Below are 287,590 nucleotides of genomic sequence, written 5' to 3'. Positions count from 1 at the left end.
GGAACAGCTCTGGCTGGTAGGACATCTCCCATCAGTGGTGTGCAGTAACCTCTAGAGAGGGGAGTGGGAGATGGGAATGTCCCACCTTTGGTGAACATAGAAGGAAGCTGCTCACAGGGGAAAGGATTGGTGGTTTCTCTGTGAGGTGAGTGCACCTTGCATTTGCACTGTCGGCAGTGGGGAATAGGGGAGAAGGAGGAAGGTCGAGAAGGTTTGGCGGGACTTCTGCCTGATTCTGGGGGTGAGGAGGTATTTTCTTGTCTCAGTGGATACTAGGAACTCCCTAACTCTCAGTCGCAGACACCTCCCTCAGTGGAAGAAGTTTTAGTTCCAGTGGGAGCTGTCCTGGTTAAGAACCCCTCCCCGGGAGAGCAGAACCAGGTGTCAGAGTTGTTTCATGGGCTCCATGATCACCCACATCTCATCTATTCCCAGCTGCCTCTCCCCTCAATCTCTCCCGCATCTTATGAAGAGAAACTTTACTCGGGAAATCTACATTATACCTGACTCAGTCTTTGCCTATTGGTCAAGGCTTGGCTGGGGGCTGCCCATGTTCAGGGCATGAGTCACTCAATTCATTAGTCAACCCAGGTGATGCTGCCTATTGGTCAAGGCTTGGCTGGGGCTGTCCATTGGCTGAGGCATGTGTCATTCTGATCATTAGTCAACCTGGGTGCTGCTCCCTATTGGTCAACATTTGGGTGGTGATGTTCATTAGTTGAAGCTGGACATCACATTGGTCGAGGCTCAGGGGATGCTGACGATTCAAGATAGTCAGTTCCAGTACACAGGTGTAAAAGAATGAAATAATTTGTTACTCTGGATCTGATGCAGAACAATAAAGAGCACAACAATAATAAAAAAAAACACCAAACTATAAACACATAGATTGATTGTTTGTCCATAAAGTGACACTGGGTACAAGAGTGCCCGTACGTAAGGAGACTGACGAGATGATACAGTAGTGGTGGTTGGGGGTGTGGAGGGGTGGGTTAGTGGGTGGAGTGGTTGATCAGTCTTACTGCTTGAGGAAAGTAACTTTTGGGTCTGGTGGTCCTGACGTAGCCTCCTTCCTGATGGGAGTGGGATAAACAGTCCATGAGCAGGGAGGGTTGTATCCGTCATGTTACTGGCCCTCTTTGTGTATATATAGGTCGATACACAGATACTAAGGTGCTCAGCCTTCGAATGAGACACTGAGCGAGAGTAGAATACAAGTTATTCCGTCTCCAGGAAACCAAAGGAGAAGAAGAGGAATTCAACATGAAGCTGCCACAGGCTCATGGCCTTTCATAGAGCCCGCAATTTTCTTCTCAGCTTTTTGTTTCCTTGGCAAGATCATAATTCGTCTCATCTCTGCCACCTGTCAACATCCAAGCAGGAAGTAAAAAAACTTCTTATTCCTCGGGCACAGATGCATTGGAGCTGGATGTTGTCAGGTGGAAAGTCTTCCCGATTCAGTTTCCAGAGCCTGAACGTCACAAGAAAGGCCGGCATTTATTGTTCATCTCCAGCAGATGGCTAGACCCTCAATAACCAGGAAGTACGGAGGAGCAGAGGAACTTTGGTAGACATATGTAAGGATCCCTGAAGGTAGAAACACAGACACAGAACATATCTTGGAAACTATATGGGATATTTTTCTTCATTAACAGGACAAAGAACATCTGACTCTTGAATATCAGAATTCCAGCTCCCTCCTTACCCCTACTCTTCTCCTCACATTCTGGTGCCCCTCCTCATTTCCTGTCTCCCATGGTCCACCCTCCTCTCCTATCAGATTCCTTCCTCTTCAGCCCTTTCCCTCTGTTACCTATCACCTCCCAGCATCATACTTCATTCCCCTCTCCCCCATTCACCCACCTAACAGCTGTCAGCTTGTACTCCTTCCCACTCCCTCCACCTTATTCCAGCTTCTGCCCCCGTTTTTCCCAGTCCTGATGTCCTTGTTATTCTCCCCCGTAGATGCTGCCTGTCCTGCTGAGTTCCTCCAGCATTTTGTGTGTGTTATCATCTACTCCCTTGTGATTAATTTTCTTGCGTTTACAGGAAAATAAAGAAATGCAAAAGACTCCACAAAAAACCATATAATTACAAACAAAAACAGTCAAACAATCAATGTGCAAAAGAAGACAAACTGCAAACAAAAAAATAATACTACTGAGAACATGAAATGTCCTTGAAAGTGAGTCTGTACATCCGTTCAGAGTAGGGGTGAGTGAAGTTATCCACGCCGGTACAGGAGCCTGGTGGTTGAAGAGTAATAACTGTTCGGAACCTAAGGTTTCTTCCTGATGGTAGTAGTAAGAAGGGAGCATGGCCTGGGTGGTGGGGGTCCTTGATGATGATGCTGCTTTCCTGCGACAGTACTTTGTGTAAATGTGTTCAATGGTGGGGAGGGCTTTACTTGTGATGGACTTTCGGCAGAATTCTTCTATTCCTGGGCATTGGTGTTTCCATACCAATTATTATGACACAATTATAGGAGACATGGTAGTGGCTCCATATGTCATTACTACAGGGCGGCTCCTGCAGCCAAGCTGATGCCAAATGTACTGCTTCGCATTCCTTTGAACCACATCCGTGAGGCCGAGAGGGGGATCTCCATATTCATCGCCCAGGTCTGCGCCCCCGGAACCGGGTGCATCCATTCTCTACTTGACAGACGGAGCCATTATTATTATTATTATTTATTGTACAAGACATTAATTCAGCCACAACTGGTTTCTTCTGGCCACCGTGTGGTAGGCAGGATGTGATTGCACAATGTGGAAACTCACAAGGCTATCGCCTGGGATGGAGGGTTTCAATTCAGGGAAATGACTGGATTGACTGAGTTTCCTTTGTGGCCATGCTATGTCGACACTTGCGGGCTGCCCCAACACATCCTCTGACTGTATTGGTCATTAACATAAACGGCACATTTCACTCAATGTTTCGATGTACATACGACAAATAAAGCTAATTTTTATCTTTATCTTTCGAGAAGGCTGAGGAGCAACAAAACTGAAATGTACAAAAAGATGTCTGTGTCTTTCTTCCTTCTACCAGAGTGCATGACCACACACCTCCCTGCCCTGTATTTCATCTACCACTTCCTTTCCCAGTCACCTAATCTGGCCTAATTCTGCTCCTATGTCTCATGGTCTTATCAGAAATGTCTCTCATCAGTGGGCACACTTTTAACGTTGGAGACACATTTCACACACATTTTTTTGATGGTGGAGGTAATAGAAATCTGGAGCAGACTTTCTGAGCTGGTGGGACTGGCTAGTGCTCAAGAAATATTCAGACAAGACACCTGGCAGAGATGTGCTGGAAAAAAAAGGGGTAAGTAAAATTTACCGAATGGCCAGCATAGACATTTTGAGCTGAATGGCCTGTTTCCCACCTGATCGTTCCCTGTAATGAACAAGGTGATGGAGGAACTTGGTGGGTAGGAAGGGTCTGTGGAGGGAAAGGGACAGTCGACATTTCAACTTGAGCCCCTTCATCCAGAACAATGACAGTCTATTCTATCCCCATATAGCTGTGATTACAACTACCTGCATTTGATCATTTTATTATCCTCTATAAGGTCACCAACTCAGCCTCCTTGTGGCAGTGAGAATAAAGCTAGTTCGTCCAATCTCTCCTTTTAACTACTGCCTCACCATTCCCGGAAACAGCCTGGTAAATCTCCTCTGCATTCTCTCAACTGCGACCGCACCCTTCCTGTCGCGCCGACCAATACTGTTACTCAGTGTGGCTTGACCAAATGACATCCCAGTTCATCGACCTATGAAGAGAAGTGTAGTAAATGCCTTCATCACTAGCCTATTCCCGTTTTGATTTGACAAATTTATTTTACATGTACATTGAAACATACAGTGAAATGCGTCGTTTGTGGTATCAACCTCAGGCTGTGCTGGGGGCAGCCTGAAAATGTCGCCACACATTCTGGCAACAAAATTGCATGCCCACAATGTGTTTTCTATGTCACATGAACTTGAATCCTAAGCAATGAAGAGCAATTAACTTGAATTTTCAGGTCCCTCTGTGAGTTCCCTGCCATTTACTGTGTAAGTCCTGTTAGTATTTGACACCTTGATATACATTACCTTGCACCTAAGAAGACATCCTGGTCATCCACAGCGCCTGGTCCCATCTCCAGTCGTCTCGACTCTGTCTTGCCACTGGATCCAGATGGGAATTGGGAAGAGAGAGCGAGGCTGACACTGCGCAACGCTCCCTCACTTAAATCCAAACCACGCACTAATCTCAACACCATAATAATGGTGTCGAGGTCCTCATCGACATCGACGATGGACGAACACACACACCTTGCACCTGTATGGATTAAATTCCATGATCTACCACCCTTTGTGTTGTCTACTACTCCACCAGTTTTTGTGACATCTGTAGACCCAGTAATCAGAAACCCAACATTCTCATCCATTGAAATATAAATGACTAACACCGGTGGTGCCAGCAGGACACAACTGGTGACAAACCCCTCCCCTCTGCCTCCTATAACCCATCTGATTTCGGATCCAGTTTGCCAGCATGCCTTAGATGGCTGGTGCTCCAACTTTCTAGGCTGCATTACCAAGAAGGACGATGTCCAGACTTACTGGGGTCCATGTAAGCCACATCTCCCATGTGTATTGCAACAACTTATCATGAGGAGGGTAGAACTAACCTGTCTCATGATAGCCTAAACCCAGCTCACTTTCCCTATTAGCGGGTGAACAGTCCAGCGCTTGGTGAATTCTGCCTCACAATGATAGGAAGAGCCAACATCAAAGCAACATTTTTATGAATGATTGGCTGCTAGAAGCCAGTTATCCTTTATCAGTTTTCATAGTTTCCTCTGCAAAAACCTCAGAATCAGAATGAAAGTTCAAAGTAAATTTATTATTAAAGTACACGTATGTCACCATATACTACCCTGGGATTCATTTTCTTGCCGGCATTCACAGTAAAACCAAGAGTTATTGAAAGACCATACCCAATGGGATGGGCAAACTACCAATGTACAAAGACAACAAAAGAAAAGTAAAAATAAACACCAAGTCCAACACCAAGTCAGGACATATTTGTCGGACAGGGAGTTCAACAAAGATCCATGTGTCTGATCTCTGGGATAAGGGGATGGAGCAGCAGGTGTCTGATCTGTGGGGAAAAGGAGATGGAGCAGCAGATTTCTGATGTCTGGGACAATGCGACGGACCAACAGGTATCTGATCTCTGAGATAAGAAGATGGACTGGATTGTTTCTCATCTACGGGAAAAGGAGATGGAGCAACAGGTGTCTGAGCTCTGAGCAAGGGGATGGAGCAATATGTCTCTGATCTCTGAGACGGCGATGGAACAGCAGGTGTCTGATCTCTGAGACAAGTAGATGGAGTAGCAGGGGTCTGATCTCTGGGACAAGAGGATGGATCAGCGTGTCTCTGATCTCTGGGACAAAGGGATGGAGCTGCCAGTGTCTGATCTCCGGGACAAGGTGATGGAGCAGCAGGTGTCTGATCTCTGGGATAAGGGGATGTAGGCGCAGGTGTCTCATCTCTGGGACAAGACGATGGAGCAGCTGGTGTCTGATCTCTGGGACAAGGGGATGGAGCAGCAGGTGTCTGATCTCTGAAACAAGGTGATGGAGCAGCAGGACTGTGATCTCTGGGACAAGGGGATGGAGTGCCAGGTGTGTGATCTTTGGGACAATGAGACGGTGCACCAGATGTCTGATCTCTGGGAGAAGGGGATGGAACCGCCAGTGTCCGATCTCTGGGACAAGGGGATGAAGCAGCAGGTGTCTGATCTCTGGGATAAGGAGAGGGAGCAGCAGGTGTCTTACCTCTGGGAAAAGGAGAGGGAGCAGCACATGTCTGAACTCTGGGACAAGGGGATGGAGCAGCAGGTGTCTTATCTCTGGGATAAAGGTGACTGAGCAGCAGGTGTCTGATCTATGGGAAGACGATGGAGCAGCAGGTGTCTGCTCTCTGGGTCATGGAGACGGAGCAGCAGGTGTCTCATCTCTGGGAGAAGGTGATGGAGCAGCAGGTGTCTGATCTCTGGGACAAGGGGAACGTGCAGCAGGTGTCTGATCTCTGGGACAAGAGGATGGTGCACAATGTGTATGATCTCTGGGTCAAAGAGGGAGCAGCATGTGTCTGAACTCTAGGTCAAGGAGATGGAGCAGCAGTTATCTGATGTCTGGGAGAAGGAGATGGAGCAACAGGTGTCTGATCTCTGGGACAAGGGGATGGAGCAGCAGGTATCTGATCTCTGGGACGATGATGGAGCTCAGGTGTCTGATCTCTGGGACAAGGGGATGGAGCAGCAGGTGTCTTATCTCCGGGACAGGGTGATGGAGCAGCAGGTGTCTGATCTTTGGGACAAGGGGATGGAGTGCCAGGTGTGTGATCTTTGGGACAATGAGACGGTGCACCAGATGTCTGATCTCTGGGAGAAGGGGATGGAACCGCCAGTGTCCGATCTCTTGGACAAGGGGATGAAGCAGCAGGTGTCTGATCTCTGGGACAAGAGGGTGGAGCACAAGGTGTACGATCTCTGGGTCAAAGGGATGGAGCAGGAGTTGTCTGATGTCTGGGAGGAGGGGATGGAGCATCAGGTGTCTGATCTCTCGGACAAGGGGATGGAGGAGCAGCTGTCTGATCTCTGGGACGACGATGGAGCAGCAGGTGTCTGGTCTCTGGGTCAAGGGGATGGAGCAGCAGGTGTCTGATCTCTGGGAAAAGGAGAGGGAGCAGCATGTGTCTGAACTCTGGGTCAAGGAGATGGAGCAGCAGTTGTCTGATGTCTGGGAAAAGGGGATGGAGTGTCATGTGTCTGATCTCTGGGACAAGGGGATGGAGCAGAAGGTGTCTGATCTCGGGACAAAGGGTTGGAGTGCCAGGTGTCTGATCTCTGGGAAAAAGTGATGTAGCAGCAGGTTTCTGATCTCTGGGATAAGGGGATGCAGGTGCAGGTGTCTCATCTCTGGGACAAGACGATGGAGCAGCAGGTGTCTGATCCCTGGGAAAAGGAGATGGAACAGCAGGTGTCTGATCTCTGGGACAAGGGGATGGAGCAGCAGGTGTCTGATCTCTGGGACAAGGGGATGGAGCAACAGGTGTCTGACCTCTGGGAAGATGATGGAGCAGCAGGTGTCTGATCTCTGGGACAAGGTGAAGGTGCAGAAGGTGTCCGATCTCTGGGAAAAGGAGAGGGAGCAGCATGTGTCTGAACTCTAGGTCTAGGAGATGGAGCAGCAGGTGTCTGATCTCTGGGACAAGGGGAAGGTGCAGCAGGTGTCTGATCTCTGGGACAAGAGGATGGTGCACAATGTGTATGATCTCTGGGTCAAAGAGGGAGCAGCATGTGTCTGAACTCTAGGTCAAGGAGATGGAGCAGCAGGTGTCTGATCTCTGGGACAAGGGGATGAAGCAGCGGGTGTCTGATCTCTGGGATAAGGAGAGGGAGCAGCAGATGTCTTATCTCTGGGATAAGGAGAGGGAGCAGCACGTGTCTGAACTCTGGGTCAAGGAGATGGAGCAGCAGGTGTCCGATCTCTGGGACAAGGGGATGGAGCAGCAGGTGTCTGATCTCTGGGAGAAGGTGATGGAGCAGCAGGTGTCTGATGTCTGGGACAAGGGGATGGAGTGCCAGGTGTGTGATCTTTGGGACAATGAGACGGTGCACCAGATGTCTGATCTCTGGGAGAAGGGGATGGAGCAGCAGGTGTCTGCTCTCTGGGTCACGGAGATGGAGCAGCAGGTGTCTGATCTCTGGGACAAGGGGATGGAGCAGCAGGTGTCTTATCTCCGGGACAGGGTGATGGAGCAGCAGGTGTCTGATCTCTGGGTCACGGAGATGGAGCAGCAGGTGTCTGCTCTCTGGGACGATGATGGAGCTCAGGTGTCCGATCTCTGAGACAAGGGGATGGAGCAGCAGGTATCTAATCTCTGGGACAAGGGGATGGTGTAGCAGGTGTCCGATCTCTGGGTCAAGGGGATGGAGCAGCAGTTGTCTGATGTCTGGGAGAAGGGGATGGAGCAGCAGGTGTCTTATCTCCGGGACAGGGTGATGGAGCAGCAGGTGTCTGATCTTTGGGACAAGGGGATGGAGTGCCAGGTGTGTGATCTTTGGGACAATGAGACGGTGCACCAGATGTCTGATCTCTGGGAGAAGGGGATGGAACCGCCAGTGTCCGATCTCTGGGACATGGAGATGGAGCAGCAGGTGTCTGATCTCTGGGACAAGGGGATGGAGCAGCAGGTGTCTTATCTCCGGGACAGGGTGATGGAGCAGCAGGTGTCTGATCTCTGGGTCACGGAGATGGAGCAGCAGGTGTCTCTGCTCTCTGGGTCACGGAGATGGAGCAGCAGGTGTCTGATCTCTGGGACGATGATGGAGCTCAGGTGTCCGATCTCTGAGACAAGTGGATGGAGAAGCAGGGATCTGATCTCTGGGACAAGGGGATGGTGTAGCAGGTGTCCGATCTCTGGGTCAAGGGGATGGAGCAGCAGTTGTCTGATGTCTGGGAGAAGGTGCTGGAGCTGCAGGACTCTGGTCTCTGTGAGATGGGGATGGAGCATCTGGTGTCTAATCTCTGGGACAAGGGGATGGAGCAGCAGGTGTCTGACCTCTGGGAAGATGATGGAGCAGCAGGTGTCTGAACTCTGGGACAAGGAGATGGAGCAGCAGGTGTCTGATCTCTGGGACGATGATGGAGCTCAGGTTTCTGATCTCTGGGATAAGGGGATGGAGCAGCAGGTGTCTTATCTCCGGGACAGGGTGATGGAGCAGCAGGTGTCTGATCTTTGGGACAAGGGGATGGAGTGCCAGGTGTGTGATCTTTGGGACAATGAGACGGTGCACCAGATGTCTGATCTCTGGGAGAAGGGGATGGAACCGCCAGTGTCCGATCTCTTGGACAAGGGGATGAAGCAGCAGGTGTCTGATCTCTGGGACAAGAGGGTGGAGCACAAGGTGTACGATCTCTGGGTCAAAGGGATGGAGCAGCAGTTGTCTGATGTCTGGGAGAAGGAGATGGAGCAGCAGGTGTCTGATCTCTCGGACAAGGGAATGGTGCAGCAGATTTCTGATCTCTGGGACGATGATGGAGCAGCAGGTGTCTGGTCTCTGGGTCAAGGGGATGGAGCAGCAGGTGTCTGGTCTCTGGGACAAGAGGATGGAGCACAAGGTGTATGCACACGAAGCTGGGTGGCAGTGTTAGCAGTGAGGAGGATGCTGAGAGGATGCAGGGTGACTTGGATAGGTTGGGTGAGTGGGCAAATTCATGGCAGATGCAATTTAATGTGGATAAATGTGAAGTTATCCACTTTGGTGGCAAAAATAGGAAAACAGATTATTATATGAATGGTGGCCGATTAGGAAAACGGGAGGTGCAACGAGACCTGGGTGTCATTATACACCAGTCATTGAAAATGGGCATGCAGGTACAGCAGGCGGTGAAAAAGGCGAATGGTATGCTGGCATTTATAGCGGGAGGATTCGAGTACAGGAGCAGGGACGTACTACTGCAGTTGTACAAGGCCTTGGTGAGACCACACCTGGAGTATTGTGTGCAGTTTTGGTCCCCTAATCTGAGGAAAGACATCTTTGCCATAGAGGGAGTACAAAGAAGGTTCACCAGATTGATTCCTGGGATGGCGGGACTTTCATGAAGAAAGACTGGATGAATTGGGCTTGTACTCGTTGGAATTTAGAAGATTGAGGGGGGATCTGATTGAAACGTATAAGATCCTAAAGGGATTGGACAGGCTAGATGCAGGAAGATTGTTCCCGATGTTGGGCAAGTCCAGAACGAGGGGTCACAGTTTGAGGATAGAGGGGAAGCCTTTTAGGACCAAGATTAGGAAAAACTTCTTCACACAGAGAGTGGTGAATCTGTGGAATTCTCTGCCACAGGAAACTGTTGAGGCCAGTTCATTGGCTATATTTTAGAGGGAGTTAGATATGGCCCTTGTGGCTACAGGGGTCAGTGGGTATGGAGGGAAGGCTGGTGCAGGGTTCTGAGTTGGATGATCAGCCATGATCATAATAAATGGTGGTGCAGGCTCGAAGGGCCGAATGGCCTACTCCTGCACCTATTTTCTATGTTTCTATGTTTCTATGATCTCTGGGTCAAAGGGATGGAGCAGCAGGTGTCTGATGTCTGGGACAATGAGATGGAGCAGCAGCTGTCAGATCTCGGGTACAAGGGGATGGAGCAGCAGCCATCTGACTTCTAGGAGGACGATGGATCAACAGGTGTCTCATCTCTGGGACAAGGGAATGGAGCAGCAGGTGTCTGATCACTGGGACAACAATGGAGCAGGAGGTGTCTGATCTCTGGGACAAGGGGATGGAGCAATAGGTCTCTGATCACTGTGATGACGATGGAGCAGCAGGTGTCTGATATCTGCAATGGTGATGGAGCTACCGGTGTCTGACCTCTGGGACAAGGCAATTGACCGGTAGGTGTCTGATCATGGGACGAGGAGATGGAGCAGCAGGTGTCTGATCTCTTGGGCAAGGGGATGGTGTAGCAGGTGTCTGTTCTCCGGGACAATGGGATGGAGCACAAGGTGTCTGATCGCTGAGTCAAAGGGATGGAGCAGCAGTTGTCTGATGACTGGGACAAGGGGATGTAGCAGCAGGTGTCTGATCTCTGGGACAAGGGGATGGAGCGCAAGGTGTCCGATCTCTTGGTCAAGGAGATGGAGCAGCAGGTGTCTGATCTCTAGGACAAGAAAGTGGAGCAGCAGGTGTCTGATCTTCGGGACAAGGGTTTGGACCAGCAGGCGTCGCCTCTCTGAGAGAAGGCGATGGAGCAGCAGGTGTCTGATCTCGGGACAAGGGGATGGAGCAGTAGGTGTCTGATCTCGGGACAAAGGGATGGAGTGCCAGGTGTGTGATCTTTGGGACAATGAGACTGCGCACCAGGTGTCTGATCTCTGGGAGAAGGGGATGGAGCCTCCAGTGTCCCATCTCTGGGACAAGGGGATGGAGCAGCAGGTATCTGATCTCTGGGACAAGGGGATGATGTAGCAGGTGTCCGATCTCTGGGTCAAGGGGATGGAGCTGCAGATGTCTGATCTCTGGGAAAAAGTGATGTAGCAGCAGGTGTCTGATCTCTGGGACAAGGGGATGGAGTGCCAGGTGTGTGATCTTTGGGACAAAGACGGTGCACCAGATGTCTGATCTCTGGGTGAAGAGGATGGAACCGCCAGTGTCCGATCTCTGGGACAAGGGGATGGAGCAGCAGGTATCTGATCTCTGGGACAAGGGGATGATGTAGCAGGTGTCCGATCTCTGGGTCAAGGGGATGGAGCTGCAGATGTCTGATCTCTGGGAAAAAGTGATGTAGCAGCAGGTGTCTGATCTCTGGGACAAGGGGATGGAGTGCCAGGTGTGTGATCTTTGGGACAAAGACGGTGCACCAGATGTCTGATCTCTGGGTGAAGAGGATGGAACCGCCAGTGTCCGATCTCTGGGACAAGGGGATGAAGCAGCAGGTGTCTGCTCTCTGGGATAAGGGGATGGAGGCGCAGGTGTTTCATCTCTGGGACAAGGGGAAGGTGCAGAAGGTGTCTGATCTCTGGGACAAGGGGATGGAGCGCAAGATGTCCGATCTCTTGGTCAAGGGGATTGAGCTGCAGGTGTCTGATCTTCGGGACAAGGGGTTGGACCAGCAGGCGTCGCCTCTCCAAGAGAAGGCAATGGAGCAGCAGGTGTCTGATCTCGGGACAAGGGGATGGAGTGCCAGGTGTGTGATCTTTGGGACAATGAGACTGCGCACCAGGTGTCTGATCTCTGGGAGAAGAGGATGGAGCCTCCAGTGTCCCACCTCTGGGACAAGGGGATGGCGCAGCAGGTGTCTGATGTCTGGGAGAAGTTGATGGAGCAGCAGGTATCTGATCTCTGGGACAAGGGGATGGAGTGCCAGGTGTGTGATCTTTGGGACAAAGACGGTGCACCAGATGTCTGATCTCTGGGTGAAGAGGATGGAACCGTCAGTGTCCGATCTCTGGGACAAGGGGATGGAGCAACAGGTGTCTGATCTCTGGGACAAGACGATGGAGCAGCAGGTGTCTGACCTCGGGACAAGGGGATGGAGTGCCAGGTGTATGATCTTTGGGACAATGAGACTGCGCACCAGGTGTCTGATCTCTGGGAGAAGGGGATGCAGCCTCCAGTGTCCCATCTCTGGGACAAGGGGATGGCGCGGCAGGTGTCTGATCTCTCGGACAACGGAATGGAGCAGCAGGTGTCTGATCTCTGGGACAAGGGGATGCAGCAGCAGGTGTCTGATCTATGGGAATACGATGGAGCAGCAGGTGTCTGATCCGTGGGACGATGATGGAGCTCAGGTGTCTGATCTCTAGGTCAAGGGGATGGAGCTGCAGGACTCTGGTCTCTGTGAGATGGGGATGGAGCATCTGGTGTCTGATCTCTGGGACAAGGGGATGGAGCAGAAGGTGTCTGATCTCGGGACAAGGGGTTGGAGTGCCAGGTGTCTGATCTCTGGGACAACGGGTTGGAGCAGCAGGTGTCTGATCTCTGGGACAAGGGGATGGAGGAGCAGGTGTCTGATCTCTGGGACAAGGGGATGGAGTGCCAGGTGTGTGATCTTTGGGACAATGAGACGGTGCACCAGATGTCTGATCTTTGGGAGAAGGGGATGGAACCGACAGTGTCCGATCTCTTGGGCAAGGGGATGGTGTAGCAGGTGTCTGTTCTCCGGGACACGGGGATGGAACACAAGGTGTCCGATCTCTGAGTCAAAGGGATGGAGCAGCAGTTGACTGATGTCTGACCCAAGGGGATGGAGCAGAAGGTGTCTGATCTCTGGGACAAGGAGATGTAGCAGCAGGTGTCTGATCTCTGGGACAACGGGTTGGAGCAGCGGGTGTATCCTCTCTGGGACAAGGGGATGGAGCAGCAGGTATCTGATCTCTAGGACAATGAGATGGAGCAGAATGTGTCTGATCTCTGGGACAAGACGATGGAGCAGCAGGTGACTCATCTCTGAGGGAAAGGAATGCAGCAACAGGTGTCTGATCTCTGGGACAAGGAGATGGAGCAGCAGGTGTCTGATCTCTGGGACGATGATTGAGCTCATGTGTCTGATCTCTGGGACAAGGGGATGGTGTAGCAGGTGCCTGATCTCCGGGACAAGGGGATGGAGAACAAGGTGTCCGATCTCTGAGTCAAAGGAATGGAGCAGCAGTTGTCTGATGTCTGGGAAAAGGGGATGGAGTGTCATGTGTCTGATCTCTGGGACAAGGGGATGGAGCAGAAGGTGTCTGATCTCGGGACAAGGGGTTGGAGTGCCAGGTGTGTGATCTTTGGGACAATGAGACGGCGCACCAGGTGTCTGATCTCTGGGAGAAGGGGATGGAGCAGCAGGTGTCTGATCTTTCGGACAAGGGGATGGAGGAGCAGGTGTCTGATCTTTGGGACAATGAGACGGCGCACCAGGTGTCTGATCTCTGGGAGAAGGGGATGGAGCAGCAGGTGTCTGATCTTTCGGACAAGGGGATGGAGGAGCAGGTGTCTGATCTTTGGGACAAAGACGGTGCACCAGATGTCTGATCTCTGGGTGAAGAGGATGGAACCGCCAGTGTCCGATCTCTGGGACAAGGGGATGAAGCAGCAGGTGTCTGCTCTCTGGGATAAGGGGATGGAGGCGCAGGTGTCTCATCTCTGGGACAAGACGATGGAGCAGCAGGTGTTTCATCTCTGGGACAAGGGGATGGAGCAGCAGGTGTCTGATCTCTGGGACAAGGGGATGGAGGAGCAGGTGTCTGATCTCTGGGACAAGGGGATGGAGTGCCAGGTGTGTGATCTTTGGGACAATGAGACGGTGCACCAGATGTCTGATCTTTGGGAAAAGGGGATGGAACCGACAGTGTCCGATCTCTTGGGCAAGGGGATGGTGTAGCAGGTGTCTGTTCTCCGGGACACGGGGATGGAACACAAGGTGTCCGATCTCTGAGTCAAAGGGATGGAGCAGCAGTTGACTGATATCTGGGAGAAGGGGATGGAGGCGCAGGTGTTTCATCTCTGGGACAAGGGGAAGGTGCAGAAGGTGTCTGATCTCTGGGACAAGGGGATGGAGCGCAAGATGTCCGATCTCTTGGTCAAGGGGATTGAGCTGCAGGTGTCTGATCTTCGGGACAAGGGGTTGGACCAGCAGGCGTCGCCTCTCCAAGAGAAGGCAATGGAGCAGCAGGAGTCTGATCTCGGGACAAGGGGATGGAGTGCCAGGTGTGTGATCTTTGGGACAATGAGACTGCGCACCAGGTGTCTGATCTCTGGGAGAAGAGGATGGAGCCTCCAGTGTCCCACCTCTGGGACAAGGGGATGGCGCAGCAGGTGTCTGATGTCTGGGAGAAGTTGATGGAGCAGCAGGTATCTGATCTCTGGGACAAGGGGATGGAGTGCCAGGTGTGTGATCTTTGGGACAAAGACGGTGCACCAGATGTCTGATCTCTGGGTGAAGAGGATGGAACCGTCAGTGTCCGATCTCTGGGACAAGGGGATGGAGCAACAGGTGTCTGATCTCTGGGACAAGACGATGGAGCAGCAGGTGTCTGACCTCGGGACAAGGGGATGGAGTGCCAGGTGTGTGATCTTTGGGACAATGAGACTGCGCACCAGGTGTCTGATCTCTGGGAGAAGGGGATGCAGCCTCCAGTGTCCCATCTCTGGGACAAGGGGATGGCGCGGCAGGTGTCTGATCTCTCGGACAACGGAATGGAGCAGCAGGTGTCTGATCTCTGGGACAAGGGGATGCAGCAGCAGGTGTCTGATCTATGGGAATACGATGGAGCAGCAGGTGTCTGATCCGTGGGACGATGATGGAGCTCAGGTGTCTGATCTCTAGGTCAAGGGGATGGAGCTGCAGGACTCTGGTCTCTGTGAGATGGGGATGGATCATCTGGTGTCTGATCTCTGGGACAAGGGGATGGAGCAGAAGGTGTCTGATCTCGGGACAAGGGGTTGGAGTGCCAGGTGTCTGATCTCTGGGACAACGGGTTGGAGCAGCAGGTGTCTGATCTCTGGGACAAGGGGATGGAGGAGCAGGTGTCTGATCTCTGGGACAAGGGGATGGAGTGCCAGGTGTGTGATCTTTGGGACAATGAGACGGTGCACCAGATGTCTGATCTTTGGGAGAAGGGGATGGAACCGACAGTGTCCGATCTCTTGGGCAAGGGGATGGTGTAGCAGGTGTCTGTTCTCCGGGACACGGGGATGGAACACAAGGTGTCCGATCTCTGAGTCAAAGGGATGGAGCAGCAGTTGACTGATGTCTGACCCAAGGGGATGGAGCAGAAGGTGTCTGATCTCTGGGACAAGGAGATGTAGCAGCAGGTGTCTGATCTCTGGGACAATGGGTTGGAGCAGCAGGTGTATCCTCTCTGGGACAAGGGGATGGAGCAGCAGGTATCTGATCTCTAGGACAATGAGATGGAGCAGAATGTGTCTGATCTCTGGGACAAGACGATGGAGCAGCAGGTGACTCATCTCTGAGGGAAAGGAATGCAGCAACAGGTGTCTGATCTCTGGGACAAGGAGATGGAGCAGCAGGTGTCTGATCTCTGGGACGATGATTGAGCTCATGTGTCTGATCTCTGGGACAAGGGGATGGTGTAGCAGGTGCCTGATCTCCGGGACAAGGGAATGGAGAACAAGGTGTCCGATCTCTGAGTCAAAGGAATGGAGCAGCAGTTGTCTGATGTCTGGGAAAAGGGGATGGAGTGTCATGTGTCTGATCTCTGGGACAAGGGGATGGAGCAGAAGGTGTCTGATCTCGGGACAAGGGGTTGGAGTGCCAGGTGTGTGATCTTTGGGACAATGAGATGGCGCACCAGGTGTCTGATCTCTGGGAGAAGAGGATGGAGCAGCAGGTGTCTGATCTTTCGGACAAGGGGATGGAGGAGCAGGTGTCTGATCTTTGGGACAATGAGACGGCGCACCAGGTGTCTGATCTCTGGGAGAAGGGGATGGAGCAGCAGGTGTCTGATCTTTCGGACAAGGGGATGGAGGAGCAGGTGTCTGATCTTTGGGACAAAGACGGTGCACCAGATGTCTGATCTCTGGGTGAAGAGGATGGAACCGCCAGTGTCCGATCTCTGGGACAAGGGGATGAAGCAGCAGGTGTCTGCTCTCTGGGATAAGGGGATGGAGGCGCAGGTGTCTCATCTCTGGGACAAGACGATGGAGCAGCAGGTGTTTCATCTCTGGGACAAGGGGATGGAGCAGCAGGTGTCTGATCTCTGGGACAAGGGGATGGAGGAGCAGGTGTCTGATCTCTGGGACAAGGGGATGGAGTGCCAGGTGTGTGATCTTTGGGACAATGAGACGGTGCACCAGATGTCTGATCTTTGGGAAAAGGGGATGGAACCGACAGTGTCCGATCTCTTGGGCAAGGGGATGGTGTAGCAGGTGTCTGTTCTCCGGGACACGGGGATGGAACACAAGGTGTCCGATCTCTGAGTCAAAGGGATGGAGCAGCAGTTGACTGATATCTGGGAGAAGGGGATGGAGGCGCAGGTGTTTCATCTCTGGGACAAGGGGAAGGTGCAGAAGGTGTCTGATCTCTGGGACAAGGGGATGGAGCGCAAGATGTCCGATCTCTTGGTCAAGGGGATTGAGCTGCAGGTGTCTGATCTTCGGGACAAGGGGTTGGACCAGCAGGCGTCGCCTCTCCAGGAGAAGGCAATGGAGCAGCAGGTGTCTGATCTCGGGACAAGGGGATGGAGTGCCAGGTGTGTGATCTTTGGGACAATGAGACTGCGCACCAGGTGTCTGATCTCTGGGAGAAGAGGATGGAGCCTCCAGTGTCCCACCTCTGGGACAAGGGGATGGCGCAGCAGGTGTCTGATGTCTGGGAGAAGTTGATGGAGCAGCAGGTATCTGATCTCTGGGACAAGGGGATGGAGTGCCAGGTGTGTGATCTTTGGGACAAAGACGGTGCACCAGATGTCTGATCTCTGGGTGAAGAGGATGGAACCGTCAGTGTCCGATCTCTGGGACAAGGGGATGGAGCAACAGGTGTCTGATCTCTGGGACAAGACGATGGAGCAGCAGGTGTCTGACCTCGGGACAAGGGGATGGAGTGCCAGGTGGGTGATCTTTGGGACAATGAGACTGCGCACCAGGTGTCTGATCTCTGGGAGAAGGGGATGCAGCCTCCAGTGTCCCATCTCTGGGACAAGGGGATGGCGCGGCAGGTGTCTGATCTCTCGGACAACGGAATGGAGCAGCAGGTGTCTGATCTCTGGGACAAGGGGATGCAGCAGCAGGTGTCTGATCTATGGGAATACGATGGAGCAGCAGGTGTCTGATCCGTGGGACGATGATGGAGCTCAGGTGTCTGATCTCTGGGTCAAGGGGATGGAGCTGCAGGACTCTGGTCTCTGTGAGATGGGGATGGAGCATCTGGTGTCTGATCTCTGGGACAAGGGGATGGAGCAGAAGGTGTCTGATCTCGGGACAAGGGGTTGGAGTGCCAGGTGTCTGATCTCTGGGACAACGGGTTGGAGCAGCAGGTGTCTGATCTCTGGGACAAGGGGATGGAGGAGCAGGTGTCTGATCTCTGGGACAAGGGGATGGAGTGCCAGGTGTGTGATCTTTGGGACAATGAGACGGTGCACCAGATGTCTGATCTTTGGGAGAAGGGGATGGAACCGACAGTGTCCGATCTCTTGGGCAAGGGGATGGTGTAGCAGGTGTCTGTTCTCCGGGACACGGGGATGGAACACAAGGTGTCCGATCTCTGAGTCAAAGGGATGGAGCAGCAGTTGACTGATGTCTGACCCAAGGGGATGGAGCAGAAGGTGTCTGATCTCTGGGACAAGGAGATGTAGCAGCAGGTGTCTGATCTCTGGGACAACGGGTTGGAGCAGCAGGTGTATCCTCTCTGGGACAAGGGGATGGAGCAGCAGGTATCTGATCTCTAGGACAATGAGATGGAGCAGAATGTGTCTGATCTCTGGGACAAGACGATGGAGCAGCAGGTGACTCATCTCTGAGGGAAAGGAATGCAGCAACAGGTGTCTGATCTCTGGGACAAGGAGATGGAGCAGCAGGTGTCTGATCTCTGGGACGATGATTGAGCTCATGTGTCTGATCTCTGGGACAAGGGGATGGTGTAGCAGGTGCCTGATCTCCGGGACAAGGGGATGGAGAACAAGGTGTCCGATCTCTGAGTCAAAGGAATGGAGCAGCAGTTGTCTGATGTCTGGGAAAAGGGGATGGAGTGTCATGTGTCTGATCTCTGGGACAAGGGGATGGAGCAGAAGGTGTCTGATCTCGGGACAAGGGGTTGGAGTGCCAGGTGTGTGATCTTTGGGACAATGAGACGGCGCACCAGGTGTCTGATCTCTGGGAGAAGGGGATGGAGCAGCAGGTGTCTGATCTTTCGGACAAGGGGATGGAGGAGCAGGTGTCTGATCTTTGGGACAATGAGACGGCGCACCAGGTGTCTGATCTCTGGGAGAAGGGGATGGAGCAGCAGGTGTCTGATCTTTCGGACAAGGGGATGGAGGAGCAGGTGTCTGATCTTTGGGACAAAGACGGTGCACCAGATGTCTGATCTCTGGGTGAAGAGGATGGAACCGCCAGTGTCCGATCTCTGGGACAAGGGGATGAAGCAGCAGGTGTTTGCTCTCTGGGATAAGGGGATGGAGGCGCAGGTGTCTCATCTCTGGGACAAGACGATGGAGCAGCAGGTGTTTCATCTCTGGGACAAGGGGATGGAGCAGCAGGTGTCTGATCTCTGGGACAAGGGGATGGAGGAGCAGGTGTCTGATCTCTGGGACAAGGGGATGGAGTGCCAGGTGTGTGATCTTTGGGACAATGAGACGGTGCACCAGATGTCTGATCTTTGGGAAAAGGGGATGGAACCGACAGTGTCCGATCTCTTGGGCAAGGGGTTGGTGTAGCAGGTGTCTGTTCTCCGGGACACGGGGATGGAACACAAGGTGTCCGATCTCTGAGTCAAAGGGATGGAGCAGCAGTTGACTGATATCTGGGAGAAGGGGATGGAGGCGCAGGTGTTTCATCTCTGGGACAAGGGGAAGGTGCAGAAGGTGTCTGATCTCTGGGACAAGGGGATGGAGCGCAAGATGTCCGATCTCTTGGTCAAGGGGATTGAGCTGCAGGTGTCTGATCTTCGGGACAAGGGGTTGGACCAGCAGGCGTCGCCTCTCCAAGAGAAGGCAATGGAGCAGCAGGAGTCTGATCTCGGGACAAGGGGATGGAGTGCCAGGTGTGTGATCTTTGGGACAATGAGACTGCGCACCAGGTGTCTGATCTCTGGGAGAAGAGGATGGAGCCTCCAGTGTCCCACCTCTGGGACAAGGGGATGGCGCAGCAGGTGTCTGATGTCTGGGAGAAGTTGATGGAGCAGCAGGTATCTGATCTCTGGGACAAGGGGATGGAGTGCCAGGTGTGTGATCTTTGGGACAAAGACGGTGCACCAGATGTCTGATCTCTGGGTGAAGAGGATGGAACAGTCTGTGTCCGATCTCTGGGACAAGGGGATGGAGCAACAGGTGTCTGATCTCTGGGACAAGACGATGGAGCAGCAGGTGTCTGACCTCGGGACAAGGGGATGGAGTGCCAGGTGTGTGATCTTTGGGACAATGAGACTGCGCACCAGGTGTCTGATCTCTGGGAGAAGGGGATGCAGCCTCCAGTGTCCCATCTCTGGGATAAGGGGATGGCGCGGCAGGTGTCTGATCTCTCGGACAACGGAATGGAGCAGCAGGTGTCTGATCTCTGGGACAAGGGGATGCAGCAGCAGGTGTCTGATCTATGGGAATACGATGGAGCAGCAGGTGTCTGATCCGTGGGACGATGATGGAGCTCAGGTGTCTGATCTCTAGGTCAAGGGGATGGAGCTGCAGGACTCTGGTCTCTGTGAGATGGGGATGGAGCATCTGGTGTCTGATCTCTGGGACAAGGGGATGGAGCAGAAGGTGTCTGATCTCGGGACAAGGGGTTGGAGTGCCAGGTGTCTGATCTCTGGGACAACGGGTTGGAGCAGCAGGTGTCTGATCTCTGGGACAAGGGGATGGAGGAGCAGGTGTCTGATCTCTGGGACAAGGGGATGGAGTGCCAGGTGTGTGATCTTTGGGACAATGAGACGGTGCACCAGATGTCTGATCTTTGGGAGAAGGGGATGGAACCGACAGTGTCCGATCTCTTGGGCAAGGGGATGGTGTAGCAGGTGTCTGTTCTCCGGGACACGGGGATGGAACACAAGCTGTCCGATCTCTGAGTCAAAGGGATGGAGCAGCAGTTGACTGATGTCTGACCCAAGGGGATGGAGCAGAAGGTGTCTGATCTCTGGGACAAGGAGATGTAGCAGCAGGTGTCTGATCTCTGGGACAACGGGTTGGAGCAGCAGGTGTATCCTCTCTGGGACAAGGGGATGGAGCAGCAGGTATCTGATCTCTAGGACAATGAGATGGAGCAGAATGTGTCTGATCTCTGGGACAAGACGATGGAGCAGCAGGTGACTCATCTCTGAGGGAAAGGAATGCAGCAACAGGTGTCTGATCTCTGGGACAAGGAGATGGAGCAGCAGGTGTCTGATCTCTGGGACGATGATTGAGCTCATGTGTCTGATCTCTGGGACAAGGGGATGGTGTAGCAGGTGCCTGATCTCCGGGACAAGGGGATGGAGAACAAGGTGTCCGATCTCTGAGTCAAAGGAATGGAGCAGCAGTTGTCTGATGTCTGGGAAAAGGGGATGGAGTGTCATGTGTCTGATCTCTGGGACAAGGGGATGGAGCAGAAGGTGTCTGATCTCGGGACAAGGGGTTGGAGTGCCAGGTGTGTGATCTTTGGGACAATGAGACGGCGCACCAGGTGTCTGATCTCTGGGAGAAGGGGATGGAGCAGCAGGTGTCTGATCTTTCGGACAAGGGGATGGAGGAGCAGGTGTCTGATCTTTGGGACAATGAGACGGCGCACCAGGTGTCTGATCTCTGGGAGAAGGGGATGGAGCAGCAGGTGTCTGATCTTTCGGACAAGGGGATGGAGGAGCAGGTGTCTGATCTTTGGGACAAAGACGGTGCACCAGATGTCTGATCTCTGGGTGAAGAGGATGGAACCGCCAGTGTCCGATCTCTGGGACAAGGGGATGAAGCAGCAGGTGTCTGCTCTCTGGGATAAGGGGATGGAGGCGCAGGTGTCTCATCTCTGGGACAAGACGATGGAGCAGCAGGTGTTTCATCTCTGGGACAAGGGGATGGAGCAGCAGGTGTCTGATCTCTGGGACAAGGGGATGGAGGAGCAGGTGTCTGATCTCTGGGACAAGGGGATGGAGTGCCAGGTGTGTGATCTTTGGGACAATGAGACGGTGCACCAGATGTCTGATCTTTGGGAAAAGGGGATGGAACCGACAGTGTCCGATCTCTTGGGCAAGGGGATGGTGTAGCAGGTGTCTGTTCTCCGGGACACGGGGATGGAACACAAGGTGTCCGATCTCTGAGTCAAAGGGATGGAGCAGCAGTTGACTGATATCTGGGAGAAGGGGATGGAGGCGCAGGTGTTTCATCTCTGGGACAAGGGGAAGGTGCAGAAGGTGTCTGATCTCTGGGACAAGGGGATGGAGCGCAAGATGTCCGATCTCTTGGTCAAGGGGATTGAGCTGCAGGTGTCTGATCTTCGGGACAAGGGGTTGGACCAGCAGGCGTCGCCTCTCCAAGAGAAGGCAATGGAGCAGCAGGTGTCTGATCTCGGGACAAGGGGATGGAGTGCCAGGTGTGTGATCTTTGGGACAATGAGACTGCGCACCAGGTGTCTGATCTCTGGGAGAAGAGGATGGAGCCTCCAGTGTCCCACCTCTGGGACAAGGGGATGGCGCAGCAGGTGTCTGATGTCTGGGAGAAGTTGATGGAGCAGCAGGTATCTGATCTCTGGGACAAGGGGATGGAGTGCCAGGTGTGTGATCTTTGGGACAAAGACGGTGCACCAGATGTCTGATCTCTGGGTGAAGAGGATGGAACCGTCAGTGTCCGATCTCTGGGACAAGGGGATGGAGCAACAGGTGTCTGATCTCTGGGACAAGACGATGGAGCAGCAGGTGTCTGACCTCGGGACAAGGGGATGGAGTGCCAGGTGTGTGATCTTTGGGACAATGAGACTGCGCACCAGGTGTCTGATCTCTGGGAGAAGGGGATGCAGCCTCCAGTGTCCCATCTCTGGGACAAGGGGATGGCGCGGCAGGTGTCTGATCTCTCGGACAACGGAATGGAGCAGCAGGTGTCTGATCTCTGGGACAAGGGGATGCAGCAGCAGGTGTCTGATCTATGGGAATACGATGGAGCAGCAGGTGTCTGATCCGTGGGACGATGATGGAGCTCAGGTGTCTGATCTCTGGGTCAAGGGGATGGAGCTGCAGGACTCTGGTCTCTGTGAGATGGGGATGGAGCATCTGGTGTCTGACCTCTGGGACAAGGGGATGGAGCAGAAGGTGTCTGATCTCGGGACAAGGGGTTGGAGTGCCAGGTGTCTGATCTCTGGGACAACGGGTTGGAGCAGCAGGTGTCTGATCTCTGGGACAAGGGGATGGAGGAGCAGGTGTCTGATCTCTGGGACAAGGGGATGGAGTGCCAGGTGTGTGATCTTTGGGACAATGAGACGGTGCACCAGATGTCTGATCTTTGGGAGAAGGGGATGGAACCGACAGTGTCCGATCTCTTGGGCAAGGGGATGGTGTAGCAGGTGTCTGTTCTCCGGGACACGGGGATGGAACACAAGGTGTCCGATCTCTGAGTCAAAGGGATGGAGCAGCAGTTGACTGATGTCTGACCCAAGGGGATGGAGCAGAAGGTGTCTGATCTCTGGGACAAGGAGATGTAGCAGCAGGTGTCTGATCTCTGGGACAACGGGTTGGAGCAGCAGGTGTATCCTCTCTGGGACAAGGGGATGGAGCAGCAGGTATCTGATCTCTAGGACAATGAGATGGAGCAGAATGTGTCTGATCTCTGGGACAAGACGATGGAGCAGCAGGTGACTCATCTCTGAGGGAAAGGAATGCAGCAACAGGTGTCTGATCTCTGGGACAAGGAGATGGAGCAGCAGGTGTCTGATCTCTGGGACGATGATTGAGCTCATGTGTCTGATCTCTGGGACAAGGGGATGGTGTAGCAGGTGCCTGATCTCCGGGACAAGGGGATGGAGAACAAGGTGTCCGATCTCTGAGTCAAAGGAATGGAGCAGCAGTTGTCTGATGTCTGGGAAAAGGGGATGGAGTGTCATGTGTCTGATCTCTGGGACAAGGGGATGGAGCAGAAGGTGTCTGATCTCGGGACAAGGGGTTGGAGTGCCAGGTGTGTGATCTTTGGGACAATGAGACGGCGCACCAGGTGTCTGATCTCTGGGAGAAGGGGATGGAGCAGTAGGTGTCTGATCTTTCGGACAAGGGGATGGAGGAGCAGGTGTCTGATCTTTGGGACAAAGACGGTGCACCAGATGTCTGATCTCTGGGTGAAGAGGATGGAACCGCCAGTGTCCGATCTCTGGGACAAGGGGATGAAGCAGCAGGTGTCTGCTCTCTGGGATAAGGGGATGGAGGCGCAGGTGTCTCATCTCTGGGACAAGACGATGGAGCAGCAGGTGTTTCATCTCTGGGACAAGGGGATGGAGCAGCAGGTGTCTGATCTCTGGGACAAGGGGATGGAGGAGCAGGTGTCTGATCTCTGGGACAAGGGGATGGAGTGCCAGGTGTGTGATCTTTGGGACAATGAGACGGTGCACCAGATGTCTGATCTTTGGGAAAAGGGGATGGAACCGACAGTGTCCGATCTCTTGGGCAAGGGGATGGTGTAGCAGGTGTCTGTTCTCCGGGACACGGGGATGGAACACAAGGTGTCCGATCTCTGAGTCAAAGGGATGGAGCAGCAGTTGACTGATATCTGGGAGAAGGGGATGGAGGCGCAGGTGTTTCATCTCTGGGACAAGGGGAAGGTGCAGAAGGTGTCTGATCTCTGGGACAAGGGGATGGAGCGCAAGATGTCCGATCTCTTGGTCAAGGGGATTGAGCTGCAGGTGTCTGATCTTCGGGACAAGGGGTTGGACCAGCAGGCGTCGCCTCTCCAAGAGAAGGCAATGGAGCAGCAGGTGTCTGATCTCGGGACAAGGGGATGGAGTGCCAGGTGTGTGATCTTTGGGACAATGAGACTGCGCACCAGGTGTCTGATCTCTGGGAGAAGAGGATGGAGCCTCCAGTGTCCCACCTCTGGGACAAGGGGATGGCGCAGCAGGTGTCTGATGTCTGGGAGAAGTTGATGGAGCAGCAGGTATCTGATCTCTGGGACAAGGGGATGGAGTGCCAGGTGTGTGATCTTTGGGACAAAGACGGTGCACCAGATGTCTGATCTCTGGGTGAAGAGGATGGAACCGTCAGTGTCCGATCTCTGGGACAAGGGGATGGAGCAACAGGTGTCTGATCTCTGGGACAAGACGATGGAGCAGCAGGTGTCTGACCTCGGGACAAGGGGATGGAGTGCCAGGTGTGTGATCTTTGGGACAATGAGACTGCGCACCAGGTGTCTGATCTCTGGGAGAAGGGGATGCAGCCTCCAGTGTCCCATCTCTGGGACAACGGGTTGGAGCAGCAGGTGTCTGATCTCTGGGACAAGGGGATGGAGGAGCAGGTGTCTGATCTCTGGGACAAGGGGATGGAGTGCCAGGTGTGTGATCTTTGGGACAATGAGACGGTGCACCAGATGTCTGATCTTTGGGAGAAGGGGATGGAACCGACAGTGTCCGATCTCTTGGGCAAGGGGATGGTGTAGCAGGTGTCTGTTCTCCGGGACACGGGGATGGAACACAAGGTGTCCGATCTCTGAGTCAAAGGGATGGAGCAGCAGTTGACTGATGTCTGACCCAAGGGGATGGAGCAGAAGGTGTCTGATCTCTGGGACAAGGAGATGTAGCAGCAGGTGTCTGATCTCTGGGACAACGGGTTGGAGCAGCAGGTGTATCCTCTCTGGGACAAGGGGATGGAGCAGCAGGTATCTGATCTCTAGGACAATGAGATGGAGCAGAATGTGTCTGATCTCTGGGACAAGACGATGGAGCAGCAGGTGACTCATCTCTGAGGGAAAGGAATGCAGCAACAGGTGTCTGATCTCTGGGACAAGGAGATGGAGCAGCAGGTGTCTGATCTCTGGGACGATGATTGAGCTCATGTGTCTGATCTCTGGGACAAGGGGATGGTGTAGCAGGTGCCTGATCTCCGGGACAAGGGGATGGAGAACAAGGTGTCCGATCTCTGAGTCAAAGGAATGGAGCAGCAGTTGTCTGATGTCTGGGAAAAGGGGATGGAGTGTCATGTGTCTGATCTCTGGGACAAGGGGATGGAGCAGAAGGTGTCTGATCTCGGGACAAGGGGTTGGAGTGCCAGGTGTGTGATCTTTGGGACAATGAGACGGCGCACCAGGTGTCTGATCTCTGGGAGAAGGGGATGGAGCAGCAGGTGTCTGATCTTTCGGACAAGGGGATGGAGGAGCAGGTGTCTGATCTTTGGGACAATGAGACGGCGCACCAGGTGTCTGATCTCTGGGAGAAGGGGATGGAGCAGCAGGTGTCTGATCTTTCGGACAAGGGGATGGAGGAGCAGGTGTCTGATCTTTGGGACAAAGACGGTGCACCAGATGTCTGATCTCTGGGTGAAGAGGATGGAACCGCCAGTGTCCGATCTCTGGGACAAGGGGATGAAGCAGCAGGTGTCTGCTCTCTGGGATAAGGGGATGGAGGCGCAGGTGTCTCATCTCTGGGACAAGACGATGGAGCAGCAGGTGTTTCATCTCTGGGACAAGGGGATGGAGCAGCAGGTGTCTGATCTCTGGGACAAGGGGATGGAGGAGCAGGTGTCTGATCTCTGGGACAAGGGGATGGAGTGCCAGGTGTGTGATCTTTGGGACAATGAGACGGTGCACCAGATGTCTGATCTTTGGGAAAAGGGGATGGAACCGACAGTGTCCGATCTCTTGGGCAAGGGGATGGTGTAGCAGGTGTCTGTTCTCCGGGACACGGGGATGGAACACAAGGTGTCCGATCTCTGAGTCAAAGGGATGGAGCAGCAGTTGACTGATATCTGGGAGAAGGGGATGGAGGCGCAGGTGTTTCATCTCTGGGACAAGGGGAAGGTGCAGAAGGTGTCTGATCTCTGGGACAAGGGGATGGAGCGCAAGATGTCCGATCTCTTGGTCAAGGGGATTGAGCTGCAGGTGTCTGATCTTCGGGACAAGGGGTTGGACCAGCAGGCGTCGCCTCTCCAAGAGAAGGCAATGGAGCAGCAGGTGTCTGATCTCGGGACAAGGGGATGGAGTGCCAGGTGTGTGATCTTTGGGACAATGAGACTGCGCACCAGGTGTCTGATCTCTGGGAGAAGAGGATGGAGCCTCCAGTGTCCCACCTCTGGGACAAGGGGATGGCGCAGCAGGTGTCTGATGTCTGGGAGAAGTTGATGGAGCAGCAGGTATCTGATCTCTGGGACAAGGGGATGGAGTGCCAGGTGTGTGATCTTTGGGACAAAGACGGTGCACCAGATGTCTGATCTCTGGGTGAAGAGGATGGAACCGTCAGTGTCCGATCTCTGGGACAAGGGGATGGAGCAACAGGTGTCTGATCTCTGGGACAAGACGATGGAGCAGCAGGTGTCTGACCTCGGGACAAGGGGATGGAGTGCCAGGTGTGTGATCTTTGGGACAATGAGACTGCGCACCAGGTGTCTGATCTCTGGGAGAAGGGGATGCAGCCTCCAGTGTCCCATCTCTGGGACAAGGGGATGGCGCGGCAGGTGTCTGATCTCTCGGACAACGGAATGGAGCAGCAGGTGTCTGATCTCTGGGACAAGGGGATGCAGCAGCAGGTGTCTGATCTATGGGAATACGATGGAGCAGCAGGTGTCTGATCCGTGGGACGATGATGGAGCTCAGGTGTCTGCTCTCTGGGTCAAGGGGATGGAGCTGCAGGACTCTGGTCTCTGTGAGATGGGGATGGAGCATCTGGTGTCTGATCTCTGGGACAAGGGGATGGAGCAGAAGGTGTCTGATCTCGGGACAAGGGGTTGGAGTGCCAGGTGTCTGATCTCTGGGACAACGGGTTGGAGCAGCAGGTGTCTGATCTCTGGGACAAGGGGATGGAGGAGCAGGTGTCTGATCTCTGGGACAAGGGGATGGAGTGCCAGGTGTGTGATCTTTGGGACAATGAGACGGTGCACCAGATGTCTGATCTTTGGGAGAAGGGGATGGAACCGACAGTGTCCGATCTCTTGGGCAAGGGGATGGTGTAGCAGGTGTCTGTTCTCCGGGACACGGGGATGGAACACAAGGTGTCCGATCTCTGAGTCAAAGGGATGGAGCAGCAGTTGACTGATGTCTGACCCAAGGGGATGGAGCAGAAGGTGTCTGATCTCTGGGACAAGGAGATGTAGCAGCAGGTGTCTGATCTCTGGGACAACGGGTTGGAGCAGCAGGTGTATCCTCTCTGGGACAAGGGGATGGAGCAGCAGGTATCTGATCTCTAGGACAATGAGATGGAGCAGAATGTGTCTGATCTCTGGGACAAGACGATGGAGCAGCAGGTGACTCATCTCTGAGGGAAAGGAATGCAGCAACAGGTGTCTGATCTCTGGGACAAGGAGATGGAGCAGCAGGTGTCTGATCTCTGGGACGATGATTGAGCTCATGTGTCTGATCTCTGGGACAAGGGGATGGTGTAGCAGGTGCCTGATCTCCGGGACAAGGGGATGGAGAACAAGGTGTCCGATCTCTGAGTCAAAGGAATGGAGCAGCAGTTGTCTGATGTCTGGGAAAAGGGGATGGAGTGTCATGTGTCTGATCTCTGGGACAAGGGGATGGAGCAGAAGGTGTCTGATCTCGGGACAAGGGGTTGGAGTGCCAGGTGTGTGATCTTTGGGACAATGAGACGGCGCACCAGGTGTCTGATCTCTGGGAGAAGGGGATGGAGCAGTAGGTGTCTGATCTTTCGGACAAGGGGATGGAGGAGCAGGTGTCTGATCTTTGGGACAAAGACGGTGCACCAGATGTCTGATCTCTGGGTGAAGAGGATGGAACCGCCAGTGTCCGATCTCTGGGACAAGGGGATGAAGCAGCAGGTGTCTGCTCTCTGGGATAAGGGGATGGAGGCGCAGGTGTCTCATCTCTGGGACAAGACGATGGAGCAGCAGGTGTTTCATCTCTGGGACAAGGGGATGGAGCAGCAGGTGTCTGATCTCTGGGACAAGGGGATGGAGGAGCAGGTGTCTGATCTCTGGGACAAGGGGATGGAGTGCCAGGTGTGTGATCTTTGGGACAATGAGACGGTGCACCAGATGTCTGATCTTTGGGAAAAGGGGATGGAACCGACAGTGTCCGATCTCTTGGGCAAGGGGATGGTGTAGCAGGTGTCTGTTCTCCGGGACACGGGGATGGAACACAAGGTGTCCGATCTCTGAGTCAAAGGGATGGAGCAGCAGTTGACTGATATCTGGGAGAAGGGGATGGAGGCGCAGGTGTTTCATCTCTGGGACAAGGGGAAGGTGCAGAAGGTGTCTGATCTCTGGGACAAGGGGATGGAGCGCAAGATGTCCGATCTCTTGGTCAAGGGGATTGAGCTGCAGGTGTCTGATCTTCGGGACAAGGGGTTGGACCAGCAGGCGTCGCCTCTCCAAGAGAAGGCAATGGAGCAGCAGGTGTCTGATCTCGGGACAAGGGGATGGAGTGCCAGGTGTGTGATCTTTGGGACAATGAGACTGCGCACCAGGTGTCTGATCTCTGGGAGAAGAGGATGGAGCCTCCAGTGTCCCACCTCTGGGACAAGGGGATGGCGCAGCAGGTGTCTGATGTCTGGGAGAAGTTGATGGAGCAGCAGGTATCTGATCTCTGGGACAAGGGGATGGAGTGCCAGGTGTGTGATCTTTGGGACAAAGACGGTGCACCAGATGTCTGATCTCTGGGTGAAGAGGATGGAACCGTCAGTGTCCGATCTCTGGGACAAGGGGATGGAGCAACAGGTGTCTGATCTCTGGGACAAGACGATGGAGCAGCAGGTGTCTGACCTCGGGACAAGGGGATGGAGTGCCAGGTGTGTGATCTTTGGGACAATGAGACTGCGCACCAGGTGTCTGATCTCTGGGAGAAGGGGATGCAGCCTCCAGTGTCCCATCTCTGGGACAACGGGTTGGAGCAGCAGGTGTCTGATCTCTGGGACAAGGGGATGGAGGAGCAGGTGTCTGATCTCTGGGACAAGGGGATGGAGTGCCAGGTGTGTGATCTTTGGGACAATGAGACGGTGCACCAGATGTCTGATCTTTGGGAGAAGGGGATGGAACCGACAGTGTCCGATCTCTTGGGCAAGGGGATGGTGTAGCAGGTGTCTGTTCTCCGGGACACGGGGATGGAACACAAGGTGTCCGATCTCTGAGTCAAAGGGATGGAGCAGCAGTTGACTGATGTCTGACCCAAGGGGATGGAGCAGAAGGTGTCTGATCTCTGGGACAAGGAGATGTAGCAGCAGGTGTCTGATCTCTGGGACAACGGGTTGGAGCAGCAGGTGTATCCTCTCTGGGACAAGGGGATGGAGCAGCAGGTATCTGATCTCTAGGACAATGAGATGGAGCAGAATGTGTCTGATCTCTGGGACAAGACGATGGAGCAGCAGGTGACTCATCTCTGAGGGAAAGGAATGCAGCAACAGGTGTCTGATCTCTGGGACAAGGAGATGGAGCAGCAGGTGTCTGATCTCTGGGACGATGATTGAGCTCATGTGTCTGATCTCTGGGACAAGGGGATGGTGTAGCAGGTGCCTGATCTCCGGGACAAGGGGATGGAGAACAAGGTGTCCGATCTCTGAGTCAAAGGAATGGAGCAGCAGTTGTCTGATGTCTGGGAAAAGGGGATGGAGTGTCATGTGTCTGATCTCTGGGACAAGGGGATGGAGCAGAAGGTGTCTGATCTCGGGACAAGGGGTTGGAGTGCCAGGTGTGTGATCTTTGGGACAATGAGACGGCGCACCAGGTGTCTGATCTCTGGGAGAAGGGGATGGAGCAGCAGGTGTCTGATCTTTCGGACAAGGGGATGGAGGAGCAGGTGTCTGATCTTTGGGACAATGAGACGGCGCACCAGGTGTCTGATCTCTGGGAGAAGGGGATGGAGCAGCAGGTGTCTGATCTTTCGGACAAGGGGATGGAGGAGCAGGTGTCTGATCTTTGGGACAAAGACGGTGCACCAGATGTCTGATCTCTGGGTGAAGAGGATGGAACCGCCAGTGTCCGATCTCTGGGACAAGGGGATGAAGCAGCAGGTGTCTGCTCTCTGGGATAAGGGGATGGAGGCGCAGGTGTCTCATCTCTGGGACAAGACGATGGAGCAGCAGGTGTTTCATCTCTGGGACAAGGGGATGGAGCAGCAGGTGTCTGATCTCTGGGACAAGGGGATGGAGGAGCAGGTGTCTGATCTCTGGGACAAGGGGATGGAGTGCCAGGTGTGTGATCTTTGGGACAATGAGACGGTGCACCAGATGTCTGATCTTTGGGAAAAGGGGATGGAACCGACAGTGTCCGATCTCTTGGGCAAGGGGATGGTGTAGCAGGTGTCTGTTCTCCGGGACACGGGGATGGAACACAAGGTGTCCGATCTCTGAGTCAAAGGGATGGAGCAGCAGTTGACTGATATCTGGGAGAAGGGGATGGAGGCGCAGGTGTTTCATCTCTGGGACAAGGGGAAGGTGCAGAAGGTGTCTGATCTCTGGGACAAGGGGATGGAGCGCAAGATGTCCGATCTCTTGGTCAAGGGGATTGAGCTGCAGGTGTCTGATCTTCGGGACAAGGGGTTGGACCAGCAGGCGTCGCCTCTCCAAGAGAAGGCAATGGAGCAGCAGGTGTCTGATCTCGGGACAAGGGGATGGAGTGCCAGGTGTGTGATCTTTGGGACAATGAGACTGCGCACCAGGTGTCTGATCTCTGGGAGAAGAGGATGGAGCCTCCAGTGTCCCACCTCTGGGACAAGGGGATGGCGCAGCAGGTGTCTGATGTCTGGGAGAAGTTGATGGAGCAGCAGGTATCTGATCTCTGGGACAAGGGGATGGAGTGCCAGGTGTGTGATCTTTGGGACAAAGACGGTGCACCAGATGTCTGATCTCTGGGTGAAGAGGATGGAACCGTCAGTGTCCGATCTCTGGGACAAGGGGATGGAGCAACAGGTGTCTGATCTCTGGGACAAGACGATGGAGCAGCAGGTGTCTGACCTCGGGACAAGGGGATGGAGTGCCAGGTGTGTGATCTTTGGGACAATGAGACTGCGCACCAGGTGTCTGATCTCTGGGAGAAGGGGATGCAGCCTCCAGTGTCCCATCTCTGGGACAAGGGGATGGCGCGGCAGGTGTCTGATCTCTCGGACAACGGAATGGAGCAGCAGGTGTCTGATCTCTGGGACAAGGGGATGCAGCAGCAGGTGTCTGATCTATGGGAATACGATGGAGCAGCAGGTGTCTGATCCGTGGGACGATGATGGAGCTCAGGTGTCTGATCTCTGGGTCAAGGGGATGGAGCTGCAGGACTCTGGTCTCTGTGAGATGGGGATGGAGCATCTGGTGTCTGATCTCTGGGACAAGGGGATGGAGCAGAAGGTGTCTGATCTCGGGACAAGGGGTTGGAGTGCCAGGTGTCTGATCTCTGGGACAACGGGTTGGAGCAGCAGGTGTCTGATCTCTGGGACAAGGGGATGGAGGAGCAGGTGTCTGATCTCTGGGACAAGGGGATGGAGTGCCAGGTGTGTGATCTTTGGGACAATGAGACGGTGCACCAGATGTCTGATCTTTGGGAGAAGGGGATGGAACCGACAGTGTCCGATCTCTTGGGCAAGGGGATGGTGTAGCAGGTGTCTGTTCTCCGGGACACGGGGATGGAACACAAGGTGTCCGATCTCTGAGTCAAAGGGATGGAGCAGCAGTTGACTGATGTCTGACCCAAGGGGATGGAGCAGAAGGTGTCTGATCTCTGGGACAAGGAGATGTAGCAGCAGGTGTCTGATCTCTGGGACAACGGGTTGGAGCAGCAGGTGTATCCTCTCTGGGACAAGGGGATGGAGCAGCAGGTATCTGATCTCTAGGACAATGAGATGGAGCAGAATGTGTCTGATCTCTGGGACAAGACGATGGAGCAGCAGGTGACTCATCTCTGAGGGAAAGGAATGCAGCAACAGGTGTCTGATCTCTGGGACAAGGAGATGGAGCAGCAGGTGTCTGATCTCTGGGACGATGATTGAGCTCATGTGTCTGATCTCTGGGACAAGGGGATGGTGTAGCAGGTGCCTGATCTCCGGGACAAGGGGATGGAGAACAAGGTGTCCGATCTCTGAGTCAAAGGAATGGAGCAGCAGTTGTCTGATGTCTGGGAAAAGGGGATGGAGTGTCATGTGTCTGATCTCTGGGACAAGGGGATGGAGCAGAAGGTGTCTGATCTCGGGACAAGGGGTTGGAGTGCCAGGTGTGTGATCTTTGGGACAATGAGACGGCGCACCAGGTGTCTGATCTCTGGGAGAAGGGGATGGAGCAGCAGGTGTCTGATCTTTCGGACAAGGGGATGGAGGAGCAGGTGTCTGATCTTTGGGACAATGAGACGGCGCACCAGGTGTCTGATCTCTGGGAGAAGGGGATGGAGCAGCAGGTGTCTGATCTTTCGGACAAGGGGATGGAGGAGCAGGTGTCTGATCTTTGGGACAAAGACGGTGCACCAGATGTCTGATCTCTGGGTGAAGAGGATGGAACCGCCAGTGTCCGATCTCTGGGACAAGGGGATGAAGCAGCAGGTGTCTGCTCTCTGGGATAAGGGGATGGAGGCGCAGGTGTCTCATCTCTGGGACAAGACGATGGAGCAGCAGGTGTTTCATCTCTGGGACAAGGGGATGGAGCAGCAGGTGTCTGATCTCTGGGACAAGGGGATGGAGGAGCAGGTGTCTGATCTCTGGGACAAGGGGATGGAGTGCCAGGTGTGTGATCTTTGGGACAATGAGACGGTGCACCAGATGTCTGATCTTTGGGAAAAGGGGATGGAACCGACAGTGTCCGATCTCTTGGGCAAGGGGATGGTGTAGCAGGTGTCTGTTCTCCGGGACACGGGGATGGAACACAAGGTGTCCGATCTCTGAGTCAAAGGGATGGAGCAGCAGTTGACTGATATCTGGGAGAAGGGGATGGAGGCGCAGGTGTTTCATCTCTGGGACATGGGGAAGGTGCAGAAGGTGTCTGATCTCTGGGACAAGGGGATGGAGCGCAAGATGTCCGATCTCTTGGTCAAGGGGATTGAGCTGCAGGTGTCTGATCTTCGGGACAAGGGGTTGGACCAGCAGGCGTCGCCTCTCCAAGAGAAGGCAATGGAGCAGCAGGAGTCTGATCTCGGGACAAGGGGATGGAGTGCCAGGTGTGTGATCTTTGGGACAATGAGACTGCGCACCAGGTGTCTGATCTCTGGGAGAAGAGGATGGAGCCTCCAGTGTCCCACCTCTGGGACAAGGGGATGGCGCAGCAGGTGTCTGATGTCTGGGAGAAGTTGATGGAGCAGCAGGTATCTGATCTCTGGGACAAGGGGATGGAGTGCCAGGTGTGTGATCTTTGGGACAAAGACGGTGCACCAGATGTCTGATCTCTGGGTGAAGAGGATGGAACCGTCAGTGTCCGATCTCTGGGACAAGGGGATGGAGCAACAGGTGTCTGATCTCTGGGACAAGACGATGGAGCAGCAGGTGTCTGACCTCGGGACAAGGGGATGGAGTGCCAGGTGTGTGATCTTTGGGACAATGAGACTGCGCACCAGGTGTCTGATCTCTGGGAGAAGGGGATGCAGCCTCCAGTGTCCCATCTCTGGGATAAGGGGATGGCGCGGCAGGTGTCTGATCTCTCGGACAACGGAATGGAGCAGCAGGTGTCTGATCTCTGGGACAAGGGGATGCAGCAGCAGGTGTCTGATCTATGGGAATACGATGGAGCAGCAGGTGTCTGATCCGTGGGACGATGATGGAGCTCAGGTGTCTGATCTCTAGGTCAAGGGGATGGAGCTGCAGGACTCTGGTCTCTGTGAGATGGGGATGGAGCATCTGGTGTCTGATCTCTGGGACAAGGGGATGGAGCAGAAGGTGTCTGATCTCGGGACAAGGGGTTGGAGTGCCAGGTGTCTGATCTCTGGGACAACGGGTTGGAGCAGCAGGTGTCTGATCTCTGGGACAAGGGGATGGAGGAGCAGGTGTCTGATCTCTGGGACAAGGGGATGGAGTGCCAGGTGTGTGATCTTTGGGACAATGAGACGGTGCACCAGATGTCTGATCTTTGGGAGAAGGGGATGGAACCGACAGTGTCCGATCTCTTGGGCAAGGGGATGGTGTAGCAGGTGTCTGTTCTCCGGGACACGGGGATGGAACACAAGGTGTCCGATCTCTGAGTCAAAGGGATGGAGCAGCAGTTGACTGATGTCTGACCCAAGGGGATGGAGCAGAAGGTGTCTGATCTCTGGGACAAGGAGATGTAGCAGCTGGTGTCTGATCTCTGGGACAACGGGTTGGAGCAGCAGGTGTATCCTCTCTGGGACAAGGGGATGGAGCAGCAGGTATCTGATCTCTAGGACAATGAGATGGAGCAGAATGTGTCTGATCTCTGGGACAAGACGATGGAGCAGCAGGTGACTCATCTCTGAGGGAAAGGAATGCAGCAACAGGTGTCTGATCTCTGGGACAAGGAGATGGAGCAGCAGGTGTCTGATCTCTGGGACGATGATTGAGCTCATGTGTCTGATCTCTGGGACAAGGGGATGGTGTAGCAGGTGCCTGATCTCCGGGACAAGGGGATGGAGAACAAGGTGTCCGATCTCTGAGTCAAAGGAATGGAGCAGCAGTTGTCTGATGTCTGGGAAAAGGGGATGGAGTGTCATGTGTCTGATCTCTGGGAGAAGGGGATGGAGCAGAAGGTGTCTGATCTCGGGACAAGGGGTTGGAGTGCCAGGTGTGTGATCTTTGGGACAATGAGACGGCGCACCAGGTGTCTGATCTCTGGGAGAAGGGGATGGAGCAGCAGGTGTCTGATCTTTCGGACAAGGGGATGGAGGAGCAGGTGTCTGATCTTTGGGACAAAGACGGTGCACCAGATGTCTGATCTCTGGGTGAAGAGGATGGAACCGCCAGTGTCCGATCTCTGGGACAAGGGGATGAAGCAGCAGGTGTCTGCTCTCTGGGATAAGGGGATGGAGGCGCAGGTGTCTCATCTCTGGGACAAGACGATGGAGCAGCAGGTGTTTCATCTCTGGGACAAGGGGATGGAGCAGCAGGTGTCTGATCTCTGGGACAAGGGGATGGAGGAGCAGGTGTCTGATCTCTGGGACAAGGGGTTGGAGTGCCAGGTGTGTGATCTTTGGGACAATGAGACGGTGCACCAGATGTCTGATCTTTGGGAAAAGGGGATGGAACCGACAGTGTCCGATCTCTTGGGCAAGGGGATGGTGTAGCAGGTGTCTGTTCTCCGGGACACGGGGATGGAACACAAGGTGTCCGATCTCTGAGTCAAAGGGATGGAGCAGCAGTTGACTGATATCTGGGAGAAGGGGATGGAGGCGCAGGTGTTTCATCTCTGGGACAAGGGGAAGGTGCAGAAGGTGTCTGATCTCTGGGACAAGGGGATGGAGCGCAAGATGTCCGATCTCTTGGTCAAGGGGATTGAGCTGCAGGTGTCTGATCTTCGGGACAAGGGGTTGGACCAGCAGGCGTCGCCTCTCCAAGAGAAGGCAATGGAGCAGCAGGTGTCTGATCTCGGGACAAGGGGATGGAGTGCCAGGTGTGTGATCTTTGGGACAATGAGACTGCGCACCAGGTGTCTGATCTCTGGGAGAAGAGGATGGAGCCCCCAGTGTCCCACCTCTGGGACAAGGGGATGGCGCAGCAGGTGTCTGATGTCTGGGAGAAGTTGATGGAGCAGCAGGTATCTGATCTCTGGGACAAGGGGATGGAGTGCCAGGTGTGTGATCTTTGGGACAAAGACGGTGCACCAGATGTCTGATCTCTGGGTGAAGAGGATGGAACCGTCAGTGTCCGATCTCTGGGACAAGGGGATGGAGCAACAGGTGTCTGATCTCTGGGACAAGACGATGGAGCAGCAGGTGTCTGACCTCGGGACAAGGGGATGGAGTGCCAGGTGTGTGATCTTTGGGACAATGAGACTGCGCACCAGGTGTCTGATCTCTGGGAGAAGGGGATGCAGCCTCCAGTGTCCCATCTCTGGGACAACGGGTTGGAGCAGCAGGTGTCTGATCTCTGGGACAAGGGGATGGAGGAGCAGGTGTCTGATCTCTGGGACAAGGGGATGGAGTGCCAGGTGTGTGATCTTTGGGACAATGAGACGGTGCACCAGATGTCTGATCTTTGGGAGAAGGGGATGGAACCGACAGTGTCCGATCTCTTGGGCAAGGGGATGGTGTAGCAGGTGTCTGTTCTCCGGGACACGGGGATGGAACACAAGGTGTCCGATCTCTGAGTCAAAGGGATGGAGCAGCAGTTGACTGATGTCTGACCCAAGGGGATGGAGCAGAAGGTGTCTGATCTCTGGGACAAGGAGATGTAGCAGCAGGTGTCTGATCTCTGGGACAACGGGTTGGAGCAGCAGGTGTATCCTCTCTGGGACAAGGGGATGGAGCAGCAGGTATCGGATCTCTAGGACAATGAGATGGAGCAGAATGTGTCTGATCTCTGGGACAAGACGATGGAGCAGCAGGTGACTCATCTCTGAGGGAAAGGAATGCAGCAACAGGTGTCTGATCTCTGGGACAAGGAGATGGAGCAGCAGGTGTCTGATCTCTGGGACGATGATTGAGCTCATGTGTCTGATCTCTGGGACAAGGGGATGGTGTAGCAGGTGCCTGATCTCCGGGACAAGGGGATGGAGAACAAGGTGTCCGATCTCTGAGTCAAAGGAATGGAGCAGCAGTTGTCTGATGTCTGGGAAAAGGGGATGGAGTGTCATGTGTCTGATCTCTGGGACAAGGGGATGGAGCAGAAGGTGTCTGATCTCGGGACAAGGGGTTGGAGTGCCAGGTGTGTGATCTTTGGGACAATGAGACGGCGCACCAGGTGTCTGATCTCTGGGAGAAGGGGATGGAGCAGCAGGTGTCTGATCTTTCGGACAAGGGGATGGAGGAGCAGGTGTCTGATCTTTGGGACAATGAGACGGCGCACCAGGTGTCTGATCTCTGGGAGAAGGGGATGGAGCAGCAGGTGTCTGATCTTTCGGACAAGGGGATGGAGGAGCAGGTGTCTGATCTTTGGGACAAAGACGGTGCACCAGATGTCTGATCTCTGGGTGAAGAGGATGGAACCGCCAGTGTCCGATCTCTGGGACAAGGGGATGAAGCAGCAGGTGTCTGCTCTCTGGGATAAGGGGATGGAGGCGCAGGTGTCTCATCTCTGGGACAAGACGATGGAGCAGCAGGTGTTTCATCTCTGGGACAAGGGGATGGAGCAGCAGGTGTCTGATCTCTGGGACAAGGGGATGGAGGAGCAGGTGTCTGATCTCTGGGACAAGGGGATGGAGTGCCAGGTGTGTGATCTTTGGGACAATGAGACGGTGCACCAGATGTCTGATCTTTGGGAAAAGGGGATGGAACCGACAGTGTCCGATCTCTTGGGCAAGGGGATGGTGTAGCAGGTGTCTGTTCTCCGGGACACGGGGATGGAACACAAGGTGTCCGATCTCTGAGTCAAAGGGATGGAGCAGCAGTTGACTGATATCTGGGAGAAGGGGATGGAGGCGCAGGTGTTTCATCTCTGGGACAAGGGGAAGGTGCAGAAGGTGTCTGATCTCTGGGACAAGGGGATGGAGCGCAAGATGTCCGATCTCTTGGTCAAGGGGATTGAGCTGCAGGTGTCTGATCTTCGGGACAAGGGGTTGGACCAGCAGGCGTCGCCTCTCCAAGAGAAGGCAATGGAGCAGCAGGTGTCTGATCTCGGGACAAGGGGATGGAGTGCCAGGTGTGTGATCTTTGGGACAATGAGACTGCGCACCAGGTGTCTGATCTCTGGGAGAAGAGGATGGAGCCTCCAGTGTCCCACCTCTGGGACAAGGGGATGGCGCAGCAGGTGTCTGATGTCTGGGAGAAGTTGATGGAGCAGCAGGTATCTGATCTCTGGGACAAGGGGATGGAGTGCCAGGTGTGTGATCTTTGGGACAAAGACGGTGCACCAGATGTCTGATCTCTGGGTGAAGAGGATGGAACTGTCAGTGTCCGATCTCTGGGACAAGGGGATGGAGCAACAGGTGTCTGATCTCTGGGACAAGACGATGGAGCAGCAGGTGTCTGACCTCGGGACAAGGGGATGGAGTGCCAGGTGTGTGATCTTTGGGACAATGAGACTGCGCACCAGGTGTCTGATCTCTGGGAGAAGGGGATGCAGCCTCCAGTGTCCCATCTCTGGGACAAGGGGATGGCGCGGCAGGTGTCTGATCTCTCGGACAACGGAATGGAGCAGCAGGTGTCTGATCTCTGGGACAAGGGGATGCAGCAGCAGGTGTCTGATCTATGGGAATACGATGGAGCAGCAGGTGTCTGATCCGTGGGACGATGATGGAGCTCAGGTGTCTGATCTCTGGGTCAAGGGGATGGAGCTGCAGGACTCTGGTCTCTGTGAGATGGGGATGGAGCATCTGGTGTCTGATCTCTGGGACAAGGGGATGGAGCAGAAGGTGTCTGATCTCGGGACAAGGGGTTGGAGTGCCAGGTGTCTGATCTCTGGGACAACGGGTTGGAGCAGCAGGTGTCTGATCTCTGGGACAAGGGGATGGAGGAGCAGGTGTCTGATCTCTGGGACAAGGGGATGGAGTGCCAGGTGTGTGATCTTTGGGACAATGAGACGGTGCACCAGATGTCTGATCTTTGGGAGAAGGGGATGGAACCGACAGTGTCCGATCTCTTGGGCAAGGGGATGGTGTAGCAGGTGTCTGTTCTCCGGGACACGGGGATGGAACACAAGGTGTCCGATCTGTGAGTCAAAGGGATGGAGCAGCAGTTGACTGATGTCTGACCCAAGGGGATGGAGCAGAAGGTGTCTGATCTCTGGGACAAGGAGATGTAGCAGCAGGTGTCTGATCTCTGGGACAACGGGTTGGAGCAGCAGGTGTATCCTCTCTGGGACAAGGGGATGGAGCAGCAGGTATCTGATCTCTAGGACAATGAGATGGAGCAGAATGTGTCTGATCTCTGGGACAAGACGATGGAGCAGCAGGTGACTCATCTCTGAGGGAAAGGAATGCAGCAACAGGTGTCTGATCTCTGGGACAAGGAGATGGAGCAGCAGGTGTCTGATCTCTGGGACGATGATTGAGCTCATGTGTCTGATCTCTGGGACAAGGGGATGGTGTAGCAGGTGCCTGATCTCCGGGACAAGGGGATGGAGAACAAGGTGTCCGATCTCTGAGTCAAAGGAATGGAGCAGCAGTTGTCTGATGTCTGGGAAAAGGGGATGGAGTGTCATGTGTCTGATCTCTGGGACAAGGGGATGGAGCAGAAGGTGTCTGATCTCGGGACAAGGGGTTGGAGTGCCAGGTGTGTGATCTTTGGGACAATGAGACGGCGCACCAGGTGTCTGATCTCTGGGAGAAGGGGATGGAGCAGCAGGTGTCTGATCTTTCGGACAAGGGGATGGAGGAGCAGGTGTCTGATCTTTGGGACAATGAGACGGCGCACCAGGTGTCTGATCTCTGGGAGAAGGGGATGGAGCAGCAGGTGTCTGATCTTTCGGACAAGGGGATGGAGGAGCAGGTGTCTGATCTTTGGGACAAAGACGGTGCACCAGATGTCTGATCTCTGGGTGAAGAGGATGGAACCGCCAGTGTCCGATCTCTGGGACAAGGGGATGAAGCAGCAGGTGTCTGCTCTCTGGGATAAGGGGATGGAGGCGCAGGTGTCTCATCTCTGGGACAAGACGATGGAGCAGCAGGTGTTTCATCTCTGGGACAAGGGGATGGAGCAGCAGGTGTCTGATCTCTGGGACAAGGGGATGGAGGAGCAGGTGTCTGATCTCTGGGACAAGGGGATGGAGTGCCAGGTGTGTGATCTTTGGGACAATGAGACGGTGCACCAGATGTCTGATCTTTGGGAAAAGGGGATGGAACCGACAGTGTCCGATCTCTTGGGCAAGGGGATGGTGTAGCAGGTGTCTGTTCTCCGGGACACGGGGATGGAACACAAGGTGTCCGATCTCTGAGTCAAAGGGATGGAGCAGCAGTTGACTGATATCTGGGAGAAGGGGATGGAGGCGCAGGTGTTTCATCTCTGGGACAAGGGGAAGGTGCAGAAGGTGTCTGATCTCTGGGACAAGGGGATGGAGCGCAAGATGTCCGATCTCTTGGTCAAGGGGATTGAGCTGCAGGTGTCTGATCTTCGGGACAAGGGGTTGGACCAGCAGGCGTCGCCTCTCCAAGAGAAGGCAATGGAGCAGCAGGTGTCTGATCTCGGGACAAGGGGATGGAGTGCCAGGTGTGTGATCTTTGGGACAATGAGACTGCGCACCAGGTGTCTGATCTCTGGGAGAAGAGGATGGAGCCTCCAGTGTCCCACCTCTGGGACAAGGGGATGGCGCAGCAGGTGTCTGATGTCTGGGAGAAGTTGATGGAGCAGCAGGTATCTGATCTCTGGGACAAGGGGATGGAGTGCCAGGTGTGTGATCTTTGGGACAAAGACGGTGCACCAGATGTCTGATCTCTGGGTGAAGAGGATGGAACTGTCAGTGTCCGATCTCTGGGACAAGGGGATGGAGCAACAGGTGTCTGATCTCTGGGACAAGACGATGGAGCAGCAGGTGTCTGACCTCGGGACAAGGGGATGGAGTGCCAGGTGTGTGATCTTTGGGACAATGAGACTGCGCACCAGGTGTCTGATCTCTGGGAGAAGGGGATGCAGCCTCCAGTGTCCCATCTCTGGGACAAGGGGATGGCGCGGCAGGTGTCTGATCTCTCGGACAACGGAATGGAGCAGCAGGTGTCTGATCTCTGGGACAAGGGGATGCAGCAGCAGGTGTCTGATCTATGGGAATACGATGGAGCAGCAGGTGTCTGATCCGTGGGACGATGATGGAGCTCAGGTGTCTGATCTCTGGGTCAAGGGGATGGAGCTGCAGGACTCTGGTCTCTGTGAGATGGGGATGGAGCATCTGGTGTCTGATCTCTGGGACAAGGGGATGGAGCAGAAGGTGTCTGATCTCGGGACAAGGGGTTGGAGTGCCAGGTGTCTGATCTCTGGGACAACGGGTTGGAGCAGCAGGTGTCTGATCTCTGGGACAAGGGGATGGAGGAGCAGGTGTCTGATCTCTGGGACAAGGGGATGGAGTGCCAGGTGTGTGATCTTTGGGACAATGAGACGGTGCACCAGATGTCTGATCTTTGGGAGAAGGGGATGGAACCGACAGTGTCCGATCTCTTGGGCAAGGGGATGGTGTAGCAGGTGTCTGTTCTCCGGGACACGGGGATGGAACACAAGGTGTCCGATCTCTGAGTCAAAGGGATGGAGCAGCAGTTGACTGATGTCTGACCCAAGGGGATGGAGCAGAAGGTGTCTGATCTCTGGGACAAGGAGATGTAGCAGCAGGTGTCTGATCTCTGGGACAACGGGTTGGAGCAGCAGGTGTATCCTCTCTGGGACAAGGGGATGGAGCAGCAGGTATCTGATCTCTAGGACAATGAGATGGAGCAGAATGTGTCTGATCTCTGGGACAAGACGATGGAGCAGCAGGTGACTCATCTCTGAGGGAAAGGAATGCAGCAACAGGTGTCTGATCTCTGGGACAAGGAGATGGAGCAGCAGGTGTCTGATCTCTGGGACGATGATTGAGCTCATGTGTCTGATCTCTGGGACAAGGGGATGGTGTAGCAGGTGCCTGATCTCCGGGACAAGGGGATGGAGAACAAGGTGTCCGATCTCTGAGTCAAAGGAATGGAGCAGCAGTTGTCTGATGTCTGGGAAAAGGGGATGGAGTGTCATGTGTCTGATCTCTGGGACAAGGGGATGGAGCAGAAGGTGTCTGATCTCGGGACAAGGGGTTGGAGTGCCAGGTGTGTGATCTTTGGGACAATGAGACGGCGCACCAGGTGTCTGATCTCTGGGAGAAGGGGATGGAGCAGCAGGTGTCTGATCTTTCGGACAAGGGGATGGAGGAGCAGGTGTCTGATCTTTGGGACAATGAGACGGCGCACCAGGTGTCTGATCTCTGGGAGAAGGGGATGGAGCAGCAGGTGTCTGATCTTTCGGACAAGGGGATGGAGGAGCAGGTGTCTGATCTTTGGGACAAAGACGGTGCACCAGATGTCTGATCTCTGGGTGAAGAGGATGGAACCGCCAGTGTCCGATCTCTGGGACAAGGGGATGAAGCAGCAGGTGTCTGCTCTCTGGGATAAGGGGATGGAGGCGCAGGTGTCTCATCTCTGGGACAAGACGATGGAGCAGCAGGTGTTTCATCTCTGGGACAAGGGGATGGAGCAGCAGGTGTCTGATCTCTGGGACAAGGGGATGGAGGAGCAGGTGTCTGATCTCTGGGACAAGGGGATGGAGTGCCAGGTGTGTGATCTTTGGGACAATGAGACGGTGCACCAGATGTCTGATCTTTGGGAAAAGGGGATGGAACCGACAGTGTCCGATCTCTTGGGCAAGGGGATGGTGTAGCAGGTGTCTGTTCTCCGGGACACGGGGATGGAACACAAGGTGTCCGATCTCTGAGTCAAAGGGATGGAGCAGCAGTTGACTGATATCTGGGAGAAGGGGATGGAGGCGCAGGTGTTTCATCTCTGGGACAAGGGGAAGGTGCAGAAGGTGTCTGATCTCTGGGACAAGGGGATGGAGCGCAAGATGTCCGATCTCTTGGTCAAGGGGATTGAGCTGCAGGTGTCTGATCTTCGGGACAAGGGGTTGGACCAGCAGGCGTCGCCTCTCCAAGAGAAGGCAATGGAGCAGCAGGAGTCTGATCTCGGGACAAGGGGATGGAGTGCCAGGTGTGTGATCTTTGGGACAATGAGACTGCGCACCAGGTGTCTGATCTCTGGGAGAAGAGGATGGAGCCTCCAGTGTCCCACCTCTGGGACAAGGGGATGGCGCAGCAGGTGTCTGATGTCTGGGAGAAGTTGATGGAGCAGCAGGTATCTGATCTCTGGGACAAGGGGATGGAGTGCCAGGTGTGTGATCTTTGGGACAAAGACGGTGCACCAGATGTCTGATCTCTGGGTGAAGAGGATGGAACCGTCAGTGTCCGATCTCTGGGACAAGGGGATGGAGCAACAGGTGTCTGATCTCTGGGACAAGACGATGGAGCAGCAGGTGTCTGACCTCGGGACAAGGGGATGGAGTGCCAGGTGTGTGATCTTTGGGACAATGAGACTGCGCACCAGGTGTCTGATCTCTGGGAGAAGGGGATGCAGCCTCCAGTGTCCCATCTCTGGGATAAGGGGATGGCGCGGCAGGTGTCTGATCTCTCGGATAACGGAATGGAGCAGCAGGTGTCTGATCTCTGGGACAAGGGGATGCAGCAGCAGGTGTCTGATCTATGGGAATACGATGGAGCAGCAGGTGTCTGATCCGTGGGACGATGATGGAGCTCAGGTGTCTGATCTCTAGGTCAAGGGGATGGAGCTGCAGGACTCTGGTCTCTGTGAGATGGGGATGGAGCATCTGGTGTCTGATCTCTGGGACAAGGGGATGGAGCAGAAGGTGTCTGATCTCGGGACAAGGGGTTGGAGTGCCAGGTGTCTGATCTCTGGGACAACGGGTTGGAGCAGCAGGTGTCTGATCTCTGGGACAAGGGGATGGAGGAGCAGGTGTCTGATCTCTGGGACAAGGGGATGGAGTGCCAGGTGTGTGATCTTTGGGACAATGAGACGGTGCACCAGATGTCTGATCTTTGGGAAAAGGGGATGGAACCGACAGTGTCCGATCTCTTGGGCAAGGGGATGGTGTAGCAGGTGTCTGTTCTCCGGGACACGGGGATGGAACACAAGGTGTCCGATCTCTGAGTCAAAGGGATGGAGCAGCAGTTGACTGATATCTGGGAGAAGGGGATGGAGGCGCAGGTGTTTCATCTCTGGGACAAGGGGAAGGTGCAGAAGGTGTCTGATCTCTGGGACAAGGGGATGGAGCGCAAGATGTCCGATCTCTTGGTCAAGGGGATTGAGCTGCAGGTGTCTGATCTTCGGGACAAGGGGTTGGACCAGCAGGCGTCGCCTCTCCAAGAGAAGGCAATGGAGCAGCAGGTGTCTGATCTCGGGACAAGGGGATGGAGTGCCAGGTGTGTGATCTTTGGGACAATGAGACTGCGCACCAGGTGTCTGATCTCTGGGAGAAGAGGATGGAGCCCCCAGTGTCCCACCTCTGGGACAAGGGGATGGCGCAGCAGGTGTCTGATGTCTGGGAGAAGTTGATGGAGCAGCAGGTATCTGATCTCTGGGACAAGGGGATGGAGTGCCAGGTGTGTGATCTTTGGGACAAAGACGGTGCACCAGATGTCTGATCTCTGGGTGAAGAGGATGGAACCGTCAGTGTCCGATCTCTGGGACAAGGGGATGGAGCAACAGGTGTCTGATCTCTGGGACAAGACGATGGAGCAGCAGGTGTCTGACCTCGGGACAAGGGGATGGAGTGCCAGGTGTGTGATCTTTGGGACAATGAGACTGCGCACCAGGTGTCTGATCTCTGGGAGAAGGGGATGCAGCCTCCAGTGTCCCATCTCTGGGACAACGGGTTGGAGCAGCAGGTGTCTGATCTCTGGGACAAGGGGATGGAGGAGCAGGTGTCTGATCTCTGGGACAAGGGGATGGAGTGCCAGGTGTGTGATCTTTGGGACAATGAGACGGTGCACCAGATGTCTGATCTTTGGGAGAAGGGGATGGAACCGACAGTGTCCGATCTCTTGGGCAAGGGGATGGTGTAGCAGGTGTCTGTTCTCCGGGACACGGGGATGGAACACAAGGTGTCCGATCTCTGAGTCAAAGGGATGGAGCAGCAGTTGACTGATGTCTGACCCAAGGGGATGGAGCAGAAGGTGTCTGATCTCTGGGACAAGGAGATGTAGCAGCAGGTGTCTGATCTCTGGGACAACGGGTTGGAGCAGCAGGTGTATCCTCTCTGGGACAAGGGGATGGAGCAGCAGGTATCTGATCTCTAGGACAATGAGATGGAGCAGAATGTGTCTGATCTCTGGGACAAGACGATGGAGCAGCAGGTGACTCATCTCTGAGGGAAAGGAATGCAGCAACAGGTGTCTGATCTCTGGGACAAGGAGATGTAGCAGCAGGTGTCTGATCTCTGGGACAACGGGTTGGAGCAGCAGGTGTATCCTCTCTGGGACAAGGGGAAGGTGCAGAAGGTGTCTGATCTCTGCGACAAGGGGAAGGTGCAGAAGGTGTCTGATCTCTGGGACAAGGGGATGGAGCGCAAGATGTCCGATCTCTTGGTCAAGGGGATTGAGCTGCAGGTGTCTGATCTTCGGGACAAGGGGTTGGACCAGCAGGCGTCGCCTCTCCAAGAGAAGGCAATGGAGCAGCAGGAGTCTGATCTCGGGACAAGGGGATGGAGTGCCAGGTGTGTGATCTTTGGGACAATGAGACTGCGCACCAGGTGTCTGATCTCTGGGAGAAGAGGATGGAGCCTCCAGTGTCCCACCTCTGGGACAAGGGGATGGCGCAGCAGGTGTCTGATGTCTGGGAGAAGTTGATGGAGCAGCAGGTATCTGATCTCTGGGACAAGGGGATGGAGTGCCAGGTGTGTGATCTTTGGGACAAAGACGGTGCACCAGATGTCTGATCTCTGGGTGAAGAGGATGGAACCGTCAGTGTCCGATCTCTGGGACAAGGGGATGGAGCAACAGGTGTCTGATCTCTGGGACAAGACGATGGAGCAGCAGGTGTCTGACCTCGGGACAAGGGGATGGAGTGCCAGGTGTGTGATCTTTGGGACAATGAGACTGCGCACCAGGTGTCTGATCTCTGGGAGAAGGGGATGCAGCCTCCAGTGTCCCATCTCTGGGATAAGGGGATGGCGCGGCAGGTGTCTGATCTCTCGGACAACGGAATGGAGCAGCAGGTGTCTGATCTCTGGGACAAGGGGATGCAGCAGCAGGTGTCTGATCTATGGGAATACGATGGAGCAGCAGGTGTCTGATCCGTGGGACGATGATGGAGCTCAGGTGTCTGATCTCTAGGTCAAGGGGATGGAGCTGCAGGACTCTGGTCTCTGTGAGATGGGGATGGAGCATCTGGTGTCTGATCTCTGGGACAAGGGGATGGAGCAGAAGGTGTCTGATCTCGGGACAAGGGGTTGGAGTGCCAGGTGTCTGATCTCTGGGACAACGGGTTGGAGCAGCAGGTGTCTGATCTCTGGGACAAGGGGATGGAGGAGCAGGTGTCTGATCTCTGGGACAAGGGGATGGAGTGCCAGGTGTGTGATCTTTGGGACAATGAGACGGTGCACCAGATGTCTGATCTTTGGGAAAAGGGGATGGAACCGACAGTGTCCGATCTCTTGGGCAAGGGGATGGTGTAGCAGGTGTCTGTTCTCCGGGACACGGGGATGGAACACAAGGTGTCCGATCTCTGAGTCAAAGGGATGGAGCAGCAGTTGACTGATATCTGGGAGAAGGGGATGGAGGCGCAGGTGTTTCATCTCTGGGACAAGGGGAAGGTGCAGAAGGTGTCTGATCTCTGGGACAAGGGGATGGAGCGCAAGATGTCCGATCTCTTGGTCAAGGGGATTGAGCTGCAGGTGTCTGATCTTCGGGACAAGGGGTTGGACCAGCAGGCGTCGCCTCTCCAAGAGAAGGCAATGGAGCAGCAGGTGTCTGATCTCGGGACAAGGGGATGGAGTGCCAGGTGTGTGATCTTTGGGACAATGAGACTGCGCACCAGGTGTCTGATCTCTGGGAGAAGAGGATGGAGCCCCCAGTGTCCCACCTCTGGGACAAGGGGATGGCGCAGCAGGTGTCTGATGTCTGGGAGAAGTTGATGGAGCAGCAGGTATCTGATCTCTGGGACAAGGGGATGGAGTGCCAGGTGTGTGATCTTTGGGACAAAGACGGTGCACCAGATGTCTGATCTCTGGGTGAAGAGGATGGAACCGTCAGTGTCCGATCTCTGGGACAAGGGGATGGAGCAACAGGTGTCTGATCTCTGGGACAAGACGATGGAGCAGCAGGTGTCTGACCTCGGGACAAGGGGATGGAGTGCCAGGTGTGTGATCTTTGGGACAATGAGACTGCGCACCAGGTGTCTGATCTCTGGGAGAAGGGGATGCAGCCTCCAGTGTCCCATCTCTGGGACAACGGGTTGGAGCAGCAGGTGTCTGATCTCTGGGACAAGGGGATGGAGGAGCAGGTGTCTGATCTCTGGGACAAGGGGATGGAGTGCCAGGTGTGTGATCTTTGGGACAATGAGACGGTGCACCAGATGTCTGATCTTTGGGAGAAGGGGATGGAACCGACAGTGTCCGATCTCTTGGGCAAGGGGATGGTGTAGCAGGTGTCTGTTCTCCGGGACACGGGGATGGAACACAAGGTGTCCGATCTCTGAGTCAAAGGGATGGAGCAGCAGTTGACTGATGTCTGACCCAAGGGGATGGAGCAGAAGGTGTCTGATCTCTGGGACAAGGAGATGTAGCAGCAGGTGTCTGATCTCTGGGACAACGGGTTGGAGCAGCAGGTGTATCCTCTCTGGGACAAGGGGATGGAGCAGCAGGTATCTGATCTCTAGGACAATGAGATGGAGCAGAATGTGTCTGATCTCTGGGACAAGACGATGGAGCAGCAGGTGACTCATCTCTGAGGGAAAGGAATGCAGCAACAGGTGTCTGATCTCTGGGACAAGGAGATGTAGCAGCAGGTGTCTGATCTCTGGGACAACGGGTTGGAGCAGCAGGTGTATCCTCTCTGGGACAAGGGGAAGGTGCAGAAGGTGTCTGATCTCTGCGACAAGGGGAAGGTGCAGAAGGTGTCTGATCTCTGGGACAAGGGGATGGAGCGCAAGATGTCCGATCTCTTGGTCAAGGGGATTGAGCTGCAGGTGTCTGATCTTCGGGACAAGGGGTTGGACCAGCAGGCGTCGCCTCTCCAAGAGAAGGCAATGGAGCAGCAGGAGTCTGATCTCGGGACAAGGGGATGGAGTGCCAGGTGTGTGATCTTTGGGACAATGAGACTGCGCACCAGGTGTCTGATCTCTGGGAGAAGAGGATGGAGCCTCCAGTGTCCCACCTCTGGGACAAGGGGATGGCGCAGCAGGTGTCTGATGTCTGGGAGAAGTTGATGGAGCAGCAGGTATCTGATCTCTGGGACAAGGGGATGGAGTGCCAGGTGTGTGATCTTTGGGACAAAGACGGTGCACCAGATGTCTGATCTCTGGGTGAAGAGGATGGAACCGTCAGTGTCCGATCTCTGGGACAAGGGGATGGAGCAACAGGTGTCTGATCTCTGGGACAAGACGATGGAGCAGCAGGTGTCTGACCTCGGGACAAGGGGATGGAGTGCCAGGTGTGTGATCTTTGGGACAATGAGACTGCGCACCAGGTGTCTGATCTCTGGGAGAAGGGGATGCAGCCTCCAGTGTCCCATCTCTGGGATAAGGGGATGGCGCGGCAGGTGTCTGATCTCTCGGACAACGGAATGGAGCAGCAGGTGTCTGATCTCTGGGACAAGGGGATGCAGCAGCAGGTGTCTGATCTATGGGAATACGATGGAGCAGCAGGTGTCTGATCCGTGGGACGATGATGGAGCTCAGGTGTCTGATCTCTAGGTCAAGGGGATGGAGCTGCAGGACTCTGGTCTCTGTGAGATGGGGATGGAGCATCTGGTGTCTGATCTCTGGGACAAGGGGATGGAGCAGAAGGTGTCTGATCTCGGGACAAGGGGTTGGAGTGCCAGGTGTCTGATCTCTGGGACAACGGGTTGGAGCAGCAGGTGTCTGATCTCTGGGACAAGGGGATGGAGGAGCAGGTGTCTGATCTCTGGGACAAGGGGATGGAGTGCCAGGTGTGTGATCTTTGGGACAATGAGACGGTGCACCAGATGTCTGATCTTTGGGAAAAGGGGATGGAACCGACAGTGTCCGATCTCTTGGGCAAGGGGATGGTGTAGCAGGTGTCTGTTCTCCGGGACACGGGGATGGAACACAAGGTGTCCGATCTCTGAGTCAAAGGGATGGAGCAGCAGTTGACTGATATCTGGGAGAAGGGGATGGAGGCGCAGGTGTTTCATCTCTGGGACAAGGGGAAGGTGCAGAAGGTGTCTGATCTCTGGGACAAGGGGATGGAGCGCAAGATGTCCGATCTCTTGGTCAAGGGGATTGAGCTGCAGGTGTCTGATCTTCGGGACAAGGGGTTGGACCAGCAGGCGTCGCCTCTCCAAGAGAAGGCAATGGAGCAGCAGGTGTCTGATCTCGGGACAAGGGGATGGAGTGCCAGGTGTGTGATCTTTGGGACAATGAGACTGCGCACCAGGTGTCTGATCTCTGGGAGAAGAGGATGGAGCCCCCAGTGTCCCACCTCTGGGACAAGGGGATGGCGCAGCAGGTGTCTGATGTCTGGGAGAAGTTGATGGAGCAGCAGGTATCTGATCTCTGGGACAAGGGGATGGAGTGCCAGGTGTGTGATCTTTGGGACAAAGACGGTGCACCAGATGTCTGATCTCTGGGTGAAGAGGATGGAACCGTCAGTGTCCGATCTCTGGGACAAGGGGATGGAGCAACAGGTGTCTGATCTCTGGGACAAGACGATGGAGCAGCAGGTGTCTGATCTCTGGGACAAGGGGATGGAGTGCCAGGTGTGTGATCTTTGGGACAATGAGACTGCGCACCAGGTGTCTGATCTCTGGGAGAAGGGGATGCAGCCTCCAGTGTCCCATCTCTGGGACAACGGGTTGGAGCAGCAGGTGTCTGATCTCTGGGACAAGGGGATGGAGGAGCAGGTGTCTGATCTCTGGGACAAGGGGATGGAGTGCCAGGTGTGTGATCTTTGGGACAATGAGACGGTGCACCAGATGTCTGATCTTTGGGAGAAGGGGATGGAACCGACAGTGTCCGATCTCTTGGGCAAGGGGATGGTGTAGCAGGTGTCTGTTCTCCGGGACACGGGGATGGAACACAAGGTGTCCGATCTCTGAGTCAAAGGGATGGAGCAGCAGTTGACTGATGTCTGACCCAAGGGGATGGAGCAGAAGGTGTCTGATCTCTGGGACAAGGAGATGTAGCAGCAGGTGTCTGATCTCTGGGACAACGGGTTGGAGCAGCAGGTGTATCCTCTCTGGGACAAGGGGATGGAGCAGCAGGTATCTGATCTCTAGGACAATGAGATGGAGCAGAATGTGTCTGATCTCTGGGACAAGACGATGGAGCAGCAGGTGACTCATCTCTGAGGGAAAGGAATGCAGCAACAGGTGTCTGATCTCTGGGACAAGGAGATGGAGCAGCAGGTGTCTGATCTCTGGGACGATGATTGAGCTCATGTGTCTGATCTCTGGGACAAGGGGATGGTGTAGCAGGTGCCTGATCTCCGGGACAAGGGGATGGAGAACAAGGTGTCCGATCTCTGAGTCAAAGGAATGGAGCAGCAGTTGTCTGATGTCTGGGAAAAGGGGATGGAGTGTCATGTGTCTGATCTCTGGGACAAGGGGATGGAGCAGAAGGTGTCTGATCTCGGGACAAGGGGTTGGAGTGCCAGGTGTGTGATCTTTGGGACAATGAGACGGCGCACCAGGTGTCTGATCTCTGGGAGAAGGGGATGGAGCAGCAGGTGTCTGATCTTTCGGACAAGGGGATGGAGGAGCAGGTGTCTGATCTTTGGGACAATGAGACGGCGCACCAGGTGTCTGATCTCTGGGAGAAGGGGATGGAACCGCCAGTGTCCGATCTCTGGGACAAGGGGATGAAGCAGCAGGTGTCTGCTCTCTGGGATAAGGGGATGGAGGCGCAGGTGTCTCATCTCTGGGACAAGACGATGGAGCAGCAGGTGTTTCATCTCTGGGACAAGGGGATGGAGCAGCAGGTGTCTGATCTCTGGGACAAGGGGATGGAGGAGCAGGTGTCTGATCTCTGGGACAAGGGGATGGAGTGCCAGGTGTGTGATCTTTGGGACAATGAGACGGTGCACCAGATGTCTGATCTTTGGGAAAAGGGGATGGAACCGACAGTGTCCGATCTCTTGGGCAAGGGGATGGTGTAGCAGGTGTCTGTTCTCCGGGACACGGGGATGGAACACAAGGTGTCCGATCTCTGAGTCAAAGGGATGGAGCAGCAGTTGACTGATATCTGGGAGAAGGGGATGGAGGCGCAGGTGTTTCATCTCTGGGACAAGGGGAAGGTGCAGAAGGTGTCTGATCTCTGGGACAAGGGGATGGAGCGCAAGATGTCCGATCTCTTGGTCAAGGGGATTGAGCTGCAGGTGTCTGATCTTCGGGACAAGGGGTTGGACCAGCAGGCGTCGCCTCTCCAAGAGAAGGCAATGGAGCAGCAGGTATCTGATCTCTGGGACAAGGGGATGGAGTGCCAGGTGTGTGATCTTTGGGACAATGAGACTGCGCACCAGGTGTCTGATCTCTGGGAGAAGAGGATGGAGCCTCCAGTGTCCCACCTCTGGGACAAGGGGATGGCGCAGCAGGTGTCTGATGTCTGGGAGAAGTTGATGGAGCAGCAGGTATCTGATCTCTGGGACAAGGGGATGGAGTGCCAGGTGTGTGATCTTTGGGACAAAGACGGTGCACCAGATGTCTGATCTCTGGGTGAAGAGGATGGAACTGTCAGTGTCCGATCTCTGGGACAAGGGGATGGAGCAACAGGTGTCTGATCTCTGGGACAAGACGATGGAGCAGCAGGTGTCTGACCTCGGGACAAGGGGATGGAGTGCCAGGTGTGTGATCTTTGGGACAATGAGACTGCGCACCAGGTGTCTGATCTCTGGGAGAAGGGGATGCAGCCTCCAGTGTCCCATCTCTGGGACAAGGGGATGGCGCGGCAGGTGTCTGATCTCTCGGACAACGGAATGGAGCAGCAGGTGTCTGATCTCTGGGACAAGGGGATGCAGCAGCAGGTGTCTGATCTATGGGAATACGATGGAGCAGCAGGTGTCTGATCCGTGGGACGATGATGGAGCTCAGGTGTCTGATCTCTGGGTCAAGGGGATGGAGCTGCAGGACTCTGGTCTCTGTGAGATGGGGATGGAGCATCTGGTGTCTGATCTCTGGGACAAGGGGATGGAGCAGAAGGTGTCTGATCTCGGGACAAGGGGTTGGAGTGCCAGGTGTCTGATCTCTGGGACAACGGGTTGGAGCAGCAGGTGTCTGATCTCTGGGACAAGGGGATGGAGGAGCAGGTGTCTGATCTCTGGGACAAGGGGATGGAGTGCCAGGTGTGTGATCTTTGGGACAATGAGACGGTGCACCAGATGTCTGATCTTTGGGAGAAGGGGATGGAACCGACAGTGTCCGATCTCTTGGGCAAGGGGATGGTGTAGCAGGTGTCTGTTCTCCGGGACACGGGGATGGAACACAAGGTGTCCGATCTCTGAGTCAAAGGGATGGAGCAGCAGTTGACTGATGTCTGACCCAAGGGGATGGAGCAGAAGGTGTCTGATCTCTGGGACAAGGAGATGTAGCAGCAGGTGTCTGATCTCTGGGACAACGGGTTGGAGCAGCAGGTGTATCCTCTCTGGGACAAGGGGATGGAGCAGCAGGTATCTGATCTCTAGGACAATGAGATGGAGCAGAATGTGTCTGATCTCTGGGACAAGACGATGGAGCAGCAGGTGACTCATCTCTGAGGGAAAGGAATGCAGCAACAGGTGTCTGATCTCTGGGACAAGGAGATGGAGCAGCAGGTGTCTGATCTCTGGGACGATGATTGAGCTCATGTGTCTGATCTCTGGGACAAGGGGATGGTGTAGCAGGTGCCTGATCTCCGGGACAAGGGGATGGAGAACAAGGTGTCCGATCTCTGAGTCAAAGGAATGGAGCAGCAGTTGTCTGATGTCTGGGAAAAGGGGATGGAGTGTCATGTGTCTGATCTCTGGGACAAGGGGATGGAGCAGAAGGTGTCTGATCTCGGGACAAGGGGTTGGAGTGCCAGGTGTGTGATCTTTGGGACAATGAGACGGCGCACCAGGTGTCTGATCTCTGGGAGAAGGGGATGGAGCAGCAGGTGTCTGATCTTTCGGACAAGGGGATGGAGGAGCAGGTGTCTGATCTTTGGGACAATGAGACGGCGCACCAGGTGTCTGATCTCTGGGAGAAGGGGATGGAGCAGCAGGTGTCTGATCTTTCGGACAAGGGGATGGAGGAGCAGGTGTCTGATCTTTGGGACAAAGACGGTGCACCAGATGTCTGATCTCTGGGTGAAGAGGATGGAACCGCCAGTGTCCGATCTCTGGGACAAGGGGATGAAGCAGCAGGTGTCTGCTCTCTGGGATAAGGGGATGGAGGCACAGGTGTCTCATCTCTGGGACAAGACGATGGAGCAGCAGGTGTTTCATCTCTGGGACAAGGGGATGGAGCAGCAGGTGTCTGATCTCTGGGACAAGGGGATGGAGGAGCAGGTGTCTGATCTCTGGGACAAGGGGATGGAGTGCCAGGTGTGTGATCTTTGGGACAATGAGACGGTGCACCAGATGTCTGATCTTTGGGAAAAGGGGATGGAACCGACAGTGTCCGATCTCTTGGGCAAGGGGATGGTGTAGCAGGTGTCTGTTCTCCGGGACACGGGGATGGAACACAAGGTGTCCGATCTCTGAGTCAAAGGGATGGAGCAGCAGTTGACTGATATCTGGGAGAAGGGGATGGAGGCGCAGGTGTTTCATCTCTGGGACAAGGGGAAGGTGCAGAAGGTGTCTGATCTCTGGGACAAGGGGATGGAGCGCAAGATGTCCGATCTCTTGGTCAAGGGGATTGAGCTGCAGGTGTCTGATCTTCGGGACAAGGGGTTGGACCAGCAGGCGTCGCCTCTCCAAGAGAAGGCAATGGAGCAGCAGGAGTCTGATCTCGGGACAAGGGGATGGAGTGCCAGGTGTGTGATCTTTGGGACAATGAGACTGCGCACCAGGTGTCTGATCTCTGGGAGAAGAGGATGGAGCCTCCAGTGTCCCACCTCTGGGACAAGGGGATGGCGCAGCAGGTGTCTGATGTCTGGGAGAAGTTGATGGAGCAGCAGGTATCTGATCTCTGGGACAAGGGGATGGAGTGCCAGGTGTGTGATCTTTGGGACAAAGACGGTGCACCAGATGTCTGATCTCTGGGTGAAGAGGATGGAACCGTCAGTGTCCGATCTCTGGGACAAGGGGATGGAGCAACAGGTGTCTGATCTCTGGGACAAGACGATGGAGCAGCAGGTGTCTGACCTCGGGACAAGGGGATGGAGTGCCAGGTGTGTGATCTTTGGGACAATGAGACTGCGCACCAGGTGTCTGATCTCTGGGAGAAGGGGATGCAGCCTCCAGTGTCCCATCTCTGGGATAAGGGGATGGCGCGGCAGGTGTCTGATCTCTCGGACAACGGAATGGAGCAGCAGGTGTCTGATCTCTGGGACAAGGGGATGCAGCAGCAGGTGTCTGATCTATGGGAATACGATGGAGCAGCAGGTGTCTGATCCGTGGGACGATGATGGAGCTCAGGTGTCTGATCTCTAGGTCAAGGGGATGGAGCTGCAGGACTCTGGTCTCTGTGAGATGGGGATGGAGCATCTGGTGTCTGATCTCTGGGACAAGGGGATGGAGCAGAAGGTGTCTGATCTCGGGACAAGGGGTTGGAGTGCCAGGTGTCTGATCTCTGGGACAACGGGTTGGAGCAGCAGGTGTCTGATCTCTGGGACAAGGGGATGGAGGAGCAGGTGTCTGATCTCTGGGACAAGGGGATGGAGTGCCAGGTGTGTGATCTTTGGGACAATGAGACGGTGCACCAGATGTCTGATCTTTGGGAGAAGGGGATGGAACCGACAGTGTCCGATCTCTTGGGCAAGGGGATGGTGTAGCAGGTGTCTGTTCTCCGGGACACGGGGATGGAACACAAGGTGTCCGATCTCTGAGTCAAAGGGATGGAGCAGCAGTTGACTGATGTCTGACCCAAGGGGATGGAGCAGAAGGTGTCTGATCTCTGGGACAAGGAGATGTAGCAGCAGGTGTCTGATCTCTGGGACAACGGGTTGGAGCAGCAGGTGTATCCTCTCTGGGACAAGGGGATGGAGCAGCAGGTATCTGATCTCTAGGACAATGAGATGGAGCAGAATGTGTCTGATCTCTGGGACAAGACGATGGAGCAGCAGGTGACTCATCTCTGAGGGAAAGGAATGCAGCAACAGGTGTCTGATCTCTGGGACAAGGAGATGGAGCAGCAGGTGTCTGATCTCTGGGACGATGATTGAGCTCATGTGTCTGATCTCTGGGACAAGGGGATGGTGTAGCAGGTGCCTGATCTCCGGGACAAGGGGATGGAGAACAAGGTGTCCGATCTCTGAGTCAAAGGAATGGAGCAGCAGTTGTCTGATGTCTGGGAAAAGGGGATGGAGTGTCATGTGTCTGATCTCTGGGACAAGGGGATGGAGCAGAAGGTGTCTGATCTCGGGACAAGGGGTTGGAGTGCCAGGTGTGTGATCTTTGGGACAATGAGACGGCGCACCAGGTGTCTGATCTCTGGGAGAAGGGGATGGAGCAGCAGGTGTCTGATCTTTCGGACAAGGGGATGGAGGAGCAGGTGTCTGATCTTTGGGACAAAGACGGTGCACCAGATGTCTGATCTCTGGGTGAAGAGGATGGAACCGCCAGTGTCCGATCTCTGGGACAAGGGGATGAAGCAGCAGGTGTCTGCTCTCTGGGATAAGGGGATGGAGGCTCAGGTGTCTCATCTCTGGGACAAGACGATGGAGCAGCAGGTGTTTCATCTCTGGGACAAGGGGATGGAGCAGCAGGTGTCTGATCTCTGGGACAAGGGGATGGAGGAGCAGGTGTCTGATCTCTGGGACAAGGGGATGGAGTGCCAGGTGTGTGATCTTTGGGACAATGAGACGGTGCACCAGATGTCTGATCTTTGGGAAAAGGGGATGGAACCGACAGTGTCCGATCTCTTGGGCAAGGGGATGGTGTAGCAGGTGTCTGTTCTCCCGGACACGGGGATGGAACACAAGGTGTCCGATCTCTGAGTCAAAGGGATGGAGCAGCAGTTGACTGATATCTGGGAGAAGGGGATGGAGGCGCAGGTGTTTCATCTCTGGGACAAGGGGAAGGTGCAGAAGGTGTCTGATCTCTGGGACAAGGGGATGGAGCGCAAGATGTCCGATCTCTTGGTCAAGGGGATTGAGCTGCAGGTGTCTGATCTTCGGGACAAGGGGTTGGACCAGCAGGCGTCGCCTCTCCAAGAGAAGGCAATGGAGCAGCAGGTGTCTGATCTCGGGACAAGGGGATGGAGTGCCAGGTGTGTGATCTTTGGGACAATGAGACTGCGCACCAGGTGTCTGATCTCTGGGAGAAGAGGATGGAGCCTCCAGTGTCCCACCTCTGGGACAAGGGGATGGCGCAGCAGGTGTCTGATGTCTGGGAGAAGTTGATGGAGCAGCAGGTGTCTGATCTCTGGGACAAGGGGATGGAGTGCCAGGTGTGTGATCTTTGGGACAAAGACGGTGCACCAGATGTCTGATCTCTGGGTGAAGAGGATGGAACCGTCAGTGTCCGATCTCTGGGACAAGGGGATGGAGCAACAGGTGTCTGATCTCTGGGACAAGACGATGGAGCAGCAGGTGTCTGACCACGGGACAAGGGGATGGAGTGCCAGGTGTGTGATCTTTGGGACAATGAGACTGCGCACCAGGTGTCTGATCTCTGGGAGAAGGGGATGCAGCCTCCAGTGTCCCATCTCTGGGACAAGGGGATGGCGCAGCAGGTGTCTGATCTCTCGGACAACGGAATGGAGCAGCAGGTGTCTGATCTCTGGGACAAGGGGATGCAGCAGCAGGTGTCTGATCTATGGGAATACGATGGAGCAGCAGGTGTCTGATCCGTGGGACGATGATGGAGCTCAGGTGTCTGATCTCTGGGTCAAGGGGATGGAGCTGCAGGACTCTGGTCTCTGTGAGATGGGGATGGAGCATCTGGTGTCTGATCTCTGGGACAAGGGGATGGAGCAGAAGGTGTCTGATCTCGGGACAAGGGGTTGGAGTGCCAGGTGTCTGATCTCTGGGACAACGGGTTGGAGCAGCAGGTGTCTGATCTCTGGGACAATGGGATGGATGAGCAGGTGTCTGATCTCTGGGACAAGGGGATGGAGTGCCAGGTGTGTGATCTTTGGGACAATGAGACGGTGCACCAGATGTCTGATCTTTGGGAGAAGGAGATGGAACCGACAGTGTCCGATCTCTTGGGCAAGGGGATGGTGTAGCAGGTGTCTGTTCTCCGGGACACGGGGATGGAACACAAGGTGTCCGATCTCTGAGTCAATGGGATGGAGCAGCAGTAGACTGATGTCTGACCCAAGGGGATGGAGCAGAAGGTGTCTGATCTCTGGGACAAGGAGATGTAGCAGCAGGTGTCTGATCTCTGGGACAACGGGTTGGAGCAGCAGGTGTATCCTCTCTGGGACAAGGGGATGGAGCAGCAGGTATCTGATCTCTAGGACAATGAGATGGAGCAGAATGTGTCTGATCTCTGGGACAAGACGATGGAGCAGCAGGTGACTCATCTCTGAGGGAAAGGAATGCAGCAACAGGTGTCTGATCTCTGGGACAAGGAGATGGAGCAGCAGGTGTCTGATCTCTGGGACGATGATTGAGCTCAGGTGTCTGATCTCTGGGACAAGGGGATGGTGTAGCAGGTGCCTGATCTCCGGGACAAGGGGATGGAGAACAAGGTGTCCGATCTCTGAGTCAAAGGAATGGAGCAGCAGTTGTCTGATGTCTGGGAAAAGGGGATGGAGTGTCAGGTGTCTGATCTCTGGGACAAGGGGATGGAGCAGAAGGTGTCTGATCTCGGGACAAGGGGTTGGAGTGCCAGGTGTGTGATCTTTGGGACAATGAGACGGTGCACCAGGTGTCTGATCTCTGGGAGAAGGGGATGGAGCCGCCAGTGTCAGATCTCTGGGACAAGGGGATGGAGGAGCAGGTGTCTGATCTCTGGGACAAGGAGATGGAGCAGCAGGTGTCTGATCTCTGGGAGAAGGGGATGGAGCAGCAGGTGTCTGATCTTTCGGACAAGGGGATGGAGGAGCAGGTGTCTGATCTTTGGGACAAAGACGGTGCACCAGATGTCTGATCTCTGGGTGAAGAGGATGGAACCGCCAGTGTCCGATCTCTGGGACAAGGGGATGAAGCAGCAGGTGTCTGCTCTCTGGGATAAGGGGATGGAGGCGCAGGTGTCTCATCTCTGGGACAAGACGATGGAGCAGCAGGTGTTTCATCTCTGGGACAAGGGGATGGAGCAGCAGGTGTCTGATCTCTGGGACAAGGGGATGGAGGAGCAGGTGTCTGATCTCTGGGACAAGGGGATGGAGTGCCAGGTGTGTGATCTTTGGGACAATGAGACGGTGCACCAGATGTCTGATCTTTGGGAAAAGGGGATGGAACCGACAGTGTCCGATCTCTTGGGCAAGGGGATGGTGTAGCAGGTGTCTGTTCTCCGGGACACGGGGATGGAACACAAGGTGTCCGATCTCTGTGTCAAAGGGACGGAGCAGCAGGTGTCTGATCTCTGGGACAAGGGGAAGGTGCAGAAGGTGTCTGATCTCTGGGACAAGGGGAAGGTGCAGAAGGTGTCTGATCTCTGGGACAAGGGGATGGAGCGCAAGATGTCCGATCTCTTGGGCAAGGGGATGGTGTAGCCGGTGTCTGTTCTCCGGGACACGGGGATGGAACACAAGGTGTCCGATCTCTGAGTCAAAGGGATGGAGCAGCAGTTGACTGATGTCTGACCCAAGGGGATGGAGCAGAAGGTGTCTGATCTCTGGGACAAGGAGATGTAGCAGCAGGTGTCTGATCTCTGGGACAACGGGTTGGAGCAGCAGGTGTCTCATCTCTGGGACCAGGTCATGGAGAAGCAGGTGTCTGATCTCAGGGACAAGCGGATGGAGCAGACTGTGTCTGATCTCTGGGAGGACGATGGACCAGCAGGTGTCTCATCTCTGGGGGAAGGGAATGCAGCAACAGGTGTCTCATCTCTGGGGGAAGGAGAGGGAGCAGCAGGTGTCTGATCTCTGGGACGATGATTGAGCTCATGTGTCTGATCTCTGGGACAAGGGGATGGTGTAGCAGGTGCCTGATCTCCGGGACAAGGGGATGGAGAACAAGGTGTCCGATCTCTGAGTCAAAGGAATGGAGCAGCAGTTGTCTGATGTCTGGGACAAGGGGATGGAGTGTCAGGTGTCTGATCTCTGGGACAAGGGGATGGAGCAGAAGGTGTCTGATCTCGGGACAAGGGGTTGGAGTGCCAGGTGTGTGATCTTTGGGACAATGAGACGGTGCACCAGGTGTCTGATCTCTGGGAGAAGGGGATGGAGCCGCCAGTGTCAGATCTCTGGGACAAGGGGATGGTGCAGCAGGTGTCTGATCTCTGGGACAAGGGGAAGGTGCAGAAGGTGTCTGATCTCTGGGACAAGGGGAAGGTGCAGAAGGTGTCTGATCTCTGGGACAAGGGGATGGAGCGCAAGGTGTCCGATCTCTTGGTCAAGGGGATGGTGTAGCAGTTGTCTGATCTCTAGGACAAGAAAGTGGAGCAGCAGGTGTCTGATCTTCGGGACAAGGGTTTGGACCAGCAGGCGTCGCCTCTCTGAGAGAAGGCGATGGAGCAGCAGGTGTTTGATCTCGGGACAAGGGGATGGAGTGCCAGGTGTGTGATCTTTGGGACAATGAGACTGCGCACCAGGTGTCTGATCTCTGGGAGAAGGGGATGGAGCCTCCAGTGTCCCATCTCTGGGACAAGGGGATGGAGCAGCAGGTGTCTGATCTCTCGGACAACGGAATGGAGCAGCAGGTGTCTGATCTCTGGGACGACGATGGAGCAGCAGGTCTCTGATCTCTGGGACAAGAGGATGGAGCACAAGGTGTACGATCTCTGCGTGAAAGGGATGGAGCAGCAGTTGTCTGATGTCTGGGAGAAGGAGATGGAGCAGCAGGTGTCTGATCTCTGGGACAAGGGGATGGAGCAGCAGGTGTCTGATCTATGGGAAGATGATGGAGCAGCAGGTGTCTGATCTCTGGGACAATGGGAAGGTGCAGCAGGTGTCTGATCTCTGGGACAAGAGGATGGAGCACAATGTGTATGATCTCTGGGTCAAAGGGATGGAGCAGCAGTTGTCTGATGTCTGGGAGAAGGAGATATAGCAACAGGTGTCTGATCTCTGGGACAAGGGGAAAGAGGAGCAGGTGTTGATCTCTGGGATAAAGGCGATTGAGCAGCAGGTCTCTGACCTCTGGGACGATGATGGAGCTCAGGTGTCTGATCTCTGGGACAAGGGGATGGAATAGACTGTGTCTGATCTCAGGGACAAGATGATGGACTTAATGGTGTCTGATATATGGGTCAAGGAGATCGAAGAGCAGGTGGCTGATCTCTAGGACAAGGGGACAGAGCAACAGATGTCCGATCTCTGGGATGGCGAATAATCTATCGGTGTCTGATCTCTGGGACAAGACGATGGAGCAGCAGGTGTCTGATCTCTGGACAAGGAGATCGAAGCGCAGGTGTCTGATCTCTGAGAGGACGATGGACAAGCAGGTGTCTGATTTCTGGGACAAGGGGACTGAGCAGCAGGTCTCTGATCTCTGGGACGACGATGGAGCAACAGGTGTCTGATCTCTGGGACAAGGCGATGGAGCAGCAGCTGTCATATCTCTGGTACAAAGGGATGGAACAGCAGGCATCTGATCTCTGGGATGATGATGGATTAGCAGCTGTCTGATCTCTGAGTCAAGGGGATGGAGCAGCAGTTGTCTGATGTCTGGGAGAAGGGGATGGAGCGGCAGGTGTCTGATCTCTGGGACGCGACTATCGAGCAGCGGTTGTCTGATATCTGTGACGATGGAGCGGCAGGTGTCTCATCTCTGGGGGAAGGGGATGTAGCAACAGGTGTCTGATCTCTGGGACAAGGAGATGGTGTAGCAGGTGCCTGATCTCCGGGACAAGGGGATGGAGCCCAAGGTGTCCGATCTCCGGGTCAAAGGGATGGAGCAGCAGTTGTCTGATCTCTAGGACAAGGAAGTGGAGCAGCAGGTGTCTGATCTCTGGGACAACGGGTTGGAGCAGCAGGTGTCTCCTCTCTGGGAGAAGGCGATGGAGCAGCAGGTCTCTGATAGGTGGGACAAGGAGATGGACCAACAGATGTCTGATCTCTGGGACAAGGAGAAGGAGTAGCAGGTGAATCATCTCTGGGACAAGTGGGTGGAGCAGCAGGTGTCTGATCTCTGGGATAAGTGGTTGGAGGAGCAGGTGTCTGATCTCTGGGACGATGATGGAGCAGCAGGAGTCTGATCTCTGGGACAAGGGGATGGTGTAGCAGGTGCCTGATCTCTGGGACAAGGAAATGGAGCAGCAGGTGTCTGATCTCAAGGTCAAGTGGTGGAGCATCAGGTGTCTTATCTCTGGGACAACGGGTTGGAGCAGCAGGAGTCTGATCTCTGGGACAAGGACATGGAGCAGCAGGTGTCTGATCTCTGGGACAGGGGGATGGAGCAGACTCTGTCTGATCTCTGGGACAAGGGGATGGACTTAATGGTGTCTGATCTCTGGGACAAGGAGAAGGAGCAGCATGTGCCTGATCTCTGGGTCAAGGAGATGGAGCATCAGGTGTCTGATCTCTGGGACGATGATGGAGCTCAGGTGTCTGATCTCTGGGACAAGTGGATAGAGCAGCAGGTGTCTGATCTCGGGACAAGGGGATGGCGCAGCAGGTGTCTGATCTCTGGGACAGGGGATGGAGCACAAGGTGTCCGATCTCTTGGTCAAGGGGATGGAGCAGCAGGTGTCTGATCTCTGGGACAAGGTGATGGAGCAGCAGGTGTCTGGTCTTTGGGACAAGTGGAAGGTGCAGCAGGTCTCTGATCACTGGGACAGAGGATGGAGCACAAGGTGTACGATCTCTGCGTGAAAGGGATGGAGCAGCAGTTGTCTGATGTCTGGGAGAAGGAGATATAGCGGTAGGTGTCTGATCTCTGGGACAAGGGGATGGAGCAGCAGGTGTCTGATCTCTGGGAAAAGGAGAGGGAGCAGCATGTGTCTGAACTCTGGGTCAAGGAGATGGAGCAGCAGATGTATCCTATCTGGGACAAGGTGATGGAGCAGCAGGTGTCTGATCTCTGGGACAAGGGGATGGAGCAGCAGGTGTGGGATCTCTGGGACAAGGTGATGGAGCAGCAGGTGTCTGATCTCTGGGAGAAGGTGATGGAGCAGCAGGTGTCTGATCTCTGGGACAAGGGGATGGAGTGCCAGGTGTGTGATCTTTGGGACAAAGACGGTGCACCAGATGTCTGATCTCTGGGTGAAGAGGATCGAACTGCCAGTGTCCAATCTCTGGGACAAGGGGATGAAGCAGCAGGTGTCTGCTCTCTGGGATAAGGGGATGGAGGTGCAGGTGTCTCATCTCTGGGACAAGACGATGGAGCAGCAGGTGTTTCATCTCTGGGACAAGGGGATGGAGCAGCAGGTGTCTGATCTCTGGGACAAGGGGATGGAGCAGCAGGTGTCTGATCTCTGGGAGAAGGTGATGGAGCAGCAGGTGTCTGATCTCTGGGACAAGGGGATGGAGGAGCAGGTGTCTGATCTCTGGGACAAGGGGATGGAGTGCCAGGTGTGTGATCTTTGGGACAATGAGACGGTGCACCAGATGTCTGATCTTTGGGAGAAGGGGATGGAACCGCCAGTGTCCGATCTCTTGGACAAGGGGATGAAGCAGCAGGTGTCTGATCTCTGGGACGACGATGAAGCAGCAGGTGTCTGGTCTCTGGGCCAAGGGGATGAAGCAGCAGGTGTCTGATCTCTGGGACAAGGGGAAGGTGCAGCAGGTGTCTGATCTCTGGGACAAGAGGATGGAGCACAAGGTGTATAATCTCTGGGTCAAAGGGATGGAGCAGCAGTTGTCTGATGTCTGGGAGAAGGAGATATAGCAACAGGTGTCCGATCTCTGGGTCAAGGGGATGGAGCAGCAGTTGTCTGAAGTCTGGGAGAAGGGGACGGAGTGGCAGGAGTCTGGTCTCTGTGAGATGGGGATGGAGCAGCTGGTGTCTGATCTCTGGGACAAGGCAATGGAGCAGCAGCTGTCAGATCTCGGGTACAAGGAAATGGAGCAGCAGGTGTCTGATCACTGGGACAAGGGGATGGAGCAGCAGGTGTCTGATCTCTGGGACAAGGTGATGGAGCAATAGGTCTCTGATCTCTGGGTCAAGACGATGGAGCAGCAGGTGTCTGATATCTGCGATGGTCATGGAGCTACTGGTGTCTGACCTCTGGGACAAGGCGATTGACCGGCAGGTGTCTGATCTCCGGGATGAGGAGATGGAGCAGCAGGTGTCTGATCTCTTGGGCAAGGGGATGGTGTAGCAGGTGTCTGTTCTCCGGGACACGGGGATGGAACACAAGGTGTCCGATCTCTGAGTCAAAGGGATGGAGCAGCAGTTGACTGATGTCTGACCCAAGGGGATGGAGCAGAAGGTGTCTGATCTCTGGGACAAGGAGATGGAGCAGCAGGTGTCTGATCTCTGGGACAACGGGTTGGAGCAGCAGGTGTCTCCTCTCTGGGACAAGGGGATGGAGCAGCAGGTATCTGATCTCTAGGACAATGAGATGGAGCAGAATGTGTCTGATCTCTGGGACAAGACAATGGAGCAGCAGGTGACTCATCTCTGAGGGAAAGGAATGCAGCAACAGGTGTCTGATCTCTGGGTCAAGGAGATGGAGCAGCAAGTGTCTAATCTCTGGGATGATAATGGGGCAGCAGGTGTCTGATCTCTGGGACAAGGGGATGGAGCAGCAGGTATCTGATCTCCGGGACAAGGTGATGGAGAACAAGGTGTCCGATCTCTGAGTCAAAGGGATGGAGCAGCAGGTGTCTCATCTCTGGGACAACAGGATGGAGCAGCAGGTGTCTGATCTCTGGGACAAGGGGATGGAGCAGAAGGTGTCTGATCTCGGGACAAGGGGTTGCAGTGCCAGGTGTGTGATCTTTGGGACAATGAGACGGCGCACCAGGTGTCTGATCTCTGGGAGAAGGGGATGGAGGAGCAGGTGTCTGATCTCTGGGACAAGAAGGGGATGGAGTGCCAGGTGTCTGATCTCTGGGACAAGGAGATGGAGCAGCAGGTGTCTGATCTCTGGGACAGGGGGATGGATCAGACTGTGTCTGATCTCTGGGACAAGGGGATGGTGTAGCAGGCTTCTGATCTCCTGGACAAGGGGATGGAGCACAAGGTGTCCGATCTCTGGGTCAAAGGGATGGAGCAGCAGTTGTCTGATGTCTGGGAGAAGGGGATGGAGCAGCAGGTGTCTGATCTCTGGGACAAGGAGATGGAGCAGCAGGTGTCTGATCTCTGGGACAACGAGTTGGAGCAGCAGGTGTCTCCTCTCTGGGACAAGGGGATGGAGCAGCAGGTGTCTGATCTCTGGGACAAGCGGATGGAGCAGACTGTGTCTGATCTCTGGGAGGACGATGGAGCAGCAGGTGTCTCATCTCTGGGGGAAGGGAATGCAGCAACAGGTGTCTCATCTCTGGGGGAAGGAGAGGGTGCAGCAGGTGTCTGATCTCTGGGACGATGATGGAGCTCAGGTGTCTGATCTCTGGGACAAGGGGATGGAGCAGCAGGTGTCTGATCTCTGGGACAAGGGGATGGAGCAGCAGGTGTCTGATCTCTGGGACAAGGGGATGGAGCAGCAGGTGTCTGATCTCTGGGACAAGGGGATGGAGCAGCAGGTGTCTGATCTCTGGGACAAGGGGATGGAGTGCCAGGTGTGTGATCTTTGGGACAATGAGACAGTGCACCAGATGTCTGATCTTTGGGAGAAGGGGATGGAACCGACAGTGTCCGATCTCTGGGACAAGGGGATGGTGTAGCAGGTGTCTGATCTCTGGTACAAGGGGATGGAGCACAAGGTGTCCGATCTCTGTGTCAAAGGGACGGAGCAGCAGGTGTCTGATCTCTGGGACGACGATGGAGCAGCAGGTGTCTGATCTCTGGGACAAGGAAATGGAGCAGCAGGTGTCTGATCTCTGGGACAACGGGTTGGAGCAGCAGGTGTATGATCTCTGGGACAAGGAGATGGAGCAGCAGGTGTCTGATCTCTGGGACAAGGAAATGGAGCAGCAGTTGTCTCATCTATGGGACAACAGGATGGAGCAGCAGGTGTCTGATCTCTGGGACAAGGAGATGGAACAGCAGGTGTCTGATCTCTGGGTCAAGGAGATGGAGCAGCAAGTGTCTGATCTCTGGGACGATAATGGGGCAGCATGTGTCTGATCTCTGGGACAAGGGGATGGTGTAGCAGGTTTCTGATCTCCTGGACAAGCGGATGGAGAACAAGGTGTCCGATCTCTGGGTCAAAGGGATGGAGCAGCAGGTGTCTCATCTCTGGGACAAGGGGATGGAGCAGCAGGTGTCTGATCTCTGGGACAAGGTAATGGAGCAGCAGGTGTCTGATCTCTGGGACAACGGGTTGGAGCAGCAGGTGTCTCCTCTCTGGGACAAGGAGATGGAGCAGCAGGTGATTCTTCTCTGGGGGAAGGAGAGGGAGCAGCAGGTGTCTGATCTCTGGGACAAGGGGATGGAGCAGCAGGTGTCTGATCTCTGGGACAAGGGGATGGAGCAGCAGGTGTCTGATCTCTGGGACAAGGGGATGGAGCAGCAGGTGTCTGATCTCTGGGACAAGGTGATGGAGAACAAGGTGTCCGATCTCTGAGTCAAAGGGATGGAGCAGCAGGTGTCTCATCTCTGGGACAAGGAAATGGAGCAGCAGGTGTCTCATCTCTGGGACAACGGGTTGGAGCAGCAGGTGTCTCCTCTCTGGGAGAAGGCGATGGAGCAGCCGGTGTATGATCTCTAGGTCGAGGGGTGGAGCATCAGGTGTCTGATCTCTGGGACAAGGAGATGGAGCAGCAGGTGTCTGAGCTCTGGGACAAGGGGATGGAGCCTCCAGTGTCTGATCTCTGGGACAAGGGGATGGAGCAGCAGGTGTCTGATCTCTGGGACAAGGGGATGGAGCAGCAGGTGTCTGATCTCTGGGACGACGATGGAGCAGCAGCTGTCTGACCTCTGGGACAAGGGGATGGAGCACAAGGTGTCTGATCTCTGGGTCAAAGGGATGGAGCAGTAGGTGTCTGATCTCTGGGACAAGGAGATGGAGCAGCAGGTGTCTGATCTCTGGGACAAGGTGATGGAGCAGCAGGTGTCTGATCTCTCGGACAAGGGGATGGTGTAGCAGGTGTCTGATCTCTGGGACAAGGGGATGTAGCAGCAGGTGTCTGATCTTTTGGACAAGGCGATGGAGCAGCAGGTGTCTGATCTATGGGAAGATGATGGAGCAGCAGGTGTCTGATCTCTGGGCCAAGGGGATGGAGCAGCAGGTGTCTGATCTCTGGGACAAGGGGAAGGTGCAGCAGGTGTCTGATCTTTGGGACAAGAGGATGGAGCACAATGTGTAGGATCTCTGGGTCAAAGGGATGGAGCAGCAGTTGTCTGATGTCTGGGAGAAGGAGATGGAGCAACAGGTGTCTGATCTCTGGGACAAGGGGATGGAGGAGCAGGTGTCTGATATCTGGGATGGCGATGGAGCAGCAGGTCTCTGATATGTGGGACAAGGAGAAGGAGCAGCATGTGCCTGATTTCTGGGTCAAGGAGATGGAATAGACTGTGTCTGATCTCAGGGACAAGATGATGGACTTAATGGTGTCTGATATATGGGTCAAGGAGATCGAAGAGCAGGTGGCTGATCTCTAGGACAAGGGGACAGAGCAACAGATGTCCGATCTCTGGGATGGCGAATAATCTATCGGTGTCTGATCTCTGGGACAAGGCGATTGACCGGCAGGTGTCTGAGTTCTGGGACAAGGTGATGGAGCAATAGGTCTTTGATCTCTGTGATAACGATTGAGGAGCAGGTTGCTGATCTCTGAGGCAAGGAGTGGGAGCAGCAGGTGTCTGACCTTTGGGACAAGGAGATGGAGCAGCAGTTGTCTGATTTCTGGGACAGGGAAATGGAGCAACAGGTGTCTGACCTTTGGGAAGATGATGGAGCAGCATGTGTCTGATCTCTGGGACAAGACGATGGAGCAGCAGGTGTCTGATCTCTGGACAAGGAGATCGAAGCGCAGGTGTCTGATCTCTGAGAGGATGATGGACAAGCAGGTGTCTGATTTCTGGGACAAGGGGACTGAGCAGCAGGTGTCTGATCTCTGGGACAAGGGGATGGAGCAGCAGGTGTCTGATCTCTGGGACAAGGCGATGGAGCAGCAGCTGTCAAATCTCTGGTACAAAGGGATGGATCAGCAGGCATCTGATCTCTGGGATGACGATGGATCAGCAGCTGTCTGATCTCAGGGTCAAGGGGATGGAGCAGCAGTTGTCTGATGTCTGGGAGAAGGGGATGGAGTGGCAGGTGTCTGATCTCTGGGACAAGGGGATGGAGCAGCAGGTGTCTGATCTCTAGGTCGATGATGGAGCAGCAGGTGTCTCATCTCTGGGGGAAGGGGATGGAGCAGCAGGTGTCTGATCTCTGGGACAAGGAGAGGGAGCAGCAGGTGTCTGATCTCTGGGACAAGGGGATGGAGCACAAGGTGTCCGATCTCTGGGTCAAAGGGATGGAGCAGCAGTTGTCTGATCTCTGGGACAAGGAAATGGAGCAGCAGGTGTCTGATCTCTGGGACAACGGGTTGGAGCAGCAGGTGTCTGATCTCTGGGACAAGGAGATGGAGCAGCAGGTGTCTGATATCTGGGACAAGGAGATGGACCAGCAGATGTCTGATCTCTGGGACAAGGAGAAGGAGTAGCAGGTGAATCATCTCTGGGACAAGGGGATGGAGCAGCAGGTGTCTGATCTCTGGGACGACGATGGAGCAGCAGGTGTCTGATCTCTGGGACGATGATGGAGCTCAGGTGTCTGATCTCTGGGACAAGGGGATGGAGCAGCAGGTGTCTGATCTCTGGGACAAGGGGATGGAGAACAAGGTGTCCGATCTCTGAGTCAAAGGAATGGAGCAGCAGTTGTCTGATGTCTGGGAAAAGGGGATGGAGTGTCATGTGTCTGATCTCTGGGACAAGGGGATGGAGCAGCAGGTGTCTGATCTCTGGGACAAGGGGATGGACTGACAGGTGTCTGATCTCTGGGACAAGGAGATGGAGCAGCAGGTGTCTGATCTCTGGGAGAAGGGGATGGAGCAGCAGGTGTCTGATCTCTGGGACAAGGGGATGGAGCAGCAGGTGTCTGATCTCTGGGACAAGGGGATGGAGCAGCAGGTGTCTGATCTCTGGGACAAGGGGATGGAGCAGCAGGTGTCTGATCTCTGGGACAAGGGGATGGAGCGCAAGGTGTCAGATCTCTTGGTCAAGGGGATGGTGTAGCAGTTGTCTGATCTCTAGGACAAGAAAGTGGAGCAGCAGGTGTCTGATCTTCGGGACAAGGGTTTGGACCAGCAGGCGTCGCCTCTCTGAGAGAAGGCGATGGAGCAGCAGGTGTTTGATCTCGGGACAAGGGGATGGAGTGCCAGGTGTGTGATCTTTGGGACAATGAGACTGCGCACCAGGTGTCTGATCTCTGGGAGAAGGGGATGGAGCCTCCAGTGTCCCATCTCGGGGACAAGGGGATGGAGCAGCAGGTGTCTGATCTCCGGGACAACGATGGAGCAGCAGGTGTCTGATCTCTGGGACGACGATGGAGCAGCAGGTGTCTGATCTCTGGGACAAGAGGATGGAGCACAAGGTGTACGATCTCTGCGTGAAAGGGATGGAGCAGCAGTTGTCTGATGTCTGGGAGAAGGAGATGGAGCAGCAGGTGTCTGATCTCTGGGACAAGGTGATGGAGCAGCAGGTGTCTGATCTCTCGGACAAGGGGATGGTGTAGCAGGTGTCTGATCTCTGGGACAAGGGGATGGAGCAGCAGGTGTCTGATCTCTGGGACAAGGCGATGGAGCAGCAGGTGTCTGATCTCTGGGAAGATGATGGAGCAGCAGGTGTCTGATCTCTGGGACAAGGAGATGGAGCAGCAGGTGTCTGATCTCTGGGACAAGGGGATGGAGCAGCAGGTGTCTGATCTCTGGGAAGATGATGGAGCAGCAGGTGTCTGATCTCTGGGACAAGGGGATGGTGCAGCAGGTGTCTGATCTCTGGGACAAGAGGATGGAGCACAATGTGTATGATCTCTGGGTCAAAGGGATGGAGCAGCAGTTGTCTGATGTCTGGGAGGAGGGGATGGAGCATCAGGTGTCTGATCTCTCGGACAAGGGGATGGAGGAGCAGCTGTCTGATCTCTGGGACAAGGCGATGGAGCAGCAGGTGTCTGATCTCTGGGACGATGATGGAGCAGCAGGTGTCTGATCTCTGGGACAAGGGGATGGAGCAGCAGGTGTCTGATCTCTGGGACAAGGGGATGGACTTAATGGTGTCTGATATCTGGGTCAAGGAGATCGAAGAGCAGGTGGCTGATCTCTAGGACAAGGGGACAGAGCAACAGATGTCCGATCTCTGGGATGGCGAATAATCTATCGGTGTCTGATCTCTGGGACAAGGAGATGGAGCAGCAGGTGTCTGATCTCTGGGACAAGGAGATGGAGCAGCAGGTGTCTGATCTCTGGGACAAGGGGATGGAGCAGCAGGTGTCTGATCTCTGGGACAAGGGGATGGAGCAGCAGGTGTCTGATCTCTGGGACAAGACGATGGAGCAGCAGGTGTCTGATCTCTGGGACAAGGCGATGGAGCAGCAGGTGTCTGATCTCTGGGACAAGGGGATGGAGCAGCAGGTGTCTGATCTCTGGGATGACGATGGATCAGCAGGTGTCTGATCTCTAGGACAAGGGGATGGAGCAGCAGTTGTCTGATGTCTGGGAGAAGGGGATGGAGTGGCAGGTGTCTGATCTCTGGGACACGATGATGGAGCAGCGGTTGTCTGATATCTGTGACGACGATGGAGCAGCAGGTGTCTCATCTCTGGGGGAAGGAGATGCAGCAACAGGTGTCTGACCTCTGTGACAAGGAGATGGAGCAGCAGGTGTCTGATCTCTGGGACAAGGTGATGGAGCAGACTGTGTCTGATCTCTGGGACAAGGGGATGGAGCAGCAGGTGTCTGATCTCTGGGACAAGGAAATGGAGCAGCAGGTGTCTGATCTCTGGGACAAGGGGTTGGAGCAGCAGGTGTCTGATCTCTGGGACAAGGCGATGGAGCAGCAGGTGTCTGATCTCTGGGACAAGGAGATGGAGCAACAGGTGTCTGATCTCTGGGACAAGGAGATGGAGCAGCAGGTGTCTGATCTCTGGGACAAGAGGATGGAGCAGCAGGTGTCTGATCTCTGGGACAAGGGGATGGAGGAGCAGGTGTCTGATCTCTGGGACGACGATGGAGCAGCAGGTGTCTGATCTCTGGGACAAATAGATGGAGCAGCAGGTGTCTGATCTCTGGGACAAGGGGATGGAGCAGCAGGTGTCTGATCTCTGGGACAAGGGGATGGAGCACAAGGTGTCCGATCTCTGGGTCAAAGGGATGGAGCAGTAGGTGTCTGATCTCTGGGACAACGGCTTGGAGCAACAGGTGTCTCCTCTCTGGGAGAAGGCGATGGAGCAGCCGGTGTCTGATCTCTGGGATGGCGATGGAGCAGCAGGTGTCTGATCTCTGGGACAAGGAGATGGAGCAGCAGGTGTCTGATCTCTGGGACAAGGGGATGGAGCAGACTGTGTCTGATCTCTGGGACAAGGGGATGGACTTAATGGTGTCTGATATCTGGGTCAAGGAGATCGAAGAGCAGGTGTCTGATCTCTGGGACAAGGGGACAGAGCAACAGATGTCCGATCTCTGGGATGGCGAATAATCTATCGGTGTCTGATCTCTGGGACAAGGCGATTGACCGGCAGGTGTCTGAGTTCTGGGACAAGGTGATGGAGCAATAGGTCTCTGATCTCTGTGATGATGATTGAGGAGCAGGTTGCTGATCTCTGAGGCAAGGAGATGGAGCAGCTGGTGTCTGATCTCTGGGACAAGGGGATGGAGCAGCAGGTGTCTGATCTCTGGGACAAGGAAATGGAGCAGCAGGTGTCTGAGCTCTGGGGAAGATGATGGAGCAGCATGTGTCTGATCTCTGGGACAAGGGGATGGAGCAGCAGGTGTCTGATCTCTGGGACAAGGAGATCGAAGAGCAGGTGTCTGATCTCTGGGACAAGACGATGGACCAGCAGGTGTCTGATCTCTGGGACAAGGTGATGGAGCAGCAGGTGTCTGATCTCTGGGACGACGATGGAGCAACCGGTGTCTGATCTCTGGGACAAGGCGATTGACCAGCAGGTGTCTGATCTCTGGGACAAGGGGATGGAGCAGCAGGTGTCTGATCTCTGGGATGATGATGGAGCAGCAGGTGTCTGATCTCTGGGTCAAGGGGATGGAGCAGCAGTTGTCTGATGTCTGGGAGAAGGGGATGGAGCAGCAGGTGTCTGATCTCTGGGACGACAATGGAGCAACAGGTGTCTGATCTCTGGGACAAGGAGATGGAGCAGCAGGTGTCTGATCTCTGGGAGAAGGGGATGGAGCAGCAGGTGTCTGATCTCTGGGACAAGGGGATGGAGCAACCGGTGTCTGATCTCTGGGACAAGGGGATGGAGCCCAAGGTGTCCGATCTCCGGGTCAAAGGGATGGAACAGCAGTTGTCTTATCTCTGGGACAAGGTAATGGAGCAGCAGGTGTCTGATCTCTGGGACAACGGGTTGGAGCAGCAGGTGTCTGATCTCTGGGATGATGATGGAGCAGCAGGTGTCTGATATCTGGGACAAGGGGATGGACCAGCAGATGTCTGATCTCTGGGACAAGGAGAAGGAGTAGCAGGTGAATCATCTCTGTGACAAGGGGGTGGAGCAGCAGGTGTCTGATCTCTGGGACAAGGCGATGGAGCAGCAGGTGTCTGAGCTCTGGGACGGCGATGGAGCAGCAGGTGTCTGATCTCTGGGACAAGGCGATGGAGCAGCAGGTGTCTGATCTCTGGGACAAGGGGATGGAGCACAAGGTGTCCGATCTCTGGGTCAAAGGGATGGAGCAGCAGTTGTCTGATGTCTGGGAGAAGGGGATGGAGCAGCAGGTGTCTCATCTCTGGGACAAGGGGATGGAGCAGCAGGTGTCTGATCTCTGGGACAAGGAGTTGGAGCAGCAGGTGTCTGATCTCTGGGACAATGAGATGGAGCAGCAGGTGTCTGATCTCTGGGACAAGGGGATGGAGCAGCAGGTGTCTGATCTCTGGGACAAGGAGATGGAGCAGCAGGTGTCTGATCTCTGGGACAAGGGGATGGAGCAGCAGGTGTCTGATCTCTGGGACAAGGGGATGGAGCAGCAGGTGTCTGATCTCTGGGACAAAGGGATGGAGCAGCAGGTGTCTGATCTCTGGGTCAAGGGGATGGAGTAGCAGTTGTCTGATCTCTAGGACAAGAAAGTGGAGCAGCAGGTGTCTGATCTTCGGGACAAGGGTTTGGACCAGCAGGCGTCGCCTCTCTGAGAGAAGGCGATGGAGCAGCAGGTGTTTGATCTCGGGACAAGGGGATGGAGTGCCAGGTGTGTGATCTTTGGGACAATGAGACTGCGCACCAGGTGTCTGATCTCTGGGAGAAGGGGATGGAGCCTCCAGTGTCCCATCTCTGGGACAAGGGGATGGAGCAGCAGGTGTCTGACCTCTGGGACAAGAAGATGGAGCAGCAGGTGTCTGATCTCTGGGACAAGGAGATGGAGCAGCAGGTGTCTGATCTCTGGGACAAGGGGATGGAGCACAAGGTGTCCGATCTCTGGGTCAAAGGGATGGAGCAGCAGGTGTCTGATCTCTGGGACAAGGAGATGGAGCAGCAGGTGTCTGATCTCTGGGACAAGGGGATGGAGCAGCAGGTGTCTGATCTCTGGGAAGACGATGGAGCAGCAGGTGTCTGATCTCTGGGACAAGGGGATGGAGCAGCAGGTGTCTGATCTCTGGGACAAGGGGATGGAGCACAAGGTGTCCGATCTCTGGTCAAAGGGATGGAGCAGCAGTTGTCTGATCTCTAGGACAAGGAGATGGAGCAGCAGGTGTCTGATCTCTGGGACAAGGTGATGGAGCAGCAGGTGTCTGATCTCTGGGATGGCGATGGAGCAGCAGGTGTCTGATCTCTGGGACAAGGAGATTGACCAGCAGGTGTCTGATCTCTGGGACAAGGGGATGGAGCAGACTGTGTCTGATCTCTGGGACAAGGGGATGGACTTAATGGTGTCTGATATATGGGTCAAGGAGATCGAAGAGCAGGTGGCTGATCTCTAGGACAAGGGGACAGAGCAACAGATGTCCGACCTCTGGGATGGCGAATAATCTATCGGTGTCTGATCTCTGGGACAAGACGATGGAGCAGCAGGTGTCTGATCTCTGGGACAAGGAGATGGAGCAGCAGGTGTCTGATCTCTGGGACAAGGGGATGGAGCAGCAGGTGTCTGATCTCTGGGACAAGGGGATGGAGCAGCAGGTGTCTGATCTCTGGGACAAGACGATGGAGCAGCAGGTGTCTGATCTCTGGGACAAGGCGATGGAGCAACCTGTGTCTGATCTCTGGGACGACGATGGAGCAGCAGGCATCTCATCTCTGGGACGACGATGGATCAGCAGCTGTCTGATCTCTGGGACAAGGAGATGGAGCAGCAGTTGTCTGATGTCTGGGAGAAGGGGATGGAGTGGCAGGTGTCTGATCTCTGGGACACGACTATCGAGCAGCGGTTGTCTGATATCTGTGACGATGGAGCAGCAGGTGTCGCATCTCTGGGGGAAGGGGATGTGGCAACAGGTGTCTGATCTCTGTGACAAGGAGATGGAGCAGCAGGTGTCTGATCTCAGGGACAAGGGGATGGAGCACAAGGTGTCTGATCTCTGGGTCAAAGGGATGGAGCAGCAGTTGTCTGATCTCTGGGAGAAGGGGTTGGAGCAGCAGGTGTCTGATCTCTGGGACAAGGGGTTGGAGCAGCAGGTGTCTGATCTCTGGGATGATGATGGAGCAGCAGGTGTCTGATATCTGGGACAAGGAGATGGACCAGCAGATGTCTGATCTCTGGGACAAGGAGAAGGAGTAGCAGCTGAATCATCTCTGTGACAAGGGGGTGGAGCAGCAGGTGTCTCATCTCTGGGACGACGATGGAGCAGCAGGTGTCTGATCTCTGGGACAAGGGGATGGAGCAGACTGTGTCTGATCTCTGGGACAAGGGGATGGACTTAATGGTGTCTGATCTCTGGCACAAGGAGATCGAAGAGCAGGTGTCTGATCTCTGGGTCAAGACGATGGAGCAGCAGGTGTCTGATCTCTGGGACGATGATGGAGCTCAGGTGTCTGATCTCTGGGACAAGGAGATGTAGCAGATGGTGTCTGATCTCTGGGACAAGGGGATGGAGCAGCAGGTGTCTGATCTCTGGGACAAAGGGATGGAGCAGCAGGTGTCTGATCTCTGGGTCAAGGAGATGGAGCAGCAAGTGTCTAATCTCTGGGATGATAATGGGGCAGCAGGTGTCTGATCACTGGGACAAGGGGAAGGTGTAGCAGGTGCCTGATCTCTGGGACAAGAGGATGGAGCACAAGGTGTCTGATCTCTGGGTCAAAGGGATGGAGCAGCAGTTCTCTGATGTCTGGGAGAAGGGGATGGAATGGCAGGTGTCTGATCTCTGGGACAGGGGGATGGAGCAGTAGGTGTCTGACCTCTGGGACAAGGAGATGGAGCAGCAGGTGTCTGATCTCTGGGACAAGGAGATGGAGCAGCAGGTGTCTGATCTCTGGGACAAGGTGATGGAGCAATAGGTCACTGATCTCTGGGACGGCAATGGAGCAACAGGTGTCTGATCTCTGGGACAAGGCGATTGACCAGCAGGTGTCTGAGCTCTGGGATAAGGTGATGGAGCAGCAGGTGTCTGATCTCTGGGACAAGGGGATGGAGTGCCAGGTGTGTGATCTTTGGGACAAAGACGGTGCACCAGATGTCTGATCTCTGGGTGAAGAGGATCGAACTGCCAGTGTCCAATCTCTGGGACAAGGGGATGGAGCAGCAGGTGTCTGATCTCTGGGACAAGGGGATGGAGCAGCAGGTGTCTGATCTCTGGGACAAGACGATGGAGCAGCAGGTGTCTGATCTCTGGGACAAGGGGATGGAGCAGCAGGTGTCTGATCTCTGGGACAAGGGGATGGAGCAGCAGGTGTCTGATCTCTGGGAGAAGGTGATGGAGCAGCAGGTGTCTGATCTCTGGGACAAGGGGATGGAGCAGCAGGTGTCTGATCTCTGGGACAAGGGGATGGAGCAGCAGGTGTCTGATCTCTGGGACAATGAGACGGTGCACCAGATGTCTGATCTTTGGGAGAAGGGGATGGAACCGCCAGTGTCCGATCTCTTGGACAAGGGGATGAAGCAACAGGTGTCTGATCTCTGGGACGACGATGATTCAGCAGGTGTCTGGTCTCTGGGCCAAGGGGATGGAGCAGCAGGTGTCTGATCTCTGGGACAAGGGGAAGGTGCAGCAGGTGTCTGATCTCTGGGACAAGAGGATGGAGCAGAATGTGTATAATCTCTGGGTCAAAGGGATGGAGCAGCAGTTGTCTGATGTCTGGGAGAAGGAGATATAGCAACAGGTGTCCGATCTCTGGGTCAAGGGGATGGAGCAGCAGTTGTCTGAAGTCTGGGAGAAGGGGACGGAGTGGCAGGAGTCTGGTCTCTGTGAGATGGGGATGGAGCAGCAGGTGACTCATCTCCGGGGGAAGGGAATGCAGCAACATGTGTCTGATCTGTGGGACAAGGAAATGGACCAGCAGGTGTCTGAGCTCTGGGACAAGGTGATGGAGCAATAGGTCTCTGATCTCTGTGATTTCGATGGAGCAGCAGGTGTCTGATCTCTGGGACGGCAATGGAGCAGCAGGTGTCTGATCTCTGGGACAAGGCGATGGAGCAGCAGGTGTCTGATCTCTGGGGGTAGGTGATGGAGCAACAGGTGTCTGATCTCTGGGACAAGGGGATGGAGCAGCAGGTGTCTGATCTCTGGGACAAGGGGATGGAGCACAAGGTGTCTGATCTCTGGGTCAAAGGGATGGAGCAGCAGTTGTCTGATGTCTGACCCAAGGGGATGGAGCAGCAGGTGTCTGATCTCTGGGACAAGGAGATGGAGCAGCAGGTGTCTGATCTCTGGGACAAGGAGATGGAGCAGCAGGTGTCTGATCTCTGGGACAAGGAGGATGGAGCAGCAGGTGTCTGATCTCTGGGACAAGGGATGGGGTAGCAAGTGTCTGATCTCTGGGACAAGACAATGGAGCAGCAGGTGTCTCACCTCTGGGGGAAGGGGATGCAGCAACAGGTGTCTCATCTCTGGGGGAAGGAGAGGGTGCAGCAGGTGTCTGATCTCTGGGACGATGATGGAGCTCAGGTGTCTGATCTCTGGGACAAGGAGATGTAGCAGATGGTGTCTGATCTCAGGGACAAGGAAATGGAGCAGCAGGTGTCTGATCTCTGGGTCTAGGAGATGTAGCCGCAGGTGGCTAATCTCTGGGATGATGATAGAGCTCAGGTGTCTGATCTCTGGTACAAGGGGATGGAGCACAAGGTGTCCGATCTCTGAGTCAAAGGAATGGAGCAGCAGTTGTCTGATGTCTGGGAAAAGGGGATGGAGTGTCATGTGTCTGATCTCTGGGACAAGGGGATGGAGCAGAAGGTGTCTGATCTCGGGACAAGGGGTTGGAGTGCCAGGTGCGTGATCTTTGGGACAATGAGACGGCGCACCAGGTGTCTGATCTCTGGGAGAAGGGGATGGAGCAGCAGGTGTCTGATCTTTCGGACAAGGGGATGGAGGGGCAGGTGTCTGATCTTTGGGACAAAGACGGTGCACCAGATGTCTGATCTCTGGGTGAAGAGGATGGAACCGCCAGTGTCTGATCTCTGGGACAAGGCGATAGACCAGCAGGTGTCTGATCTCTGGGACAAGGGGATGGAGCAGCAGGTGTCTGATCTCTGGGACAAGACGATGGAGCAGCAGGTGTCTGATCTCTGGGACAAGGAGATGGAGCAGCAGGTGTCTGATCTCTGGGACAAGGGGATGGAGGAGCAGGTGTCTGATCTCTGGGACAAGAAGGGGATGGAGTGCCAGGTGTGTGATCTTTGGGACAATGAGACGGTGCACCAGATGTCTGATCTTTGGGAGAAGGGGATGGAACCGACAGTGTCCGATCTCTTGGGCAAGGGGATGGTGTAGCAGGTGTCTGTTCTCTGGGACAAGGGGATGGAGCACAAGGTGTCTGATCTCTGGGTCAAAGGGATGGAGCAGCAGTTCTCTGATGTCTGGGAGAAGGGGATGGAGCAGCAGGTGTCTGATCTCAGGGACAAGGAAATGGAGCAGCAGGTGCCTGATCTCTGGGACAGCGAGTTGGAGCAGCAGGTGTCTCCTCTCTGGGACAAGGGGATGGAGCAGTAGGTGTCTGATCTCTGGGACAAGGAGAGGGAGCAGCAGGTGTCTGATCTCTGGAACAAGACGATGGAGCAGCAGGTGTCTCATCTCTGGGGGAAGGAGATGCAGCAGCAGGTTTCTGATCTCTGAGACAAGGAGATGGAGCAGCAGGTGTCTGATCTCTGGGACAAGGAGATGGAGCAGCAAGTGTCTGATCTCTGGGACAAGGGGATGGAGCAGCAGGTATCTGATCTCCGGGACAAGGTGATGGAGAACAAGGTGTCCGATCTCTGAGTCAAAGGGATGGAGCAGCAGGTGTCTGATGTCTGGGAAAAGGGGATGGAGTGTCATGTGTCTGATCTCTGGGACAAGGGGATGGAGCAGAAGGTGTCTGATCTCGGGACAAGGGGTTGGAGTGCCAGGTGCGTGATCTTTGGGACAATGAGACGGCGCACCAGGTGTCTGATCTCTGGGAGAAGGGGATGGAGCAGCAGGTGTCTGATCTCAGGGACAAGGGGATGGAGCAGCAGGTGTCTGATCTCTGGGACGACGATGGAGCAGCAGGTGTCTGATCTCTGGGGGAAGGCGATGGAGCAACCAGTGTCTGATCTCTGGGACAAGGCGATGGACCAGCAGGTGTCTGATCTCTGGGACAAGGGGATGGAGCAGCAGGTGTCTGATCTCTGGGACAAGGGGATGGAGCAGCAGGTGTCTGATCTCTGGGACAAGGGGATGGAGCAGCAGGTGTCTGATCTCTGGGACAAGGGGATGGAGGAGCAGGTGTCTGATCTCTGGGACAAGAAGGGGATGGAGTGCCAGGTGTGTGATCTTTGGGACAATGAGACGGTGCACCAGATGTCTGATCTTTGGGAGAAGGGGATGGAACCGACAGTGTCTGATCTCTGGGGGAAGGGGATGGATTAGCAGGTGTCTGATCTCTGGGACAAGGGGATGGAGCACAAGGTGTCTGATCTCTGGGTCAAAGGGATGGAGCAGCAGTTGTCTGATCTCTGGGACAAGGGGTTGGAGCAGCAGGTGTCTGATCTCTGGGACAAGGAGATGGAGCAGCAGGTGTCTGATCTCTGGGACAAGGAGTTGGAGCAGCAGGTGTCTGATCTCTGGGACAAGGGGATGGAGCAGCAGGTGTCTGATCTCTGGGACAAGCGGATGGAGCAGCAGGTGTCTGATCTCTGGGAAGACGATGGAGCAGCAGGTGTCTCATCTCTTGGGGAAGGGAATACAGCAACAGGTATCTGATCTCTGGGTCAAGGAGTTGTAGCAGCAAGTGGCTAAACTCTGGGATGATGATGGGGCAGCAGGTGTCTGATCTCTGGGACAAGGGGATGGTGTAGCAGGTATCTGATCTCCGGGACAAGGGGATGGAGAACAAGGTGTCTGATCTCTGGGTCAAAGGTATGGAGCAGCAGTTCTCTGATGTCTGGGAGAAGGGGATGGAGTGGCAGGTGTCTGATCTCTGGGACAGGGGGATGGAGCAGTAGGTGTATGATCTCTGGGTCAAGGGGATGGACTTCCAGGTGTCTGATCTCTGGGACAAGGAGATGGAGCAGCAGGTGTCTGATCTCTGGGGGAAGGGGATGGAGCAGCAGGTGTCTGATCTCTGGGACAAGGGGATGGAGCAGCAGGTGTCTGATCTCTGGGACAAGGGGATGGAGCAGCAGGTGTCTGATCTCTGGGACAAGGGGATGGAGCAGCAGGTGTCTGATCTCTGGGACAAGGGGATGGAGCAGCAGGTGTCTGATCTCTGGGTCAAGGGGATGGAGCAGCAGGTGTCTGATCTCTGGGACAAGAAAGTGGAGCAGCAGGTGTCTGATCTTCGGGACAAGGGTTTGGACCAGCAGGCGTCGCCTCTCTGAGAGAAGGCGATGGAGCAGCAAGTGTTTGATCTCGGGACAAGGGGATGGAGTGCCAGGTGTGTGATCTTTGGGACAATGAGACTGCGCACCAGGTGTCTGATCTCTGGGACAAGGCGATGGAGCAACCAGTGTCTGATCTCTGGGACAAGGCGATGGACCAGCAGGTGTCTGGTCTCTGGGACAAGCGATGGGGCAGCAGGTGTCTGATCTCTGGGACAAGCCGAAGGAGCAGCAGGTGTCTGATCTCTGGGACAAGGGGATGGAGCACAAGGTGTCTGATCTCTGTGTCAAAGGGATGGAGCAGCAGGTGTCTGATCTCTGGGGAAGGAGATGGAGCAGCAGGTGTCTGATCTCTGGGACAAGGTGATGGAGCAGCAGGTGTCTGATCTCTGGGACAAGGGGATGGAGCAGCAGGTGTCTGATCTCTGGGACAAGGGGATGGAGCAGCAGGTGTCTGATCTCTGGGACAAGGCGATGGAGCAGCAGGTGTCTGATCTCTGGGGATGACGGGATGGAGCAGCAGGTGTCTGATCTCTGGGACAAGGGGATGGAGCAGCAGGTGTCTGATCTCTGGGACAAGGGGATGGAGCAGCAGGTGTCTGATCTCCGGGACAAGGGGATGGAGCACAAGGTGTCTGATCTCTGGGTCAAAGGGATGGAGCAGCAGTTGTCTGATGTCTGGGAGAAGGGGATGGAGCAGCAGGTGTCTGATCTCTGGGACAAGGGGATGGAGCAGCAGGTGTCTGATCTCTGGGACAAGGCGATGGAGCAGCAGGTGTCTGATCTCTGGGACAAGGAGATGGAGCAGCAGGTGTCTGATCTCTGGGACAAGGGGATGGAGCAGACTGTGTCTGATCTCTGGGACAAGGGGATGGACTTAATGGTGTCTGATATCTGGGTCAAGGAGATCGAAGAGCAGGTGTCTGATCTCTGGGACAAGGCTACAGAGCAACAGTTGTCCGATCTCTGGGATAGCGAATAATCTATCGGTGTCTGATCTCTGGGACAAGGCGATGGACCAGCAGGTGTCTGAGTTCTGGGACAAGGTGATGGAGCAATAGGTCTCTGATCTCTGTGATGACGATGGAGCAGCAGGTGTCTGATCTCTGGGTCAAGGAGATGGAGCAGCAGGTGTCTGATCTCTGGGACAAGATGATGGAGCAGCAGGTGTCTGATCTCTGGGACAAGGAGATGGAGCAGCAGGTGTCTGACCTCTGGGAAGATGATGGAGCAGCTGGTGTCTGATCTTTGGAACAAGACGATGGAGCAGCACGTGTCTGATATCTGGGACAAGGAGATCGAAGAGCAGGTGTCTGATCTCTGGAACAAGACAATGGTGCAACAGGTGTCTCATCTCTGGGGAAAGGGGATGCAGCAACAGGTTTCTGATCTCTGAGACAAGGAGATGGAGCAACTGGTGTCTGATCTCGGGGACAAGGTGATTGACCAGTAGGTGTCTGATCTCTGGGACAAGGGGATGGAGCAGCAGGTGTCTGATCTCTGGGATGATGATGGATTAGCAGCTGTCTGATCTCTGAGTCAAGGGGATGGAGCAGCAGATGTATCCTATCTGGGACAAGGTGATGGAGCAGCAGGTGTCTGATCTCTGGGACAAGGGGATGGAGCAGCAGGTGTCTGATCTCTGGGACAAGGTGATGGAGCAGCAGGTGTCTGATCTCTGGGACAGGTGATGGAGCAGCAGGTGTCTGATCTCTGGGACAAGGAGAGGGAGCAGCAGGTGTCTGATCTCTGGGACAAGGAGATGGAGCAGCAGGTGTCTGATCTCTGGGACAAGGAGATGGAACAGCAAGTGTCTGATCTCTGGGACAAGGGGATGGAGCAGCAGGTGTCTGATCTCTGGGACAAGGGGATGGAGCAGCAGGTGTCTGATCTCTGGGACAAGACGATGGAGCAGCAGGTGTCTGATCTCTGGGACAAGGAGATGGAGCAGCAGGTGTCTGATCTCTGGGACAAGGGGATGGAGCAGCAGGTGTCTGATCTCTGGGACAAGGTGATGGAGCAGCAGGTGTCTGATCTCTGGGACAAGGGGATGGAGCAGCAGGTGTCTGATCTCTGGGTCAAGGAGATGGAGCAGCAGGTGTCTGAACTCTGGGAAGATGATGGAGCAGCAGGTGTCTCATCTCTGGGGGAATGGGATACAGCAATAGGTGTCTGATCACTGAGACAAGGAGAGGGAGCAGCAGGTATCTGATCTCTGGGACAAGGGGATGGTGTAGCAGGTATCTGATCTCTGGGACAAGAGGATGGAGCAGAATGTGTATAATCTCTGGGTCAAAGGGATGGAGCAGCAGTTGTCTGATGTCTGGGAGAAGGAGATATAGCAACAGGTGTCCGATCTCTGGGTCAAGGGGATGGAGCAGCAGTTGTCTGAAGTCTGGGAGAAGGGGACGGAGTGGCAGGAGTCTGGTCTCTGTGAGATGGGGATGGAGCAGTAGGTGTCTGATCTCTGGGACAAGGCAATGGAGCAGCAGGTGTCTGATCTCTGGGACAAGGAGATGGACCAGCAGGTGTCTGAGCTCTGGGACAAGGTGATGGAACAATAGGTCTCTGATCTCTGTGATGACGATGGAGCAGCAGGTGTCTGATATCTGCGATGGTCATGGAGCTACTGGTGTCTGACCTCTGGGACAAGGCGATTGAGCAGCAGGTGTCTGATCTCTGAGACAAGGAGATGGAGCAGCAGGTGTCTGATCTCTGGGACAAGGGGATGGTGTAGCAGGTTTCTGATCTCCTGGACAAGGGGATGGAGCACAAGGTGTCCGATCTCTGGGTCAAAGGGATGGAGCAGCAGTTGTCTGATGTCTGGGAGAAGGGGATGGAGCAGCAGGTGTCTGATCTCTGGGACAAGGAGATGGAGCAGCAGGTGTCTGATCTCTGGGACAAGGGGATGGAGCAGCAGGTGTCTGATCTCTGGGACAAGGGGATGGAGCAGCAGGTGTCTGATCTCTGGGACAAGGGGATGGAGCAGCAGGTGTCTGATCTCTGGGACGACGATGGAGCAGCAGGTGTCTCATCTCTGGGACAAGTAGATGGAGCTCAGCTGTCTGATCTCTGGGACAAGGAGATGGAGCAGCAGGTGTCTGATCTCTGGGACGATGATGGAGCTCAGGTGTCTGATCTCTGGGACAAGGGGATGGAGCAGCAGGTGTCTCATCTCTGAGGGAAGGAGATGCAGCAGCAGGTGTCTGATCTCTGGGTCTAGGAGATGGAGCAGCAGGTGGCTAATCTCTGGGATGATGATAGAGCTCAGGTGTCTGATCTCTGGTACAAGGGGATGGAGCACAAGGTGTCCGATCTCTGAGTCAAAGGAATGGAGCAGCAGTTGTCTGATGTCTGGGAAAAGGGGATGGAGTGTCATGTGTCTGATCTCTGGGACAAGGGGATGGAGCAGTAGGTGTATGATCTCTGGGACAAGGGGATGGAGTGCCAGGTGTCTGATCTCTGGGACAAGGAGATGGAGCAGCAGGTGTCTGATCTCTGGGACAAGGGGATGGAGCAGCAGGTGTCTGATCTCTGGGACAAGGGGATGGAGCAGCAGGTGTATGATCTCTGGGACAACAATGGAGCAGCAGGTGTCTGATCTCTGGGGACGGCGATGGAGCAACCAGTGTCTGATCTCTGGGACAAGGCGATGGACCAGCAGGTGTCTGATCTCTGGGACAAGGGATGGAGCAGCAGGTGTCTGATCTCTGGGACAAGCCGATGGAGCAGCAGGTGTCTGATCTCTGGGACAAGGAGATGGAGCAGCAGGTGTCTGATCTCTGGGACAAGGGGATGGAGCAGCAGGTGTCTGATCTCTGGGACAACGGGATGGAGCAGCAGGTGTCTGATCTCTGGGACAAGGAGATGGAGCAGCAGGTGTCTGATCTCTGGGACAGGGGGATGGATCAGACTGTGTCTGATCTCTGGGACAAGGGGATGGTGTAGCAGGCTTCTGATCTCCTGGACAAGCGGATGGAGCACAAGGTGTCCGATCTCTGGGTCAAAGGGATGGAGCAGCAGTTGTCTGATCTCTGGGACAACGGGTTGGAGCAGCAGGTGTCTGATCTCTGGGACAAGGAGATGGAGCAGCAGGTGTCTGATCTCTGGGACAAGGAGATGGAGCAGCAGGTGTCTGATCTCTGGGACAAGGGGATGGAGCAGCAGGTGTCTGATCTCTGGGACAAGGGGATGGAGCAGCAGGTGTCTGATCTCTGGGACGACGATGGAGCAGCAGGTGTCTGATCTCTGGGGGAATGGGATGGAGCAACAGGTGTCTGATCTCTGGGTCAAGGAGATGGAGCAGCAAGTGTCTAATCTCTGGGATGATAATGGGGCAGCAGGTGTCTGATCACTGGGACAAGGGGAAGGTGTAGCAGGTGCCTGATCTCCGGGACAAGGTGATGGAGAACAAGGTGTCCGATCTCTGAGTCAAAGGGATGGAGCAGCAGGTGTCTCATCTCTGGGACAAGGGGATGGAGCAGCAGGTGTCTGATCTCTGGGACAAGGGGATGGAGCAGCAGGTGTCTGATCTCTGGGACAAGGGGTTGGAGCAGCAGGTGTCTGATCTCTGGGACAATGAGATGGAGCAGCAGGTGTCTGATCTCTGGGACAAGGGGATGGAGCAGCAGGTGTCTGATCTCTGGGACAAGGGGATGGAGCAGCAGGTGTCTGATCTCTGGGACAAGGGATGGAGCAATAGGTCTGATCTCTGGGAAGGGATGGAAGCGCCGTGTCTGATCTCTGGGACAAGGCGATGACCAGCAGGTGTCTGTCTCTGGGATAAGGGGATGGAGCAGCAGGTGTCTGATCTCTGGGACAAGACGATGGAGCAGCAGGTGTCTGATCTCTGGGACAAGGAGATGGAGCAGCAGGTGTCTGATCTCTGGGACAAGGGGATGGAGGAGCAGGTGTCTGATCTCTGGGACAAGAAGGGGATGGAGTGCCAGGTGTGTGATCTTTGGGACAATGAGACGGTGCACCAGATGTCTGATCTTTGGGAGAAGGGGATGGAACCGACAGTGTCCGATCTCTTGGGCAAGGGGATGGTGTAGCAGGTGTCTGTTCTCCGGGACAGGAGATGGAACAGCAGGTGTCTGATCTCTGGAAAGGGATGGAGCAGGTGTCTGATCTCTGGGACAAGGGGATGGAGCAGCAGGTGTCTGATCTCTGGGACAAGGAGATGGAGCAGCAGGTGTCTGATCTCTGGGACAAGGGTGGAGCAGCAGGTGTCTGATCTCTGGGACAAGGGGATGGAGCAGCAGGTGTCTGATCTCAGGGACAAGGAGATGGAGCAGAATGTGTCTGATCTCTGGGACAAGACGATGGAGCAGCAGGTGACTCATCTCTGAGGGAAAGGAATGCAGCAACAGGTGTCTGATCTCTGGGACAAGGAGATGGAGCAGCAGGTGTCTGATCTCTGGGACGATGATGGAGCTCAGGTGTCTGATCTCTGGGACAAGGGGATGGTGTAGCAGGTATCTGATCTCCGGGACAAGGGGATGGAGCACAAGGTGTCTGATCTCTGGGTCAAAGGGATGGAGCAGCAGTTGTCTGATGTCTGGAAAGGGGATGGAGTGCAGGTGTCTGATCTCTGGGACAAGGGGACGGAGCAGCAGGTGTCTGATCTCTAGGACAAGGGGATGGAGCAGCAGTTGTCTGATCTCTGGGACAAGGGGATGGAGCAACAGGTGTCTGATCTCTGGGACAAGGGGATGGAGCAGCAGGTGTCTGATCTCTGGGACAAGGGGATGGAGCAGAAGGTGTCTGATCTCTGGGACAAGGGGATGGAGCAGCAGGTGTCTGATCTCTGGGACAAGGGGATGGAGCAGCAGGTGTCTGATCTCTGGGACAAGGAGATGGAGCAGCAGGTGTCTGATCTCTGGGACAAGGAGATGGAGCAGCAGGTGTCACATCTCTGGGAGAAGGCGATGGAGCAGCCGGTGTATGATCTCTTGGTCGAGGGGGTGGAGCAGCAGGTGTCTGATCTGTGGGACAAGGAGATGGACCAGCAGGTCTCTGAGCTCTGGGACAAGGGGATGGAGCAGACAGCGTCTGATCTCTGGGACAAAGGGATGGAGCAGTAGGTGTCTGATCTCTGGGACGAGAGATGGAGCAGCAGGTGTCTGACCTCTGGGACAAGGAGATGGTGTAACAGGTATCTGATCTCCGGGACAAGGGGATGGAGCACAAGGTGTCTGATCTCTGGGTCAAAGGGATGGAGCAGCAGTTCTCTGATGTCTGGGAGAAGGGGATGGAATGGCAGGTGTCTGATCTCTGGGACAGGGGGATGGAGCAGTAGGTGTCTGATCTCTGGGACAAGGGGATGGAGCAGCAGGTGTCTGATCTCTGGGTCAAGGTGATGGAGCAGCAGGTGTCTGATCTCTGGGACAAGGGGATGGAGCAGCAGGTGTCTGATCTCTGGGAAGGGGGATGGAGCAGCAGGTGTCTGATCTCTAGGGACAAGGGATGGAGCAGCAGGTGTCTGATCTCTGGGACAAGGGGATGGAGCAGCAGGTGTCTGATCTCTGGGACAAGGGGATGGAGCACAAGGTGTCCGATCTCTGGGTCAAAGGGATGGAGCAGCAGTTCTCTGATGTCTGGGAGAAGGGGATGGAGCGGCAGGTGTCTTATCTCTGGGACAAGGGGAAAGAGGAGCAGGTGTCTGATCTCTGGGATAAAGGTGATTGAGCAGCAGGTCTCTGATCTCTGGGACGATGATGGAGCAGAACGTGTCTGATCTCTGGGTCAAAGGGATGGAGCAGCAGGTGTCTGATCTCTGGGTCAAGGGGATGGAGCTTAATGGTGTCTGATCTCTGGGACAAGGAGATGGAGGAGCAGGTGTCTGATCTGTGGGACGACGATGGAGCAGCAGGTTTCTGATCTCTGGGACAAGGAGATGGAGCAGAAGGTGTCTGTTTTCTGGGACAAGGTGATGGAGCAGCAGGTGTCTGATCTCTGGGATGACGATGGAGCAGCAGGTGCTGATCTCTGGGGCAAGGAGGGGGAGCAGCAGGTGTCTGATCTCTGGGACAAGGAGATGGAGCAGCAGGTGTCTGATCTCTGGGTCAAGGAGATGGAGCAGCAGGTGTCTGATCTCTGGGATGATAATGGAGCAGCAGGTGTCTGATCTCTGGGACAAGGGAATGGAGCAGCAGGTGTCTGATCTCTGGGACAAGGAGATGGAGCAGCAGGTGTCTGATCTCTGGGTCAAAGGGATGGAGCAGCAGGTGTCTGATCTCTGGGACAAGGGGATGGAGCAGCAGGTGTCTGATCTCTGGGACAGGGGAATGGAGCAGTAGGTGTCTGATCTCTGGGACAAGGCGATGGAGCAGCAGGTGTCTGATCTCTGGGACAAGGGGATGGAGCAGCAGGTGTCTGATCTCTGGGATGATGATGGAGCAGCAGGTGTCTGATCTCTGGGTCAAGGGGATGGAGCAGCAGTTGTCTGATCTCTGGGACAAGGGGATGGAGCAGCAGGTGTCTGATCTCTGGGACAAGGGGATGGAGCAGCAGGTGTCTGATCTCTGGGACAAGGGGATGGAGCAGCAGGTGTCTGATCTCTGGGACAAGGGGATGGAGCAGCAGGTGTCTGATCTCTGGGACAAGGGGATGGAGCAACAGTTGTCTGATCTCTGGTACAAAGGGATGGAGCAGCAGGTGTCTGATCTCTGGGTCAAGGGGATGGAACAACAGGTGTCTGATCTCTGGGACAAGGGGATGGAGCAGCAGGTGTCTGATCTCTGGGACAAGGGGATGGAGCAGCAGGTGTCTGATCTCTGGGACGACGATGGAGCAGCAGGTGTCTGATCTCTGGGACAAGGGGATGGAGCAGCAGGTGTCTGATCTCTGGGACAAGGGGATGGAGCAGCAGGTGTCTGATCTCTGGGACAAGGTGATGGAGCAGCAGGTGTCTGATCTCTGGGACAAGGGGATGGAGCAGCAGGTGTCTGATCTCTGGGACAAGGGGATGGAATGCCAGGTGTCTGATCTCTGGGACAAGGGATGGAGCAGCAGGTGTCTGATCTCTGGGACAAGGGGATGGAGCACAGGTGTCCGATCTCTGGGTCAAAGGGATGGAGCAGCAGGTGTCTGATCTCTGGGACAACGGGTTGGAGCAGCAGGTGTCTCCTCTCTGGGAGAAGGCGATGGAGCAGCCGGTGTATGATCTCCAGGTCGAGGGGGTGAAGCAGCAGGTGTCTGAACTCTGGGACAAGGTGATGAAACAATAGGTCTCTGATCTTTGTGATGACGATGGAGCAGCAGCTGCCTGATTTCCGGGACAAGGGGATGGAGCACAAGGTGTCCGATCTCTGGGTCAAAGGGATGGAGCAGCAGGTGTCTGATCTCTGGGAGAAGGGGATGGAGCAGCAGGTGTCTGATCTCTGGGACAATGGGTTGGAGCAGCAGGTGTCTGATCTCTGGGAGAAGGAAATGGAGCAGCAGGTGTCTCATCTCTGGGGGAAGGAGAGGGAGCTCAGGTGTCTGATCTCTGGGAAAAGGGGATGGAGCACAAGGTGTCCGATCTCTGGGTCAAAGGGATGGAGCAGCAGGTGTCTGATGTCTGGGAGAAGGGGATATAGCGGTAGGTGTCTGATCTCTGGGGCAAGGAAATGGAGCAGCAGGTGTCTGATCTCTGGGAAAGGAGATGGACCAGCAGGTGTCTGATCTCTGGGACAAGGAGAAGGAGTAGCAGGTGAATCATCTCTGGGACAAGGGGGTGGAGCAGCAGGTCTCTGATCACTCGGACAAGGGGATAGAGCAGTAAATGTCTGATCTCTGGTACAAGGCCATGTAGCAGCAGGTGTCTGATCTCTGGGACAAGGAGAGGGAGCAGCATGTCTCTGATCTCTGGGTCAAGGAGATGTAGCATCAGGTGTCTGATCCCTGGGATGATGATGGAGCTCAGGTGTCTGATCTCTGGGACAAGTGGATAGAACAGCACGTATCTGATCTCTGGGACAAGGAGATGGAGCAGCAGGTGTCTGATCTCTGGGACAAGGAAATGGAGCAGCAGGTGTCTGATCTCTGGGACAAGGAGATGGAGCAGCAGGTGTCTGATCTCTGGGACAGGGGATGGAGCAGTAGGTGTATGATCTCTAGGTCGAGGGTGGAGCAGCAGGTGTCTGATCTCTGGGACATGGAGATGGAGCAGCAGGTTTCTGATCTCTGGGACAAGGAGATGGAGCAGAAGGTGTCTGTTTTCTGGGACAAGGGGATGGAGCAGCAGGTGTCTGATTTCTGGTGCAATGCGATCGAACAGCAGTTGTCTGATCTCTGGTACAACGAGATGGAGCAGCAGGTGTCTGATCTCTGGGATGACAATGGAGCAACAGGTGTCTGATCTCTGGGATGACAATGGAGCAGCAGGTGTCTGATCTCTGGGATGACAATGGAGCAGCAGGTGTCTGACCCATTTTAGGATCCAGGGGATAGAGCAAGTTTAGAAGCAATGGTGAAACAGATTGGAATTTGTTTGAATGAGAAATTGTTTCTTTGAACCTTACAAGGCTTAAAGTCACGCAGTACGGAACTAGTTCCTTTGGTACAACCACGCTGACCCTTAGTCATCCACTGAAACCATTCCATGGTAATACCCACATTCTAACCAACTCCTCACAGTTTCCACAAGAAATAACTTTTTTTAGTGCCAGTCAACCTGCATTATTGGGATTTTGGAGGAAACCAGAACACCTGGGGGAAAATGTGCAACCTCCTCTCAACGGGGAGTAGGTTCAGAGGTGCGGAGGTACTTGGGAGTGCTTGTGAAGTATTCCCTATAGGTTAACTTGCAAGTTGAGTTGATGGTAAGGAAGGCAAATGCAATGTTAACATTCATCTTGAGAGGACTAGAATGCAATAACAAGGATGTAATGCTGAGCCTTTATAAGGCATTGGTCAGACCACATTTGGAGGATTGTGATCAGTTTTGCAGGAGAGTTGGAACCAAAGTGAAGAGGCAGAGGATGGGGCATTTGGCATACAAGTAGAGGCAGCTTGTAGGGAGTTTGCAAGGATGGAAACACAGATGATAGAGCAACAATGCACTCAGCCATTTGGTTTGAGACATATCTATTTTAATGCAATGAGTATCATCAGCAAGTCAGATGAACTTAGAGCGTGAATCAATACATGGAACTATGATGTTGTGGCTGTTACAGAGACTTGGATGTCTCAGGGGCAGGAATGACTGCTGAGTGGGCCAGGCTTTAGATGTTTCAAAAAGGACAGGGAGGGAGGCAAAAGAGGTGGGGGTGTGGGATAGTGCCAATAACTCTACTGGGTGTCTTTTTATAGATCCCCCCCCAATAGTAACAGGGATATCAAGGTGTAGATAGGGAGGCAGATTCTGAAACGATGGAGTAATAATTGGATGTTGTGATGGGTGATTTTAACTTTCCTAATATTGACTGACATCTCCTTCATGCAAGGGGTTTTGATGGGGTGGAGTTTGTTAGGTATATTCAGGAAGGTTTCCTGACGCAATATGGATATAAGCCAACTAGAGGAGAGGCTGTACTTGATCTGGCATTGGGAAATGAACCTGGACAGGTGTCAGATCTCTCAGTGGGAGAGCATACTGGGGGTAGTGATCTCCTTTACCATGGTGCTGGAGAGGGTTAGGAACAGACAATTTAAGAAAATACTTAATTGGGGTAGGGGGAAATATGATGCTATTAGGCTGAAACTTGGGAGCATGAATTGGGAGCAGATGTTCTCAGGGAAATACACAGCAGAAATGTGGCAACCGCTCAGGGAACCTTTGCATGGTGTTCTACATAGATATTCCATTGAGGCAGGGAAAGGATGGTAGGGCTAAAGAACCATGGTGTACAAAGTATGTAGAAAATCTAGTTAAGAAGAAAAGAAAAGCTTACAAAAGGTTCAAGAAACTAGGTACTGTTAGAGCTCTAGAAAAGTACAAGGGTGGCAGGAAGGTGTTCAAGAATGAAATTAGGAGAGCTAGAAGGGGCCATGAGAAGGCCTTAGCAAGCAGGATTAAGGAAAACCCCAAGGCATTCTACAAGTATATGAAGATCAAGAGGATGAGCCGTGTGAGAATAGGACCAATCAGGAGCGATAGTGGAAACATGTGCATGGAGCTGGAGGAAGTAATGGGGGTACTTAATGAATACTTTGCTTCAGTATTCACCAGGGAAAAGGACCTTGGCATTTGAGAGGATGACTTACAGTGGACTGAAATGCTTGAGTGTATAGATGTAGCCCCCCCGGCCACCCTCAGGGTCGCTCGGCTCGCTGTCGTCTAGGGAAACAGCCTCGGCCCAGCCAAACTGGGTAATCGTTTGTGTGGATGCTGTGTGAGGTACCCCACCCCGCCCAAATAACAGACAATACACCAGATACGATTAAATGATTTACAGTTTATAGATATTACTGGAACTATATAATTAAGAGAGAATAAAATATAAAAGGAAAATAAAAGGTGCCACACTTATCAAAGTTCAATCTCTTCATGCACCAAACCGTTGGAGGTCAAGGACCTTCTTCTTCACCCTGCGACCTCTTGGACCACCTCGACCAGCCGCCTGGGACCACCAACGGTGGTCGATCAGACGCTCCACACGAGTCCATCTCCGTCTCCTCGCCGAACGTCCTCCTCGGGGTCCGACCCCGTTAGCGGACATCACAGCACATCGTCCATCCTCTGTCTCGCTCTCCCGCCTTCTGCCCCAAAACCCAGCGCATACAGTGTCTTCAAATACACCAAAACCATAACAACTATCCCAATTGGTTAATAGCACTCTCTTATCACACTCCGAAGAAAAACAAGCTGCTAGCACAAACTTTCTCAGCTTTTAACACAACAAAGCCGCATTCCTCAGATTAACATAACAAAGACGCCATTTTAATTAGCCTCCGCAGTAATATAAAAGTCGAAACCCCCTTACATAGACATTAAGAAAGAGGATGCACTGGAACTTTTGAAAGGTATTAAGTTAGCTAAGTCGCCAGGACTGGATGAGATATACCCCAGGCTACTGTGGGAAGCGAGGGGGGAGATTGCCGAACCTCTGGTGATGATCTTTGCATCATCAGTAGGGATGGGAGAAGCACCAGAGGGTCAGAAGGTTGCAAACGTTGTTCCCTTGTTCAAGAAAGGGAGTAGAGATGACCCAGGAGATTATAGACTAGTGAGTCTTACTTCAGTGGTGAGCAAGTTGTTGGAGAAGATCCTGAGAGGCAGGATTTATGAACATTTGGAGAGACATAATCTGAATAGGGATAGTCAGCATAGCTTTGTCAAGGGCCGGTCGTGCCTTATGAACCTGATTGAATTCTTTGAGGATGTAACAAAACACATTGATGAAGGTAGAGCAGTGGATGTAGTGTACATGGATTTCAGTAAGGCATTTGATAAGGTATCCCATGCAAGGCTCCTTCAGAAAGTAAGGAGGCATGAGATCCAAGGAGACCTTGCTTTGTGGCTCTAGAATTGGCTTGCTCACAGAAGGTGGTTGTAGATGGTTCGTATTTTGCATGGAGGTTGGCGACCAGTGGTATTCCATAGGGATCTGTTCTGGGACCCCTCCTCTTTGTGATTTTTATAAATGACCTGGATGAAGAAGTAGGAAGGTGGGTTAGTAAATTTGCTGATGACACAAAGGTTGGGGGTGTTGTGGATTATCTGGAGGATTGTCAGAGATTACAGAGCAACATTGATGCAGAACTGGGCTGAGAAGTGGCAAATGGAGTTCAAACCAGATAAGTGTGAAGTGGTTCACTTTGATGGTCAAATTTGAAGACAGAATATAATATAAATGGTAAGACTCTTGGCAGTGTGAAGGATCAGCGAGATCTTGGGGTACATGTCCATGGGACACTCAAAGCTGCTGTGTTGTTAAGAAGGCGTATGGTGTGTTGGCATTCATCAACCGGGGGACTGAGTTCAAGAGCCGTGAGGTAATGTCACAGCTATATAAGACCTTGGTTAGACCCCACTTGGAGTACTGTGTTCAGTTCTGGTCACCTCACTACAGGAAGGATGTGGATACTATAGAAAGAGTGCTGAGGGGATTTACAAGGATGTTGCCTGGATTGGGGAGCCTGCCTTATGAGAATAGGTTGAGTGTACTTGGCCTTTTCTCCTTGGAGCAACAGAGGACGAGAAGTGACCTGATAGAGGTGTATAAGATGATGAGAGGCATTGATCGTATGGATAGCCAGAGGCTTTTTCCCAGGGCTAAAATGGCTGGCACGAGAGGGCATAGTTTTAAAGTGCTTGGAAATAGGTACCAAGGGGATGTCAGGGGTAAGTTTTTTTACCCAGAGAGTGGTGGGAGCGTGGAATGTTCCGCTGGCGACAGTGGTGGGGGCAGATACAATAGGGTCTTTAGAGAGACTCTTAGACAGGTATATGGAGCTTAGAAAAATAGAGGGTATGCGCTAGGGAAATTCTAGGTAGTTTCTACTGTAGGTTACGTGGTCGGCACAACTTTGTGGGCCGAAGGGCCTGAATTGTGCTGTAGATTTCTATGTTCTGTGTTCTAGTTCTGGGCCCTACATCTAAGAAAGGATGGCATTGGGGAGGGTCCAGAAGAGGTTTACAAAAATGATCCCAAGAATGAAGTGGTTAATGTTTGAGCAGCGGTTGATGGCTCTGGGTCTGTACTCACTAGGGTTTAGGAGACTGAGAGGGCTCTCGTTGAAACAGATTAAATGTTGAAAGGCCTAGACAGAATGGACATGGAGAGGATGTTTCCAACAGTGGGAGAATCTAGGACCAGAGGGCGCAGCCTCAGAATAGAAGGACGATCCTTTAGAATAGAGATGAGGAGGAAATTCTTTAGTCAGAGGATGGTGAATCAGGGGAATTCCTTGTCACAGGTGGCTGTGGTGGTCAAAACATTGGGTATATTTAAGGCGGAGGTTAACAGGTTCTTGATTAGAAAGGGTGCCCAAGGTTGCGGAAAGTAGGCAGGAGAAAAGGATTGAGGGGGATTTTCAATCAGCCATGTTGGAGTGGGAAAGCAGACTAAATGGTCTGAATGGTCTAATTCTATCTCACGTGGTCTAATCCCTCCCAGCCGAGGGAATGAAAGGATTCAGTGAGATTGGCAGAGCCGTGTATTGTGACTGAAACTAATTGCTGTATTCCTCTTGGAGCTTGGGTGTGGTGACGATCATGTCCACTTTGCCTCCAGGTGGACAGAATTCAATTCATTATTTGGGGAGTAATTTCTTCAGAAGGAGCAGATGAGAAGAACCCTGGTGATGACTTTCCTTCTGGCAAGCAGCAGGGAGACCTCTCTATGGATTCCTCACCTATTTCCATCTCTGATATTGAAGAAGGTTATAATGACATCGGGCAGATGGGGCTCATCAGCCGTGGTTGGCAGCTCATTGAGAAGGAAAACTCTGATCTCAAACCTCTGCTGCCTTGTGGCTATACCCACTCATGGGGAAGGATTCAGGAGTAATCCCTGAGGGTAAATCCAGAACTGGGAGTTCTATGTTGAGATCAACACTGACTGGCAACTACTGCGATGCTGCTGGTGCCAAACTGTATTGGCCTCTGCAGTTCCTTTGGACTCATCAGCTGCACGTAGAGGGGGAGCTTGCTGCAAGGGCAACAGCTTGTTCTCCGTATCGTATTGCCCTGGCTTACATACTGAACAACAGCTATCACATAGCATCCTTGGATGACCTTGACTAACTAAGGGCCTCAAAATTACAGAATCTTCGATGAGCCATGATTCTTTCTTTTCTTCCCAGATCTGGATGATGTGATTGTGGATTCACTGGTGAAGGTGTTTGCAGCTGACTTGTAGGAGTTTGGTCGGGAAAGCATTAGCTCCTGAGACCTTGTGGCATGAATACTCATCAGTCAGGACCAGCTACAAGGTTGGCTCAAAGCAGCTGCTTTCAGGTGGTGCTCAAAGCAAAGTTCAAAATAAATTTATTATCAAAGTATGTACATCCAGTGCCTATAAAAAGTATTTATAAACCCCCCCCCCCGCTTTCCGCAGGGACCCTTGTCCATTCGTTCCCCCCCCCATCCCTTCCCACCGATCTCCCTCCTGGCACGTATCCTTGTAAACGGAACAAGTGCTACACATGCCCTTACACTTCCTCCCTCACTACCATTCAGGGCCCCAGACAGTCCTTCCAGGTGAGACAACACTTCATCTGTGAGTCGGCTGGGGTGATATACTGCATCCAGTGCTCCCAATGCGGCCTTCTATATATTGGCGAGACCCGACGCAGGCTGGGAGACCGTTTCACTGAACACCTACGCTCTGTCTGCCAGAGAAAGCAGGATCTCCCAGTGGCCACACATTTTAATTCCACGTCCCATTCCCATTCTGATATGTCAATCCACGGCCTCCTCTACTGTCAAGATGAAGCCACACTCAGGTTGGAGGAACAACACCTGATATTCCATCTGGGTAGCCTCCAACCTGATGGCATGAACATTGACTTCTCTAATTTCCGTTAATGCCTCACCTCCCCTTCATATCCCATCCGTTATTAATTTATTTTTTATTATTATTATTTTTTCTCTCTCTCCTTTTTCTCCCTCTGTCCCTCTCACTATACTCCTTGCCATCCTCTGGGTTTCCCCCCCTCCCCCTTTCTTTCTCCCTGGGCCTCCTGTCCCATGATCCTCTCATATCCCTATTGTCTATCAATTTTCTAGCTCTTAGCTCCATCCCTTCTCCCTCCTGTCTTCTCCTATCATTTTGGATCTCCCCCCTCCCTCCCACTTTCAAATCTCTTACTATCTCTTCTTTCAGTTAGTCCTGACGAAGGGTCTCGGCCCAAAACATCAACTGTACCTCTTCCTATAGATGCTGCCTGGCCTGCTGTGTTCACCAGCAATTTTTATGTGTGTTGCTTGAAATTCCAGCATCTCCAGATTTCCTCGTTTTTATCTCCCTTGGAAGTTTTCATGTTTTATTGTTTTACAACATTGATTCATAGTGGATTTAATTTGGCTTTTTTGACACTGATCAACTTTTGTGAAAACAGATTTCTACAAAGTGATCTAAATTAATTACAAATATAAAACACAAAATAATTGATTACACAAATATTCACCTCCTTCCAGTGAGTATCTGTAGATGCACCTTTGGCAGCAATTACAGCTTGAGTCTGTGTGGATAGGTCTCTATCAGCTTTGCACATCTGGACAAAGGCAATTTTTCCCCATTCTTCTTTACAAAACTGCTCAAGCTCTGTCAGATTGCATGGGGGTCATGAGTGAACAGCCCTTTTCAAGTCTAGCTACAAATTCTCAATTGGATTGAAGTCTGGACTCTGACTTGACCACCCCAGGACATTAACTTAGTTGTTTTTAACCCATTCCCGTGTAGCTTTGGCTTTATGCTTGGGATCATTGTCTTGCTGGAAAACAAATCTTCTTCCAAGTCGCAATTCTCTTGCAGATTGCATTAGGTTTTCTCCAAGATTTCCCTGTATTTTGCTGCATTCATTTTACCCCCTACCTTCACAAGCCTTCTAGGGCATGCTGCGTGAAGCATCCCCACAGCATGATGCAGCTACCACTGTGCTTCACGATAGGGGTGGTGTATTTTTGTTGATGTATGGAATTTGGGTTGCGCCAAACATAGCATTTAGTCTAATGGCTAAAAAGCTCAATTTTGGTTTAATCAGACCATAGAACCTTCTTCCAGCTGACTTCAGAGTCTCCTACATGCCTCTGGCAAACTCTAGCTGAGATTTCATTGAGTTTTTTCAACAGTGGCTTTCTCTTTGCCACTTTCCCATAAAGCCGTGACTGGTAAAGCACCCGGGCAATAGCTGCTGTATAGGCAAGACTCTTCCATCTCAGCCACTGAAGCTTGGAACTCCTCTAAAGTTGTCATGTGTCTCTTGGTGGCCTCCCTCACTAGTCCCCTTCTTGCACGGTCTCTCAGTTTTTGAGGACGGCCTGCTCTAGGCAGATTTACGGCTGTGCCACATTCTTTCCATTTCTTAATGATTGATTTAGCTGTACTCCAAGGGATATTCACTGACTTGGAAATTTTCTTGTATCAAACTCCTGACTTGTGCTTTTCAATAATCTTTTCAATGAGTTGCTTAGAGTGTTCTTTGGTCTTCACAGTGTAGTTTTTGCCAGGATACTGACTCACCAGCAGTTGGACCTTCCAGATATGGGTGTATTTTTAACTACAATCAATTGAAACACCTTGACTGGACAGTGATTTCCATTTAACTAATTATGTGTCTTCTGAAACCAACAGTGATGATTTGGTGTGTCATATTAAAGGGAGTGAATACCTATGCAATCAATTATTTTGTGTTTTATATTTGTAAGTAATTTAGATCACTTTGTAGAAATCTGTTTTCTCTTTGACACGAAAGAGTCTTTTTCTATTTCCTTTTTCTGTCAAAAATAGCCAAATTAAATACACTGTGATTCAGTGTTGCAAAACAATAAAACATGAAAACTTCTGGGGGGGGGGGGTGAATATTTTTTATAGGCACTGTATATGTCACCATACACCTACCCTGAGATTCATTGCATTTATTTGTTTATTTTGTGATACTGTGTGAACAGGCCCTTCCAGCCCAATGAACTGTGCTACCCAGCAGCCCACTGACTTAACCCTGGCCTAATCACAGGACAATTTACAATAACTGATTAACCTACTAACTGGTACGTCTTTGGACTGTGGGAGGAAACCCACATGGTCACGGGCAGAAAGTACAAACTCCTTACTGACAGCGCCAGAATTGAACCCTCTACTCTAATGCCCCAAGCCGGTAATAGCGTCGCACTGAAGGGATCTGTTAGTCGGGGTCAACCATGGATATTACGTTCTAGCTGTCTACGTGATCCACAAGCCAGGCAAGGAGAGGAAGCTGTTGCCCGTGCAGCAGGCTCCCCCTCTCCACATGGCGGATGCATCTAAAGGAGTGGTATAGACTGATACTGATACAGATTGGCACCAGTAGCGTTGCAGGAGGTGCCAGTCTGCGTTGAACTCGATGCAAGATCGCTGTCGCGACTCCAGCTCCGGATTTTTTCTCTGTTTACTCCCAAAGCCCTCCCCATGAGTGGCTATAGCTGCAAGGCAGCGGAGGTTGGAGGTCAGTTTTCCGTTTCCAGCGTCGTGGTAAGTGCTATATAACCACACATTACAGCAGTGGTGTGCAGAAGTGCAACTCTGAATGCACAACATGTGGGACCCTGCAGTGGATGGGCTGCATCAGCAAACAACAACACACATCCACTCCGTGATCACTTCATTAGGCACGGGAGGTATCTAGTCAAGTGGTCACTGAGTGTAAATAAATCTTGTTATGATAAGGAAAAGCAATAACAAAATAGTGTTCATGGGTTCATGAGCATTTCAGAAGTCTGATCAGCTGAGTTTCCAAGTCATTCTAACCAAACAGATCTTAACTGTCCTTGAGCCTCTCTGGAGATCAAATTATGGCGACTTCGGGGAAGCCCATAGACTGTGGACAGACTGCTGTTCCTGTAATCTGGAAGTTGACTATTTCTTCTTCTGCCTAAGCCCATCGACAGCAGCTCGCCAGAGTCTGTCCTGGGCCGATAGGAGACTGATCAGCCCTGTGGCTTCCGCTTTCACCATATGACTTCATTCATCTTCAAGGTGAAGCCCCCTCCTCTCCCAGGTATGCACTCTTTGGAGCTTCTGTAGCTCTGGGTTTTTACAGGATGGGTTTGCTAGCCCTTTACCCAACATTCCTCCTTTTGTGGCCGGGCTTAAGACCATCCACAGCGGAGCTGGGTTAACCACTTGCCTGTGAGATATTAACCCCGATTTCAATGGCATGCAGTGTCTTCCTTTGAAGCAATACCTTCATTTTAAAATTCTCACATTAAGAATATCTGCCTTTCCATAACCCTGTGACCTTCTCTCACCTTGCAAAGCTCAGATTTCTGTTCCCGTGATTGTTTTCAAATGTAATTACTCCATCATTGCCAACCATGTCGTCAGCCCCCAAAGCCCTAAGGGGTGGAATCCCCAGCCTCAGTGTCTCCACATCCCTTTCCTGCTTTCAGATACTCTTAAACACCAACTTTTTTGACCAATCTCTTGTTCTTTTGCCCAACTTGCCTGACATCAGCTTGGATCAATTTTGTTTCATGGTGCCCTGGGGTAAACATCTGAATGTGTGATGTAAATGCAGTTGCAATTGTTCGTCAAATAAAGAACTTTTTCCTCATATTGAAGCTTATGATTTCATATGATTTTCCTTGATATAAAGTTTTGAGGTTAGCATATGTTAAATTTGTTGTTTTGTATCATCTGAAGAATGCCCATCTCATTAGAGGAGGGGATAGAGACAGCCCAATGAGTTCAGTCCATCCTTCGTATAATTTGTTCTGTGAGCTGCCCTCTTGTCTCCTCTAGTGGCGAAGTTGAGAAGGAACATTCAATTTACCTCCTCTCATTTTGTTTTTCTTCCCTTTCTCCGTGTGTGTCTGAGTGTTTTGGCGATGCCAGGAGACCCAGGGCTGGTATTTGGAGGATAGAGGACGGCGAGTTTTACCGAGGGAACAGTGCCTCAATAGACAAGGAGCTGACTGTATTGAATGCCACTCACCCAACTGTTGAAGGAGGACAACTATATTTTTTCCAGTGAAGAAGAGGTGCCCTCTGAGCGGCAAGCCCGCTGAATATTGCTGCAGGATGGTTGTGTGTTGCTACTGTGACCGCAGCAGGGCTTCGGGTTGATTTTGGCGATCAGATTTTAGTTTTAGGGAGATTTTGGGGAGTATTTTAGGGGCACCTTTAGATGTCAAGGCTGGCTGTGAACGCAGAGTTGAGTGGTTTTGGCGTCAAGGGGCAAGGTTAGGCAGCATTTGGGGATAAGTTTTTTGTTTTCGCGTATTTTGAAGAGACTTTGGGTATTTTGGGCAGTTATTGGTTATCACGGAGTATTGGGTCAGGTTTTAGTGTTTTATTTGAAGTGGGTGGTATTATTTCAGGAGAAGTTTTGTTGATCAGTGTTATTTAGGGAGGAGATTCACCGCGGACTCACCCTTGCTGCTCCGAAAATGGCGGGGAGTAGCTGCAGTCCCGGGCCCGGCGCCGGAGGCTCGTCGGGCGGCTCGGCGTCGGCCTCCAGTCCCGGGCCCGGGCCTGGCCCTTCCAGTGGCGGCTCGACCGCCTCCAACCCCCGTAAGTTCAGCGAGAAGATCGCGCTGCACAACCAGAAGCAGGCCGAGGAGACGGCTGCCTTTGAGGAGGTGATGAAGGATCTCAGCGTATCGCGGGTAAGTGGCATCAGGAAGCGCAGCCCTGCCGGGCGCCGCAATCACGAGAGCGCCAGGTTTCGCGGCCTGTGCAGTTTAGCAAAACACAGCTAAATTAATCCACCATCGGTAATAAAGGCGAATATAACTCTTCCGTGAATACTTTATAGAATAATTTACGGCAAATGTTGATATCAGTTCTAATCACAAATATTATGGTTTTAAATGTGATAACATTGTCAAAGGTATTAAAGTTAAAACGGCTGAAGTACAACCAAAATTTTCGAAGTGTATTTAACTAAATAGACGTGGAATTTTTTTTATTGGCTGTAACTGAAGAAGTAACAGACTCCTAATGAAATGTTTCATTATGTTCCTGTTGTGTTTGGATTGTCTTCTCTGGTTTTGGTTCTGTCGATTCTCCTGTATTGTCCAGGTTTCCTTTGCAGACCAGTTCCCTGTCTGGCCAGTGGCCGCAGGCTCGCTGACCCTAGGACTCAGCGATGGCCTCGCGTCAGACCTGATCCTTGATTCAGTGATTTGGCCTTCGGGTCCACAAAGATTCACAACCCCTGAGTGAAGAAATTCCTCATCACTGTCCTAAACAGCTACCCCATTATCCCAAGTGTGTTCCTACTCCGAGTCCAACCTGTCTACACTGAGGAATAGCTCCTTTGCCTTTGTCTGGTCAATCCTCAAAAACCATATATCTGCCCATTTGGTTAGTTGATTCTTGTGGAATTTGGACTTAAGTGCAGTGACTTTGGCAAAAGTGTTTGATGATGGCACCAACATTGGCAGTGTGTTTGATGGGGAGGATAAACTTCTCGGTCAGGAAGACATTACGGGCTGGTTGTGTGCAAACACCATTGGCAACGGGAAGACAATCTGGACATTGTCTGGAATGGAGAACTTCAGCTGTGAGGAGAGATCTGATTGGAAGGGTTTATTTTCTGTGGCCCTGCGAAGGCTGAGGAGGTTTCTGTTTGTGGTGTGCAAAATTATAAAGGGCATAGATGGGGTAAAAAAGTGAGAAACTTTTCCCTTAGTAAAATTATCTCTGGCCCTCTGTTGGTCAGGGTCAACCATGGATGTTTCATCCTGGCTGTCGACATGATGCACAAGCCAGGGTAGTATGATACGGTGAGCAAGTTGTTGCCCATACAGCAGGCTCCCATTCTCCACACAGTTGATGAATCAAAAGGAACAGCTGAGACCAATATAGTTTGATACCAGCATCATCGCAGGAGTTGCCAGTCAGGGTTGAACTCAACATCGGACTGCCAGCTCTGGATTTTTCTTTGGAATTTATTCCCAAAGCCTCTCCCGTGAATGGGAATAGCTGCAAGGCAGCAGAGGTTTGCGATCAAGGTTTTCCTTTCCCTAGATGAGCTGCCAGTCACGGCTGATGAGTTCCATCTGCCCGAAGTAACATGTTTTAACGTGCCAGTAACCCAGCTTTGCCCCTTCTGTCAGTAAAAATGGTTCCTCCGGGCTTAGTAGCTAAGTCACATGTGAAGGCCAGGAGCTGGATTTGGTTGTCAAGGCTACTTGAGATGCATGCAATTGGGAGCATTTAATAGGTAGTGTGAGCTTGTCACCACTAACCTCCGCCGCCTCCCCAGCTATCACAGCCTTAATGAACCAAAATTATCTCTAACTGGAAATCAAAGGTTTAAGATTAGGGGTGGGCGATTTACAGAGAACTTGAGGATGAAATTTTTATTGCAGATGGTGGTTGAAATCTGGAAGACATTGCCTGAGAAGGTGAGGAGACAGGTTCTCTCGCAATTTAGTATTTAGATGTGCACTTTAAATGCCAAGTGGACCAAGTGCTGAGAGACTACAGACGTGGGGATCTGGAAGAAAAAAACAACTTGTGGAAGAACTCTGTGGGTCAGGCAGCATCTGCGGAGGGAAATGAACTTTCAGTGTTTCAAGCTGAGAACCTTTATCGAGACAGAAAGAGCAGAGGAGAGAAGTGCAGTATAGAGTCGAGGGCAAGGGTTGGAGCAAGAGCTAGCAGGTGACAGGTGGATCCAGGTGAGTAGGGGTGATGGCAGACTGAAAAAGGAAAAGTGGAGATGGTGAAAGAGGCCGGGAGATGGAGGCAGCAAAGGGCTGCAGGTACTGAAATCTGATGGGCAAGGAAGGTGGAGCGTGGAACAAAGTAGGGGAGGCGGGGTGGTAGATGGCAACAGTGGAGGTGGGATGGTGGTTGGAGGGGACCTGATGGGACGAGTAGGTGGATGATATACAGATGGCATGCGTAGAACAAGGAATGAAACTGGGTGACGGTGTTGGAGAGGAAGGTGCTTTGTGTGTGTGAGAGAGAGAGAAGGAAAAATGAGTGAGAGGAGGAGAAACTGGGTAGATCAGGATGACAGAAAATGGACGGGGGAAGCAGGTGCTCTGAAATTGGTCTATTATGTCTCATGATTTTGTGCCATCTGCAAATATGGACATTTAGGAAAATCTCACTGCTACTCTGTCTCTTGTTATTTAGCCAATTTTCTCTTCATGCTGTGGTAGGTCCTCTTTCCATAAGCTTCAGTCGTGCTTTCGAACTGATATTTTACCACCTTGTACATATGGAAGTCCATATCTACCACATCTACTGCATCTGTTTTGTTTGCTCACCAGGAGAGCTCCAAAATCTTACTTAAATTTACCTTTTACAAATCAGTATTGGCTTTCTAGAAGTAATGTGCCCTTCCCTAATTGGTTATTGGTTCTGTCCTGATTACTATTTCTGAATCTTTATCCACCACTGAGATTAAATAGACTGATCAATCATTACTGGCTTCGAGGGTGTACAAATACTGACTCACTTTCAGGGACTCCATAACTCATGTTTTCAGTTCAGTTAATCCATTCATCTATCCATCTATCTGGTTGTTAATAATTGGTTATTTGATTAATGAACTGATTATCTATTTGCACAGTTTGTCATCTTTTGCACATTGGTTGTTTGTCAATCTTTGTTTTTTCATTGATTCTATTGTATTTCTACTGTGAATGTCTGCAAGAAAATGAATCTCAGGATCGTATATGGTGACATAGTCATATTTTTATACTAAATTTACTTTGAAGTTTGCACGATTATAGCCAGAGACTCTGCATCCTTCAGCAACCTGCAGTGAACCTAATCTACCCCAGGTGATTTATCCACTTTAAGTACAGTGATCTTTTCCTCAACCTCCTCTTTATCAAATTTTTACCTGCCCAGAATTTTCTTTACTATTTTGCTGATGCTTCCTTGAGCCTTGGCCTGCTCTGACAAGTAATTTCCTTTTTATGTCTGATCAACCTCCCTTCTGCGACAGCAATTCTTTATTTTATTTATCTGGAGATAATGCAGAACAGGCCCTTCTGACCCAGCAACCCCTGACTTAACTCTAGCCTACTCACGGGGCAATTAACCTGCTAACTGGTACGTTTTTGGATTTTGGGAGCACTCGGAGGAAACTAATGCAGTCACAGGGAGAACGTACAGACTCCGTACGGTGCCGGAATTGAACTCTTAACTCCGACACCCTGAGCTGTAATAGTGTTGTGCTAGCAACTACACTACCATATCCTATTAATATGCCGATAGGAATTCCTTGCATTCCCTTTTTAAATTGAGATCCAGTCATTTTTCATCCTCTTTTTTTCGCCTCTCCACTATCCTTTTTTTAACCTCCCCTCTGACGTTTCGCTAATCAGCCTGGTCCTCATTTGTGGTTGCAGCCTGACTCTTTATCTGCTCTGTTCTGTTCCCTATTTATTCATCCTTGAAGTTCTGGCTTTAACTTCCCTGCCCTACATGGGAATGTACCTGGGGAACAGTAGAAGCATCTCCACTTCAATAGCCTCCCTTTGTTTAGTGATGGCTCTGCCTGCCAAGCACTGCTTCCAATTTCCCCAGGCCAGATCTGTTCTCATCCAGCCGGAGTTGGCTTGACTCCAGTTGACTATTTTTTTTACTGTGCAGAGATCCAAGTCCCTTTCCATAGCCGCAGTAAACTTCACAATTATTCATCTGCTGGAATCAGGTTGGGGCACCAGAGTTTCGAGTTCAATCCTGGCATCCTCTGTAAGGAGTCTCTACATCCTCCCTGTGGAACGCGTGGGTTTTCTCTGGGCACTCTGGTTTCCTCCTAACGTACTAGTTAGTAGACCAATTGGTCATTGTAAATTGTGCTGTGATTAGGCTAGGTTTAAATCGGGGGTTGCTGGGTGGTGCGGCTCAAAGGGCCAGATGGGTCTATTCTGCTGTATCTCAATAAATAAATAAGTATCGGTGGACTGGTTAGCTGGAGACAAAAGTGGCAAATGGAATTCAGTCTGACGAAGTGCAAGGCGATAAACAAGACAAAGAAGTGGCTGATGAACTGGTTGGATAGTGGCTAACTTGGTTGAGAAGGATACTTGCATTTATTGGATAAGGGTAGAAAGATTTAAAGATCCTTAAATCTTGTTTTTTTTTAAAGATTAGCTTTATTTGTCACATTACATCAAAACTGGAACACACAATGAAATGCATTTTTTGCGCCAACGACCAACTCAGTCCGAGGATGTGCTGTGGGCAGGCCAGAAGTGTTGCCCTGCTTCCAGCGCCAACGTGGCATACCCACAGCTTGCTGACCTTAACCTGTACAGTATGACATTGGAACATGGGAGAAAACCAGAGCAGCTGGAGGAAGCCCGTGCAGTTAACTCTCTACAGACAGAGTGGAGGAGGAGCGAAGTTGTGTGCAGGGCTGCAAGAAAGACGTGTTGAGCCATAGCTGGAAAATTAAATATCCTGGTTTCCACACAAAAGATCTGAGCACATCGACAGGGAATGCTGTCACAGGAAAGCAGCATCCATCCATCAAGAACCCACACCAATGAGTTCAAGAGCAGCATGGGTAACTTCACTCAACTTCACACACCCTGTCACTGAACTATTCCCACAACCTATGGACTCACATTCTACAACATGTTCTCAATATTTATTCTGATTGATTGATTGATTGATTTATTTATTTCATTTTGGGTGTTTGTTATCTTTGCACATTGGTTGTTTGCCCGTGTGGTCTTTCTTGATTCTATTGTGTTTCTTGTATTTACTGTAAATGCTTGCAAGAAAATGATTTTTTTATCAAAGTACATTGTATGTCAACATTGTTTTTATTTATATATATAAAAAAATATGTACTTTGATAATAAATTTACTTTGAACCTAGATCGCCTAGGAGCTTGCAGAGAAAAAAGTTGGCAGGTTTGGAGGGCAGTAGTAATAAGGAGAGATTTTCTCCAATGTTAAACAATGACTTTGTTTAAAAGACATTTGCACAGGTACTTGGATAGGAAGGATTACAAGGAAGTGGGCCAAATGTTCGCAAATGGGGTTTTGCCGAAGTTCCTGTTTCTGATTCTGTGTCTCTGTGCAAGTTGTCTCTCTAAAGCAATGGAGACGGGGTAAATTTAATTGTGGAGAATAAAACAATGGGAGTCCTGGTGTTATTTTTACCTGGGGTTTGAGGTCTGTCTGTGTGTGGTTGGTTGGGTGGGAGGAAGGGAGGAAAAGAGCTTGTTTTTGCAGTTCCTGTTTCATTGCTTGTTGTGTTCTCTGTTCTGCCGAGCCTTGTGGGCATATTATGTTGGTGCAAATATGGAGATACGTCCCTGGGTGTGATGCAGATGACGCATTTCACTGTATGTTTTGATGTAGTTGTGATAGATACATGAATTTGATTGTTAGTTTCATGCATCGAAGACTTTGATAGATAGATAGATATACTTTATTAATCCCGAGGGAACTTTGTTCATCGGGATGCTGCAACAGTGGGGTGAGTGAAGAGGATGGACCAGATCAAGTACGGTCCAGCATGTTATCTCTGATTATCTCTGTTATCTCAACATCAACAAACATTGCCTGAGCTGTTCAATTTTACCAGCATCTGTGGTGATTTCCCCCTTTGTGGTTGTGTGATGTGTTGTTGTAATTCAACATTACATCAAAAAACTGGGAAGACATTGGACTCAATAGAAGCTCCTGGAGGAGATCTGTTCAAGAGGGAGACACGCTACGTGAGAGCGACCTCCTCTGTGCCACAGAAAACAAGCAGCAGCTGCAAGAGGAGAGACCGAACAACTTCAAGACCCAACCACTAACACCAGCCACCACTGACTCTTGCCCACACCGCCCAGAATCTGTGGATCCCAGATCGGCCTCTGCAGCCACCCGAGGGCCCACCAAGAGATCCCCGAAAGAGACCCTCTTACTTGCCTCGAGTGATGGCACTCGGTCGTGGGGACACAGTTTAATTGCTGTTCAGTAAACACTGAACTTTATATATGTTTTACAGGATGGTGTTTCACGTTCTTAGAAAACCCTCAGTACTGCGCTTTTCAGAACACAAAGCTGTGTTATCCACACATGCTTCAAACAATGCAGGTTGTAAAAGATTTTATTTACTTTTTCACATATACTCTGTCAGATCTAATTTTATTTCGTATCTCAATTTTCTGAGTATTAATCTGTGAATCTGCAAGCATGAATTTTATTTATTTAGCGATACTTCATGGTAACAGGCTCTTCCGGCCCGACGTGTGTGCACCACCCAATTATACCCATGCGACTAAATTAACCTACTAACCTGTATGTCTGTGGAATGTGGGAGAAATTTTCTGTGTGGTGAACTGACAGTTAGAAAGCAGCTCTGGATGTATTGATCTTCTGCTGAATAAGTCCCCAGAAGTAATGTTTGCTCTTTGATCTTCTGCCAAATATTAAATAGGCTAAATCATCTCGCAGCTTTCTCGGGGAAGGCTAACCTCACTCACTCACAGCACAAACCCTGCCAACCCAAATTTATGGTGTAGTCTGCCAGCAAATTCACTCACCTGTGACCACATCAAATCTGGATGATGGTTGAAGAGATTTCCTGCCTTTGATTCTGTGAGTTCATTTGCATATGAGATTCTTCACACTCCCATTTGTTCTCATTGATGAATCTGGGTTCTATGCAATTCTACTTGGAAACACCGGTCTTTATTTTTGTTGTAGTTTTTCAACTGGGCCGATGTGCACCTGTGATGCAGACCTTTATGGACATGGTGCAATCCAGGCATGGCAGGGATGGAGCAAGAATAAATCACAGATGTTTTTTGCTGATAATCTTACCCCGACCACCTCCCCCCCAAGTAATGGCACAGTAGTTTAGCAATTAGTGTATTGTGACCCAGGTTCAATTCCCACCATTGTCTGTAAGGAATTTCTGTACCTTCTCGTGACTTCACTTTCCAGGTGCTCCACTTTCCTCCCACATTCCAAAGGCATATGAAATAGTTGGTTAATTGATCACATTTGGTGTAATTGGGCTGCATGGGCTCATCGGGTCAGAAGGACCTGGCACGTGACAAGACAGGCCAAAGCCAGCATGGTTTCCTGAAAGGAAAATCCTGCCTGACAGTCCTGAAATTTTTTGAGGAAATTACAAACAGGATAGACAAAGAAGATGCGGTAGATGTGGTGTACTTGGATTTTCAGAAGGCCTTTGACAAGGTGCTGCTAAGCAAGATAAGAGCCCATGGAATTACAGGGAAGTTACTTGCATGGGTGGAGCATTGGCTGATCGGCAGAAAACAGAGAGTGGAAATAAAGGATCCTATTCTGGCTGGCTGCCGGTTACCAGTGGAGTTCCTCAGGGACCGCTGCTTTTTATGATGTATGTCAATGATTTGGACTATGAAGGACTTAGATAGTTTAGGAGAATGGGCAAAAAAGTGGCAAGTGAAATACAATGTTGGAAAGTGTATGGTCATGCACTTTGGTGGAAGAAATAAATGGGCAGACTACGAGGGGTGATTGATAAGTTTGTGGCCTAAGGTAGAAGGAGTCAATTTTAGAAGACCTGGCACACTTATTTTTCAACGTAGTCCCCTCCTACATTGACACACTTAGTCCAGCGGTCGTGGAGCATACGGATCCCTTCTTTGTAGAAGTTGGTGTCTTGGACCTCCAGAAAGTGGTCCACAGCAGGGGTGATTAATACGTTCGTGGCCTAAGGTAGAAGGAGATGAGTTATTAACTTCAAACTTTCTGCATAATCACTCTAAAGAGTTGAACTGCACATGCAAGTAACGAGAGCTGTATAACTCATCTCCTTCCACCTTAGGCCATGAACTTGTCAATCACCCCTTGTATTATTGAGCTGGGGAGGGAATTCAAATTGCAGAGATGCAAAGGGACTTGGGAGTCCTTGTGCAGAATGCCCTAAAGGTTAACCTCCAGGTTGAGTCGGTGGTGAAGAAGGCGAGTGCAATGTTGGCTTCATTTTTAGAGGTTAGAATATAAGAGCAGGGATGTGATGTTGAGGCTCTATAAGGCACTTGTGAGACCACACTTGGAGTATTGTGTGCAGTTTTGGGCTCCTTATTTTAGAAAAGATATACTGACATTGGAGAGGTTTCAGAGAAGATTCACGAGAATGATTCAAGGAATGAAAGGGTGACCGAGGAACGTCTGGCAGCTCTTGGGCTGTATTCCTTGGAGCTCAGGAGAATGAGGGGGGATCTCATAGAAACATTCCGAATGTTAAAAGGTCTGAACAGATCAGATATGGCAAAGCTATTTCTCATAGTAGGGGAGTCTAGGACAAGCGGACACAACTTCAGGATTGAAGGACGTCCATTTTGAACAGAGATGCGGAGAAATTTTTTTAGTCAGAGGGTGGTAAATCTGTGGAATTTGTTGCCATAAGCGGCTGTGGAAGCCAAGACATTGGGTGCATTTAAGGCAGAGATAGATAGTTTCCTGATTAGCCAGGGCATCAAAGGGTATGGGGAGAAGGCAGGGGAGTGGGGATGACTGGAAGAATTGGATCAGCCCATGATTGAGTGGCAGAGCAGACTCCATGGGTCAAATGACCTACTTCTGCTCCCGTATCTTATGGTTTTTGTTGTATCTTTCTTTGGGGAAAAGAAAACCCCAGGGAAAATGTGTTTTTTGGAAGTCTACTGTCTGGCATGTGAGAGAACTGACTCCCCAAAGGAGCTGACTGAGTATAATCAGGGTTTCAGCACTGGTGATGTTGCCCTGGGAAAGGCCACTGATACTGCTTCACTTCTCCTGCTAGTGAAGAGACAGTGTTAGTGGTGTATCTCCATTACCCTCAAATACCTGCTGTAGGTGTTCCAAGTCTCAGGCATATCAGACAGCAGGGAGCATTGATGCCTGAAAGATCATGAGTTTTGAGCTAGGTTCAGGCAGGAACAGAGCACAGGGATCTGCTCTAGGACCTCTGCTCTTTGTGACATTTATAAATGACTTGGATGAGGAAGTGGAAAGGTTGGGTAGTATGTTTGGAAATGAGACGAAGCTTGGTGGTGGTGTTGATAGTGTAGAAGGTTGTCATAGGTTCTGGCAGGGTATAGACAGGATGCAGAGCTGGGTGAGAAGAGGCACACACATTGGGCCGGAAGGGCCTATTGCTGTGAATTATCTCCAAATAAATAAAATTCAAGCTTGCAGGTTCACAGATCAATACTCAAAAAATTGAAATACGAAATAAAATTAGATCTGACAGAATTTATGTGAAAAAGTAGATAAAGTCTGTTGCGACTTGCAGTGAAGAGATTAACTTTGAAAGGTCAAGTTTGAAGGTAGAGTTATAGGGTTAATGGAGGATTCTTAGCAGTTGGAGGAAAGAGACATCTTGGAGTCCACATCCATAGATCCCTCAAATTTGCTATGAAAGTTGATAGGATTGTTTTTTCAAAAATTATTTATTTTTTTATTTATTACAAACAAAAAAAACAGCACATCCACAAAAACCACAACCATAACAAAATCAAATTAAATATTGAGCAGCAAAAGGGAGAAAAATATAAAGGCAAAAGTAAACGTGCCCAGCAGAGGTGCACTGCACCAAAAAACCTCAGTCCTCACTCCGTAAGAAAGTCCAATACAGGGCCCCATATCCTTTCAAAGATGTCCTCTCTGTCCTCATTACATAGTCTCAGTCTCTCCAAATGTAAAGTATTTGCCAGTTCTCTCAGTCACAGATCGTACGTAGGCACAGAGTCCATTTTCCACATTTGCAGGATTAACTTCTTAGCAATCGCCATTCCAAATAATACAGCCATTTTTTCATACGTATTGGCTGAAGTTAGGGAGCTTGTTGCTCCAAGGATGGTTATGAGCGGGTTGGTTCCCACCGCTTCCCAAAAGCCTCAGAGAAACAGTGAAAAATACTTTTCCAGTATGCTTACGACATGACCAGAATGAATGTGACAAGTTACTGTTCACAGATTTACATCTGTTACAAACTGGTGAAACATCAGGGTAGAAACTGTGCAACTTTTCTTTGGAATAATGGAGTCTATGTATTGTTTTAAACTGTATAAGTCTGTGTCTGATGTTGACCGAACAATCATGTATACTCTTTAAACACTCATCCCAGGCCACCTCTGTCAGTTCTATACACAATTCATCCACCCATGCCCGTTTAAAACCTGCCGTATTCACCCGAGCTCCATTATGTATGATCTGATAAAAATAGGATACCGCACTATGAGTAACAGGATCAAATTTATTTATTGCCTCCAAGGACTCATGTTTGTCTAAAACTTCGAAGTTAGGTATATATTTCTTAACATAATCTCGAATTTGTAAATATCTAAAAAAAACTAGATGTAGGGATATTGTAAACTGCTTGTAACTGCGCAAATGAGGCAAAGTTTCCATTAATATATTGGTCACCTACACTACAGATGCCTCTCTGTTTCCAGGTAGAAAAAACAGTATCATTCAGGCCAGGCAAAAAGGAATGATTGTCACAAATCGGAGTGCCAGTATAAGTTTTTGGGGCCTTAATGTGTAGTTGAATCTGCTTCCAAATTCTTATAGTGCTGCCAACCACAAAGCTGTTACTAAAATGTGACTTATTAACCGCAGTGGGCCTATTAAGGAGAGCTGGTAAGGAAGTCTTCTTACAAAGCATTTGCTCTATGAGTAACCATGCTGGGCACGAGTCTGAGGTAGAGGGTGGGCCTTTTTTCCACAATGCAAGAATAGATAGGTGGGCAGCCCAGTAATACATTTTAACGTTCGGTAGGGCAAAACCACCTGCTTCCTTGGGCTTTGACAAGTGATTTTTAGTAATTCTAATGGCTTTATAATTCCAAATGAAGGGTATAATAATTGAATCCAATTGCTTAAAATATGACAGAGGAATAAAACATGGAATTGACTGGAAAAGTAGAAGAAATCATGGCAGTACAATCATCTTGATTGCGTTAACCCTCCCCACCAAAGAAACTGGAAGGGTTTTCCAAAAGTCAATATTGCATTTAACCTGCTCAACTTTGTTTCGCCAATTCACTTGCAAAAGGTCATCTGGGTTTTTTGTAATAGTCACACCAAGATGAGAAAAATTATCATAAGTTATTTTCAAGGGAATGGACTGTAAATACGCTGTATTAACCACTGCAGTGACTGGCATTAGTTCACTCTTATCCCAATTAATAGAGAAACCTGAGAAACTACCAAAATTATTAATTAGTGTCAGAAGGGCGGGTATTGATGTTTGTGGGCTGGAGGTATATAAAAGGACATCGTCAGCGTATAACGAAAGGTTGATAGGATTGTTAAGAAGGCGTTTAGAATGTTGGCCTTCATTAGTTGGGATATTGAGTTCAAGAGCCATGAGGTAATTTCAGACCTCCCACCTCTCCCGGAAGTTCCGGAGTCTCCCGCATATCGATAGTGGCTCCCTGATGCCCGCAATTTATATACGATATCACAGAAATCAATTTTTTGAGAGCGAGAGAGAGAGAGAGCACGCGCGCCCCATGGCAGAGTGTTCCAAAAAAGAAAATATAAAACGTACATCACCCCAGACTACACTAAAGTGTACCCCTGCCTAATAGGGATCAAAAATACTGACAGTGTTGCTCACTGCGCTGTTTGCAATAGTGACTTTTCTATTGCCCATGGTGGGTTAAGACTGTAAAAGACATGTTGAGGTGAGTTTAACAGGTGTCATTCATTCATTAGCATAGCTAACATTATTTAATCTAGCTGGCTAGCTGCTACTCTATTGCAGACATCCTACCTCTCCCGGAAGTTCCAGGAGTCTCCCGCAAATTGATGGTGCTACCTCCCTGAAATGAGTTTTTGCAGGGTGGGATGTCTATAATTTGCAGCTTCATAAAACCCTGGATAGACACACTTGTAATATTGTGCTCAGATCTGGTTGTGTAATTTTAGGAGGATGTAGAAGCTTTAGAAGGAGGGCACAGAGGATTTACCAGGATGCTGCCCGGTCCCAAGAGCATGTCTTAAGAGGAAAGGCTGAGTGAGCCAGGGCTCTTCTTTTAGGAGAATGAGAGGCGACGTGATAGAGATGTATAACATGATGAGAGCTATAGGTCAAGTGGATAGCCAGAGACTTCTCCCCAGGGAGGAAATAACTAATACAAGGGGCATAATTTTAAAGTGATTAGAGGAAAGTATAAGTGGGGGGGGGGGGAGAGAATAAACAGGAGAAAGTCTGCAGATGCTGGAAATCAAAAGTAACACACACAAAATGCTGGAGAAACTTAGCAGGTCAGGCAGCATCTTTGGAAATGAATAAACAGTCGACATTTTGGGTTGAGGCCTTTCTTCAGGACTGAGAAGGAAGGGGGACGATGCCAGAATCAACAGGTGGGGGGAGGGGAAGGAGGCTAGCTGGAATGTGATAGGTGAAGACAAGTGAGGGGGGGAAGGTCAAGGGCTGGAGAGGAGAGTGGACCAGAGCAGAAAAAGAAGGAGGAGGAACCCAGGGGCAAGTGAGAAAAGGTAAAAGGTCACAGTCAGGAATGGTGGGGGTGGAATTTTTTTACTGGAAGGAGAACTGGATATTCATGCCATCAGGCTGAAGGCTACCCAGACAGAATATAAGGTGTTGCTCCTCCACTTAAGCTGCTTGCTGGGAGGGAGACTAGTGGGGATGGACAAATGGACATTGGGGGGAGGTCCGATTCCCTGCAGAGAGAGGGTTAGGGAGGTAAAGATTTTTAATGGTGGGATCCCTTCAGAGAAGGCTGAAGTTGCAGAGGATGATGTGTTGGATGCAGAGACTGATGGGGTGGTAGGTAAAGACAAGAGGAACTCTGTTAAGATGGTAGGAAGATCGGGTGAGCATGGATGTACGGGAAATGGAGGGGATGCGGGTGAGGGCATCATCAACAGTAGAAGGAAGCCACCTCTGATGTCCTAGAATGGAAAGCCATGTCCTGAGAACATGCAGTGGAGGTGAAGGATCTGAGAAAAGGGAATAGCATTTTTACAGGAGGTAGGGTGTGAAAAGGTATTGTCAAGATAACCTTGGGAATCTGTAAGTTTATAAAAGATATTGGTTGACAGTTTGTCTCCAGAGATGGAGACAGAGAGATCGAGAAAGGGGAGGGAGGTGTCAGAGATGGACCAAGTGAATTTAAGGACAGGGTGGAAGTTAGAGGCAAAGTCGATGATATTGACGAGCTCAGCATGGGTGCATGAGACAGTACCAATGTATCATGAGAGAGCATCAGTGTAGTGCAGGAAGAGTTGGGAAGTATTACTGGGAAAGTGTTCAGCTATAGACTGTTCTGCGTTGCCAACGGAGATGCTGGCATAGCTGGGGCGCATGAAGAAAGTGGGCATGGCTGAAGGAAAAATTGTTGAGGGTGAGGATCTGTTCCGCCAGACGGAGGAGGAGGAGGATTGGTGGTGGTGGGGAAATATTGGTTGGTTCTTCTGTCAAGAAGAAGTGGAGAGCTTTGAGGTCTTCTTGATTGGGCATAGGTGTGTGATAGGGATTGAACATCCATGGTGAAAATGAGGCGGTCATGGCCAGGGAATTGAAAGCTACTGGGGAGAACAAGGGAACGAGAAATGTTGCATATGGATGTGGGTGGGAAGGGGTCGAACCAAGGGGGATAAAGTGGAATCCAGGTATGAGGACACAAGTTCAGTGGGGCAAACACTTGTGTGATCACATCTTTTATCTTTAATTGGGAGAGGGTGGTCTGCAGGCACTGTTTGGGCCGATGGGCTTCTGTTTGCTCTATGACTCCATTACTCTGTAGATTTCTTGATCTTCAAGCAATCTTTTTCTTACTATGTATCTTTTACTTCTTCCTATGCCGAGATATGAAAGCCCAAAGCCCAACAAGGAAAGATTTGGTATTGAATCTTGGGAAATGACACCAAGTGGATTAGAAAGACAGACAATAGTGACTATGTTATCACATCTTTTATGAAGAAAGTAGAAAAGGATTTAAGAATTTTGAAGTCTAAAATACGTGATTGACAAAAACTGGTTTCAAAGTTTATCTTGTGTAGATAAAATAAACAATATTGTCAGACATTGGGAGCATTTAAGCTGCTGTACAGGAAAAATACACTCTGGCCACTTTATTATGTACCCTTGTACACCACTTATTAATGCAAATATCTAATCAGCCAATCATGTGGCAGCAACTCTTAAGCATTAAAGCATGCAGACACAGTCAAGAGGTTCAGTTGTTAGACCAAACATCCGAATAAGGAAGAAATGTGATCTAAGTGACTATGACTGGAATGAATGTTGGTGCCAGACAGGGTGGTTTGACTAACTCAGAAACTGATGATCTCGCACAGCGCATTAAACGAGTTAGATGGGCTACAGCAGCTGGGTTCCACTCCTGTGTCTAATAAAGTGGCCACTGAGTATATATTGTGGTAAAATGGAAAGGACAAATTAAACAGCGATGAGTCTTTATGGATGAATTAAAAGACTTAGGAACAATTGAGGGCAAGAGTTTCTTTACATACATAGACAGCTGTGGAGAGCGTGATCAGAGACAGCACCAATGGATAAGAAGACGTTTCTCTAGACTGGTGAACGCACAAAGCATATCTCACTAACAGCAGATGAAACAAAACTTTGTCTGGTCTTGCAGTCCAATGCCTTGCAGCTGCTGTACCACACGATGCTGACAGGCAAGGCACTCTCGATGGTGCTCCAGAGTGGGGTGGGTGAACCTTGCACGCCAAATACAAGATAATAGAGGCATTGATGGACAGCCAGAGACTTTTTCCCCCAGGGCAGAAATGGCTAATATGAGTGGACATAATTTTAAGGTGGTTGGAGTAAAGTATAGAGATAAGTTTATTGTACACATTTGGTACATGGAATTATATCTGTGAGGTCATGATAAATGATTGGGAAGGCAGTGAAGAACTATGAAATTGAATGATTAAGGAGCGAATCAAAATAGTAAAAAAAATACAGATTAATAAAAATAAACCTTGGATAGGAATAGGCCATTAAGTGATAGACAGACAAATGCCAAAGGTAATGATTGGGATCTGTCAGCTGGACTCTTGGAAGAGGGAAGAGCCTCAGAACAGAAGGATCTCCCTTTAGAACAGAGACGAGGGGGAATTTCTACAGACGGAGGGTGCTGAATCTGTGGAATTCATTGCCTCAGACGGCTGTGGAGACCTGTTTATTGGATATATAGTATTTAAAGTGGAAGTTGGTATGTTCTTGATTGGGTAAGGGCATCAAAGCTTACAAGAGAGGATGAAGTTGAGAGGGGAAATAAATCAGCCATGATTGAATGGCAGAGTAGATTCAATGGGCCAAATGGCCTAATTCTGGTTCCGTGTTTTATGTTCTTACCTAAACCACCCTGCCCCTGTTGACAAAGTCCATGGTGTTGGATTTTTTAAAAAGTTGCCTTCTCACCCAGTCCCGCCTCCTTCGAAGATTGAGATGATGCTCATTGGGGTCTCTGTTCTGGCACCCCCCTTAGTGCTGTGCCCTTTATGTCACTACTCACCATGAGCTCTACATACGGAACATCTGCCTACAGTGCCAGTCTCTTGTGTTTGAACACTACCCTCCTTGTTTTGAAGTGGAGCTCTGTGCTCTGTGCACCCAAGACCCAGGTCACTAATGTATTTCAGGAAAAGCAGTGTTGATCTCAAACAGCTCCAGTTCTAACCATCGACCCTCTGTTATTGCTTCCCGTTGTTCTAGATGGAGGAATGCCACTGTGTGCAGCTGTTGTTTTATTAACTGTGTTTGCAGTGAGAGCTTTGAAGCATCTTAAAGTGCAACATTAATGATTTGGATGAAGGAATTAATGGTTCTGTGGCCAGGTTTGCAGACAATACGAAGGTAGGTGGAGGGGCAGGTAGTGCTGAGGAAGCAGGGTGTCTGCAGAATGACTTGGATTAGGAGCATGGGCAAAGAAATAACAGGTGAAATGCTGTGCAGGGAAGCATATGGTCATGCACTTCAGTAGAAGAACTAAAGGCATAATCTATTTTCCAAACGGGGAGTGAATTCAGAATTCTGTGCAATGGGACTTGTGCAGAATTTCCTAAACGTTAACTTGCAGATTGAGTCGGTAGTAAGGAAGACAAATGCAATGCTTGCATTGTTTTTTAGGCATTGGACAGGGTCCAAAATATGCTCATGCGAATGAAAGGGTTAACATTTAAGGAGCATTTGATGGCTTTGGGCCTGTACTTGCTGGAGTTTAGACGGTGGGGGTGGGCAAGGGGCAATACTGAAAGGCCTAGATAGCATGATGTGGAGAGGATGTTCCCAATAGTGGAGGGAGTCTAGTACCAGAGGGGACAGCCTCAGAAAACAAGAATGTCCATTTAGAACAGAGATGAGAAGGAACTTTCTTAGCCTGAGGGTGGTGAATCTGTGGAATTTATTTCCACAGATAGCTGTAGAGCCCAAATCATTGGGTATATTTGAAGCGGAGATTGAGAGGTTCTTGATTAGCAGAAGTGTTAGAGGTTATGAGGAGAGGCAGGAGAATGGGATGAGGAGGGAGAAAATAAATCAGCCATGACGGAATGGTAGAACAGACTCATTGGGCCGAATGGCCTGATTCTGCCCCTTTACTCCTGTGGTCTGAGCACCAATGTGCAGATTGAATACTGAACCTCTCCTGGTTGGCCAATGTACTACGCACCAATTCTGTACCTGACTCAGGCCTGGGCTGGTTCTTGCTTCCCATCCTCAATGCTGAGCCCTGAGTTCAAATTGCTCCAGACTCTTGGCCCTGTCTCTCTTCAGCCCAACAAAACATCTGCATTTAGCAGTGTTTGTGCATCCCTAGATCTCTTTACCTCCTGTAAATAAGCAAGCTTCTGGAGAAACTTGGTGGGTCAGGAAGCACCTGTGGAAGTAAATAAACAGATGGTTTGTCAGGTCATCCCAGTGAAGGGTTTCAATGCAAATGCTGCTCGACCCACTGAGTTCTTTCAGCAGTTCGAGTGTCTGCCATCTCTTGTCTCTCTGTTGGTGGCTACCCTGCCTTCTGAAGTTCTGTTATGCAGCTCTTTATTCATTCTTTTACTTACTTAGGGATACAGCATGGAATTGGCCTCTTTTGCTCTTCAACAACAACCCCTGATTTAACCGTCATCTCATAAAACCATAAGACATAGGAGCAGAATTAGGCCATTTGCCCCATTGAGTCTGCTCTGCTCTGCTGTGCTGTTTCATCATGGCTGTTATATTCTCCCTCTCTACCCGTTCTCCTGCTTTCACCCCGTAACCTCTATTGCCCTGATTAATCAAGAGCCTATCAACCTCTGCCCTAAATATACCCAATGACTTGGCATGCACAGCTGTCTGTAACAAAAAGTTCCACAGATTCACCACCCTCTAGCTAAATGATTTTTTCCCCATCTCTGTTTGAAATTGACACCCCTCAATTCTGAGGCTGTGCCCTCTAGTCATAGATTCCCTCCACAATAGGAAACATCCACTCTATTCAGACTTTTCAATATTTGATCGGTTTCAGTGAGATTCTTCTAAACTTCAGCGAGTTCGGGCCCAGAGACGTCAAACACTCCTCATATGTTAACCTTTCATTCCTTGGATCATTCCGGTGAACCTCCTCTGGACCCTGTCCAATGCCAACACATCCTTTCTTAGATAAGGGGTCCAAAAATATTCCAAGTGTGGTCTGACCAATGCCTTATAAAGCCTCAGCATTTTATCCTTGCTCTTGTCTTCTGGTCCTCTGGAAATGAATGGTAACATTGCATTTACTTTCCTTACCACCGACTCAACCTGCAAGTTAACCTTTAGGAAATCCTGCACGAGGGCTTCCAAGTCCCTTTGCATCTTGGACTTTTGAATTTTCTCCCCATTTACAAAATAGTCCACACCATTATTCCTTCTGCCATAGTGCATGAACATGCACTTCCCTACACTATATTCCATCTGCTACTTCTTGGCCCATTCTCCCAATCTATCTAAGTCCTTCTGCAGACACCCTGCTTCCTCAACACCACCTGCCCTTCCACCTATCTTTGATTTATTTACAAACTTGGCCACAAAGCCATCAATTCCTTCATCCAAATCATTGACATACAATATGAAGAGAAGCAGTCCCTACACCGACCCCTGTGGAACACCACTAGTCACCAGCAGCCAACCAGACAAGGCTCCCTTTATTCCCACCCTTTGCGTCCTGACAGGCAACCAATATTCTATCCATTCTAGAACCTTTCTGAAATACCATGGGCTCTTATTTTGTTAAGCAACCTCATGTGTGGTACCTTGTCAAAGGCCTTCTGAAAATCCAAATAAACAACACCCTCTGTCTCCTTTGTCTATCCTGTGTTAGTTCTGCAAAGAATTCCGTGAGATTTGTCAGGCAAGATGCTCCCTTCAGAAAACCATGCTGACTTGGGCCTATTTTATCATGTGCCTCCAAGTACCCTGAAACCTCATCCTTAGTAATAGATTCCAACATCTTTTCCAACACTGAAGTCAGGCTAATTGGCCTGTAATTTCCTTCCTTCCTTCTGCGACATTTACAAGTTTCCAGCCCTCAGAAACCATTCCAGAATCTAGTGATTCTTGAACGATCATTACTAGTGCCAACACAATCTCTTCAGCGACCTCTTTCAAATCCTGGGGTGTACACCATCTGGTCCAGATGACTTATCTAGCTTCAGACTTCTCAGCTTCCCAAGCACCTTCTCCTTAGTAATAGCAATGGCGCTCACTTCTGCCCCCAACACTCTCACCTGTTCTCAGAGAGCTCACGTGCTTACTGTTATTTATTTACTTTTTTATTATTTGCATGATTTGTTTTCTCTTGCAGATAAGCTATTTCTCAGTCTTTGTTATGTACAGTTTTTCATATTTTCTGTTTTATTTATTTCCTGGTAAATGCCTGAAAGAAAATGTATCCGGGAGTTGTATATGGTGATGTATACATATTTTGAAACAGATTTACTTTGACTGTTTTCCAGTTACACTCCAGTGAAGCAATCTGGGGGAGGGGGATTTTTTTTTTTTGTTAATGGTGTGATGGAGATGTGAGGTGTGTGGGAGGACTGGAAGGAAAAGCTCGGTTCTTTGTTTCCAGAAGTGCCACCGCACTCAACTTCACAAGCCATGAGTCAAATTAATATGAAATGATCGGCACATCTATCAGTACTTTTGAGTATTTCATTCAGCCTTCAACCTTTGTGGATTTTTTTAAATCTCCGCCAGCTGCAGTTGAATTTTGTGCTGTTTAACCAGGTTTCGTAATAGAGATAAGCTGCACTACCCCAGACACAAGACAACTTTGCTGAGTCATGTTCACACACTATTGTCTCATAGATCTCCTGGAATCTTTGTAACAGTGCCTCTTTATGTATTGAAGCCCACAAGTCCCAGATAATAACTTAAGAATGCCCGAACTACCTCCAATTTATTAACATGGCATAGATGTGTTCATTACTTTGTGGTGATGAAGGAGAAGTTGAATTCTGGTGTGAAAGACTAGTGTTGTGATGAAGGGAGACATATTTTCCCGGATACCAGTGCCTTTCGATATCTACCAAATACTGAAAGGTCTAGATCGAGTGGACATTGGAGAGGATGTTTCCAATAGTGGGAGTGTATAGGACTAGAGTGCACAGCCTCAGATTACAAGGACATCCCTATAGAACAGAGATGAGGAGGAATTTCTTTAGCCAGAGGATGGTAAATCTATGGAGTTCATTGCCACAAATGATTATGGAGGCCAGATCATTGGGTATATTTAAAGCAGAGGTTGATAGGTTCTTAATTAGTAAGGATGTCAAAGGTTACCAAGAGAAGGCAGGAGAATGGGGTTGAGAGGGAAAATAAGTCAACCATGGTGGAATAGCAGAGCAAATTCGACAAGCCAATGGCTCAGTGTGTTCGTGTCATAGGCTTACCACCTTGTAGACTTTTGCCTCATGACAAGGGCTTCTGTTATCTTCAGAGACAGGGATGTGTTCAGGTCTGGGTATGTATGGTTTGTGCACTCGGTCTGCTGAGTTTGAGAGTAGATTGGTGCCAGCCTGCTCCTTGACTCTGTGTGTGATCACGGATTGTATCCAGAGCTCCATCATCACTCACCTGTTAGAAATTTCCAGCGGCACCTAGGAGATTGCAGATGGTGGAATGAGGAACACGAAACAATCTGCTGGAGGAACTCGATCGGTTGAGCAGTTTCTGTAGGGGGAGAGGAACTGCTGATATTCTGGAAGGAGACCCTGAATCAGGACTAAGAGTGGAGATAGAAGGTAACCGGTATAAAGAGGAAGGAGTGAGACGGGAGCCCATTTGGTGATAGTTGGACTGAGGGGTGAAGGTTGAGAGGGAGATGAGCATAACCTGGAACTCTGCTCCAAGCCTTTCTGAAATAGTTTCTACCGTACACAGGTGTGGCTTATTGGATGCCATTACTGCAGAAAATGTTTTTGATCATTCCCTTGTTGTTCAGATACTTGCGGTGATATCAGACAATGGAGATTGATGCCTTGCATTTCAGATAAACAATACTTGGAACTCAGCAATAACTGCCCAGGTGTGACGACAGACTGCCCTAGGAAGGGAGGGGGAGGCCTGTTGGTTCAGTGTGTCTGCACTAGCTCATCCAGTTAGACCTGTTGCTGCTGTTCCCCTATTTTTATGCACTTCTGCACTGCTGAAAGTATTCATTCTTTAATGAAAGTAGCTGTGCAATCTTCCCACCACCTTTTTCAAATATCCTGATTGATGCCCATAACACAGGACATGTTATTTTGTTATTGCTACCATTGTGGAGGAGGTATGGGAGCCCGAAGACACACACTAAATGTTTTAGAAACAGTTTCTTCCCTTCCATCATCAGATTTCTGAATGGACAATGAGCTAACCCATGAGTGCTTCATGCCTATATTTCCTCTTTTTTGCTCTAATTTATTTATAACTGTACATATGTAAAATATACACTGGATTCCTGTTAATTGGTCTGTTGTTAATCGGGGCAGCCACTTATTTGAGACAACTCTTAGAAAAATAAATTGAGAAAATTGCAGATCAGTTTCCAACTAGCATCAATTGGTATGTTCATAAAGCAGTGATTTTGTCACTGATAGTTGGCGAGAAATAAGCAGTAGGACAATTCAGAACTGTTTTGTTCTTTCCGGTTTCAAGATTCAGGCTTGAAGAAGTGAGAAACAGTTGATAGTGAAAATGAAACAATTTCACTACTTTGACAAGTTCAAATCTATGAAGAATTTGAAGGTATTGACAATCAATATTTGAATTTTGAATGTTACAATGAAAATGAAGATTTGGAGGATGCCATCATTATCTTTCAATTTTAGAAGGCATTCCATTATCTACACGAGATGTCTGTGCTAATTTTGTTCATTTACAGTCAAAAGATGCGACACAATTGAATTCGTCCATCAATAATTATTAGGAACTAATACTCAGTTTTATAGTACTGTGGTAGTATTGGTAGTGTTCTCATTTGTTCAGTATTTCATTCAAATACATAATTTGTTACTCATTTTGTTTTTTATATACCTTTTTAACTATTTCCATGAAATTTTAGTTAATTGGAGCAGCTGCTTTGCCGAAAATTGGGCCAAAATGTACTGGTCCGATGTGTCTCAATTAATCGGAATCCACTGTACTTGGGAATCAATGAACTGGGGGAGGGGGCAGGAGAGTAATCACAGGGTGGGACAAGATTGGACAGATGGTATAGGAGGAAGTCATAGAACATAGAATAGTACAGCACAATACAGGCCCTTCGGCCCACAATGTTGTGCTGACCCTTAAACCCTGCCTCCCATATAAGCCCCCACCTTAAATTCCTCCATATACCTGTCTAGTAGTCTCCTAAACTTCACTAGTGTATCTGCCTCCACCACTGACTCAGGCAGTGCATTCCACGCACCAACCACTCTCTGAGTAAAAAACCTTCCTCTAATAGGGTGGGGGAGATAGCACACCAGGTGGTGGAAAGAGAGGGGCCAGGGCAGGAGGGAGGGGACAGAGGGTGGGAGAGAGGAGAGTGCGAACAGGTGAGGAGAAAGGACATTTGAGTCGTGCTGCCAGCAACTTCGCTATTTACCACTAGCCTAATCACAGGACAATTTACAGTATCCAATTAACCTGCTAACTGGTACATCTTCAAACTGTGGGAGGAAACCAGAACAACCAGAGGAAACACATGGCGTTCACGGGAAGGAATGTACAGACAGCTTTCAGAGGATAGCAGAATTGAACTCTGAACTCAGACGCAGTGAGCACTAACCGCAATGCAGCCATGGTGCTCAAACGTGAGCGGATGAGATGCCGGGGGGAGGGTACAGTACCGGGAGAGAAGATGCCCTGTGCTGTAATTAGAGTATGTTTATGTATTGCACTCTGACATTTCTTCTTTCCTCTGTGAAACCTTTGCATCCTTCCTGAAGTCTAGGACCAGAGGCCACATCCTCGGTATAGAAAGACGTCCTTTTAGAATCGAGATGAGAAGGAATTTCTTTGGCCAGAGGGTGGTGAATCTATGGAATTCATTTCCACAGATGGCTGTGGAGGCCAAGATATTGGGTATATTTAATGTGGAGGTCGTTAGGTTCATGATTAGTAAGGGTGTCATGGGGAGGAGGCAGGAGAACAGGGTTGAGAGGGAAAATAAATCTGACATGGTGGAATGGCGAAGCAGATTCAATGGGCCAAATGGCCTATTCTGCTCCCACAGGAATGTGTCTGAGAAAACATTTTGTACTAAGAACATAAACAGGATTGTAGAGTATTCAGATGTGCAGTCACTGTGCATTGTTATCAATTCTTAAAATGCAGTAAACTCATACAGCTGTTTTCTCAATGGTGTCTTTCATGCCGTCAGTCTGTGTCGACTTTGAACCTTCGTGCTAGTGTGCCTCACAGAACTTTGTGTTTGTGTATCAGTTAATAGAAAGGCATTTCTGATTGTACCCTGATGCCTTGCTTGCTTCATGACAGATTTGGGTTTTGTGTCGTAAAAGGAAAGTGAGACAGTAAATTGGACCCATTAGTGTCAACAATTACTCAGGAGAGAGTGACAACTTGAATTTGAGCAGTACACACAAAACGCTGGAGGAACGCAGCAAGTCAGGCAGCATTTATGAAGGGGAATAAACATTCAAAGTTCAGGCCAAGATACTTCGTCAGAACTGGAAAGAGAGTGGCAAAGCCAGAATGAATTTGAATTTGAGGTTTCATCTCCCAGCTACCACGTACTTACATTTTATTTGTCTTTGAAACTTTTTGTGAAGTAGGAAGCTAATTGAGATGGGGGTGTTACAAATTTGTTTTCTCACTCTATCTTCACAACACAAATGGGGTTTTGGTCCACAGGTGACTATTGGAAACTAGATTTTTGGCTAACATACACAAAATACAGGAGGAACTCAGCTGGTCGGGCAGCATCAATGGAAAGGAATAAAGAGTCGATGTTTTGGGCTGAGACCCTCATCTCGACAGATTTTTGGCAATTGGAGGATTGTATTCTGATCCTGACCGGATGTGCCCACACACGGATACTTTGCTGCATGGCCACTGGACTGTTTAGGATGCTGGATGAGATTTTCCTTCCTGAAGCCTGTTTTGTGTTGGTCAGTTTGGACTGTCTCAATTTTGCTTGTTGAATGTAGAGAAGGAACCTGGGTTGAACCAGCAATAGTTTTGATAATGTTTTCATTCTAAAATCAATTGTAACTTGAATGGTGATATTCAGTTGGTTGAGGAAGCTAGTGTGGGGTGTGGTGAGCTCCTATATGAGAAGCCTTACCACAGATATGGTCAGTTCTACACCTCCTGCTCAATTCTACTCTTATCTAAGTAGCCCCTTGCACACTGTAACACTTTTACACTGCCAGTGACCCAGGCTCAATTCCACCGCTGTCTGTAAGGAGTTTATCGTCCTCCCTGTGACTGCATGAGTTTCCTCTGGGTGTTCCACCTTCCTCCTCCATTCCAGAAATGTACAGGTTAGTCGGTTATTTGGTCACATGGGTGTCATTGGGCAGTAAAGGCTTATTGGGTTGAAAAGGCCCTGTTGCAGTGCTGTATCTTTTTTAAAAAATCTTGTTCAAGCTGATTCAATAATGAGATTTACTGCCCGTTATGCTGCTGGTGTTCAGGGCAGCAATGAAGCTCCTCCATCTCTGGCAGTGTTCAAGGCTTCCTTCATCATGCCAGTAGCTTCCTCTCAGTTTTCACTACTGTTAGCCATGCAAGTCCTGGGTGGAGGCTCGGGAATGTCATCACACTTAGATGTAGAAGGATTCTTCATTGCTGTTTCTGTAATTTTGTTTGACCAGTCAGGGTTGTTAACCCTGAGCTGAACCCCCTCTTGTAGAGGACCAGTAGACCACTCTTAGTCTGGCCACCGCCCTTTGACCTGTGCGCATGGGTGAGAAAGGATGTCAGAATGATCGTTTCCAGACCTCCTGATTCCCATAGTTACCTTGACAGTACCATTTCCCAGACTTACCTGTAAGAATGCAATAACCTCCTTTCATTGGCACGGTAGTGTAGTGGTTATTGTAACACTATTGCAACGAGAGCAACCAGAAAATCGAGTTTGATTCCTGCTGCTGTCTGTCAGGAGTTTGTACGTTCTCTCGGTGACTTCGTGGTTTCCTTTGGGTGTTCCAATTTCCTCCCACAGTCCAAAGACATATGTGTAGGATTAGTAAGTTGTGGGCGTGCTGTGTGACACATGCAGACTGCCTCCAGCACATCACAAACGACACATTTCACTCTATGTTTTGATATGTAGTCGCAGGAAAACGTTTGTGAACCTTTTGTAATTACCTGGTTTCCTGCATTAATTACTCATAAAATGTGGTCTGATCTTCATCTAAGTCACAATAATAGACAAACACTATCTGCCTAAACTAATAACACACAAACAATTGTACTTTTCATGTCTTTATTGAACACATTGTTTAATTATTCACAGTCCAGGCTGGAAAAAGTATGTGTACCCTTCTACTTGATAACTGGTATAACCTCCTTTAGCAGCAATAACCTCCACCAAATATTTTCTGTAGCTGATGATCAGACTTGCCCTATCTCTTGCATACCTGGACTATTCCTCTTCCCACACTCTCTTGCAAAAATGCCATCCCCCTTCTCGCAATTCCTCCATCTCCGCCGCATTTGCTCTCAGGATGAGGCTTTTCATTCCAGGACAAAGGAGATGTCCTTTTTTAAAGAAAGGGGCTTCCCTTCCTCCACCATCAACTCTGCTCTCAAATGCATCTCTCCCATTTCATGCATATCTGCTCTCACCGCATCCTCCCGCCACCCCACTAGGAATAGGGTTCCCCTTGTCCTCACCTACCACCCCACCAGCCTCCGTGTCCAACATATAATTCTCCGTGACTTCCGCCACCTCCAACGGGATCCACCACCAAGCACATCTTTCCCTCCCCCCCCCCCGCTTTCCGCAGGGATTGCTCCCTATGCAACTCCCTTGTCCATTCATCCCCCCCCCCCATCCCTTCCCACCGATCTCCCTCCCAGCACTTATCCTTGTAAGCAGAACAAGTGCTACACATGCCCTTACACTTCCTCCCTCACCACCATTCAGGGCCCCAGACAGTCCTTCCAGGTGAGGCGACACTTCACCTGTGAGTCGGCTGGGGTGATATACTGCGTCTGGTGCTCCTGATGTGGCCTTCTATATATTGGTGAGACCCGACGCAGACTGGGAGACCGTTTCGCTGAACACTTACGCTCTGTCCGCCAGAGAAAGCAGGATCTCCCAGTGGCCACACATTTTAATTCCACATCCCATTCCCATTCTGACATGTCTATCCACGGCCTCCTCTACTGTCAAGATGAAGCCACACTCAGGTTGGAGGAACAACACCTTATATTCCGTCTGGGTAGCCTCCAACCTGATGGCATGAACATTGACTTCTCTAACTTCCGTTAATGCCCCACTTCCCCTTCGTACCCCATCCCTTATTTATTTATTTATTATTTTCTTCTCCCTCTGTCCCTCTCACTATAACTCCTTGCCCATCCTCTGGGCTTCCCCCCACTCCCCCTTTCTTTCTCCCTAGGCCTCCTGTCCCATGATCCTCTCCCTTCTCCAGCCTTGTATCCCTTTTGCCAAACAACTTTCCAGCTCTTGGCTCCATTCCTCCCCCTCCTGTCTTCTCCTATCATTTTGGATCTCCCCCTCCCCCTCCCACTTTCAAATCTCTTATTATCTCTTGTCTCAGTTAGTTCTGACGAAGGGTCTCGGCCGGAAGTGTCGACTGTACCTCTTCCTATAGATGCTGCCTGGCCTGCTGCGTTCACCAGCGTTTTTCATGTGTGTTGAAGGAATTTTAGACCATTTCTCCATTTTAAACTGTTTCAGTTCATTGATATTTCTGGGATACCCTCTTCAGGTCATCTCCATTGGGTTAAGGTCTGGACTCTGACTTGGCCATTCCAAAACACGTATTTCTTCTTTTTAAACCTTTCTGTTGTTGATTTACTCTTGGTTTTGGATCATTGTGTTGTTGCATCATCCAACTTCTATTAAGCTTCAGGTGACGGACCACTACCCAGACAATAAAATGCCTTGATACAATTTTGAGTTCGCTGTTCCTTCAATAATTGCGAGCTGTCCAGGCCCTCAGGCAGCAAAGCAGCCCCAAACCGTGATGCTCCTTCCACCGTGCTTCACAGTTGGATGAGGTTTTGGCGTGCTGTGCTGTGCCCTTTCTCCTCCAAGCATAGCGGTATACATTTCTGCCAGAAGGTTCAAGATTTGCCTCATCTGTCCACAGAACATTGTCCGAGAAGCATTGTGGAACATCCAGGTAGACTTTTACAAGCTTGAGACGTGCAGCAATTTTTCTTTGGAGAGTAGTTGTTTCCTCTGTGGTGTCCTTCCATGAACATCATTCTTGTTCAGTGATTTTCTTATAATGAACACATGAACAGAGACTTTAGCAAGTTCTAGAGATTTCTGCAGGTATTTTGCTGTTACCCTTGGGTTCCTTTTCACCTCCTTCAACATTGCACATTGTGCTCTTGGTTTGATCTTTGCAGGATGCTCACTCCAAGAGTAGCAACAGTAGTGATTTTCCTCCATTTGTAGACAGTATCTCTTACTGTGCAGCACTGTACACTCAGGTCTTTAGAAATGCTTTTGTAGCCTTTTTTAGTTTCATGCATCTCTATAATTTTTCTTCTAAGGTTCTCTGAAAGTTGTTTTGATTGATGCATGGTGCACATAAGCATATCTTTCTTGAGAAGGCTCTGTCAGTAATGTGAGTTTGTCTTTTTTATAGGACAGGGCACCTCTACAACCCACACCTCCAATCTCATCTCATTGATTGGAACACTTGACTCCAAATAACTTTTGTAGAAAGCATTACCCCAGAGGTTCAGATACTTTTTTGAACCTAGACTGTGGTTGTTTAAAGGTGTACTCCGTATTGACAAGAAGAACTACAATTGTGTGTTAAAAGTTTAGGCAGATTGTGTTTGTCTATTATTGTGACCTAGATGAAGATCAGACTGCATTTTATGAGTATTTAATGTAGAAAACCAGGTAAGTGCAAAGGGTTCACCAATTTTTTTTATTGCAAATGTACACGTAACAAAGCTAAGTACATTACGGGTAAAGCCCTCCACACCATTGAGCACATCTACACAAAAAAGCTGCATCCGTCATCAGGGACCCCCACAGCCCAAGACATGCTGTCTTCTTGCTGCTGCCATCAGGAAGAAGGTACAGAAGCCTCAAGATCCACACCACCAGATTCAACCATTACTCCTCAACCATCAGGATCTTGAACCAAAGGCTTCAGTCAGCTTCACTCACCCCATCACTGAACTGTTCCCACAACCTGTGGACTCACTTTCAAGGACTCTTCATCTCATGTTCTCCATATTTATTACTCATTTATTATTATTATTTGTTTCATAGAAACATAGAAAACCTACAGCACAGTACAGGCCCTACGGCCCACAATGCTGAGCTGAACACGTACTTAATTTAGAAATTACCTAGGGTTACCCCTAGCCCTCTATTTTTCTAAGCTCCATGTACCTATCCGGGAGTCTCTTAAAAGACCCTATTGTATTCGCCTCCACCACCATCGCCAGTAGCCCATTCCACACACTCACCACTCTTTGTTTTTAAAAAAAACAATTACTTACCTCTGACATCTCCTCTGTACCTACTTCCAAGCACCTTAAAACTGTGCCCTCTCATGCTAGCCATTTCAGCCCTGGGAAAAAGCCTCTGACTATCCACACGATCAATGCCTCTCATCATCTTGTACACCTCTATCAGGTCACCTCTCATCCTCTGCCGCTCCAAGGAGAAAAGGACGAGTTCGCTCAACCTATTCTCATAGGGCATGCTCCCCAATCCAGGCAACATCCTTATAAATCTCCTCTGCAACCTTTCTATAGTTTCCACATTCTTCCTGTAGTGAGGCGACCATAAATGAGCACAGTACTCCAAGAGCGGTCTGACCAGGGTCCTATATAGCCGCAACATTACCTCTCAGCTCTTAAACTCAATCCCACGGTTGATGAAGACCAATGCACCATATACCTTCCTAACCACAGAGTCAACCTATGCAGCAGCTTTGAGTGTCCTATGGACTTGGACCCCAAGATCCCCCTGATCCTCCATACTGACAAGAATCTTACCATTAATACTATATTCTGCCATCATATTTGACTTTCCAAAATGAACCATCTCACACTTTCCTGGGTTGAATTCCATCTGCCGTTTCTCAGCCCAGTTTTGCATCCTATCAATGTCCTGCTATAACCTCTGACAGCCCTCCACACTATCCACAACACTCCCAACCTTTGTGTCATCAGCAAATTTACTAACCCATCCCTCCACTTCCTCATCCAGGTCATTTATAAAAATCACAAAGAGAAGGGGTCCCAGAACAGATCCCTGAGGCACACCTCTGGTCACTGAACTCCATGCAAAATATGACCCATCTATGACCACTCTTTGCTCTCCGGGCATGCCAATTCTGGATCCACAAAGCAAGGTCCCCTTGGATCCCATGCCTCCTTACTTTCTCAATAAGCCTTGCATGGAATACCTTATCAAATGCCTTGCTGAAATCCTTATACACTGCATCTACTGCTCTGCCTTCATCAATGTGTTTAGTCACATCCTCAAAAAATTCAATCAGGTTTGTAAGGCACGACCTGCCTTTGACAAAGCCATGCTGACTATTCCTAATCAGACTATACCTCTCTAAATGTTCATAAGTTCTGCCTCTCAGGATCTTCTCCATCAACTCACCAACCACCAGCCACTTTTGTATTTGCAGTTTGTTGTCAATTGTACACTGGTTGAATGCACAAATTTGTGTGGTCTTTCATTGATTCTGTTATGGCTATTATTCTATGGATTTATTGAGTATGCCCTCAAGAAAATGAACCTCATGATTGTATATGGCGACATATATGTACTTTGATAATAAATTTACTTTGATTTTAATCTTAAATCTTTACCTCCATTACATCTGGTCTCGGAATGAGGATTTCCATTGCAGGACATCTGAGAAGACCCCATTTCCCCCCCCCCCGAAACTGGGTTTTCCTTCCACTATTATCAATGCTGCCTTCTCTTGTATTTCCTCCATTGTAGAGAGCGTGTCTGCTGTCACCCCCTTCTCCCTCACCCCTCTGTACATAACCAAGATGGGGTTCCCTTTGTCACGATCCTCCATATCCAACGTCTCATTCTCTGCACTTCAACCATCACCAATGGGTTCTCACCACTAGGCACATCTTTTCTTCCCTGATTTGCTGTCCTTTATTTACCTCAGTGAGAACTGACGCAAACTGGGGAATCGCTTTATCAAACACCTTTACTCTGTCTGCCGTAACAGCTATTTATGTAGAATGGTCTCGGCCTGAATCGTTGAAGGTTTATTTATTTCCGTAGATGTTGGCCAGCGATTTTTAATTCCACTTTCCGTTCCTTCTATGGCCTCCTGTTCTGCCACAATGAGGCCAGGCGCAGGTTTGCAGGAGCAACGCCACATATTCCGATCTGCCGGCATGAATGTTGATTTCTTTGACTTCCGGTAACCACTTCTCCAAACCCAAACCCTACAATCAGGTGGCCCTCTCATTCTTTCTCTTCCTTTCACATCTTGCACATCCCATTCAACATGCTGCCCTCTGGTTTCCTTTATTCCATGGTCCTCCTCCTCTGCTCCTTTCACCCATCTGTTGTACTTTCTCTTCACTTTTCCCTTCCCAGCTTCTCACATCATTCCCTTTCGTGCCACCCTCTCCCACCAACTACCCTTACTCCTTACCTGCCAGCTTGTACCCCTCCTCCTCCCTAAGCCCATCACCCCTTCTGGGGCATAGGGCACCGACAGCAGCTCTGTCCTGGACCAGTCTTTTCCCAGGTCTGGCCCAGCCTCTTGGTGCATCCTTCCGCTTCCAGCGGTGAGGTCTTCTGTAGCATTGTTTTTTTTTAACAGGATAGGGTTGCTTGCCCTAGTTCCACCTCTCCTTTCACAGCCGGTCTTGGGACCATCTATGGCAGAGTTTCCTTCCTCTGATTCTGGCTTCGTCCCCCTTCCTTTCCAGTCCTGATGGAGATTTGGCCTGTTTATTTCCTTCCATCGATGCTGCCTGCCATGCAGGGTCCCCCAGCATTTTGTGTGTTCCTCTGGATGGAATTTACCTCCTTGGTGTTTTTCACAGCCTCTGCAATCAGTCAAGTATTTGTGAAGGGCTTTTGTCGCTGTAATGTTTGCACATTGAAAGCTCTCACAAGCACCACTGTAGTAGAACACCAGATACAGCGGTGGGGGATCAAGTCAGTAGGTATACTTAAAGCAGAGGTTGATAACTTTTCATTAGTAGATCTCAAAGATTATGGTGAGATAGCAGGAGAATAGGATTGAGAGGGAAAAGAAATCAGCTACGATTAAATGGCAGAGCAGCCTCAATGGGCTGAATGGCCTAATTCTGCTTCTATATTTGGTTGTTATAGTCTTATGGTCTTGTACCCTTTTGCCTAACAATGAAGGCCTCCATACAACTTCAGATACAGAGATGTGTTCAGGTCCTGGTGCTGGTACGTTGTGTGCACGATCTGCTCTGCTGAGTTTGAGGATAGATTGGTGCCAGTGCTTCTTTTGACTCTGTGTGTGATCACGGATTGTATCCAGGGCACCATCATCACTCACCTGTTAGAAATTCCCAGCAGCACCTTTGGACCCACCTGATAAGGGAATCAGCAGACGCTCCAGGTATTTTGGAGACAGGAGATTGCAGATGCTGGAATGAAGAGCGAGAAACAATTTGCTGGAGGAATTCAATGGGCTGAGCTGTTTCTATGGGGGGGGGAGAGGAACTGCTGATGTTTCAGGTCGAGACTCTGAATCAGAACTGAGAGCAGAGAGGGAAGGTAGCTAGTATGAAGAGGGGAGGGATCAGACAGGAGCCAATTGGTAATCAGTGGACTGAGGATCCTTTCAGAGCAGATAAAGAGGAATTTCTTTAGGGTGGTGAATCTGTGGAATTCATTGCCACAGATGACTGTAGAGGCCACTCATTGGGTATATTTAAAGCAGTGGTTGATAGGTTTTTGATTAATCAGTGTGTCAAAGGTTATGGGAGGAATGCAAGTGAATGATGTTGAGAGAGAAAATAAATCATCCATGATGAAATAACTGAGCAGAATCAATAGTCTGAATGGCCTTATTCTACACCTATGTCTCATGGTCTTTATCTATGTAAGTAGACTTGGTAGAGGCACAAATAATGGGCAGGTTACTCTGTGTCATGAAGCCTTTTGTATTAGCACATTTAGAGTTCAATATACTATCAGAAAGGCAGAATCTTTGATCCTGATGAGAGAGACCTCTACACACACACTTTTATTCTGGTATCCTTCCCCTTCCTTTCCTGTCCTGTAGAATGGTCTCGGCCCAAATCGTTGAAGGTTTATTCATTTCTGTAGATGTTGCCTGACATGCTGAGTTCCTCAAGCATTTTTTGTAATGCTTCTGAATCTCTGATAGTTCAGCATTCTTTCCATGTAGCACAAACCGTTATATTGTTTGCACTTAAATCCCTGGAGTAGGACATGACTGAAACACAGGGTGAGGTCACCTTGACCCAGGCACCTTCTGATCAAGAGGGTATTGTGTGGGATTCTCAGTTCTGTAACAAGGCATCAAAGTGAATGGGTGAGTCAGTAGAAGGCTTGCAGAGAGAACTTGGTTCACTGCAGCAGTGGTGGTGATGGCTACAGTGGGGCTGGGCTGCTGGTTGACACAATCAGGTTCCCAAGGAAAGTACCTTAGTGCAGCATTCCCGCGGGGTTGACTGCTCTCCCTTGGGTTCCTTGGACTGGGACATCTCCATCTCTTGACTCGTGCGGTGTGAATGCAGGGCTGCAAGTATATTGTTGAAACTGTGCTGGAGTGAGGTTGATTGTTGTCTCTGGCTTGTTTGGCATCACATGTCTGAATGGAACTGATCAGTTGAGAAAGCCGAGGGATTACGCAAACGTGACGATCTTGAGGCTCAAATGCTCCTTGGCAAGTTACCAGTTTGCAAAAGGTCACATTTAATATGAAAACAAAGCACCAACTGCACTTTTGTGAAATCTTTTCAAAGAACTGGGATTGGTTTCTGATTTTACCTGCAATCTATTGCTTGCTCGGTCTGCAGAACCTTAACGCTGCTTAGATTGCTTCATGGGTGAATTGGTTGCACATTATTCTCAGTCTAACGCTGCAGTTATCCCTTTCCCAGGCCATGCCTGATGTATTATTGAGTAACAAAGTTCGGGAAATCTCACAGTTTATAAAAATATTCCCTTCTTTGATGTGGTCTCTAAGCATTTATTTACTCATTGCACTTCCCCTTTATAATTCATTTGTGGTCGATGGGTTTTGCTGAAGAAGACCAGAGTCTATAACTGAACCTGAAGGGAGGTGGTGAGTGTGTTCCGCAACCAAGGGTGGTGTAAGCTGAAAGATATCCTTTTAAAGTGGGTGCAGGGACAGGAATCTGGGGGTCCACAGGCACAAATGTTGACCATTAAAAGGCGCTGAGAACTTCAGTATTGTGCACAGTAGCACATTCTGCTGTTCTGGTCCCCTGCCATGAGGTCAGAGGCTCCCTTGGATAGGGGGATGTGCAGTTTCAGTCATTGGAGTTATAGAAGCAGGGCCTTCAGCCCATAGCATCCTCCCTTCAAGCCCCTCCCCTCAAAGTACCTGTCCATATTCTTCTTAAATGCAACATTTGTACCCACTTTTGACCACTTCCTCTGGCGGCTCATTTCAGGCACTCACTGCCCTCCGTGTAAAGAAGTTACCTCTCAGGTCTCTTTTAAGTCTCTTCCCTCTTGTTGTGTTTCTGTGTCCTCTAGTTTTCTATTCCCCATCCCTGGGGGAAAAGACTATGACCGTCCACCTTATCTGTGCCCTTCATGATTTTATAAACCTCTGAGGTTACCCCTCATTTTCCTGTGCTCCAGGGAATAAAGATACAGTGTGGCCAACCTCTCCCAACAACTCAGACTCTCCAGTCTAGGTAGCGTCCTCTTAAATCTCTTCTGCGCCCACTCTAGCTTCTTGATGTCTTTCCTGTAACAGTGTGACCAAAACTCTACACAATGCTTCAAATGGGGTCTCACTAACAATTTAGAAAATTGCAACATAGAGTCCCAACTCTTAAAGTTAATACCCTGACTGGTGAAGGTCAGCATGCAAAATCCTACTTCACCACCTTATCAGCTCAGCAAACTATCCACTTGTACTCCCACGGCCCTCAGGTCCACTATAATCAATGCCCTGCCATTCACTGTATATATCCTAGCCTGGTTTGAATGTCCAATGCATAACCTTACTCCATTTCTAAGGCTATGTCCACACTGGACCAGATAAATCTGTAACCAAAGCTCGGAGATTTTCTAAAACGCCCTCCAGGGTGTGTATATTTGAAAACGCTGATTGTGCAGAGCAGTGTGGACGGGGTAAACGGATATTTTTAAAAACGCTGTCATGACGTGCCGGAACAGATGGCGGCAGTGCGGCATTTCATTGTTTTCTTTAATGCAACCCCCCCCCCACACAACCTAACAATTTCAGAACAGATGGCAACGAGACTGAAGCCAGAAGGGTTAGAAATGTACTCACCGAATACTTTGACCCATAGCTTACTGAATAAATAAGTATACTGACTTTGCCCCGTTTTCTGTCCTTGCTTGTATGAAGGTGGTTTACCTATTTATGCAAGTACTTCTCTGACAATAGATGTGTAACAGCCGAATGTAACATTGTATATAATACAAGATAACACTGATGCAGACATGTTTTATACATTTAACAAGGTGCTTTATTAATGCAACAGAGTTAGTCAGTTTTTCAATGTTCGTCATCAGCCGGGTCATACTGTCCGTGAACTCCCTGTCGGTTGCCTCCATGCGCTCCAGTATTTGTTTTTTTTTAGTTTTAAGTCCTCCTGCATGAGAGCCAACAGCAATTCCTTTTAAGTTTTTTAAATAAAAAACGCCTATCGTTTTTATGCGAAACCAGCGTTTTCAAAATGATCTGGTCTAGTATGGACGTAGCCTAAGTTGAAATCCATTTGCCATTCCTCAGTCCATCTCCCTAACTGATCAAAATCTCTTTGCAATTCATTGTAACCTGCTTCACTATCAACAACACCTCCTAATTTGAATCGTCAGCAAACTTGCTAATTATTCCATGTACTGCTTATTCACACGCAAATTATTTACATACGGGACATAATGAATAACAAAGGTTCCGACATTGACTCCTGGAACATTCTGGTCCTAGGTCTCTAGTCTTCGTCCGCTCCTGTGGCCTCACGTATGGGCACCTTTAATGGTCTTTAAGCAGGCCTGGTCTCACCTATGACTGTTAAAGTAACTGAAGAACCTCGAGATTATCTTTAACCCTGCCTGTCAAATCCATCTGAGTGTGCCTGGAAAAGGAGGAGTTGCTCATCACCAAATGGAAGATTTGTTAGGGATGTTCATTATTAACCGTGGCTTTCAAAGAGTAAATGTGGAGAAACTCCGCTGGCTGCTGGGTTGGAAATCAAAAGACTCAGGCAATAACCCTATTGGCAGAATGTGAAGAAATGAGAATTTGTTACATGTTGCAGGTTTTTCTAATTTGGAATTCACTTTGTAAAAGAAAATTTAGTTGTAACTTCCCAGGGGAATTTGGAGTTAAAAGAAAGTATGAGGGAAATGGGCAAGAGTAGAATAATTGGATAGATCTTTTTGAGAGTTGATGCCAAATGCTCTTGCCCTGAGCTGTCAGATGCAGTGAATAGCTGCAAAATCAGATCTTGAAATGGTGCTGAAACTGGCCTTGAATTTCCTGGGAAAGAGTGTTTGGTTTGTGTTTTTTCTGATCATAGAACTTCACCCATTTTGCTACAATGCAGTCACCCATGGGAGTGTAGGGCTGATTTGGGAGTGATGCCTCCTTGATGCCCGGTTGAATGAGGTTACAGGAGGACATCTATTTCTTGTGGTATCACAGCCCATTAACATGAGAGAATGAGCTGATTGTCCGTCTTTGAAGGAAGCCAATGTTTGACAAATATTTACTGTCTTCAAGGGTTACTGCACCAGTGGAAGATGCATTCAGTTGAAAAATTTAATTTGCTCAATTTCTCAAATTCGTTTTTGATTCCTCGTCAGGATGCCTGACAACATTCTTGCGTCTTGTATCGATAGCGACTATTGAACAGGCATTGACTGATATTAAACAAGTTGCATTGTTGCTTGCTGCTGTCCCACATTATTGCATTTGTGGTCTTGCTGCTGCAAGCTCTTTTGTACATGGAATGTATGCACTGACCTACAACCCGGTAGACAAGACAAATGCAGCAGTCATTTTGTTATGCAGCACAGAATTCCACTAAAAAAATTGAATGAATGGCTGTGATGTTAATTTGGGGTCTCGGGGTATGCGGGGTGCTTGGTCTCTCCGGGAATGAGCATTATGGAATTTGGATTGAGCTTTTTCTTTGGGATGGGAGACAGGTGGAAGTCTGAGGTGTTGAATGAAGGGTCTGGCAGAGTACTGGTGTAGTCGTTGCTCTGTATCCAGAAGTCTGAAACATTGATCTCGGTCCATCAGTTCAAATCCTGCTCTAGCAGCTGGGTAATTTCAAATTCAGGTAATTAAATAGATCTGGCAACAATGAAATTATTGACCTTCAGTTAAAACTCAGCAGTTGGAATTTTGCCCATCATTCTCATTTCTCTTTGACGATAACCTTTATATTATACACACGTTCACCTTTTGTGGTAGAATACCTACCTGGTCAGGTCTGTTTGTGACTCCAGACTGACATGTCATTAACTCTTAATCAACTAAATATCAGGCTGGAGTCTTAATGGGTGGCAAGGTAGAGTAATGGTTAGTATAGCGCTCAACAGCACCAATGATCAGCAATCAGGGTTCAATTCCCGCTGCTGTCTGTAAGGAGCTTGTACATTCTCCCCATGACCATGTGAGCTTCCTCTGGGTGCTCCAGTTTCCTCCCACTTTCCAAAGACAGATTAGGGTTAGTAAATAGTGGCATGCTATGTTAGTGCTGGAAGCATGGTGATACTTGCCCAGCACAATCCCCGCTGATTTGATGTAAACAACACATTTCACTCTGGTTTCTTACTTCTTCTCATCTTCCTCTCACCTCCCCTTGGGTCTCATCCTCCTTCCCTTTCTCCTCTGGTCCACTCTTCTGTTATCAGATTCCTTCTGCTCCAGTCCTCTACCTTTCCTACCCACCTGGCTTCACCCATCACCTTCTAACTATCCTTCTTCCCCTCCCCCCAACTTTTTATTCTGTTGTCTTCCCCCTTCCTTTTCAGCCCTAAAGAAGGGTCTCTGCCCAGAGCGTCAACTGTTTATTCATTTTCATAGTCGCTGCCTGACCTGCTGAGTTCCTCCAGCATTTTGTGTACGTTGCTTTGGAGTTCTATCATCTGCAGAGTTCCTTGTGTTTATGCATTTCACTGAATGATTGGATGTCGCGATGTACCGTGACAAATAAAGCTAATTCAGTTGTCTGAAACATGTCAGTCTTTTGGGTGTGGGCAATGTGAACTTGAGTTTGGAGCAAAGGTTGGCCCTCGATCCAATCATAGCTCACCTGATCTGGCTTAGTTCTGTTCACGTGAACCTAGAATTCCCCAAAATTATGTCTACTACTGCTTTCACTGACTTTGCTGTCTGGGGTTAAGCATTCCAAAGCTTCACAGTACTTGAGAAGAAAGTCCTTCCCATCTTCATCCTCAGTGACAGCCTTGCCAGTGATCTCCAAATCTCCATAAATAAATGTTTCAGGGAAAGATGACGGGAACTTCTTCACTCAGACGGTGGTGAGAGTGAAACAAGCTGCTAATACTTTCAACATTGAAGAGAATTTTGGATTCGTACAGGTATGCGACTGGGCAGAATAATAGTTCGGCATGGGCTAGGTGGGCTGAAGGGTCTGTTTCAGTGCCATAGGCCTCTATGAGTAATCTGCAAGACAAAAGGTTATTTGCAAATTTCCTTCCGCACAGTGGTATCCAAACTACAAGCAGATGTGTTAACCTTGAACTATGGACCCACACAAACTGATATGATACATTTAAAGCACCTTCAGTGAATGGAAAGCTGGATAAGTGTAGAAGGACAAATGTTTGTGTTGAGTAAAGTGAAGGAGGTTTGGATGGAGCGTGGCTGCCCATGGACTAGTAGGGCAAATGCCCTTTAGTCTGTATAGTTAGATCACCTAGCAAGCTCTTTGAATGAATTGCTGTTGTTACTCAAGCCTGACATAATTTTCTACTCATTCCTAGGTCCAGTTGCATAAGCTGCATCACTTGCGTTTGGCACAGACTCGAGCTCAGTATTATGGAGGATCGCTACCCAACGTCAATCAGATTGGTAACAACACAACTGACTTCCAGGTAGGCATTGAAGGACAGTTCTGCATTCTTGCAGCTTCCTCCCAGATTTCTGTGGTGGGCTCTGCTTTTCACTCATCCGGACCTGCTGGTCTTCCCTTCCCTCTCACTTAACCTCTCAACTTCTCCATCCCTATTTCCCTATTTCTACTCCTCACTCTTGAGATGCTCCTTTACATTTGTGACATTTTTTGACTAGTCAGGGCATCAAAGGTTATAGGGAGAAGGTAGGAGAGTGGGGTTGAGAGGGAAAGTAAATCAGCTGTGACGGAATGACGAACAGATGCAATGGGCCAAATGGCCTAATTCTGCTCCTGTGTCTTAATGGTCTTATGAGTGAAGATGTTTCTGGTTTTATCATTGTATAACTAAATTATTATTTAGTGAGATTGGTAGAAGTTACAGGTGGAGTGATTTCTCTGTAATCTCGCCAGTAATGCCATTTGTACACGTAGCTGCTTATTGGCCTGATAGTATGTTTGTTTCTCTTACCCTCTGGTTTTCATTCCTTGCGCTGCAGCTGTTGCGTGTGAACCTATATCTTACCCACTGACAGTTTTAACACTGGCTTTTCAACTCAGATGTGAACTCTCCAAATCTGAGTTTGCATTAGTGCTTTAGAGGATACAGCCTGTCTCAAGTCGGAAATGTAGACTGCCAAACTTAAGATTGCTATAGTCTTCTATATCTACAGTGGTATGCAAAAATATGGGCACCCCTGGTCAAAGTTTCTGTTACTGTGAATAGCTAAGCAAATAAAAGATGAACTGATTTCTAAAAGGCATAAAGTTAAAGATGGCACATTTCTTTAATATTTTAAGCAAGTAAACTTTTTTATTTCCACCTTTTACAGTTTCAAAATAGCAAAAAAAGGAAAAGGGCCCGAAGCAAAAGTTTGGGAACCCTGCATGGCAGTATGTAGTAACACCCCCTTTGGCAAGTATCGCAGCTTGTAAACGCTTTCTGTAGCCAGCTAACGTTGACTGTACCTCTTTCTAGAGATGCTGCCTGGTCTGCTGCGTTCACCGGCAACTTTGATGTGTGTTACTAAGAGCCTTTCAATTCTTGTTTGGGGGATTTTCGCCCATTCTTCCTTGCAAAAGGCTTCTAGTTCTATGAGATTCTTGGGTTGTCTTGCATGCACTGCTCTTTTGAGGTCTATCCACAGATTCTCGATGATGTTTAGCTCAGGGGACTCTGAGGGCCATGACAAAATGACGTTGTGGGGATGGAACTGGACTCTCTGACGGTGGTGTCTGAAAAGAGGATGCTGTCCAAGTTGCATGCCATCTTGGTCAATGTCTCCCATCCACTACATAATGTACTGGCTGGGCACAGGAGTACATTCAGCCAGAGACTCATTCCACCGAGATGCAGCACTGAGCGTCATAGGAAGTCATTCCTGCCTGTGGCCATCAAACTTTACAAATCCTCCCTTGGAGGGTCAGACACCCTGAGCCAATAGGCTGGTCCTGGACTTATTTCATAATTTACTGGCATAATTTACATATTACTATTTAACCATTTATGGTTCTATTACTATTTAATATTTATCGAGCAACTGTAACGAAAACCAATTTCCCCCGGGATTAATAAAGTATGACTATGACTATGACTAAAACCTTCAGTTTGCGCCTCTTGAGGTAGTCCATTGTGGATTTTGAGGTGTGTTTAGGATCATTATCCTGTTGTAGAAGCCATCCTCTTTTCATCTTCGGCGTTTTCTACAGACGGTGTGATGTTTGTTTCCAGAATTTGCTAGTATTTTATTGAATTCATTCTTTCCTCTACCAGTGAAATGTTCCCCGTGCCACTGGCTGCAACACAAGCCCAAAGCATGATCGATCCACCCCCGTGCTTAACGTTGGAGAGGTGTTCTTTTCATGAAATTCTGCACCCTTTTTTCTCCAAACATACCTTTGCTCATTGCGGCCAGAAAGTTCTATTCAAAAGGTTCAAAGGAACATCTAAACAAGACTGATGCATTTTGGAAACAAGTCCTGTGGACTGATAAAGTTAAAATAGAACTTTTTGGCCGCAATGAGCAAAGGTATGTTTGGAGAAAAAAGGGTGCAGAATTTCATGAAAAGAACACCTCTCCAACTGTTAAGCACGGGGGTGGATCGATCATGCTTTGGGCTTGTGTTGCAGCCGGTGGCACGGGGAACGTTTACTGGTGGAGGAAAGAATGAATTCAATAAAATACCAGCAAATTCTGGAAACAAACATCACACCGTCTGTAGAAAAAGCCGAAGACGAAAAGAAGATGCTCTTACAACCGGATAATAAACCTAAACACACCTCAAAATCCACAATGGACTACCTCAAGAGGCGCAAGCTGAAGGTTTTGCCATGGCCCTCACAGTCCCCCGACCTAAACATCATCGAAAATCTGAGGACAGACCTCAAAAGAGCAGTGCATGCAAGACGGCCCAAGAATCTCATAGAACTGGAAGTCTTTTGCAAGGAAGAATGAGCAAAATTCCCCCAAACAAGAATTGAAAGACTCTTAGCTGGCTACAAAAAGCATTTACAAGCTGTGATACTTGCCAAAGGGGGTGTTACTATGTACTGCCGTGCAGGATGCCCAAACTTTTGCTTTGGACCCTTTTTCTTTTTTGTTATTTTGAAACTAAAAGATGGAAATAAAAAGGTTTTCCTGCTTAAAATATTAAAGAAATGTGTCATCTTTAATTTTATGCCTTTTGGAAATCAGTTCATCTTTTACTCGCTTAGCTATTCACAGTAACAGAGATTTTGACCAGGGGTGCCCAAACTTTTGCCTGCCACTGTATGTTTACAGGTCCTTCAGCCCATGATGTTGTGCCAACTCCAAAATAAATCTAACCTTTCCCTCCTACATCGCCCCCCATTTTTTTACCATCCATGTGCCTATCTAGGAGTTTTTTGAATGTCCCTAATGTATCTGTCCTATCACCACCCCGGCACAGCATTCCAAACATTCACCACTTACTGTGTGTAAAAAAAAACTGTTTATCTCTGACATCACACAGTACTTTCTTCCAATCATCTTAAAATTATGCACCTTCATATTAGCCATTTCGGCCTTGGGAAAACATCTCTGGCTCTATCTATGCCTCTTATCATCTTGTACATCTCTATCAAGTCACCTCTCATCCTCCTTCACTCCAGAGAGAAAAGCCCAAGCTCACTCAACCTATGACCTATGCTCATGAGACATACTCTCTCAGACATCCCACCTCTCCTGGAATTTCCAGGAGACTCCCACATATTAGTAATGGCTCCCTGATGCCCGCAAATTATATACAATATCATGGAAATCAATTTTTTTGAGAGCGTGCGAGAGAAAAGCAAGAGAGCGACCACGAGAGAGAGAGAGAGAGAGAGAGAAAGCAAGCGAGAGAGGGGGAGAGAGCGAGCGAGTGAGAAAGCAAGCAAGAGTGCGAGAGCGAAGGCAAGCGAGAGAGGGCGAGCGAGTGAGAAAGCAAGCGAGAGCACGCGAGTGACAGAGAGAGCATGAGCGAGCGAGAGCACGCCATGGCAGAGTGTTCCAAAAAAAATAAAATGTACATCACCCCAGACTACACTAAAGTGTACCCCTGCCTAATATGGGTCAAAATAATGACAGTGTTGCTCACTGTACTGTTTACAACAGTGACTTTTCTATTGCCCATGGTGGGTTAAGACTGTAAAAGACATGTTGAGGTGAGTTTAACAGATGTCATTCGTTCATTAGCATAGCTAATGTTATTTAAACTAGGGGGCCAACTGCTAAGGAGCTACTCTATTGCAGAGATCCCACCTCTCCCGGGAGTCTCCCACAAATTGATGGTGCTACCTCCCTGAAATGTGTTTTTGCAGGGTGGGATGTCCGCTCTCTAATCCAGGCAGTATCCTGGTAAATCTCCTCTGCACAACCTTTAAAGCTTCTAAATTCTTCCTATAGTGCAGAGACCAGAACTGAACGTAATACTCAATATCTGGTCTAACCAGGGTTTTATAGAGCTCACACGTCTTGAAATCAGTCTCCTGACTAATGAAGCCAGAATAGTGTGCGGGGAGGGGAAGGAGATACAAGTTTCTTCCCCCTTCCTTTCCAGTCCTGATGAAGGGTCTTGGCTGGAAACATCAACTGTTTATCCCCCTCCATAGATGCTGCTTGACCTGTTGAGTTCCTCTAGCATTTTGTTGTTCAGGATTTCCAGCATCTACAGAATCTCTTGTGTTTATCCTCTATCATTACAGCTATATTATTCCACCTTTCTGCATTGTAATAAGGATGCAATGAATCTAAACAAATGTTTTAATCCTTTTACTTGTATGAATATTTGTCCCATTTTAAGATTGTAATCTCATTTTGTGGATCAAATGTAACTTCTGAACTACTTTACTTTATTAGGGTTGACATCACCTGGTTTAGGTTACTTGCTCTAACCATGTCAGGCCTCCACAGTTCTGTCTGCAGTTAAAATCTGCACCCTACAATTGTTAGATTTTGCAAGAAAAAATGTTCATTAAACGAGGAGCTATGATCCATATTTGTGAGCACTGGCTGAAACACAGCACAGTGGATGAAATTTCAGTGAAATGTATATTCATCCGATTTAGTAAACCCCTCGGACATTGTGCTAGCTCCCAGGAAATCTATTCAGAAATGTCTATTGTATGTGTAGCTAATTGTTAGTCTGATTGTGTTTATTCTATCTCTTTCTTGTTCCCCCACGTCTTCACTTCCCCATTTCTCAGACTGTAGCATAGCCCACAGTTTTCCTGACCCACTGAACCTTCTCTTAAGCAGCTTTGCTACCTTTGACTTTGCCACCAGAGCTGTAGATCTGTTTGACACTGATTGGGAAACCTTCACTATGTGACATTAAAGCCCTCCAACCATTCCAGAAGATGCCTTGTCAGTTCTTAATCGTGCTGCTGTAATCTCCACAGTTTTATTCATTTCTCAGAAGTCAAAGTAAGTTTACTTAGCCAGTAACATCTTGAAGAATCCCACCCACCCTGCTCAAGGACTGTTTGTCCCACTCCCATCAGGGAGGAACCTACAGAGCTTCCATGTCAGGACCACCGGACTCAAAAATCATTACTTTCTCCAGGGAGTAAGGCTGATCAACACCTCCACCCCTCCACACCACCAGCCACTACTACTTTATCATTTCCTGTCAGTCACCTCAGGTACAGACACTCCTGTGCCTAGTGTTATTTTTATTATTGTGTTTTGTGTTTTTTGTGCTGCATCGTATCTGGAGTACCAATAATTTCATTCTCCTTGACACTTGTATTCTGGAAATGACATTAAACAATCTTGAATATACTTTGTAGAGGTCACCATATACTACCTTGAAATTCATTTTCTTGCAGATATTTACAAGAAAATAAAGGAATGCAATTGCAGTTATGAAAAATACATATACATAAAGACTGACAAGCAACCAATGTGCAAAAAAAGACAAATTCTGCCTACTTAAAAATAAATAATACTGAGAACATGAGTTGTACAGTCCATAGATTGTGGAACAGTTCAGTGTTGAGGTGAGTTAAGTTGTCCGTGCTAGTCAGTAGGCTGATGGTTGAACCTGTGTGTGTAGGCTCTGAGGCTCCTGTACCTCCTGCCCCGTGGTAGTACCGAGAAGAGAGCACAGCCTGCATGATGCTGCTTTCCCGCAGCAACGCTCCTTCTAGAAGTGTTTGTAGTATGGTTCTGGAGGGAAACATTGAAAGCCAACAACCTCTATTGCTGAAAAGCTTCAGAGTCGTTTTGTAAAGCGTGTGACAAGGTCTTTTGTGGTCTGCTGATCCAGAAGATTAAGGTGCTTGAGATCACTGGTGACTTAGTAAATCATATTCGGAATTAGCTTGGCCATAGAAGACAGGATAGAGGTCGTGGGCTATTGTTTTGACTGGAGGTCTCTGACCAGTGATGTTTTCCAGGGATTGGTGCTGGGGCCTTTGTTGAAGATTAAAGACCTTCAACAGATTAGCTCTATTTGTCACATGTACATCGAAACATACAATGAGATGTTGGTTTGCATCAACGACCAGCACAGTCTGAGAATCTGCTGGGGCAGCCCGCAATTGTCACCATGTTTCTGGCACCAACATAGTATGCTCACAACTCATGAACCTGTACATCTTTGGAGTGTGGAAGGAAACCCACGCAATCGCAGAGAGAATGTACAAAGTCCTTACAGACAGTGTTGGGAATTGAACCCTGATCACTGGTGCTGTAAAGCATTATGCTAGCTCTTATGCTACCGTACCGTTCTGATACTTAGCATAATACATCTGATTTCTGATAGTATTTCTGATGTAAAATGTAAATTAATTGGTTGAAAATGTAGATGGGCTGATTAGTAAGTTTGTGAATTACACAAAAATTGGAGGGATTGTGAAAAAGAATATAGCATAATATAGATTCGTTGCACTCATGGGCAGAGAAGTGGCAGATGGAGTTTAATCAGCCAAGTGTGAGGTACTGCATTTTGGGAGGTCAAATGTGAGGAGAAAGTTACAGTAAATAGCAGGACCCTGAGGAACACTGATGTACAGCGGGATCTTGTAGTTCAAGACCAAGGCAGTCTGAAAGCAGCAAGGCAGTAAATAAGGTGGTAAGGAAGGTGTATGGGCTGCTTGTCTTCATTGATCGAGCCATTGAGTAGATGAGTTAGGAAGTTAAGTTGCAGCTGTTTAGAACTTTGGTTACATTGTACTTGGAGTATTATATGCAGTTCTGGTCCTTGCGTTACCGGAAAGATGTGGAGCCTTTGGAGAGGGTGCCTATGAGGGTCACCCCAGGATGCTGCCTCGGCTGGAGAGTATTCTTTATGAGGAGAGATTGGACAAAATTGGATTGTTACTCTAGAACATCAGAGACTGAGAGATGACCTGATAGGTCAGAAGTGCCCAGTGCTAGGAGGTGAGGAGGTTAATTTAGTTTTTCACAGGAAGGCGTAGGTGTCTGGGACATACTGCCAGGGTTGGTTGTGGAAGCAGATGCAACAGTAGTATTTAAGAGACCTCAGAGTGGCCACATGGACGTTCAGGGAAGAGCGGGATATGGATAACGTACAGGCTAATAGATTTAGTTTAATTTGCCATCTTGGTTAGCGTAGACATTACATGCTGGAGGGCCTTTCCCTGTGCTATACGGTTCTGTGTTCACTTTGGGCAATGTGTAGCTCATGAAGCTTGGTAATGAGTCACAAATGAGACTAAAACCAATGATCCCCATAATCAGTGACTGAGGTTGGTGGGCCTCGTGGATGAGCAGTGGTGATTTCCCCCCCCAGACTGGCAAATCCCACGACCAGGGCTAAGTTTGGGCGTGAGGCAGAAGGTCCAGTGAACACCCACCCCCAGATCGGCAAGTCACGGAGTTGTGTCCCATGGGTCAAAGTCCAGGGGTCGATAACCAGAGGTCTGCGAAAACCGGGGGTCGAAGACCCTGGGTTGGTGTGTGAGGTCTGTGAGTCTTCGTGACTGAGAGTCTAGGGCCCCTGCTGAGTTTGGAGGCCTGCCTAGGTGTGCTTGTGTGGGAAAGGGGCCTGTGCTGGTGTTGGAGGCCTGTCTGTATGGGTGGGAGTGTGGGAAAGGGGCCTGTGTTGGTGTTGGAGGCCCGTCTGTGTGGGTGAGTGGGAAAGGGGCCTGGTTTCCTGATGCTTTGTTGTTGCTTGTGTTGTTCTGCCAGACATTGTGAGCATGCTGTATTGGTGCTGGAATGTGTTGCAAAACTTGCAGGATGCCCCCAGCACACCTATGCTTCATCGTGTTTGCTGTCCATCATATCCAATGATGACAGAAGACCTGTATGGGAGAGTTTTTAAAGTGGAAAAGCCTTTGCACTGAGGCAGTTCCAATCTCTTGACCTCCCAAATCTGGGTGCAGTAGTAAAAGTAGTCATCACAAGCTGGTGTCTTCCTTGCATGCAGTGGACAACCATGATTACTTCTGTGCCTTGTCGTGCCCTTCACTCTCCACGGTGTGCTGCAGAAATGCCTTCCTGGCTGTTGGATCTCACTGTAGATCTGCTGGAACTGACTTCATATTCCTGGACATCCCCATACACCCTGTTTCATTGTACACGTGACTTTACGTGTCCCTATCTCGCTGAGGTGTGATGCCTGTTGAAGAGATTTACCGGGGTGTGGCCGCTGTCCCAGGTGAACAGCAACTTGGAGCCACAGGTGAGAGCTGAGTGTCTGGTGGGGACCAAAGGTGAGTGAGCTGCCCCTGAATGGACATGACAAGCCCCTTCACCAGAGGTGTTACTCTTCCCTGGACACCCCATACACACCCTGTGTCTTTGTGAATGTGATGAATAAATGAATCTGAATCTGAAAAGTCGAGCTGGCACAAAGTTGCAGGGCACGGAATACCTGAGCTGGGATTGGAGAGTGGGGCAGTGAGAGCTGAGGATGTTGTTCGCAAGTGTGGAGCTGGGAGATTGCCGCTGCCTTGCAAGCTGTACACGGGAGAAATATCCTGAGTTTAAGTCACAGTCCCAAGGCACTCTGCATGCATGTCATGTTTGGAATTTTCCATCAAGTCTCCATTTTTTTTTCTGATTTCAAAACACCTTTTTTAAAATATACCCCTCTGAACAGCCTGTTTGGTCATGTACCCTAATTTGCTTTTGTGTCAAACTTTATTTTACTGTTGCTTCTGTGAAGCTTTGCCAGTGATTTTCTGTACTGAAGGATGCCGTAGATAAGCTGGTTTAGTGTGTGACAATAAAGTGACTCGCTGACCCTCTCAGTTGGGGTTTGTACCTGAAGGCAGAAACCATGAAGTTCCACTGGGTACTGCCCACCCTGCTGTGTCACGGCGAATATAGGTGGGAGCACCAGAGGGTAGGTAGACAATTTAGATTAAATATGAAACAAGTTTTGTTGTATCACTGACATTGTGTTACTGCTCTGTGTGATTTAATTAATATTTCAGATGGAGCGAGTGTCAAACAAGATGGTATTTGGGCAGGAATTTGTACATTTGTGTTGTGACGGCGTTAACTGGTGAAACATGCGTAAAGTGCTGGAGGAACTCAGCAGGTCAGGCAGCATCGATGGAGGCAGACTATTTTGGCCAACACCCTTCAGGACCTTATGAAGGGTCTTGGCCCAAAACATCAGCTGCTTATTCCCCTCCTGGATGCCAAACCGCCTGACCTGCTGGTTCCTTCACAGTTTGTGTTGCTGAATATTTCCAGCATCTGCAGAACCTGTTTTTATATTCATCAACAAAACCATGGCACTCCAGTTGGTGGAAGATGCAGATACAGTGAGCTGTAATGAATTGTTCAATGAACATGCACTATAACAAGGAGCTCTGCTGAGAGATGAGGGCAGACTGGTTGGATTTGGCCACAGCACTTGGTGCAGCAGCCCACTGAGGAGAAGCTTCTCTCTTTACTGACTGTTTGCCACTTCCATTGACTGAAGAGGTGGCCTTGGAGCAAGTGCCTTTATGTTGCTTTTAAAGTGACTGCTTAGCTTGGAGGGTATACTCACTAAACCATTGTTGAGTGATTTTATTATGCTGTTTGTAAAGAGGTTGTACGTTCTCCTTGTAACCTTGTGGGTTTCCTCCACATGCTCTGGTTTCCTCCCACATTCCAAAGACGTAAATAAATTGTGGGCATGCAATGTTGGAGCTGGTAGCATGGCAACACTTGCGGGCCGCCCCCAGCGCATCCTCAGACTGTGTTAGCCGTTAATGCAAGCAACTCAATTCACGGTTATGTTTTGATGTACATGACAAATAAAGGTAATCTAACAACATAGTTAGCTGTGTTGACATTTCCGGCTCAGAAGTTTGAGCTGAACAAGAGGAGGATTTGTCCTCTAGGTGGGTACCATTTATCCACACAGTTCACTCCTTCACAACAGATCAGGGCCAGAGAGCAGTAGAACCGGTCAGAAAATCATTGAGTTTTTGCTTGACAAACAGCCAGCACATTCTCAAAGAAATGCCATTAGGTCTGCACTACGTGGGGACTGGGTGAAGAAAGCCCATTATGTACCGACTCTCTGTGTAAGGGGACATTGGCGGAATTTAATTGACAGGATAATGCTGTTGGGTTTTAAGTCAGAAGCTGCTGTCCTTGAGAAGGTAAGTGGGATCAAGCTGTGTCATCTCTATCTGTGTTTACTGTCCTCCCTGCCTGCCCGCCCGCTTGTTCTGTTCAAGGTCTTTCTGTTTGTGTTCTGTATCCCCACGTCATGTCTCTCTGTCAGGGTAGGTAGTTAATTATCGAAATATCTGCAAGCATCGGCTGCTGGGATTTCAACACTCCAGCCTCTGCCCTTAAAGGCACTGGAAGCTGATGGCTTTTTGTTTACTGTTGTTTACCGAGGCCAGGTTGCCTCCCCCCAGTGATCTCATTCGTTTGGCAATAGGAAGTTGCCATTCAACTTTTAAAGAGGGCGTTTGGCAAGCTTGCCTTTATTACTCGAGGAATTGAGGGAAGTTACATCTGCAGCTTTATAAAACTCTTGCTAGGCCACAGCTGGAGAATTGCATTCAGTTCTGGTCACCCCACTCCAGGCAGGATGTCGAGTCTTTGAGGACAGTGCAAAAGGGAAATACCAGGATATTGCCTGGATGAAGAGGTTGGGCAAATGTAGGTCATTCTCTCTCGAGCGGCAGAGGCTGAGGGGAGACCTGACAGAGGTTCATACGGTAATGAGGGGCACGGGCAGAGTAGATAAGACGGGTCAAAATGTCTAAAACCAGAGGGAATGCATTTAAGTTCAAAGGAGGTATGGAAGTTATGTTTACAGAGTGGTGGGTGCTTAGAATATGTTGCCGGGTTGGTGGTGGAGGCAGATATAATAGATGCATTCAAGAGGCACATGACCATCCAGGAATACAGAAAGAGGTGTAGGCAGAAAGGATTAATTTAGTTGGATATTTGATAACTAATTTAAATGTTTCAGTACAACATTGTGTCCAGGTTCCGGTTCCGGTTCCTGTTCCTTACTCTCTTGTTAATCCCACTCAGGAAGTCGAGTACCTGATCTGATATCCAGAATCCTGCAGTTTGTTGGAGGGGGCTTTTTCTTGGGATTGTAAACTGTGCCCCACATCTTTCCTCTGCCGAGATGAGCTTACCAACACACCGAGCTACTCTGGTGGATGACTGAGAGCCCGTGAAGGAGAAGGAGGAAACATCGGAAGCATTCAGGAGTTCGGACGGCATTGAAAGATCACTGAGCTGAAGATTTAGCTTCTTCTCTCTGTACAGATGCCGACCAACCTGCTGAGCATTTTTAGTTTTCTTTTCGTTCCGATTTGTATCCATTTATATTCTTCAGGGTAGAAATGTCAAATAACAGATGACCTGCTTTTAAGGTGGATTGGGTGGGGGTGAGGTTTAAAGGCGAAGTGAGGGGCAAAGAGTGGTAGTGCTTGGAATGCGTTACCAGGAATCAGGCAGTTCGGTGGAGTTTGAGGCTTTTCAATAGATACGTTATTGTGTAAGAAATGAAGGAGTACGGATGATGCAGAGGAAGAGGACTTTTAGCATGAATTGACATCAAGATTAGCACAATGTTGTGGGCTGAATGACCTTTCCTGTGCTGTGCTGTTCTACGTTCTGTATTTTAGCTTCAATAGTTTTTGGCTGCCAAGGTCCATACATCAAATAATGATAACTTCAAGCATAAGTGATTGGCTGCATCACACGTTAGTACACCCTGAGGTTGTGAGTGACTTTATTTCTCTAAATTCCGATAGTCCATTGAATAAATGACACGATCAGGATCAGGGCTGTTCATGGTCTTCTACATTTGGGTGCACAAGCAGCGGGAGCAAATCTCGGTATCCTGAGTATCTTCCACCATTCACCACAGTCGTGATCTTGGTTTCAGCTACACTTTCATCCCTGCTGGAAAAATGCTGGTATCTATTATTAAGGAATTAGAGGCAGCGCTGTTGGAGAATGCTAATAGAATTGTCACTAAAAGGGAAATCGTGTTTAATAAATCTTTTCAAAAATGTTCTTGTATAGCAAGCAGAATACATAAGGGTGAGCCATTGATGTGTATTTTGACTTTCAAAAGGCCTTTGATAATGTGTCACACAAATTATTAAAGTTTTCTGTTGAATCATATGTTGTGAAATTTGTTATTTTTGTGGCAGCATTACAGTGCAAGACATAAAATTGCTATAAATTACGGTAAGAAATAGTACAAAAGAGGATTGGCACGGTGGGGTTTATGGACCATTTAGAAGTATGATAGCAGAGGGGAAGAGGTTGAGGTTGGAGGGGCAGCATAGTGGGGGCTCGTGTAACGCTATTACCAATGCCAATGACTGGAGTTCAATTCCCACCACTGTCTGTAAGGAGTTTGTACATTCTCCCCCTGACCACATGGATTTCTCCCGGGTGCTCTGGTTTCTTCCCACATTCCAAAGCTATATAGGTTAGGGTGAGTTCATTGTGGGCTTGTTATGTTGGTTGTTAACACAAATGACACATTTCACCTGTATGTTTTGACATTTTGATGTACATGTGACAAACAAAGCTTATCTTTCATCTTTAAACATTGAGTGTGAGACTTTAGTCGTCTGTACCTCCTCCCTGATGAGAAGAGAGCATGTTCTGGGTGGGGAGGGTCCTCAGTGATGAATGCCACCTTCTTGAGGTCTCACCTTTTGAAGATGTCCTCAGTGGCAGGGGGTGGTTGTGGCTGAGTATCCAGTCCTCTGGAGTCTCTTTCAATCCCGTGTGGTGATTCAGCCAGTCAGAATCAGTACATCTGTAGAAATTTACTAGAGTCTCCGGTGGCACAGCTACTCTCCTAGTGAAGTATAGCCATTGGCATGTGAATGTTTACTGTAGGATTGATCCTCTGAGCTGTTGACGACAAGGAACTTGGATTTTTTTCACCACTGACACCTCAGTGAGATCTGGTGTGTGTTCTACAGACTTCCCCTTCCTGAAGTCCGCATTCAATATCTTGGTCTTACTGACATGAGAGCAAGATTGTTGTTGCATCTACACTCAAGCAACCGATCTGTCTTGCTCCTGTATACCACCTCAGTGCCATCTGAGACTGTGCCAACAGTGGTGCTAGCACGCACACAGTGATGAGTACAGACAGAGTAGAGCAGAGGGCTAAGCACACAACCTTGAGGTATGCCTGTGTTGATTGTCAGCAAGGAGGAGATGTTATTAAAGATCCTCACCAGCTGTGGTCTCTCAATGAGGAAAGCAGGGCTCCAGTTGCAGCTGGGGGTACAGAAGTCCAGGTTTTTATTTATTTAGAGATGCACCATGTTAACAGGCCCTATCGACCCATTGAATCCGCACCATGTGATCAATTAACGTACTAATAATAAACACAAGATTCTGCAGTTGCTGGAAATCCAGAGTAACACACACAAAATGCTGGAGGAACTCAGCAGGTCAGGCAGCATCTTTGGAGAGGAGTAAAGAGCCAATGTTTCGGGCAAAGTCCCTTCATTAGGACTGTTCATCAAATAAGCTGCCAACGAGTATGTATTTGGAATGTGGAAGAAAACTGGAGCACCTGGAGGAAATCCACATGGTCGTGGGGAGAACACGGACAGTGGTGGAAATTGAACCAGTGCTGCTGGCACCGTAACAGTATTACACTGACCACCACGTTACCTTGCCACCCAAAGCTTATTGTTTAGTATAATGGTGTTGAACACCAAGGTGTAGGCAATAGACAGCAACCGAATGCAGATGTTGCTATGTCCAAGTGATTGAAGGCTGAGTGGCGAGGCAATGGGATTACATCTGCTGTGGACCTATTGTGACAATAGACAAATTGCAGTAGGTCCAGGGCCTTGCCAAGGCAGGAGTTGATTCTCACCATGATCAACCTCTCACAGTAGATGAGAGTGCGGCTGGCCGCCACCCTGCTTTTCCTGCACTTCTTGGATACTGGCTGATGCCCTTTTGAAGCAGGTGGGAATCTCCAGCTGCAGAAGTGAGTAGATGTCCTGAAAACTGCAGGTGAAGTTCAAAGTAACTTTATTAATAGAGTATGCGTATGTCACCATACACAACCCTGAGATTAATTTTCTTGCAGGCATTTATAGTAAATACAAGAACCACAGTAGAATCAATGAAAGACTGCCTCCAGCAGGACAGGCAAATAACCAGAGTGCAAAAGACAACAAACTGTGCAAATACAAAAAAAAGAAATAATAATAAATAAACAATAAATATCGAGAACATGAGATGAAGAGCCTTGAAAATGAGTCCATAGTTTGTAGGAGCAGTTTAGTGTTTGGGTGAGTGAGGTTATCCCCTCTGGTTCTGAGGGTCTCGATCTGAGTCATTGATTGTCCATCTCCTCCCACAGATGTTGCCTGGTCCACTGAGTTCCTGCAAATGTTTTACTTTTTGAGAGGGCTGATGTTGCAGCTTTAATATCCCAACATGCGGTTTACAGGGGGAAAGTGAAGCAGGGATAAAATGGCTTGTTTTTAGTTTAAGTCTGTGACCAGTAGAGTGCTCTACAGGCATTGAAGCTGGGGCCCCATCAGTGATCTGAATGAGGGGAGTAAGTTTGCTCATGACAGAGAGGTAGATGCTATAGTTGACTGTGAGTCATTTGCTGGGTAAGTGAATGGGAAGGACATGACCTTTTAGAATATGTTTTAGTACAAGAAATAGACCTTGGGATTTGTGTAAAGTAATAGAACAGATTAGCTTTATTTGTCACATGTACATTAAAACATACAGTGAAATGTGTTGTTTGCATTAACACGGTCTGAGGATGAGCTGAGGCTGTCTGCAAGTGTTACCTTGCTTCCAACGCTGACTTAGCATGACCACAATTTACTAATCTGTACATATTTGAAATGTGGGGGGAAACTGGAACAACAAAACAAATCCATGCAGTCATTGGAGAATGTACCTCCTGCCCCGCGTCCCTCCCCAGGCCCCTCCCTCCGCGGGCCACTTTGAATGAACATCTACCACTTCCTCAGACAGCTTGTTCTGTACTCGCACCACCCTCTGGGATTTTCCTGTAAACATTTCACCTTTCAACTTATGACTTCTTGTTCTAGTCTCACCCAATATTGTTGTTTCAGTGTCCTCTAGGAAATGGAATTTGCTCTCTGTTGGTAATTCTTTGCCAACGTGATCAGTGTCATCCCACCTAAACCTCTGTGACATTTAGTCTGAGGCCATGACTGAACCACAGAAAATACCGGCTGAGGTACGACTGATAAAACCGGAAGACATAAGAGCAGAATTAGGCCAGTCAGCCCATTGAGTCTGTTCCACTATTCTGTCATAACTGATTTATTATCCCTCTCAGCCCCATTCTCCTGCCTTCCTCCCATAACCTTTGATGCCCTGACTAATCAAGAGCCTATCAACCTCCACTTTAAATATACCCAATTACTTGGCCTCCACAACTATCTGTAGCAATGAATTCCACAGATTCACTACTCTCAGTCTTAAGAAATTCCTCCTCATATCTGTTCATAAGGGATGCCCTTCTGTTCTGAAGCTGCGCTGATGAACTAGATGCGATGATTTATTCTCTTTCAAACATATTCCAAAGATGCTGGCTTTTAAGATAAAAGTTCCATTCCTTTGAGAATCTATTGTGATGTGGCATTTAGTCAAGGATTCTCTTCGATTGGTGTTGCTCTAAATGTTATCTGCGCTTTCAGAAGTTACTGAGCCTCGTGCATTCTGTGCCCAATGAGGAGGGGCTGACATTATAAGGGTTGATCACTTCAATATCTCCAGTTGTTGCTGTGCTGTGCTAATGGACATCAATGTTGTCAGCTGGAGAAAGCTTCATAGTTACTACCCATTCAATCTGAGCCACAGGGAGCATCTCACTGGGAACTCTGAGCTGTCAGAGACAGCATTGTCTGCACTCATTTGGTTTGTAATTGATTAGTAAGATTGAAAGAGTGCACAGAAAATTTACAAAGACGTTGCCAGGACTTGACTTGAGTTATAGGGAAAGCTTCAATAGGTTAAGACTTCATTCCCCTACACTCCAGGGAATGTGGAGAGACTCAACAGAGGGACATAAAACTAAGAGGGGTATAGATAGGAAAAATGCAAGCAGGCTTTTTCCAACGAGGTTAGGTGTGACTAGATCTGGAGGTCATGGGTTAAAGATGAAAAGTAAAATGTTTAAAGGGAACATGAGGAACATCTTCACTCAGGGTAGTGGGAGTGTGGAATGAGCTGCCAGTGGAAATGGTAGATGCGGGTTTGATTTCAATATTTAAGACAAATTTGGATAAGTACATGGATGGGAGGGGAATGGAGGACTATGGTCCAGGTGCGAGTCAATGGGACTAGGCAGATTAATAGTTTAGCATGGACTAGGTGGGCCAAAGTTAGTTCCTGTTGAGATTGACATGGTTTGTCATGCTGTAGGTCTTAGAAAGAACCTCGTCACTAGCTCATTGACAGTTAGGGATAGCATCTTATTTTTGCATTGTCATGTAATATTAAACACAATATTCTGCAAATCCTGGAAATTCGAAGCAACGCACACAAAATGCTGGAGGAACTCAGTAGGTTAGGCAGCATCTATGGAGGGAAATGAACAACCGATATTTTTGGTTGAGACTCTTTATTAGTTCTGGAAAGGAGATGGGAGGGGAATGAGTACAAGCTGGCAGGTAATGGCTGAGACCAGGTGAGGGGGTAGGTGGGTGGGGGAGCGGGATGAAGTGAGAAGTTGCGAGGTGATAGGTGAAAGAGGTAAAAGGCTGAAGAAGAAGAAGAGATCTGATAGAAGAGAGTAGATCATGGGAGAAAGGGAAGTGGGGTAGGTGTATATTACAAGTTGTGCACAAAATTCTCATGATCAAAATAATTGAAGTGTGATAGTTCACTTGTATAATGCAAGGGATGTGGTCTCAGTTGCTGTTTGTCTTTCTCTTGGACCATAATCAGAGAGAATATGTAACCCCAAGATGGACTTGGGTCCCAAGAGAGAGACAGCAAGAGACTGCCAGTCTCTTCACCGCCTCTTCATACTGGCTTTTTCTCTCTATCTTTCAGACCAGGTAAATGGTTTCAACCTGAAACATGTAAATTTCCCTCCATAGGTGCTGACTGATTTGTTGAGTTCCTCCAATTTTTTATGTGTTACAACAGATCTCACAGGGTTGGGAGCTTGGTGGGATGATAACATACCAACTAGCTGTAGCACTACAGCCAGTTTAACAGGTTAACGCCAGATTGTTGCAAGTTGTGGGCATTTACTTATGTAACTGAGTCACAATTTGAATCAGAATTAAGTTTATCATCAACTGTATGGTACAGTGGTACTAGAAAGTTTGTGAACCCTCTAGAATTTTCTCTATTTCTGCATAAATACGACCTAGAATGGGATCAGATCTTTACATAAGTCCTAAAACTACAGGGAACCCAATTAAATAAATAAATAACACAAAAAACATTATACTTGTTCATTCATTTATTGAGAAAAATGATCCAATATTACATGTATTTGTTGGAAGAAGTATGTGAACCTTTGCTTTCAGTAACTAGTGTGACCCCCTTGTATAGCAATAACTTCAACCAAACATTTCCAATAGATGTTGATCAGTCCTGCACATTGACTTGGAGGAATTTTAGGCCATTCTTCCTTATAAAACTGCTTCAACTCTGGGATGTTGGTGAGCATCCTTGCATGAGCTGCTCGCTTCAGTTCCTTCCACAACATTTCTATAAAATTAAGGTCAGGACTTTGACTTGGCCATCCCAAAACACAAAATTTCTTCTTTTTAAATCATTCTGTTGTTGAATTACTTTTGTCTTTTAGATCATGCGTTATCCAACTTTTATTAAGCTTCAGGTGATGGACTGTTACCCTGACATTCTCCTGTAAAATGTCTTGATAGAGTTTTGAATTCATTGTCCCGTCGACAATTGCAAGTTGTCCAGGCCGTGAGCAGCAAAGCAGCCCCAAACCACGATGTTCTTTACACCATGCTTCACAGTTTTGATGTGGTTTTGGTGTTGGTGTGCAGTGCCCTTTTTCCTCCAAACATAACAATGTACATTTCTGCCAAAAAGTTTGCTTGTTTCATTTGTCTGCAGAACATTGTCCCAGAAGCATTGTAGACCATCCAAGTGGTTTTTTGCAAACTTGAGACATACTGAAATGTTTGTTTGTTTGTCTGCTTGCTTTGGAGAGCAGTGGTTTCCTCTGTGGTGTCCTTGCACGAACACCATTCGTGTTGTGTTTTTTTTAATAGTGGACACATGAACAGAGACTTTAGCAAGTTAGCAATTGTGTTCTTGGTGTGATCTTTGCAGGATGTCCACTCATAAGGGGAGTAGCAACAGTACTGAGTTTGCTCCATTTGTAAGCAATTTCTCTTGCCATGGAGTAATGAACACTCAGGTTTTTAGAAAGGCTTTTGTAGCCTTTTCCAGCTTCGAGCATCTCTACAATTCTTCTTCTAAGGTCCTCTGAGTTGTTTTGATTGAGACGTTGTGCACATAAACAGATCTTTCTTAAGAAGAGCAGGCTCTGTCAGTAACCTAACTTTGTGTGTCTTTTTTTTTATATAGAGCAGGGCACCTCTACAACCCTCACCTCAGATTGTAAATCATTGAGTGGAACACCTGACTCCAAATAACTTTTATTGAAGGGATTACCCCAGAGTCCACATACTTTTTCCAGCAAATACATGTAATATTGGATCATTTTTCTCTCATTATAAATGATTTTTGTGTTATTTATTTAATTGGGTTCTTTCTCTATTTCTAGGACTTGCATGAAGATCTGATCACATTTTGGGTCATATTTATGTAGAAATAGAGAAAATTCTACAGGGTTCACATACTTTATAGCACCACCATATACTGTATCATGAACTTTGTAGTTTTGTGGCAGTAGTATAGTGCAATACATGATAAAATTACTAAAAGAAATTAAAAAGTAATAGGACGTGCAAATAGTGAGCTAGTGTCATGGGTTCATTGTCCTTTCAGAAATCTGATGGCTGAGGGGAAGAAGCTGTTCCTAAAATGTTGATTGTGTGTCTTCAGGCTGCTGTACCTACACCTTGATAGACGCAGTGGAAAGAAAGCATGTCCTGGGTGATGTGGGTCCTGAATGACAGAAGTGTAAAACTGATTGTGAAAGGGTGATACATGAAGACCAGGACCCCAAAAGGTGCTGCCTCAGTTAGGACCCCATCATCCAGGACGTGCCTTCTTATTGCTACCATCAACAGGGGGATACCAGCGGCTGAAGACACACTCAACTTCAGGAAAAGCTTCTTCCCGTCTACCATCAGATTTCTCAATGGACAATGAACCCATGAATTTCTGAATGTAATTTTTTTGTCATGTATTGTGCAGTACTGCTGCAACAAACGACACATTTCACAGCATATACCAGTGATATTAAACCTGACACTGATTTCATTCTGATTCTGAGCCTTTGGCCTAAAGGCTGATTTATACTTGTGTGTACCAGCTTACGCCGTAACCTACGCAAGTGGGCTATGCCATTGTGAGCATTTATACTTGTGCGTTGGTGTGTCTGTGTCGCTCTGCAATTCGCGCACGTCATGCATGCACACACAGCTGCCCTTGCAAGGCTTCACGGTCATGGTAGTCTTTCTCGGGGTAAACAAGTTTAAAGCTAGTGTCTTTTTTCATTAAAGCGAAATAGGTCCTCCATAATTTTGGAGGTCTGTAAAGCTTTATGGAAAGCATTGCAGCCAGAGTTCCTTCCCTGCCCTTCAGTCGCCCAATTGGAAGTTATTGCAGCGTAGGAGGAAATGCGATGCTACCAAGCAGACCAATCACAGTTTTGCGGTCTGCGTTGCCGCGACGTGTAGTTACATTTTGGGAGAGGTGCGCGGCAGGCTACGGCATAGGGATCCGCATAGGCACTGCGTAGGGTTTGCGGCTACGGTGTCGATTTGACGCACAAGTTTAAATCAGCCTTAAGTGACACCAACGTGTTCAGTCTAAGCATCAGTGAGGATTCTTTCAATCACTCGACGGAAACAGTAGCTGGAGTCGGCCAGTGTTGTAACTGCTGAATGTCAGTGTTAAGTGAGGACACACATTCCTGGACAGGTTGGCTGAGGCTCTCGGCTGCCCCCCCCAGCTGCGAGCTGAAGGACTGTAGTGACGACAATCTTTCATTTCAGAACAATAAGATGCCAGGGAGAGCTCAGCGAACTGCAACAGCATCCCTGGATTTACCACCCTCCTTTTGCTCACTATAGAGAAGTTAGTGCAACAATAGACTGTCATGTGACACTCATCTATTGTTCCTTGTGTTCATGAACTCCATTTCCTGACAGAGCTCCATCTCTGATTCTAATCACAAGATGAAAATCATGACACTGTCACTAATGTGTCTGGACAAGATCCTCCATCAGAATTAAGTTTCATCGTTTTAAATTCAAGCAATTCTCTCTTTCTGTAAATCTATGGCCTCTCATCTATTGATATCTCTTCAGCACTTTACCCTTTCCAACTATCATTTCCTATCCTCTCTCTTCATTCCCCTTCCCTCACTCACCCACCTTGCCCTTCACTTGTTCTCACCTATCAGCTGTCAGCTTGTACTCCTCCTTCACCCCCTGCTTTCTTATTTGGCTTCTTCCCTCTTCATTTCCAGTCCTGATGAAGGGTCTCAACCCAAAACATCAACTGTTTATTATCCTCCATAGATGCTGCCGGAACTGCTGGGTTTCTCCAGTGAACCAAGCTGCCAAGTTTTCCAGCATCTGTACAACTTCTGCTTCTGACACCTTTCTATGATTTGGGCTCAGTTTTTCGTTTTCCGATAGTAGAGACTGCCTTTGTGGGCATCTTCCACTGACCTACTTTTCCCAACACAAAAGGGCACAAACTAATTCTTCCTTCCATTTTGACTCATTTGGTTTTGCCTTATCACAGATACCCCCGTTCAGAATCAGAATAAGAATCAGGTTTCATGTTGCCAGCCTATGTGGTGGTGGGCAGCAGTACATTGCAATACATAATAAAAACTGTAAATTACAGTAAAGTGTGTGTGTGTGATTAAGATGCCAGGGAGAGCTCGGTGAACTGCAACAGCATCCCTGGCAATCTGACAGCAGAAGGGAAGAAGCTATTCCTGAATCTTTGAGTGTGTGCTTTCGGGCTCCTATGCTTCCTCCCTGTCGGTAGCAATGAGAAGAGGGCATGTCCTAGGTCAGCGGTCCCCAACCACCGGGCTGCGGGGAAACGATATGAGTCAACTGCACCTTTTCTCATTCCCTGTCATGTCCACTGTTGAACTTGAACGCACACGAGGTCATCAGTCGGTCATTAACCTGCAAGTACTCGATGAGTAAAAACAAACGTTGCTTGAGAGTTTCTTTGGAAGAGATGGTAGGGGACATAAAAGGCCTAAGGATGATAATAATGCAGAGACAGCTGAGGCCAAGACTGGGAAAAAAAAGAAAGCTTCCTTCAACAGAAAATACGGCGAGTCGTACATAATATATGGTTTTATTGCAACCAGTTACTCGCACACTCCAAGTCCCCTATGTGTCATATGTGGAGACAAGCCCTTAAAACTGCTTCAGAACCCTGAGTCCAAGCACCCTGCACTTAAAGGCAAACCCGTTGAGTTTTTTGAGCGGAAAAAACGTGAGCAAGTGGGACAGAAGCAAGTGCTGAGAGACACCATCTCCACAAATGCTGCTGCTCTGAGAGCGTCGTACTTAGTGGCTAGCCGTATTGCTAAGGCTAAAGAGCCTTTCACTGTTGGTGAAGCATTGATTCTGCCTGCTGCCAAGGACATGTGCCGTGAACTGTTGGGAGAAGCTGCAGCTAACAAGATGGCACAGGTTTCTCTTTCAGCTGCCACGGTTTCAAGGAGAATCAATGACATAGTCATAGTCATACTTTATTGATCCCGGGGGAAATTGGTTAAATAGCGGAGGACATTGAGCACAGCTGTTGGAACGGCTTAGCGAGTCTGGTTTCACTACCCGAGTCAAAGGGGTTGCTCCTGAATGCCAGTCTACACACTGTGTCACACACGGGGAAATGCTGGCTAGCCGAAAAATGTCACCTGATCTTAACAGTGTATTGAGTGCGTTGTTGAAGTTATCAATCACATCAAAGCAAAAGCCCTTAACTCACATCTGTTTGAGCAGCTTTGCGAGGAAATGGATGCAGAGCACAAAGGCCTTCTCTTACACACTGAAGTCAGGTGGCTATCAAGGGGAGAGCCCTGGCCAGGGTTTTTGAGTTAAGAGAGCAGCTACAGAGATTTCTTTCAAGAAGAAAGTCACCACTGGCAGTACTCTTCAGTGACGAGGAGTGGATAGCAAAACTCGCTTATCTGTGTGACATCTTCAACCCACTCAATGAACTCAATTTGTCACTTCGGGGGAGAATGACAACTGTCTTCAAGTTGGCAGATAAAGTGTCAGCTTTCATAGCCAAACTGGAACTGGGGGTCAGCGAGTGGATAGGGGCATATTTGACATGTTCCCAACATTAACTGGGATTTTGGGAGAGACTGAGGCTCACAGCTGGTGCACGAACATCTGTCTTCGCTGTCGACAGAATTCGAGCGTTACTTCCCAACCGCAAATGACCCAAGTCGTGCAAAGGAATGGGTCCGTGACCCATTTGTGAATGTCCCTGGTGAATCATCCATGTCAGCGCAGGAAGAAGATCAACTCCTCGAGCTTGCAAATGACGGCGGGCTGAAAAGTATGTTTGACATAACATCTCTGCCGGCATTCTGGATCAAAGTCAAGGCTGAATATCCTGAGGTAGCCACGGAAGCGCTGAAAACATTGCTTCCATTTCCAACATCATATCTCTGCGAAGCGGAGTTTTCTGCCATGAATGCAACGAAAACTAAATTGCGGAATAAACTGGACATAAGGAACCCCCTTATGACATAATTGACTTATCACTATATTCATGCGAGGAAAATATGCGCTGTGTGTTTAATATTAAATTTGTTAGATGCACCCTTTTAGAAACAAAATTAAGTGTATTAGCCACTGATAAGTGACTTATAATTGACTTATTACCTATATTCCGGTCATGATTAACACCTCCCCCTCCCCCCCACCGGTCGGCCAGTCCGCAAGAATATTGTCAATATTAAACCAGTCCGCGGTGCAAAAAAGGTTGGGGACCCCTGTCCTAGGTGATGGGAATCTTTAATGATGGATGCCACCTTTTTGAGGTATTGCTCCTTGAAGATATCCTGGATGCTGGGGTGGGGAGTGTGGCAGTGCCCATAATGGAGCTGACTGAGTTTACCACTTTCTGCAGCTTATTTCAATCCCGTGGAATCCCCCCCCCCCGCCGCCATACCAAACTAGCCTGTTAGAATGCTTTACATCTATAGAAATTCTGTGAACATCTTTGGTGATGTACCAAATCTCCTCAAACTCCTTATGAAACATAGCCGCTGTTGATCATTGTTTGTAACTGTTTCAATATGTTGGGCCCAGGGTATATCCTCAGAGATACTGACACCCCGGAACTTGCAATTGTTAACTCTTTCCACTTCAGATCACTCGATGAGGACTGGGATGTGTTTCCTCTTATTTGTTCTACTCACCCTTCCCTGGCCTTCAGTGCTGCTGGAAACTAACTTGATTTTCCCATTCCCAAGAGTGACAATGAACATGGACCTGGAGCATTGACTCCAATTTTCTTTCCAAAGATGCTGTCGGACCTGCTGAGTGTTTCTAGCATTTTGCTCATTCCACTGTTTGCACCCATCCTAGAGTCTCTCATTTCCTCTCTCAATCCCTCTGCATTACTTCTTTCCTTTAAGATGCTCCTTAAAATTGTTCTGTTTGATCCTCGATCCAGATACCTGACTTTTGAAGTAAAATTATGTCAGTTTGTGTTCCTGTTTCAGTTGCTGTATAAGTACAGGTATCTGATACTGTGCCTGACTGAGTGGTGTGATACTGTGTGATACTGAGTGATACTGTGCCTGACTGAGGTTTGTCCATCTGCACTGAAGTAGCTGTCATGTTGTCAGTGCATTGAGTTTTGTCGTCTGATGAAACTGGTATTGCAGTGTGGATTGATGGTGACCTATTGATCGGACACATTCAGAAAGGATGTGATGGCGTTGGAGAGGGTCCAGAGGAGGTTTACGAGAATGATCCCATGAATGAAAGAGTTAACCATTCACTTAATGGTTCTGGGCCCGTACTTGATGGAGTTCAGAAAATCGAGGGTTTGAGGGCAGGAAGTATCTCATTGAAATCTGTTGATTATTGAAAGGCCTAGATAGAGTGAACAGGTAGAGGATGTTTCAAATAGTTGGGAAGTCTAGGGCCAGAGGGAACAGCCTCAGAATAGAAGGTCATCCCCTTAGAACAGAAATGAGGAGGAATTTCTTTAGCCACAGGGTTATGAATCTGTGGAATTCACGGCTACGAATGGCTATGAAAGCCAAGTCATTGAGTATATTTAAAGCAGAGGTTGATAGGTTCTTGATTAGGATGAGCGTCAAATGTTACAGGGAGAAGGCAGGAGAATGGAGTTGAGAGGGAAAATAAATTAACCATCATTGAATGACGGAGCAGACTTGATGGACTAAATGGCCTAATTCTGCTTCTATGTCTTAGATCTTCTGGTCTTTGGATAGAATGATGCTGAGCAACATTTAAAACTTATTTTTTCTCTCTTTCCCTCAGGGTTTGTTGCATCCAGCACTAGATTCTGCACGAGGAACACGACATCATGGTTTGGTGGAGAGGGTTCAACGTGATCGAAGTCACCTAATGTCTCCTCACCGCCGTCAGTCTCCAATGGATAAACATGGACGCCAAATATCCTTGACCATTTTCCTGTCTCTTCCCACACTTCCATTTAATTGATGGTCTTAGAGACATAATGTTTTACTTGGATCCTGGAGGATTCTAAAATATTCAATTGCTGAAACTACTTGCATTGCAGCTGTATAAAACTTTGATTTGTCCACATTTTGAGTATTGTGTATAGATCGGGTCCACACACCATAGGAAGGATATGGAGGCTTTGGAGAAGGTGCAGAAGAGTTTCAGCAGGATGTTGCCTTGATTGGAAATTTGACAGACTGGTGCTGTTTTCCCCAGAGTGTCAAAATTTGAGAGGCAGCCTGAAAGAAGAATGTAAGTTAGAGAGGCATAGAATGAGTAGATAGTTAGTCTTTTCACAGGATGTTTCCTTAAAGATTGTCATATCCAGGTGGTGGCAAGGGTCGTGGTGGTGGGGTGTTTGGAGGGTTGTGATCAGGTTGTTATTGCTGGGGTTGTGGGGTATTGGAGTACTGAGGATAAGCTCCCACTATCTATTAAATGCCCCCCCCCCCCCAACGGCCATGCATGTCAAATGGCCTCTGACAGCTAAGTCCAGCTTCTGGACTTTACATGTGACTTAGCTACTAAACCCGGCAGAACCATTTCCAAAAACAAGAGAAGGGGCAAAGGCAGGTTATTTGCACCTTAAAACCGGTCACTTCAGGTGGATGGAGTTCGTCAGCCGTGGTTGGTTGGCAGCCCAGGAGAAGAAAAACACTGACCTCAAACAAAGTAAATGGCAGGATACTTGGTAGTGTGGAGGAGCAGAGGGATCTGGGGTACATGTCCACAGATCCCTGAAAGTTGCCTCACAGGTGGATAGGGTAGTTAAGAAAGCTTATGGGGTGTTAGCTTTCATAAGTGGAGGGATAGAGTTTAAGAGTCATGATGTAATGATGCAGCTCTATAAAACTCTGGTTAGGCCACACTTGGAGTACTGTGTCCAGTTCTGGTCGCCTCAGTATAGGAAGGATGTGGAAGCATTGGAAAGGGTACAGAGCAGATTTACCAGGATGCTGCCTGGTTTAGAAAGTATGCATTATGATCAGAGATTAAGGGAGCTAGGGCTTTACTCTTTGGAGAGAAGGAGGATGAGAGGAGACATGATAGAGGTGTACAAGATAATAAGAGGAATAGATAGAGTGGATAGCCAGCGCCTCTTCCCCAGGGCACCACTGCTCATTACAAGAGGACATGGCTTTAAGGTAAGGGGTGGGAAGTTCAAGGGGGATATCAGAGGAAGGTTTTTTTACTGAGAGAGTGGTTGGTGCGTGGAATGCACTGCCTGAGTCAGTGGTGGAGGCAGATACACTAGTGAAGTTTAAGAGACTACTAGACAGGTATATGGAGGAATTTAAGGTGGGGGCTTATATGGGAGGCAGGGTTTGAGGGTCGGCACAACATTGTGGGCCAAAGGGCCTGTACTGTGCTGTACTATTCTATGTTCTATGTTCTAACCTCCACGACCTTATGGCTATATCCACTGGGGAAGTCTTTGGGAGAAAATCCTGAGGAAAAATCTGGAGTTGGAGTCGCTAAGACAGTCCTATGTTGGGATCAACATTAACTGGCAACTTCTCTGATGTTGCTGGTGCCGAACTGTATCTGTTTCTGCCCTTACTTTGGATTCATCAGTTGTGTGGAGAAAGGGAGCCTGTTGCATGGGCAACTGCTTATCCTCCATATGGAATATGGACAGCCACAATGTAGCATCTGTGTTTGACCTGGAACAACAGGTGGCCTCAAGAGTAGAGCCAATAACACAGAAAATCCCCACAATTAGGTACTCTGATTCCTAGTCAAACACCAGGTGTTTATGAAGCCACCTTCTGCTTGGTAAAGTGTCAGTCCTGCTCTGCTCTTTGATGACGAGTTGTCTGCCTGCTAGCTCAGATCCAGGATAGTGAGACACTCTGGTCTGTAAGTAACTACTTTCTGGAAGAGATGTTACATCAAGGCTCACAAAATGCTGGAGAAACTCAGCAGGTCAGGCAGCATCTATGGAGAGAAATAAACAGCCAACGTTTTATACTGAAACCCTTCATTAGGACTCGTAAGTGTCATGAAGGGTCTTGGTCCGAAACGTTCACTGTTTTTTCCTCTCCAAAGAAGCTGCCTGACCTGCTAAGTTCCTCCAGCATTTTTTGTATGTTGCTCTAGATTTCCAACACCTGCAGTACACAAGCCCTCCCTGGGTGTGTATCTGGTATCAGAGCTTTGTATAAACCATCCCTGGGCTTGTATCTGGAATTGGGGCTATGTACAAGCCCTCCCTGGGCTTGTATCTGGAATTGGGGCTATGTACAAACCATCCCTGGGCTTGGATTTTGGTAATTCCTTGTGTTCCTGAGTAGATATAGATGCTGGGTCAGCAAGAGAAAGGTTTGTGCTTGAGCAAAACAGAACCAGAATCAGGTTTAACATCACTGGCATACGTTGTGAAATTTGTTGTTATTTATTTATTAATATATAAAATTAAGTAGTACAAAAAGAGAGAAAAGAAGTTGTGAGGTAGTATTCATGGATTTGTCCATTCAGAAATCTGATGGCGGAGGGAAAGAAGCTGTTCCTGAATCATTGAGTGTGTGTCTTCAGACTCCTGGGCTTCCTCCGTAGAAATGAGAAGAGGGCATGTTCTGGCTGCTGGGGGTCCTTGATGATGGATGCTGCCTTTTTAAGACTTCACCTTTTGAAAGTATCCTCAATGCTGGGGAGCCTAGTGCCCACGATAGAGCTGACAGAGTTTACAACCCTCTGTAGCTTTTTTCCAATCCTGTGCAGTCACACCTCCATACCAGACTGTGGTACAAACCAGTTGTAATGCTCTCAGTGGTACCTCTGCTCCTGAAGTAAATCCAAACCCAGACAGGGCAGTTACAATACTGCATATCGAATAAAGCTCCCACAACATCTTTCTAGCATTGTTTCCAAGGCAGTCAGAATGGAATGGACTGGACACAGAATAAAGAATAACCACCCCGTCTGGAACCATAATTAGTCCATGGTCAAAGTTACCTAGATCACATTTCTTCCACATGTTTGGTCTGAACAACAACTGAACCTCTTGACCATGTCAGCTTGCTTTTATGCATTGAGTTGCTGTCACATGATTGGCTGATTAGATATTTGCATTGTTGGTGTACAGACGTACCTAATAACGTAGTTACTGAGTGTAGAATAAAGCTCCCTCAATGTCCTTCCAGCAAGTGTCACCAGGGCATTCAGAATGGATTGGACGCAGATTAAATTTTGCTCTACACCATTCTGTCAAATGCTCCCAATGTAGACCAGAATCAACTAGGTACAGAATAAAGCTCCCTCTACACAGTCACTTTAATCATTTCCAGCAAAAATATTTTGTTGTTTGCCTACAAAGGTTTTAGGAACTTGGGGAGCTCATTCTGCCCCTAAGGCTGTCCTGCTGTTTTACAGGATCATGCTTCATGTCATTGGTATATATAAGGCAGATACTGATGGTTCTAGATTAGTCAGGGCATGAAGGGTTACTGGGAGAGGGCAGGAGACTGGGGCTGAGAGGGAAATGGATCAGCCATGATGAAATGGTGGAGCAGACTCGATGGGCCAAATGGCCTAATTCTTTTCCTATATTGTATGGCCTCATGGTTCATCTCTGACCAAGTGCTAACCGCAATCCTCTCTCACTTCATGTAACAGGTACCTTTCTGCCTTAAATTTAAGAATTTTAATCTGCAGGGAAGCACAGGCCAAGCAAGTGAACAGCAAGCATCACGATACTGCTCCAAAATTGAAGGGCCTGTCTTTAACTTCCACCCATATCTCCAAATCCTAATCTTGTTTCGTGTGGATATTTTCTCTCCATCTACCTTACTGTTTTCTTCCTAATATCTTGTAATCTGTAATCAAATATCCATTAAATATACCCTACATTGTGTATCCTCTCCTTGTAAGTTAACCCTTCATTATCATCTACCTCTAACATACCCCCTTTACATACGTCCAATCATTAGGTTCCCAATTTGGGCTGGGGGTTATCTCATTGAAACCTGTCAAATATTAGAATGCCAAGAAAGAGTGCCTGTATGATTTATTATTTATTATGGATTTATTATGTCCACAAGAAAATTAATCTCAGGGTTGTATATGAGTGACATATACGCACTTTGTTCTAATAAATTTACTTTGAATTTTGAATGTTTTTTTAGAGTGGACACGGAGAGGATGTGGGTCAGTCTAGGACCAGAGAGCACAGCCTCAGAAAAGAAGGACATCCCTTTAGAACAGAGATGAGGAGGAATAACTTTAGTTCTAGATTGCCATTTTTGTTCTGTATTGTGTGAACTGTATGATGATGAAACTATTCGTAACAAATGTTAAAATTCAGTTTTTCCTTAACGTATGCACTTTGACAGTTCCCCGTACGGGTCAGTTTATCTTTCACCACCGCCAGATACCAGCTGGAGACGGTAAGACAGTGTGTGGTTGGACATACCCCGTGTAATGTTAGTGATTCTATTTAAGTCTCTTGCATTGTGTCCAGTTATTATCGTGCTGAACTGTCCACTGATTCCAAGAGACTTCAGCAGATCACTCTTTCCGGTTTCATGTTATATTGATGATGAGGAAATGGAAGGGTGGGATAGTAAAATGGAAGATGATATGAAGGTCGATGGTGATGTGGATAGTGTCAATTGTCAAAGGTTACACTGGGACATTGATAGGATGCAGAGCTGGAGTTCAATCTGAAAAAGTGTGAAGTGATTCACTTTGGAAAGTCTTAATTTAAAGGCAGAGTACAAGGATAATGGTGGGACTCTTAGGCAGTGTGGAGGAACAGAAGAATCTTGGGGTTTGCGTCCCTCAATCCCTCAAACTCTTCACACAAGTTGATAGGGTTGTTACGGTGTTTAGTGTGTTGGCCTACATTAGTCGGGAGATTGAATTCAAGAGCTATGAGGTAATTTTACAGCTCTATATAACTCCGGTTAGACCACATTTTCAAGATTATATTCATTTCTGATCACCTGATTATTAGATGTAGAATCTTTAAAGAGGATGCAGAGGAGACTTGCCATGTTACTGTCTTGATTCGAGAACATATCTTTTGAGGATAGGTTGATTTTGGGGTGAAGAAGGATGAGAGAAGACTTAAGTAAGATAGGGTATAAGATCATAAGAGACATTGATAGGGTGGATAGCCAGCACCTTTTTTTACCCCAGGGAAGAAATGGCTTCTGCGAGGGGCATAGTTTGAAAGTGACTAGAGGAAAGTATAGAGAGATTGTTCAAGAGAGTTTTTTTTTTCTTTACACAGAGAGTGATGCGTGCGTGGAATGTGCTGCCAGGAGTGATGGTAGAGACATTTAAGATAGGCACATGGTTGAAAGAAAATCCCTCCCGCATCGCCCTTCATGTTTCTTTCCTCCATGTGCCTATTTAAGAGCATCTTAAGTGTCCCTAATTTATCAGCCTTCATCACCACCCCTGGCAGAACGTTCCATGCATTTTGCATTTTAAAAAAAAAGATCTCTGACATCCCCTATACTTTCTGTCAATCATCTTAAAATCATGCCCTCCCGTATCAACTCTGAAGAAAAGGTCTCTAGTTGTCCACTCTGATCATCTTGTACACCTCTATCAAGTCACCTCTCGTTCTCCTGCACTCCAAAGTGAAAGGCCCTAGCTCACTTAGCCTGTCCTCATAGGACATGCAGCATCCTGGTAAATCTCCTCTGCACCGTCTCGACAGCTTCCATGTCCTTCCTTTAATGAGGTGACCAGAACTGAACACACTATGTCAAGATACAGAAACGCAGAGTTGACTTTGTGTAATGTCTGTCTCCACTGTGTCCTCTAAATTGATGAATCTCTTCCATAAACAAAAGTTCACCGAGTTCAAGCTGCCATTCATCATTTTGTCCTCAAATGATTTGATTTCTGCCCATTGGTGTGGCTGCATTCTGAAGGGCAGTTCCAGGTTCCAGCCCTCCTGGGAGGGTTTGTAAAATATCTTGTACCCGTTCAGAAGGATGGAATGAAACTTGGGTGTTGTGTTTAACAATTAACATGGAGGAAAGGTCAGTTGCCCTGATCTGCCTTTTTCTTTCAGAAAACCTTCTTACTTCCTACAGCGTCCACAAAAGAGTAATAGACTTGAATCACTGAGATGCATTAAAGTTGTCTCGATTACTACAAAGTGCCTTTTAATCTGATCTCAGGAGCTGGGCCATTTTCAGAGGGTCCAATGTTCTTTGTGTTGCTCGGAACTCATTTATTACCTGGCAGCTGTGAGATTGGTGGTTCCCAGACATCTTGCTGCTTCAAATTCAGTAAAGCACATATTTCCATCCCTTCTATTTGTTAGAAATTGGGGATGTCATGGATATTCAAATTCAAGTTTAATTATCATTCAGCCTTACATGAATACAGCCGAACGAAAACAGCTTTCCTCTGGGGCCATGGTGCAAAACACAGTACAGACAGTCACACGCAGTAGAAGGCACGTACAGCCCAGGAAAGACAGCAGTAAACATGCAGTCACACACACATAAAGTATAACATAGCCCATGTCCTGTAGACTGATCATGCCTGGATCTTAGAGCAAGCCCACTGCAGACCACAAGTGAATGCAACCCAGATTGTTTTCCATTTTGCAAGCTCTGGAGGAGCCAGCCCCCAATCAGCATGAACTCCAGCATGCCTGCTGCACTTATTCTCTCTCCCACACCGCCTTCAGCGTCTCTTCTTCCCCCCGAGGTGGCTGCTACAGGCAACCCCGCGGCTTGAGGCCTAGTCTGCACTTCAACCAAGCCCAATGGTCAGGGTATATAAAATCTCTGACAAAATGACCTCCATAGTTTTAAAGCCTCGAGCTCCCTAAAATTTTTAGTGCTTCTGACATTAGGAACCGCTTAGTAGAATAAAGGGATGGATTCGGTACAGAGAGCTACCCCTACCATTAGCTCGCCTCTGTCACTTGGGAATGGTGGTTAATTAACTGTGGTAGGGGTTAGTTAACGTGGTTCCTGTATCCACCATGTGCAGAGAGGGAGAAAAATGTGTTGGGCAGGGGATGTGGTGCTGGAAACTTGGCCCAGTTTCAACCAAGTGCAGTGAACCGCTGGTTGGGCTGGCTGTAATGTTTGGACGCCCATATTGCTGGAAGTGGCCAAGTCCAGTAATACACTCGTGGGAACTGGCAATGTGGTTCTTCTCAGGGATTCGTAATGTCCAAATCGAGCTGCTCCAGGAACAAGCAATCAAAGAAAACTTACTGGAAGTAGAGGTCCATCTGTTTGTACATCTGCCAAGTTGTTTTGGACACCAACTATTCCTTGTGGAATATGGAATCTGTTGCTCTTACAGACCTTTAGCTCTGATGCAAAATGTGCATTATTTTTCAAGATGTTAAACTTTGTGTTTAATTTTACTCAACATCCTTTTAAATTCCTCAAATAATACAGATGGTGCTGGCTACCAACTCATTCTACTAACCAGGGTGTCTTTCTGGATATTCCCTGCTATTTAGTCATGAGCTGTGCTAACTGCTACTTACAAACTTGACTTCCTCACCATGTCCATAGTTGTTGTTACTCAGTGCCCTGTTACCTTTGTTCGTAAGGCAAAGGTATTTGCTCTATCACTCCATCCCAAAACCTGTTTCCCAAGTTTTAACTATCCTCCCTTTAAAAGGCACAGAGGAAAAAAAACATTCATTTGTTCCCTGAAACATTGTTCAAATCCAGCCCAGACAGAGACTGGCAGAAGATTTGAAAGTTACAAGAACTCCAGTTGGCTTTTCATTTGAAAGTTCTCAGCTCCCACAGTAGAGGCCCCAAATTCTGTGTGAGTTAGTGGAAAGTGTTGGCAGATAATCTAAAATATCCCTAAAACTATTTGCTAGAAAAATATTCACTTTTCTATTGAAGCAGTTAGTATGAGAGGCATGCGAATTGAAGGATAGTGCCCTGGGGAAAGCCTGAACAGTGATGTTTGTCCAAGGATTTCTGGCAGTGGAGTTTTGTTATGTTGTCTTCTCGTGCACCAATCTTTTGATGCGTTCCGCAGCAGTTAGTGTACCACTTAACAACTGCACAGCCACCTAGAGATAGATCACAGAAACTGCAGAAATAGACCATAAAATATAGGAGCAGAATTAGGCCACTCAGCCCATCGAGTCTGCTTTGCCATTCCATCATGGCTGATTTGCTATATCTCTCAACCCCTTACTTCTGCCTTCTCCCTGTAACCTTTGATGCCCTGACTTAAGAACCTATCAACCTCTGCTTTAAGTATACTCAATGACTTGTCCTCCACAACTGTTAGTGCCAATGAATTCCACAGATTTAAATTCCACACCTTTGAGCTAAAGAAATTCTTCCTCGTCTCTGTTCTAAATGGACATCCCTCTATCTTGAGGCTGTGCCCTCTGGTCCTGGACTCACCCACGATAGCAAACATCCTCTCCACTCTATCTCGGCCTTTCAGTATTTGACAGGTTTCTATGAGTTCCCTCCCCACCCCACCCCCCCCATTCTTCTAAACTCCAATGAGTGTAGGCCCAGAACCAACAAACACTCTGTGTATGTTAACCCTTTTGTTTCCAGAATCGTTCTTGTGAACTTCTTCTCTCAACTGCCAGATAAGGGACCTGAAACTGCTCACAGTACTTCAAGTGAGGCCTCCTCACCAATGTCTTGTATCAGTGGTCCCCAACCACCGGGCCGCATGTGATTTGGCGATATGAAACAATATGAGTCAGCTGCACCTTTCCTCATTCCCTGTCACGCACTGTTGAACTTGAACATAGGGTTGCCAACTGTCCCGTATTAGCCGGGACATCCCGTATGTTGGGCTAAATTAGTTTGTCCCATACGGAACCACCCTTGTCCCGTATTTCCCCTGCTAAGGTAGAGCGTTCCTATGAAACCATTTGTACGCCGAAATGGCGTAAAGCGAAGAAGCAGTTACCATTAATTTATACGGGAAAAATTTTTGAGCGTTCCCAGACCCAAAAAATGACCTACCAAATCATACCAAATAACACAGAAAACCTAAAATAACACTAACATAGAGTAAAAGTAGGAATGATATGATAAATACACAGCCTATGTAAAGTAGGAATGATGTATGTACGGTGTAGTTTCACTTAACAGAATCAGGAAGATTAAGCCAAAACCGATTTGTAGAAAAAAAATTGGCACGTACACCGTATGCACACATCACACATGCAAGGCTTCATGGTCATGGTAATCTTTCTTAGGGTAAACACAAGTGTCTCGTATTTGACTGCTACTTTTGTTCCTAATTTGGGAGTGAGAAAGTTGACCCCCCCGCCCCCCCCCCCGGGCCGGCCGGTCCACAGTGCAAAAAAGGTTGGGGACCCTTGTCTTATACAGCCTCAGCATTACATCCTTGTTCTTTTTTTGTCGTCCTTTGGAAACGAATGCTAACATTGCATTTGCCTTCCTTACCACCGACTCAGCCTGCAGGTTAGCCTTTAGAGAGTCCTGCATGAGGACACCCGTCCATTTGAAGCTGAGGAAATCTACATTCAAACAACCAGTTTCAGAGGTACTCCTCAGGACCTGGATCTCTGTCTGTTCCATTTGTAGAAGAGTTTCCTCAACATTCTCAAACACTCCCAGGACAGGAGTTACACAGAGTAAAGATTGCTGCACACTGTTCCGTTGCATGCTCCCATTACAGGGGTACTCCAGCTGAGGTACCCTCCACTGGGTCCATTTTCAGTGGTAGCTCTCTTTACTTTACCTTGGGTGCCATATAGCATAGCAGTTAGTAGGTCATTGGTCGTTGTAAATTATCCTGTGATTTGGCTGGGGTTAATACTCTGGGTTGCTGGGCCTGTTCCACGCTGTGTCTCTAAATAAGTACAAGGGGACACTGTCATTACAGGAGCTCTCTTCCAGCTGAGGTACAGAGTAAAACTCCGTCGACTGGGTCTGCTCCCCATGGCAGTTCTCTTTACGTATGCTGGATGAAACAGGTCATGTTTGATGGATACTGGTTCATGATGTGATCCAATCCAGCTGCCAGCCTCTGCTGACTATATTAACTCTGTTGTCTGTGGGACCATTCAGGATGCTGTTAGTGATAAAACTGTCTTTGCAACGTGAGAAATTAAAAATGGAACAGTGGGAAAAGTGCTGGTAAACACAAAATACTCTGCAGATGCTGGGGTCAAAGCAACACTCACAACACGCTGGAGGAACTCAGCAGGTCGGGCAGCATCCATGGAAACGATCAGTCTTGGTATGAACATGGAATTCTCCAACTTCCGGTAATTCCCTCCCCCTCCCTTATTCTATCCCTATTTCACTCTGCCCCCTCCCCCAGCTGCCTATCACCTCCCTCATGGTTCCGCCTCCTTCTACTACCCATTGTGTTTTCCCCTATTCCTTCTTCACCTTTCCTGCCTATCCCCTCCTTGCTTCCCCTCCCTTTATCTTTCCCCTTACAGGTTTCTCCCGCCATCCGAAGGTAGAGCATTCCTATGAAACGGTTCATAAGCTGGAATGTCATAAAGCGAAGAAGCAATTACCATTTATTTATATGGGAAAATTTTGTGAGCGTTCACAGACCCAAAAATAACCTACCAAATCATGCCAAATAACACATAAAACCTAAAATAACAGTAACATATAGTAAAAGCAGGAATGATATGATAAATACACAGCCTATGTAAAGTAGAAATACTTTTCCTCAATCATTGCCTGAACTGTTCTCTGTAGCGAAAATCTCACGCAAGCGCTCTCCACGGAAATGTGGCACAAGCATGTTTGTTTCGGCTGTTTTCTTAAAGATGTGCTGTATGCCTCCCGGGCACTGCTGTACCCCTGCATGCTTCGCGGATCAGTATCGGTTCGCGGCCTGGGGGGTGGGGTGGTGGGACTCTGGGGTGTCATCTCATCGTCATCTGTTTCCATTAGGGTGAGCAGCTCATCTTCTCCTATGACTGCCTGCCTCGATGTCAAAGCTCGAGGTTCGTCGTCTGATGTGGAAGGCTTGAAAAACAACAGTACAGTATGCTTAACTGCTGAGCCTCATGGATTTTTCTATCATACAGTTCTTTGTAAGGACCAAACCATCTTGCAAATAGGCCCTAAACCAATGGACCCTTTCAAAATTAAAGTTGTACTTTATCATTACTTATTCGGTTTCGATTGTTATCCTTTCCTCTTCCAATTGCATCAGCTCATTTATCAGTTCTTGGTCATGGGATGCCAAAACCTCTTCAACATCATCTTTGCCAACTTCCACAAGCCAAACTCACTTTGTCCTTGCCTTGTTCACCACGATTGAAACGCCTAATCATGTCTAGTTTTACGCTAAGTGTAACACCCTTACGAGCTCTTTCAGGCTTTTCTGATACCTTAGAACTCAACTTGCAAACGGCTGCTCACAGGCATGTGTTTAAGCAAAGCTGGCGAGAATGCTGTTCCGAATCCGGGGGAGAGCGGCTGCTCAGGGCGCGTGCTGTTTTATTTTCGCGCGCTGCCTTTTTTCGTAACAGTGAAACACCTTCTGTTAGCGAAAACAGGGAACTAATGTAGGTCTTTCGTAACAGTGAGGTTTCATAAAGCGAACGTTCGAAAAGCGGGGGACGTCTGTATAGGTTTTTCACCTGGAACCTATCAGCCTTCTCTTTCCCACCCTCCCCCCACCTTCTTTATAGGGCCTCTGCCCCTTCCCCCTTCAGTCCTGACAAAGGGTTCCAGACCGAAATGTGGACTGATCGTTTCCACGGATGCTGCCCGACCTTCTGAGTTCCTCCAGCGTGTTGTGGGAAAAGTGTGGGTTTAGCTCTAGGAGTTGTAGTGAGATGTGCGGAGATTAAATAGTGCTGGGATTGAGGAGCTCATTGTTTACGTGCTTTACATTAGGGTTGTAGTTTACCCTCATGAGCCATTTCAGTGATTGGTTAAGGGGAGGGTTATCTGGGGTTATGTTGACTGATGATAAGGCTATTATAAACTAAACTAATAATTATAAAATTTTCATATCTCACTAGTACAGTTCTGTTTCCTCACCTTTAACATGGGCTCATTTGAAACTTTCACAAGCTTCTGCAGATCAGCACTTCTCACAGAATTGTGTGTAACAAACGCCTTTGCCCTTTGCAAGGGGAGGAACTGTCTCATTTGAAATACACTCAGGGTGATGGCATTACTGGGAATTACATGTCTTGTGCCTGGGCACATCTGCTTATAACACATCCTTCCACAGAGTAAATTCTCTGTCTCTTGACTCTCTCACCCCCACCCTCCCCCGCTCCCACCCTCACTCTCCCCACCCCACCCTCACTCTCCCCACTCCCACCCTCACTCTCCCCCCACCCTCTCCCACTCCCACCCTCACTCTCCCCACTCCCACCCTCACTCTCCCCCCACCCTCTCCCACTCCCACCCTCACTCTCCCCTCACCCTCTCCCACTCCCACCCTCACTCTCCCCCACTCCCACCCTCACTCTCTCCCTTCACTCTCTGAGTCTCTCTGATACATGCACACACACACTAACAATGGAGACCTCTCTTTGAAAGCTTGTGTTTCTGCTTTGTGAAGGAGAATCCCACCCTGGGGCAGTGAGGAGAAGCCACCTCGATTGAGACTGATCTCGGCACTCAGCAGGTGATGTGTTTTCACAATCTTCCTCCTCAGCAGCTGAGGCCTTTACAATTGCAACCTGCGTTTTCCTCTGTAGGATTGATTCCTGCTGTTCCAGTTCAGTTTATGACGGACTTGTGAACCAGTGTTGTTGCTCACTGCCCCTCCTCCTCGTCCGGCCACCCACTGACTTCCAACCTGCTCCGAGGCTGTGACAGTTCAGGATCCAGGAGCCTGTGGTGGCCTCGGGCAGAGTTCTGTTTACCGGGGATTTGGACACTTCATGGGATCACGCAAACAGAGAGAGAGAGAGAGAGAGAGTGCGAATGGAAACCCTGTAAATTGTGGAAATAAATTGTGTGTTGACAAAGTCCCAAATGACGATCTGATCCTACACTCAGGTGGGAAGTTCAAGGATTTTGAGTATTTTTAATAACATTGGAAATTCGGCAGCACGGAGTAAGGAGGGTTGGACGGACAGGATGAGGGGGTGTCGTGGCACTGACCTGTCAGTAGTGCAAAGAGCACATTGTGTGCACAGTAAGAGTGTGGTGGCTCCGGCCAAGGCTCTTGATCCAGAGACGAGCTTGAATCCCAGCACATGAGTTGGGGAAATAAAACATAGTTTTTAATAACGTTCACTTCTGGTAAAGGAAACCAGAGAACCATTGGATAGTTGTAGAGACCCATGTCGTTCAGGGAGGAAGTCTGCTGTTCTCCCCTCCACTGCAGCTGCCCAGAGGGACCGTGAATGGCGGACCTGGCAGCAGCACCCTTATCCTGTGTGGGACTCAATGAGAGAGCACTTCAACGCGGGGTTCGGAGTTGTAGGTTAAAAAGACCCCAGGTGAAATCTGTTGGTACAATATCTTGATTAGAATAAATCAGTTTCACTCAAAGAAACTCGTCTTTCCCATGCCCCCCTCTCCCACTATTCAGAAACTGGGGCACCACGGCAGTGTAGTGGTTAGCGCAACCCTGTTACAGCTCAGGGTGTTGGAGTTCAGAGTTCAATTCCGGCATCCTCTGCAAGGAGTTTGTACGTTCTCCCCGTGAATGCATGGGTTTCCTCCGGGTGCTCCGGTTTCCTCGTGCAGTCCAAGGACCCAGTGGTTCGTAGATTAATTGTCCTGTGATTAGGTTAAGGTAAAATTGGTAGGTTGCTGGGTGGGGGGTGGGTGCGGTTTGCTTAAAGAGCTGGAAGGACTGTCCCGCATAGTATCTCCAAATAAATAAAAATAAACAAACAGTGAAGAAGAATGTGGGGGATGATTTTGCAAGAACAGTGTATATTGGAAGGGTCTTCCAAGTTGCCTTTGACTTGGTCACCAAAACCTTTGGGGGGGAAGGATGCGTGCATCGTGTCTGCTGCCGCTCAGTGGATCATCTCCCCTCTTACCCTCTCTCTCCACTTTGCCTCTATAGGACCAATTCCGACTCTGCCCTGCACACCAGCGCTCTCAATCCCAGTCCACAGGATGCCTTCGTGGGGGAGAGCCAGTCGTTCCCACAGCAAGATCGGCGGCATGGTGAGATGAGGGGAAATTTCCACCTTACAGCTTAATCCCTGGAATGGCAAGGGAGAGCAGGGTGGTCTGTATACCCCGGTGTGGGATTACAGTGGATAAGATTCTGAGATGGTCTGGAGAGAGTCAATCCGAGGGCATTATGTGTTGGTGCTCAACACGTCACCAGCACCAGCCTACTCACCATCAATAACATACACACACAGAGGTGCCGGCAAAAGGCCAGTAACATCATGAAGGATCCCACCCACCCTGCTCATAGACTGTTTGTCCCACTCCCATCGGGGAGGAAGCTACATAGCATCCACACCAGGATCACCAGACTCGAAAACAGTTACTTTCCCCAAACAGTAAGGCTGATCAGCTCCTCCACCCATGAACCCACCCCTCCATATACCCAACCATCACTGCTTTATCATTTACTGTCATTCACCTTATGTACACTTTAGGGAGATACAATCAATCTGTGTATGTGAGCTATCCTATTTATTTATATTTGTTGTGTTTTTTATTATTATTGTGTTCCTTATCATTTGTGGGCTTTTTTGTACTGCATCAGATCCCAGAGTAACAACTCGTTTGTTGGTCTTCACACTTGTTTTCAAGAAATGCCATGAAACCATCTTGAATCCTCAGGAAAGATGGACAGTGGGGAGTGAAATGTCCTTGCTCAGACTGTGAATCATTGGAATTGCGATAGGCAAGGCACTGATATATCGATCCTGTTGCTGGCCAATGGGATTAATGTGAATGGGCAAAATGCTCAGAGTGAAGATGCCAGGCCGAAGTGCCTGTTTCTGTGCTGAACAATTCAGGTTCTCCAGTGCAGGGAGCCTGGGTAATCAGTCAGTTAATACCCTTCTAAGATAATCGAGGAATCTCCTGCCCCCCTCTCCTCTCTACCCCCACGCCAGGCTACCCTGCCCCCCCCACCCCTATAGGGGCTAGCCTGTCTCCATTCCTCCTGTAGTAGTCCACAACCAGCTCCTTTGTTTTTACAACATTGAGGGAGAGGATCCTAGGATTGAGAAGCTAATTATCTGAAGAGCATTTGATGGCTCTGGCCCCATACTCACTAGAGTTCAAGAGACGCATTAAAACCAGTCACTTCGGGCAGATGGGGCTGGTCAGCCGTGGTTGGCAGCTTGTCTTGGAGATTGAAAACTCAGATCTCAAACCTCTGCCGCCTTGCAGTTATACCCACTCACAGGGAAGACTTTGGGAATAACCCCTGAAGAAATATTTGGAGCTGGAGTCCCTAAGGCATTGAGTTGTGTAATGCTGCTGGTGTCAGACTGTATCAGTTCCTGCCATTATGTGGATTCATCAGCTGCATGGAGAGGGGGGGCCTGCTGCATGAGCAACAGCTTATTCTCCATGTCGTACTGCCCTGGCTTGCATGATGGCTTACGTATTGAATGTAAGACAGCCAGGACACAAAATCTGTAGTTGTCCCTGACCAATGAGGGCCTCTATGTGATCAGGTTGGAATGTGGATCTGAGGTGCGGAGTCAGTCCTGATTTTATTGTCGGGGAGGCAAACTTAAGGGCTGCGGCTTCTTTAACAGTCCGGGGCTGTGCTCTGGAATTGTAGGAAGAGTCAGGTATGTGGTCATTGGTTGACAGCACCGTTGGGTTTGACTGCTTTTTACAGTGCATGAATCTGCCAGCATCGTTATTCACTGTGAACACTGAGCTCTGGCTCCGGATTGGGGTGCTGCAGAATCAGAACCATGTTTATAATCGCTGACATAATTTGTTGTTTTATGGCAGCAGTATAGTGTAATACATAAAATATGCTATACATTAGAATAATAACTACTGTGTATATTAAGATAGATAATTAGTGCAAAAAGAGAGAGAAAAGAAGTGAGATAGTGTTCATAGACCATTCGGAAATCTGATGGCGGAGGGGGAAGAAGCTGTTCCTAAAGCATTGAGGGCCCTGTGCCTCCTCCCTCTACTGGGGAAGCGGATGCCCATGGTGGAGCTGGCTAAGTTTACAATTCTCTGCAGCCTTTTCCTGGTCCTGTGCAATGGCCCCTGCATACCACTGATACAACCAGTTAGAATGCTCTCTACAGTACATCTGTACAAATTTGCATGAGTCTTTGGTGATAATACCAACTGTCCTAAAACTCTTAATGAAATATTGCCGCTGGTGTGCCCTCTTTGTAATTGCGTCAAATTATTTGGCCCAGGTTAGGTAGGTAGAACAGGATAGCAGAACTACCTGTTGGCCACTTGCGCCAAGTAAAGTCTGCCCAGATAGGGTGTTGTCAGGAGAGAAAAGAACCAAGAGGAGGTTGTGTACTCACCTGGTTTCCCAGTGCGTTGGAAATGGGACATTTCACCCAATAAACTGTGGTGTTCATTTATCTCCAAATCAAAGTTGATGCATTGAATAATGGATTCTTACAGCACAGCAGTGTCGCAGGAAAGCAGCACCATCATCAGAGAGTCCCACCACCCAGGCCATGCTCTTTTCTCCCTGCTGCCATCAGGAAGAAGGTACAGGAGCCTCAGTGCCCACACCACCAGGTTCAGAAACAGTTTAATGAGCTTCCAGCAGAAGTGGTTGAGGCAGGCTCTATGTTGTCATTTAAAGTTAAACTGGATAGATATATGGACAGGAAAGGAAGAGGGTTATGGGCTGAGTGTAGGTCGGTGGGACTAGGATAGGGTAAGAGTTCGGCACGAACTAGAAGGGCCGAGATGGCCTGTTTCCGTGCTGTAATTGTTATATGGTTATATATAGTTCCTACCCCTCAACCATCAGGCCTTTGAGCCAGATGAGATAACTTCACTTACTCAAAGGTTGAACTATTTCCACAACCGATAGACTCACTTTCAAGGAGTGTTCATCTCATGTTCTTGATACTTATTGCTTATTTATTTATTTGTTTATTTTTATTTCTGTATTTGCATGTGGGTTGTTTGTCTGTCTTGTATTTTTCATTGATTCTGCAGTGTTTCTTTGTAATTATTGTGAATGTGCACAAGAAATTGGACTTCAAAGTTGTTTGTGGTGACATATGTACTTTAATAATAAACTTACACTGAACTTTGAGGGATGGGCCTTTCTGCCCATCAACTCCATAAACACATCCCATATTTATTCTCTACCTCTCCCACCAGATTCTAATCTTCGCCTACACACTCAGGAGGGTTTATAGCAGCAGGCAAACCTTTCAGACTGCATGTCTTTGGGATGTGGGAGGAAAGTGGGCCTCTGGGGAAAGTCATGCTGTCACAAGAAGACTAGACTCCAAGCAGACAGCAGGGGAGATCAGCATAGAACTTGGGTCTCCAGGGCCACAAGACAGCAGCTCCTGTTATGTCGTTCTTACAGCTATGATTCATTTGTTGACATGATTGGATTAAAGTGTTCTGTGATTGTTAGCTGGTTGCTGTCGCCCTCTGCAATGTGATTGTCTTCTCCTTTTGCAGTGAACTATTACGATGAAATGGACATTCAGGGGGAAGGTGAGTTCCGGTTGGCATCGTTTCGTGTCAAGCTCGTGTGCAGCCTGAAAGGTTGAGAGTAACTAACCACCAACACCTGAGACCGTTCCCTGGTTGGGTCCCAGCTCTTAGCTTGCTTGCAATCTTATCACTACTGATTAAGCTGTGAGCTCATATAAGTTGAGGGTATAATTGTGACCAGGAAATTGCTATTGCTCAAGAAATGTCATAATAGAAGTAGCTGCTAGTCTGTAAACCAACATCCCTTGAGATATGAACAGTGTTAAATAAATATAAGATGTAGTCACCAAATGAATTGTACTTCTCCCTTCAAGCCTCTTACAGTCTTTTAAAACATCCTCTCATTTCCTTTCACTTTGAGTACTACTATGTTAAATCTGGCATTCATTTGAATTTTATATTTGTTTAAAGAACTCCCCAGAAACTCAGGGCATAACTGAGTCCTCAAATGTAATTGTACCCTCCATGTATAACTACCTGTCTAACTATCTTCCAGATATCAGTGTGCCTCCTAGGAATACCCAGAGCTCCATTCCCAGCATGCAGAGAATCCACCCAGAACTGGCAGTGCAGTAGTCCACCTTTGCCAAGCTCTCAGATCCGGGTCAGAGTGGGACAAGATTGTTCAGGCTTCCTCTTTCTCAACAATAAGCAGATTATTCTGGAGGGTCATGGTCAGCCTCCCGTGGTCCTGTACTCAGTAGTGTGTAGTCTTGGTGAAACCTTTGTTGGAGCACCGTGTAGCAATCTAGACAAGGATATATTGAGGAGTAAACAAATGTAGATCTTCAACATTGAGGTGGTCCATAGAGTAGACTTTGAGATAGTCCTTGTGGACAAGACCTGAACAAGGTGTCAGCGGGGTATAAGAAGATTATGTAAAAATCCAGTAGAGAGTTCGGGTGAAGCTTTTATACTCATGGAGAAGATATCAAACTTTAAAGGCAAATTTATTGTTGAATGGGGATGGGGGAAGATCAGAGGATATGGCGATGAGTGGGAGAAGGTTCATGTGGAGTTGTAACCTAATGGACTAAGTAATCCTGGTAGTATAGGGACAATGTAAAATTATTGGAATAATGTTGGCATCTGTTTATCTTTAACATGAAATGGCTGGAGTGTCAGGAGAGGCAGGAAAGTCCGTGAAATGATCATCATGTTGAAGAACCATATTCTGCAATGGAGGAGAATGTGAACACTTTCAATGAGAGATATCTACACGTCCCAGTCATTTTCATAGCAAACTGCTGCCAAGATCTATCAGATTCCTACCGCTGGAATCTTATTGTGGTTTCTTGACAAAATTATTGCACTTGCTCTAGTTGAGGTTCTTGAAAAGTTTATAACCAAGAAACCCTTCAGAAGAGTTGGAAGATCATTTGTTGTTGGGGAGCTGATACTTTGTGTAGTTTCCTCAGAGGTTAAAACCCCCTAAGTCATCAGAACGCTATGTCATTGTGTCTTCAGGCAGAGGGGTTTCCCATTAATCGATTCAGATATCGATTAATTATTTCAGTAATCGATTTGAAGTTCGATTATGAAATTGTTTCATGTTATCCTAATCATTTAATTTTATTTTCCTTTAAAGGATTTTGTTTCTTTCCAGTCTATTATTTTCTCCATCTTCATTGCATTATTAATAGATTACTGCTTTTTATTCAGTCTTTTCATTCCCGGTTCCAACGACGGAAGATAATCTGTTAAAGCTGAACAAACCTTTGCCAAAACAGCTGTGGGAAGCGAAGAAGGTGAGTGGTAGATTGCTTCAGCAAACATCTCCACTGTTTGAGTTTCTGCACCTTTCTTTTGGAATCCATAACCCTTTGGTGAAGCCTTCTCACACCATTCTCACTCAATGCCGGTTCCTCAACTGTAATAATGACTGAGTTCATACAAATTAAATCAAATTAAACTGCAAGTTTATTAGACTGTCAGTATTAATTGCACACTTAAGGATTACGTACCTGGTCTATTGATGTTGGATGAAAAACTGGAGTCTTCCTGCTTGAGATTTGAGAGCTAGACGCTTGGGAAGGTGAAAATCGAAGATGTTATGCCAGTCTCAGTCTAAAAGTGGCAAGACAAGGGAGTTTGAGAGAATACGGTGCAACAGGCTGGAGATAGGGTGGACGTGGGCTGGAGGGTGGTGACAGAGAAGAGGAGCTTTGCAATTATTGGTTAAACGGACAGATGAAGGCAGAGGTTCGGAGCTGGAATTAAAAAGAAATGTAAGCAGCAGTGGGTGATGTAATTCCTCAGTCCTGAAGGTCACTCTCAGCTGGCACCCATCCACTTTCCTCTGAACCCTTTGGTATCCAAACAAATGTTAGAATTACAATTAAAGAATTACACAGCAAACTATCAGGCCATTCGGCCCACTGATTGCATGCTGATCAAGCACCCATTTACACTCATCCCATTTTGTGCTCCCACTTTTCCATCAATTCCTTCTCTCCATCTTGTCTTTATCATTCGTCTACACAGGAGACACAATTTTCAGTGACTTATCTTTACACTGATCCTATTTTTCCTCTTTCACCCAGTCTTACTCCCCCTCTGTTCCTCTTTCATCCCAGTGTTATCCCCCTCTCTGCCTTTTCTTCTTTCATCATGTTACCCCCTCTGTTTGTTCCTCTATCATCCCAGTGTTACACCTCTAATCTGTTCCTCTTTCATCCCAGTGTCACCCCCTCTGTCTTTTCTTTCACCCCTTTTACAGTTGTGCCCATTTCATTATTTTGCCTACTCATTGTTCCAACTGAAATGAAACACTTTGTTCTTCTTGTAAGCTTTATGGCAGTCGGCAGACCAATGTAAGGTGCAATACACCACCTACTGAGTTGAAGTGTGGAGCAAAGGGACAGGAAGCTTACGTCTGTAAATCCTCACCCTCCAAACAACACTCAAATAATGTTGAAAAGTCTAATGCTTTTCAGAAAGTCAAATACATACTTGTATACATTATTATGGTGGTGATATCCTAACAGATGTTCCATGCAAAGCTGTGTCTGACCCAAAGATCTCAATTCAGCAATTGGTGTTTCCTTGGCACTTCATAGGAGCTACATTTCTCAGTGAAACTCTTTGCATTTCTCAGAAGTAAATTTTATCTGCTGGCTTTCCAACCACTCCACCATCCTGAATAGATTTTTTTGAAGTTCATTGGGCTTCCATGTTTTGCATTGCCTGTAAATTTGAAAACTGCCCTTTACATCAAATCTTTTCTCTGCTCCTTGGATTAATTTATCCCAGGAAGTGAATTCATTCTTCTCTCCTCTTGCATTTCAGACCAACAGCTTCCAAATTACTTTCTGCATCTCATAATTTTAAAAAAATTGTTTAGAGATACAAGACTGTAACAGGCCCTCCCAGCCCAATGAGCGCACGCTGCCCAGTTACATCCGACTAATTAACTTACCAAACTGTGCATCTTTGTAATGTGGGACGAAACCTATGCAGTCACACTGAGAATATACGTGTTCATTACATACAGCAGCAGAATTATCACATGTCCATTTTCCTCTTCACATTTACAAATTCCTCGTCCATTTAAACAAAATCTACATTTTTCTATTTATCAAATGAATAAAGTCACTTTCCCTGCTATCTCATTTATCTGATCACATCTTTCAGCCTCCTCTATGGGGGTTGCTTACAGCCAATTTACTGGCCAGCTTTTTGCGAAGAAAAGGCACCACGGATTGGAATTGGATTTAGGTCAAACATGAGTATCAAGAACTGGAAGCTGAAAATGTAGAAGAAAAACAGAAAAAGCTGGAAATCTTTAGTGGGCCAGACTGGATACAAAGTCTGACCTGACTTGTTTGATTCTCTCTCTACGCCTGCTGCCTTTTCCTGCACTTTCTGTTTTTATACAGATTGGCCAGGATTGATTTCTGTTGAAGTGAAGGCTGGAGAGCTAGGGGTGTTGGCTAACGGATCTGTTGTCTGTGTGAAACTCAGGATGTTGGCTTATGGATCTGTTGTCTGTGTGAAACTCAGGATGTTGGCTTATGGATCTGTTGTCTGTGTTCTGGTGGTACTACTCGGGAATGATGGCTAATTGTTGCACTGAAACTTGATTAAATGTGGATACACCAGATGCGGTGATACGACCGGAGAGTTTTATGATTTTCAGGATGGATTGAACCGTGAACTCTGGTAAGCAAAGAGGTGGTGGTGTACGCTTTTTACTCAATTCTCATTAGTGCACGGTTGTTGGGGTTCTGTCAACTTCTTGTTCCCCAACTTAGAATGTTCTGCATTTAATTGTTAGTTGTTTTATTTGCCTTGGCGATTCTTATCCATGATCATGACCACAGTTTATATACCACCAGCAGCTGATTGTAAGCAAGCAAGTGCGAAACTGCTTGGTAACTGTAGCAAGAAACAGCCCATCCCGACACATTTCCAAATATAGTTGTCGACTTTAACCGGGCCTGTTGGAAGAAAATCCTGCCCAATTATCACCAGTACATAACCTGTTGCACCGGAGGTCCCATCACACTAGGCCACTGCTTCACTATGATAAGGAATGCCTATCGTTCCTTCCCAACACCACATTTTGGTAAATCGGACCACTTGGCTGTAACTCCTGCTAGCTGCATACAAACAGAGCCTAAAGAGCAAGGGTCCAGTGATCAAGACAATGAAGAGGTGTCGCAGGAGGCTGAGGAAATGGTTACAGGATAGCCTTGAGTCAGTGGACTGGACCGTGTTCATGAACTCACCTGAGGACCTGAATGACTACATCAGGGTTGTTATGGACTCTATGAAAGCAGCTGGGGATAAGTGTGTCCCCACAAAATCATTCAGGGTTTTCCCCAGTCAGAAGCCCTGGATGAACAATGGAATTCTGAACCTGCCGAGAGCCAGATCAGAGGCATTCATGTCTGCAGATCAAGAATGCTACAAAAGGTGCAGGTATGATCTCTCTCCGGCGGAGAAGATTCCGGATGAGATTGGAATCAATACGGATGCTCGACAGCTGTGGCAGGGTTTGAATGCCATAAACCACCTACAAAGCTATTAGTTGTGACTTTGCGTTGCTTCCGTTTGAGCTCAATGCTTTCTATACTCACTATGACCACCAGAATAGGAAGGAAACATCGTGCACCCCCATATCTCCCTATGATGCTTTGGTCTCAGTTTCTAAAGGTGATGTGCAGGCTGCCTTCAAGAAAGTGAATCCACGGAAAGCATCCGGTCCTGCTGGAGTATCTGACCAAGTACTAAAGACTTGTGCCGACTAACTGGCTGGTGTATTCACAGATGTCTTCGTTCTCTCACTCCGGCAGAGCATGGTACCCACCTGATTCAAGCGGGCTCCCATGAAGAGCATGGTAACCTGTCCAAATGTGGCACTTACATCCACAGCGAAGAAGTGTTTTGAGAGGCTGGTGTTGAAGCATATCAGCTCCTGTCTGAACGGTGACTTGGATCCGCTCCAGTTCACCTACTGAAGCAACAGGTCTACAGCAGATGCCATCTCATTGACTCTTCACACAACCCTGGACAGCAAAGATGCATACATCAGGATGCTCTTTATCAATTACACCTAGGCATTTAACACCATCATCCCCTCTAAACTAGTCGGTAAACTCCAAGATCTGGGTCTCAATACCCCCTTGTGCAGTTGGATCCTGGATTTCCTCACTTGTAGATCCCAGCCAGTTCGTATTGGCAAAAACATCTCCTCCATGATCTCCATCAGCACAGGAGCACCACAGGGACGTGAACTTAGTCCCCCTGCTCTACTCGCTTTACACCCATGGCTGTGTGGCTAAGCACAGCTCCAACACTATATCCAAGTTTGGTGATGAATCAGCATACAGGAGGGATATTGAAAACTTGGCTGAGTGGTGTAACAACAGCATCCTCTCACTCAATGTCAATAAGACCAAGGAACTGATAGTAGACTTCAGAAGAGGGAAACCAGAAGTCCATGACCCAGTACTCATTGGGGAATCAGAGGAGGAGAGGGTCAATAACTTTAAATTCCGGTGTATCACTATCTCAGAGGACCTGTCCTGGACCCATTATATAAATATAATTGCGAAGAAATCACGACCACCTCTTTATTTCCTCAGGAGGTTGTGGAGATGTGGCATGTCATTAAAAACCTTGGCAAACTTCTGTCGATATGTGGTGGAAAGTGTGCTGACTGGCTGTATTACAGCCAGGTATAGGAACACCAATGCCTTGGACTGGAAAATCCTACAAAAGGTACATCACAGGTAAAACCCTGCCAACCATTGAGCACACCTACAATGATACGTTGTCGTAGAAAAGCGGCATCCGTCATCAAAGATCCTCAGCACTCAGGCCATGCCCTTTCTTTGCTGCTGCCATCAGGAAGGAGGTACAGAAGCCTCAGGACTCGCACCACCAGGATCAAGAACAGTTACTACCCCTCAACCATCAGGCCCTTGTATTCAAAAGAGGATAACTACACTCATTCAAGGACTCTCTTTATCTTGCTATTTCATGCTCGCTATTTATTGCTATTTATTTATTACCTGCATTTGCACAGTTTGTTTACAGTTTACAGATCCTGTTTACAGTTACTGTTCTATAGATTTGCTCAGGATACCCACAGAAAAAGAATGTCAGGTTGCATGTGGTGACATGTATGTACTCTGGTGATAAATTTTACTTTGAACTTTTAAATGGATGCTTTGGCTGTGTTCTGGTGTCAGCACTCAGCGCGTTGGCTGATTTGTGGTAGCACTCAGGACGCTGGCTAATGGATCTGCTGGCTGTCTTGTGCAGTGCAGGCGTTCACGGTGCTGGGTCGTGGATGTGATGTCTGCGTTTGAATGGCAGTCTACACAGTGTTGCCTTAAGGATGTGTTGTAGAAGCAGCACTTGGGAATGTTGGCTAATGGATGTTTTGGTTGTGTGGTAGTAGCACTCGTGGTGTTTGCTAATAGATGTGTTGCCTGTGATGTGGTAACTGCACTCGGGAAGTTCTGGTGGCAACACTTTGCATGTTTGCTGACGGATGTGTTGGCCTTGCTGTGGTGTCTAATGTATGTTTTGGGTGTGTTGTGGTGGCAGCACTGGAGGTTCAAAGGTTCAGTGTTTCATTTTACTGTAAAAGTATGCATGTACAATACAACTCAGATATTCATCTTCTCCAGATAGCCATGAAATACAGAAAAGCCATGGGTCTTGTTGAAAGGAAGAAAATCAACCTCTCTACCTGTATGAAAAGGAAGAACAAACAAAACTCGCAAACCCCACACCCCCTCCCTCACCAAAAAAAAACCAAACAGACCTCACACATGTGAAAACGGCAGCTGGAACATTAAACCCTAAGCCCCCATCCCTCCTCCCTTGTACAAAAGCTCACTGATGGCCCATCCAGGGAAAGACAGCTGGAACATCAAAAACCCTGAACCCCCAACTCCCTCCCTCGCAAAACAACAATAACATCAAACACCCAACACCCTCTCTCGCACACAAAAACCAACAGGTCACCCACACAGAAAAACCAACAAGAACATCAGACCCTGCATTCCCAAACCCCCCCTCACACAAAAACAATCACATCGCCCACACAGAACTCAACCCACCAGTCGGCATCAGGAACAAAAAAAACAGAAAACTGAAGGAGAGCAATATAAACTACTGTCCAATAATCACATAAACGTTAGAATTTTGAAAGCATCCTCCTGTCAGAACTGAGTGCAGCCACTTGAACTCAGTCATTCTGTGAAGAGTGACTGACGCGCCGCCAGCAGGCAGCCTTGTGAACACTGCTGACGTGCCAAATGCCATCTACCCATGACCGCTGACCTCCGCATTCGCCTTTGTGCTTCAAGATGGAGTTGATCGTGGCCCTGCACCCCTTCTCTGGTCATTATATCTGGAGACAGCAGAGCGCAAGATTATTCGATCAGGCTCCAACAGTATCTGAAACACAATCAAGGCAAAAAGAACAAGAAGAAGAATAAGTGAAATAATGGAAGAGATTGGCTATCTGGAAGATGTCACCCAAGGAATTGCTGTTCATTGGTGGATGTGTTGTCTGTGTCGTGGTGGCAGTACTTGGGGTGTTGGCTAATGGATGCGTTGCTGTCTTGTGCTGGCAGCACCTGGGTCTAATGGCTAATGGGTGCCGTTGCTGTGTTATGATGCCAACATTCAGACATTGGCTAAAGGATGTGTTGGGTGTGTTGTGGTCCCAGCACTCTGATGTTGACTAATGGGTAAGCTGGCTGTGTTGCGGTAGCTAACAGATGTATTGGCCACACTTGGTGTTCTTTAATGGAGATGTTGGTTGTGTTTTGATGTTAGAATTCCAGCTTTGTAGGAATTCGGAATCACGTGAGGGTGCCGGAAGTGTTTGGACAGATGGCTCTTCATTTGTACCTTAAGCAGTTGAATCAAGTGTTAGATTTTGAAGAGTTTACAGCTGCCTGAAAGTGATAAGATGGACAATTGGGACTAGGGGTCTGACAGAGGAGAGCTTCTTTGTGCAGATACAAACTGCATGTGTGTGTGTGCATGTGTCTGTGTAGGTGTGCACATATGTGGGAACTCTCCTTCCCTTACGAACCCCCTTGAATTCCCTCCAGTGATATTACCTTTGAACTAAAGAATATTTTGAGGGAGACATGGTGAGACTTCATCAGGTATCTAAAGTGTTACTTGTATTGGTTGGCTGGCTAAAGTCTGCTGGAAAGCAAGTTGTTCAGAACTTTCCCTGTGCAGATGTTGGCTTCTTATCTATTGCTACCAAAATGTCAAGCTGCCCATGTTGCTCAGGCAAACTTCGGGCACACAGAGATTTTACCTTTTCACTTTTTGTTTTCCTCAGGTTCAATCGTTATTACGTCCCAAGTCCTGTGAAGTCCCTGGTATCAGGTGAGTCAGTTTGTTCTCTTGCTGTGCCCACTGACCCAGTCAGCTGATGATGACCGTGGAAGTGGTTAGTGTATGACAAAATAAAATGGTCACTTCACTGCAAGACAAAGTTAGCTTTATTAGTCATATGTGGTGAAACGTATCACTTGTGTCAGTGACCAACAGGGTCTGAGCAACTGCCAGGGGCAGCCCACAAGTGTCGCCATGTGTCTGGCACCAACACACAAAATACTCTGCAGATGCTGGGGTCAAAGCAACACTCACAACACGCTGGAGAAACTCAGCAGGTCGGGCAGCATCCATGGAAAAGATCGATCGACGTTTCGGGCCGGAACCCTTTGTCAGGACTGAAGAGGGAAGGGGCAGAGGACCTATAAAGAAGGTGGGGGGAGGGTGGGAAGGAGAAGGCTGGTAGGATCCAGGTGAAAAACCAGGTGCGGAACCATGAGGGAGGTGATAGGCAGCTGGGGGAGGGGGTAGAGTGACATAGGGATAAGGGAAGGGAGGAGGAGGGAATTACTGAAAGTTGGAGAATTCTTTGTTCATACCTCCCCCATGGTTCTGGCTCCTTCTACTACCCATTGTGCTTTCCCCTATTCCTTCTTCACCTTTCCTGCCTATCACCTCCCTGCTTCCCCTCCTCCACCCCTTTATCCTTCCCCTTACTGGGTTTTCACCTGGATCCTACCAACCTTCTCCTTCCCACCCTCCCCCCACCTTCTTTATAGGGCCTCTGCCCCTTCCCTCTACAGTCCTGACAAAGGGTTCCGGCCCGAAACGTCGACCGATCTTTTCCACGGATGCTGTCCGACCTGCTGAGTTCCTCCAGCGTGTTGTGAATGTTGCTTTGGCACCAACATACCATGCCCACAACTCACGAACCCTAACCCTAACCCTCGGTCTTTGTGCTGTGGGAGGAAGTGCCTGGAGGAAACCCAGGTGGTCATGAGCAGAACGTACAAACTCCTTACCAACAGTGATGGAAATTGAACCATTGTACCTTTCATGCATGCTGTAAAGTGATTGCACATACCACTATACTACCATGAGGTAACTCAGCTCTAAGGTTGAAACAACATGAATGCCAGTCTTTCCACATGGGGGTGAGTGTGTTCCAAACCCATTATCAGTCCACTTCCTGAAGAAGAGTCTCGGCCCGAAACCTCGACTGTTTACTCTTCTCCGTAAATGCTGACTGACCCGAGTTCCTCAGACATCTTGTGTGTGTTGCTTTGGACTTCCATTATCCGCAGATTTTCTCATGTTCGTGGTCTGTCCACTTCTATCCACGGAGCCGTGTAATCCACACTCTGTCCTCCTTCCATCGCATGACTGTGCTTCCTCTTCCCCCAGTCTGCCTGTTCCAACACTTTCCTGACCACATTCCATCCTGCTCCCTGTTCCCACTGACCCACACTTGGTTCCCATAAGGGAAGGACCCACACTTACAGCAGCTTTTTCAGTGGTCTTACCACTTCTCATCTGTGTGGTCCCCTCCACTCTGTATCTGCTTGCAGTTTCTGAACTCTATTTCTCACCTCCTGTGCACTTCAAATTTAATCTTCACTGTTGGCAGTGGTGTCCTCAGCTACTCTGGAATTCCCTCTTACTGTCCCCCCACTACTTAATTCCCTTCAATCTTTCAGTTCTTGAACCAACCTACACAACACTAATTACTACCTCAGTATGTATTTATTATTTGTTTTTTACTTATTTAGAGATGTAACACGGAGTATGCCCTTCCGGCCTTTCGACAACCCCAATCTTAACACTAACCTAGTCACAGGACAATTTACAATGACCAGTTAACTGACCCCATATACCTTTGGACTTGTGGGAGGAAACCGGATCACCATGGGAAAATCCATACGTTCCATGGGGAGGGCATACAGAGGCTCCTTACAGAGGACGCCAGCACTGAACTTCTGAACTCCCAATGCCCCGAGTTGGAAAAGTGTTGTACTAAAAGCTACACTGCCGTGGCATCCACATTATGTCCATTTTAACTGCTTTGCTCTACAATAGACTTTTATTTTTGTTCTAATTATATTCATTCTTATATTATTTAGTTTATGCAGCATAGCAGTTACTGCAATCACTTTACAGCACCCGCCTGTAAGGTCGGGGTTCAATTCCTACCATTGTCTGCAGTGAGTTTGTACGTTCTCCCCGTGACCAGGTGGTCAGGTTTCCTCTGACATGCCAAAGACTTGTGTGTTGGTTGGTTAATTGGGCAGTGCGGGCTCACTAGGCTGGAAAGGCCTGCTATTCTGCTGAATCTTTAAATAATAAGTAAGTAGTTGCAGTGATATCAAACTCTTCAAAAATCACAATGAGTTGTGCTCTGCTGCATCACTAGTTCTGTCTCATATGGTGAACTCTGTGTTTTGCTGGTGACACTGGATCTTGCTATATGGACAATATGAGCAAGATATTGCTCATATTGTACAAAAGGTCAAGATGTTAGATGGATGCTTTGCTGAATCAGTGATTCAGATCTCAGATATTTCCAACATTCTGTTTTGAACTGAACATTTTTTGTTTCCTGTTTCTCAGTATCTATCCTTCCCCGGATCAGAATGCCGGGTTGTCGCATTTCCAAGGGTCACTGAACACAGGAGGCTCTCTACCCGACCTCACGAATCTCCACTTCCCATCGCCTCTTCCGACTCCCCTGGACCCCGAGGATGGCTCCTTCCCCAACATCAGTGGCGGCAGCAGCACCGGCAACCTGGCGGCCACCATGACACACCTGGGCATTAGCAGTTCCCAAGGTGAGGGCAGTCTAGAAAAATGAGAGGAGATTTGACAGTTGTATACAAAATTATGAGGAGCATAGATAGGGTAAATGCAAACAAAAAATAATCTGCAGATGCTGGGATCAAAGCAACACCCACAACACGCTGGAGGAACTCAGCAGGTCGGGCAGCATCAGTGGAAACGATGAGTCGACGTTTCGGGCCGGAACCCTTCGTCAGGACTGAAGAAAGAAGGTGGGGGAGGGTTGAAAGGAGAAGGCTGGTAGGTTCAGTTGAAAAACCAGTAGTTTGAAAGACAACGGGGTGGGGGAGGGGAAGCAGGGAGGTGATAGGCAGGAAAACAATGAGTAGTAGCAGGAGGCGGAACCATGAGGGAGGTGATAGGCAGCTGGGGGAGGGGGCAGAGTGAAATAGGGATAGAGGAAGGGAGGGGGAGGAAATTACCGGAAGTTGGAGAATTCGATGTTCATACCAGGGGGCTGGAGACTACCTAGACAGTATATGAGGTGTTACTCCTCCAACCTGAGTTTGGCCTCATCATGGCAGTAAAGGAGGCCATGTGTGGACATATCTGAATGGAAATGGGAAGCAGAGTTGAAGTGGGTGGCTACCGGGAGATCCTGTCTGTTTTGGCGGACGGAGCAGAGGTGCTCGACGAAGCGGTCCCCCAATCTGCGTCGGGTTTCACCGATGTAGAGGAGGCCGCACTGGGAGCACCGGATGCAATAGATGACCCCAGCAGACTCACAAGTGAAGTGTTGCCTCACTTGGAAGGACTGTTTGGGGCCCTGAATGGTGGCAAGAGAGGAGGTGTAGGGACAGGTGTAGCACTTACACTTACAGGGATAAGTGTCGGGTGGGAGATCTGTGGGGAGGGACCGATCCCTGTGGAAAGCGGAGAGGGCTGGAGAGAGAAAGATGTGAATAGTGGTGGGGCCCTGTTGAAGGTGGCGGAAGTTGCGGAGGATAATGTGCTGGATCCGGAGGCTGGTGAGGTGGTAGGTGAGGGCAAGGGGAACTCTGTCCCTGTTGTGGTTGCGGGAGGATGGGGTGAGGGCCGAAGTGCGGGAAATGGAGGAGATGTGGGTGAGGGCATCATTGATGACGGTAGAAGGGAAACCACGATCCTTAAAGAAAGAGGACATTTGAGATGTCCTGGAACGGAAAGCCTCATCCTGGGAGCAGATGCGGCGGAGAGGGAGGAACTGGGAATAGGGAATGGCATTTTTTGCATGTGGCGGGGTGGGAAGAGGTATAGTCGAGGTAGTTATGAGAGTCAGTGGGCTTGTAGAAGATGTCAGTGGACAGTCTGTCTCCAGAGATGGAGACCGAGACATCGAGAAAGGGGAGAGAAGTGTTCGAGATAGACCAAGTGAACTTGAGGGCTGGGTGGAAGTTAAAGTCGATGAAATTGACGAGCTCAGCATGGGTGCAGGAAGCAGCACCAATGTAGTCGTCGATGTACTGAAAAGGGTAAATGTAAGCAGGCATCTTCCCTGAGGTTGGGTGAGGCTCGAACTAGAGGTCATAGGTTAAGAGTGAAAAGTAAAATATTTAAGGGGAACATGAGAGGGAACAACTTCACTCAGGATGGTGAGAGTGTGGAACTAGCTGCCAGCGGAAGTGGTGGATCTAGGTTCAACTTCAACATTTAAGAGAAGTTTGGATGGGAGGAGTACGGAGGGCGATGATCTAGGTGCAAGATGATGGGACTAGGCAGATTAACAGTTCAACATGGACTAGATGAGCTGGAGGGCTTGTTTCTGTACCATAGTGTTGTATGTCTGTCATGGTTGAACATCACCACAATTGAATGAGCCAGTCCAGGCTGAGACAGGAACGGAATTGGCACACTTGTCCCACACAGTCAAACCTGCTAGATTCTTCTCAGTACCAAATAGTGTGGATTTGGTCTCCCAACCTCGTTCTTCTTGTAATCTCACTCCTTAACCAGGTGTTTTGTCATCTCCAGCTGTGTCCCAGTGCTATTCTTTGCCAATGATCCTATGTAAAAAAGTAGTGAAGTAAAGATGCTGTGGAAATGTATATTGAAACTGTAATCCTCATCTAAGTGGAATGTTAAATCCGCTGTGTGTTTTCTGTCCATGCCTAGGTCTGTCATCGTCTTTGCACAGCTCGCTGAGTAACCCATCCATACAGGCTTCACTCAACAATTCCATGGTGCCCTCTCCTTTGAGCAACCACTCCCTCGGCAATACCCCTATCCAGTCCTCTCTACGGCCGTCGCTAAGCAACCCGTCTATCCCAACCACACTGAACAGCTCCCCCCGCCGCCGGCAGACGCCAGTCAGTCCACTGACCCTCTCACCTGGGATGGAGTCTCGAAGGTCTCTGAACAAGCAGTTCTCACCAACAATGTCACCGACGCTGTCGTCCATTGCACAAGTGAGTGTAACCTCTCTTCGGTGTGGGTTGTATTTTGTCGAGAAGCTGCACAGTCCCAGTGTAACAGTGCAATGTCTCACATAAGATGGGCTGAGTGAGTTCAAAGTCCGTCAGATGTGAGTTGGCATGGTCACTTTTAGTAAGACTCTCAGAAATAGGAGAGTGTGCAGGTGTCAGAGGTTCTCCAGCTGTCAGCAAGGTGGAGTCTGCCTCATTCACTTCACCAAGTCCCTGATCTCGCAGTTTCTTTTGTGCAAAAATCACTTGAATGTACTGCATAAGACCATAAGACATCGGAGCACAATTAGGCCATTGGGCTACTCCACCATTTGATCATGGCCGATTTATTTTCCCTCTCAACCCCATTCTCCTGCCTTCTCCCTGTAACCTTTGATGCCCTTAATAATTAAGAACCTATCATCAACTCTGCTTTAAATATACCAGTGACCTGGTCTCCATAGCATCTGTGGCAGAGAATTCCAGAAATTCACCACCTTCCTGCTAAAAAAAAAAAATCCTTCTCATCTCTGTCCTAAAGGGATATCCTTGTATTCTGAGGCTGGTCCTTGACTCTCCCAATGTAGGAACTGTCCTCTCCATATCCTCTCTATCCAGGCCTTTTATTGAGAAGAGAATTCCAGAGATTCACAGCTGGCTGAATGTGTATGTATATCGCTGGCTTCCTGCTCCTGATAACTGTGGGGCATCTCTGGATGGGGAGCTCGTCGAAGAGGAGGGTGGACTTGGTATTGTGGTTTATATGACAGGTTAATATCTAATCTGCCTTGTTTGGTGGGTGAGAGGGAGGAAAGGGGTTTGTTTTGTTGCCAAGCATTGTGGGCATGTTTTGTTGGCACTGGAATGTGTGCCGACACCCAGCTCTTCCTTTATGTTTTCATGCACATGTGATACACTGACGCTGAATGAATTTGAACCTGCGTTTGTGTGTGCGGAGGAAACCAGTTTTTCCTGCAGTGTACGTAAGCATGTATTTGGAATGTGGGAGGGAACCGGAGCAGCCAGAAAAAACCCACGTGGTCACGGGGAACGTACAGAGAGCAGTGGGATTGAACCCGGGTTGCTGGCTCTGCAAAGCATTACAAAAACAGCTTCGCTGCCGTTTCACCCCGCTAAGGTCGGAAATAAATCTGTGGAAACATGGGCCTCTCTTCAAGCGCCATCAGGTGGTTGAGGAAGGGGCAGAGATTAAAAGAGCCTTCAGTTTGAGACTGGGGGGAAGAATCCACCCTCAGCACACAGTGTGACTCTGGGCTTGGTTTTGCAGGGGGTTGCCTTGGATACCAGCAATATGGCAATGGAACATCTGCCACCTTATCCACACTACCTGCACCTCCAGTCCATGCAGCAGGCCCAGCAGCTAATGCACCAAACACAGCAACAGTCGTCAATCTCTCCTGTTCATCAGCTCCCTCAACCATTGCCGCCGCAGCTACACTCTCCCAACGTAAGTGTTCACATATTATCTAATTATTAAGCTCTTTTATTCCATCGGCTTTTGTGATCTGGTTATTGCTGCCGAGGCCCGAAGCCCTCCGTTGGTCAAGATCAATCATGGAGGTTGCGTCCTGGCTGCCCACAAGAAACACAAGCCAGGGCAGTACAATTATGGAGAGTAGCAGGCTCCCCTTCTCCACGCGGTGTCACAGGAATTACCAGTCAGTGTTGAACTCAACGTAGGACCCCCTTAGGAACTCCAGCTCTGGATTTTTCCTCAGGGTTTACTCCCAAAGCCTTCCCCATTAGTGGGTATAGCCACAAGGCAGCAGAGGTTTGAGGTCAGAGTTTTCTCTCTTCTTGTCAACCGTGGCTGACAAGCCTCATCTGCTCGAAGCGCCTTGTTTTAAGGCGCCGGTAACCTGCCTTTGTCCCTTCTCCTGTGAGTAGAAAAGGTTCCACCAGGCTTAGTAGCTAAGCCACACGTGATGGCCAGGAGCCAGAGGTGGTTGTCAGAGGCTGTTTGAGATGCACACCATTGGAAGCATTTAATAGGTAGGTAGTGGGAGTTTATCTCCCCTTCCCCACCCCCCCCCATTACCCCATTAACCTCAGTCTAGTCACAGGACTATTTACAATGACCAGTTAGCTTACTGAGTGGACTACTTTGGATTGTGGGAGGAAACCCTCGCATTCACAGGGAGGGTGTACAGACTCTACAGATGCTGTTAGAATTGACCTCAGAACTCTGACGCCCTGAGCTGTGAAAGTGTCACGCTAACATGGCAGCCACGGTAGATAGCCAAGTAGATTTAACCTTGAGTAAGAATTTCACGTTGTCAGCAATCAGTTCTGCCAACGTTCCTACCTAAAGCAAGACAATGTGAAGATTGCAATGGATCGGTTGAATATTACCTATGGTTTGATGCTGACCCTCTATATTTCATTTGATAGAATGACACCGTGGACAATTTCTTCAGTGATGCGTACTTTGAGCAGCAGTTGCTGGGCAGTCAGTCCAAGCCTCTGTCACACCAGGTATGGAGGTTTGCCATCAGCAGACCTATGGAGATCGGCAGCTGTCTGGGGATATCAGAGTATGATCGGGTTATGGTATGCTAATCGTTTTACACAGTGGTATTTCTCAGTGATCACTGTGTGAAGTCAGCTTGATGTCCTTCATTCATCATCCTCACCAGTACCAGTGATGCTCGTGTGTGTTTACATCTGCCCATCTGTCGGTTCGTGAGCAGTGTCCACCTACCACATTCTAGCTGATCTTTCTGAAGTTTCAGTGTAGAATATGGTCTTCCCTTCACCAGGGTAAGATTCACACAATGAGTACTGGAGAACAGAGGGATCTGGGAATACAGATCCATAATTCCTAGATAGTGGTGTTACAGGTAGATAGGATGGTAAAGAGAGCGTTTAGCACATTGGCCTTCATAAATCACAGTGGTGAGTACAGGAGTTGAAATGTTATTTTGTTGAAGCCTAACCCAGAGTATCGTGTACAGTTCTGGTCACCTACCCACATATCAATAAGACTGAAAGAGTACAGAGAAAACTTACAAGGATGTGGCCAGGACCTGAGTTTTAGGGAAAGGTTGAATAGTGTAGGATTTTATTCCCTGAGGTGTAGGAGCATGTAGGGGTACACACAGGGTCAATGCAAGCAGGCTTTTTCCACTGAGGTTGGGTGACACTAAAAGTAGAGGTCATTGGTTAATGTTTGAGGGGGAGCTTCTTCACAGAGGGTGGTACAAATGGATAATGAGCTGCCAGAAGAAATGGTGGATGCAAGTTTGATTTCAGCATTTGCGAGAATTTTGGATAAGTGTGTGGATGGGAGGTGCATTGAGTGTTATGATCCTGGTGCAGGTTGGGGACTAGCTGGAATAACACTTCAGTACAGACTAGATGGGCCAAAGGGCCTGTTTTGGTACTTTAGTGCTTTATGACTCTATTTCCCTTCGCCCCCCCAGCTGAACCAATTCAACATGTTGGAACGGCTGCCCAGTGGCTTGCCAATGAGCAGCAGCAGCAGTCTCTACAACCTGGGCTCCAGTCTTCACTTCTCCCAGGCCACCGTAGGGGGCTCAACCGGGAGTCATGGAAATCTGCGGGAACAGTCGCCGCAGCTGAAACCCAACCTTCAATACTCCACCTGCACTGGAAACATCCCCAACATCGTGCTAACAGGTAAGCAGCCTGAAGCAGGTGTCAGGTTCAATTTTTTTATTTAAAGATACAGTGTGGTAACAGGCCCTTCTGGCCCACATCACCCAATTACACCCACGTGGCCAATTACCCTCCTGACCCACGTGGCCAATTACCCTCCTGACCCACGTGACCAATTACCCTATTAACCCACGTGGCCAATTACCCTCCTAACCCACGTGGCCAATTACCCTCCTGACCCACGTGGCCAATTACCCTATTAACTCACGTGTCTTTTTGGAATGTGGAGGAAACCAGAGCATCCAGAGGAAACCCATGCAGTCACAGGGAAAACGTATAACAGACAGCAGTGGGAATTGAACCTGCATTACTGGCACTGTAATAGTGTTACACTAAACCGTGCCACCCTGAGAAACGGGTCCTACATTCTGAACATTGAGTGCTTATCCTTCACCAATCTACCACATCCAGTTATATTCTCTCCACATTCACACTAACATCCTTCCAGAATCTGCCCATCACACACCAGAGTCCATTTACAGCTGCCCATCGACCTACCAGCCCACACGAGGAAGGTTATCAAAGTTTGTAGCAGGATCTTGACTAGGTGTTGCACTTTAATGTGTGAGCTGTGTACAAACCAGGGTGGGACTCACACTGTGGAGTGCGTTAGAGATCTGGGAATACTTGAAAGTGGCATCACAGGTAGATAGGGTCATAAAGAGGGCTTTTGGCACATTGGAGCCACGTGATCACAGAGAACATGCAAACCCCACATAGGCAGCGCTCAAGGTCAGGATCGAACCCAGGTCCTTGGAGCTGTGAGACAGAAGCTCTACCCACTGCCACCACAGTGCTGTCCAAATGGGAGAGAAGGTTCAGACAGATGGAGATGCAAAAAAGCAGAGGAACCAAATGGCCTCAGCCATGAACATTGCATGTAACATGTCCTCTCGCCAGTGCTGTCCTGACTGAGGTCAAGGGTATCCGAAAATGACCTGTATCCTTAGAACTTCTGCTGGGGGTCAGGATTGATGAGAGTGATGCATGAAGGGAGATCAGGATCAGCAGAATTGTGTTATTTTTTAAAATTTTAATTTAGAGATACAATACAGCAATAAGCCTTTCCGTCAAAAGGCCCTGCACCATCCAATTACACCCACGTGACCAATTAACCCTACCAACCAGTACACCTTCGGACTGTGGGAAGAAGCCAGAGCTCCCGGCGGAAGCCCACGTGGCCATGGGGAGAACATACAAACTCCTTACAGACAACGGTGGGAACTGAACCCCAGTCTTGTGCTGTAAAACAATTATGATGACATCTTCAGCCTAGCACACAGAGACCCCGGGCATTAGAATCAGGGTTTTCATCACTTGAGATAGCGTATGTCGTGAAATGTGTTGTTTTGTGGCTACAGCACAGCGCAATATATAAAAATTGCTATAAATTGCAATGATATATTTTAAAATGAATATTGTAGAAAGAGAGTAAAATAGTGTAGTTGTGGGTTCATGGTCCATTTAGAAATCTGATGCCAGAGGGAAAGAAACAGTTCCTGAAATGTCGCTGGTGGGTCTTCGGGCTCCTGTATCTCCTCTCTGATAGTAGTAATGAGAAGTGGGATGTTCTGGATAATGTCAAGTTCAAGCTTATTGTCATTCAACTGTACACAGTCAATAGAGACAACGATTCCCTGGAACAAGGTGCCCGTCGCTACCTGTAAGGGGTTAGTACATTCTGTCCATGATGGCGTGGATTTCCTCAGGGTTTTCCACTACCTGTAAGGAGTTAGTACATTCTGTCCATGATGGCGTGGATTTCCTCAGGGTTTTCTACTTTCCTCCCACAGTCCACTCCGGTTGGTGAGTTAAATTCAGAGATTGGTGTGTGACAGGGCTGAAAGGGCCAGAAGAACCTAAACTCTGCTGTACCTCAAAAAATAAATAGATCAACATGTACATAACTCACATAACATAAGGTAATATTACCACAAGTTTAAAAAAAATGACTGTATAACACTGTTGGCACTTCACATGTGATGAGACCTAGATGGTGGCAGGAAGTTCAGTAGCCTTTTGTCTTGGGGGAAGAAGCTGCTTCCCATCCTAACAGTCCTTGCCCTGATGCTATGGTACCTCCTGCCTAATGGTAGGAAATTATTGGATGGATGGAGGGAATCACTGAGAACGCTAAGGGCCCTGCGTCCACAGTGCTTCTGATAAATGTGTCTAACTGGTGGAAGAAAGACCCCAATGATCCTCTTGGTGTTCCTCCCAATCCATCGTAGGGACTTGCAGTCAGATGCCTTGCAATTCCTGTACCAGATGGTGATGCAGCTGGTCAGGACACTCTCAATGGTGCTCCTGTAAAAATTGGTTAAAGTAGATGTTATTTCATTCTGAGTCTGTTGCACCCTAGGGGACTCTCTGCCAAGCTTGTCCAAGGACATCAGCAGTGCTCTCGCTGGAGTCCCGGAGTCTACTTTTGACGCCGATAGCCAGTTCCAGTTGGATGACGAGCTGAAGATCGAGCCGCTGAGCCTGGATGGACTGAGCATGCTCACTGACCCTGACCTCATTCTGGCCGACCCGTCGATCGAAGACACATTCAGGACAGACAGAATCTAATCGGTGCAACTTACTTCTGGTGGGATGGGGTGAGAATATTTCTGGACACTAAAGAGTGAAGAATAACATTTACAGAATGGCACATTTGGAGCTCGACTTAATTTTTTAATCGTTAAAGCACTAGCCATTGCTTCCGTTTTGGTTTTTAACTCTGTGCATTTATGCATATGTTTATCTGGATTACGGTTGATATGTATTTCTGTTTAAACTGATTGTCGTCTGGAAGAAGGCCAGTCCCAGCACATCAACACCAGAAAAATCAGTGTTCTGTAAACTGTTTGTCTAAATTTACGTCATCCTAAGCCACTGATGGAAATCTGTAGAATTCGCTGCTGGCCATGGCTTTGAGACTGTGTGCCAACCTATACCATCCCCACGCCGGGTGCAGCTGGGTGGCTTCCATCTGCCTCGGAGTCTGTGGGTGAGGAGAGAAAGAGGACAGTGTCCTGGGCTGGAAACCTGGTCAGAATGTGAGGACGGTTTAACTCTGGAACACAATAACCCGTCCTGACCAATGTCTTTTCAATATTCACCGCACAGCCTCGCCCACAAAGAACGCAGAGCCTGTTCTGGCACCAACAGCCCTGCGGCAGGCGAGGGTCTGACACTGCGGGCACAACTGGCTGCTTGGCTTCCTTTGCAAATGGGGACTTGGTCCTTCCATTGATTGAAGGAAATTAATTGAGATCGTGTAGGAGCAGAAGGGGAGATACGGTACATGGGGCCAGACTGGACAAGGTGACAGAGAAAGTGGCCACTGGAGACCGGGCCATTTAATCGAGATTGTGTAGGAGCAGAAGGGGAGACATATGGTACATGGGGCCAGAGTGGACAAGGTGACAGAGAAAGTGGCCACTGGAGACCGGGCCACTTAATCGAGATTGTGTAGGAGCAGAAGGGGAGACATATGGTACATGGGGCCAGAGTGGCTGGACACTGGGGCCAGACTGGACAAGGTGACAGAGAAAGTGGCCACTGGACACTGGGCCAGCCCTGGTTGACCAATGGATACTGGGCCCTGGATGGTTGGATACCACGGTCAGCAGGATTGCCAATGGACACTGGGGCCAGAGAGTATCCACTATGTACTGGGGCCAGAAAGTGTGACCACTGGATACGGGCCAGACTGCTGGACACTGGGGCCATAGAGTGACGGCTGGACCTCAGATGGGCACTCATTGAGCACTGGAGACTGATAGGGTGACCACTGGGCATTGAAGCCAGTGGGCAGACGCTAGAAACTGAAGCCAGTGGAGGTCACTGAACACTGGTTTGTTAACAACAACCTTGAGAGAGGAGCTGTTTTGTTCTCCCAAATAAATGCCTACAGATTACATGGTAATGAGTTTCCAATGTTATTTTTAATTATGAAATGGATGATTTTAAAATAATATTATTAGGAGTAACTCCAATTCTTCTGGCAAGTGTGTCAGTGGGGACTGACTCCCCTTTACGATGTGTATAAAATTTATATCTCTTTAACTGCAAGATAATTCCTCGATTGTATAGGGAGGAATTTAAATAAAATATCAGCATTACTGATATCAAGATTGTTGGAAAACTATATTCTATATTTTTAAATCACTATACTGTATAGGTTAAGAGTCTGAATGCCTTAAAAGCTGCTTCCAGTTTGTTTGAGGAAGGTTGAAGTCTGCATGTTTGCCAACAGTATGATTCAAAAGTGTATAAAGAGTATCGAAGCTTTTCCCACAGACCTTGAATGTCATTCTGCTGCCTTGGCTTTGTGTTTGAGATGTGCCAACACGATTTACAGACTGCAGCAACACATCCCTTCGATAGGAGTACTGAATAACTATTTTTTGAAGTATTTGTGGGTGTTGTTACATATGTTTTGTTCTACGTCAAACCTTGGCCCAAAGTGGAGCTCGAGAGTGATGTCTTTCATCACATGGGCACGGAACTCTTCCCGGAGCCCGCTGCCTTTGGCACCATGTGTTTACTCTTCTGTAAAATAAGCTCATTACAAGCTTGCCTTGGTAGTCTTTGCAACCTGTCTCTTGAAGCCTGTTATTTTCAGAATGTTGGTAGGATGGATGGTTCTCAGAAGGGCCACTTTCCAGTTGCGCTGCGCTGCCCAGTCGGGTTGTGTTTACAGGAATGACGGCAATGCTCACACTGTTGTGGTCATTCACTGCTCTGCCAGACAAGCACCAGCTCTAAATCTGTCCGTCCACTCACCTGGCAACGAAGAACCAAATGTTCCCATTCAGTGCTTTTAGAATGGAGAGGCAGACTGTATCTCCCAGTTCATAACCAGAGCCATTCTTTACCATTGTGCAACCAAGCCTCGCCCTCGTCCCCGCCCCTCGCCCTCGTCCCCGCCCCTCGCCCTCGTCCCCGCCCCTCGCTCTCGTCCCCGCCCCTCGCCCTCATCCGCCCCGCCCTCATCCGCCCCGCCCTCATCCGCCCCTCCCTCTCGTCCCCGCCCCTCGCTCTCGTCCCCGCCCCTCGCCCTCATCCGCCCCGCCCTCTCGTCCCTGCCCCTCGCTCTCGTCCCTGCCCCTCGCCCTCGTCCCTGCCCCTCGCCCTCATCCGCCCCGCCCTCTCATCCCCGCCCCACCCTCTCTTGCACTCTCACTATCATTCCTATCTTGCTCTTGTGCTCACATGCTGCCTCCCCCTTCTCTCTCTTCCCATGCTGTGCACTACTCTTTTCCCTCTCTCCCTCTCTGAACAGGCTGGGCGAGAGTCCGGGCCTGTCCTTGGGCTAGGTGGGACAGTATTGTTCGTTGCCTGTGGCTGGGTGCAGTTTGTATGACAGACGTTGTGTCTCCATGGGTCCTGGTGGTATGAGCATCTGTGACAGACATTGTGCCAGGCTGCAGTGATCTGTGAAGTGAAGAGGGTGACAATGAGCAGGTGGTTGGATCAGAATTCTCCTCCTCTCTTGAACAATTTGGATATTTACATATTTTTAATGAAAAATTCAGTAAATTTATTATCAATATACATTTACAACCCTGAGTTTTGTTTTATTGTGTCCACTCATAGTAAATACAAGAAATACAACAGAGTCAATGAAAGAGCACACCCAACAGGGAGACAAACAACCAATGTGTAAAAGACAACAAACTGCAAATACAAAAAGAAAGAAGGAAAAAAAATATACAACAAATATCAAGAACATGAGATGAAGAGCCCTGAAAGAACCTGATGGTTGAGGGGTAATATTCCTGAACCTGTTGGTGTGGGTCCTAAGGCTCCTGTACCTTATTCACTGGTGTGGCTCCCAAGTCTGCAGACAGAAGCAGAAGGAGAGGAGTGGGGGTTGCACCTGTTGAGAAGACTGGTCTCAGGCTGACTGATCAGTAGGAGCATCGCCCCATTGCCCCTGAACTCACCAGCCGCTTGCTGTTTAAAAGTACGTCCACATTAGCCTAGTCCAATTTCACACAGAGTGAAGTCCCTCAGAGTTGTGTTTCAAGCCCCTCCATTAGTCAGTGTTGACCATAGATGTCACGTCTGAGCTGTCTGTGATAAGCGGGTCAGGGCAGTGTGATACAGAGACGAAGCTGCTGCCTCTGTGGCAGGCTTCCCTCTCCCCATGCAGCTGATGGATCCAAAGGAACAGCACAGTTTGACAGTCAGCATTCAACTCAACGTAGGACTGCGTCAGAGACTCCAGCCGTAGACTGTACCTTGAGGTTTATTCCCGAGGCCTTTCCCATGGGTGGGTATAGCCGCAAGGCAGTGGAGGTTTCCTTCTGCTCGATGTGATGCCAACCACCACTGATGACCCCCATCTGCCCCAACCACTTCCCCAGGCAGCCCATTCCATATACACAGCACCCTCTGCATGAAGAGGTTTCCCCACATGTTTCTGATAAATTTTTCTCCTCTCATATTAAACTTAATGCTGTCTAGTTTTCAGTTCTCCTTCCCTGGGAAAAAGACTCTATCTGTGCCCCTCATACACCTCTATAGGACTAGATTAGCTTTATTTGACACATGTATATCACAAAACATACAGTGAAACAACAACCAACACAGTCTGAGGACGTGCTAGGGACAGCCCACAATTGCCAACTCATTTACCAACAAAGTGTGCCTACGTCTTACTGACCTTAACTCCATAAGGCACAGGAGCAGAATTAGGCCGTTTGGCCCATCGAGTCTGCTCTGCCATTTCATCATGGCTGATCTATTTCCCTCTCAACCCCGTTCTCCTGCTTTCTCCTCCGTGTAACCTTTCACACTCTGACCCATGAAGAATCTATCAACCTCTGCTTTAAACATACCCGGTGACTTGGACTCCACAGCTGCCTGTGGCAACAAATTCCACAGGTTGACCATCCTCTGGCTAAAGAAATTCCTCCTCATCTCCTGCGCCTTTGGAATGTGGGAGGAAACCCACACTGTCACAGGAAGAACATACAAATTCCTCACAGACGGTAGCAGAGGGTCACCCCTCAATCTCCTACTTTCCAGGGAACAAAGTCCTAATCTGCCACCCTCTCTCTATAACTCAGGCCCACGAATCCCTGCAGTGTTTTCTCATTTCCAGTTATGCTGTATCACCAATTGTCTCACATGATGTTTCTATAGGATATTTCATCCTATGCAGAAATGATTAGGAATTTCAGCTCCAACGTACTTGACCATCCTCACACAGACAACCCCTGCCCCCACAGCAAGCCGTAGTCCCAGCGCTAGGCCACAGAAACGTAGTAAACCTCACCCTAACGCAGTGCGCCCGGGGCAACGGGCCTGGGCTTGACACTTTGCACACTCCACTGAATTGATCATTATCACTGACATCGGTCATGAAATTGGTTGTTTCGTGGCACCGGTACTTAAAAATTACTATAACAACAAGAATATCTGGGAAAAAAAAATCCTGCAAGATAGTGAGCAAGTGTTGATGAGTTCATTGTCCATTCAGGAATTTGATGGTGGAGGGAAGGAAGCTGTCCCTGAAACGTTGAGTGTGTGTACCACCATCTTGATGGGAGCAAGGAGAAGAGGGTATGTCCTTAATGATGGATGCTGCCCTTTTGAAGATGTCTTTGATGCTGGGGAGGGTTGTACCGACAATGGAGCTGGCTGAGTTTACAACCCTCAGCAGCCTCTTCCCATCCTGCGCATTGGTGCATCCATACCAGACCAGCCCCGGTGCTGTCCACAGTACATCTGTAGAAGTTTGCTGGAGTTTTTAATGCTCTCCATTGTTCACGGGAAGGAGAATTGATCCAACTGGTTAAAGGTTCCCTGGTGAAAGAGACTGTAAACAAGCAAGTGTGGGTCAGCTGCTCAGAGGTCAGTGCGCCCCTGACTGCATGGTGCAGCCTTAAGCGAACATGGCTGCTCGTGTAGGGTAGGCAGTACTTCACCACCAACAATATGAGAGTCCAGGACTTTGACAAGAGGTGTGAGCTGATTGCAGTAACTGGAAATGGCCTTCTTGGCACCTATGGTGAACCATCCTTCGAGTCGTTACATCATGGCTAGCTTGTTAAGCTCTTCAGTTTTCCCTCTTGCTGTTGAATTTTGTTAATGTTCATTTTGAATGAAAAGTTATTTTAATTTATTCCAACTTCTAGAACTATCAGCCCCAGTTTCCCATTTCTGTATTACTACTTAATCCATTTTTTAAAGTACTGCTAATTTTATTAATATTAACTAGTAAATTTCTGTTCCTGTGCTAACCTTATGAATTCAGTTATTGTGAAGTGTACAGATGATATTTAAATAGGACTTATCAATGGGATAGTGTTACCTTTAGTAAAGTGTCATTTTTGCATTGTCTTTCAAATAAAATACATTAAATCAAAGTTTAATATTCAAGTTTATTTATCATGTGTACATTGAAACGTACTGTCAAAGAAGCCGTTTGCATTCAAACCAGTACGCTTGAGCAATGTGCTGGAGGCAGGCCACAAGTGTCACCACACATTCCTGTGCCACATACTGCACCCACCATCTTCGGCAGAACACAGACACAACAAACACCATTCCTCCCTCCCATCCACACACAAGCTCTTTAACCCCAGGACAGGCAGTCTTCTTTGGCCTGCAGTGGACAAGGACCCAGGGCTCCAGACGTTGATCTTCGACTTTCTCAGATTCACAGACGCAGCACCTGCCAATGGGCCTCGACTTCCAGGCTTCAACCCTTGGATGTGGCAATTACCGAACACGAGGCCTCAGCCTCTGGTCACAAGCTCAGATATTATTTGAATGAAGTTCAAATTGAATTTATTATCAAAGAACATATATGTCTCCCTGAGGTTCATTTTCTTGCAGACATTCACAGTAGAACAAAGCAATACAATAGAATCAATGAAAAGCTATACTCACAAAGACTTGGTTGACTTAAACTAAGACGTGGAGTATTGGGGAAAATCCACTGCTGTGGATTCAGATCAATGGACAGACGAAAGGGTGGTAGGAACATGTGGGTCATTCTTAGGTTGGTGAGGACTGCAGAACTCGTCTGGATGGTCCCAAGCCGTGGTGTGAAGGGAGGAGGGGTGGCCATGGGGCAAGCAATCCCAGAGCTACAGAAACTCGGAGACCTCATCCCGAGGAGAGGAAGGATCTTCACCTAGGAGACGTGAAGTGGTGTGGTGAAAACAGGAGCCCCAGGACTGATCAAGTTTCTATTGGCCCAGCACAGAGGACTCTGGCGAGCTGCTGTTGGCGGCCAATGCCCCAGTCGAGGTGATGGGATTAAGAAGAGGGCTGTAGGGTTTTATTATTTTATTTAATGATACAGTGTGGTAACAGGCCCTTCTGGCCCAATGAGCCCCCGTCACCACTGGAACCCCACCCAGGAACCGGAGGTGCCTCAGCACTTCAGGTCAAGTTGATGCTTCTGAAAAGCAGCCCCCGAGGCCCCACAGGAGACCAGCACTCTCACCCAGGCCAGGCCCTGAAAACCACCTGTGTCCCTTTGGGCCAAGTGGTGCAGACCCCCATCGTGCTTGGAAATCTCCAGCTCCAAGCCTCCCTGGCCCTCGGCTCAATAAAAGCTCTTTCAAGAGCCACTGGGAAAAGCTCCTATCCCTTTTCCTACCTTTGTTTAGGGCTGTTGATGGGCTTGAGTTGTGTGTGTGAGAGAGAGAGAGAGAAACCAGTGTGTGCGAACAAGAGTCTGGTTTTCACAGTAAATGGAAGGTGGAGTAATAGTATTGAGAGAACAAAACATGCGAGAGCTGGTCCGTGGTTCAAGACTGATGACCTGCTCCCTTATCCCAATCTCTCCATCTTTTGTCAATGGCTACAGCCAGGAAGCCTCTAACCTCCTGGGGTGGAGAACTTCTGGTCTCAGACCTTTGTGCTTTCTTTCTGAGACTCACCCGATTGTAGGCGGTCAGGGAAGTGTCCTTGCTGATTCTGGGCTGTAAGCTCTGCAAGAACGTCCAGGTTTTAATGCCTACCCTCTCTCCCTCTGTGCCCCCCACACTTGCCTTCCACCCCTTCTAACACAGGGACCATTATTTCTCTTCCTCCACCACCCAACCCGCTGAATTCCTCCTGCAGTTTGATTTCTGTTCCATCCCTTCTCATCTATTCCTTATTCGCCCTCACCCTCCGGCTCTATTCCTCCACCCGGCTGTCGCATACTGAATAGGAAGATCCCAGGAAGCAGTCTGAATCGAAATTAATATCACTGACATGATCATGAAATGTGTTGTTTTGTGGCAGCAGTATAGTGCAATACATAATTTAAAAAACTATAAATTACAATAAGAAATATATTTTTAAAAATAAATACAATGTAAAAAGAGATCAAAATAAGAAAAAAACGTAGTGAGGTGGTGTACATGGGTTCATTGTCCATTCCGAAATCTGACGGCAGAGGGGAAGAAGCTGTTAATGAAATGCTGAGTGAGTGTCTTCAGGCTCCCTCCTTCCTGGTGGTAGCAATGAGTAAAGGGCACGTCATGGGTGATGGGGGTGATGGATGCCACTTTTTTGAGGCATCACACTTTGAGGATGTCCTCAACGCTGGGGAGGCCAGTGCCCAATATGGAGTAGGCTGAGTTTACAACTTTCTGCAGCTTTTTCCAATCCTGTGCAGAGGCCTCTCCATACCAGACGTTGCATGCAACCAGAAAGAATGCTCCCCACAGTACATCTGTAGAATTTTCTGAGAGTATTTTGTGCCGTACCAATTCTTCTCAAACTCTTAATATAGAAAATATTAATATAGGAATATAGAGTGGAAATGTTGTGCTGCAGATTGTCTCACAAGAAAGACAAGGTAGGGGTATGAGGCAGGGCATCAACACCGATTTTGTTACGCGTGCTAACCATTCCTGTTTCCCCTGAAGTCTGGTGGAGTTGTGGATAGTGTAGCCACAACTAGTTGTAGTCAGCCTGTGACATTTCACTGGCATCCTTTGAGGTCTGAGCTGCCAAGGCTGTTGTGATTAACCCTGGACACCAAGTTGTGGGCCAGAGCACTCCCATGGGTTAGACTGGGGGTTTCTCTATCTCTGAACAAGAGATGCTCCCATCCTCTGGTGACCTGTCTGCACAGTGGTGGGCGGGGGGGGGGGTGGGGGAGGACTCTAGCCTCTGTAGTTGACAGGGCAGTTTTCTCAAGCTCCCGATAAAAATACAGAAAATGCAATAAACATTCATCAGAGCAGAAAAAGTTTTGCTTTAATTTAAGAAATCAACTTTATTCATTAAAAATAATGGTTTTTACAGTAGTGTAGTGGTTAGTAGTAGGCAGCTGTTGATCCCAGGAGATCATGGGTTTGTGCCTCTGGTGGACTGTGTCCTCTGCAGGACACAAGCCACGGTGGGAAGATTTGAAGAACCGGCTGTTGCCCGTGCAGCGGATTCCCCCCTCCATGTCACTGATGTAGTTGAAGGGAAGGGCAAGTGCCGTCGCAGAAGTGGCCGGAGTGAAGTTGTAAACAACATCAAACTGCCTTAGGGACCCTGGCTCCGGATTTCTTCCTCGGGGACTACTCCCCAATGCCTTGCCCATGGGTGGGTATGGCCGCAAGGCAGCGGAGATTTGAAATCAGTTTTCCCTCTCCTAGGCGGGCTGCCACCCAAGGCTGATGAGCCCCACCTGCCCGAAGAAACTGGTTTTGAGGCACCAGTGGTCCAGCTTTGTCCCTTCTGTCAGTAGAAACAGTTCCACCGGCCTAGTAGCTAAGCCACACGTGAAGGCCAGGAGTTGGACTTGGTTGTCAGAGGCTGTTAGTGACGCATGCCACTTGGAGCACTTTATAGGTAGTGGGAGCTTATCCCACTACTATGACAACCTTAGAAACCAGTGTAGTGGTTAGCACAATGCTATTGCAGTTCAGGGCATTGGAGTTCTGACTTCAATGCTGGCATCCTCCATAAAGACTTTGTACTTCTACCCCATGGAATTACGGATTTCCCTTGGGTGTTCCGGTTCCCTCCCACAATGAAAGATGTACCGGTTAGTCGGTTAATTGGTCACTAAACTGTCCTGTGATTAAGCCACAATTAAATTGGAGATTAGCTGGGTGGTGCAGCTCGAAAGGCCGAAATGGCTTTTTATGCTCTGGTTCTCGAAATAAATAAAAATACAAAAAGAGTTGCTAGTTTTTATGACATTCAAAGTGTCTGTATGTTCATGCTGTCAGGTCTATTCAGATGTAGCACCATCAAGCATACACATTCTGTGTAGGAAGGCCAGAGTTACTCACATCGCCTCTTTAGACAATAATCCACCCTCCTCTTGCTTGTGGAGATGTCCCACAGGACCCAGCCCCTCAGAAGAACAACGGCTCTTCTTGGAAGATCAGGTTTGTGTTGGCTGTTGATGTGGGAGATCACGTTTCAGTGAGATGGGATGGAGCATCCCAGAAGCTCTGGGTCACCGCTGCTGAGCAAAAGCAGTTGATCCTCAAAGACCGTAGCTGCCCGAACCCAAGGTGTGGGGTGGTAGAAATGGTTAAAACTAGTGTGTGATGGGATACTTGACCATTCTGGAGCAGCTGGACTTAAGACTGCTGATGTGTGTTGAGAATAACCTTGGATGCTAAGTGCAGTACCACAAACTCCAATAAACAAGATACTTGGCCCCTGGAACCAGGAGGGAGTAAATTACGAGCCCTGATTACAGGGAATAAAGAGGACTGTTACATTCGTGCTGAGTGATAATTGACATGTCTTTTAAACCATTGATCATGTACTGACTGTGGGATGCTAAACAAAGTTATGTGAAGTTGTTTTCCTTGCTGTATAAATATGAGCTCGGTATAACCAAATATCGGAGTTCTGGGGGTGGTGGAGACTGCTGCAGACTCTCCAAGAGATCATGTTGATAAACTCTTAAAACGAAACTCGAAGTCGCTCTGGTGTTCTTAGTTCGTGTTGCGATGACACAAGGAGATAAGGTGTGTAGCGTTTTCAAGAAATTGCACAGAAATGTAAAGGGAAACACTGGGGAAAAGTCAATCATACAGCAGCAGCACGTGTATCAGGAATGTTGGTGGCCAGTCTCTCTCCCAGCCTGTTGTAACTCAACCTATCGGGCTGAGAATGATACAGCCGGGTGCATTTAGTACGGCCCAACAGGAACACGTCATAATGAAGCAACAGTCAATGAAGAGATTCTGCAGGTGCTGGAAATCCACAGCAACACACACAAAATGCTAGAGGAACTCAACAGGCCAGGCAGCATCTGTGAAGGGGAATAAGCAGCTGAATTTTTGAGGTGAAGCCCTTCATCAGGACTAATGAAGACCATAGAAATCTACTGTACATTACGGGCCCTTCGCAACAACCATGTAACCTACTCTGGAAACTGCCAAGAATTTCTCTACCGCACAGCTCTCTATTTTTCTAAGCTCCATGCACCTATCTAAGAGGCTCCTAAGACCCTATCGTACCCACTTCCACCACCGCCACCGGCAGTGCATTCCACACACCCACCATTCCCCACTCTTGGTCCAACTCAACCCTCCCCACCATCAAGGACACCTTCAAGAAGGCAGCATCCATCAGCACCTCACCAGCCAGGATGTGTCCTCTGCTCATTTCTACCTTGAGGTTCAGGAGCCTGAAGACACACACTAAATGATTTAGGAACCTTTTCCCTCCCTCTGCTGCCAGATTTCTGAACAGTCCATTATTAACAGTTTATTATTCAACTTATATCTGTTTTTTTTTAAATTTTTGTAATTTTTATGTCTTGCATGTACCTCGAAGGCAAAACTACACATTTCAAGAAATACGACAGTGGTAATAAACCAGATTGCGTTTCTAAAGAACAGGGGCTCTGTGGGTCTTTATTTCTGTTTTCCAAGTGTACACATCGGTGAGAGACCACATCATGGAAACAGTGTTTATTCAGATAGTGTTTTTGTCATCATTCACAGGACACAGACGTGGCTAGCAATCTCAGCATTCACTATTGTTTGGCTCATCTTGTCCAGGAATTGAGGACACCGTTACGAGTTAACCATATGGTGTGGATCCAGAGTCACTTACAGACCAGGTCAGGAAATAACAACAGATTTCCTACACAAACAACACCAGTGAACCGGATATGGTCTCATAACAAATTTCTCATTTGCAACCAGCATTTTTTTATTCCAGAATTCTTCAATTACTTGAACTGAAGTTCCCAGCTCCATGGAACAGTTCAAAAGGCCCTGATCCCTGTGGACGAACTATTGCAGGAATCTAATCTCACTGACCCCATCTTGGGAACATTCAGGAGGGATTCAAAGTTGAACGATGCTGAGACTTCACCAAAACACCCAGCGAAAGGCTCTGAATGCAAACTTGCATTGGTCAGCCTGTCGCAGGAGGGTTCTGGGTGTGCCAAGCTGCCATGGTCGAGTTTGATTTTGAGAGGCTCCTCGCTCCCATGTCCCGCCTGGTGTCAGTACTGGTCTAGGTCTAAACGTTGGGGAATCTCTGACTCAGAGGATTCCGACTTTCTTGTTCAGTTCTGAACACTGACTCACTAACGGGCTCAGCCTGTCACATAAGTCACCTTCAACCAGAGTGGAATAAAGTCCTTGATCCCGTGGACTGTTCCTCCCACAGCGTGACATCCCCTAGCCACATCCAAAACAATGCACATTCCCCCCACACATACTGCGGTGCTCCTCCTCCCTGGCCCTCTCTCACAGTACAAACTGCCTGAAATCTGTCCCATTGCATCTCTTCCCCCATCACTGCCCCCAGTGCTGCTCTCTCCTATCACTGCCCCCAGTGCGGCTCTCTCCTATCACTGCCCCCAGTGCGGCTCTCTCCTATCACTGACCCCAGTGCGTCTCTCTCCTATCACTGCCCCCAGTGCGTCTCTCTCCTATCACTGCCCCCAGTGCGGCTCTCTCCTATCACTGACCCCAGTGCAGCTCTCTCCTATCACTCCCCCCCCCCCCCAGTGCGGCTCTCTCCTATCACTGACCCCCCATTGCGGCTCTCTCCTATCACTGCCCCCAGTGCGGCTCTCTCCTATCACTACCCCCCCCCCCAGTGCGGCTCTCTCCTATCACTACCCCCCCCCCCCCAGTGCGGCTCTCTCCTATCACTCCCCCGCCCCCAAGTGCGGCTCTCTCCTATCACTGACCCCCCAGTGCGGCTCTCTCCTATCACTGCCCCCAGTGCGGCTCTCTCCTATCACTGACCCCCCAGTGCGGCTCTCTCCTATCACTGCCCCCAGTGCGGCTCTCTCCTATCACTGCCCCCCCAGTGCGGCTCCCACCTATCACTCCCCCCCCCGTGCGGCTCTCTCCTATCACTTCCCCCCAGTGCGGCTCCCAGCTATCACTGACCCCCCCCCCCGTGCGGCTCTCTCCTATCACTGCCCCCAGTGCGGCTCTCTCCTATCACTGACCCCCCAGTGCGGCTCTCTCCTATCACTACCCCCCCCCCAGTGCGGCTCTCTCCTATCACTACCCCCCCCCCAGTGCGGCTCTCTCCTATCACTGCCCCCAGTGAGGCTCCCACCTATCACTGCCCCCCCCCCCCCAGTGCGGCTCTCTCCTACCACTGCCTCCCAGTGCGGCTCTCTCTTATCATCTCCCCACCCCCAGTGCGGCTCTCTCCCATCACTGCCGCCCAGTGCGGCTCTCTCCTACCACTGCTTCCCAGTGCGGATCTCTCCTATCACTGCCCCCAAGTGCGGCTCTCTCCTATCACCGCGCCCCCCCCCCCCCCAGTGCGGCTCTCTCCTACCACTGCCTCCCAGTGCGGCTCTCTCTTATCATCTCCCCACCCCCAGTGGGGCTCTCTCCCATCACTGCCTCCCAGTGTGGTTCTCTCCTATCACTGTCCCCCCAGTGTGGCTCCCACCTATCACTGCCCCCCCCCAGTGCGGCTCCCTCCTATCATTGCCCTCCCAGTGCGGCTCTCTCCTATCACTGCCCCCAGTGCGGCTCTCTCCTATCACTTCCCCCCAGTGTGGCTCTCTCTTATCATCTCCCCACCCCCAGTGCGGCTCTCTCCCATCACTGCCTCCCAGTGTGGTTCTCTCCTATCATTGTCCCCCCAGTGTGGCTCCCACCTATCACTGCCCCCCCCAGTGCGGCTCCCTCCTATCATTGCCCTCGCAGTGCGGCTCTCTCCTATCACTTCCCCCCAGTGTGGCTCCCACCTATCACTGCCCCCCCAGTGCAGCTCTCTCCTATCACTGCCCCCCCGTGCGGCTCTCTCCTATCACTGCCCCCCCCCCACTGCGGCTCTCTCCTATCACTCCCCCCCCAGTGAGGCTCTCTCCCGTGACCGCCCCCCCCCAGTGCGGCTCTCTCCCATCAGTGCCCCCCCACTGCGGCTCTCTCCTATCACTGCCCCCCCCCAGTGCGGTTCTCTCCTACCACTGCCTCCCAGTGCGGCTCTCATATCACTCCCTCCCCCAGTGCAGCTCACTCCTACCACTGCCCCCCAGTGCGGTTCTCTCCTACCACTGCCCCCCCCCAGTGCAGCTCTCTCCTATCACTGCCCCCGCAGTGCGGCTCTCTCCTATCACTGCCCCCCCCAGTGCGGCTCTCTCTTATCACTCCCCCCCCCAGTGAGGCTCTCTCCCGTGACCGCCCCCCCCCCCAGTGCGGCTCTCTCCCATCAGTGCCCCCCCACTGCGGCTCTCTCCTATCACTGCCCCCCCCCAGTGCAGCTCCCTCCTACCACTGCCCCCCCCAGTGCAGTTCTCTCCTACCACTGCCCCCCAGTGCGGTTCTCTCCTACCACTGCCCCCCCCCCCAGTGCGGTTCTCTCCTACCACTGCCCCCCCCAGTGCGGCTCTCATATCACTCCCTCCCCCAGTGCAGCTCCCTCCTATCACTTCCCCCCCAGTGCGGCTCTCTCCCACCACTGCCCCCCAGTGCTGCTCTCTCCTACCACAGCCCCGCAGTAAGGCTCTCTCCTACCACAGCCCCGCAGTGAGGCTCTCTCCCATCACTGCCTCCCAGTGCAGCTCTCTCCCATCACTGCCCTCAGTGCGGCTCTCTCCCATCACTGCCCCCCCAGTGCGGCTCCCTCCCATCACTGCCCCCCCCAGCGCGGACCCTCCCATCACTCCCCCCCCCAGCGCGGCTCCCTCCCATCACTCCCCCCCCCCAGCGCGGCTCCCTCCCATCACTCCCCCCCAGTGCGGCTCTCTCCCACCACTACCCCTCAGTGCGACTCTCTCCCATCACTGCCCCCCAGTGCTGCTCTCTCCTTCCACTGCCCCCCAGTGCGGCTCTCTCCTACCACTGCCCCCCAGTGCGGCTCTCTCCTATCACTGCCCCCCAGTGCGGCTCTCTCCTATCACTGCCCCCAGTGCAGCTCTCTCCTATCACTGACCCCCAAGTGCGGCTCTCTCCTATCACAACCCCCCCAGTGTGGCTCTCTCCTATCACTGCCCCCCAGTATGGCTCCCACCTATCACTGTCCCCCCCCAGTGCGGCTCCCTCCTATCACTGCCCCCAGTGCGGCTCTCTCCTATCACTTCCCCCCAGTGTGGCTCCCACCTATCACTGCCCCCCCCAGTGCAGCTCTCTCCTACCACTGCCTCAAGTGCGGCTCTCTCCCAATAACCGTCCCCCCCCAAGTGCGGCTCTCTCCTATCACTGACCCCCAAGTGCGGCTCTCTCCTATCACTACCCCCCCCCAGTGCGGCTCTCTCCTATCACTGCCCCCAGTGCGGCTCCCACCTATCACTGAACCCCCCATGCGGCTCTCTCCTATCACTACCCCCCCCCCAGTGCGGCTCTCTCCCATCACTGCCCCCCAGTGCTGCTCTCTCCTTCCACTGCCCCCCAGTGCGGCTCTCTCCTACCACAGCCCCGCAGTGAGGCTCTCTCCTATCACTGACCCCCAGTGCAGCTCTCTCCTATCACTGACCCCCAAGTGCGGCTCTCTCCTATCACTGCCCCCAGTGCAGCTCTCTCCTATCACTGACCCCCAAGTGCGGCTCTCTCCTATCACAACCCCCCCCAATGTGGCTCTCTCCTATCACTGCCCCCCAGTATGGCTCCCACCTATCACTGTCCCCCCCCCAGTGCGGCTCCCTCCTATCACTGCCCCCAGTGCGGCTCTCTCCTATCACTTCCCCCCAGTGCGGCTCCCTCCTATCACTGCCCCCAGTGCGGCTCTCTCCTATCACTTCCCCCCAGTGTGGCTCCCACCTATCACTGCCCCCCCCAGTGCAGCTCTCTCCTACCACTGCCCCCAAGTGCGGCTCTCTCCCAATAACCGTCCCCCCCCAAGTGCGGCTCTCTCCTACCACAGCCCCGCAGTGAAGCTCTCTCCTACCGCAGCCCCGCAGTGAGGCTCTCTCCTACCGCAGCCCCCCAGTGCGGCTCTCTCCCATCACTGCCCCCCCAGTGCGGCACTCTCCTATCACTGCCCCCCCCCGCAGTGCGGCGCTCTCCTATCGCTGCCCCCCCCGCAGTGCGGCGCTCTCCTATCACTGCCCCCCCCCGTGCGGCTCTCTCCTATCACTGCCCCCCCCGTGCGGCTCTCTCCTATCACTGCACCCCCCCAGTGCGGCTCCCGCCTATCATTGCCCCCCCCACAGCGCGACTCCCTCCTATCATTGCCCCCTCCCAGTGCGGCTCCCTCCTATCACTGCCCCCCCCAGTGCGGCTCCCTCCCATCACTCCCCCCACCCCCAGCGCGGCTCCCTCCTATCATTTCCCCCCAGTGCGGCTCTCTCCCACCACTACCCCTCAGTGCGACTCTCTCCCCCATCACTGGCCCCCAGTGCTGCTCTCTCCTTCCACTGCCCCCCCAGTGCGGCTCTCTCCTACCACAGCCCCGCAGTGAGGCTCTCTCCTATCACTGACCCCCAAGTGCGGCTCTCTCCCATCACTGACCCCCAAGTGCGGCTCTCTCCTATCACTGACCCCCAAGTGCGGCTCTCTCCTATCACTACCCCCCCCCCAGTGCGGCTCTCTCCTATCACTGCCCCCAGTGCGGCTCCCACCTATCACTGAACCCCCCATGCGGCTCTCTCCTATCACTACCCCCCCCCCAGTGCGGCTCTCTCCCATCACTGCCCCCCAGTGCTGCTCTCTCCTTCCACTGCCCCCCAGTGCGGCTCTCTCCTACCACAGCCCCGCAGTGAGGCTCTCTCCTATCACTGACCCCCAGTGCAGCTCTCTCCTATCACTGACCCCCAAGTGCGGCTCTCTCCTATCACTGCCCCCAGTGCAGCTCTCTCCTATCACTGACCCCCAAGTGCGGCTCTCTCCTATCACAACCCCCCCCAGTGTGGCTCTCTCCTATCACTGCCCCCCAGTATGGCTCCCACCTATCACTGTCCCCCCCCCAGTGCGGCTCCCTCCTATCACTGCCCCCAGTGCGGCTCTCTCCTATCACTTCCCCCCAGTGCGGCTCCCTCCTATCACTGCCCCCAGTGCGGCTCTCTCCTATCACTTCCCCCCAGTGTGGCTCCCACCTATCACTGCCCCCCCCAGTGCAGCTCTCTCCTACCACTGCCCCCAAGTGCGGCTCTCTCCCAATAACCGTCCCCCCCCAAGTGCAGCTCTCTCCTACCACAGCCCCGCAGTGAGGCTCTCTCCTACCGCAGCCCCCCAGTGCGGCTCTCTCCCATCACTGCCCCCCCAGTGCGGCACTCTCCTATCACTGCCCCCCCCCGCAGTGCGGCGCTCTCCTATCACTGCCCCCCCCCCAGTGCGGCTCTCTCCTATCACTGCACCCCCCCAGTGCGGCTCCCGCCTATCATTGCCCCCCCCACAGCGCGACTCCCTCCTATCATTGCCCCCTCCCAGTGCGGCTCCCTCCTATCATTGCCCCCCCCAGTGCGGCTCTCTCCTATCACTGCCCCCCCCCCCAGTGCGGCTCCCTCCTATCACTGCCCACCCCCAGCGCGGCTCCCTCCCATCACTCCCCCCACCCCCAGCGCGGCTCCCTCCTATCATTTCCCCCCAATGCGGCTCTCTCCCACCACTACCCCTCTGTGCGACTCTCTCCCCCATCACTGCCCCCCAGTGCTGCTCTCTCCTACCACTGCCCCCCCCCAGTGCAGCTCTCTCCTATCACTCCACCTCCCCCAGTGCGGCTCTCTCCTACCACTTCCCCCAGTGCGCCTCTCTCCTACCACTGCCCCTCAATACTGCTCTCTCCTATCACCCCACCAGTGCATCGCTCCCTCAGAAACACCCAAGTTGAGAACTCAATACCGCTCCTCTCACAGTGCAGACAGCCTCAACTTCGTGCTAGTTTTCCATCTCCCATCACACCTCCCCCCAGTGACACCCTCGGTTGTCACCGGCCCACAGCGCGGCGCTCCCTCGGTTGTCACCGGCCCACAGCGCGGCGCTCCCTCGGTTGTCACCGGCCCGCAGCGCGGCGCTCCCTCGTCTGTCACCGGTCCGCAGCGCGGCGCTCCCTCGTCTGTCACCGGTCCGCAGCGCGGCGCTCCCTCGTTACCGCTCCGCTCTAGTCTGTGACGAATTCGGCCTTCCTTAGCCCCGCCCCTCCCCTTGGCGGACCTTCAGCCAATAGAAACCAGGTGGAGGGGCGGGGCCTGTAGCCGAGTGGTGACGACATCAAATTGCGCCTGGTTGGACGCCGTCTCCGTCCCTGTCTCCATCTTGTTGTGGCGGCTGCACCGACACCAATATTGACAGGATGGCGGCTCCGCTGAGCCTCAGCGCCAAGCAGCCCCCGATCCAGTCCACGGCGGGGGCCGTGCCCGTCCTCAATGAAAAGGGTAAGTCGAGGGCGGGTGGGAACTGTGGGCAAAGCCGAGTTTTGCGGCCTATTCGCGACCCGAGCCCCGGGCTCGATTTTTGGGGCCGTGATTGCACTGTCCCCATGTCCAGGGTTGTTTGGCGTAGCTGATCTCCGCCCGGGTGTTTCTGAATGCAGGGAAGGATTTGAGGGTGGGACCGTGATGTTTTCTTGCGAGTTAATGGATTAATTGGTTTATTATTATTAGATAAACTGAGGTCCAGACAGATCGTGGCACTACGTCAGTGCATTGAGATAGGACAAGAGAAAAAAAATGCAGAATAAAGGTTTATAGTTACAGAAAGTGTAGTACAGGCAGGCAGTAATGAATATTCGTTCGTTTATTGATGTTACATCTGTTGATACAGTAAACAGCTTGTCTGTTCGGATTGATCAGTTCATTACACGATGCATTCATTCATTTATTAGATTGATTTATTAATCGTATGTACATCAAAACATATAATAAAATGCTTCATTGGCATCAGGTATATGGTATATGTCATGAAATGTGTTGTGGCAGCAGTACATTGCAATACATAATTTAAAAAGCTATTGCAATAAGTATTTTAAAAACTTAGTGCAAAAAGAAAGCAAAAAAATGTTGAGATAGTGTACATGGGTTCATTGTCCATTCAGAAATCTGTTTGTGGAGGGGGAGAAGCTGTTCCTGAAATGTTGAGTGTGTGTCTTCAGGCTCCTGCATCTCTTCCCTGATGGTAGCAATGAGTAGAGGACCTGTCCTGGGTGACAGGAGTGGATATTGCCTTTTGAAGGTGTTCTCGTTGCTGGGGAGGCTAGTGCCCAAGATGCAGCTGGCTAGTTTGCAACTTTTTTCTGAACCTGTGCAGTTGTTTGTATGAACAGTCAACAAAGTCTGAGGATATGTTTGTGTAGTCCGCAAGGATTGCCACAGCTTCTGGCACCATTGAGTTAGTACCAGGTAAATCAGGGGACAGTAACTCTACTGGGTGTTTTTTATAGACCCCCCCCCCCAGTAGTAACAGAGACATTGAGGAGCAGATAGGGTGATGGGAGATTTTAACTTTCCTAATACTGACTGGCAACTCCTTAGAACAAGGGGTTTAGATGGGGTGGAGTTTGTTAGGTGTGTTCAGGAAGTTTTCTGATGCTATATGAAGATAACCCAACTAAGGAGAGGTTCTACTTGATCTGGTGTTAGGAAATGAACCTGGTCAGGTGTCAGATCTGCTGGTGGGAGAGCATTTTGGAGGTAGTGATCACAAGACTTATCTCCTTTACCACAGTGCTGAAGAGGGTTAGGAACAGACAATTTGCGAAAACATTTAATTGGTGTAGGGGGAAATATGATGCTATTAGGCAGGAACTTGGGAGCAGATGTTCTCAGGGAAATGCATGGCAGGAATGTGGCAAATGTTCAGGAAACCTTTGCATGGAGTTCTGCATAGGTATGTCCCATTGAGGCAGGGAAAGGATGGTAGGGTTAAAGAACCATGGTGTACAAAAGATGTGGAAAATCTATTTAAGAAGAAAAGAAAAGCTTACGAAAGGTTGAAGAAACTAGGTACTGTTAGAGTTCTAGAAAATTACAAGATTGCTAGGAAGGAGCTTAAGAATGAAATTAGGAGAGCTAGAAGGGACAATGAGAAGGCCTTAGCAAGCAGGATTAAGGAAAACCCTGATGCATTCTACAAGTATGGATGAGCCCTGTGAGAATAGGACCAATCAGGTGCGATAGTGGAAATGTGTGCATGGAGTCGGAGGAGGTAGCGGAGGTACTTAATGAATACTTTGCTTCAGTATTCAATAAGGAAAAGGACCTTGGCAATTGTGGGGATGACTTACAGTGGACTGAAAGACTTGAGCATATCAATATTAAGGAAGAGGATGTACTGGAGCTTTTGAAAAGCATTAAGTTAGATAAGTCACCGGGACCGGATGAGATATACCTCAGGTTACAGTGAGAAGTGAGGGAGGAGATTGCTGAGCCTCTGGCGATGATCTTTGCATCATCAATAGGGATGGGAGAAGTATTGGAGGATTGGAGGGTTGCAAATGTTGTTCCCTTGTTCAAGAAAGGGAGTAGAGATAACTCAGGAAATTATAGACCAGTGAGTCCAACTTCAGTGGTGGACAAGTTATTGGAGAAGATCCTCTGAGGTATTTGATAAGGTTCCCCATGCAAGGCTCATTTAGAAACTAAGAAGGTATGGGATCCAGGGAGACCTTGCTTTCTGCATCCAGAATTGGCTTGCCCACAGAAGGCAAAGGGTGGTTGTAGATGGGTCATGTTCTGCATGGAGGTTAGAGACCAGTGGTGTTCTGCAGATATCTGTTCTGGGACCCCTCCTCTTTGTGATTTTTATAAGTGACCTGGATGAAGAAGTAGAAGGGTGGGTTAGTAAGTTTGCTGATAAAGGTTGGGGGTGTTGTGGATAGTCTGGAGGGTTGTTAGTGGGACATTGATAGGATGCAGAACAGGGCTGAGAAGTGGCAGATGGAGTTCAACCCAGATAAGTGTGGAGTGGTTCAATTTGGTAAGTCAAATTTGAAGACAGAATATTATATTAATGGCAAGACACTTGGCAGTATGGAGGATCAGAGAGATCTTGGGGTCCGTGTCCATAGCACACTCAAAGCTGCTGCGCAGATTGACAGTGTTGTTGAGAAAGCATATGTTGTGTTGGCATTCATCAATCATGGGATTGAGTTCCAAAGCCATGAGGTAATGTTACAGCGATAGAAGACCTTGGTCAGACACCATCTGGAGAACTGTGTTAGGTTCTGGTCACCTCACTACAGGAGGGATGTGGAAAGAGTGCAGAGATTTACAAAGATGTTGCCTGGATTAGAGAGCGTACCTTGTGAGAATAGGTTGAGTGAACTTGGCCTTTTCTCCTTGGAGAAATGGAGGATGAGAGGTGACCTGATAGATGTGTATAAGATGATGAGAGGCATTGATCGTGTGGGTAGCCAGAGACTTTTTCCCAGGGCTGAAATGGCTAACATGAGGGGGCATAGTTGTAACGTGCTTAGAAGTAGGTACAGAGGGGATGTCAGGGGTAAGTTTTTCACACAGAGTGGTGAGTGTGGAATGCACTGCCAGTGATGGTGGTGGAGGTGGATACAATAGGGTCTTTTAAGAGCCTCTTAGATAGGTACATGGAGCTTAGAAAAATAGAGGGCTATGTGGTAGGGAAATTCTAGGCAGTTTCTAGAGTAGATTACATGGTCGGCACAACATTGTGGGCCGAAGGGCCTGTATTGTGCTGTAGATTTCTATGTTCTAATATAATGTTAATAGCTGCAGAGGAAGTGCAATAAGATACAAGGACATAAAGAGGTAGATGGTGAGGTTAGGAACAACACAAAATGCTGGAGGAACTGAGTAGGGAAATGAACAGTTGACATTTTGGGTCGAGACTGTTCATCAGGGCTGGAAAGAACGAAGGGAGATGGTCAGTAAGTTGAACTGCAGAGTGCCTCCGGCATTTTGTGTGTTGCTCCAGATTTCCAGCATCTGCAGTCTCTCTTGTGAGATCGAGTCTGTCTTACTGTCAGTTGTCCATGTGGTGGTACATGCTGTCAGGTATTTGTAGCTTCCGCCCGGGGTAGGTGGGCTCTTTGATAATGTTTGCTTTACCAAAGCAGCAAGAGGTGTCAAGAGCCAATGGATTTCCTGCAGGCTTTGTGTTTTTTTTTGTACTATCCTAATGTAGTTGCACTCAGTGACCACTGTACGAGGTACACATGTACCCCTTGCAAACGCAAATATCCAACCAGCCAATCATGTGGCAGCAGCTCAACGCATAAAAGCATGCAGACATGGTCAGGAGGTTTACTTGTTGTTCAGATCAAACATTAGAATGGGGAAGAAACGTGATGTAAGTGACTTTGACTGTGGAATGTTTGTTGGTGCCAGACGAGGTACATCTCAGAAACTGCTGATCTCCTGGGATTTTCATGCGTAACAGTCTCTAAATTTACAGAGAGTGGTGTGACAAACAAAAATAGCATCCAGTAAGCAGCAGTTCTTTAGGTGAAAGCACCTGGTTAATGAGCGAGGTTTGAGGGGAATGGCCACACTCGTTAAACTGACAGGAAGACAACAATAACTCAAATAGCTACACGTTACAACAGTGGTGTGCAGAAGAGCATCTCTGAACACAAAACATGTCAAACTTTAAAGTGGGTAGGCTACAGCAGCAGAAAACTACACCAGATTCCACTCCTGTACTTAATAAAGTGGTCACTGAGTGTATGTTCAGAGCAATCTGTCTGGATGGCAGACAAGCGAAATCTTTTTACTGTTTTTAATCACAAGTGACAATAATAAACCAGTTTGGATGCCCATTTTGTTCTTGAATAAACTGCATGTACTTGAGCCCAGCCCATTTGTTGGTAGTGCTGAGGTTTAGGCCTTTGAGTGTGTTGTATAGGCATTTATCTGAACACAGCTTCCTCCTTTGTCCAGGTGAGGTGTCCATGGAAAAGGTGAAGGTGAAGCGCTATGTGTCCGGTAAACGACCAGATTACGCTCCAATGGAGTCCTCAGACGAGGAGGAGGAGGATTTCCAGTTCATTAAGAAACCAAAGGAGGCAGAGGTGGAACCTGAGGTGAAAGAAGAGCTGGCGAATGACCCACGTCTCAAGCGACTCCAGAACCGACTGACTGAGGATGTCGAGGAAAGGTGAGAGAATTTAACGAGAAAAATGTTTAGAGGAATGGGGGCCAAACACGGACAGGTGACACCAGCAGAGATGGGAACCTTGGACCTGTTGGGCTGAAGGGTCTGTTTGCCTGCTGTACGACTGTTAAATGCCATCTTTCAGATGAAATCGTCAACCAGGAACCCAAGTGTCTTTGGGTCAAAAGTCCCACAGGTAATATCCAAGCAGAGCAATGGAGCTCTTCCTGAGCAATCAGACAGGGGAACAGGCTGGCTCGTCAGTCCCTTGCTGCTTTTGCTCTGGAGTTTGTGAAGCATCGTTGTTGCTTTAAAGACCCGTGTTTCTCTCTCCTGCAGGCTGGCTCGGCACCGGATGATCGTTGAGCCTGAGGTGGTGATGGAGGCAGAGTCTGAGGAGGAGGGCGAGGCGTGGCACGTGGACCGTGAGGACAGCAGTGAGGAGGAGGAGGAGGAAGTGGATGATGAGGTGAGTACGATCCTGCTCTGAGGGGCTTTCAATGGCTGTGATGAGTGTTGGGAGCTTTAAACTGGAAATGCCCGTGTCTGGGGCAGTTAAGGGATTTGAAGAAGTTAAAAATTACCAGTGCTCAATCTGTTTAAGAAACTTACCTGCCATCAAGGACGTATACACAGAAAGGTGCTGGTAAAGGGTCAGTAACATGAAAGGTTCCACCCACCCTGCTCGTGGACTGTCTGTCCCACTCCCATCAGAGAGGAGGCTAATGTCGCATCCATGCCAGGACGACTAAACAGTTACTTTCCCCAAGCAGTAAGGCTGATCAGCACCTCCAACCACTAACCCTCCACTATTTTATCATTTCCTGTCAGTCACCTTGCGTACAGTCACTTTACGGCCATATAATCAATCTCTGTATACATGTGTATTTATATTGTATTTTTCATTCTTATTACGGCCGTTATTTATTTTTGTGCTGCATCTGAGATATGGAGTAGCAGTTATTTTATTCTCCTTTACATTTCTGTACTGGAGAACCCGTTAAACCAGCTTGAATTTTAACGTCTTCACTTTGACATGCTGAGCAGTCTGAGATTTCCCCAGCTCTTCTGTAACTTCGCCCGCTGTTTCCCGTGAAACAGGCAGATTCTGTTGATGGATTTAAATGCAAGCCCCTGGAAGAGATGGAGAGAGAATCCTCCCAGACCTCTGCCAGTCACGAGCTGCTGCTACTGAAGGTGTTGAGCACTACAGCACAGTAACAGCCCTATGGCCCTGCTGGCCCCATCAGTCTGCCCCCAGACCATGGCCCTCCATAGCCCTCCCATCCATGCAATTGAACCCACATCCACCACTTCTGGCAGCTCGTTCCACATTCTGAGTGAAAAGGACCCTCCTCAGATTCCCCTTAAACATTTTACCTTTCACCCATAACTTAACACTTACAATCCTAGTCGCCCACACCCTCAGTGGAAAAAGTCTGCTTTCATTTACCCCATGTATCCCCCTAGTAAATATATCAAATCTCCCCTCATTCTAGGATTCTTTTATTCACAAGCACACTGAGAGGGAATTAACTCAGAATAGCAGCATGTATACAAGGCCGTCAATGCGTAGGGTAGTCAGGATGGAGGAAGGACGAGTACTCTGATAAGCTGGATAATGAGGAAGGCATGGGATGGAGACAGTCTATTCAGCTCAGTGTTGTCCACACCTTCCCATGAGATGCCCCACCTCTCTTTTCATCGGCTTTGTCTGGCTAATCAGTGTACCTGTCCCGTTCTCCCACAGGAAATCGAGCGTCGCCGTGCTATGATGAGGCAGCGGGCCCAGGAGAGAGAGAACGAGGAGCTGGAGCTGCTGGAGCTGGAGGATGAAGGGAGGTCTGGGGAAGAGTCCGAGGAGGAGTCTGAGTATGAGGAATATACGGACAGCGAGGATGAAACGGAACCCCGGCTGAAGCCTGTTTTTATCAGAAGGTACGGCTCATTTGCCGAGCTGCCTGAAAGTTGTTAAACCAGGAGAGCACGTGGCCTGGTGTTTCTGGATACAACTGTGAAGTTGGACAGAAATAGGTCACTGGCTGCCTGGATCGGAAAGGAGAAGTATTGTAGAGAATAAGATCTGGAGGTATTGCAGATACTGAGAGGCTCATTGATCTGAAACATTAACCGTGTTTCCATTTCTACAGATACTGCCTGACCTGTTGAGTATTACCAGGATTCTCTTTGTGAATTAAAGAACATTTATTCATTTAGGGATACACCACGGCAAGATTACAGGCCCTTCACCCAAATTACACCCATGTCAGCACTAACCCACACGGCTTTGGAATGTGGGAGGAAACTGGAGCACCTAGTCACGGGGAATCGTACAAACTCTGTCCGGACAGCGGCAGGAATTGAACCCAGCTTGCTGGCACTGTAGAAGCGTTATGAGGAGCCGGAACTGTTGGAGGATGAGGAGTGCTGTGTTAACTGAGTGCGGTTGTCAGCACAAAAGGCAGCTTGTGCTGTTTGCCTCCGTGTCAGAACTGCCTCAGTGATTGCAGCATTCCACGCAGGAGGTCCACTGGACAAGCCCTGATCTGTGCAGGAACCCCAGCACCCCCATTAGAGACAGGGTCCTTGTGTCCACCCTGGAGTGAATGTCAAGGTGGCTTCTGCCCTTATCAAAGGCTGTTATCTGCCTTTGGCCACAAGGTCTACAGATTGGCAGACTTTTCCACAGCTGACTGATCGTTTCCAGGGATGATGCCCAACCTGCTGAGTTCCTCCAGCGTGTTGTGAGTGTTGCTTTTCCACAGCTGGGAAGGGTGTTGAGATGTCGTGAGGAGGCACATAGTTATTTCAACGTACACATACACAAAATGATGGAGGAACTCAGCTAGTCAGGCGCCATCTACGGAGAGGAGTCGACATTTCCGGCCAAGATCAGGTCCCAAAACATTGACCGTTTACTTCCCTCCATAGGTGCTGTCTGATCTACTGAATTCCCCCAGCATTTTGTGCGCGCGCGCGTGTGTGCGTGCGTGCGTGTGTGTGTGTGTGTGTGTGTGTGTGTTTTGCTCAAGATATCGAGCATTTGCAGAATCCCTTGAGTTGATCGAGGTGTGCAAGATGATCAGAGCCATTGATACAGTGGACAGCCAGAGACTTTTTCCCAGAGTGGAAATGGCTAATATGATGGGGCATAATTTTAAGGTGATTGGAGGAAAGTATTGGGGTGATGTCAGAGGTAAATTCTTTTACACAGTGTGGTGGGTGCCTGGAAGGCGTTGTCAGGGGTGGTGGTAGAGGCAGATATATCAGGGGCATTTTTCTGGATAGGTATGTGAACAATAAAAAGCTGAAGGGCAACACAGGAGGGAAGGGCTAGGTTGATAGGGTAGGTTAGGAAGTCAGTATCACAATGTGGGCTGAAGGGCCGTACTGCGCTGTTCCCTGTTCTACAGTTTTATTTCTTTAACTCCGAGGCGATAAGACGTAGAAGCAGGATTAGGCCATTTGGCCCATCAGATCTGCTAGGCCATTCCATCATGGCTGATTTATCATCCCTCGCAACCCCATTAAACTTCTAATACCCTGAATAGTCAAGAATCTATCAACATCGGCTTTAAATATACCCAATGACCTGACCTCCACGGCTGTTTGTGGCAATGAATTCCACAGATTTACCTTCCTCTGGCTCAAAAACTTCTTCCTCATCCAAATAGATGTCTGTCTATTCAGAGGCTGTGCCCTCTGGTTCTAGACACCACCACTGTAGGAAACATCGTCTCCCCATCCACTCTCTCTTGGCCTTTCAAAAATCTATAGGCTTCAATGAGATTACCCCCCGCCCCCATTCTTAAACCTCCAGTGAGTACAAGCCCGAAGCCATCAGATGCTCCTTGTATGTAAATCCTTCTTCAGAATCAATCTCGTGAACCTCCTCTGGTCCCTGTCTAATCCAGCACAGCCTTTCTTAGATAACGGGCACAAAACTGCTCACAATACTCCAAGTACTGACTGACTAATGCCTTATAAAGCCTCAGCATTACATTCTTGCTTTTGTATTCTAGTCCTCCAGAGATGAGTGCTAACATTGTATTTGTGTTCCTCACCACCGACCCAACCTGCACAAGGGCGCCCAAGTCCCTTTGCACCTCTGATTTTTGAATTTCCTCCCTGAAAACTAGCTGCTGTTTTGTCTAACCTCCATGTCTGCCGTCGTCAGGAAGGACCGGGTCACTGTGCAGGAACGAGAGGCCGAAGCCCTGAAACAGAAGGAGCTGGAGCAGGAGGCGAAGCGCCTGAGCGAGGAGCAGCGCAAGTATACACTGAAGGTGGGCAGCAGGGCCGATGCGCACTGCCGTTCCCCAGCACAGTGCCCGTCTGGTTGTGGGCAGCAGGGCCGATGCGCACCGCCGTTCCCCAGCACAGTGCCCGTCTGGTTGTGGGCAGCAGGGCCGATGCGCACTGCCGTTCCCCAGCACAGTGCCCGTCTGGTTGTGGGCAGCAGGGCCGATGCGCACTGCCGTTCCCCAGCACAGTGCCCGTCTGGTTGTGGGCAGCAGGGCCGATGCGCACCGCCGTTCCCCAGCACAGTGCCCGTCTGGTTGTGGGCAGCAGGGCCGATGCGCACCGCCGTTCCCCAGCACAGTGCCCGTCTGGTTGTGGGCAGCAGGGCCGATGTGCACTGCCGTTCCCCAGCACAGTGCCCGTCTGGTTGTGGGCAGCAGGGCCGATGTGCACCGCCGTTCCCCAGCACAGTGCCCATCTGGTTGTGGGCAGCAGGGCCGATGTGCACCGCCGTTCCCCAGCACAGTGCCCGTCTGGTTGTGGGCAGCAGGGCCGATGTGCACCGCCGTTCCCCAGCACAGTGCCCATCTGGTTGTGGGCAGCAGGGCCGATGTGCACCGCCATTCCCAAACACAGTGCCCATCTGGTTGTGGGCAGCAGGGCCAGCGTGCACTGCCGTTCCCCAGCACAGTGCCCGTCTGGTTGTGGGCAGCAGGGCCGATGTGCACCGCCGTTCCCCAGCACAGTGCCCATCTGGTTGTGGGCAGCAGGGCCGATGTGCACCGCCGTTCCCCAGCACAGTGCCCGTCTGGTTGTGGGCAGCAGGGCCGATGTGCACCGCCGTTCCCCAGCACAGTGCCCGTCTGGTTGTGGGCAGCAGGGCCGATGTGCACCGCCGTTCCCCAGCACAGTGCCCATCTGGTTGTGGGCAGCAGGGCCGATGTGCACCGCCGTTCCCCAGCACAGTGCCCGTCTGGTTGTGGGCAGCAGGGCCGATGTGCACCGCCGTTCCCCAGCACAGTGCCCATCTGGTTGTGGGCAGCAGGGCCGATGTGCACCGCCATTCCCAAACACAGTGCCCATCTGGTTGTGGGCAGCAGGGCCAGCGTGCACTGCCGTTCCCCAGCACAGTGCCCGTCTGGTTGTGGGCAGCAGGGCCGATGTGCACCGCCGTTCCCCAGCACAGTGCCCATCTGGTTGTGGGCAGCAGGGCCGATGTGCACCGCCGTTCCCCAGCACAGTGCCCGTCTGGTTGTGGGCAGCAGGGCCGATGTGCACCGCCGTTCCCCAGCACAGTGCCCGTCTGGTTGTGGGCAGCAGGGCCGATGTGCACCGCCGTTCCCCAGCACAGTGCCCATCTGGTTGTGGGCAGCAGGGCCGATGTGCACCGCCGTTCCCCAGCACAGTGCCCGTCTGGTTGTGGGCAGCAGGGCCGATGTGCACCGCCATTCCCAAACACAGTGCCCATCTGGTTGTGGGCAGCAGGGCCAGTGTGCACTGCCGTTCCCCAGCACAGTGCCCGTCTGGTTGTGGGCAGCAGGGCCGATGTGCACCGCCGTTCCCCAGCACAGTGCCCGTCTGGTTGTGGGCAGCAGGACCGATGTGCACCGCCGTTCCCCAGCACAGTGCCCGTCTGGTTGTGGGCAGCAGGGCCGATGTGCACCGCCGTTCCCCAGCACAGTGCCCATCTGGTTGTGGGCAGCAGGGCCAGTGTGCACCGCCGTTCCCCAGCACAGTGCCCGTCTGGTTGTGGGCAGCAGGGCCGATGTGCACCGCCGTTCCCGAACGCAGTGCCCGTCTGGTTGTGGGCAGCAGGGCCGATGTGCACCGCCGTTCCCCAGCACAGTGCCCGTCTGGTTGTGGGCAGCAGGGCCGATGTGCACCGCCGTTCCCCAGCACAGTGCCCGTCTGGTTGTGGGCAGCAGGGCCGATGTGCACCGCCGTTCCCCAGCACAGTGCCCGTCTGGTTGTGGGCAGCAGGGCCGATGTGCACCGCCGTTCCCCAGCACAGTGCCCGTCTGGTTGTGGGCAGCAGGGCCGATGTGCACCGCCGTTCCCCAGCACAGTGCCCGTCTGGTTGTGGGCAGCAGGGCCGATGTGCACCGCCGTTCCCCAGCACAGTGCCCGTCTGGTTGTGGGCAGCAGGGCCGATGTGCACCGCCGTTCCCCAGCACAGTGCCCATCTGGTTGTGGGCAGCAGGGCCAGTGTGCACCGCCGTTCCCCAGCACAGTGCCCGTCTGGTTGTGGGCAGCAGGGCCGATGTGCACCGCCGTTCCCGAACGCAGTGCCCGTCTGGTTGTGGGCAGCAGGGCCGATGTGCACCGCCGTTCCCCAGCACAGTGCCCGTCTGGTTGTGGGCAGCAGGGCCGATGTGCACCGCCGTTCCCCAGCACAGTGCCCGTCTGGTTGTGGGCAGCAGGGCCGATGTGCACCGCCGTTCCCCAGCACAGTGCCCGTCTGGTTGTGGGCAGCAGGGCCGATGTGCACCGCCGTTCCCCAGCACAGTGCCCGTCTGGTTGTGGGCAGCAGGGCCGATGTGCACCGCCGTTCCCCAGCACAGTGCCCGTCTGGTTGTGGGCAGCAGGGCCGATGTGCACCGCCGTTCCCCAGCACAGTGCCCGTCTGGTTGTGGGCAGCAGGGCCGATGTGCACCGCCGTTCCCCAGCACAGTGCCCATCTGGTTGTGGGCAGCAGGGCCGATGTGCACCGCCGTTCCCCAGCACAGTGCCCGTCTGGTTGTGGGCAGCAGGGCCGATGGGCACCGCCGTTCCCCAGCACAGTGCCCGTCTGGTTGTGGGCAGCAGGGCCGATGTGCACCGCCGTTCCCCAGCACAGTGCCCGTCTGGTTGTGGGCAGCAGGGCCAGTGTGCACCGCCGTTCCCCAGCACAGTGCCCGTCTGGTTGTGGGCAGCAGGGCCGGTGTGCACCGCCGTTCCCCAGCGCAGTGCCCATCTGGTTGTGGGCAGCAGGGCCGATGTGCACCGCCGTTCCCCAGCACAGTGCCCATCTGGTTGTGGGCAGCAGGGCCGATGTGCACCGCCGTTCCCCAGCGCAGTGCCCATCTGGTTGTGGGCAGCAGGGCCGATGTGCACCGCCGTTCCCCAGCACAGTGCCCATCTGGTTGTGGGCAGCAGGGCTGATGTGTACAGCTGTTCCCAAACGCAGTGCCCATCTGGTTGTGGGCAGCAGGGCCGATGTGCACCGCCGTTCCAAAACACAGTGCCCATCTGGTTGTGGGCAGCAGGGCCGATGTGCACCGCCGTTCCCCAGCACAGTGCCCGTCTGGTTGTGGGCAGCAGGGCCAGTGTGCACCGCCGTTCCCCAGCACAGTGCCCGTCTGGTTGTGGGCAGCAGGGCCGGTGTGCACCGCCGTTCCCCAGTGCAGTGCCCATCTGGTTGTGGGCAGCAGGGCCGATGTGCACCGCCGTTCCCCAGCACAGTGCCCATCTGGTTGTGGGCAGCAGGGCCGATGTGCACCGCCGTTCCCCAGCGCAGTGCCCATCTGGTTGTGGGCAGCAGGGCCGATGTGCACCGCCGTTCCCCAGCACAGTGCCCATCTGGTTGTGGGCAGCAGGGCTGATGTGTACAGCTGTTCCCAAACGCAGTGCCCATCTGGTTGTGGGCAGCAGGGCCGATGTGCACCGCCGTTCCCCAGCACAGTGCCCATCTGGTTGTGGGCAGCAGGGCCGATGTGCACCGCCGTTCCCCAGCACAGTGCCCATCTGGTTGTGGGCAGCAGGGCCGATGTGCACCGCCGTTCCCCAGCACAGTGCCCGTCTGGTTGTGGGCAGCAGGGCCGATGTGCACCGCCGTTCCAAAACACAGTGCCCATCTGGTTGTGGGCAGCAGGGCTGATGTGTACAGCTGTTCCCAAACGCAGTGCCCATCTGGTTGTGGGCAGCAGGGCCGATGTGTACAGCCATTTCCTCCTGCCCCCAATGCAGTGCCCATCCGGTTGTGGGCAGCAGGGCCCATGTGTACAGCCGTTCCCCAACGCAGTGCCCATCTGGAGTATTGTCAGCAGCTTTGGGCCCCTCATGGATGTGTTGGCAATGGGGGTGATCCGGGAAAAGTTCATGAGAAAGATCCTGAGAATAAAATACTTAACGTATGATATGGGCGTTTGGCTCTGGTCCAGTACTCGCTGGAGTTCAGAAAAATGAGGGGGAGCGGGGGAGGGTTCTCATTGAAATCTACCAAATATTGAAAGGCCTATGGAATTCATTGCCACAGGCTGCTGTGGAGGCCATGACTGAGCTGGTAGGTTGATAGGTTCTCGATAAGTCAAAGCATCAAAAGTTACAGGGAGAAGGCAAGAAAGAATGGGATTGAGAGGGATAATAGATCAGCCATAATGGAATGGCAGAAGTGACTTGATGGGCCAAATGGCCCAATTCTGCTCCTATGCCTTATGGTCTTACAGTGTCTTTACCTCCAGAGTATTGAAGGAGACCCAGTGGGATTTGGGGTGGCACGATATCATAATGGTTAGCGCTAATACAGAATCAGTGACCCAGGTTTACTCCCACACCTATCTATAAGGAGTTAGTATGTTTGACTCATTTCTAGAGGCAGCTCAGTAGGAGGAGGAGGACTGGCAGTGGTGAATGAAAGGGGAGGATGAAAGAACACCAGGGCGATGGTGGGGCCTGTTCCAATGGGGGAGGGAACAAGAACTCTGGGGGTATGGTGAGGCCTCTCCCAGTGAGGGAGGGAGAATATTAGGGGGCAGAGGGGCCTGTCCTGATGGGAGAGGGTTGGGGAAACAGCATGAGGGTGGTGGATCCTGCCCCAGTGGTGAAGCAACAGGGTGGTGGGACAGCAGGAGGACGGTGTGGCCTGTCCCAGTGGTGAAGCGACAGGGTGGTGGGACAGCGGAGTGGACGGTGTGGCCTGTCCCAGTGGTGAAGCGACAGGGTGGTGGGACAGCGGGGTGGATGGTACGGCCTGTCCCAGTGGTGAAGCAACAGGGTGGTGGGACAGCAGGAGGACGGTGTGGCCTGTCCCAGTGGTGAAGCGACAGGGTGGTGGGACAGCAGGAGGACGGTGGAGCCTGTCCCAGTGGTGAAGCGACAGGGTGGTGGGACAGCAGGGTGGACGGTGTGGCTTGTCCCAGTGGTGAAGGAGGGTGGTGGGACTTCTCCCAGTGGTGAAGCGACAGGGTGGTGAGACAGCAGGAGGGTGGTGGAGCCTGTCCCAGTGGTGAGACAGCGGGATGGACGGTGCGGCCTGTCCCAGTGGTGAAGCGACAGGGTGGTGGGTCTTCTCCCAGTGGTGAAGCGACAGGGTGGTGGGACAGCGGGGTGGATGGTACGGCCTGTCCCAGTGGTGAAGCGACAGGGTGGTGGGACAGCAGGAGGGTGGTGGAGCCTGTCCCAGTGGTGAGATAGTGGGATGGACGGTGTGGCCTGTCCCAGTGGTGAAGCGACAGGGTGGTGGGTCTTCTCCCAGTGGTGAAGCGACAGGGTGGTGGGACAGCGGGGTGGACGGTGCGGCCTGTCCCAGTGGTGAAGCAACAGGGTGGTGAGACAGCAGGAGGGTGGTGGAGCCTGTCCCAGTGGTGAGACAGTGGGGTGGACGGTGTGGCTTGTCCCAGTGGTGAAGCGACAGGGTGGTGGGACGGCAGGAGGATGGTGGAGCCTGTCCCAGTGGTGAAACAGCGGGGTGGTGGGACAGCGGGGTGGATGGTACGGCCTGTCCCAGTGGTGAAGGAGGGTGGTGGGACTTTTTCCAGTGGTGAAGAGGGGGGTCCAAGAGCAGCAGGATTAATCAGGGGTCCTGCCCCATTGCCAGGAGAGGGGAAGGTGACGATGACGATGAAGGATGCTGTGAGGGACCCTGACGTTGATCAAAACCACTGATGCTATTTTGCAGATTGTGGAGGAGGAGGCCAAGCGGGAGTTTGAGGAGTCGCGGAGAACACTGTCTGCACTTGATGCGCTCAACACTGATGATGAGAATGATGAAGAGGAGTACGAGTCGTGGAAAGTACGGGAACTTAAACGTATCAAGAGGGACCGGGAGGAGCGGGAATCGTGAGTATCCATCCTCAGCATGTTGCAACCACCCCTACCCCAGAAAAACTCTACTAACCACTAACTTCACGTGTGACTTTCATTTACTGCCTCGTATCGAGGAAAGTAGAACTATCATCCAGTGAGACGTTAACACTGAGCCAACTCTCACCCAGACAAGTGCATTCCATTGCAACACTTCAGAGCTTTTGGGCAGAGTTGGTCCATGATATTGTCCAGTATGTCCACGGTATGAGTCTGTATGGAATTTTGACAAGCAAATTGGTAAAAACACACAAAATGCTGGAGAAACTCAGCAAGTCAGGCAGCATCTATAGGGGAATAAACAGCTGATATTTCGAGTAGAAACCCTTCATCAGGACTGGAAAAGAAAGGGGCAGAAGCCAGAAGGAAAGGTGGGGAGAGGGGAAGGAGTGCAAGCTGGTGATGGTTGGTGAGACTAGGCGAGGGGAAAGATATGTGGGCGGGGGAGGGTGGTTGCATTAACAAGCTAAAAGGGATAGGTGGAATAGGTAAAGGGTTGAAGAAGAAGGAATCTGATAGGAGAGGAGAGTGGACCATGGAAGAAAGGGAAGGAGGCAAAGCCAAGGAAGGTGATGGGCAAGTGAGAAGAAAGGATGGGGTCAAAGGGGAACCAAAATGGGGAATGGAAAAGAGGGGTGGGGGAGGGTGGAGAAATTACTGGGAGCTGGAGAAATTGATATTCATGCCATTAGGCTAGAGGTTACCCAGGTGGAATAAGAGGCGTTGCTCCTCCGTCCTGAGTTTGGCCTCATTTTGGCAGTAGAGGAAGACATGGACCGATAGGTTGGAGTGGGAATGGGAAATGGAATTGAAATGGGCGGCCACCAGGAGATCCCGCATTCTGCAGTAGACATACGCCCAATCTGCATTGGGTATCACCAATGTAGATAATTGAGTTCCCTCTTCTGGGTTGTCTCCTGTGTGGGTGAAGCAATGGTTTTTTTCATTGGATTCTCTCTCTATTGTGCAGGATGGAGAAGGAGAAGGCTGAGATTGACAGGATGCACAACCTGACTGAGGAGGAGAGGCGAGCAGAGCTTCGGGCCAATAGCAAATCCATCACCAACAAAGCCAGCAAAGGAAAGTACAAGTTCCTGCAGAAGTATTATCATAGAGGATCCTTTTTCATGGTGAGTTCCGATGCTTTAAATGTCTCAATTCTGTGGGTTTCCAGGGAATTCAGATGCAACAGCTGGTTGTTAGAACACTACAGGCCCTTCAGCCTACAATGTTGTGCCTATCTTGTAACCTACTCCAAGATCAATCTAACCTAGCCCTCCATTTTTCTATCATCTATGTGCCTATCTTAAGAGTTTCTTAAATGCCCCTAATGTATCTGCCTCTACCCCTTTCAGGGCATACCTGGCACCTACCACTTTTTTTAAGAAGCTTCCTCTAACAGTCCTCTTTATACTTTCCTGCAGTTACCATAAAATTATGCTCTTTTGTATTTCTGCTGTGGGAAAAAGTCTCTGGCTGCCCATTAACTGTGTCTCTTATCTTTGACACCTCGATCAAGTAACCTCTTATCCTCCTTTGCTCCAAAGAGAAAAGCCCTCGTACGCTCAACCTTTCCTCATAGATCTTGTTCTGTGATCCAGGCAACTTTCTGGTAAACCTCTGCTCCCTCTCTGACCTTCCATACCCTTCCAATAATGAACTGAACACTAAACTAAAAGTGCTTACTTTGTCAGTTCGGTGGTGTGGGTGGAAGCATGAGTAGCTCTGGCTCTGTGTTCAATAGCAGAGTCAGTTGACTGTGTGCCTCTGAACGGCAGGGTGGAGGGAGTGAATGCCGATAGGGGGAGCTGGAGGGGGGACAGGCTGACTTCCTGCCTCTGGGGTGGGAGGGGGAAGCGGATGGTGAAAATGGAGGCTCGGAGGGGTGGAGGGGACAAGCTGACTTCCTGCTGTCAGGGTGGGAGTGGATTGTTATAATGGCAGCTCGGGAGGTGGAGGGGACAGGCTGACTTTGGCTGAAATTGGGGTTGCTTCCTCTGTTTTCTTGTTCAGTATGCAATTAAGCTAAGTTTTTTTATAAAGATGAGATTTATTTATTGTATGCACATCAAAACACAGCGAAATGCTTTCTATGTGTCAATGACCAACACTGTCTGAGGATGTGCTGGGGACAGGCCAAAAGTGTCGCCATGTGTCTGGTGCCAGTGTAGCATGCACCAATCCTTATTAATCTTACTAATCCTAACCTGTATGTCTTTGCAACGTGGATGGAAACTGGAGCACCCGGAGGAAACCCATATGGTCATGGGGGGAATTGTATAAGCTCCTGCCAGACAGTGACAGGAATTGAACCCCGATCACTGGCACTATACGCTTGCATGAGTGCTGATAATCCGAATGCTGAAAATACCCTGTATCCGTGCAGAGCAAACTAGATCAGACTGTTCAGCTTTCCACTCATGCTGCCTGACGAGTCATATTAAGCTGACAGTTTGTCTAACAGTGCTCCTCACAGCTTGTCCCACTCCCATCACGGAGGAGGCTACACAACATCCATGCCAGGACCATCGGGTTCAGAAACAGTGACATAGAAACATAGAAAATAGGTGCAGGAGTAGGCCATTCGGCCCTTCGAGCCTGCACCGCCATTTATTATGATCATGGCTGATCATCCAACTCAGAACCCTGCACCAGCCTTCCCTCCATACCCCCTGATCCCCGTAGCCACAAGGGCCATATTTAACTCCCTCTTAAATATAGCCAATGAACTGGCCTCAACTGTTTCCTGTGGCAGAGAATTCCACAGATTCACCACTCTCTGTGTGAAGAAGTTTTTCCTAATCTCGGTCCTAAAAGGCTTCCCCTTTATCCTCAAACTGTGACCCCTCGTTCTGGACTTCCCCAACATCAGGAACAATCTTCCTGCATCTAGCCTGTCCAATCCCTTTAGGATTTTATACGTTTCAATCAGATCCCCCCTCAATCTTCTAAATTCCAACGAGTACAAGCCCAGTTCATCCAGTCTTTCTTCATATGAAAGTCCTGCCATCCCAGGAATCAATCTGGTGAACCTTCTTTGTACTCCCTCTATGGCAAGGATGTCTTTCCTCAGATTAGGGGACCAAAACTGCACACAATACTCCAGGTGTGGTCTCACCAAGGCCTTGTACAACTGCAGTAGTACCTCCCTGCTCCTGTACTCGAATCCTCTCGCTATAAATGCCAGCATACCATTCGCCTTTTTCACCGCCTGCTGTACCCGCATACCCACTTTCAATGACTGGTGTATAATGACACCCAGGTCTCGTTGCACCTCCCCTTTTCCTAATCGGCCACCATTCAGATAATAATATGTTTTCCTATTTTTGCCACCAAAGTGGATAACTTCACATTTATCCACATTAAGTTGCATCTGCCATGAATTTGCCCACTCACCCAACCTATCCAAGTCACCCTGCATCCTCTTAGCATCCTCCTCACAGCTAACACTGCCGCCCAGCTTCGTGTCATCCGCAAACTTGGAGATGCTGCATTTAATTCCCTCATCCAAGTCATTAATATATATTGTAAACAACTGGGGTCCCAGCACCGAGCCTTGCGGTACCCCACTAGTCACTGCCTGCCATTCTGAAAAGGTCCCGTTTATTCCCACTCTTTGCTTCCTGTCTGCTAACCAATTCTCTATCCACATCAATACCTTACCCCCAATACCGTGTGCTTTAAGCTTGCACACTAATCTCCTGTGTGGGACCTTGTCAAAAGCCTTTTGAAAATTTAAATATACCACATCCACTGGTTCTCCCCTATCCACTCTACTAGTTACATCCTCAAAAAATTCTATGAGATTCGTCAGACATGATTTTCCTTTCACAAATCCATGCTGACTTTGTCCGATGATTTTACTGCTTTCCAAATGTGCTGTTATCACATCTTTGATAACTGACTCCAGCAGTTTCCTCACCACCGACATTAGGCTAACCGGTCTATAATTCCCCGGTTTCTCTCTCCCTCCTTTTTTAAAAAGTGGAGTTACATTAGCCACCCTCCAATCCTCAGGAACTAGTCCAGAATCTAACGAGTTTTGAAAAATTATCACTAATGCATCCACTATTTCTTGGGCTACTTCCTTAAGCACTCTGGGATGCAGACCATCTGGCCCTGGGGATTTATCTGCCTTTAATCCCTTCAATTTACCCAACACCACTTCCCTACTAACATGTATTTCGATCAGTTCCTCCAACTCACTGGACCCTCTGTCCCCTACTATTTCTGGAAGATTATTTATGTCCTCCTTAGTGAAGACAGAACCAAAGTAATTATTCAATTGGTCTGCCATGTCCTTGCTCCCCATAATCAATTCACCTGTTTCTGTCTGTAGGGGACCTACATTTGTCTTTACCCGTCTTTTCCTTTTTACATATCTATAAAAGCTTTTACAGTCAGTTTTTTATGTTCCCTGCCAGTTTTCTCTCATAATCTTTTTTCCCCTTCCTAATTAAGCTCTTTGTCCTCCTCTGCTGAACTCTGAATTTCTCCCAGTCCTCAGGTGAGCCACTTTTTCTGGCTAATTTGTATGCTTCTTCTTTGGAATTGATACTATCCCTAATTTCTCTTGTCAGCCACGGGTGCACTACCTTCCTTGATTTATTCTTTTGCCGAACTGGGATGAACAATTGTTGTAGTTCATCCATGCAATCCTTAAATGCTTGCCATTGCATATGCACCGTCAATCCTTTAAGTGTCATTTGCCAGTCTATCTTAGCTAATTCACGTCTCATACCTTCAAAGTTACCCCTCTTTAAGTTCAGAACCTTTGTTTCTGAATTAACTATGTCACTCTCCATCTTAATGAAGAATTCCACCATATTATGGTCACTCTTACCCAAGGGGCCTCTCACGACAAGATTGCTAATTAACCCTTCCTCATTGCTCAAAACCCAGTCTAGAATAGCCTGCTCTCCAGTTGGTTCCTCGACATGTTGGTTCAAAAACCATCCCACATACGTTCCAAGAAATCTTCTTCCTCAGCACCTTTACCAATTTGGTTCACCCAATCTACATGTAGATTGAAGTCACCCATTATAACTGCTGTTCCTTTATTGCACACATTTCTAATTTCCTGTTTAATACCATCTCCGACCTCACTACTACTGTTAGGTGGCCTGTACACAACTCCCACCAGCGTCTTCTGCCCCTTGGTGTTACGCAGCTCTACCCATATCGATTCCACATCTTCCCGGCTTATGTCCTTCCTTTCTATTGCGTTAATCTCATCTTTAACCAGCAACGCCACCCCACCTCCTTTTCTTTCATGTCTATCCCTCCTGAATATTGAATATCCCTGAACGTTGAGCTCCCATCCTTGGTCACCCTGGAGCCATGTCTCTGTGATCCCAACTATATCATAATCATTAATAACAATCTGCACTTTCAATTCATCCACCTTGTTACAAATGCTCCTTGCATTGACACACAAAGCCTTCAGGCGCTCTTTTACAACTCTCTTAGCCCTTATACAATTATGTTGAAAAGTGGCCCTTTTTGATGCTTGCCCTGGATTTGTCGGCCTGCCACTTTTACTTTTCACCTTACTACTTTTTGCTTCTACCCTCACTTTACACCCCTCTGTCTCTCTGCACTGGTTCCCATCCCCTTGTTGTGAACTAACCTCCTCACGCCTAGCCTCTTTAATTTGATTCCCACCCCCCAACCATTCTAGTTTAAAGTCATCTCAGTAGCCCTCACTAATCTCCCTGCCAGGATATTGGTCCCCCTAGGATTCAAGTGTAACCCATCCTTTTTGTACAGGTCACGCCTGCGCCAAAAGAGTTCCCAATGATCCAAAAACTTGAATCCCTGCCCCCTGCTCCAATCCCTCAGCCACGCATTTATCCTCCACCTCATCGCATTCCTACTCTCACTGTCACGTGGCACAGGCAGTAATCCCGAGATTACTACCTTTGCGGTCCTTTTTCTCAACTCCCTTCCTAGCTCCCTATATTCTCCTTTCAGGACCTCTTCCCTTTTCCTACCTATGTCATTGGTACCTATATGTACCACGACCTCTGGCTCCTCACCCTCCCACTTCAGGATATCTTGAACACGATCAGAAATATCCCGGACCCTGGCACCAGGGAGGCAAACTACCATCCGGGTCTCTGGACTGCGTCCACAGAATCGCCTATCTCACCCCCTTACTATCGAGTCCCCTATCACAACTGCCCTCCTCTTCCTTTCCCTACCCTTCTGAGCTACAGGGCCGGACTCTGTGCCGGAGGCACAGCCACTGTCGTTTCCCCCGGGTAAGCTGCCCCCCCCCCAACAGTACTCAGACAGGAGTACCTATTGTTAAGGGGCACAGCCACCGGGGTACTCTCTATTACCTGACTCTTCCCCTTCCCCCTCCTAACCGTGACCCACTGGTCTGCCTCCCGTGGGCCCGGTGTGACCACCTGCCTATAACTCCTCTCTATCAACTCCTCACTCTCCCTGACCAGACGAAGGTCATCGAGCTGCAGCTCCAGTTCCGTAACGCGGTCCCTTGGGAGCTTCATCTCGATGCACTTGGCGCAGATGTAGACGTCCGGGAGGCTTAGAGACTCCAGGGCCTCCCACATCCGACACCGAGAACAACAAACTGCCCTCACACTCATACTGCCCTTCTCCTCAAATAACAACAGAAAATGAATACCAAACCTTCCTCACCTCGCCCGTTTCCGCCTAAGCCCGTTGAGCCAAAGCCCTTAAGCCTTCCTCTGCTCCCGGCTCACACCGCTGCCCGCTGTATGAGGCTCTGTTCCTTTTAAATCTGCCGCGCTGCACTGCCCGACGTCACACGCCTGCGCAGTCCCGCCGCTCTGAAGGCCGTTGGAGAAAAAAAAACGAAAATTTCAAAAATGCCTTTCTCCGCGCTCCCGCTCCGACTCTCAGACTTCCTTCTTCGAATCAAACCCGAAGCAGGATTTCTGCCCTTTTAAATCTGCCGTGCTGCACTGCCCGACGTCACACGCTTGTGCAGTCCCGCCTCTCTGAACGCCGTTGGAGAAAAAAAACCGAAAATTTCAAAAATGCCTTTCTCCGCTCTCCTGCTCCAACTCTCAGACTTCCTTCTTCGAATCCAAGCAGTGAGGCTGATCAAAACCTCCACCCACTAACCCACCCCTCCACACCCCCAACCACCACAACTTTATCATTTCCTGTTAGTCACCTTGTCTAGTGTCACTTTATGGACATACAATCAATCCATGCATATAAGCCATCTTATGTATTTTATATTTATTATGTTTTTGTTAAAGTTATTGTGTGTGTTTTTTTTATGCTGGTTCAGATCTGGAGTAACAATTATTTTGTTTTCCTTTATACTTGTGTACAGGAAATAACAGTCTTGACCCCTTTACATCCCTGACTGCCCAGACACAAGATCCTATCACCTAACCTCTCCTCCTTTCCCCCCACCCCACCTTTTTACTCTGGTGTCTACCCCCTTCCTTTTCAGTCCTGATGAAGGGTCTCAGCTCGCAAGGTTGGGTGTTTATTTCTCTTCCTAGATGCTGCCTGACTTGCTGAGTTACTCCAGCATTTTGTGTGTGTTACTACTTTATCATCTCCTGTCAGTCATTTTATGTACAGTCACTCCTGTGCCTAGTGTCACTGTATTCACATACACTCAATTTATGCATGTAAATTATCTTAGATATTTATATTTGTTGTTTCTTTTTGTTTATTGTGTTCTTCTTGTGTTTATTTTTGTGCTGCAATGGAACCAGAGTAACAGTTATTTCATCTCTTTTACCCTTGTGTACAGGAAATGACATGAAACAGTCTTGAATCTCCTTTGAGTGCGTCAGACTAACTGAGCCATGACATTTTCTGTTAACAGGATGAAGAGGAGGATCTGTATAAACGGGACTTCAGTTCCCCCACCCTGGAGGACCATTTCAACAAGACCATTTTGCCAAAAGTCATGCAGGTATGGTGTGCCTGGATTCCTGTGATGCTGTTTTGGGATAACGGGAAGCAATGAGTAATACGAAGCTTGGAAGAACTTCTGGTGATTCCAGAGGGTTTTTGCCTTCCAGTGCAGGAAAAGCACGTTGAGATATTACTGCGTGTGTCTGGGGTATGGGTATGGGGAGTGGGAGTATGGCGGGTGATGGGAGATGTGAGAATAGAATTGTTATTGAATGAATTGCTGAGTTTTCCATAGGAAATCAAATCAAAGCGAGGGTTCAGGATTCAGCCTTGCTTGTTTTGTTGCAGCTGTGTGGCCAAGAAAGAGAGAGTGTAGGTCAAGTAAGGGGGGGATGATTTCTCCGAGACACCCTTTATCAGGATGTCACCTTTCTCAATGAATGGCAAAAATGTGGATATGTCTGAGGTTGCTTATTTTTAAAAATGTAATTTAGAAATACAGCACGATGACAGGCACTTCTGGCCCAATGAGCCCGCACCATCCAATTACACCCATGTGACCAATGAACCTACATCAGTACGTCTTTGGACTGTGGGAGGAAGCCCACGCGGTCACGGGGAGGACATACGTACCACTTAAGGGCAATGGCGGGAATTGAACCCCGGATGCTGGCACTGTAAAGCAATGCGCTATAACCGTGCAACTCTGGGTTATTTATTTCTGGGATATTTAGCAAATTCACTGAGGAGAAAAGCATTATTGAGAGGTTTTCCAAGTTGAATTACCATCATGGGGAATGTTTGCCCAAAGGAGGGGGCATAGTGATGCAACTTGTTGAAACTTGGCCACAGTTCCATCTTGTGAGAGTCTGCACATTCTCCCAGACCCTAAGGACATGCAACTTAACTGACAACTGTAGGTTGTCCTATGCCTTTTGTGAAGGAGAATCAGAATCAGGTTTATTATCACTACATACAGTATATGGTGATTAGGTGCAATACCTCTGTACCTAATAAAGTGACCACGGTGTGTATGTTCATGGTCGTCTTCTGCTGTAGCCCATAACTTCAAGGTTCGATGTGGTGTTTGTTCAGAGATGCTCTTCTGCACACTACTGTTGAAATGCATTTGAGCCTTCCTGTCAGTTTAAACCAGTCTGGCCATTCTCCTCTGACACAAAGTGTTTTCGCCTGTAGAACTGTCACTCACTGGATGTTTTTTTTTTTGCTTTCTGAACTGGCCTCTGTAAACTCCAGAGACAGTTATGATCTCCAAAGCCCAGGAGATCAAGAGTTTGTGAGATACTCAGACCACCCTGTCTGGCACCAACATCATTCCAAAGTCAAAGTCACTTAGATCACATTTCTTCTCCATTCCGATGTTTGGTCTGAACAACAGTTCAACCTCTTGATATGTCTGCATGCTTTTATACATTGAGTTGCTGCCACAAGATTGGCTGGTTAGATATTTGTATTAATGAACAGGTGTACCTAATAAAGTGGCCACTGAGTATGTGTCATGAAATTTGTTGTTTGAGGTAGCAGTACAGTGCAAGACATAAAAAAATAACTAAGTAGCGGGCAGCCGTCGATCCCAGGGGATCATGGGTTTGCGCCTCTGGTGGACGGTGTCCTCTCCAGGGTGCAAGCCTGGACGGGTAGATTTGAAGAACCGGCTGTTGTCCATGGAGTGGGTTCCCCCTCTCCACGTCACTGGTGTAGTCCAAGGGAAGGGTAAATGCCGGTACGGCTTGACACCAGTGTTGTCGCAGAGGTTGCCAGACTGAAGTTGTAAACAACGTCAAACTGCCTTAGGGACCCCGGCTCCGGATTTCTTCCTGGGGGTTTACTCCCAAAGCCCTTCCCATGGGTGGGTATGGCCACAAGGCAGTGGAGGTTTAAAATCAGAGTTTTCCTTCTAGGTGGGCTGCCGTCCAAGGCTGACGAGCCCCACCTGTCTGAAAAAAAAATTACTACGAGATACAGTAAATAAATAAATGATGGGATTTTGGAGAGAACGAAGTGGGATTAACACACAAAATGCTGGAGGAACTGAGCAGGTCAGGCAGCATCTATGGAGGATAATAAATAGTCGACATTTCAGGCCAGGACCCTAAGCACAGATGGCTGCTTGATTATAGTTATGCATTCCAATAATTCAAAGTGTCGTCAACAGACTTGTTAAGTTGACCTGTAATAGATTCAAATTTCTGGTGTGAGATTCAATGCATTGTGTATATCTGGCTTGGGTGAAGTTCAACTGGGTGTTTTTGGAATAAAGTGATTCCCTCTTGAAACTGAATTTGGCTTCGTTTCTATCTATCTCAAACAATCAGGTCAAGAACTTTGGTCGTTCAGGACGGACCAAATACACTCATCTGGTTGACCAAGATACCACCTCATTTGATTCTGCCTGGGCTCAGGAATCGGCTCAGAATAGCAAGTTCTTCAAGCAACGAGCAGCTGGCGTGCGGGATGTTTTTGAAAGGCCTTCGGCCAAGAAGAGGAAAACCACGTAATTGCTTGTGGGATGTGCTCTGGCCACGCGGACTGTGCATTCAACATCCAGCACAAGAACCCTCATGCAACTGTTCCACCTTGTGTCCCACACGCCTAGTATTGTGCCTGCAGTTTGAGGAGCTTAAAACTTTTAGAGACTATTGTGGTACTCTCCGTCCAGTGAATTTGCTGGTTACCCATAATTTAAACTTGTTTTTTTAAAGAAAGCTTATTTTCTAAAATGTTTATAACTGTGTAAATCATGTATTCATTTTCCTTTCTGTTGTGTTGCTTGGATAAAAATTACAAGTTCACAGATTGTTAATATCTCATTTTACCATGTTCTGAGGGAGATGAATCTCAGTTCTGCATGACAGATTGCAACCCTGAACCCAGAATTCAGCTTTGGCTTTGTCCTTGCTCCCATAAGTTTTGTAAATTACAACATTATGTAAAAAGTGTGAGGAAAATTAGAGTAAGTGGTGATTTTTGAAGCCTGTTGAAGGAGATAGAGTAGTAATCCTCCCAAAGAGAACTTGGTACAAGTTTAAACTTCTGGGGAGGTGAGATAACAACATGAGATGTTGAAATGCCCTGGGGCAAATTAGACAACTCTATAAAATGGCCTGTGTCATTCCCAGAGTTGGATGGGCTGATAAACCATTTGATTTCCAAGTTAAGGAGCAGATATTCTTCTTGGTGTAGCCTTGTTGGTCAGAATAATTACTTATTTGTTCAAGTACAGTGTGGAGTAAGTCCTTCTGGGGCACTTAAAGCTATGCCGCCCAGCAGCACCCGATTTAACATGAGCCTAATCATGGGACAATTTACGACGACCAATTAACCTACGAATCGGTGTGTCTTTGGACTGTGGGTGGAAACCAGAGCACCCAGAGTCCTCAATGCATTCCACAGGGAGGATATACAGACCACCTACAGAACAGTGCCGGAATTGAACTCCAAGCTGCAGAATGCCATGAGCTGTAATAATGTTGTGCTAACAGACGCTATTACAGATGGAAACCAGAGGAATTCTGCAGATGCTGGAAATTCAAGCAACACACATCAAAGTTGCTGGTGAACGCAGCAGGCCAGGCAGCATCCCTAGGAAGAGGTACAGTCGACATTTCAGGCCGAGACCCTTCGTCAGGACTAACTGAAGGAAGAGTTAGTAAGAGATTTGAAAGTAGGAGGGGGAAGATCCAAAATGATAGAAGACAGGAGGGGGAGGGATGGAGCCAAGAGCTGGACAGGTGATTGGCAAAGGGGATATGAGAGGATCATGGGACAGGAGGCCCAGGGAGAAGGAAAAGGTGGGGGGGAACCCAAAGGATGGGCAAGGGGTATAGTCAGAGGGAGAAAAAGGAGAGAGAGGGAAAGAAAGTGTGTATAAAAATAAATAACGGGTGGGGTACGAGGGGGAGGTGGGGCATTAGCAGAAGTTAGAGAAGTCAACATGAACATTGACTTCTCTAACTTCCACTAATGCCCCACGTCCCCCTTGTACCCCATCCGTTATTTATTTTTATACACACTTTCTTTCTCTCACTCTCCTTTTTCTCCCTCTGTCCCTCTGACTATACCCCTTGCCCATTCTCTGGGTTCTCCCCCCCCCACCTTTTCCTTCTTCCTGGGCCTCCTGTCCCATGATCCTCTCATATCCCCTTTGCCAATCACCTGTCCAGCTCTTGGCTTCCCCCTCCCACTTTCAAATCCCTTACTAACTCTTCCTTCAGTTAGTCCTGACGAAGGGTCTCGGCCTGAAACGTCGACTGTACCTCTTCCTAGAGATGCTGCCTGGCCTGCTGCGTTCACCAGCAACTTTGCTGTGTGTTGCTATTACAGGTGGATGGGGTGCGGTTGACATGGTATGTGAAAGGGAGATCACCTCTAGACAGACAAGGAAAACCAGTTAATTAGTGCTCTGGGTTTCGAAAAAGACCTGCCAGGTGCCACTCAAAATTATTTAACTGGAGTACATTATATTGGTGGTCATGTACTTGCAAGATTTGAGAATCTGTCAATAGATGTGAAATTTAAGGAAAGACAAAATCAGTAATTTGTGAAAGGAGGGGTGCCATGGGGAGATTTAGGCCTCAGCTACTCAGTCTCAATCAATGATTGATGGGAAGGATCATGTATACGTACCCAGTTTCCTTGAAACACACAAATCGCTAGAGGGACTCTGGTATTTTGTGTAGGTTGCTCAAGATTTCTGGTATCTAAAGAATCTTGTGTTTATTATTCGCTCAAGATATACATTCCTTTGTGTCAGTTTGGGATATGAGGAGGATGTGAAGTGTCTCTGGTTCAGTAAATAGACAAAGGAGTCGAGGTGAATTATAGTTTGGGGAAAATATGAGGTCATCCAGTTTTGTATCTTTTCCAGGGCGAAAGATGTTGATGTTCTGAGTGTCCTTGGATCTCAGATCAATGAAAGTTTAGAAGTATAGGAAGAAATTGGGGAGTTAAACAGAATATGGTACAAGTCATCAGCATTCCTGCCTAATTTCAGTTGGGAGGGTTCAGTCCCAACCTTGGTGGTCAAGTTTTCTGTGTTGTTTAGCCATTATAAGTAAATGCCACCGTTAGGTAAGTGGTAAAAGAATTAAGAAGTTGTTATTGGACGTTGCAAGAGAATTTGAGTACAAAAATGGCGAGGCATGAACTAGTTATGTGGGGCCATGGTTACTTGGCAGCTAGAATATTGTGTCCAACTCTGGCCTTCTGAAGGAAGTATATTCTTGCAATAGAGAGAATACAGTAAATGTTTCCAAGGATGTTAGGTTTTGTGAGAAGCCAGAGCTTTCATCAAACATACAAAAGTCTAATGTGGCCTGACAAACTGAATTTTCTACAGCTGGATGGTGGTGTATCTTCAGAACAATTCGTCCACGAAAACTCTGTTGGCTCGGTTACTGAATGTATTCAAGGCAAATACATTTCTTAGTACAAAGGTTTGTACTAAGAGAATGGAGGAATGCTGCTGTCAGTGCAGAAAAGTGGTAATGAGTTCAAGAGCAATGAGGACCCTTGAGCAGACTAATAAGACCATTGTGGGACCTAAATATTTTTCCACATACAGAGCAGGAGGTGGCCGATAGAATGGCCAAGTGGATAGGAGACTAAGTGGTGCTGAGTCCAGTCCTCCACATGGACTCAGTAAGGGGGGAGCAAAGGATCTGAGTACTGTCCCTTCATCCATTCTCTCAGTGGTGATAGGGCAAGGGATTTCTTCAAATCAGTAAGAAAATGGAAAGGTTGAGTGCAATGGCGGAACTAGCAACGCGACAACGACCGCCGGGCCGCCTCCCGCCACCGCAGAGCCACCTAGCGGCCGGTGGGGGCGGGTGCGCACGTGCTGACGTCCTTCCGGCGGCGTGCCGGCGCGAAGACAGGCCTTTCCGGCGGCGTGGCTGATGGCGGAGGCAGACGGCGACCTGGACCTGGAGAATGAGGAGACGGAGCGGCCGGCGGAGAAACCGCGGAAACATGACAGCGGCGCCGCAGACCTCGAGCGGGTGACCGACTATGCCGAGGAGAAGGAGATCCTCAGCTCGGACCTGGAGACTGTGAGGCCCGGGGAATGGTGTGGAGGGTGGGAGGTTGATGGCCCCATTACTATCCCCTCCGTCCCGCCCCGTCACTGTCCACTCTGTCCCTCCGTCCCTCCCGGTCAATGTCCACTCCGTCCCTCAGTCACTATCCACTCCGTCCCTCCCCGTCACTGTCCACTCTGTCCCTCCGTCCCTCCCGGTCAATGTCCACTCTGCCCCTCCGTCACTATCCACTCCGTCCCACCCCGTCAATGTCCACTCTGTCCCTCCGTCACTATCCACTCTGTCCCTCCGTCCCTCCCCGTCACTATCCACTCTGTCCCTCCGTCACTATCCACTCTGTCCCTCCGTCCCTCCCCGTCACTATCCACTCTGTCCCTCCGTCACTATCCACTCTGTCCCTCCGTCCCTCCCCGTCACTGTCCACTCTGTCCCTCCGTCCCTCCCGGTCAATGTCCACTCTGTCCCTCCGTCCCTCCCCGTCACTATCCACTCTGTCCCTCCGTCACTATCCACTCTGTCCCTCCGTCACTATCCACTCTGTCCCTCCGTCACTATCCACTCTGTCCCTCCGTCACTATCCACTCCGTCCTTCCCCGGCACTGTCCACTCCGTCCCTCCGTCCCTCCCCGTCAATGTCCACTCCATCCCACCCCGTCACTGTCCACTCTGTCCTACCCCGTCACTGTCCACTCTGTCCCTCCGTCACTATCCACTCTGTCCCTCCGTCACTATCCACTCCGTCCCACCCCGTCACTGTCCACTCCGTCCCTCCGTCACTATCCACTGTGTCCCACCCCGTCACTGTCCACTCTGTCCCTCCGTCCCTCCCCGTCACTGTCCACTCTGCCCCTCCGTCCCTCCCCGTCACTGTCCACTCTGCCCCTCTGTCCCTCCCCATCAACGTCCACTCCGTCCCTCCGTCACTATCCCCTCCGTCCCTGCCCGTCACTGTCCACTCTGCCCCTCCGTCCCTCCCCGGCACTGTCCACTCTGTCCCTCCGTCACTGTCCACTCTGTTCCTCCGTCACTCCCCGTCACTGTCCACTCTGCCCCTCTGTCCCTCCCCGTCACTGTCCACTCTGCCCCTCTGTCCCTCCCCATCACTGTCCACTCTGTCCCTCCGTCCCTCCCCGTCACTGTCCACTCTGTCCCTCCGTCACTGTCCACTCTGCCCCTCCGTCCCTCCCCGTCACTGTCCACTCTGTCCCTCCGTCACTGTCCACTCTGCCCCTCCGTCCCTCCCCGTCACTGTCCACTCTGTCCCTCCGTCACTGTCCACTCTGCCCCTCCGTCCCTCCCCGTCACTGTCCACTCTGTCCCTCCGTCCCTCCCCGTCACTGTCCACTCTGTCCCTCCGTCCCTCCCCGTCACTATCCACTCTGTCCCTCCGTCACTATCCACTCCGTCCCTCCGTCACTGTCCACTCTGCCCCTCCGTCCCTCCCCGGCACTGTCCACTCTGTCCCTCCGTCCCTCCCCGTCACTATCCACTCTGTCCCTCCGTCACTATCCACTCCGTCCCTCCGTCACTGTCCACTCTGCCCCTCCGTCCCTCCCCGTCACTGTCCACTCTGTCCCTCCGTCACTGTCCACTCTGCCCCTCCGTCCCTCCCCGTCACTGTCCACTCTGTCCCTCCGTCACTGTCCACTCTGTCCCTCCGTCACTCCCCGTCACTGTCCACTCTGCCCCTCTGTCCCTCCCCGTCACTGTCCACTCTGCCCCTCTGTCCCTCCCCGTCACTGTCCACTCTGTCCCTCCGTCCCTCCCTGTCACTATCCACTCTGTCCCTCCGTCACTATCCACTCCGTCCCTCCGTCACTGTCCACTCTGCCCCTCCGTCCCTCCCCGGCACTGTCCACTCTGTCCCTCCGTCCCTCCCCGGCACTGTCCACTCTGTCCCTCCGTCCCTCCCCGTCACTATCCACTCTGTCCCTCCATCACTATCCACTCCATCCCTCCCCGTCACTGTCCACTCTGTCCCTCTGTCAATGTCCACTCTGTTCCTCCCTGTCAATGTCCACTCTGCCCCTCCGTCACTATCCACTCCGTCCCTCCCCGGCACTGTCCACTCTGTCCCTCCGTCCCTCCCCGTCAATGTCCACTCCGTCCCTCCGTCACTATCCACTCTGTCCCACCCCGTCACTGTCCACTCTGCCCCTCCGTCCCTCCCCGTCACTGTCCACTCTGTCCCTCCCTGTCACTGTCCACTCTGCCCCTCCGTCCCTCCCCGTCACTGTCCACTCTGCCCCTCCATCCCTCCCCGTCACTGTCCCCTCCGTCCCTCCCGTCACTGTTCACATCGTCCCTCCATCCCTCCCCTCCCCGTCACTGTCCCCTCCGTCCCTCCATCCCTCTCCTCCCCGTCACTGTCCCCTCCGTCCCTCCATCCCTCTCCTCCCCGTCACTGTCCCCTCCGTCCCTCCATCCCTCTCCTCCCCGTCACTGTCCCCTCCGTCCCTCCATCCCTCTCCTCCCCGTCACTGTCCCCTCCGTCTCTCCATCCCTCTCCTCCCCGTCACTGTCCCCTCCGTCCCTCCATCCCTCTCCTCCCCGTCACTGTCCCCTCCGTCCCTCCATCCCTCTCCTCCCCGTCACTGTCCCCTCCGTCTCTCCATCCCTCTCCTCCCCGTCACTGTCCCCTCCGTCCCTCCATCCCTCTCCTCCCCGTCACTGTCCCCTACGTCCCTCCATTTCTCTCCTCCCCGTCACTGTCCCCTACGTCCCTCCATCCCTCTCCTCCCCGTCACTGTCCCCTACGTCCCTCCATCCCTCTCCTCCCCGTCACTGTCCCCTCCGTCCCTCCATCCCTCTCCTCCCCGTCACTGTCCCCTCCGTCTCTCCATTTCTCTCCTCCCCGTCACTGTCCCCTCCGTCTCTCCATTTCTCTCCTCCCCGTCACTGTCCCCTCCGTCTCTCCATCCCTCTCCTCCCCGTCACTGTCCCCTACGTCCCTCCATCCCTCTCCTCCCCGTCACTGTCCCCTCCGTCCCTCCATCCCTCTCCTCCCCGTCACTGTCCCCTCCGTCTCTCCATTTCTCTCCTCCCCGTCACTGTCCCCTCCGTCTCTCCATTTCTCTCCTCCCCGTCACTGTCCCCTCCGTCTCTCCATCCCTCTCCTCCCCGTCACTGTCCCCTACGTCTCTCCATCCCTCTCCTCCCCGTCACTGTCCCCTCCGTCCCTCCATCCCTCTCCTCCCCGTCACTGTCCCCTCCGTCTCTCCATTTCTCTCCTCCCCGTCACTGTCCCCTCCGTCTCTCCATCCCTCTCCTCCCCGTCACTGTCCCCTACGTCCCTCCATCCCTCTCCTCCCCGTCACTGTCCCCTACGTCCCTCCATCCCTCTCCTCCCCGTCACTGTCCCCTCCGTCTCTCCATCCCTCTCCTCCCCGTCACTGTCCCCTACGTCCCTCCATTTCTCTCCTCCCCGTCACTGTCCCCTACGTCCCTCCATTTCTCTCCTCCCCGTCACTGTCCCCTCCGTCCCTCCATCCCTCTCCTCCCCGTCACTGTCCCCTACGTCCCTCCATCCCTCTCCTCCCCGTCACTGTCCCCTCCGTCTCTCCATCCCTCTCCTCCCCGTCACTGTCCCCTACGTCCCTCCATCCCTCTCCTCCCCGTCACTGTCCCCTCCGTCTCTCCATCCCTCTCCTCCCCGTCACTGTCCCCTACGTCCCTCCATTTCTCTCCTCCCCGTCACTGTCCCCTCCGTCTCTCCATCCCTCTCCTCCCCGTCACTGTCCCCTACGTCCCTCCATTTCTCTCCTCCCCGTCACTGTCCCCTCCGTCTCTCCATTTCTCTCCTCCCCGTCACTGTCCCCTACGTCCCTCCATCCCTCTCCTCCCCGTCACTGTCCCCTCATAAGAGCATAAGACATGCGAGCTGAATTGGGCTATTCAGCCTATCGAGTCTACTCCACCGTTCCATTCTCGCTTGATATCGGATCACACTCGACCCCGTACACCTGCTTTCTCACCATATCCTTTAACGGCATCAACTTCCGCCTTAAATATACGCACGGTCTTGGCCTCCATCGCAGTCTGGCAGAACATTCCACAGATTCACCACTCTCCTTGCTTGTTCAGGGGTATTGGGGGAGGGGTAAAAAAAATTCCTCCTTAGCTCCGTTCTAAAAGGTCACCCTCAATTTTGAGCCTGTGTCCTCTAGTTCTGGATACCCCCCCCCGCCCCAGGATCATCCTCTCCACATCCATCTTGTCTAGTCCTTTCAACATTGGGTAGTTTCAATGAGACCCCCCACCCCACCCACATTCTTCTAAATTCCAGTGAGTACAGGCCCAAAGCTGCCAAACACTCCTCATATGTTAACCCCTCCATCCTGTAATCATCCTCGTGAACCTCCTCTGGACTCAACAATGACAACGCATCCTTTCTGAGACACAGGGCTGAAAACTGTTGACAATACCCCATGTGCGGCCTGAGTAGTATCTTAAAGCATCAGCAATATCTCCTTGTTTTTATATTCTATTCCCCTTGAAATAAATGCCAACCTTGCATTTGCCTTCTTTACCACAGACTCAACCTGTGAATTAACCTTCTGGGAGTCTTGCACGAGGACTCCTAAGTCCCTCTGCACCTCTGATGTTTGAACCTTCTCCCCACTTAGATAGTAGTCTGCAATATTGTTCCTTTTACCAAAATGAAATTATCATACATTTTCCAACACTGTATTCCGTCAGCCTCTTTTTGCCCATTCTTCCAATTTGTCTAAGTCCTGCTGCAATCACATTGCTTCCTCAGCACTACCTATCCCTTCATCTACCTTCGTATCATCCACAAACTTTATCACAAAGCCATCAATTCCATTATCTAAATCATTGACAAACAATGTGAAAAGTAGCAGTCCCAATACTGACCCCAGAGGAGCACCGCTAGTCACTGCAGCCAACCAGAAAAAGCCTCTTTTATTCCCAATTACTGCCTCCTGCCCTCAGCCATTCCTCTATCCACGCCAGTATCTTTCTTGTAATGCCACAGGATTTTATCTTGTTTAGCAGCCTCATGTGTGGCACCTTATCAAATGCCGTCTGAAAATCCAACTAAATGACATCCACTGCCTCTCCTTTGTCCACCCTACTCGTTACTTCTCGAAGAACTCTTAACAGGTTTGGCAGGCAAGATTTCCCTATCCAGAAACCATGCTGACTTTGACTTTATCATTAGTCTCCAGGTACCCCGAAACCTCATCCTTAATAATAGACTCCAACACTTTTCGAAACACTGAGATTGGGCAAGCTGGCCTATAATTTCCTTTCTTTTGCATTCCTCCCTCCTTAAAGAGTGGAGTGACATTTGCAATTTTCTATTCCTCTGGGACCATGCCAGAATCAAGTGATTCTTGAAAAGATCATTATACTCCCTGGAATTTAGAAGATTGAGGGGGGATCTGATTGAAACATATAAAATCCTAAAGGGATTGGACAGGCTAGTTGCAGGAAGATTGTTCCCGATGTTGGGGAAGTCCAGAACGAGGGGTCACAGTTTGAGGATAAAGGGGAAGCCTTTTAGGACCGAGATGAGGAAAAACTTCATACAGAGAGTAGTGAATCTGTGGATTTCTCTGCCACAGGAAACAGTTGAGGCCAGTTCATTGGCTATATTTAAGAGGGAGTTAGATATGGCCCTTGTGACTAAAGGGATCAGGGGGTATGGAGGGAAGGCTGGTACAGGGTTCTGAGTTGGATGATCAGCCATGATCGTACTGAATGGTGGTGCAGGCTCGAAGGGCTGAATGGCCTACTCCTGCACCTATTTTCTATGTTTCTATCATGACTACATGCATCTGTTATCTCTTCAGTAACCTCTCTAGGGACTGAAATGTAGTCCATCTGGTCCAGGTGATTTATCCACCTTAAGACCTTTGAGTTGGCCTCGCACTTTTTCCTTTGTAATAGCAATGGCACTCACTCCTGCTCCCTGACACTCACAGACCTCTGGCACACTGCTGATGCTCCCTACAGTGAAGGCAGATGCAAAGTACCCATAAAGTTCAGCTGCCATATCTTTGACCCCCATTACTACCTCACCAGCATCATTTTCCAGTAGTCTAATATCAACTCTCACATCCCTTTTACACTTTATATAACTCAAAAAAAGCTTTTAGTATCCTGCTTTATATTAAACAGTCCTTCCAGATGAGGCAACACTTCACCCCTGAGTCGGCTGTGATATACTGCGTCCGGTGCCTCCGATGTGGCCTTTTATATATTGGCGAGACCTGATGCAGACTGGGAGACCGCTTTGCTGAACATCTACGCTCTGTCCGCCAGAGAAAGCAGGATCTCCCAGTGGCCACACATTTTAATTCCACATCCCATTCCCATTCTGACATGTCTATCCACAGCCTCCTCTACTGTCAAGATGAAGCCACACTCAGGTTGGAGGAACAACACCTTATATTCCGTCTGGGTAGCCTCCAACCTGATGGCATGAACATCGACTTCTCTAACTTCCGCTAGGCCCCACCTCCCCCTCGTACCCCATCTGTTACTCATTTTTATGCACACATTCTTTCTCTCACTCTCCTTTTTCTCCCTCTGTCCCTCTGAATATACCTCTTGCCCATCCTCTGGGTCCCCCCCCCCCGTCTTTCTTCCCGGACCTCCTGTCCCATGATCCTCTCGTATCCCTTTTGCCAATCACCTGTCCAGCTCTTGGCTCTATCCCTCCCCCTCCTCCCCCTCCTGTCTTCTCCTATCATTTTGGATCTCTCCCTCCCCCTCCAACTTTCAAATCCCTTACTCACTCTTCCTTCAGTTAGTCCTGACGAAGGGTCTCGGCCCGAAACGTCGACTGTACCTCTTCCTAGAGATGCTGCCTGGCCTGCTGCGTTCACCAGCAACTTTGATGTGTGTTGTTTATATTATTGGCTAGTTTGCCCTCATATTTCATCTTTTCCCTTCTTATAACTTGTTTAGTTGCCTTTTGTTGAATTTTAAAAGCTTACCAATTATCCAACTTCCCACTCCTTTTGTTATCTAATATGCCCTTTCCTTGGCTTTTATCAAGTCCGTAACTTCCCTTGTCAGCCACAGTTGCCTACCCCTGCCGTTTGAGAGCTGCTCCTGTGGGACATACCTATCCTGTGCCTTGTGAACTATTCCCAGAAGCTCCAGCCGTCCCTGCTCTCCCACCATCTCTGCCAGTATCCTCTTTCAATCGACCTGGGCAAGCTCCTCTCTCATTCCTCTGTAATTCCCCTTATTCCATTGTTATACTGATACTTGTGATTTATGCTTCTCCCTCTCGTATTGCAGTATGAATTCAATTGTATTATGATTACTGTCTCCTCAGGGTTCTTTTACATTAAGCTCCCTAATGTGATATGGGTTGTTACACAACACCCAATCTAAGACAGCCTTTCCCCAAGTAGGCTGAAGCACAAGCTGCTCTAAAAACCCATCTGGTAGGCATTCTACAAATTCCCTCTCTTGTGATCTTACACCAACCTGATTTTCCCAATCCCCGAGCATGTTGAAGACCGCATAACAATTGTGTCATTACCCTTATTGCCTGCCTTTTCCAGCTTCCTTTGCAATCTCAACCCCATATCTTGGCTACTATTTGGAGGCCTATATATGATTCCCATAATGGTTTTTTAACCCTTGCAATGCCTTTCGATACAAAGTATATCCTTTGATATTAAGCTCCCAGCTATTGCCTTCTTTTAGCACAACTCACGACTCATTCCATCCCTCCCCTCCCCATCACTGTTGTTTCCATCCTCCCCTCTCCTCCCCATCACTCTCCACTCATTCCATCCCTCCCCTCCCCGTCACTGTTCACTCATTCCATCCCTCCTCTCCTCATCACTGTCCACTCATTCCATCCCCTCTCCTCCCCATAACTGTCCTCTCCATCCCTCCCCTCCCCATCACTGTCCACTCCATCCCTCCCCTCCCCATCACTGTCCACTCCATCCCTCCCCTCCCCATCACTGTCCACTCCATCCCTCTCCTCTCCGTCACTGTGCTCTCCATCCCTCCCCTCCCCGTCACGGTCCACTCCATCCCTCCCCGTCACTGTTCACTCCATCCCTCCCTTCCCCGTCACTGTCCACTCCATCCCTCCCCGTCACTGTTCACTCCATCCCTCCCCTCCCTTCCCCGTCACTGTCGTCTGTTTAACCGGACAATTTCCGACTGGCGTGAAGGTAAATTTTTGCTGAATGGTGGAGCAGGCTTGGTCTGCAGAGAAGCTCTGCTGGGGAAGGTGGTGGATGTGGGATGAGGTGGGAGACTATGGAAGGGGAAGCCGGGTGGGATGTGGAAGTAATTATCAGTTGTGATCTTGTTTTTCTTCAGGCAATGTCCGTCATTGGAGACAGGAGATCCCGGGAACAGAAAGCCAAACAAGAAAGGTTGGAATCAGCGGTTGAATTCATGAACATCAAGTTCAAGTTTATTATCATCTGACTGTACACGTATACAACCAAATGAAATAGCGTTCCTCAGGACCACACAACATAGCTCATGAACTGAAATAAGTTAATAAGCTATCATTCAGAGAGCGTGTAGTGTGCAGTAGCGGTAAACAGTGAACAGCTTACTGTCCTCGGTGGTGGCAGCGGATTCTTTAGTCTCTCAGCCTGAGAGAAGAAACTTGCACAGTCTGGCAGTCCTAGCCTTGTTGCTCCTGTGCCTCCCAGTGGGTCAAAGAGATTGTGGGATGGGTGGCAGGAATCATCAGTGCTTTGGACCCTTCGTGTATAACGTTCCCTGTAAATGTCACCAGTGGGGGGGGGGGTGGAAACAGCTGTGATGCTTGGAGGTTTTTACTGTCCTCTAGGGCAGGGGTTTGTACCTTTTCTATGTCTTCGGCCAACACCATTAAGCAAAGGGTTTATGGACTCCAAATTAGGAATGCCTGCTCTCGGGTTTTGTGGTCCGATGCCTTGCAGCGTCCGTTCCTCAAAATGCAGCCAGACACAACACTGGATGGTGCTCCTGTAGAAAGTTGTTAGAAACAGAACAGAAAAGCACAGTGCAGGCCCTTCAGCCCATAATGTGCTGACTTTTTACATAATCTGCTGTTTACCTGTCTGTGACTATGGTAAAGGTCAGGCAGTTGTCACTGTGATTGGTCTGCACTATAAGTAGCTTGTGTGGAGGAGTCTTCTGCTGATCTCCAGGTTGTGGGAAAGAGAGGAATGGTTTTGGGCAATGGAATGCAAGTCTCAGCCTGGAAACAATTCTTGTTCTCACAAAGTGCAGTCTCTGATCTGTAACCTTGATCCATTTCCTCTCATCAGATTCCCACCCCTCAAGCGGGCTGCCTCCTTCCCTCACTGTCTCGCACTGATTTAAGATCAACATTCTGTCCCCGTGCCCTCCATCATACGTTTTCTGTTCTCCAACAACTCCTGGCTCCAAGGACAGTGGTTTCTGCTCATCGAATCCCTGCCTGGGCTTCTGCTGCTCGAGCCCTGTGACCTTAAGTCCTAGACTGCAAGAATACTTCTGAATCTTTCTGTGCTTCCCACCTCTCTGTCAGTGCAACAACTTCAGCTACTGTGAACCTGTGCTTGGGATCACTCCACCTCATGAGCACACTCCTCAATGCCCAGGATATTCCAACAAACAGCCCTCTTCCACCCCCCAACACTCACCCAGTTAACCACCTTGCTCTGCTCATGACCACTGTTCTGGAAATAGAAGGGTTAATGTATGAGTAGTATTTGATGCTCACTGGAGAATGGGGGGGGGCAGGAATTTCATTGAAACCTATGAAATATTGAAAGACCTTGACAGAGTGGATGTGGAGAGGATGTTTCTTATGGTGGGGGAGTCTACGACCAGAGGACACAGCCTGGAAGTAAAAGGATGTCCCTTGAGAACAGCGATGAGAAGTTTCTTTAGCCTGATCTTCCCCTTTGCAATCCAGTTCAGTTTCTCATTGCTGTCGATGCTGCTTATCACCCCAGGAAATGTTACGAACCGGTGAAGAATGTACAGTGACCATTCTGTTTTTGATTTGCAGGGAGAAGGAGCTGGCAAAAGTCATCATCAAGAAAGAAGACGTTGAACTCATAGTAAGTCACGTGTAAGGTCTTAAACTTCCCCTCATTTTGCCCCGTGTCAAGATCAGCTTTGGTTTTGCAGAGATTCTTTTCTCTAGAGGTCCTGCTTGGAGCTTCCTTATGGGCAGATGTGGTTCAGAGTCGCAGCAGAGTAGAACACACAAAATATACACACAGTACAGGAATTGGCCATTAGTAGTGGAACTAGGCCAAAGGCTGTGAGCAGCTTGTAGAAGCCCAGTTGTTAAACTGCACGTTGTGAGTTCTACGTTGGTGTATAATGTGCAGTATGCAGTTGGTCCACAATGACTTTGAGGATGTAGAGGATTGCAGTTTGGACCAGATTGGAAGCAGTGCTTTCTGGTCTCATTCAACCCTCATTACTGGGAAGTAGCACAAGATACAGTGATGGATTTTGTGTGCACCAGAGGTTCTCCAAGCAGCATCCCAGGTCCTGAGCCCTAATCTAGACCAGCAGTGCTGTTAATGGCACTCTACAATCTTAACCTTCGCTTTCTGAGTAGCCTTTCCCAGCCCCTCTTGTTCTGGTTGTTCCATTGCAGGCAGCTTTCCCTTCCAAATTCCTACCCTCTCTACGAAAGCAAACTCTAGCTTTGAGCAGTTTGTCTTGGCTGTGCCTCCCTGGCTTCCTGTCAAATCAGTTTTGCAATTGTCATGTTTTCTCTGTTAAAGCTGCTGTATAAATGCATAGATCAAGGGTGAGAATTTTCTTCAGTTGTTTGCCTCCTGTACGCTCAAAGTCCTTCAGCTTCTTGAGCCACTGAGACTGACACAGCATGCGCTGCCACCACTGCGACACTGCCATAAAGATCTACCTGTTTTATTCCTCCTGTGTGAACCGCTTGGCGACCAGAAACCTCCCAATTGTACCAAAGGAGGTAGTTTCTCATGAGGTTTCATTCAGCAGTTCCTGCGGTGCACAGTTTTCTGTAGCATTGTGAGTACTGTAATATTCAACTGGTGCTCATGTGAGGCAAGTGATTTTAAGGACCCAAGCCCACCTTTATCAAAGATGTTTTGTATTGAGCATTGTTGAGCTGGTCTAAATGGAGCAAAATCAGAGATCAAAGCTGCAAAAATGGACTTTTGAGTCCTCATGCAGAATTTCTTAAAGGTTAATAACTTGCAGGTTGAGATGGTGGTAAGGAAAGCGGATGCAGTGTTGACATTCATTTTGAGAAGACTCCTAATATAAAAGAAAGGATATAATGCAGAGGTGTTATAAGGCAATAGTCAGACTGTCATTGGAGTATTGTGAGCAGTTTGGAGCCCCTTATCTAAGAAAGAATGTGCTGGCTTTTGAGAGGATCCAGAGGAGGTTCATGAGAATGATTCTGGGAATGAAATGGTTAACCTGAGGAACATTTGATGGCTCTAGGCCTGTTCTTAGTAGAGTTTAGATGAAGGCAAAGGTATCTTATTGAAACCTATCAAATGTTGAAAGCCCTTGTTAGAGTGAATGTGAAGGTGATATTTCCTATAATGGAGAGGGAGGGTTAGGACCAGAGGGCACAGCCCCAGAATAGGAGGGCATCCTATTAGAACAGAGATTAGGAGAAGTTTCTTTAGCCAGAGGATGGTGAATGTGTGGAATTCATTGCCACAGATGGCTGTGGAGGCCAAGTCATTGGGTATATTTAAAGCAGAGGTGATAGGTTCTTGATTAGTAAGGGTGTCAAAGGTTATGGGGAGAGGGCAGGTGAGTGGGGTTGAGAGGGAAAATAAGTCAGCCATGATGGGATGGTGGACTAGTCTCGATGGGCTGAACAGCCTGATTCTGCTTCTATGTCTTATGGTCTGAGTCCCAGGTGCTGCCTCGGACATTCAAATTGCTGGTAAGGGGGACCCCAGTTGGTTCCTCGGCAGTGCTCCCACTTCCGGAGAGCATCGAGCTGGCCCTTTGATGCTTTGCTGGTTCAGGATCACTTAGCGTATAGTGTACCCTCCAACTCACAGACAACAGCAGTGTTTTCAAGCAACGAAGCATCAGAATCTGATTTAATATCACTGGCATACGTCATGTCATTTCTTATTGTGCAGGCACAATGCAGTGCTATATGTAATTTAAAAACTATGTAAGAAATTATATTTATATATATATATCAAAATGAAATAAGTGGTGCAAAAGTCTGATGGCAGAGGGGAAGAAGCTTGTCCCTGAAATGTCAGGTGTGTCTCTTCAGGCTCCTGTACCACTTCAGTGATGGTAGCAATGAGAAGAGGGCATGTCCTGGGTGATGGGTTCCTTAATGATGGATGCTGCCTTTCTATCACAGATGAACGAGATGGAGATCTCTCGGACTGCAGCTGAGCGCAGCTTGCGGGAGCATTTGGGAAATGTCGTAGAGGCCTTGATTGCTCTCACAGACTGAGGCCAGGAGCGTTGTCTGCGGTTGCCCTGGACATGCTTGGGAGGATCGTGGGGATTCCACAGAGAGGGGAAACGACGTGAACAAGGTTGGACCTCGGGACAGGTCCATTTGTTTAAATACTATCCACTGTTGCAGACAGGGTTGGAAGGGGTCCAGTCAGATGGTGTGATATACAAGTGCTGCTTGTCACCATTGCTGATTCCTAAAGGTGGACTTCACCCTCCAGTCGGAAAAGATCAATAGGACTCAAAACTTGAACCAATAAATTACAAACGCACTCTCAAGTATGCCTTGTTTGTGTTCATTTTTCATTCTGTTATATCTGAGCTGATAATTTCTTGTTTGTGCATCAGGCAGCATTTTGCCGCTTCCGTAGCATTTGTCTGTTTTTATTGCTAGCACAGCCCAGCACGATGGAAAGCGTGCAAGGAGCCAGCTAGATTCCAGCGAGGGACCATTCGCCTGGAAGTCCAGTGCTGGTGCCACTACACCACCAGCCGGCCAAGAGCAGTACCTCCTCACCATGGGGAGGAGTTCAGCCTTTCACACTACCATGTACAGTCCTTCAATTCCCCAAGCCTTTGATTATAGATCATTCACCTGAAATATTGCAAATGTCGCCACACATTCCACTGCCAAAATATAAGCTTACAGCAACTGCTATTCCCAGGCAACCAACCATCGATGTACAAAACAGGCATGAATGAGCCTGCTTAGATTCTGAGAGCAGACAAGTTAACACTGAACAGAACCTATAGACTCACTTTCAAGGACTTGACAACCCATGTTCTCAATAATATTTATTTTTTAATTTGCATTTGCAGTTTGTTGTCTTTTGCTGCTTGTCAGTCTTTGTAGTTCTTCGTTCTGTTCTATTTCTTTGTTCTACTGTAAAACCTGCAAGAAAATGAATCTCGATAGTATATGGTGAAATACATGTGCTTTGATGATAAATTTACTTTGAACTTTTGAAATCGGGTGTTTTCAGCCTAGTATGGATGAAGCCCATTGAAAGATTCTAGAATATGTGCGGCATGAGGATGCAATGCTATTACAGCTCAGCAGTGGAGTTCAATTCCGGTGTCCTCTGTAAGAAAGTTTGTCCTTCCCGTGTGTGCGTGGATTTCCTCCGGGTGCTCTGGTTTCCTCCCATAGTCCAAAGACATACCAGTTAGTAGGTTAATTGGTCATTGTAAATTGCCCTGTGATTCAGCTGGGGTTATATCTGGTTGCTGGGCAGAGTGGCTCGGTGGGGCAGAAGGGCCTGTTCTGTGCTGTCTCTAAATATCTAAATAAATCAACAAGTGTAACTGCAGTGGTTTAAGAAATTGACCTCAACTAACACTTAAATGGGAGTTCAGTATGGGCATTGAACATTACTCCTAGCAATGATGCCACATTCTGAACGTTAAAACTTTTTAAACGTTGGACTGCCGTGTCTGGTTATTAATGGTGAGAGGTTTTGCTGGCTCTGAGCCTGTACTCACTGCAGTTTAGAATAATATCAAAGATTGAATGGTCTAGATAGTGGGGGAGCCTCGAACCAGAGACCACCGCCTCAGAATACGTGGATATCTCTTCAGAATAAAGTGAGGATTTTTTTGCTAGAGGGTGGTGAATCTGAGGATTCATTGCCACAGGCGGCTGTTGAGGCCAAGTCCTTTGATATGTTTAAAACAGGTTGAAAAGTTCTCCATTAGGGTGTCAAAGGTTATGGGGGGAAGGTGGGGGAATAGGGTCGAGAGAGAAAATAGATCTGCCATAATGCAATGGTGGAGCAGACTCAATGGGCCAAATGGTTCACTTCTGTTCCTATGGCCGTGGTCTGTAAAAATGCCAGGTTTATTTTTGTGTGATGATCCTTCCCAGGGATGAACAGCTTATCCCAAGCCAGTTGGTGGAAGGCACCACAGCTCTGCATCTCTCCGAAGGTGGGGATCGGGTCAGAGCTGGAGGGATTTCTGTGTTGTTTCTTCCCCTGCTGTGGGTCGGATTGGTGCTTGAGGTTTTAGGTTTTAAAGCATGCACTGCAAGGTCTATTTTCATCCGTTAAGACGGTTTAAGAAGGGATTTGCAGATAATCGCTTTTTAATGCTGGTTTGACATTCCAGCGGAGAAATCAGAATCTGCGGACATAACGGGAAACTGTTGGGAAGCAGAACATCACGGAGAGAGCTGCGCACCCACTGCTGGAGTTGGAACAAGCGGGCACAGCCCCTCTCTGCAGCATGGTGCTTGGATCCCGGTGGCGGTGTGAGCCACTGCAAGGGAACCAAGGACTTACCCAGGGTGTGCCAGTCATGTAGATGGCATGACATAGAAACTCCTGTGCAGTGATGTGCGAACGTAGCTTTCGAGCCCAGGTAAGGACACCGGGGTGAAGGGGCGGGTTAACACACACAGAGGAGCCTACACCTCTGCCCCCTCTTGCAGTCTCGAGATGTCCCAGTGCTGAGCTTGTGACAAACACTGCACATCATCACACCTGTCTGCTGGAAGCTCAATAGTGTTGTGGAACAGCAGAACACCAAGGTTGTGAACTCTGCCAAGGGCAGTCCCAAGCCCGACTGCAAAAGGAGGAGGGTTGGCATGGGCCAGAAACCTCATCCCATTAAAAACCCGGAGCTATAGAAACACCCAAGACCGCATCCCTGGGAGAGGAAGGATCTTGAAAGATGGGCTACACCAGGGGACAACTTGAAAGACTGGCCCAGGATAGAGAACTGGTACTCTGCTGTCAATGGCCACTGCCCCAGGGGTGATGGGCTGCTGTGTTACCCACTCCAAAGTTATGAGAGTACAAGAGAGGTCAGTTGGGCAAGGGCAGGTGACCAAGGGATCTCACAGCTTTGAGAGCAGAGGAATTAGATTCCAATTCATTTATTTATCACATGTACATGGAAATGTTCAATGAAGTGATGTGCTCGATCAGACTGCAAATGCCAGGACAGACCCCTCTCACCCATCCATCCACAGACACACACAGACAAATCTCCAACCCCAGGGCAGACTCCTCCCACCAATTCACCCACAGACACCGACAAACTTCCTACTCACAGACATACACCAACAGGTCCCCAACCACAGACAGACCCCTCCCACTCACTCACACTCCAGCAGGTCTCCAACTCCAGGACAGACCCCTCCCTCCCATCCGCTCACACACAGAGACAGGTCTCCTACCCCAGGATTACTAATAACATCTTTTCTGAAGTAAATTGTAGTCAACTTTCGCTGCAAACAAGGAAGGCAAAGCGAATTTGAGATTTGAGCCATGCAGATAGGGTGAGCGATTTAGAGAGAGAAGTTGAGGCAGAGGAGTTTTGTAGCCCATCCAACTAACCCGGAGGCAAGATTGGATTGCTCTAAGCACCACATCTATTTGGAGAGGTCGAGAACTGCTTCGGCCTGAGTGGCGGAAACTAGACCCAGAGTGAAACGCTGGGCCACGTGGTCTAGGTCTGGTGCATTTCACTGTGTTGTGGCACAGGCCCTAATGCAAAGTGCAGTCCACTGTTTGGATAATTTAAACAATGGTCCAGATAGACCGGAAAGGCAGGGTGTCGGGATCCGAGGCGAGAGTGGGCCAATTTCACTCGCGATGTTCACTTCTCTCTCCATGGCTGTGAGATTGCCCCTGGGTGCTGTACTTTGTGCCTGTAAGTTTCGCAGCGATTTGTCCCATGAATATGAACTGATACCGAGGCTTTGGGCCTACTCTGGGGATTCGGAGCTAAGGAATCAATTTAGTTTGGAATGCTGTTGCTCGCTTCTGTTGTTTGCATGATTTGTGTTTTTTTTCTCTCTGTGCATTGGGGGTTGGTCTTTATTTTTTTTAATTGTTTTTTTTTGAAGTTTCTTGCTTTGTGGCTGCCTGTAAGCAGACAAATCTCAAGGTTGTACGATTTGTACATTCTTTGATAATGTACTTGAATCTTTGAAATGGGTCCTTGGTGGTCAGCACAGTATCAGTGGGCCGAAAGGTCTGTGTTGTATGACTCTGACTTCTGTCTGTGGAAGGGCTGACGTCCCTGCTGCAACTTCCTGTCTTGAGGGTCGCAGGGTTCTCATAGACTAATGGAGAAAGTGTGACAAGTACGGCCCATCATCTCACCTGAGTAAGTGGGTTCTCATAGTCAATGAAGTTAAATGTGAGTGTCAGTGAGTGACTGTCATGGATGTCTGTGTTTCATTAAGGTGTGGGGTGTGCTGTCCAGGGAGAGGTAGAACCTCTGGTGAAGGGGCTGTCATGTCTAATTTAGGGCAGCTCACTCACCTTTGGTCTCCACCGGACACTCAGCTCTCACCTGTGGCTCCAAGTAGCTGTTTGCATGAGACAGCAGCTGTGGTGATATCACGTGTAAGAACGTGATTGGAGAGAGTTCTGAGCATGCGCAGAAATGTTAGAATGATCTGGAACATGGCTTGGGAAAAACGTGGTTTGGTTTTGTTGCTGTAAATAAAAGTTTTACTGTAATTCTTCCAGAATATGATTCTTTATTAGTAACCCACGGTACGTATAAAGTACACAACATGGCGTCAGAAGTCGGTCTGGAAGAATAATACATTCGCTAACACAGGAGAAGCGAAGATAATCGAAGAAAAAAGAGTTTGAACTGTTTCGGTGTTTGCTAACAGTTTTAAAAATGGAAGGTTTGCAACCTCCACTGACACTTCAGCTGACTGGGAACGTAGCTGAGAATTGGAGAAAATTCAAGCAGCATTTTGAAATATATTTATCAACGATCAGAGCTGATGAAAAACCGGTAAAAACGAAAGCTGCACTTCTACTCCGCATAATAGGTGACCACGCAATTGAGGTATAAAATCATTTTATTTTTGAAAATTGAGGTAATTTAAAGGTGGAATTGATAATGGACAAATTTGAAGCATTTTGTATACTGAAGCATAATGTGACGTTCGAAAGGCATAAATTTTTTACACGTGCACAGAGAGCTGGTGAAACAATTGATCAATATGTTACTGAATTGAGGCACCGGAGCAAAACATGCGAGTTTGCAGAATTGACAGACTCTCTCATCAAAGACAGAATTGTTTGTAGCATTCGGGATAATGGTCTGAGAGAAAAGACTGTTAAGAGAACAAGATTTAGACTTGGAAAAAGTTTTGGTGCTTTGCAAAGCTTCGGAAACAGTGACGTCGCAGGCTAAAGAACTTTTCATTGAGAGCTGCCACGTAGACGCTGTGGAAAAGTGCGAACATGTTAGAAAAAATAATAAAATGACGACAAAACCAACAGAGAGCAAGATGTCATCTGAGAGAAAAAAGCTATGTGATCGCTGTGGGTGGCAGCATCGGCCAAAACAGTTTCCAGCGTATAGGAAAATGTGCAACGACTGCGGTAAGAGTAATCATTTTTCACGCTGTTGCAGAAGCAGAAAGAAAATAAAACAAGTAAATGCAGTGCTTGAAAATGAACTTGAGGAGTTTTATATAGATGTGCTTTGTGAAAACAAACAAAGTAAGAATGACTGGACCATTCCATTGCAAGTGAACCAAAACAATATTCTGTTTAAACTTGATACAGGAGCACAAGTAAATGTTCTTTCAGAATCTGAGTTTAATGCATTGAAGCTAAAACCAAAGTTACATAAGACAAATATAAAAGTGACTGGGTATTCAGGTGCAGATATTCCAGTTAAAGGAATATGTGTAGCAAAAGTATCACACAAAAATATTGTGCACACGCTTTCATTTGTGGTGGTGCCAAGGAATGTACAATCAATACTGGGTTTATCTGACTGTGAAAGACTGAATTTGGTGAAAAGAGAATTAGTCCTGGACAGGGACACAGAGTCAAAATACAGTGACTTCATGAAAGAGTATGAAGACTTGTTCAAAGGGCTTGTTTGTCTTCCAGGAGAGCACATGATTAAAATTGACAACACAGTGCAACCTGTAATACATCCATGTAGAAAAGTACCTTTTGCATTACATCGTCAACTAAAAACAGAGCTTGACAGAGTGGAATGGCTAGAAGTCATAAAGAAACCTCCCACTCCCATCCCTTTGTTACCAGCATCTGACAAAGCATTGCCACCAAAACCAGGAGTTGCAAATTTACCCTCTGAAAGTAACGCACGTGCATCAATGGGCCATGCATTCCATCACAATCTCACCTCTGCAGGAGGACAGAGGCCAAACTTGCCGGTACAGTACAATACTGATCTGAAGCCAAAGAGTGACAAGAATCAGGATCCAATTGAAGAAGTGAAAGCACAAGTGAAGGAATTGAGAAGTTTTATTGAAATGATGAAGTCTCAGCATAAAAAAGAGAGTACGTAGTTAATGAATGAATTAGATGAAGAAAAGAAGATTCGTATTTCAGTACAAATGGAAGTGGAAGGAATTGAGAAAACTACGGTACTTGAAGAAGTACAACCCAGATCATACATGGTCCAAACAGAAGAAGGAGCAGTGGTAAGAAGAAATTGCAAAAACCTCAAGAAAGAGCCAACTTCAGAGTTTCAGTTAACTGATGCAGACCAGACAAAACATGGAAATAACAACGAAACACAAGAACTGTGTGAACCACTCAGAAGCTCTACTCGTGTCCGTAAACCCCCAGAGAGACTGATAGAGACATGTTAAATTATGCATTTGTTCTGGTTAATGTTGCTAATTGTTTTTCTTTTTAAGGAAGGGAAGATGTGGTGATAGCACGTGTAAGAACATGAATGGAGAGAGTTCTGAGCATGTGCAGAAATGATAGAATGATCTGGAACATGGTTTGGTAAAAACGTGGTTTGGTTTTGTTGCTGTGAATAAAAGTTCTAATTCTTCCAGAATATGATTCTTTATTGTTAACCCACAGCACATATAAATATAAGAACACAACAGCAGCCAGACTGTGGTACACCACTTCAATAGTCTGGCTAAGCCAGGTGAGGGTAGCTGGCGGGCTTCATACCCTGGTGAGATAGGGACGTGCCTGTCCTAGCTTGCAAAGTCAGCTCTGGCGGACTGAGGGGACGACATCCAATGACTAGGATGACGGCTCTTCAATGCTCTGTGGAGAGCGAAGGGCATTTCGAAGTACAACAGTTATGATTATCCTCTGCAACCAAGGAAAATTCCAGTTGTGACAGCTACTTGTACCACTGGACCCAGACTTCTGAGGTCGAGAGAGCGGAACTGTCCCACTGCAACAGCTTTTCCACTTTTAAAATCACCCCTGCACAAGTTTCCTGTCACCGTTGGATTTAATGGACAACCAGTACCGATTATGTGTGTGTGTGGTGGGTGGTGAGTTGCCAGGTGACGTAATCAGGGATTGTAGCTCAGATGAGATGACGTGCAGTGACTGACATTAGGGAACCGTGCAGGATCACATTTATTCCCTGTGTAAATGTCTTTCCACCTTCATGCAGCTATGGGGAGATGTCACTCCACATTACAAGCTTTGTCTTCGGATGTGACATTCGATGGGAGCTCTCTGGCTATTTTGTTGCACACCCTTCTGAAGGAGGTGGGTGGACACGAGAATGGGAAATCCTGCCTGTATATTTATATGCTTTTCCAGCACATCTCCCTGGATTCTTGTGCCAGCACTCCATGTAAATGCACAGGCAAAACCCCCCATCACTGAACACATCTACGAGGGCACTGCCACAAGGCAGCAGCACCCATCACCAAGCCCCCCACCACCCAGGTCATGCTCTCTTCATCAGGACTCTCACCATCAGGTTCAGGCATAGTTATGACCCTCCAGGCTCTTGAACCAGCGTGGATAACTTCACTCACCTCAACACCAAATGGATTCGATGATGTACAGACTCACTTTCAAGAACTCGGCAGCTCATATTGTCAGTATTATGTTTATATGCACAGTTTCTTTTCTTTTACGCATTGGATGTTTGTCAGTGTTTGCTTACATGAAGTTCATAATTCTATTGTACTACTTTAATTTTCCTGTAAATGTCTGCAAGAAAATGAATCTCAAGGTAGCATATGGTAACATAAACGTACTTTGGCCGAAGTCGAAGTCTTTGAGGTGGGCAGCAAGCAGCTGGCTGACAATGACGATGTTAGATTAATCTCATCATGTCATTCGGCTGAGGGGACTATGGTGTATGACCAAGGCCTGTCTGTTTAAGCTTATACCCAGCCACCAGCAGACACAAAGGCTTCAGCCAGCCACTAAAAACTGAAAGGGAACTCCTCTTTCTCAGGATAATGCCCTGCAACTCGACACCTTTTACCCGAATGAGTCAGAACAGAGACCACCTCCCTCGCATGCTCACCTGAATGGGCAGCTATCTCAAAGTATCCAATGACCAGTCACTGACTCGCCCATAGATACAAAGGAGACATGCAACCATGAAGTCGTTCACTCCAGGGCTCCTACGTACCGTGGAATAACACAAGTGGTGATGCTGCTCGGCCACCTGGTAAGCTGCACCACACCCCAAATGAACCCCAACCTAATCACAATGTGTCAGATCTTGCCAGATTCCTAGCTCGTCGTGACCTGCTGATGGCTGGACTCACTAAATTTGATGATAAGACAGAAAATTACACGGCTTGGAAGTCCACATTCTCCAGTTCCACTGAAGACCTCAACCTTCTGGTGCAGTGGCTCAGACCCAAGTCTGCTGAGCAGGTTAAGGTGAGTTCACATCAAACACCCAGTGCTGCTCTCAGTTTGGTCTGGCAAAGAGTGGAAGAGCACTACGGATCCGTGGAGGCAATGGAACCTCCTCTCTTCAACAAAATCAAGTCCTTCCCCAAGATTTCGAGCAGGGAGCGCCACCGTCTGCGAGAGCTAAGAGGCCTGCTATTGGAGTTAGAGGCTACTTGCTACTTACCCGGCTTATCTTACCTCGACACCGCACAAAGAATTAGTCCCATCTTGGAGAAACTTCCCTTTTAGTCTACAGGGGAAATAGTTGTTAGAGGGAACCAGTGGAAACAAACTGGAAAGTGGAGCCAGCTTCCCACCCTTCTGCTTCTTTTCTAGTTTCATCTGGGATGAAGCTGGAATGAGGAATGACCCTAGCTTTATCGTGACTACCTCCAGCTCGACACCACTTAGATTAGAGAAACCTGTTAGAGACCCTGTCATGGTGCACAGAACTGAGGTGGATAATGCTGTCCAAAGGGATGATTCTGAAACGTCAGAAGATCCTAACAAACAGTGCTCTCTGCATCGGAAACCACACCCTCTCTGGAAGTGTGGAGGCTTCAGGGAGAACCCTCTAGAGGAGCAAAGGGCCTTCCTTAAAGAGCACTCCATATGTTTCTGCTGCTGTGCTTCAACCAGTCACCGGGCGAGGGACTGTAATGCTGTCATCCTGTGCTCTGAACGTGACGGCAACAAACACACCACAGCTCTTCATGCTGGCCCACCTCCCTAGTCTGTGAAGACCAACACAATTACTGTGCCTCCTCACAGCATGACGGGGCGGGGAGCCACCTTTTCCTGTACTGAAGTCCATGGGGAAAGCTCCACCAGTCAGTCATGTTCAAAGATCTGCCTCGTCAATGCCACTGTCAGGAGAGGATGAGAATGAGTATTGTCTTGGATGATCAGAACAATCAGTCACTAGGTAAATCATCTTTCTTCAGTATCTTCAACATAACCAATGGCACCTCACCTTACGTACTTAAGACGTGCAGGCGTGTCACAGATGGTTGGATGAAGAGCAAAAGGCTTCATTGTTGAGTCTGTTGATGGAAAGACTCGTTTAGCTCTCCTCACACTTATTAAGTGTGACGAAGGTCCAGGCAACAAGAAGAAAATCGCCACTCCAGAAACAGCGACTTGCAACCCTCACCTCAAGTCCCTAGCCAGCGAGATACCGTCACTCAACCCAAAGGCTGAGATCCTGCTCCTGTTAGGAAGAGTCATCATGCAGGTACACAAGGTATGGGTCTCCAAATGCTCCCATTGCACAGAGGTCAGCACTAGGCTGGGTCCCAGTAGGAGACTCTGCCTAGGGAGTGCACATAAGCGCTCACCTGAACTATTGTCCTAGTAAACGGGCACCCCAGTCTCGTGACCTCCTGCCTTAGCAGCATCCATGTCGAGGAGAGCCGTGGCCAGTCCTGCCAGCCTCCTGTCTCTCCCACCTTGACCTCACAGCAAAGGTGTTTGACAAGCAACACAGCAAGCATGGGAGAATCCGCCTCTGTCCATACAAAGGATGACTGCAAACCAGCTCCTTCAGTGAATGACCTCACTTTCCTGAGGGTGATGGATAATGGGTTCCATCAAGTCAGCTCAAACAGCTGGTGGCACAGCTACTCTTTCGTAGACTCCAAGAACGCCTCCCCAACAACCGTGAGCCAGCAAGCAGCCACTTTCCTGGCTGACACACAGGCTCAAGAAACGTCCTGAACTTAGTCAGGAAGAAAATCAACAGTGTAAATGGAAAAATAGACTGTCGGAAAATGATTGAAACCTAAGCTCTGCTTACAAATCTGTAAAAACAAAGTCAGTGTACAGATTTTAGATTTGTTTTGGGTTCTCAGTTGTATATTTGATATGAACTAACTGGCTTATTTCGAAGTTTGGAGAGTGATCCCTCTTGAAGGACAGAATTTTACTCCTGTATTTCGAATCCAGTTGATGGTCTTATTATTCTTCAGTATTTGCCTGTGCTAATCAATTGATCAGGAGCGTTGACTCTAATATTGTTTTTTTGTGAACGCCATGAGTTTAGTTGGTGGCATCTATGACAGATGTCAGGTGAGGAGCATTAAGTCCTTCCTGATATGGTTTGTTATTTTATTTCCAATGATCTCGTTGCTTAATTGTAAGTTCACAGTGTTGTTGGTTACTCATTGTGCTGTTAAGCAATTAGCTTTCATCAACAGTTCCACCATTTTATATCATTTATACATTTCATTTGGTAGTTGGAAGACAAAGGACTTTCAATCAATATTTGAATCTACCTGTTTTTTACATCAGCTCCTTGTGTACTGTAACACACTAGTGAATAATAAAATTGCCTTCAAACTGCAACTATGCATGACTGAAGTTTACCAATCGGTCTAGTGTAAAAAAACGGGAAACTCTCGAGCGAGGACAGAATACCCATTCTATGTGTAGCTTTTCTCTGCACCGGCTGTGGTATCTCCATGTGATCAGCCACTACAGAATAGTCTCTGGGTGAAGAATCCCCTCTAAGTCTCTTACTCCTTGCCTTAAATTTGTGTAGTGAAGAGTATATTGACTGGCTGCATCACAGCCTGGAAGGAAACAGAAAATTCTACAAAAAGTAGTGGATAAGGCCTAGTCCATCACGGGTAAAGCCCTCACTACCATTCAGCATGGAGCGCTGTTGCAGGAAAGCAGCATCCATCATCAGCGACCCCACTACACAGGCCATGCTGTCTTCTCACTGCTGCCATTAGGAAGAAGGTGCAGAAGCCTCAGGACCCACACCACCAGGTTCAGGAACAGTTATTACCCCTCAACCATCAGGCTCTTGAACCAGAGGGGATAATTTCACTCAACTTCACTTGGCCCATCACTGAACTATTCCCTCAATCAATGGATTCATTTTAAAGAACTTTTGTTCTTGATATTTATTGCCTATTGTTTATTATTATTATAATAATTTATTTTTTCTTTTTTATTTGTACATTAGTTGTTTGTCTGTCCTGCTGGGTGTAGTCTTCCATTGATTCTATTGTGCTTCATAGATTTACTGCGAATATCCAGAAGAAAACAAATCTCAGGGCTTTATATGGTGACAATTATATACTTTGATTATAAATTTAATTTGAACTTTGGACCTCTGACAGGGCAAATTTTTTCCTGCTGTTTGCCCTTTCTATACCCCTCATGGTTTTAAATACCTCACTCACGTCCCCTCACGATCTCCTCCTTAAGAAAGTTTAAGGTTCATGTGCGCAGAAAGACTGTTTGTGTTTGGCTTGTTCACCTACTGTTCCTCCAGTTCTACCTTGCTCCTGAGGACAGAGAGGTGGTGAACTCTATGGAGAGACCCCCTGTTCTCCCCCTACCCCAGCAGCCCCCACTGTCGTTGATGTGTTCCTGTGCACCAAAGTAAATCGAAAGTTCAAAGTAAAATTATTATCAAAATACATTTGACGCCATAATCAATACAATCTTCTATGCAGTGGTGTGCTGAGACAATGGCATCAATAGGCTCAATAAACTGATTAGAAAGGCTGGCCCTGTTATACCAGTCAAACTGAACACTCTGGAGCCTGCGATAGAACAAGGGACCCTGTGGAAAATCCTTAAACACGAGGAAATCTGCAGATTCTGGAATTTCAAGCAACAGACACTAAGCACATCTTTCCCTCCCCCCCCCCCGCCCCCCGCTTTCCACAGGGATCGCCCCCTACGCGACTCCCTTGTCCATTCGTTCCCCCCATCCCTCCCAGCACTTATCCGTGTAAGCAGAACAAGTGCTACATATGCCCTTACACTTCCTCCCTTACCACCATTCAGGGCCCCAGACAGTCCTTCCAGGTGAGGCATCACTTCACCTGTGAGCCGGCTGGGGTGATATACTGCGTCCGGTGCTCCCGATGTGGCCTTTTATATATTGGCGAGACCCGACACAGACTGGGAGATCGTTTTGCTGAACACCTATGCTCTGTCTGCCAGAGAAAGCAGGATCTCCCAGTGGCCACACATTTTAATTCCACATCCCATTCCCATTCTGGTATGCCTATCCGGGGCCTCCTCTACTGTCAAGATGAAGCCACACTCAGGTTGGAGGAACAACACCTTATATTCCATCTGGGTAGCCTCCAATCTGATGGCATGAACTTCTCTAACTTCCGTTAATGCCCCTCTTCCCACTCGTACCCCATCCGTTATTTATTTATTTATTATATATACTGTGTATATATATATTCTTTTTCTCTCTCTCCTTTTTCCTCCCTCTGTCCCTCTCACTATACCCCTTGCCCATCCTCTGGTTCCCCTCCCCCTTGTCTTTCTTCCCGGACTTCCTGTCCCATGATTCTCTTGTATCCCTTTTGCCTATCACCTGTCCAGCTCTTGGCTCCAGCCCTCCCCCTCCTGTCTTCTCCTATCATTTTGGATCTCCCCCTCCCCCTCCCCCTCCCACTTTCAAATCTCTTACTAGCTCTTCCTTCAATTAGTCCTGACGAAGGGTCTCGGCCCAAAACGTCGACTGCACCTCTTCCTAGAGATGCTGCCTGGCCTGCTGCGTTCACCAGCAACTTTTATGTGTGTTGCTACGGAAAATCCTGGCAGTTCTGGACAATGTTTCTCACCCTCTGCATGCCACCTTGACTGAACAGAGGAGCACTTGTAGTAATAGACTAAGACAACTGCGCTTTCCAAAGAATGGTATATGAGGTCATTCTTACCCTGAGCCATCAGGCTCTATAATGAGTCAACCTATAGCTGGGGAAGTGATGACCCCCTCCTGTTTGAGGTAACTTATTCTTTATTCTTTCTACTTCTAATATTTATATCTGTGAACTTAAAATGCTACTGTGACACTACTTTCCTTTGGGATCAATAAAGTATTTACCTATCTATATACAACCCTGAGATTCATTTCCTTGCAGGCATTCACAAAGAAACACAATAGAATCAATGAAAAACTACACACAAAGACGGACACACAACCCATCTGCAAAACACAGTCACAGAGCACTTTAACCCCAGTCAGAGGGTGACAGCAACCAGCTAACAATCACAAAACACTTTAATCCAATCATGTCAACAAATGAATCATAGCTGTAAGAACGACATAACAGGAGCTGCTGTCTTGTGGCCCAAGTTCTATGCTGATCTCCCCTGCTGTCTGCTTGGAGTCTAGTCTTCTTGTGACAGCACGACTTTCCCCAGAGGCCCACTTTCCTCCCACATCCCAGAGACAGTCTGAAAGGTTTGCCTGCTGCTATAAACCCTCCTGAGTGTGTAGGTGAAGATTAGAATCTGGTGGGAGAGGTAGAGAATAAATATGGGATGTGTTTATGGAGTTGATGGGCAGAAAGGCCCATCCCTCAAAGTTCAGTGTAAGTTTATTATTAAAGTGCATATGTCACCACAAACAACTTTGAAGTCCAATTTCTTGCGCACATTCACAATAAATACAAAGAAACACTGCAGTATCAATGAAAAATACAAGACAGACAAACAACCCACATGCAAATACAGAAATAAAAATAAACAAATAAATAAATAAGCAATAATACTGAGAGCATGAGCGAACGAGCCCTTGAAAGTGAGTCCATCGGTTGTGGAATCCGTTCATGGTTGGGTTGAGTGAAGTTATCCACGCTGGTTCAGGATCCTGATGGTTGAGGGGTAATAACTGTTCCCAAACCTGATGGTGAAGGCATTGAATCTCCTGTACCTTCTTTCTGATAGCAGTAGTGAGAAGAGAGCTTGGCCTGGGTGATGGGGGTCCCTGATGATAGATGCTGTTTTCCTGTGATGATCTGGGCTATAGGCTTTTCCAATCAAGGGCATTGGTGTTTCCATAGTAGGCAATGATATACTCTCCACCATGAATCGACAGAGGTTTGGCAAAGTTTTAGACAACATGCCGAATCTTCACAAACCTCTCAGAAAGTAGAGGTGCTGCCGTGCCTTCTTTGTAATGACAGTTATGTGCCGGAGTCAGGACAGATCCTCCAAAGTGATAACTCCAAGGAGACCGATCGCTCTCCCCACCCTGATCATTCTAACTGGTTTCATCACTGTCTGGTATGGAGGGACCATTGCACAGGTTCAAACACAGCTGCAGAGGGTTCTAAACTCAGACAGCTCCATCATGGGCACTAGCCTTCCCACCACCAAGGTCTTCCTCAAACTGTAATGCCTCAGTAAGGCAGTATCCATCATAAAGAGCCCTCACCAGCCAGGACATGCCCTCTTCTCAATACTACTAACAGGGAAGAGGCACAGGACCCTGAAGAGAGACACTCAATGTTTTAGAAACAGCGTCTTTCCTCCACCATCAGATTTCTGAATGGTCCGTGAATACCTACCTCACTCTGTCGGATTGCACTGTACTGCTGCCGCACAACAACAGATTTTCTGACATTTGTCAGTGATAATGGACCTGATTTTGTCTGAGCAACCTGCTGAGAGGCACTTGAGCTGATAATGTTGATCTTCAGCCTGACACACAGATCGCACAAAGTCCTCCACTGGCCGGGGTCAACATTAGATGTTGTGTCCTCGCTGTACGCAGTCCATATACAAGTCAGTATGCAAGCCAGGGCAGTGTGATATAGAGAGAGAGAGAGTTGTTGCTTCCTCTCTTCATGCAATTGACTCTTCAAAGCAACGGCAGAGACCGATACAGTTTGGCACCAGTGGTGTCACAGGAGTTGCCGGTCAGCATTGAATTCAATGTAGGACTGCCTTAGGGACGCCAGCTCCAGATTTTTCCTCGATTTACTCCCAAAGCTTTCTCCCGGAGTGGGTATAGCCACAAGGCCTACAACAACCTGAAAGAACCTCCGACAACAGGAGTGACATTGCTCCTGATCAACAGCTGCCTTGACTTTGCTGTGGCCACCCCTGGGCTTTTCCAAGAACACCGGGAGTTCCCCAGTGGGATTAAAAAGAAACTTTGAAATGAGGGTATCCGCGAAGCCCCAATAACAAGGAAAGGAAGAAGGTGACGTGGGTCAAAGGTTTACACTACTGAAAACACTGACCATGAACGGAGAAAGTTTTATTTGCACAGTTTCTCCTTTTTCATCATGAATAAAGTCTAATTTTGAAATTAAGATTCAAGATTGTTTATTGTTATTCTTCAGTTCATGAGTGTAAAGGAGAACAAAATCATTGTTACTCTGGATCCAATGCAGCACAAAAAAACACAATGAGATAATCAACACAATAATAAAAAAACACAATAAATATAAGTACATAAGATAGTTTATACAGTGCCTATAAAAATTATTCATCCCCCTTGGAAGACTTCATGTTTTATTGTTTAACAATATTGAATCACAGTGGATTTAAATTGGCTTTTTTTGACACTGATCAATAGGGAAGTCTTTTGCATCAAAGTGAAAACGGATCTCTACTAAGTGATCTAAATTAATTACAGATATAAAACACAATATAATTGATCGCACAAGTATTCACCCCCTTCAAATCAGTATTTAGTTGAGTGCGTGGATAGGTCTCTATCAGCTTTGCACAACTGGACACTTCAACTTTTCCCCATTCTTCACAAAACTGCCCAAGCTCTGTCAGATTGTATGGGGATCATGAATGAACAGCCATAGAACCATAGAGCCATAGAAACTACAGCACAGAAACAGGCCTTTTGGCCCTTCTTGGTGGTGCCGAACCATTTTCTGCCTAGTCCCACTGACCTGCACACGGACCATATCCCTCCATACACCTCCCATCCATGTATCTGTCCAATTTATTCTTAAATGTTAAAAAAGAACCCACATTTACCACCTCGTCTGGCAGCTCATTCCATACTCCCACCACTCTCTGTGTGAAGAAGCCCCCCCTAATGTTCCCTTTAAACTTTTACCCCCCTCACCCTTAACCCATGTCCTCTGGTTTTTTTCTCCCCTTGCCTCAGTGGAAAAAGCCTGCTTGCATTCACTCTATCTATACCCATCATAATTTTATATACCTCTATCAAATCTCCCCTCATTCTTCTACGCTCCAGGGAATAAAGTCCTAACCTATTCAACCTTTCTCTGTAACTGAGTTTCTCAAGACCCGGCAACATCCTTGTAAACCTTCTCTGCACTCTTTCAACCTTATTTATATCCTTACTGTAATTTGGTGACCAAAACTGAACACAATACTCCAGATTCAGCCTCACCAATGCCTTATACAACCACATCATAACATTCCAGCTCTTATACTCAATACTTCGATTAATAAAGGCCAATGTACCAAAAGCTCTCCTTACGACCCTATCTACCTGTGACGACACTTTTAGGGAATTTTGTATCTGTATTCCCAGATCCCTCTGTTCCACTGCACTCCTCAGTGCCTTACCATTTACCCTGTATGTTCTACCTTGGTTTGTCCTTCCAACGTGCAATACCTAACACTTGTCAGTATTAAACTCCATCTGCCATTTTTCAGCCCATTTTTCCAGCTGGTCCAAGTCCCTCTGCAGGCTCTGAAAACCTTCCTCACTGTCTACTAAACCTCCAATCTTTGTATCATCAGCAAACTTGCTGATCCAGTTTACCACATTATCAGCCAGATCATTGATATAGATGACAAATAACAATGGACCCAGCACTGATCCCTGTGGCACACCACTAGTCACAGGCCTCCACTCAGAGAAGCAATTCTCTACCACTACTCTCTGGCTTCTTCCATTGAGCCAATGTCAAATCCAATTTACCACCTCTCCATGTATACCTAGCGACTGAATTTTCCTAACTAACCTCCCATGCGGAACCTTGTCAAAGGCCTTACTGAAGTCCATGTAGACAATATCCACTGCCTTCCCTTCATCCACTTTCCTGGTAACCTCCTCGAAAAATTCCAACAGATTGGTCAAACATGACCTACCATGCACAAAGCCACGTTGACTCTCCCTAATAAGCCCCTGTCTATCCAAATGCTTGTAGATTCTGTCTCTTAGTACTTCCTCCAATAACTTACCTACTACTGACGTTAAACTCACCGGCCTATAATTTCCCGGATTACTTTTCGATCCTTTTTTAAACAACGGAACAACATGAGCCACTCTCCAATCCTCCGGCACTTCACCCGTAGACAGCGACATTTTAAGTATTTCTGCCAGGGCCCCTGCAATTTCAACACTAGTCTCCTTCAAGGTCCGAGGGAACACTCTGTCAGGTCCCGGGGATTTATCCACTTTAATTTTCCTCAAGACAGCAAGCACCTCCTCCTTTTCAATCTGTACAGTTTCCATGGTCTCACTACTTGATTCTCTCAATTCCATAGATTTCATGCCAGCTTCCTTAGTAAATACAGACGCAAAAAACCTATTTAAGATCTCCCCCATTTCCTTTGGTTCCGCACAAAGCCGACCACTCTGATCTTCAAGAGGACCAATTTTATCCCTTACAATCCACTTGCTCTTAATATACTTGTAAAAGCTCTTTGGATTATCCTTCACTTTGACTGCCAAGGCAACCTCATGTCTTCTTTTTGCCCTCCTGATTTCTTTCTTAAGTATTTTCTTACACTTCTTATACTCCTCAAGCACCTGATTTACCCGCTGTTTCCTATACATTTCATACAACTCCCTCTTCTTCTTCTTTATCAGAGTTGCAATATCACTTGAGAACCAAGGTTCCTTATTCCTATTCAATTTGCCTTTAATCCTGAAAGGAACATACAAACTCTGCACTCTCAAAATTTCCCCTTTGAAGGCTTCCCACCTACCAATTACATCTTTGCCAGAGAACAACCTGTCCCAATCCACGCTTTTTACTCATTTCTTCAAATTTGGCCTTCTTCCAGTTCAGAACCTTTTCGAGTCCTGTCACAAATTCTCAATTGGATTGAGGTCTGGACTCCGACTTGGCCATTCCAGGACATTAACTTTGTTGTTTTTAAGACACTCATGTGTAGCTTTGGCTTTATGCTTGGGGTCATTGTCTTGCTGGAAAACAAATCCTCTCCCAAGTTGCAGTTCTCTTGCAGACTGCATCAGGTTTTCCTCCAGGATTTCCCTGTATTTTGCTGCATTCATTTTACCCTCTACCTTCACAAACATACCAGGGCCTGTGGCAGTGAAGCATCCCCACAGCATGATGCAGCCACCACCATGCTTCACGGTAGGGATGGTGTGTTTTTGATGATGTGTGGTGTTTGGCTTACACCAAACATAGTGTTCAGTCTGTTGGCCAAAAAGTTCAAGTTTGGTTTTATCAAACCATAGAAACTTCTTCCAGCTGACTTCAGAGTCTCCCACATGCCTTCTGGCAAACTCTAGCTGTGACTGGTGAAACACATGGGCGACAGTTGTTGTATGCACAGTCTCTCCCATCTCAGCCACTGAAGCTTGTAACTCCTCCAGAGTTGTCATGTGTCTCTTGGTGGCCTCCCTCACTAGTCTCCTTCTTGCGCGGTCACTCAGTTTTTGAGGACGGCCTGCTCTAGGCAGATTCACAGCTGTGCCATATTCTTTCCATTTCTTGACAATTGACTTAACTGTACTCCAAGGGATATTCAGTGTCTTGGAAATTTTCTTGTATCCATCTCCTGAATTTTGTTTTTCATTAACCTTTTCACAGAGTTGCTTGGAGCGTTCTTTTGTCTTCATGGTGTAGTTTTGTCAGGATACTGACTCACCAGCAGTTGGACCTCCTTCTTCTTCCTCCTTGAGTTTTGACGGCAGTTGGCATCCACACTGTTGCATTACCGCCATCTTCAGGATTTATTGGCCCTCATTGTCCATTCACTTGAAAATCTTCTTTCCAGTCCCGTTGCCCTTAAAAAACTAAACAACCATTTCCTCCCCTGATCACTCTCCCCACATTCCAATAATGCTTTAACACTGTTCTCTACCAGTCCTATTTTGCGTAATTGTTGTAACATTTGTTGTCTTTCCTGTGTAGATTTCCTGCATGAAATAAGGATATGCTCTACTGTTTCAGTCTCCTGACATAGATCGCAAAAACCTGTTGGATGCTTATTTATGATGGCCAGAGTGCCATTAAGGTTGCTGTGCCCAATTCTCGGTCTACTTATAATTACTTGTTCCTTCCTCTTTACTCCCCTACTTCTTCCCATATCTACTCTGTTCTGAATTGAATGCAAATGTCTTCCTTTTATTGCTCTATCCCAATGCTGCTGCCACTGTTGATTTATCCTTCTCCACACTATGCTCTTCCCCTCTGACTTTGATAGTTTAATGTCGACCTCTATAGATCCTTTTTTGACTGCTGCTTTTGCCAGCCTATCTGCGGTCTCATTTCCCATAATACCCGAATGTGCTGGAACCCACATGAATGCGATATTTTTGCCTTGTCTACCCAGTCTTGAATTTGCTAACAGGATTTCATAAAGCAGATCCTGGTGACCTCTAGCTGTACCCGCCTTAATGCTTGCAAGGGCCGCCACAGAATCACTACATATCACAAAATTATTACAATCAACCTGCTCACTCCATTCTAGTGCTAACAATATGGCAAACATTTCAACTGCATATACACTCAAGCAATCAGGTGTTCTCTTGCTAATTTCCACTTGATAACTTGGCACAACAATTGCAGACCCTGTTGCACCTGTATCTGGATCCTTTGATCCATCCGTAAAAATCTGTATGCCTTTATATTTACATTCCCTGTAACTATGATATTCACTGAGTATATCAGCTGTCTTATTACTGTGTTTAATCTTAAGCAATTCCAAATCTACAGAGGGATTTTCTAATACCCAGAAAGGTCTGACAGGCCACACCACACTTGGACAAAACTCTTTATCGTATACACCCATATCTTTTGCTGTTTGCTCTCCTGTCCAGCCAAAACTTTCTTTCTGTGTCCTCTCTTTCTCCCAGCATGTCTGCAACACTCTTTTTGTAGGATGGCTATCACCATGCCCCCTTAAATTAATCCAGTAATTGGCCTCCAGCTGTTTACACCGCAGCCCCAGTGGCATTTCATTTGCTTCAACTTGGAGTGCACACACTGGGGAAATTCTAACCGCTCCCAAGCACACCCTGAGAGCCCGAGCTTGCACGATATCCAGTTCTGCCAGCACAGATTTTGCTGCTGACCCATATACGATACTTCCATAGTCTAATCTTGATCTTATTAATGCTACATAAATACACTTCAGTGATGCAAAATCAGCACCCCATTCCAATCCAGCAAGACACCTCATGACATTTATCACATTTTTACATTTACTAACTACATATCTAACATGTTCTGTCCATGTTAATCTCAAGTCAAAGTGCACTCCCAAAAACCGAAAGCTTTCAACTCTCTCCAGGTTACTTCCATACAAATTCAAATTAAGTCCCCTGAGTTTTTTCCCTTGTAAAGAACATGGCTTTTGTCTTCCCCACTGAAAATTTAACACCCCACTTTGTCCCCCACTCTTCAACTTGATTAATTCCTTCTTGCATTTTCGTAACTATATGTTCAATATTTCTCCCTCTTTTCCACAAAGCCCCGTCATCAGCAAACAATTACCTCCCCACTTCCGTTGGAATATTTACGAATATATCATTTATCAAAATGGAGAATAAAGTTGGACTCACTACACTCCCCTGAGACATCCCATTTTCTACAACATACTGGCTTGATAGCTCTGATCCTATCTTCACCTGAATAGTTCTCCCGTTTAAAAAGTCCTTAACCCAAATGAACATTGCCCCCCGATTCCCATTAAATGTAGCTTGATTAGGAGCCCCTCTTTCCATAACATATCATAAGCTTTCTCAACATCAAAAAAAAACTGCTATCACTGTCTCTATTTATTTGAGCTTTTCTTATGTAGTCCTCTAGACACAACACTGGATCCATAGTATTCCTTCCTTTCCTGAACCCGCTTTGATACATAGCCACCATACCTCTACTTTCCAAGAAGTACACTAACCTCTCATTTATCATACGTTCCATAAGTTTATATACATGTGACGTCAAGGCAATTGGCCTGTAGTTTCCTGGCCTGCTGGCATCTTTCCCAGGTTTCCTTATTGGAATAATTATTGCCTCTTTCCAGCTCCCTGGTATTCTCCCTTCATCCCAGACTTTGTTATACAGAAGCAGTAGTTTCTCCAGACTTGCTTCACTAAAGTGTTTTATCATACTATAACATATTTCATCTTTACCTGGTGCAGTCTTTCCTGTTTTATCGAGTGCCTTTCTTAATTCTCCCATGCTGAAAGGGATATCTTGCACACCGTCAAGGTTAGTTTTCCTACATAAAGCCTCCATATTTTCGGCTTTTGTTCTCTCTCTACTTCTTCTTCCCTTCTCAGACAAATTATCAGAACTATGTACCATAACAAAAGTGTTTGCCTACAACTCTGCCCTTTCCTTATTTGTTACTACAGTCACATTTCCATCAACCAGAACTGGGTATCTCCACTCTCTCCTGGCCCCTCCCATCCTTTTTATCGTCCCCCACACCTCTCCTACTTGAGTTGTGTTTCCAATTAAATCACAATACTTTCTCCAGTGCGTCCTTTTAGCATGTCTTATTGTCCATAGAAACCATAGAAACTACAGCACAGAAACAGGCCTTTTGGCCCTTCTTGGCTGTGCCGAACCATTTTCTGCCTAGTCCCACTGACCTGCACACGGACCATATCCCTCCATACACCTCCCATCCATGTATCTGTCCAATTTATTCTTAAATGTTAAAAAAGAACCTGCATTTACCACCTCGTCTGGCAGCTCATTCCATACTCCCACCACTCTCTGTGTGAGGAAGCCCCCCACTAATGTTCCCTTTAAACACTTACCCCCTCATCCTTAACCCATGTCCTCTGGTTTTTTTCTCCCCTTGCCTCAGTGGAAAAAGCCTGCTTGCATTCACTCTATCTATACCCATCATAATTTTATATACCTCTATCAAATCTCCCCTCATTCTTCTACGCTCCAGGGAATAAAGTCCTAACCTATTCAACCTTTCTCTGTAACTGAGTTTCTCAAGACCCGGCAACATCCTTGTAAACCTTCTCTGCACTCTTTCAACCTTATTTATATCCTTACTGTAATTTGGTGACCAAAACTGAACACAATACTCCAGATTCGGCCTCACCAATGCCTTATACAACCTCATCATAACATTCCAGCTCTTATACTCAATACTTTGATTAATAAAGGCCCAATGTATCAAAAGCTCTCCTTACGACCCTATCTACCTGTGATGCCACTTTTAGGGAATTTTGTATCTGTATTCCCAGATCCCTCTGTTCCACTGCACTCCTCAGTGCCTTACCATTAACCCTGTATGTTCTACCTTGGTTTGTCCTTCCAACGTGCAATACCTCACACTTGTCTGTATTAAACTCCATCTGCCATTTTTCAGCCCATTTTTCCAGCTGGTCCAAGTCCCTCTGCAGGCTCTGAAAACCTTCCTCACTGTCTATTACACCTCCAATCTTTGTATCATCAGCAAACTTGCTGATCCAATTTATCACATTATCATCCAGATCATTGATATAGATGACAAATAACAATGGACCCAGCACTGATCCCTATGGCACACCACTAGTCACAGGCCTCCACTCAGAGAAGCAATTCTCTACTACCACTCTTCGGCTTCTTCTATCGAGCCAATGTCAAATCCAATTTACCACCTCTCCATGTATGCCTAGCGAATGAATTTTCCTAACTAACCTCCCATGCGGGACCTTGTCAAAGGCCTTACTGAAGTCCATGTAGACAATATCCACTGCCTTCCCTTCATCCACTTTCCTGGTAACCTCATCGAAAAACTCCAATAGATTGGTCAAACATGACCTACCACGCACAAAGCCATGTTGACTTTCCCTAATAAGCCCCTGTCTATCCAAATGCTTGTAGATTCTGTCTCTTAGTACTCCCTCCAATAACTTACTCACTACCGACGTTAAATTTACTGGCCTATAATTTCCCGGATTACTTTTCGATCCTTTTTTAAACAACGGAACAACATGAGCCACTCTCCAATCCTCTGGCACCTCAACTGTAGACAGCGACATTTTAAATATTTCTGCCAGGGCTCCTGCAATTTCAACACTAGTCAGGTCCCGGGGATTTATCCACTTTAATTTTCCTCAAGACAGCAAGGACCTCCTCCTTTTCCATCTGTACAGTTTCCATGATCTCACCACTTGTTTCCCTTAATTCCATAGACTTCATGCCAGTTTCCTTAGTAAACACAGACGCAAAAAACCTACTTAAGATCTCCCCCATTTCCTTTGGTTCCGCACATAACCAACCACTCTGATCTTCAAGAGGACCAATTTTATCCCTTACAATCCTTTTGCTCTTAATATACCTGTAAAAGCTCTTTGGATTATCCTTCACTTTGACTGCCAAGGCAACCTCATTTCTTCTTTTAGCCCTCCTGATTTCTTTCTTAAGTATTTTCTTGCACTTCTTATACTCCTCAAGCACCTTATTTACTCCCCGCTTCCTATACATGTCATACAACTCCCTCTTCTTCTTTATCAGAGTTGCAATATCCCTTGAGAACCAAGATTCCTTATTCCTATTCACTTTGCCTTTAATCCTGATAGGAACATACAAATTCTGCACTCTCAAAATGTCTCCTTTGAAGGCTTCCCACCTACCGATCACATCCTTGCCAGAGAACAACCTTACTGCTGTCTTCCTTACTACTGCCTGAGCTTGTTTGTACTGAATCATATGTTGGAAGTTATGAGTTCTTTTAACCAGTTTAAATGCCTTATTTCTATTTCTCACTGCTTCCTTACAATTATCATCCCACCATGGTATTACTCTCTTCTTTGCTCTTCCTTTACTTTTAGGAATGGGTCCTAATGCAGCTGATAATATACCATGTTTTTACCATGTCAAGTGTTCCTATATCCATTCCATCACTGACCTGATTTAGATATCTATCACTTTTTCCAGAAACTTCTCCCAATTGGCTTTCTCAAGGATCCATTTCCCACGTGTATTCTCTGTGACCAATGAAGCAGAAATATTTATCTTGCACCAGACTGGGTAATGATCACTCCCTACAGTTCCTTCTTGGTGCACTAACCAATCACACACTGATGCAATGGAGTTTGATACTAATGTAAGATCAAGCACAGGTTCTTTACCTGTATTAACATCAATTCTAGTACTACTGCCATCATTTAGGCACACTAAATACTTCTCATCTAGCAACTCCTCTATTACCTGACCATTGATGTCTGTTCTGTCACCCCCCCAAAATACATTATGTCCATTAAAATCACCACACCAAACAAAGTTACTACTATTCTGTCCTTCTATCTCCTCAAGCTTGTTTAACTCTAGTCTTTTGCATGGATTATAATAATTCACAATCACCAACTCTTTCCTTTCAGCCCATACTTTTACTACCACATACTCTTGTTCACTTCCTATACCTAGTATTCTACTAGACAACGGGGTGACCCATTGGGGTACCTTTTGAGAGAAGGGTAGTACAGTCTGATGTGACCAGAATGAACATTAAATTTTCCTGAATGCTTTGCTTTGGAGATTGAAGAAGAAAACCTCAGTTTATTAAAGAAGAATGATGCGTAGCAAGGCAAATATAGCTCCTCCTCGTTTAAAGAAGGACACTTTTGATGGCAGTCCTTTCATCCGCCATCTCTTCTGCTGTTTATTCTTTGTCTCTGATCTTGGAGACATGCATTTCTCTGCTCCTTTGTCTCTTCCTCTCTGCTCCTCCTGTGCCTGTTTTTGTCATTCTGGAGACGTGCAGCCCTTTCATTCCCCGTCTCTTCATCTCTTCTGCTGTTTGTTCTTTGTCTCTGATCCTGGAGACGTGCATTTCTCAACTCCTTTGTCTCTTCCTCTCTCCTTTTGTGCCAGTTGTTGTCATTTTGGAGATGTGCATGCCTCTCCTCCTCTGTCTCTTCTTCTCTCATCTTTTTTGTCCTGACTCTTTGATCCTGGAGTCATGCGGCCCTGGCCTCATCCGATTCTTGTTCTCTCCCTCTCCTTTCCACTTCCCGACATCGCTTGGCGTCATCTCTTGACCATAATGTCCCCCTTCTCTTTCCACGTGGCATAATTAGACTGACCATATTTTTTTTACCCTAATGCTGGATAGATGATACGAAGCAATAACACCAAAGCCTCCAGGATGCTGATTATTCTTGATGATGTAGTTGGCGCTCTCCTAAATGGACGTGATATAGTCACCGTTGTCCTTTGACTGCAGCAAAGGGTTTGATGGGTGTCTCGAAGTACGACATTACAATAAGATTTAATTATCTCTTATTGACGGGTGGCAGTGAGATCTGTCCTAATCCTGCACATGCTGATGGTGATTAGCAGAATGTGACCCCTTGAAATCGAGCTGCCTTGCCCTCTTGCTCTGGTTGGTTTTACTGCTGTGAGCATCATGAGTCGCTTCAGAGGCTGGCCGTGCGAATGCGTTGTGGTGTCTCGACACGTCATGGTTTCCATCGTGACTGACATCGGCTCTCGGGTGAAAGTGGGGCTGTTGATTTTGGCGAGTAAGCAATTTTATGTGAACATATAACCCTGAAATTTGTCTGCATTCTGTAAGTTCGCGCATTTTAAGTCGATTTAGCCAAAAATTGTGCTGCTGTAATGCACCGTTTGTGCTAATTAAAGGTCACAATCAGACAAACAGAGCATGAGAGTTTTAGTAGTATATAGATAAGGATTACCTTACTTTACATAAGTTGCACATCCACCTCCTCCTCTGCCCCCCCCCCCCGTCTCGCCTTACTGCCACATAACCACATAAATCAAAAAAAAAAATTAGGTTTTAACCAGGTCTCCTGGATAACACAATATAATATCTGGCTTTTCTCTCCTACTAGCTATAAACTGCTTGAAATCTTGTCCATTAGCAATCAGCCTTCTTGCATTCCATCAACCCACACTTACTGTCTCTTGACTTGACTGTACCCTGAGTTCATCGTTTACTTCTTCGCATTTTAACCCTATCATATCCAAATGGTGCACTGCAGCTTTCACAATAATCTGAATCCTTTCAGTTTTAGATTTGATCTCATAAGTTGCATTTACCACTCCTGTTATAAAGGTCACTAATTTCTTCTTCTCTATCCATTCATTCCTCTTATCTTGCCTTTCTGTAGCTGCCACTTGCTCTTTGCTACATCCTCCCTCACTCATTTTCTTCTGTCCTGCCAACTTGACTAACTCAGCATGAGACTTTTTCCTTCACCCTTATCTGCTGCACCTCCACCTCTTTTGTCAACACTTCACATCCGCAGTACGCTGCACTATGGTTACCTCCACTATTACAGCACGTTGGTCTCACTCCCTCTCCACATTTTCTGTATTCATGTTCCCCTCCACACCTTGCACATCTTCTCTTTCCTTTGCACACTTTGGCCACATGCCCAAACTCCTGGCAATTGAAACACCTCATAGGTTTTGGTATATATTCTCTTACATTGTATCTTAGAAATGCAAAATATAACTCCTTTGGAGGCACTTTATCCTCAAATTCTACCAGAACGGTTTCAGTCTCCCTTTTCTCTGCTCCCCTTGTCATTCTTTTCACACTCTTCACTGAACTATTCCTCACCCTCAAGTTCTCCACTAGCTCCTTCATATTAACACTGAGGGGAACCCCGGAGATCACCCCCTTGCAACCATTGACCCTTTGTGCTCCAACTCTTACAACCCTGGACACTTTGACTTTCCCAGCATTAGTCACTTTCAATGCCTTTTCCATCTGCTCTTCAGTTTTACATCCTATCAGCAGGTTTCCATTTCCTAAAATTCTCGCATGGCTCACTTCCCCTACTTGTCCTCTGATGATTTTTGTTAGCTTAAG

At 49.2% G+C, this 287,590-nt stretch overlaps 3 protein-coding genes across 4 annotated transcripts; all 3 read left to right on the top strand.

Annotated features, from left to right (window-relative positions):
• Positions 1-98,869: 98,869 nt before the first annotated feature.
• Positions 98,870-203,090, top strand: crtc3 (CREB regulated transcription coactivator 3). 2 transcript variants are annotated; one of them, XM_063071039.1, is made up of 15 exons: positions 98,870-99,714; positions 137,875-137,985; positions 162,631-162,765; positions 167,158-167,219; positions 175,336-175,401; positions 176,803-176,906; positions 180,354-180,389; positions 182,052-182,137; positions 189,214-189,260; positions 191,817-192,034; positions 194,133-194,425; positions 195,711-195,890; positions 196,835-196,918; positions 197,866-198,082; positions 200,484-203,090. In XM_063071039.1, the coding sequence occupies exons 1-15, from the start codon at positions 99,496-99,498 to the stop codon at positions 200,690-200,692; spliced, it is 2,067 nt and encodes a 688-aa protein (XP_062927109.1). In that variant the 5' UTR covers positions 98,870-99,495; the 3' UTR covers positions 200,693-203,090. The 2 variants fall into 2 exon arrangements, with proteins under 2 accessions (XP_062927109.1, XP_062927110.1); XM_063071040.1 differs by lacking the exon at positions 175,336-175,401.
• A 15,574-nt stretch (positions 203,091-218,664) lies between these two features.
• On the top strand, positions 218,665-244,525 carry mfap1 (microfibril associated protein 1). The gene is made up of 9 exons (XM_063070264.1): positions 218,665-218,828; positions 223,305-223,521; positions 223,858-223,987; positions 225,269-225,456; positions 227,696-227,804; positions 233,636-233,796; positions 234,791-234,950; positions 241,661-241,750; positions 244,029-244,525. The coding sequence occupies exons 1-9, from the start codon at positions 218,747-218,749 to the stop codon at positions 244,209-244,211; spliced, it is 1,320 nt and encodes a 439-aa protein (XP_062926334.1). The 5' UTR covers positions 218,665-218,746; the 3' UTR covers positions 244,212-244,525.
• A 3,051-nt stretch (positions 244,526-247,576) lies between these two features.
• On the top strand, positions 247,577-260,465 carry hypk (huntingtin interacting protein K). The gene is made up of 4 exons (XM_063070263.1): positions 247,577-247,763; positions 256,074-256,129; positions 257,749-257,800; positions 260,086-260,465. The coding sequence occupies exons 1-4, from the start codon at positions 247,611-247,613 to the stop codon at positions 260,179-260,181; spliced, it is 357 nt and encodes a 118-aa protein (XP_062926333.1). The 5' UTR covers positions 247,577-247,610; the 3' UTR covers positions 260,182-260,465.
• Positions 260,466-287,590: the final 27,125 nt, after the last annotated feature.

The sequence above is a fragment of the Mobula hypostoma genome, chromosome 18 (assembly GCF_963921235.1).
Source record: "Mobula hypostoma chromosome 18, sMobHyp1.1, whole genome shotgun sequence".
NCBI classification, from domain to species: Eukaryota; Metazoa; Chordata; class Chondrichthyes; order Myliobatiformes; family Myliobatidae; genus Mobula; species Mobula hypostoma.
Note: the sequence above shows the minus strand (reverse complement) of the source record. Positions and strands in the feature narration are given on the sequence as shown.

Coding starts and splice junctions, on each gene's coding strand:
- crtc3 (XM_063071039.1), top strand. CDS start 99,496: ATGGCGGGGAGTAGCTGCAGTCCCGGGCCCGGCGCCGGAGGCTCGTCG. Junction 99,715..137,874: donor AGGATCTCAGCGTATCGCGG/GTAAGTGGCATC, acceptor ACTCATTCCTAG/GTCCAGTTGCATAAGCTGCA. Junction 189,261..191,816: donor TGTGAAGTCCCTGGTATCAG/GTGAGTCAGTTT, acceptor CCTGTTTCTCAG/TATCTATCCTTCCCCGGATC.
- mfap1 (XM_063070264.1), top strand. CDS start 218,747: ATGGCGGCTCCGCTGAGCCTCAGCGCCAAGCAGCCCCCGATCCAGTCC. Junction 225,457..227,695: donor AAGCCTGTTTTTATCAGAAG/GTACGGCTCATT, acceptor TGCCGTCGTCAG/GAAGGACCGGGTCACTGTGC. Junction 241,751..244,028: donor TTTTGCCAAAAGTCATGCAG/GTATGGTGTGCC, acceptor TCAAACAATCAG/GTCAAGAACTTTGGTCGTTC.
- hypk (XM_063070263.1), top strand. CDS start 247,611: ATGGCGGAGGCAGACGGCGACCTGGACCTGGAGAATGAGGAGACGGAG. Junction 247,764..256,073: donor TCAGCTCGGACCTGGAGACT/GTGAGGCCCGGG, acceptor GTTTTTCTTCAG/GCAATGTCCGTCATTGGAGA. Junction 257,801..260,085: donor AAGAAGACGTTGAACTCATA/GTAAGTCACGTG, acceptor TTTCTATCACAG/ATGAACGAGATGGAGATCTC.